The 275,257-nt window shown below is 40.6% G+C and overlaps 25 protein-coding genes and 4 long non-coding RNA genes across 60 annotated transcripts; 14 read left to right on the forward strand and 15 right to left on the reverse strand.

The window, feature by feature from the left end:
- The first annotated feature begins 1,101 nt into the window (after positions 1-1,101).
- Positions 1,102-3,401, forward strand: LOC103979677 (B2 protein). Its single transcript, XM_009395846.3, has 5 exons — positions 1,102-1,939; positions 2,040-2,140; positions 2,215-2,298; positions 2,876-2,986; positions 3,079-3,401. Exons 1-5 carry the CDS (start codon positions 1,252-1,254, stop codon positions 3,121-3,123), a joined length of 1,029 nt encoding a protein of 342 aa, XP_009394121.2. The 5' UTR covers positions 1,102-1,251; the 3' UTR covers positions 3,124-3,401.
- Positions 3,402-5,964: 2,563 nt separating this feature from the next.
- Positions 5,965-10,603, reverse strand: LOC135632897 (F-box protein SKIP8-like). 2 transcript variants are annotated; one of them, XM_065141751.1, is made up of 3 exons: positions 10,030-10,603; positions 7,185-7,381; positions 5,965-6,677 (listed from the first exon to the last, which is right to left on the reverse strand). In XM_065141751.1, exons 1-3 carry the CDS (start codon positions 10,441-10,443, stop codon positions 6,416-6,418), a joined length of 873 nt encoding a protein of 290 aa, XP_064997823.1. In that variant the 5' UTR covers positions 10,444-10,603; the 3' UTR covers positions 5,965-6,415. The 2 variants fall into 2 exon arrangements, with proteins under 2 accessions (XP_064997823.1, XP_064997824.1); XM_065141752.1 differs by having other exon boundaries at positions 5,965-6,653; positions 10,030-10,602.
- Positions 10,604-11,023: 420 nt separating this feature from the next.
- On the forward strand, positions 11,024-15,581 carry LOC108952306 (ubiquitin carboxyl-terminal hydrolase 7). 8 transcript variants are annotated; one of them, XR_010494887.1, is made up of 5 exons: positions 11,024-11,217; positions 11,503-11,638; positions 12,637-15,072; positions 15,134-15,262; positions 15,346-15,581. XR_010494887.1 is itself a non-coding variant. In XM_065142116.1 (4 exons), the coding sequence occupies exons 1-4, from the start codon at positions 11,208-11,210 to the stop codon at positions 15,199-15,201; spliced, it is 315 nt and encodes a 104-aa protein (XP_064998188.1). In that variant the 5' UTR covers positions 11,024-11,207; the 3' UTR covers positions 15,202-15,581. The 8 variants fall into 8 exon arrangements, 1 of the variants encoding a protein (XP_064998188.1); XR_010494886.1 differs by lacking the exon at positions 11,503-11,638 and having other exon boundaries at positions 12,637-12,782; positions 12,975-15,072; XR_010494888.1 differs by lacking the exon at positions 11,503-11,638 and having other exon boundaries at positions 12,637-12,782; positions 14,977-15,072.
- A 134-nt stretch (positions 15,582-15,715) lies between these two features.
- On the reverse strand, positions 15,716-25,617 carry LOC135634014 (ras-related protein RIC1-like). 4 transcript variants are annotated; one of them, XM_065144133.1, is made up of 7 exons: positions 25,462-25,617; positions 17,569-17,641; positions 17,091-17,138; positions 16,787-16,981; positions 16,548-16,703; positions 16,333-16,463; positions 15,716-16,179 (listed from the first exon to the last, which is right to left on the reverse strand). In XM_065144133.1, exons 1-7 carry the CDS (start codon positions 25,473-25,475, stop codon positions 16,086-16,088), a joined length of 711 nt encoding a protein of 236 aa, XP_065000205.1. In that variant the 5' UTR covers positions 25,476-25,617; the 3' UTR covers positions 15,716-16,085. The 4 variants fall into 4 exon arrangements, with proteins under 4 accessions (XP_065000205.1, XP_065000203.1, XP_065000207.1 ...); XM_065144131.1 differs by having other exon boundaries at positions 16,787-16,857; positions 16,934-17,138; XM_065144135.1 differs by having other exon boundaries at positions 16,333-16,436; positions 25,462-25,610.
- A 1,150-nt stretch (positions 25,618-26,767) lies between these two features.
- Positions 26,768-39,043, forward strand: LOC103979673 (RNA cytidine acetyltransferase 1). The gene is made up of 26 exons (XM_009395843.3): positions 26,768-26,979; positions 27,462-27,553; positions 27,707-27,878; positions 27,991-28,113; positions 28,741-28,914; positions 29,134-29,244; positions 29,335-29,468; positions 29,550-29,643; positions 30,383-30,481; positions 30,806-30,942; positions 31,064-31,161; positions 32,476-32,599; positions 32,678-32,765; positions 32,844-32,943; positions 33,053-33,105; positions 33,724-33,900; positions 33,985-34,022; positions 35,004-35,094; positions 35,512-35,691; positions 35,797-35,905; positions 35,987-36,056; positions 36,135-36,282; positions 36,971-37,099; positions 37,184-37,306; positions 38,390-38,455; positions 38,538-39,043. The coding sequence occupies exons 1-26, from the start codon at positions 26,875-26,877 to the stop codon at positions 38,793-38,795; spliced, it is 3,093 nt and encodes a 1,030-aa protein (XP_009394118.2). The 5' UTR covers positions 26,768-26,874; the 3' UTR covers positions 38,796-39,043.
- Positions 39,044-44,275: 5,232 nt separating this feature from the next.
- LOC135581482 (uncharacterized) lies at positions 44,276-51,614 on the reverse strand. 4 transcript variants are annotated; one of them, XM_065142868.1, is made up of 7 exons: positions 51,230-51,614; positions 51,006-51,148; positions 50,171-50,297; positions 49,521-49,810; positions 48,359-48,608; positions 44,762-44,839; positions 44,276-44,639 (listed from the first exon to the last, which is right to left on the reverse strand). In XM_065142868.1, the coding sequence occupies exons 4-7, from the start codon at positions 49,805-49,807 to the stop codon at positions 44,589-44,591; spliced, it is 666 nt and encodes a 221-aa protein (XP_064998940.1). In that variant the 5' UTR covers positions 49,808-49,810; positions 50,171-50,297; positions 51,006-51,148; positions 51,230-51,614; the 3' UTR covers positions 44,276-44,588. The 4 variants fall into 4 exon arrangements, with proteins under 4 accessions (XP_064998940.1, XP_064998937.1, XP_064998939.1 ...); XM_065142865.1 differs by having other exon boundaries at positions 50,656-51,148; XM_065142867.1 differs by lacking the exon at positions 50,171-50,297 and having other exon boundaries at positions 50,656-51,148.
- A 305-nt stretch (positions 51,615-51,919) lies between these two features.
- Positions 51,920-55,549, forward strand: LOC135634157 (uncharacterized). The gene is made up of 3 exons (XR_010495258.1): positions 51,920-51,997; positions 52,215-53,910; positions 54,765-55,549. It is a non-coding gene; the product is annotated as an uncharacterized LOC135634157 (long non-coding RNA).
- Positions 55,550-56,329: 780 nt separating this feature from the next.
- LOC103979670 (glycylpeptide N-tetradecanoyltransferase 1) lies at positions 56,330-58,015 on the forward strand. Its single transcript, XM_009395838.3, has one exon. It carries the CDS (start codon positions 56,502-56,504, stop codon positions 57,828-57,830), a length of 1,329 nt encoding a protein of 442 aa, XP_009394113.2. The 5' UTR covers positions 56,330-56,501; the 3' UTR covers positions 57,831-58,015.
- A 1,812-nt stretch (positions 58,016-59,827) lies between these two features.
- Positions 59,828-65,932, forward strand: LOC135581484 (casein kinase 1-like protein 1). Of its 4 annotated transcripts, XM_065140952.1 has the most exons (14): positions 59,828-60,240; positions 60,342-60,382; positions 61,076-61,145; positions 61,226-61,374; positions 61,675-61,770; positions 61,870-61,940; positions 62,629-62,690; positions 62,848-62,911; positions 63,013-63,097; positions 63,183-63,309; positions 63,443-63,525; positions 63,606-63,666; positions 63,980-64,125; positions 65,354-65,932. In XM_065140952.1, the coding sequence occupies exons 1-14, from the start codon at positions 60,165-60,167 to the stop codon at positions 65,642-65,644; spliced, it is 1,422 nt and encodes a 473-aa protein (XP_064997024.1). In that variant the 5' UTR covers positions 59,828-60,164; the 3' UTR covers positions 65,645-65,932. The 4 variants fall into 4 exon arrangements, with proteins under 4 accessions (XP_064997024.1, XP_064997025.1, XP_064997026.1 ...); XM_065140953.1 differs by lacking the exon at positions 63,980-64,125 and having other exon boundaries at positions 65,362-65,932; XM_065140954.1 differs by lacking the exon at positions 63,980-64,125 and having other exon boundaries at positions 65,354-65,566.
- A 4,685-nt stretch (positions 65,933-70,617) lies between these two features.
- On the reverse strand, positions 70,618-72,589 carry LOC135632600 (protein IQ-DOMAIN 6-like). The gene is made up of 5 exons (XM_065141213.1): positions 72,514-72,589; positions 72,188-72,414; positions 71,604-71,786; positions 71,322-71,435; positions 70,618-71,235 (listed from the first exon to the last, which is right to left on the reverse strand). The coding sequence occupies exons 1-5, from the start codon at positions 72,587-72,589 to the stop codon at positions 70,618-70,620; spliced, it is 1,218 nt and encodes a 405-aa protein (XP_064997285.1).
- Positions 72,590-75,616: 3,027 nt separating this feature from the next.
- Positions 75,617-79,401, reverse strand: LOC103980029 (IQ domain-containing protein IQM1). The gene is made up of 10 exons (XM_009396315.3): positions 79,262-79,401; positions 77,888-78,397; positions 77,693-77,807; positions 77,531-77,596; positions 77,312-77,400; positions 77,128-77,215; positions 76,904-77,041; positions 76,667-76,759; positions 76,421-76,522; positions 75,617-76,182 (listed from the first exon to the last, which is right to left on the reverse strand). Exons 2-10 carry the CDS (start codon positions 78,385-78,387, stop codon positions 75,727-75,729), a joined length of 1,647 nt encoding a protein of 548 aa, XP_009394590.3. The 5' UTR covers positions 78,388-78,397; positions 79,262-79,401; the 3' UTR covers positions 75,617-75,726.
- Positions 79,402-82,379: 2,978 nt separating this feature from the next.
- LOC103979668 (protein HOTHEAD-like) lies at positions 82,380-86,919 on the reverse strand. Of its 2 annotated transcripts, XM_018823148.2 has the most exons (7): positions 86,781-86,919; positions 86,464-86,619; positions 85,383-85,737; positions 83,944-84,254; positions 83,478-83,863; positions 82,812-83,380; positions 82,380-82,706 (listed from the first exon to the last, which is right to left on the reverse strand). In XM_018823148.2, the coding sequence occupies exons 2-7, from the start codon at positions 86,531-86,533 to the stop codon at positions 82,652-82,654; spliced, it is 1,746 nt and encodes a 581-aa protein (XP_018678693.2). In that variant the 5' UTR covers positions 86,534-86,619; positions 86,781-86,919; the 3' UTR covers positions 82,380-82,651. The 2 variants fall into 2 exon arrangements, with proteins under 2 accessions (XP_018678693.2, XP_064998218.1); XM_065142146.1 differs by lacking the exons at positions 86,464-86,619; positions 86,781-86,919 and adding an exon at positions 85,822-85,979.
- A 997-nt stretch (positions 86,920-87,916) lies between these two features.
- Positions 87,917-98,278, forward strand: LOC135632601 (uncharacterized). The gene is made up of 9 exons (XM_065141214.1): positions 87,917-88,428; positions 88,549-88,752; positions 89,134-89,197; positions 92,733-92,795; positions 93,425-93,499; positions 96,804-96,832; positions 97,082-97,131; positions 97,778-97,849; positions 97,935-98,278. The coding sequence occupies exons 1-9, from the start codon at positions 87,917-87,919 to the stop codon at positions 98,060-98,062; spliced, it is 1,197 nt and encodes a 398-aa protein (XP_064997286.1). The 3' UTR covers positions 98,063-98,278.
- A 5,668-nt stretch (positions 98,279-103,946) lies between these two features.
- On the forward strand, positions 103,947-109,601 carry LOC135634289 (uncharacterized). The gene is made up of 4 exons (XR_010495283.1): positions 103,947-104,048; positions 107,235-107,312; positions 107,759-108,157; positions 108,263-109,601. It is a non-coding gene; the product is annotated as an uncharacterized LOC135634289 (long non-coding RNA).
- A 2,838-nt stretch (positions 109,602-112,439) lies between these two features.
- LOC103979667 (polyamine oxidase 1-like) lies at positions 112,440-114,433 on the reverse strand. The gene has a single exon (XM_009395834.3). The coding sequence runs from the start codon at positions 114,325-114,327 to the stop codon at positions 112,675-112,677; it is 1,653 nt and encodes a 550-aa protein (XP_009394109.2). The 5' UTR covers positions 114,328-114,433; the 3' UTR covers positions 112,440-112,674.
- Positions 114,434-116,379: 1,946 nt separating this feature from the next.
- Positions 116,380-121,221, forward strand: LOC103980026 (GTP-binding protein BRASSINAZOLE INSENSITIVE PALE GREEN 2, chloroplastic-like). The gene is made up of 3 exons (XM_065144656.1): positions 116,380-117,719; positions 119,952-120,119; positions 120,219-121,221. Exons 1-3 carry the CDS (start codon positions 116,433-116,435, stop codon positions 120,540-120,542), a joined length of 1,779 nt encoding a protein of 592 aa, XP_065000728.1. The 5' UTR covers positions 116,380-116,432; the 3' UTR covers positions 120,543-121,221.
- Positions 121,222-135,890: 14,669 nt separating this feature from the next.
- Positions 135,891-136,761, reverse strand: LOC135632741 (uncharacterized). The gene is made up of 2 exons (XR_010494771.1): positions 136,562-136,761; positions 135,891-136,298 (listed from the first exon to the last, which is right to left on the reverse strand). It is a non-coding gene; the product is annotated as an uncharacterized LOC135632741 (long non-coding RNA).
- Positions 136,762-138,348: 1,587 nt separating this feature from the next.
- Positions 138,349-142,057, forward strand: LOC103979666 (calcineurin B-like protein 9). The gene is made up of 9 exons (XM_009395833.3): positions 138,349-138,506; positions 138,627-138,807; positions 138,944-139,026; positions 140,127-140,186; positions 140,486-140,594; positions 140,668-140,720; positions 141,126-141,206; positions 141,309-141,418; positions 141,726-142,057. Exons 1-9 carry the CDS (start codon positions 138,480-138,482, stop codon positions 141,778-141,780), a joined length of 759 nt encoding a protein of 252 aa, XP_009394108.2. The 5' UTR covers positions 138,349-138,479; the 3' UTR covers positions 141,781-142,057.
- A 2,845-nt stretch (positions 142,058-144,902) lies between these two features.
- Positions 144,903-146,185, reverse strand: LOC103979664 (cytidine deaminase 1-like). Its single transcript, XM_009395832.3, has one exon. The coding sequence runs from the start codon at positions 146,005-146,007 to the stop codon at positions 145,063-145,065; it is 945 nt and encodes a 314-aa protein (XP_009394107.2). The 5' UTR covers positions 146,008-146,185; the 3' UTR covers positions 144,903-145,062.
- A 9,321-nt stretch (positions 146,186-155,506) lies between these two features.
- LOC135632911 (GDSL esterase/lipase At5g03610-like) lies at positions 155,507-157,340 on the reverse strand. Of its 2 annotated transcripts, none has more exons than XM_065141775.1 (5): positions 157,151-157,340; positions 156,874-157,089; positions 156,499-156,773; positions 156,142-156,394; positions 155,507-156,069 (listed from the first exon to the last, which is right to left on the reverse strand). In XM_065141775.1, exons 1-5 carry the CDS (start codon positions 157,212-157,214, stop codon positions 155,870-155,872), a joined length of 1,008 nt encoding a protein of 335 aa, XP_064997847.1. In that variant the 5' UTR covers positions 157,215-157,340; the 3' UTR covers positions 155,507-155,869. The 2 variants fall into 2 exon arrangements, with proteins under 2 accessions (XP_064997847.1, XP_064997845.1); XM_065141773.1 differs by having other exon boundaries at positions 156,142-156,430; positions 157,151-157,338.
- A 1,907-nt stretch (positions 157,341-159,247) lies between these two features.
- On the reverse strand, positions 159,248-160,507 carry LOC135632973 (uncharacterized). Of its 2 annotated transcripts, none has more exons than XR_010494864.1 (2): positions 159,894-160,507; positions 159,248-159,661 (listed from the first exon to the last, which is right to left on the reverse strand). It is a non-coding gene; the product is annotated as an uncharacterized LOC135632973 (long non-coding RNA). The 2 variants fall into 2 exon arrangements; XR_010494865.1 differs by having other exon boundaries at positions 159,838-160,507.
- A 1,119-nt stretch (positions 160,508-161,626) lies between these two features.
- Positions 161,627-177,722, forward strand: LOC135632602 (hevamine-A-like). Its single transcript, XM_065141215.1, has 2 exons — positions 161,627-161,636; positions 176,730-177,722. Exons 1-2 carry the CDS (start codon positions 161,627-161,629, stop codon positions 177,677-177,679), a joined length of 960 nt encoding a protein of 319 aa, XP_064997287.1. The 3' UTR covers positions 177,680-177,722.
- Positions 177,723-180,024: 2,302 nt separating this feature from the next.
- Positions 180,025-182,824, forward strand: LOC135632603 (B3 domain-containing protein LFL1-like). The gene is made up of 6 exons (XM_065141216.1): positions 180,025-180,183; positions 181,527-181,613; positions 181,716-181,816; positions 182,292-182,338; positions 182,410-182,486; positions 182,550-182,824. The coding sequence occupies exons 1-6, from the start codon at positions 180,025-180,027 to the stop codon at positions 182,772-182,774; spliced, it is 696 nt and encodes a 231-aa protein (XP_064997288.1). The 3' UTR covers positions 182,775-182,824.
- Positions 182,825-183,552: 728 nt separating this feature from the next.
- LOC103979659 (conserved oligomeric Golgi complex subunit 8-like) lies at positions 183,553-191,289 on the forward strand. 4 transcript variants are annotated; one of them, XM_065141928.1, is made up of 12 exons: positions 183,553-183,880; positions 183,962-184,114; positions 185,431-185,579; positions 187,275-187,364; positions 187,442-187,581; positions 187,752-187,826; positions 188,502-188,798; positions 189,753-189,820; positions 189,912-189,966; positions 190,073-190,211; positions 190,440-190,624; positions 190,709-191,289. In XM_065141928.1, the coding sequence occupies exons 6-12, from the start codon at positions 187,782-187,784 to the stop codon at positions 190,994-190,996; spliced, it is 1,077 nt and encodes a 358-aa protein (XP_064998000.1). In that variant the 5' UTR covers positions 183,553-183,880; positions 183,962-184,114; positions 185,431-185,579; positions 187,275-187,364; positions 187,442-187,581; positions 187,752-187,781; the 3' UTR covers positions 190,997-191,289. The 4 variants fall into 4 exon arrangements, with proteins under 4 accessions (XP_064998000.1, XP_064997999.1, XP_064997997.1 ...); XM_065141927.1 differs by having other exon boundaries at positions 187,448-187,581; XM_065141925.1 differs by having other exon boundaries at positions 187,275-187,581.
- Positions 191,290-192,462: 1,173 nt separating this feature from the next.
- On the reverse strand, positions 192,463-194,741 carry LOC103979658 (protein ALP1-like). Its single transcript, XM_065143467.1, has one exon. The coding sequence runs from the start codon at positions 194,284-194,286 to the stop codon at positions 192,739-192,741; it is 1,548 nt and encodes a 515-aa protein (XP_064999539.1). The 5' UTR covers positions 194,287-194,741; the 3' UTR covers positions 192,463-192,738.
- An 878-nt stretch (positions 194,742-195,619) lies between these two features.
- Positions 195,620-216,085, reverse strand: LOC135633689 (polynucleotide 5'-hydroxyl-kinase NOL9-like). Of its 8 annotated transcripts, none has more exons than XR_010495092.1 (9): positions 215,669-216,083; positions 215,370-215,467; positions 215,236-215,269; positions 211,346-211,515; positions 211,010-211,190; positions 200,115-200,295; positions 198,471-198,582; positions 196,251-196,323; positions 195,620-196,124 (listed from the first exon to the last, which is right to left on the reverse strand). XR_010495092.1 is itself a non-coding variant. In XM_065143469.1 (9 exons), the coding sequence occupies exons 1-8, from the start codon at positions 215,857-215,859 to the stop codon at positions 196,261-196,263; spliced, it is 1,158 nt and encodes a 385-aa protein (XP_064999541.1). In that variant the 5' UTR covers positions 215,860-216,083; the 3' UTR covers positions 195,620-196,124; positions 196,251-196,260. The 8 variants fall into 8 exon arrangements, 7 of the variants coding, with proteins under 7 accessions (XP_064999541.1, XP_064999542.1, XP_064999543.1 ...); XM_065143469.1 differs by having other exon boundaries at positions 196,251-196,451; XM_065143470.1 differs by lacking the exon at positions 196,251-196,323 and adding an exon at positions 196,324-196,451 and having other exon boundaries at positions 215,669-216,082.
- A 5,073-nt stretch (positions 216,086-221,158) lies between these two features.
- LOC135633133 (AP2-like ethylene-responsive transcription factor At1g16060) lies at positions 221,159-223,814 on the forward strand. Its single transcript, XM_065142249.1, has 7 exons — positions 221,159-221,193; positions 221,286-221,368; positions 221,473-221,570; positions 222,178-222,251; positions 222,354-222,404; positions 222,508-222,584; positions 222,675-223,814. The coding sequence occupies exons 1-7, from the start codon at positions 221,159-221,161 to the stop codon at positions 223,340-223,342; spliced, it is 1,086 nt and encodes a 361-aa protein (XP_064998321.1). The 3' UTR covers positions 223,343-223,814.
- Positions 223,815-234,671: 10,857 nt separating this feature from the next.
- Positions 234,672-247,263, reverse strand: LOC135633867 (isochorismate synthase 2, chloroplastic-like). 2 transcript variants are annotated; one of them, XM_065143831.1, is made up of 16 exons: positions 246,919-247,263; positions 246,636-246,830; positions 246,197-246,462; positions 245,771-245,888; positions 245,509-245,625; positions 245,297-245,440; positions 244,936-245,010; positions 244,773-244,841; positions 241,126-241,244; positions 238,529-238,586; positions 238,284-238,394; positions 237,853-237,937; positions 237,188-237,285; positions 236,659-236,751; positions 236,464-236,544; positions 234,672-234,955 (listed from the first exon to the last, which is right to left on the reverse strand). In XM_065143831.1, the coding sequence occupies exons 1-15, from the start codon at positions 246,988-246,990 to the stop codon at positions 236,467-236,469; spliced, it is 1,698 nt and encodes a 565-aa protein (XP_064999903.1). In that variant the 5' UTR covers positions 246,991-247,263; the 3' UTR covers positions 234,672-234,955; positions 236,464-236,466. The 2 variants fall into 2 exon arrangements, with proteins under 2 accessions (XP_064999903.1, XP_064999904.1); XM_065143832.1 differs by lacking the exon at positions 246,919-247,263 and having other exon boundaries at positions 246,197-246,479; positions 246,636-246,827.
- Positions 247,264-251,541: 4,278 nt separating this feature from the next.
- Positions 251,542-272,841, reverse strand: LOC135581509 (uncharacterized). Its single transcript, XM_065140688.1, has 9 exons — positions 271,185-272,841; positions 262,153-263,634; positions 261,699-262,065; positions 258,305-258,389; positions 256,815-256,871; positions 254,883-254,942; positions 254,572-254,790; positions 252,913-254,484; positions 251,542-252,341 (listed from the first exon to the last, which is right to left on the reverse strand). Exons 2-9 carry the CDS (start codon positions 263,549-263,551, stop codon positions 251,961-251,963), a joined length of 4,140 nt encoding a protein of 1,379 aa, XP_064996760.1. The 5' UTR covers positions 263,552-263,634; positions 271,185-272,841; the 3' UTR covers positions 251,542-251,960.
- Between the last annotated feature and the right edge of the window lie 2,416 nt (positions 272,842-275,257).

Below are 275,257 nucleotides of genomic sequence, written 5' to 3' on the forward strand. Positions count from 1 at the left end.
TCTCTCGTCTTTCTTTTGCCAACTCCTCCAATACAATCAATCACGCGTTGTTTCCTTCATTGTTTTAACAACAACAACAACAACAATAACAACAAAAATAAATATTATGATAAGAATTGTTTTAACCACAGAGGAGTAATGTTTAGAGTTAAAACAAAAATAAATAAATAAATAAATAAATTCTATGCACATCTTGTCTTTTTGATGACGTTACAAGCTTCAAGTGGTTCTTCTCAATGTTGGAAGCACATACACGATTAGCAAAATACTTTTTTTTTTTTTTTAATTCTCAACATTGATTTGTTCCGAATTTTGGTTGCAAGCATTTATTATTATAAATGCCGGTGTGGTGTGTCGGATGCTATGAGGACTTATTAGTCATAGTTAGTTGGTTGTAGCCCTTTTTCTTCTATCGAGGAAAAGAAAGTAAAAACAGTATACAATTCAACCATAGACTTGTCTAGCAATAGGGAATGGTTGGGTTAGGTATAATGCATCACAATAAATCATACCTCAAATCTCTAGAACCTTCTACAAGTCCTGACGTTGCTTAACCTTAAGCCACACGCTACCCCCTTTCTTTTTTATTTATTTTTATTTTGGGCGGGGGTTAAAATAATTTAGAGTTTATTATTTTCAACTTTTATTTGGTCCTCTCACCAAATATATTGCTATTTTTCAAAATGTATTTTGCTGGCCACTTATAATTACCTATAATTATTTTTATGTACACGTTATTGGACTTTCTAAATAAATAAAAGTCGACAAGATCTTATGAAAATTAAATATATATATTTGATCTTCTTTATTCTATTTTTTAAATAAATAAATAAATAAATATATATATATATATATATATATATATAATATGTTTAAGGAATAGTGACTTCCCTTCTCAATATTTATGCATTTAAGGAATACATTTTCATCCTGAATTAATTAAAATACATTAAAATTCGTGAATAAATCGGAAAAAAGGAATGGGTGACTCTCTCTCCCTTCTCACCCAACATTTCCCTTTCAACTCGGTCGCTCATCCTCCACTTGGTCTTCCGTTCCAGAAAACGCCGACTCCTTTTGCTTCTCCTTTCACATCTTCACACGCTTTCCCTCTCCCCCACTTCCACGAAGCTTCCTCCGCTCCCTTCCCCTCCTCCTCCTCCTCTAACCTTTGTCTTCTCTCTCGCACGCCCATATTAATGCACCTCGCGCTCGTCTTCCCGACGACCGTCGCGTCCAACGCACAAACACATGGAGGGCCACGGCAGCAGCAGCAGCAGGGACAACACCTCGTTCTGGCAGTTCAGCGACCAGCTCCGGCTGCACACCTCCACCTTCTCCAACCTCTCACTCGGCGACAGCATATGGAGCGACTCCTTCGACGCCAGGCGCACCGACGAGCGCCGCAACCTCGACAGCTCAGCCCCCCTGTCGGCCGACTTCAACCCCAACCCCTGGAAGATGACATACACTAATCACAAGCTCGCCTTCGGTACCTACAACAACAACTACAACAGCCAACTCAACCGCTACAACGCCGTCGACGACAACGGCAAGCACACCAACGACGGCGTCGCCAAGAACGGGAATTACTTCACCGGCAACAACATCGATTACAAATACGGCGGCGGGGAGACCAAGAACTACTTCAACAAAGCTATCGGCAAGCCGGCCAATTTTGGCCCCGGCAGTAGCAAGAAGAGCAACATCAACGTTAGCAACGATGGCAACCTGGGGAAGAAGAAGAAGAACACCAACAACAGCAACAACAATCACAACAACAGCAACAACAACAACAACGACAGAGGTGGGGCCGTGGACAAGAGATTCAAGACGCTGCCGCCTGGGGAAGCGCTGCCGAGGAACGAGGCCATCGGAGGTTATATCTTCGTCTGCAACAACGAAACCATGCCGGAGAATCTCACCAGGCAGCTCTTTGGTATTCGCCTCACCGCTCTGCTTTCCTATGGAGAGCGTGTCGACGTTAAAAGATTAGTTTCCGACGACAACTTGTAATTCCGAGCGCTTGTGATTGTCAGGTCTGCCATCGAGATACAGGGATTCGGTCCGAGCAATCAAACCGGGGTTGCCGCTTTTCCTCTACAACTACTCAACCCATCAGCTCTACGGGATCTTTGAGGTGCCAAGTTTAGTATGATTTAAGTTTGCCTTAGATTCTTGAGAATGATACGTGGATACGTTTCGGTTGTGCAGGCGGCGAGTTTTGGAGGAACCAACATCGATCCCACAGCTTGGGAGGACAAGAAATGCCCCGGCGAGTCCCGTTTCCCAGCTCAGGTGTCCTCTTCTTCTCTTCATCTTCATCTTCTTCTTCTTCTTTTCATGCCATGGTTGCCTCTTTATTTAGGACGGAATAATCAATCCGGAAACTCCAAAGCTATTCTCGTTCCCAACACCATCTTTGGTTCGATTATCGCATCATCTATCTGTCTTCGAAATCTGCTGACCTCAACCATACTAATCACCTGAACAGTAGTATTCTTGTCCTTCAAACACCTCTCTACTTGGGGGTGGTGTCTCGGAGTTGCGTGACACCGAATCGAATGTTATAATACCAAGCATTTGCATTCATCGCCGAAAACTAAGAAAAATGAAGATGATTATTCTATGAATTTGGGAATCTGCAACCACCAGAAACAATTGCATCGACGATCGAGTCTGATGCCGACCGTGAGGCATGATCGGTTGGCTTTGCATTTAACATCACCCCCATCTCGGGGCCAAGACAGTGGGGCGGAGCAGCTGCTCTGTTCATCATCTTTGGACGCAGACGTGCAACCACCCAAAACTCTGCTTGGTTTAGAGTTAATAATAGCACGTCCTGTCACTTACGCTGCTGTTCTTCTTTGACTAGGTGAGAGTGGTGACGAGGAGGATCTATGACCCCCTGGAGGAGGATGCTTTCAGGCCCATACTCCACCACTACGATGGCCCCAAGTTCCGATTGGAATTGAACGTGGAGGAGGTACATGAATCGTCATCCCTGATCTCACGTTATGGTCGATGAGACATTTAAGTCTATGCTCACACAGCAATTTTTTTTTTTTCTCTCTTCAGGCACTGAAGCTCCTTGATATCTTTGCCGAGAACGACAACGCTTGAGGAAGGTGTGATGAGAAGACGACCGATATATGTCTTCCATTAGCAGTCCAAAATAAGGTGTCCGTCCGGGTGATGTTCTCGAGAGAATACCGTGTGTGTTACGATAATAAACTCGGGTTTTATACTTGTGTGCGGTGCTCCGGTATGTATAGCAGGAGGAGCCACCGATCCTTCTTTCAGACAGATGGATAGATAGATAGATAGACTGATAGTGCATGCAGATCATCACTCGTTAGATGTTGAGAATAATAAATTGCTTGTCACACTATGCTTTTACACGATTCGACGATTCGAGTATCTCTCATCTGCAACGCAGGATGGTGACTGACGACGTTCGAGAGAAATCAAAACTCAAAACAGAGAGATAAATTCATTCGGTTGAGGTTCACTATCTGATACCTACTCTTGTCTCCATCGGTGGGAGAGAGTAAATAAAGAAGCTGATCATCCATAATCTGATCTCTGAAGGTTGCTGTACCTAATCAGCAGATTGTTCTTTTCTGCACTATCTATCTATCACTTGCTTGGCATTATTTTTCTTTCTGTGCTTTGCTGAGCGAAGAAGGATCAATTTTTAATATGCCGGGGAGGATGATGGACACTGTCATGTCGTCCACTCGCTACGGAGTGAGAATAAACGAGTCGGGCCAATCCTCTTCCTGCAGCAACAAACCAAATCTTTAATCCACGCGAAAGCTTTCTTGTCGATCTCCACTTTAGTTTCTAAACGGAAGGAAGTCCTTTTCTACTTCCACTGGCAATTCAATTCGATTCAATCCTTTTTGTCTTTTCTAATCCCTCTCCATTATCCCGAGGGAATCGAACACATACTCAATCAAAAATTCACCATCTGTGCGAAGCATAAATACCAAATCATAAATAAACATCGGTGCATTGTCATCCAAAACCAAGGCGACGATTCATGGAAGCGTCGGTCGATGGTGTATCCGATTGCATCGTATGCTGTGGAAGTACGTAACTTGTGAATCAGCAACTCTTCTGATTTGATGAGCTCTGTGGTTATCGCCACTCTGACTTGTTCCTCGTTTGCCTTCTCCCAATCAATGATGCTGTGTGCGTGTGTGGACCAGAGAGTGCCTCACCCTCCGTTCATTTTAGCAGGCTGTTCCGATGTTGCGAAGACATCCATGGCGGACTGGCATTCCTGCGCACCACATGGTTACTCGTCCCACAAAACTTGTCATGTTGTTGGATTGCCCACCGAGGGAGGACACACACTTTTCAGTCCCTTGTACCCACAGATTTCACCCGTCACACACGACGCACGTCGACTCCGTGTTGCTTAAACCCTCTGTCAGGTCACAGCGTGCCCCGTAGGTTTGGAATTCAGGAAAAAGGTCATCGAGAATTATTTGCAGCGTTTTGTCTTCTTCTTCTTCTTCTTCTTCTTCCCGGAGGAATGCCAGCTCTGTGATCCCCCCGCTTAAATACCGGCGGACGCCATTGTTGGAGGAGACGAAGCGCTGATGGGGAACTGCACCGTGAGTTGCTCTGCGGTAGGAGCTGCTCGTGATGGATGCGCAAAAATTGGTGAAGCTCATGGTTGCGTCCGTGTAGACCCGGAAACCATCCAAGAAGTGAAGCCGGAGGCCCCCCGAAGAGTCGAGGACGTCATGGCTTCTGCGCCGCCCTCCGCCGCATGCAGACCCGGTGGGAGCGCAGGTGGACCGATGAGTTACGAGGGGGCAGCAGCTTTCAAGAACTTGGAGGTGTTGCGTTCGCCGGAAAAGGGTGTTTGGAGGGTGAGGGTGGCGATCAGCTCGGAGCAGCTGGCGGAGATATTGTCGGAGCAGGCCAACACGGAGGCCATGATCGAGAGGATGAGGGCATGTGCTGCGAGCACGGCGGGGGCGGCGACACAGAAGCATCCCAAGTGCAGGAGAGCAGCGGATCGGATGAGTCACTGTGAGGAAGTCTTCCCCTGTTAGCATGCATGCAGACGAGTGAGGAGAATCATTAGTTCCCACCGTCGTCAGATTAGCCTGTAATAGTTGTACCGTTCTATCCTTCTCGTCAAGCTCAACTAAACAAGTTGTGCTTTTTGCGCTCGTGTTCGAACTCCCTTGGCAATGTAGCGGCGTTTCCCTAGAAATCACAGGGTTACGTACGTAGAAGAAGGCGACGACAGCATTCTGATCCCAGACGGAGGAGCTTAGATCGGATTCCGTATATGTTAGCGTCGAGAAGGGGGACAGGATTTGAAGAACGTTAGACGTAAGAGGTCAGTAGTGCGTCGTGGAAGGCGACCTTCCGTCGATCGCACGGAAGCCGTTTCCTTCGTCGAAGAAGGATGGAGGAGGGCCCACACGGGGGGAAGCGCCGTCCACTTCACGGGCCCCACACGGCAGAAACCATATGGTTTCTTTGTCCGCGTGGGCCCACCTGATCCCACTGACACGGTCAAAACTCTGCCGCTCCATGCTGTTATCGACTCAAGATACGATTCAGCACGCGAAACGGGGAACGAGCTGCGTGCTACAAGACATAAGTTAATAATTTTTAAATTAATCGAGGCATCGATCAATGCTAGTATTTATTTATTTGTTTATTTTAATTACTCATTATTTTATATTCTTATTAATTTTCTCTAAATATAATATTTAATTTTTGGGTGGAAACCCGAATCACCATATCGGATCAGGATTTTTCAACCCTTATTGGGCCAACTTCGCATCACTCTTTTTGAAGGTAAACGTAATACCATCTGATCCAGACAACAAACAAGCTTATACCATCTTCTTGCATTGCCAGCATCAACGAATCAAATTCCAGATGGAAAACAACAGGTGCTTCCTACCGCAGCAACACTTGCAGGACTGACACACCACCAACATTACAACAACATATATATATAAAAAAGGAAAAACCATTTTCATCCATACAAGTCAATATAATTCGACCTCACATCTTCTCAGCTCTCTCAACTCTACCTATCCACACCAGAACTGATCAAATTAAGGAGTTATTTCTATTTCTAGTCATCAGCTTGATCTGTAAGTTTCTTGTGCAAGTTTCCATTTCCTATGCAAGTTGTAAAAGAAAAAAAGAAACTGAGGAGATGGTGAGCATGGTACCAAAGCCAGCTTCTGTGACTAAGTAGACACCAACAACACAGATGAATGTACCGTCCATCTTTTCCGGCATCTGTACTGAACTATCCACACCAGAACTGATCGATTCGGGAGTTCCTTTTTTTTTTTTTAATGTCTATTGTAAATGAAATGCATGCATAGAGAACATCATATCGACAATCACCCTTTTCTCGGCTTCTTCAACCTAGCATCATCGAGCTCTGGTGATGAACCATGTACCATCGCCCATCATGGAACTCATAGATATTCGTTACGTAATATGCCTCCAAGTCCACACCAATATACGTGGTCATGGTGACCCAAGCCATGCCGTTCAGAATACGAGCACGCACATCCCGTATCTGGAGATCAATCTCTTGACCACCGCCTTGGCCCCAGTTCAATGCCAATGCCCAGCTGTCAATTACCGCACCGTACCTGCCAAGAAAGAACCACCACCACCTGTATCACTAAACCACAAACTGTAAACAACATTAAGAAATGTGTAGGTTGAAAAAGGAGCACCTCAAACAAGCCAAACTCTTAGCTTTAAGTGGTATTTCTTGTAAAAGTCAATCTATTCTTTAATTAGATATAGAAAAAGATAACCCGATGGGCGAGACTCCCATCAACACAATGTCTCAGAAAACCATTGCATGCACTCTTACCCAAAGAGGTTATACCGTTGCCCAAAACCTGGTCATCCAGGTTGCAAGCAAGCAACTGGTTATTGTTTAGCAACAATTGAAATGAAAATTAAATTACATCAAAGAGATATGTATAGCATATTCATCGGGTAAGAGATTTGTACATAGGTTTTACAAAGACATCTCCAGAAGAAAATAAGACAGAAAACATTCTCTGAGGTAGAATAGAATTCAAGAATGCAAAACTGTGTTTATTCCGATTTCATCATGAGGTTTTTTTTCTAGCATAACGGATTCAACGAAATTAAGGTTTAGGCCATACCCTGTGAATAGCTCCCCGGATCCATGCATACATTTCACATAGTCAGCGTTAAGCCATAAACGACTCATTGCTGGAAGTGACCTCTCTCTGATTATATTATAGAATTCTGCATTAATATTGATAATGGCTTTTGTGGCTGCATAGTAAGCCTTCCATCCATTGCTTGGATTAACAGTGTCCTGTTCCACTGTGAAGTCCTACAAGGAAAAAACATTATTAACATATATAACAAATTGTCATTAGATGCCAGCAGCATCCAAATGCTAGACACAAAGCATAAGAAGTCTTTCATAGTTATGTGGTCCATCCAATTTAAACCAACACAAGTGACTGCTCAAATTTGCCATCAACTTAGTGAGGATATGTAAACCGTCTAACAGATGAGAATAGAGATGCACCGCAGTAAGGAAGAAACTAGAAATTTTATGGATATTAACATGAACATAGCACTACCCAGTACCCAGAACTGTTGGGATACAAAATGAGAAAAAAAAGAGAGCCATGTTTGTCATACATAATATCTATACAAAATAGGATGATATACACAAAGTTCTAAGACGAACAATCATGGAAGTGCATCAGATGCAAGTGAATTAAAAAGCATGTCTAAAACTATTCGTCGAGATATGCCTTACAAACACAAGATATGATGAGAAGCATCTGAACTTGTTAATTCATAAAATAACTACTTTAACAGTAACTATTCTTAGAGAGGACTCTTCGGTGAAGGCGAAAAGAAAAGCCAGAACGAGGAGAGATCATAATAAAAGTAAATTACTTACTAAGTCAACATTAATAATTTTGACCATGTCCTGTTATTTGGAAATTTGGAAACTTAGATCCCAGAAACTGATAAGAGGAGACCCATGCACATATTTCTTAGAACAGAGTATGGATATGCAACAAATATACATTACTATAACCACATCCTGCTCCAGTTAGATGATGAAAACAGATTAGAGGATAGCTCACTTTTAAACCTACATACAAGGACCAATATATGATGGTGAAAAGTGATTTGTGTAATCAGTTTGGGTGCAAGCTTTGGCATCGAGTTAACATGTAACATCCAACATCAAGCAAATAGGCACGAATGGTTATCTAAAGTACAACCTCCAATCTCATTAAACACCCTTGAAAACATTCCTCATAACCCATAATCCTAATTGTTTAAAATGTAGCCAATCATAGCATCCTTTGATGCAGTTATTCATGAAAATGAGAATCATCCAAGTATCATCTTGGTTTCAGCTGTCCATGTAGACCAACCACCTCTCCGAAAATAATATTGCAAAATTGAGGAAAAACAAAGTAATTCTGACACATCAACCCTTTAGCAAGGTATGAGTCTTTAGGTCAACGACACGAGAGTGTTTTAAGTGCTTTGAGTTTGGATTTTATAATTATATAGAAAAATAGTATTAAGGATGAAAGAGGAGGAAAGGATGAGAGAGGAGTAATAGTAGTACTAGTAGGAGGAGGAGGGGAAGTATTGGAGATGGTGAGGCTGCAGGTGGCTCGAGATAGTGGCCAGTGTCAGCAAGAGATACGAATCAGAAAAGATCAACGGAGAGAGAGAGCGGAGCAATATGTTTGACAAACGGATATTATCTTTCATGGTCCAGACTTGTCAACTTGGATTCAGATTCGGCGATAGGGGAATGATTAGACAGGGAGTAAGCATACAAACTGAATCATGTATAGTCAACTTGGACAAATCTAGGTTTTGTTTCAATACAATTCAGTTCTTTGCGCTTGCTAGAGTTGGTAAATCACCTTTCATTGTGCTTCAGAGTCTGTTATGTGCCAGAGTCGTGGGATTCAGTTATCAGGATTTATAGCAGTGATAGAAAAATTTCTTGATATCTGTGGCCCCCTTTAGAAATGCAACTGGGTCGCACAAAATGGATAGTTTGCTTTCTAAGAAAGAAATGAGTTCCAAATTCTTGGTTTATCATGTCAGATTTTTTTGTTCTTCTGACGAAGACAATCCAGCATCTGCATTAAATTGGGTGTAGATCAGGAGAACAATGTTAATCAAATAGGATCATCCATGCAACTGACCATGCTGAAAAGGCCACAGGCAATAACATTATGTTTACTTTTGAAAACCCTATATCATTTGCGCTAGAAATCTTGGTCCGGGTCACAAAGAAATCATCTCCTGTAAACCAGATTAAGCTCTATTGTAGATGAGAGCATCCCAAACATAAACAAAAACTTCTCCAGTCACAGACATCAAATTTGCACTAATTAGGTTCTCTGCAAAATTAGGGTCATCCAAAGATATTTGTCCCCATGATAATTACCGTGGAGAAACATCCCAAGTGTGTCCTGTCTGAAGAAAAAGTCATAACTTTTCCTATTTCAACTATCAAAATATAAGATGGCACTCCCAGATTCTCAACCAACTAGCAATCTCTGGCGTTTGAAAGTAAAATCTTTTGAGATGTAGGATTTTTCCCGGGCCGGTGTCTCGCTAACTATATCAATGATATGAGTCCTTCCTTGTTCAGCTATTATAAAAGAAAAAAAAAGGGTTTCTTTTCAGTAAGATTATCATTAGAAAAAGCCAATCATAGAGGAGCAAGGCCGTTCACGACAGTGAACTTTGAGATAGCACGACTATAACATTGGCAAACGACTCCTAACATCGAAGTGCCTCTTGCATGTAAAGTATGCCTTTCAACCAACGATAAAAAGTCAACGGCGTCAATCAAAGGAGTAACACCAATCAATCGATCAAGTTAAGGAGCCCATCAACAGATGGACCACAACGTATAAAACCGAGCAACTGTCCGTAACCAAAAAAAGGCAAAAAAGAAGAGGCAGGAGAAGCGGAAACCTTGTGGTAGAGGGCTTTCCAGGCGCCGTCGTCATTTGCAGCCCTCCTCATCGCAGAGTTGGTCATCGAAAGGCGGCAAAGACTGGTGTAATCGAGGTAGCTGAGAGCATGAGTGGTAATCTCCGGCACCAACTGCTCCATCATAGACCCCCCGGCCTGCCACTCCGCCACGGTAGCCTTCTTATCCCCCACCGCCGTGCCCCCGTCGCCGGCGAAGGAATCGCGATCCGCACCACCGCCAGTGCCGGCGCCGCCGCAGACGCAAGCGCAACTGCAACGCCTCTTCCTCCGGGGCCTCCGGAGGACCCCTCCGTCGGTCGATCGTCGGACCCAAAGGGCCCAGATGCAGCACAGGGCGGTGGCTCCGGCGGCGATCAGCAGGGAGCGGGGAGGGAAGGGGAAGGGCTCGTCCATCCAAAGCACATCAAGGGCGAGGGCGGCATCAAACCCTAGATGAAAAGCCGCATCACTAGGGAGACGAAGAAGGAGATGGATTCCGAGGAGAGGTGAGATGGGCGAGAGATTCTTAGCACCAATTTGCTGTGAGGCAACGTAATTCTCGAGCGAGCCTCCGGACTCGGTTATTAGTTTTGATCAACTACGATCGTCAAATAATAATCGAGCGGTGCTAAACGAAAGTATCTACAAAATTTAATTTTCATTAAAAATAATATATTTGTAATTTATTAAAAATATGTAAATATTTTTTATTTATGATCGTTTGCTGACTATTGTCATCCCACATATTCTATCACATAAACTAATCTAATCCTTTATAGAAAGCCATATATGCGACACGAATAATTGAATTCAAATTATATTATATGGTAGACACAAATGAGTTCAAATTATATTCGGATGAGCCACGGAGAGGCTAAAGCCCAGAACGTGAACTAACAATCACCGCACGATCCAAGTCAACGGTATAAATCAACGGTCCGAATAGATCGACCCGGATCCGAGCGGGATGACAAAAACCATAACCCGTCGCCGATCAGGTCGCCATATATATCGCTCTTTCTTGGGGAATCGCGGAATCTTTTCTTCTCTCCATCGCCCGCCGGTCGTTAAGGAAGGCCTCATTTCGCCGCCCAACGAAACCCTCTCCCTTTCTCTCTTCTCGCTTCGATTCCTCCGTCGCCGCGTTATCCGAGGATAGGAGCTGCGATTCATCGAACATGCCGACCGGTAAGAGTAACTGCCTCCTCGCTTATATTCACCATGATTGCCGAGGGATTTGATCTCCGGTAACAATTACAAGAATTTTCTTGTTTCACAAATGTGCCTCAATGGGTTTTCTTTCCTCCCCTCCCCCCCCCCCCCCCCCCCCCCCCAATTCGGTCGATTTAATCTGGGCCGAGAATAAGTGGGAATTAATCATTTGATCATTATATTTTTCTCCGAAGCCTGAATCGCGTCTATTCACCCGATGAAAAGTTGGTAACTCTGCGATCGTTCTTGATTATGGACCAGGGCGAACTATATCTTAATGTTCATCCCTTGTTGCATGCTTACGCACGTAATCTTAACGGAAATCATCTAATGTTGTTTGAGGAATTCTAATCCAACAAATCTTGCAAAGTCTGTTGCGAGCCCTACCGAGAATGCGGTACGCTTTGTTACATCATCATTTTTGTGCTCATAACGATGTACATGATAAAGAGGTTGAATGGCTTAAGGTTCTGAATGCCTGTTTTCCACGCCACATTGTATGATATGTCTCGATTGCCTAGTCAGGGCACGGGGACTTTTGTTTGTTTTTCATGTTGCACTTGCCATGCGTCTTGTACTCCATTGGAAATTCTCCATGTGTTGAAACTATGCTGCAATATCTCTCAGGTCCTTCATGCGTCCTTATTGTTTTGCCAACAGAAGCTTCTGCATTGTGCTACTAAAGCTTTAAGATAATCACAGCTATTCCAACAGCAAAATGCCCTGTACTATTTGCAACGTCCTAAAAAAACCTGTGCTATTTTGGATTCCTTAAAAATTCATTTACAGCACAGGGTTTTAGATAGTTTCGATTAAATTCTTTAGAGTGCCCTATTATCTTGATCAATTTGCATTTTTTTCTGAAAACTCCTTTGGCATTCTTTTCTTGTGTCAAAAGATTCTCAGCTCATGAATTTGAGAGTCTGTTACATGCTTAAGTTGTACTTAGATGCAGTCAATGCGTTTATCATCCATCAATATAATTATTATTATTGGGTTATTGGAAGAACTAGCTTACTTATTTTATCTTATTCGTACCTTGCTAAATAAGTAAAAGAAAAGCTAAGCAACATGATAGGCAGAAAACTGTGAGCACAATTTTCCTCTCTTGACCAATGCGTTCGATCTGTCATTTCTCCCAGGTAAAGAATTAAAGTGTTATACACTAGCCAGAAGCAATTCTTAGCTTCCTAAGCCCACTGGAGATTTCATTATACGAATAATTTTCTTTGGGTTATGTGAATAGTTATTTGGATTCTTTTTTCTTATGCTGCAAATCATGTCATTTCTAATTAAAGTGTTTCCTCGTTTTTCTTGGCAACTGATCATTATGTTTACTAATTTACAATTTGTGCTGGCATAATATGGAATAGCTATATGTTTATCGTTGTGCAGTTAGTGTCAAATGGAAAAAACAAATCTTTCCAGCCATGGAAATCGGCACTAGTCAACCTCCCTTTGAATTTAAAAGTCAGTTGTGTGCTTTAAGTGGTGTATCCCCTGAGAGGCAAAAAATTATGGTCCAGGGTGGTCTTCTGAAGGTATATGAACTTCCATGTTATATGGTTTTTTAATAAATTTGTTCTGAAGTTATAAGAAGCATTTTCCTTTCACGCGGGATGATGCAGATTGGACAACTTTATGTGTCAAAGGGGTGGTTTTCTTTTCTTGATTTTTGATGCTTTTTATATCTTATGAATACATAATATGAAGTTTTTTTAGATATTTGACAGGGTCAGAAGTTGATGATGATGGGCACTGCAGACGAGATAGTGCAGGCTCCATAGAGAGGTCCTGTATTTATGGAGGATTTCCCAGAAGAAGACCAAGTAGTAGCTTAAGTGAGTCTTAATCGTATCATCATCAATCTAAGAATCATCCAGTTGCTGTGATTCATCAGAATTCGTGTTGGACTTTTGAATTTCCAAAATTGACCATCAAATTGAATGATGCTAAAATATGCAAGATCAGGATCAGTTATGATTAGCAATAGGAGTCGAGATAGGAATGTCTGACCAAATGAGTTGATCCTTGCTATGCCAGCTGGGTTAGCTGAGCGATGAAAGGAATGTCAGCTTGAACAACCCTTGTTAAAGCTGGAGCTTGTTGGGTTAGGTTAATGAATGCTTCGATGAGAATTGTGATACTGGGTGGGAGTGGAGTAACTGATGGGTGGTTGATTGCCGCATTATGGAATAGTCGATGGAAGGTATAAATCGGGAAGGTGGGGTTTTCGATGGATCCTAAAGTAAGATTGGGGGGAGTTGGATCCTCCTTATTGCCCAAGAGGGACCTACATGATTTTCCTTGGACATATTGGGAGGGGCCCTCCTTTAAGCGCTAATATGTTAAAGCAGATTTTGGTTGTTCGATTGGAATGCTGATTTGGAACCAACCAAGCTCCTACCCTTTTCATCTTAGCGGAAGGTGGTATTAGGTTGAGAGGTTTCGTGCTTGTCTAATTTGGAGCTACGTTGAACCCTACGAAACTGTGTCGGGCATGCTCAACAAAGCTCCTGAAGCTCAAGTTAGCACTCGAATAAGTGGTTTTAGCTAGACATCGAGTTTGTAAAGGTTGAATATACTAAAAAGAGACCAGCTCGGAGAACATGCCTAAGGAGCCCTTCTATATTGAGGTTTAGGATAATTTCACTTGAGGCTGTGGTTTAAGTCGAAAACGGCTATGTGTCTTCTCTGGTGTTGGGTGTTATTGTTATACATCGAATCCAGAGAATATGATGCGATTGCGAGTGGGTCGTAACGTCTGGAGGGTGACATCATGTCAGCCACATGGTGGTGAGGTGTCAACCACGTGTTTGACGAGCTGTCGACCATGTGATGGAGTGTCAACCACACGGTGACGAGTCATCCACGATCATTATTTTGCAGTCATTATACCCATATCATCGTCCAACCGTAATTTGCAGTCACTAACCTCATGAGATCAACAAAGCCAGATCTGCACCTGAGTCGGACCTTACTTTAATGGATTTATTTGGACCATATAGAGGTCTAACTGCATTTCTAGTTTGGTATTTTAATCTTACCTTCTCATCAGTCAACATTATGGTGTCTGAATTTCACACCATTAAACTTCAAGGGTTATATGTCATGTATTACATCATATAACGTGTTATATGGGAATCATAATTCCATGTCGTTTGTCGGTTGTGTGACCTCATTGTTGATGCATGATTGAAAACTTTTCATGTACACTTTGAGTTGTCGTTTCATTGGCCATCTATTGTTGTTTAATAACTTGATTATTGACATTTTTATGAGGTAATGTTTCTGCATCCATATGCATGCATGCACGTGAACTACACTGACAGAGAGAGAAATAGAGCTAATTGTTTTCATCAATTGTACCATCTTTGCCACATTGCCAAACACAAATTCAGAACTTGTATAAAGGTTCCACTAAGGATCCTCTTCGCACTTGAAGAAGAGCAGGCCTGCTGTGTGTGGCTTCACATGGTACAGGCACCAGACCAGAGCACTGTTGATGTGCTGCTGCATGATTAATGCTTACGTAGATTCATAAAGCTCATCTGTAGTCATCAAACGACTCCTGAAAATGAAATTTGAAATGGCTTTCTTAAGTTCATTAAGCGTAGTATCCATAAAACATTGGGAAGTCCCTCTGTTATCATTCGACTTTCAAGTTTCATGAAGAGAGAGCTAATCGCTTGCCACAGAATTGCTTGATCATCTTTACTGTGTTGTGTTCTGAAGAAAAGGTGCAGTTAACTGGAATTTATGACTTGGTCGCTGTGTTGACACACAAGGGAAGGAGTGACGACTATGTCTTCTGGGTGAAACAAGAAAATGGTGCGTGCTTAATAAGCTCATAGGTTCTTTTATGCTTGCTCTTTTTATGTTCCTTGTGTAGCTCCTTTTGACCCAGGAAAATGGATTCAGTACGATGATCACAATCCAATCCAATCCAATCCCGCGTAGGGTAGAAAGGATATTACAAAGCTATCTGGCGGCAGTAAAGACTCTTCAAGAGAAATCACAAGTGATCGATCTACATTTTTTTGTTTTCTTTTCTCTTTTGAATAAGCTCTCACAAATGAACCATATAACATTTTTTTCTGGCAGGTGATTGGCACATGGCAGAAACATCTTCATGGATAAAGCCCAAGCTGGTTTGATACGATGGAACATTGAGGAAAAAAAAGAGAAGAAAATGCCTCTATATTGTTTGTAATATAACCTATTTTGTATTGATTATTGTTTGATATATGGTCCCCTCAAGTGTGCTACATCCTTTTTGTGTTTTTCTGTCCAAAGAAGTTGGGTGATCCAGAACGAAATTACAGGAACCGTTTGCTTTATATGCTCTCATTTTGGATATCCATATTATTCTTCTCAATAAATATTGCCTTTGTCTTCTTTTAGAAAGCACTTTTGAGGTCTGGCACTTAGGCCAAAAAACAAACAACTCAGACATAACAATTTACATCAAGGATAAACAATGAAAGTTATTTATTATCCAAACTTAGAAACGTACGTTACAGGAAATAATCCAACAACAGAGGTAGTGAACTCTCACAGCAAGCTAACGAAAACATGAAAGTATATAATAAGACAAGGCACCGCCAGTACCAGGACCAGGACCATGTTTGCGTCTATCTAACCCTTGTGCCATTAAACTCCAGTACTGAAAGGGCATCTGGGTGGGTGGAGTATAACAATCTTGTTCGATTAAGACACACCGATTTCTTTAAAATCCAACAACACAAAATCATGCCGGTCCGATCAACAGCCCCCAGCGTTCAACAGCATAACGGCATCTTTGTCACGAACAAAGGTGTAACACCTCATGTTCAATATATTATTCAGGAGCAGCAGCTACTCTTCTGGCCAACTGGTTGACCCCGCATGTGTACCGTTGTAGGTTTGCTGGCACTTCCAGCCGGCTGGCTTGCCATTCTGTCCAAGGAAAAAAAATATATATTGGATCGAACTGGCATAAGTATCATCTCCTAGTCCAGTGGTTAACAACAAACAATGAAACCTCATTGAAAAAAAAAAAAAGAGGCGCGAGAACTTTTCGATGCAGATGTTGACAAGTATTAAGCTCACCTGTCTTTTATATCAGCAGCCATGGTCATAAATGCTTTCTCTACATTGGTAGAATCCTTGGCACTTGTCTCCAGGAATGGTATGCCAATCTCATCAGCAAATGCCTTCAAGTAGCAAAGCCAAATACCACCCTAGTTCACTTCACTTCAATTGCAGTCTACTGAATACAATATATTCTACCTTAATCCTCGAAACTGACTAGCAGGAATAATTACCTTGCCAGTTTCATAAGATACCACTCTACCATCGGTCAGATCACATTTGTTTCCCACCAGAAGCTTGTTCACATTTTCGCTGGCATACCTGTCAATCTCATTGAGCCATTGCTTGACGTTGTTGAAACTTTCTTGGTCAGTCACATCATAAACTACCTGTCATGTGCCAGACTATCAACCAAAACAGCATACTCATCCATGGAATTTTAGGTCACAACAAGAATGATGAGGGATCTCACAATAATCCCATGTGCACCACGGTAGTAGCTACTCGTGATTGTCCTAAAGCGTTCCTGTCCAGCAGTGTCCACTACAATAGAAAGAAGAGGTAATGCCATGACTAAGTCCTTCAAACACTTCCAGACATCGACAAAGCTCCTACTTACAATTTGAAGTTTTATGGTCTTCCCATCCTGCTCCACTGTTCGAATTTTCTAATAAGATGGAACAAATTGTTAAATGGTATATAAGTAAGGTTTTGGTATGGGCGAGGATATAAATGGAGGAGAGAGGAAAAAGAGTGTATAGTATTAATGCACTCACAAAGTCAACACCAATTGTACTGATGTAACTTTCTATATAGGAATCATCCTGCAGCAAGAAAAGTAAAACATATAATAGATCTCAAAAAAATGAATAAAAAGTAGAAATAAATAGGCAGTAAAATCAGAAGTCAAAGTAGCACATTATACACCAAGAGCTAACATTCTTAAGAATCTATAAGAACCATGGTTACTTTACATCATGTATGATTGTCAATTGGCCATCAAATTGAAACTCAGCCAAAAGGTTTAAATACTCAATACTGCCAAGCACCGCATAGTCACAAAGTGATACTGTGAACACATTTTATCTTCATCCTAAGATTTTTGAGCCCATGCTCATAAGTGCCCCTATGGTAATAATGTTCCTAAGGTTCAAATGTAAAATTTAAAGCAATAACAGAGTATTATTATAAAACTATAGCAAGTGAGAAAGAACCGAGGGGCGGGAAAGACAGAGAGAGAGAGAGAGTCTTCACCGCAAATCTCAATAGAAGGCATGACTTCCCGACCCCTGAATCTCCAATAAGCAAAAGCTTGAAAAGATAGTCACTGCAAAATATACATTGGTCAAGGTTCCTCAAGTTCTAAGTTTCCATTTCTTAATACAAAAAAAACCAAATCAATCTCGTCTTTCTTGCATGATAGGCGTATGGGCAAAGGCGAATTTGCTATACTAATACTTCAAAAACTAAGCAATTATAAAGTTAAAATATTGGCAATTAACTAAAATGTGAGAGCTCAATAAGTGCACATGATGTTGATAAATACCTTCACCGATAGCTAAGAAAGCAAAGCAATGCCGACATATCATGTAATCAGCAAGTCTACGAGCAATAAATCATTCAAAAAATGTCTAACAAATAATGTTTGTTGCCTATTCTCATCTCCCGTTTCAAAGCATTGAATTACCATGTGCTGCCAGTTCTTGACTAGATGATAAATCTACCTCAGCAGCTTTGAGTCTTTTGGCTCTACTCATAAACAAGGTGCAAGAAAACAGCTAAATATATACCTAACTAGAGCGAATGTTTTGTTTAAAACGCCAAGTTTCTTTCTTCAATATCCTGTATTAGATGTCAGTGCTAATGTTTAGGAATGACATTCTTACAAATTTTTGTTTGTTAAATCACATCAGAAGTCCTTGTTTTTTCATTAAGAACATCTTCAGAAGGAAGACATCGAAGACACCACATACACACTATAGAGTGGTCCATCTGAGGGTACAACAAGATGCCATGTGACGGTAACTCATTTGGAAGGCTCACTCATAGAACACACATCATGGAATGTTTGACTAACAATCTCACTCCAGAAAGTTCTTGATTGCTAGGGTAAGGACTTCCGCAATAGTTTAACCCGTTTCCATTTTTTATTTTCCAACAAAAGCTATAATCAATTACATGAATTAAACTCTCAGGAATTGTATATGATGATAGCAATCACGCAGAATAGGAGGTAATAATCGGTACTAGATAGCTATAATGGACACAAACAAATATTTTAATCTATTTACTACCACAAAGATATGAAATGAATCATAAGAATCTCCCGTTCCATGTCGATAGTGGATCTACACATATCACAACATTCAGTCAGAGAAAGTAGTGCTATATTCACCCCACGCGCCCCCAATTAAAATTACCCAAAATCACAAAACCAACCGATTAACCCTAAACATTAGCAGTATCAAAAAATATTGGCCACCATCCTGTCACGAACGGTCGTCGCGCACCCGCAACAACTCCGTTCAACGAACCGTTCGTCGCTCACACCCGCATGTACAGCTGCTTGACAGCATGTTTTCTCATGGTTTTGGGTCATTTTGCTGTAAATATGTAAGTTCGAACCAGCTGCAGCGTTGCAAAAGCGATCGCTCACTGAACCGAGCAAAACAGCCCCAAAACAGCCCAAAACGGCTCCGTTTTCGCGTGCCGCGGGAGGTGAGCGGAGTGCTGCCTCCGCTCACCAAAATGTCAGCCATCTCAGCACCCAGGAACCCCCCGGGTGGCACATGGCTGGATGGGGCTTCGGTTATATACCGGGCGTTGAACACTCTTTCGCAAGTTCGCACGTGACCTTTACGGGAACTTGGTGTTGCGCCTGGGACCAGGTGAGCGGCTGTTTGTGGGCTTGCAGCTGTTCGTTCATCCTTGAAAGCCTTGTTTTCCTCCCTCTCCCTCTTTTCTCTTGTGCACACAAGGTGTTCGACGATTTGCTTGTAAAGCTTCCCTTTTCGCGAGACTTCGGGACTTGTCCGTTGCTCGTTCTTTCGATCTAACTTTCTTTCTCTTTTACAGGTCCTTCGGGACCTGCGAGAGGTTACAAAGTGGCTGATCCTTGCGGAGCAAGATCGCAAGGGCGAAGCGCGACTTAGGCAACACAAGCTAAGTTCGCGTCTTTGCCGCACGGGTGACCCGCGACTTTGGCAACGCACGCTAGCTTCGAGTCTTTGGCCGCAAGGGTGCCTCACGCCTTAGGCAATTCCAGCTAAGGTCGTGACATTGTGGTATCAGAGCGGGCAAGCTCTTCGATCGAACAGCGAACGAACTTCGCAACTTCGCCATGGCAAAGCATCGTGGCGAATCAAGCAAGACGGGGCAAGCCGGAACCTTGCCCCAAGCAGCCGCAGGTGGGCTGCATGTGCACACTCGCTCTCATGCTGTTGGAGCCGCTCACGAGGATCGCGGCAGCGAACAGGATGAGCGAGAAGTTGGCAACTCTCCGCGAGCGGAGGAAGCGCAATCTGGTGCGCTAACGGGGAAAAAGAGTCATAAGGAGAGACTCACGACGGCGGAAACCCGCCTGGATGTTCTGGAAGCGAGCATGGAGGAACTCTACCATGGCCAACAAAGGCTTGTTGGGGTAGAGAGCTCGCAAGAGGAAGCGGAGTCCAGGATCGACAAGGTCGAGGCCCTAGTCGACCGACTGTCTGATGACACCAAGGACTCTGTGCTACACTTACAGGATGTTGTGGCGGAACTCACGGCAAAGGTGGCTATGCTCACAAGAACGCTAAATGCGGGAGGAGGCAACACCCGCGTTGCACCGCCACAAAACTTGAGGGCACCTGAGCCCCATGGATACGGAGGGGCTAGAGATGCCAAAGAGCTCGAGAACTTTTTGTTCGACATGGAGCAATACTTCCGAGCTACGAGGCCCGATTCTGAAGATACCAAAGTTTCTATAGCAACAATGTATCTGAACGGAGATGCGAAACTTTGGTAGCGAACTCGTTGGGAGGAGATCCAACAAGGTCGGTGTCGAGTCGACACATGGGAAGACTTGAAGCGGGAGTTGAGAACTCAGTTCCTACCGGAGAACACAGAGTTCGTCGCAAGAAGGAAGTTGAGACAACTCCGCCAAAGTACCACCATCCGAGACTACGTGAAGCAATTTTCTGCACTAATGCTGGACATACAGGACATGTCCGAGAAGGACAAGTTGTTCAGCTTCCTTGATGGTTTGAAACCATGGGCCCAACAAGAGCTGAATCGAAGGAATGTTACCGATGTGGTCGGGGCAATTGCAGCTACAGAAAGGCTCACCGACTTTGTTTCCTCGGAAGACCCGGCGAGAAGGAAACAATCTTCAAGCAATCGCCCTCCAAAACATTCTCGAGGGAAGGAGCTCGGGGGCGAACAAAAGAAGAAGAGCTCACACAAAGGGCCAAACCCTAAAGGCAAGGCCTCAAAACCTGGAGGATGCTTCTTGTGCGGAGGACCGCACATGGTAAGGGAGTGCCCACAGAAACAGGCACTCAATGCTTTGACGGCTTCCATCCACCCTCCCCGATCGGACAAGGGCAAAGCTGTTGCTCTTAGCTCGAGCAGTTCAGAATCCAGCAGCGATGACGAAGAGTCGCAAGGACCCCGAATGGGAGCAATGCGTTTGTTGAACGCTATGCGGGGTCAAGTGGGGGAGAACAACAAGACAAAGCAACAGAAAGCAGGAAGTGGTGAGTTGATGTACGTAGACATCAAGCTGAATGGCCAAATGACCCGTGCAATGGTGGACACGGGCGCTACCCACAACTTCATAGCCGATCGTGAAGCACAACGACTTGGGTTGATCTTGGAGAAGAGCCCAAGCCGAATGAAAGCGGTGAACTCGGAGGCCAGGCGAATCTCCGGGTTGGCGAAGGGTGTTCCTATCAAAATCGGGAATTGGAGCGGAAACACCAACATGATGGCCGTGCCACTGGACGACTTCCAAGTGATTCTTGGAATGGAATTTATGCACGCGGCGAAGTTGGTGCCGATGCCGTTCTTGAACTCCTTATGTATGATGGGAGGCGATGACCCCTGCGTAGTTCCCGTCTCTCGGAGAGGAACCAAGGAGCCCCAACATATTTCGGCGTTACAATTGAAGAAAGGGGTGCGAAAGGGCGAACTGACATTCGTGGCTGCTATGAAGCTAGAGCCACTCAACGAAGAGGCCATTCAAGAACCTGCTGTGGTGGCGAACGTCCTGAAGGAGTTCAAAGACGTTATGCCACCCGAGTTGCCGAAGACTCTTCCACCACGCAGAGGCGTGGATCACAGTATCGAGCTGGAGCCAGGAGTGAAGCCTCCAGCGAGACCACCCTACCGCATGCCCCCGCCAGAGTTGGCAGAACTCAGAAAGCAGTTAGGTGAACTGCTAAGCGGTGGTCTCATCCGCAGCTCAAAAGCACCTTTCGGAGCTCCAGTTCTCTTCCAGAAGAAACAAGATGGGAGCCTCCGATTATGCGTCGACTACCGAGCCCTCAACAAAGTAACAGTGAAGAACAAGTATCCCATCCCGCTCATTGCGGACTTGTTCGATCAATTGGGCAAGGCGAAGTATTTCTCAAAACTCGACCTTCGGTCGGGATATTGGCAGGTGCGCATTGCTGAAGGCGACGAAGCAAAGACTACTTGTGTGACCAGATACGGAGCGTTTGAGTTCTTGGTGATGCCTTTTGGCTTAACCAACGCTCCGGCCACATTCTGTACTCTCATGAACCAGCTATTCAAGGAGTATTTGGATAAGTTCGTGGTCGTCTACTTGGACGATATCGTCGTCTACAGCCAAACGCTCGAGGAGCATGTCAAGCACCTTCGGACGATTTTCAAAGTTCTCAGGGAGAACACGTTCGTAAAAAGGGAGAAATGCTACTTTGCTCAAATTGAGATCCTATTCTTGGGGCATCGAATCGGTGATGGCTCCATTCGGATGGACAAGTCGAAGGTGCAAGCATTTGCGGAATGACGAACTCCAAAGAAGGTGCCAGAGTTGAGATCCTTCCTTGGTTTCGTCAACTACTATCGACGCTTCATTGCCGGGTATTCGAAGCGGGCAACCCCACTGACGGAGTTGCTGAAGAAGGAGCAGCCTTGGAAGTGGTCGGACAAATGTGAGATAGCATTCCAAGACCTGAAAGCTGCTGTCCTAGAAGAACCAGTGCTCAAATTGCCAAACTATGGAGAGCCCTTTGAAGTCCACACAGATGCTTCGGACTTCGCTATTGGAGGAGTACTCATGCAGGAAGGTCATCCGGTGGCCTACGAGAGCCGCAAACTCAACGAGACCGAGAGGCGGTATCCAGTGCATGAGAAGGAGATGACAGCAGTGATTCATTGTCTACGAGTTTGGCGACACTACCTTCTCGGGTCGCGATTTGTGCTAAGGACAGACAACATCGCCCTGAGTTATTTCCAAACTCAGAAGAAGCTCTCCCCAAAGCAAGCACGGTGGCAGGACTTCCTGGTTGAATTTGATATGGCAATGGAATACAAGCCCGGGAAGGCGAATGTCGTGGCCGATGCGCTGAGTCGGAAAGTGGAATGCGTGAATGCTGCACAACTGGAGGGCAGAGGCCAAGCAAGTCAGTTACACTCCAACTTCCTTTCCCGAATCAAAGATGGACTGTATAGTGATCCCCAGGCAGTTATCCTGATGCAGCTCATCAAAGAAGGCAAGGCACGACGATTTTGGGTCCAGGAAGGACTTGTTTACACAAAAGGGAATAGGGTTTATGTTCCCCGAGTGGACAATTTGAGGCGTGAACTCTTAAAAGAGTGTCACGATTCCCTTTGGGCTGGACACCCCGGCATTCACAGAACGTTGGCTCTCGTGGAGAGGGCTTTCTACTGGCCAAAGATGGGGATTGATGTGGAGGAGTATGTTCGAACATGCCTTACTTGCCAACAAGACAAGGCGGAGCAGCGGAAGCCGGTGGGACTTTTGGAGCCGTTGCCCGTACCAGAAAGGCCATGGGAGAGCATTTCCTTAGACTTCATATCAAGTTTGCCACCTGTAGGGGGACTTGGATCGATACTCGTGGTGGTCGATCGGTTTTCAAAGTATGCAACTTTCATTGCTGCCCCCCTACATTGTTCAGCTGAAGAGGCGGCTAGACTGATGATGAAGGGTGTAGTGAAGTATTGGGGAGTCCCACACAATATCATTAGTGATCGGGATGCTCGGTTCCTGGGACGATTCTGGACCGAGCTATTCAAATTGTTGGGGTCAAAGTTATACTTCTCTACAAGTCTCCACCCCCAAACGGATGGTCAGACTGAAAGAATAGATTCGCTCTTGGAGCAGTATCTCCGGCACTACGTGAGTGCCAATCAACGAGATTGGGTGAAGCTGTTGGACATCGCCCAATTCTCCTACAACTTGCAGCGGAGCTCTGCATCCAACAAGAGCCCCTTCGAAATTATCACAGGACAACAACCGTCGACTCCGCACACTATGGCAATTGGGTATACTGGGAGTAGTCCATCAGCCTATCATTTCGCAAAGGAGTGGCATCGAAATGCCGATATTGCGCGAGCTTACTTGGAGAAGGCGGCAAAACGGATGAAGAAGTGGGCAGACTTGGGAAGGCGACCACAAGAGTTCAAAGTTGGCGATTTGGTGTTGGTAAAGCTCCAACGAGCATCACTCCAATTCTTCAGGAACAGAGTTCACAAAGGATTGGTGCGTAAGTATGAAGGGCCCTTCCCAATTATCAGCAGAGTAGGCAATGTTTCTTACAAGTTGCAGCTGCCGGCGTGGTTCAAAATTCACAACGTTCTTCACGCCAGCAACCTGAAGGCCTACCATTCGGATCCGCAAGACGCTTCTCGAAGTGTTCCAACTCGGCTTCCTCCCATCACAGCCTCCTACGAGAAGCGAGTGGAAACCATTCTGGCGGATCGTAAGATAAAGCTACCCAGCGGAGCGGAACAGACAGAGTACTTGGTGAAGTGGCGAAAGCTTCCCGGAACTAAAGCCAGTTGGGAGCCTGAAGACGCCCTGCGACATGAAGAAGAAGTCATCAACAACTACCAACAAGCGTCGACGAGGGCGTCGACAGTTTAAGTGGGGGAGAATGTCACGAACGATCGCCGCGCACCCGCAACAACTCCGTTCAACGAACCGTTCGTCGCTCACACCCGCATGTACAGCTGCTTGACAGCATGTTTTCTCATGGTTTTGGGTCATTTTGCTGTAAATATGTAAGTTCGAACCAGCTGCAGCGTTGCAAAAGCGATCGCTCACCGAACCGAGCAAAACAGCCCCAAAACAGCCCAAAACGGCTCCGTTTTCGCGTGCCGCGGGAGGTGAGCGGAGTGCTGCCTCCGCTCACCAAAATGTCAGCCATCTCAGCACCCAGGAACCCCCCGGGTGGCACATGGCTGGATGGGGCTTCGGTTATATACCGGGCGTTGAACACTCTTTCGCAAGTTCGCACGTGACCTTTACGGGAACTTGGTGTTGCGCCTGGGACCAGGTGAGCGGCTGTTTGTGGGCTTGCAGCTGTTCGTTCATCCTTGAAAGCCTTGTTTTCCTCCCTCTCCCTCTTTTCTCTTGTGCACACAAGGTGTTCGACGATTTGCTTGTAAAGCTTCCCTTTTCGCGAGACTTCGGGACTTGTCCGTTGCTCGTTCTTTCGATCTAACTTTCTTTCTCTTTTACAGGTCCTTCGGGACCTGCGAGAGGTTACAAAGTGGCTGATCCTTGCGGAGCAAGATCGCAAGAGCGAAGCGCGACTTAGGCAACGCAAGCTAAGTTCGCGTCTTTGCCGCACGGGTGACCCGCGACTTTGGCAACGCACGCTAGCTTCGAGTCTTTGGCCGCAAGGGTGCCTCACGCCTTAGGCAATTCCAGCTAAGGTCGTGACAATCCGGTGCGGCATAGAAAAAAGAGGAGAGAACCTAACCACACAGGGATCCGGAACTCGCTCGCCCGTGAAGAGCGAAAAGTCGGCTATAACATATTATCATTTAGGATACCAACAAAATAAAGAAATGGGAGAAGAGACGATCCAGACCGAATCAAGAACAGCAAACCCTAGTTAATCGCGGGCAGGATGTCTTGGCAAAGGAAAAGAGGGGAAATCGAGCAGCGTAGGAGCTTACTATTCTGGAGTCATGGTGAACGAACACTTGGATCCCTAACACGAGGAGACTCCTGCAGGAGAAGGATGAAAATGCCGGAGAGGAGTCGTCGGAACGGATAAAGGTTAGGGAGGAAGGATCGACGAGTTCATTTATAGAGGAAGTAAGTTGGCAAGTCAACACCGTTCAACCACCGAATCCGACTGGACTCTCGAAGGTTCGCGCTAACGATCGGTTGGGCCGTCTTAACGTCTGCGGATGAGGCGCACGGCGCACGTGCCGACCGCGTCTGGGCCCCTTTTGGGGCAGCCCGTAATGCAGCCGCGCAAGGCAAGGTGAGGTGAGTGAGACTTTCCTTTGGACGGCAATGTGAAACGAATAATAATCCACCGGCCAACTTCACCCTTCGTCTTTACCCACCTTGCGTATAGCCAGCCGGTGGCAGTGTGTGACGTAATCTGTGAAAAACTTATCCAATGAGGGATTTGGTGAAAAACTTTTCCTCAAATAAAAGTGGCTCCCACCAAAACATGTGAAGAAGACCTTTGGGCCGAAGATACTTAGCCCATGGCTGATCCAGTCAGATGGTTGATCTATGGGCTTTCATCCGGGGAGCTGTGTGGACCGCATTAAACCAAAATAAAACAAATTAATTTGTCGACCCTAAAAGCTGTTATTTCATACATAAAATTGCTGATTTTTAATAAGTTGTCATCGGCGATTAAACCAGTATAATTTGTTAGTTGATGGAACCAAGAAACACTTGTGGCCTAATCTTGTATGACACAATAGTAATTAATCATGGCTTCCCCTTAAATTTCTCAGATTATGCATATGTACTCAGTCTATCGAGCGTTGTCACGTGTACTTCTGGATTCGTGCTGTAAAGATAGATATTTTTGTTCTTTTTTAAGTGCCAAGTGTTTCTTGTTTTACTTGTGTTTCCACGCAGACGAATTCCGAGCTATTTCTGAAAGAAAAATATTCATACCGTGGACAGGACACACACTTGTGCCACAGGAGAGTGCCACGTCGAACGCTAGAGCTGATGTCATGAGACCCCCGCTGTGCTCCGGGGCTCGGGGACTTGGTGACGTGTCGTCCACAGTCCGCGTGCATGTTGACGAAGGAAAAGTGTTCCGTGCCTTGACCGAGACAGCAGGTGACCTGACCTCTCTCTCTCTCGTTTAATTTATTCTCCAAGGGTTGGTTGCCTTGTCTCGCCTCGACCCAACCGGGCCGAACCGGGCTGCTTTGTCCGGAATAGTAGCTTAGAACTATTTATAGGGCCGTGGTCGGTTGGTTCAACCGGCTTTAGACCATCAAAAACCCTTTTAACGGCACGAGCGTTCCTAAAACCCTAAATCGCTCGCGTGCGGAGGAGGCGATTACGAACCCTCGAATCCCTGCTGGGTTTCTCCGCTTCGGTCGAGGATGAGGAAGAAGGTGGACGACCGCATCCGAACCCTCATCGAGAATGGTGTAAAGCTCAGACATCGTTCTATGTTCCTCATCGTCGGCGACAAATCCCGAGATCAGGTGACATCCCTCTTCCCCTCAACTGTGCACCTGGTGTTAGTTCTTTGATCATGAAATTTAACCCTCATCGATTACTCCGTTCGAACCGCCTTTTGTTTTTTGTTTTTCTTTTAAATAATGAAATTGATTATGGCTCTCAACTTTATACCTGGTTTTAGGCCCTTTATTCTGATTTCTTGACAGCCATTGGCAGTTTTAAACGGTTAAAAGCTTTTTGTATTTTGATACTTGGATTAAGTTTAAGTTGAGCCACTAAAATATGCCCTGAGATATCACGAATAATTGCCTAGAGTTTTCATTATTAGGTAAAGTGTTTTGAAGTGGGAAAGAAAGCGGCTGCAAGAAGTAGGAACAAGAACTCATAATTTTGTTGTTGTTGATCGTTAATTTTGGTTTCATTGTGCTTGTGGTGCATATTATCATGCAGAGCTTGCCTTTAAATTCTTGTCATCTGATAAAGGTAATACCATGATTGCATGCAGATTGTCAATCTCCATTACATGTTAACCAAGGCAGTCGTGAAGTCTCGCCCAACTGTGTTGTGGTGCTACAAAGATAAGCTTGAGCTTAGCAGGTGCTGCTTTTACTTGCGATTTTCTTTCTTAAGCCCTTGCATGTAATAGCTTTGTATTACTTGGTATCTAGATTCTTCTTGATGCTTCTTGTATCTAATTGCTATTTTTATCTGGTGTTTTCACCTGATCTGACTAATGAACTCTTATATTAGTCACAAGAAAAAACGTGCCAAGCAGATAAAGAAGTTGATGCAGAGAGGGTTGCTTGATCCTGAAAAAGTTGATCCTTTTTCACTTTTTGTTGAGAGCGGAAATATAACATATTGCTTATATAAAGATTCTGAAAGGATTCTTGGAAATACATTTGGAATGTGCATCTTACAGGTTTGTTGTTGCAAATTACTGGTAGATATTGCAATTAGCTTGCTCTTGTTTCTTACCTCTTAATATTTTTTTATTACTTTCTTTTGCTAATGGAGTTGGTACATTCTTGTAGGATTTTGAGGCATTGACACCTAACCTTCTTGCAAGAACTATCGAGACAGTGGAGGGTGGTGGGCTCATAATCTTGTTGCTCCGATCTCTTTCCTCTCTTACCAGTCTCTACACCATGGTCATGGTAATCTTCAGAGCGACCATAACTTGTAATTGAATGAATTCTCTTGTTCTTGTTTAATACTGATTAAGGATTTCTGAACTGAACATGTGATGGTCTATTCGGTACCATGTAGGTACATGACCTCTTGTTTCAGTACCTATATTTAGCCTGATTCATCATTTCCTGTGCAGCCAATCTAAAGGAGCCTTTATTTGTCACATTCTGTTATAAATATCACTTCCCAAGGGATTTTTTTTTTGTTGGCACTCTCTTTATTTAGTTTGCCGTGGATCTTTGCCCCTTTTTTTCTTTTTATATTTCTGATATTTTTGTTCTAATAAATTATTTTTTAAAATTTAGGTACCTTCTTAATTTATGATATGTTTTTTTCCCTAAGTTTTGTTATTCTCTTTAATGCATTTTGCATCTCCTAAGTTGTTTTCAGAGTTTATATTTGTGAAATTTAACAGGTATCTAACTTTCAGCTTTTAGAATGTCCTTGATGCATCATTTGCACTTAAGAAATAGTTTGAAATAGGATTTATGCACTTTATGCCTTTTTGGTGGACTTCTTATCTTTTTTGATCTTTTTGTCCCTTGGTTTCAGACGTTAGCTGTTTAACCTTTTTATTCATCTCTCGGTTTCAGGATGTACACGAGAGATTCCGAACCGAGTCTCATTCTCATGCAGCTGCACGGTTCAATGAAAGGTTCTTGCTGTCTATTGCCTTATGCAAGGCATGTGTTATAATGGATGATGAGCTTAACATTTTACCAATATCGTCTCATATAAGATCAATTCAGTCTGTATCAATCACGGAGGTATGATTGTCTCGAATATTTTTGAGCCATTTCTTGGAATTTGGATGTTGGTGCATCCTATTGGCATGTGCTCACATATAATATTTTGCATATTGCTGATTAAGTTCATCAACAACGGACACCATAATGCATGGATTGCAGTCTCTTGTTCATGTGGCTTCGTTTTGTTATTTGAGAATTCCATCAGTTCTTATTCTGTGGTTTTCCTAAATGCTGAAGGATCCTGAGGGCTTATCTGAAAGGGAGCGGGAATTAAAGAATCTCAAGGACCAATTTCATGACGATTTTCCTGTTGGTCCGCTGATTGGGAAGTGTTGTACGATGGACCAGGTAAAGACTGTGGATGCCCAGATAATTTTATCTATTACCTCGTTTCTAGTTTGTTTGATTTGAGTGATACATGAATCTGTAACCATACAGGGAAAAGCTGTTATTACTTTTCTTGATGCTATTCTTGACAAAACACTACGAAGTACTGTTGCTTTGATAGCTGCTCGAGGGCGTGGAAAATCTGCTGCTCTGGGCCTTGCAGTCGCTGGAGCTGTTGCTGCAGGGTTACATTTATAACCCATTTATACTTCATTATTCTTTTTTACTCAAACTTTTACCTGTTGCCTACTTGTCTTCTCATTTAGGTACTCCAATATATTTGTCACCGCACCCAGCCCAGAGAATCTCAAGACCTTGTTTGAGTTTGTTTGTAAGGGGATCAATGCATTGGAATACAAGGTTTGCAGATTTTTCATTTTAGATAGCAATTCTTTGCTGTGACATCATCAGACATCATAGGACGTTTGGAATACCCAGTCTTGCACACATTTGTCTTATTACTTTTCTCTATTCATTATCCCAAAGAACCACGCTGACATCATCTGACAGTTGATATTCAGATTTTGTGATTTTGGTATAAAAAATTGCAAGTGATGCAACAATTTTTATCTCATATTGTTATGCATTATAGATGAGTAAAATCTTTTGTTTTTTTATTATTCTAAGCATTTTAATCTTTTTTCCCTTTCAAATAGACCAAATTGGAATTGCCAAATCTTGATTTTAAATTGTTGAGAATTTTTATTCTTACATGTAAAATTGTCAAAGTAGCTGGCCAAAAATTTGGTGTATGCTTTGCCATACTTATGCCTTATCACATCATATGGAAATCAGGTATTGGTGTATGCTTCGTAGTTGGCATGTGAAGATATGGTTCTTGTCTGATGACAGTGTATAACATTTTAATGACTGATTAATCTTTATCTTGTCAGTATCGATTAAAATTTCCATTATGCCTACTTTTCAATTTCATGGTTTGCTTCGACAAACTTGATAACCTTTCCTTCTGCTCTGTGCATCTGATGTATATTTTGCTTTTCTTGTATCTGGTACTTTGTTCTGGTTTACATTCTAATTTAAACTTGATTGATCATTTTGTTTGTTACTTTTTTTTAATGTAACATTGGATTGCTTTTAGGAACATTTACACTATGACCTGGTGAAGAGTGCTGATCCTGAATTGAAGAAAGCAACAATTCAGATAAATATCTATAAGCAACATCGCCAGACGATTCAGGTGATATAATATTGCTCTGTTTTTTTGTTATTGTAATTAAATTTTATTCTGTTTTTACTGGGTTGTTTTGTTACTTCTAGAATATATTTTTTGAGGGGAAGTAGTCATGATGGGAGAAATTTCTTATATAGGCTTTTAGAACTAATTGTTCATATATTACATGTAGATGTTTTCTTAGTGAAGAAGTGCATTAAGTTTCAATGGCACTAAGTCTTTTCATGTTAAGGATATTTCTAAATGAGTTTTGCTATGTTTTTTTCTTCTAAATATGAACCTTACGAGCTAATGACTCCACCCATCTAAGCAAGATGTTCTTTTGGACAGTACTTGAGGCCACATGACCATGCAAAGCTCTCTCAAGTTGAGCTCCTAGTTGTTGATGAAGCTGCTGCTATTCCATTACCCATTGTAAAATCCTTGCTTGGACCTTATCTGGTCTTCCTCTCATCTACTGTCAATGGGTATGATATGCCATCTTAAGTTGTCATGTCCGTGCCATTGTTTACCATTGATTTATTATACATTTGGACAAATGTACAATAAGTTGATGTAATAACCGGTTATTGTATCTTTTTCATTAAGCTATGAAGGAACTGGTCGGTCTTTGTCACTAAAGCTTCTTCAGCAATTAGAATCACAAAGCCAAATGCCTAGTCAGGGTGCTGATGGCAATCATTCTGGTAAAGTTAATGATTTTCGATTATTTGTGATGTTTATTTGGAGCATTTCCTGCATATTTCAAGCTAGTTTAATAGGAACCAAAAAATAGTCGTGTTGTCTTTGTGAAGAACTCCGCTGTGATATATAAGGTTTGCTGAGACAAGCTTGGTTAGCTATCAAAGGGGGCTGGTCACATCAAATATGATATGGTTCTGTTGTTGTCAGCTTCATTATTGTCTAAATCTTCAATGCAAAAAAAGGTCTAAATCTTTCATAAGAATATTTATCATGATATTGAGTATATATTTTATGTTCGGTAATCTTCTGCAAAATAAGATCATTGCTATGCCTCTTTCATATCATTTCCTTGTATTTCTTCCAGTTGCTTCTTTCTTAGTGTAGATCTGACGAGTTCAAATATCGTGTAGTGAATAATTAGTAGACATGCTGTTGGATGACATAAGATAGGGATGACGATCAAAGAAAGTATTGGTGTAGAGGATATGTTGGCCCTTGGTCTTGAGGACCTGGTCCTTGGTAGCTAACAATGGTGCATGAAATACTTCTTGATGTGGCGACATAAAACTAGTTACTGTTACTGACATGGGCAAGGGGCTCATCTTGGCAAGGCATAAAAGAAGGCTCTGACTCAAGATTGGAGTTGGTGGTTACAGTTCATGTTATTTTTTGCAAGCTTTATGGAACACAAGTTATCTTCCTTTAACTTTATTGTTATGTGGTCGTCAATACATTTTGATTGTTAGCTTATCTTCTCATTCAATTCATTTGATGTTACAGGAAAAACAATTATACAGTAGTCCTAGAATTCCTTTTAGTTTTTACTTGGCAATGGCTGCACAAGTTGTCATGTCTCATGTTCTTCTCCATAGTTCATAACTTCATATATACAGTCCCTTTATGGTATAAACTTGATGCATTTACCCATTGTTTCATTTGTTAAGCATTTCATTTAGATGCTTAAGCCCAAACAGTTGGTATATGTGTAGTTCTTGAAGCAGCATATCTTGTACCATCTTCACTATTAAGTTTAATGACCTTGAAGTGGAAATGCTAATTGGTGCTTCTCTGCTTTGCCTACTTTATGTTGTCATTGTTTTGCACTATTGGCATGCAAGTAGAAAGCAACTTTCTTGAAAGTACATGTTCAAAAGGTAATCATCTGGAGTAGTTTTCGATATCAAATTGAAGTGTTTCTTTTAGGTTTTATTATGCAAGTTTAAATGTGTGTAGGGAATTATGGAATGAGCTTTAGAGCTTTACCTTTTCTTTTTGTTATTGCTCTTTGGTTTTGACCTTTACGTCTTTAATTTTAGGTAGGCTTTTCAAAAAGGTTGAATTGAATGAATCTATCAGATATGCCTCTGGGGATCCAATTGAGTCTTGGCTCAATGGTTTGCTTTGCTTGGATGTTGCAAGTTATATTCCAAATATTAGCAGGTCAGTGTCATGTTACTGAAAGCTAGACCATGTCATGTTGTTCTCATTTTTATCATTAACGTTTCTCTATCATTACAGACTACCACATCCAAGTGAGTGTGATCTTTATTATGTCAATCGAGACACACTTTTTTCATATCACAAAGAAAGTGAGATATTTTTACAGGTAGCCAATAAAGTTTATGCTTCAATTTCTTCCAATGCTTAGAGTTCAAACTAACATATGTATAATTTTATATTTCAGCGCATGATGGCCCTTTATGTTGCCTCCCACTATAAAAATTCACCTAATGACTTGCAACTGATGGCTGATGCTCCATCTCACCACTTGTTTGTGTTGCTTGGTATGGTTTGCTTGTTGTTGGTACCGATTACATTTAGCCAAAAAGGCGCGTAAGTGCTTGTCCTAATATTCGTTTGCTGACTGCACCTGTTTGCTGTATCTTTTTGCAGGTCCTGTTGATGAATCAAAAAATCATCTTCCAGATATTTTATGTGTTATTCAGGTTGATCTGTGCATTTTACCGATCATACCTGTGTGACATGTTTTAATGCTCTTTTAGTTCAAAGTAATAAAAAAATAAATTTTAGATTTTGATAGAAAAACTTGACTGATGTGACCTGAAGTATCATGTCACATTAATATCCATCAAACGTGGATTTTCTTTTTGCGTTGATTTTAAGTGTTCACATATTTTAAGGCCCTTGAAATCAGCTTGTCCCTAGGGCTTAAGTTCCTCTAATGTCCCAAGTGTCATGTTTTCTGGTGGAGTCACATAATTAATAGAAAAAGTGTCTGTTTTTCTAGTGGAGTTACAGAGCATAAGAATTTGTTTTGATAATTTTCATTTATGTTGATTTTAGGTCAAGTAGAATGGCACTTAAGTTGACTTAGTTATTACACAAGAAGTCAATGTTTTTGCAGAATCTTAGCTTTTATCAACTTGGAATAACTCACAAAAGTAAAGTCCTCTGCCAATTGATTTTTATGCTAAACATTGTACATTGAGATATTTCTTTCCGGTTTCAACCATACAGATCATGTTTCATGACTAGTCATAGGTTGGAAGGCAATTTTCTCTTGAATGAACATGCAAATTTACCTTATTTCATATAATTTTCAGGTTTGCCTTGAAGGACAAATATCACGTAAGTCTGCAATAAAAAGTTTAAGCGAGGGCCGCCAACCTTTTGGTGATCAGATACCTTGGAAGTTTTGCGAACAATTTCAAGATAATGTCTTCCCTACTCTCTCTGGAGCTCGAATAGTGCGCATCGCAGTACATCCAAGTGCCTTGAGGGTAATTTGCGTAGCTTTTTTTTTTGTTCCATGTTTATTACTTTCATACTCTGTTTATGAAACATTATCATGTTGATTGTTGCAGCTTGGATATGGCTCAACTGCCGTGGATCTACTAACAAGGTCTGATTTCCTGTTATTTCTATTTTCATTGTTCTTAATTCTTCAGTTTTCTTATTTGATGTTAGATGTGCATTATGAAACACCTTAATCATCTTCTTCCTTCCAAAATGTGGTGTTAGGCTGACTAATCTTAAAGCATGATTTCAGATACTGTTTGGATCATTGCATACTAACTGGTGTAGGAACATAAAGTTTGGTACTGCTTGGTATTCATTTGTTAAATATTTTCTGTAATACCTGGTGGTACATGTTGATTTATCACTTGGTTTACCAGTACCATACCAATCGGACTAATTATTGAAATCAGCATCTGAATGGGTATTAAAACCTTTCCTAAAAGGATTATCATTGGAAACCTTGCTGAAAATTGACAGACAAGTGCTTGCAACTCTCAAAGGTTGACTCAGTAGCCATAGGGCATCTCTTTGTTGTAGGAATTGATGAATGGGCCTATAAGTGGTATGTCAAGTAATGCATGGAAAGGCTTAGTATGTTCTACTAAGGTTTCATTTCATTGCCTAGCAGGCCACCAGCTTGAAATAGTTATCTTCTGTCCCTCCTAAGATTGATAATTGTGATGGTGCCACAATAGAGGTAAATTGTCAGATTTCATGGTGGATCTTGCATAAAATAGTCTACATATACTAAGAGTTAGTCTACGGGGGTTGAAAGTATGCAAGGCATATGTGTTGGTCTTGAGAACATATGGACAATAGTGATGTAAATTATCTGTGATAATCATATTCATTTCATCATGTGAGTGACATCATGAAGCAACATTTGGAATAACAAAAGACTTTTTTCTTGCTTATCTCATAAATTTTCCTTCCTTTCTCTTTGTATTGCCCCTTGTGGGTCTTTGTTTGTTTACAAGTTACTATATGTAAATGTTCGATCTTTTTGTTAAGTTGAACTGAATTATAGTGAAGCTTAAACCACAAGTCAGAGAAATTTGTGTTTATAAAATTGTTCTGTCATCAGATATTATGAAGGACAGCTTGCTCATTTTGCTGAGGAAGATGCTGAGCAAGTTGAGGAGCTTAAAGTCAGAGTGACTGAAGCTGCAGAGAAGGTTGAAATTTCAACTAAATTGGTTTCATCTAGTTCCCTACCACAGTCCATGCAAGCATTTGTAAAAAGAATCATCTGTTTTTTTCGGTGTTTCTGTCATCCATGATGAGTGACTCTGAGGAGGTCTGGGTATTCTATGGAAATCAGAAAATTAGATTTAGGCTTTTGTCTTGCAATCGACTTAAGGCTAGTTCTCTTTCGGAATTGAAGAAGCACCAGAATGCTTATTTTACATATTTAATATTCTTTTTTTTCTGTTGCACGATAAGTTCTGAATTTCCTTTTTGTGCTTCAAGTCAAGAAAATTTGCTCTTAAATCTGTTAGCTAGCTTTAATTTGTTTTCTTTCGTGCCAGGCAGTCATTTGTTTTCTGATGCACATTTGATGGTCTCTCTACTGAATTCTGCCGTATATGCAGGTTTCCTTATTAGAAGAAAACATAAAGCCCAGAGCAAATCTTCCACCTCTCCTCGTTCATCTTCATGAGAGACATCCAGAAAAGCTTCACTATATTGGTGTCTCTTTTGGACTTACTTTGGATCTTTTTCGCTTCTGGAGAAAGCATAAATTTTTTCCATTCTATGTTGGCCAGATTCCAGTTATGATTTGCTCACAAAATATTCTATTATCCTAGCACCATATGTTCTCTCATAATTTTGTTTGTGCATAATTTTACTCATTTATTTATTTTTATGTGTATCAGAGTGCTGTCACTGGTGAGCACACATGCATGCTCTTGAAACCACTGAACAATGATGACGTTGAAGTTGGTGAGTCTGGTGAACATGGTTTTCTTGAGCCTTTTTATCAAGGTGAGATACCAAAGAAGTGCACCTTATATTTTCCCTGTTTGATTTCATTATAAGTAAAATATGTTTATGATGTTACTCTAGACTTCAGGCGGCGATTTCTGCGTCTTTTGGGTACCACATGTCATAAATTTGATTATAAACTTGCAATGAGGTTAGTTCAGATATTCAGCTTTCTTCCAATGATATATTCTAGCCATATGCTTATACTATGATTGTCTATGTTGTCTAGTGTTTTGGCATCAAAGATAAATTTTGCAGAGCAGGAACATGAATTGACTGTCATGAATGGTGACTTGAAGCCCATGAATAACCTATTGTCCCCTCATGATATGAAGCGACTTGAAGCATATACAAATAATTGTGTTGACTATCACATGGTAAGAGTTTCGAGTACACTTTTTCTTTATATGTTATATCTAGTGGTCTATGTTGCATTTTTAACCACTTGTACCAACAGCCATCTGTCATACACTGTAAGTTCCAACTATTTGGTGTTGGGTAAATTGTACATAATAGTGATAGTGTGTTACCACCATTGAGTTGTTGACAAGAGCATTATCACTTGGTAAACTAAGAGCTGTCAAATTTTAAATGTCTTTGATAAAGTTTTACTTGGTATACCTCTTTGTCTTTGCACTACTAATCTGAAGGGTCTCGTGTGGCTTAAATAGTATATCTTTTTTGGGCATGTCTAAACTCAAATTGATTGCTCCCTGGTCAGATTGAATGTTTATTGATCCAACACATACTTGAATAGACTATCTTAATTGTTTGAGTGAAAATATTTCTATTTTTTAAAAAAAATGAAGTTAATGAACTAAGTGTCTAGCTTAACATCCTTATTGATGACACTAATCTTTTAGATTTTGTGTTGTTTCCAAATTATCCAACATTGACTTCTCTATTCTTTTGTCCACTTTTGGGTTGCAGGACATCAAACAAAGATATAAGTGAAGGGGTTTTGATGAATGATGTTTGTTTGATTTTTCTTTGAAATCTATGACAGTCATAAGAACCATACATCTAAACTTACATAATGAAAGTTGTCCATTTTGCATCATGTAGATTCTAGACCTAGTGCCTATCCTCGCACATCAGTATTTCCAAGGCAATATTCCGGTCACATTGTCTCCTGTGCAAGCCTCCGTGTTATTCTGCATAGGCTTGCAGAACAAGGATGTTGGAGACATCAAGGTCAGTTCACTGATAATTTAGGTTACAAATTTATTTGCATTTGAAACCTTGTGAACTTTGTTCTTTCTTTTTGTGGATCAACAGGAAGAAATGAAGCTAGAAAGAGAACAAATACTATCTTTGTTTATTAAAGTGATGAAGAAGTTATACAATCATCTTTACAATGTTGTAGCCAGGGAGATCGATGAAACATTACCCCGGCTTAAGGTAGTAAGTTGTTGTTATTATTAATTGTCGTTTATCATTCTGTAATTCTTGACAAGAGGTAATATCGACATTTGTCAAGTATGAACAACATGGTACAACATAGATGTCTTTGTATTAGCATTTCATCAAGGGATACCTAAGGAGTTTAAAGTGTTGCTCCAGCCAATCCTTTGTGGATAATTTCTAGAGGGCAGTGGCCCAAGGGTCAGAAACAATTGCAATAAAATAAGCTAACAGTTGGCCATAGCTGCACAGCTGATGTATAATTACATGTTCACCTCATCTTCATGGAGAAACTATAATTACATGTTCTCTAATCTTGAATGAGTTAGTGTATGTGAAAGGAAAAACATAACAGTAGCGGAATTATTATTATGTGAGGACATTAAAAAAAAATGAAAATTTTAGATTGTGATTAGTCTTTTGATATCAGATATGTGGAGGACTACAGATGAATCATGGCAAATTTGTAGGTGTATTTGATGAATGACTGATCTTCCATTAATGAATAAGATCTATGGTTTCTTGTTATGCTAATTGAAGATGACATCTATTTTATCTATGTAACGAGAAGGGGTTTTTCCGGAACACTTTACACTCTTTCTAGATCTGCAAGTTTCATGGAGTAGTGATAGTGTTGTCCACATCTATTAACAAATTTAACTCCATTCTAGATTCTTGTATTTGTTAATTTGCTAATGGAGATCATATCCTCATTAGAACTTTTCTTCGTCAAGTTTTCTACTTCGAGATAGTATCTCGCTTTCTTTTAAAAAGTGTCTTGTTCATAAGGAGCATATGATGCACTGTTTACTTGGATCATGAATGTTTGCTCTCTGGTTTAGAGGGATGATGACCTTATTAGAAACCTTTTTCTCCCTCAAGTTTTCTATTTCAAGATGATTGTTTTCCTCGAAAAAGCATTCTGTTTGTAAGGAGCATGTGATGCAATGACCACTTTGAATGTTAAAGTGAACAATTTTCAGTTGAATGTTGTGATGCAGTAATTGTGGTTAACCCACCAACTTTGCCACAATCTCTAACTCGGTGTCTTTGTGCTTCAACTTGTGATCCTTGCATTAGATTGAAATGGTTCCTCATAGCATATCCGTGGATGAAGAACTTGATCAAGCAGCACGAGAGGTTATGGTGAGCATGTTAGCTTTGCTTGGTGGTTCAATATTTGCTTTTTCTAAAACTTATCTGTTGAGCTTTTTGCATGTGCCTCCAGGAAAACATGAAAGCCGAGAATGATGATGGGATCTTGAACCCAGAATACTTGCAGCAATATGCTATTGTCAGCAAAGAAGGGGAGTTTGAGAAAGCTCTCCAAAATGGAGGGGTTAAAGTGTCCGCAAGTGGTATTGTCAGTGTAAAATCTAACAGGAAAAAGATGGGCAAGCTGGGAGCCAGCCAAGAAACAAATAAGAGCAAAAGGAAAGGAAAGGATGGCGAGAAACCAAAATCAAACAAAAAGAAGAGAACGTAAAACACCTGCCTGGCGAATTTCTGGTGAAACAGCAATATGGCTTATATGTCCATTTAGAAGATTTGAAAATTTTTGCTTCATTGTTTATTATTTTTCCCTGTAAGTCTCACTGTCTGATGCAAAGTTAAAACTGATGCAATTTGCATTCTGAGAGTGGTTTTTATCTAAGAGGAGGCAAAATGATTGCTGGATGTTTTAGGCCAAAGATTATACTGCTTTGGTGGGAATGAATCATTCTTTCAGCCCTACTCTTCGATTGGTTGAGATTAGCAGCATGTATATATTCCAAGTATCCAATTTGAGTCGTCCATGTCAAAAGAAGATGAGTCTGGATTTGTTGTGGTGCATGGATCTTCAGTGTTATATCGTTCCTAGGCTTTGATGATTATGTCAAGAAGGCGATTTGGAGCATCAGTCCGATATCGATTTTGAAAATTAATTTTGTCAGGTATGAAATTGGTTTATCAGGAATCACAACAATGAATGAAAAAACAGTAATGTTGATCAATATTGCTAAATGTTATGGATCTGTAACCATGTTTAGAGTAATCTCTCATACTTATTTGTTTGCTAACATTTTAGGGTGATTTTCTTGAATTTTCTTTTTTGAAAGGTTCCTGAAGTTCTTACTTATCTCATTTGGTGTCTTTTTTTTTTTTTTTTTTTTTCTATACTCATACTTCCTTTGCTTATCTCATTTGGTGTCTTTGTCCCATTGTCTTCTATCATGTCGATCATTAGGCCTTCCTCATGTATCATGATTGTTGATCTCGAAAAGGAAAAGACGTTGAGGCAAAGGAGGTGGCTATGAAAGGTCTTCCCTTCCTTTCTCCCCTACATGGCTCATCGCGCTAGACATCACCTACGCAAACCCACTTGTTGGTTTGCCCCTTTAGTTTCACCACCTACTTTGCCATGAAAGGCTTCTTCCGCGTGATCGTCACCAAGCACCTTCCCATGACGTTTGCTATAACCCTCATAACTGCCTCTTTCCTACTCGCCTCTTTCCTACCCGTCGATCTCATCAAGTCGTCCAACAACGAAGCATTGCACTCCAATCATCAAGGTGATGTGGAGGGTAGGCATATAACGAAGTCGAAGTCAAGGAGGCAGGGCCAACCCTTTATCGTCGTCTATGATGCCCATAGCTTCAATCCCGACTTTTCCCTTGCTTCTAACCCCCTTTAGAGGCCCTTGTCTCGTCTCCTGTAGTTTCATTAGCGACCACCCCATCCTTCTCCTTATCCTCTTCAATCTTCATGCTCCCTTCCTCATCCCTCACCTTGCCACTATCAGGCAATGGTGGGTCGAAGATAGACACTCAAAGGTGAGGGACATTATAGGGATTACAAGAAACAAGAGGCACCAAATTAAAAAAGTAAAAACTATGTGTACCTTTCAAGAAAATCATAGAAAGATAAGTAAAAATACTTTTGTCACCACTCGGTCAATACGTTAGGTGGGACTCAACATTACGAAGATAGCAATGTGGTGTTGACGAGGATGTCGACTTGCCTTATAAGATCAACCACATAATGTTAATGGGAAAGCTAACTCGATGGATCGATACTCCGTAGCCCTTAGATTTGACATATGATCAGACGATCGATGACTAAAGGATATTATTATATGTAATAGTTCTCGATATTCATCACCATCCCACTGAAATGCACCTTTGTTTTTACTCTAGCTAGCTCATGTAATATATATATCATTTACCTTGGGTGCTTAGACCCCCAATCCTCTAAAGCCTCATTAATTGAAGTATTAGAGGAGTGCTGTTGTCTCGATACCTTGATCCGAAACATATTTTAAAGTGAACATCACCTACATGTCAGACAATTAGAATATATATATGGGATAGCTTAAAGGTTTGATTTTCCTAAATAAATCTAACAAAGAATGAAAAAAATAAAAAAAGTTTTATGCTGGGAAGGGACCAAAATGACACACCAACTGCAGCTGTCACCAGCCCGCCCCATTTGGTTTTTAATTGTAAAGCAGAAGATGGCACTTTCTTTCATTCATTCATTCAGCATCTCATGCATGATAACAAATAATAGTAGTGGCCATTAGTAAGCCTTCAATTCTCCATGCCATTGCCAGTCTCATCTTCTGTTTATTTGAAGTAACAAAGGATTAGGTGAGTGTCCAATGGTTGGGTGGTTTGTGGTGGGCACTCAGTTTGACAGTCATTGTTGGTTGTCGATGAGGTGTTGAAAGAAAGAAAGAAAGAAAGAAAGAAAGAAAAAAAAGCCATGGGAAGAGTCCTTCTAATTGGATTGCAGACCAAACTAAAAGGTGGGTTGGTTGTACACCAGCCAGCAGAATCATTTTGGTGATCGAGATGGTTTTACTACTAATTTTACTTACAGGTTAGTCACTGTAATGATTGCTTCATTGTGTAGCAAATGTCCACACTTTCAGTACAATGAGAAGAGGGGAACACTGACTGCATCGTCATGCCCTCCGACATCCCACGCATCGGAAACTAGTACGGCACCGTCTTTATTACCGCGAAGATGCCTTTCTCCTCTGCCCCCCCTTTCCTTTCCTTTCCTTTCCTTTCCTTTCGGGCTGGCAGAGCAACAAAGATGGGATGCCATGGCATCGACCTCCTCCAATCTTCAAGCTCGAAATGCTGGAGGGCCTCCACCTCATCACCCTTTCGGCGATCAGGTCGGTCACCACCACATGCGGTGGTGCTGGTAAAGAGGCACCACCGATCGCCGTGTCCTGTCGCCAGCTTTTGTCCTCGGTCTCAGGCACAAGCGCGGCTTCTCATCGTAACTTTCAACCGAATGGTGCTGCCATCGGATGCAAATTTTACCATCTCATAGATCGGATCGGTCGGACGTGCTAATGTTTTGATGGTATAACAACATAGGGTTTTACATCTCATAACTTTTGTCCTCGGTCGGTCGTCGTTAAAGAGGAGAAAGTGAATCGACAAGTCTCTTCTCCTCTGTCGCACAACCATCCCGACCACGCCACCCATATCATTCATCAGCGATACAGCCAACTCACATTTCAAGAACAGAGACAAGGAGGACGCTTAGAATTTCCAGCCATCAAAACCAAATCAGAGACCAGCAATCCATCAAAAGCACAATAAAAAGCTCACCAACAAATCAAGAACATGAATGACAAACAAAAAAAGGAAAACAAGCAGAACAATCAATAATAATAATGCATCGATCACAGCAACCACCAAAGTGTCATCATATCTACAGGCTCACACCAGACTCCCATCATAATTTATATATCACCACCATCGCCATCAATATTACTGAAACAAAAACCCTAACGACGACCCGTGAACCGAGACCACGCAGCAGATCCCTCAATGGCGGAGGGACACCAGGAGGAGGGCGACGGAGGAAGCGAGTAGGGCGATGGCTAGCGGCGGGGAGAGGCCGCCGGCGGCGGAGGTGGGGCTCGGGGCCGGAGCATCGGCGGCGACGGCTCCTCCGGCCAGGAAGGCGGCGGCAACCACGGCAGCGAGGAAAACCGCGAGGGATTTGCCTTCTAAGCCCGCCATTGCCAGATGAAGCTCTATTTCTTGAGATAGGGTTTCGGGCGGGGCGGGGGGCGGGGGGCGGGAACCGAGAGAGAGGAGCGTAAGCGAGTCCGAGAAACAGGGTCGGCGTTGATCGGATGGGTTGGGGGGGGGTTGTGGGGGCGCTTATTTATAGCCAAGAGGAGTCAGGTAGCGGAGCGGGTGGCTGCCCGATCCGATCCGACAGCTGGAGACAGCTGTCCTTTATCGGTGGGTAATTTGGTTCAGTATTTAATTAATACCCAAACTGGTGCACATCAACATTATTTTCCGCATACTTGGAAGCCTATAATGCGACAGCGAGTATCGCATCGTGTGAACGAACAGCTGGGGGGTGGACGGACGGACGGACGGACGGACGGACGGCGGACGACAGGCAGAGGGAAGTCAGTGTGTTGTAAGATCATTCGTTTGTACGCGCTGAGAGATGATGTATTGGGTCGGTCATGCAGGAAAAAGGGTCGACTCGAACACAATTTGTCGAAGATGAATTGGGTGGAACGAGACGTGTATGTGATTTGTTTTGTGTGTGTAAATGGTTTTCATGCAAGGAAAAGGCGGCGGCTGCCATCTCCTGCAACGAGGACTGTTCCCCCCTGAATCATTCACGATGGATGGCCCAATAATTTCTTAGGGTAATGGGACACCTCCTCCTCCTCTCTTAGCAAAGTTGTGTTTGTGCATGTGAAACGACAACTGCGGCTTCTCTGTTCCTTCCTCCAGTGGGCATGCAGTGTTTGTTCATGGATGATCGATTCATGATTTTTTTTGTTTTGGTGGGCAAGGTTATGATTCCTGACATCCTCCCTCGTGTATGCAGGCATCAGAGGCAAGCAAGCTGACTTGGGCCTTAGTACGGAGCTTGGGGGTACACAAGAGGCCTAAACTTGATTAAGAAAACATATCGTTTTAAGATTTTTTTAATTATATAAGAAAATCTCTCTTCTGTTAAGAAAAATTTCTATTTTTTTTCTAAAAATTTACTACTTACACCGGGAAAGAAATAAAAATAAAAAAAAAATCATCATGATGGAGAATGCCTGCGATACATGTGTAAAGCACCGATCGGTCACCGTCATCGCACGATTCCTCCCTTTGCACCATGTGATGCAAGATTCCAGCCACGACAGCATCTATGATGCTCTTCGGGCTACAGAACACGAGAGGAGGTTCAAGTGTCATCGAGTAAAGTACGATGCGATGGTGGCTTTGGAAGAAGGCTGCTTTCTCTTTCCTGGACCCTCTGCTGATGGTCATCATGCGCTTGCTTGGCAACCACTGCGTGTTTTCCTCTGCACCGTCGACGATGGCCTGCCTCACTATGGGCTTCTGGCACATTGTTGTAGTCACTGTGCTTGTGTCCTTGTCCCAGCCGATGCTGACAGCAAGAGTCTGCACACATTGTTGTGGTATGCCTTGGGCCAAAGTCTTACGAGCTGATTGCTCCCGTGATCCACCAGCAAATCCTTGCCTAACGATCCCTACTCGAATCACTGAAATCAATAGTTCTTTTTTTCTTTTTTTGGCAATAAAAAGCTATTCAATTAATCAGCTGGGACAATAATTAGTCCCCAAAAATACATCGATCACCAAAAAAAACACTTGCCTGAATGGCATGAGAAAGGAAGGGCTACAAAATTGACTGACATCCACAGAATCAGCCAGCATTATTGATATGTCTTTACAGACATTGCGTAAATTACCAAGGAGGAGATGTTGTTCTATTACATACAAATCATCACGACTTCCAGGCAATCTGATTTGAAGCATATGTCACCTGCTCCTCAACCTCCTGCAGAGATAACACATTTGACAGAGGAAGACTAGTAGCCAAGCTGGGAATAAAAAAAGTAAACATGAGCCGTGCAGCTCAAGCTGGCCGACCACGACCTGACCATCCAGCAATCTAATTCAATACCCATAGCATCTCTTCAATCCGGATAGTTTCATTAACCAAAAAAAGAAATAACAAAGTCGAATAGAGAAAGAATTGCAGATCCTATATCTGCATTTTCTAGTGTTATAACACAAGACTGCTGTGAGCATGTTTCTCTTTGCACAAGGGTTAGAGCCATAAAAAATTTGCTCCTACTTTCTTTTTACTCTTCACCTCATCTTTTAACAGATGAAACATACGTACCCTAGACTTCGAACAACTCATGTGTATCACCACCTTCTTATATGACTTTGATCTCTTGGTTATTCTTTCGTTGTTCGCTCAGCCTCCTTATCTGCTATTCCGAGTCGCTTTCCATGTTTCCCATCGCCTTTAAACCCCGTGGCTTCTGTGAAACAAGAAAAGATAAGAACAGGTTTGAAGATGCTGCATTTATCTATTAAATCATTGCTCATTTATCAAACTCTAAATTCTCTATGTGCTAGCACTATGTTAAGAGAAATTACAAACCTTCTTTGAGATCTTCTTTTCTCGGACTTCATACCGGTCTAGGGTCAGATCACAAAGCCATGCCCCCGGGCTCACCAGCTTTTTCAGAAAATGTGCAAAAGAATTTAATGTCAAGAACTAAAAATATGAGAAAAGACAATCAAAGAACAAAATATGTAGCCTTCGAGTTATACTACCAAGGTGTTGAGACTATCAGTGTAATACCCACCACGTAGAATCTTAATCATAATAGTAAGAGGTGCTTCGACTGTCACTATGGTATTTTATATTGAGGAGTAATTGTTTGTGTTTCTAAGTTTATACAAATAAGCAAATCTGTGAAGATAAAGGAATGCATCATGGGCTCTACATGTTGCATCCAGAGGAAAAAGCTCAAGTACGACGGGATGATGCATCTGAACAACATCAATGCATACAAGTTGTTCATCCTTGCCTTTACCGATTTGGAACAGACATATACAGTACATAAAGAAAAAAAAAAGAAAAAAAAGAGAATGGATTTCATTTGGCGAAGGACTTGTGGCCTATATGATAGATCTGGAAAGAAGAGCTAAATTAATGGATCTCTAGCTAGTGGCAAAAGATTGTCAAGGGTTGCACTCGAGTGAGAGAATTGCTTTCAAGTATGGGCCATGGGTCATCAGAGCCTCCTACATTCGAACACAGCCTGGAAAACAGAACACATCTAAAAGACACTGAATTCAGTTGACTCAGAGACATCACACGAAAGACCGGTTACACCACAGGCCAGTTGTGCACCTGCTTGCCAAATGAATCGTACTTTCTTTTAACTAATTAAACGTGTTAAAATAATCATTATTAAACTGGAACAGACAAGCACATACTAACAATTACCAAAGGTACGCAGTTTTACGCAATGTCCCTTCATGGCAACATGGTATGCAACCTGTTAGAGCCACATTGCTGATGAGATACCAGAGGGTCACAAGAACTTATCCAAATCTGTCTGTCCAAAACTTCACCATTGTCCATTGTAATTCAAAAAAAGGAACCACCTTGCTACACTCTCATGAATTCTGATAATATGAAACTAAAATGAGAAAAATTCTCTGGCATATATGCACACTATCATAAAAAGAGAACAATGCTTCCCATTATCCATTTTTCCTCTGTACTCAGATTCCTTTCTGTTTCCAAGAGATTGAAGCAATTCTTGTCTGTAAATCAAATTATACAAAAGCGTGGCATATATTCAAAGCTTGTAACATGATTCTCAAACTTTTTATAGTTCCAACTTCCAACCTCAACCAATGCAAGCAATGGGAGGAATTGAAATTTCTCGTTTTTTAAATAAATAGAGCCTTTTAGGTTTGGATGAATCCAAAGATCTGCAGGAAAAAACCTTTAAAAGAAAAGACTGGCATTTACTGTTTCCAGCGAAGCTAATGGCCTTACAGCAGTAGGAAAGTGTCTTAAAATCTCATGCTGAATGCTCTAAAAGAAGCGTCCAATGTAGGTGACAAATTAAAGGCAAAAATAAGCTAAAAACTTATGAGTCCCCATGATAACATTTACATCTTCAATTTTTTATAATTATACATTCCCAGTATTCAATAAAGCCAAAGGAGAAATATTTTAGGAAAAGGAATCGAGACACAACTAAATGTGTATACTCTACAAGCACAGAATATGCACCACGAGATACCTGAGATAGAATGATAAATGAATGTTTAGGACCTTTAGGTATTCCTTTCTTGAAAGAGTGGAACTTTTTTATGGGCAACATAAAAAAGTTAATAAAGTTTTGTTTAGCTCCTAATCTGCATTGCAATACAAGACTACAACCAAAAGACAAAAAGGGATATGAGAAAAGAGTGAATTCCTAAATGTTGTTACACATTCTACAAGCATCGGCCAACTACTTGTATTATGTTATTTCAGTTAGCTCCTAATCTGCAATACCAGTCATTGCTTATCCTTGGATTTACCCATTTTGGGGACTGTGCACATATTGTATACAAAGACATCCAAGAAAAATGGAGAGAACTAACTTTACCTAGCTGAGGACTTTGTGAGACTATAATAAATCTAGATCAAAGAGCTAAGTTGATGGGCCTTCATTTCACCACAAAAAATTGGCAGTGATTTTAGCCAAATGAGAGAAGCTCATGCCTTTAGCATATGGACCATGGGTCACTAGAGCTTACAACATTCTAATATAGCCAAGGAAACAAAACACATCTATAATACACTTCATGTATTTGATTTAGATAAGCTGCAAGGAAGATTGGTGCCATCACGGACCAATCATGCACCAAAACTTGCCGATTAAATCATACTGTTCTTACCAATTAGATGTGCTAAACAAAAATGATTAAACTGTCATGGAGCACAGACTAGCAATTTTTAAACAAGGTACAGTTGAACCAACTTTTTTTTGTTCAAAAATTTGCCAATATTATTTGAAAACACAGACACACACCCTGCTACAGTTGCATGATTTCAAAATTTTTCCATTTCATTTTAAACTATGATGAGGAGAAGTAGCTTTTCTGCAAAGGCACACTATCATAAAAAGATAACAATGGTTCCTATTTTCTTCTTCCCCTTGTATTCTGATTCCTTTCTCTTGGAAAGAGAAAGGATCAATCCTCACCACTTTCATGCATAAAGTCATCTTGGCTTCACAGCCAATCCACATATATTCACCAGCTTCGAACAACATCCTCGCACTTTTAAAAGTTCCAACCCTTGAACAACGAAAGCAATGGGAGCGATTGAAGCACCTTTTTTTTTGTTATATAGTGATAGGGTAATATGGAGAAATCCACATCTCTTTGATAAAAGAAAACCTTAAAAAGAAAAGAATGGCATATGACAAAAGAGTGCATTTGAAAATGGATTTACATACTCTTCAAGCATTGGCCTAAATACCGTATTATATTATGCACTGTATTACTTGTTGGTATCTTTGTTTTCTATTTCAAATCCTTAATCACTTGCTCTGCTCATCCACTAAACTTTAAATTCTCCATGGAGAACAAGATTTCTCCCAATAATGCACATCAGCTATCATATAGATGTATAATAGTCCAGAAGCTCGCCCAGAAAGGCGATGAACGACTATGAACATCACTAGAAGCTCTCTCCCGTACTGTCAAAATGGGAAAAAAGAATCCCGGATAAATTAACAAGTCAATTTTCTAATGCTCTCGTCCCCACCCACTCTCACGGGCCTTTCGCGAAGTCAAAACCTTGGCACGTTTACCAAACCACCTAAATTTTCCGCCCAATGCTCACTGTTTAGTCTAAAGACAGATAACTACCGCTCCCATGTCATACCAATGATAACGAAAAATTCTTTTCTTGCGCTTGGCAGCACCAACTACCCGTGTGCGTACGAGACAAGAAGTGGGCTCCATGTCATACCACAAATGACATTGCAGGTACGAAAATGGGTAAGTCATAATCTTTCAGAAAAGCTGAAAAAGTTTCCAACTTTCCTTTCCCAACAGAATCCTCTTTATAAGAAAACTCTACGTATCGTATTACCCTATACGTATTATATAAGAGTAATTGATTTGCTCGACACCAAAAAGTTAGTAACGATGGGGAGAAGAAGAGTGGCGAGCTTACGTTGATGGTCCGCTGAAGGAGCTTGGCCCGCTTCTTGGGGCGCTGGGGAAGTTTGGAACCCTTGAAGACCAAAAAGTCCTCTTCCTTCTCCTTGTTCGTCAGCGACAGAGCCAGCTTAGGCCACGCTGCCGCCTTCTGAGCCCCATCCATCGACGCCGATCCCCCGGCTTCCACGCCCCTCTCCCTCTCCGGCGATGTCACTCCACGTTTGCCTCTGATAGCAGCTGCCTCTGTCGCCTCCAAATTATTCCTAATTAGAAAAAGGAGAGAACAGAAACATGTGTTAACGAAGCAATAAAGTGATCGACAAACCTGACGGACAGTTATTGCATACCAAAGCCTATTGTCCCTGCCTGACTGCTGTCGGCTTATTCTGGGAGAAGGTTGAGGAATTGCCGATGTGGGGGGAAATGCCGGTGGTCCCGTGAGAGAGAGAGAGAGAGACAGGGAGGAAGGAGTGTTTAAACGTGACCATTAAAGGATTGTAGGCTTGCCCTCCTGCATCCTTGACATGATCTCATGCAGGTGGAACGATGGTGCATGCACGTACAGCGTGAACCAATCAGACAGCACCGGCTGGCTCACTCACCCAGGCCCATCTGTGACAAGTGGCCGGGCAGGAGCTACTGCCAGTAGCGTGGCTTGCGTGGTTGTGCACGGCAGGGATTCTTGTGCCGACGCATGGAAATTAAATAAAAATATGATTGTCACTTGAGTTTTTTTGTTCTTTTTATATTTTAACATCGAAATTTTCTTAAATGTTTTTTTGTCTTTTATTACTTCCCGTTTCATATGAATCTACAAGGAAATTAGGATACTTTTAGATCTGATTGGGAAGCTTGGACCGGAAAGAACAGCAAAAGACCCGGTCGTCGCTGTCCCGTCCCGAGAAACAGATCTGGGACACCGAAGAAAAGTATGATTAGTCGTGGGTTCTCTCACGTGCCAGCGGCACGTGAGTCGCCTTCCGCACTCGCGGTTGGGTTGCAGCGAGCAATAGATGACGACGATAAGACAAGACGTGCCACCGAAGGGCACGGTAGTGTTTCCCATCCGAAACACAGCAGGGAATGAACCACCACGGAGATGGAGGCCACTATAATATCAAATAGATATCTCTGAAGATTTCAAATGCTAAAAGAGACGGGAGGGAGAAGGGTACCTGAGCGCCTGTTTGTAGGGGGCCGAGGTGGCTCTTCGAAGAGCACGGTCGGCGCGAGCGGCGGCTGCAGTGGTAGCGGCAGACTGGTTGCCGGTGGCGGCATCGTTGTCCTTGTGCTGGAACTTGATGCACCGTAGCCGCTTACGGCTCCCCCACTGCAACAGCAACTCCGGCGGCGTCGCTAGACTCTCGTTGTGGTTGCTGCTATTAGGTAATGCTTCAACTGCTCCTCCGCCTCTTCCCGTGCCTCGCACGCGGTGGTGATTCCCGGTTGGCTTGCTTTCCATCTCCTGCACGTGCCAACCATGTACCCATGAGCATCATTCTCCCGTTTCCTTCTCTCGTTTAGATGATTAACATGTAGAAATAAAGAATGAAGTCAATGAACGATTGCAAAGGGAGGAGGAGAAGAAAGATGAGATACGAGGAAAATCCAATAAAAAACATGACCTTTAAGTACATTCTTACACGTCCTCTTATTCAATCGAGTAATACATCCGAACATTCATGTTTGATCCTTCCCCATCAATATTAGAAACGTGATTAATTGAACCTATGCCGTCTATTCCACACGATCAATGTTATGAATAATGACAGCGAACACAGAGAGAGAGAGAGAGAGAGAGAGAGAGAGAGAGAGGAAACACGACCTGTAATAACAGAGTACATCAAATGAACTAATTCGAAGAAAAAGAATTGCCAATGAACTGGGATGCATAATAATAGTCAAGGATCACTGCCACCATTGACATTTCTTGATCTTCTTCTGTTTCGATTCTACAGTAAAAAACTGACTTAGAAAACAGAGGAGAAAATTAGAGAAATGATACAAAAGAAACAAATAAGATATCTTAGTGGGTTCAGCAGCAAGAGAAGAAGTTTAGACACTTCGGCAGCAAATTGGTCCGAATTGTTTTACCATAATCAGTTAACAATGAGAGAACAAAGGATAGCTTTCGTTCAAGGAATAGAGACGGAAGATGAAGAGAAACCGCTTCCTCTTTTGTCCCAAAATAATCACAGAAATGAAAGAACAACCAAAATTTGTTGAAAAGGACATGACTACATGTCAAAAGACAGATTTCAATCGTCTATATGTATTCAGGTTTGTGCACGGAAAATAAAAAGATCATACCTTTGATTCAAGCTGATGAACATTGATCCACTCTGATCCAATTGTACTTAAGACTCCAAACAGGTCTAAAGGAAAATCAGTTCGAAAAGGGAAATAGGAAGGAGATCACAGCATTAATGATCTTGAAAGGGTCGTCCCTTGAATCCTACTTGCAAGAAAACCCGAAGAACATGTCGAGTTTCAGAATCCAATCCTCTGAATAAAGATCAGATTTCGCCGGTTCACAATGGGATTTCACTAAATTTGATTGAATAAGACGACAGATCGTTGGGAGCATACGATTGAACAAAGGAATGCCGACTGAGGTTTGGAGAACACGCATCTGTTTAAGTTATGGAAAGATCGCATACTTTGCTGGTTGATAACAGAACGGCGTAGTAGTACTCAGAGAGCCTTGAATCAAAACGGAGGACTCGCCTTCATCAGAACATCAGCATCGTACGACCCTCAAGATCAAGTCCTGCAATCTCCTCCTCAGTTGGTCCCGGGAACTCTGGAAATCAAGAACAGATTAGGAATCAGGAGAACTCATCCAGCAATTTCTAATAAAACCAAGCAGTGACGAAATGCATACCTTCAAAGGCTACAAATATTTTCAAATCCGTCGATCAATCCTAATCCCAATGGAATTTAACAGCAGAAATTTACTCCAAACAATCGAAGAAGGAAAATCGGAGGAAGAACCGCAGTATCCAGAATTCTTTTCCTCTGGAATCGTCTTCTTTTACTCTTCAAGAAGAACAAGAGGGAGAAGTGAGCGATCGAAACTGCGAGCTTTGATCGACGAAATGCTGCCTCTCTCTTTCTCCCTCTCTCTCTCTCTCTCTCTCCCCTGATCAGGCGTCTTATACGCCCGCTTGTGCTTTGTGGCTTCTCCCGTTCAATAAAACGGGATCACCGGGTTCGGCTTCGAGTCTCTCTCTCTCTCTTCCTTTGATCCTGCGATGAACGATCAGCGAAGCTCTTCTGGTTATGTGATGATTCCCGTTACGCTGCTCCGTTTTGTTCTTCCCCATGCCGTGCGAGCAGTGTTAATGCGGTCTAAGTTGACGGCGTGATGTTAACATCCTGCTACTTATTTTCCCGTCTGGGTAATGAGTAGGGCCCCACCGTCAGATGCTTCGTTCTCTACCCTTTGTTCGCTATTGGACGGATCGGATTGGCACACAGGAAACAGCCCTGGATTTTGTTCGGTGGGACCCTTGCATTCTGGAAACTTCAACGTCCTCTTTCCTTCCCATACCAATAAAAAGAATTAATAAATCGTCGCCATTGTCTATTCGTTCCGTTCACCGCTCGCTCTCAGCTCCATTTGGTTTGCTACCTTTTCTGCGGTGAAATCGTAAGAAACGATTCTTAATTTTGGAACCAAGGATTGCTTTTTTTTTTTTGGTTACGCTTATCATTGATCTCATTTTCCTTGATATTTTTGTCCACGCGTTTGTTCCATTCCTAAATGGCTTGCGATCGGTCGATCTAAGATTAGGGTTTCACTTCCCGTTCTTCATTTTGTATCTTGCTAAAATCTACCTCGTTTTTGTGAATTCTTGTCTGTGCAGATTTAACGAGGGCACTGCCCCGAGAATCTTTTGTACGATCTACCATTATTTTTTTATTTATTTTAATACAAGTTGTAGATTTAAAAGATAATTGACCTCCAAAGTCACCTTCTAAGTTTAGGGTTTTGGAATGAGAAATGGATTTGCTGTAATTTGTGGACTCAACTTCTACGCTGGACTTAATTAGATCAATAAATTAGTCCTTATTTTGGCAACCGAACCCTGCTTCGAGTGGAAATGTGAATGAAAGAATTAGGAAAGAACAAGTAATATCAACAATGGGCGAAGTAGTTCAAAAGTTACGAGCGCCACTACTGGGAGATCTCGGCATCTCTGTCGCGCGAGTGTACATCGACTGCTTCTCTGTGTGGAGGTAAGATGCAGTGGCATGCCTTGTAATTGAGATTTATTCTTATGGTAATCTATTTATTTGTGTGCTCTACAGAGCAGAAGAAGTAGAAAGTTTGTGAGATTAAAGTTTAAACCTGGACTCGATGATGCAGAACTTTTCGTAATATTTGGACCTGGCCCTTTTTCTGGGTTCCTCAGTCGGAGATTACCGGTGGTCTTACTTGATATTATCATGATTAGGAGCTAGGCTGTTGCCCCCTCTCATAATTTGCATATGCTTTGGATAAACTTGATCATAAATTGGTTGTTGGGTGGTTGGTGCTACTTTACAAAATTGGCATTGGATAGCTTGTCACTCTGTATCTCCAACATTATATGCCTGAAAACTTGTGGAGTGCGACGATAAGTTTGATCTCCATATCTGTTCCTATATCCATCTTACCTTTGTTTTTCAAAGATCATATATTGTTTAGACATTGTTTCTGTTTTTTACTTCAGTCGGTCCTTAGGATCCCTGGTGTGTTTCCGTGGTTGATCAGTTTCCAGGATATTTGAATAAGAGTATATATTTTTTGATTGCTAACAGACTTTCAGTGAAAAAGAAACTCACCTTGTTTACGGTGCATGAATCTTATTACTATCTACAGGAAGGCAAGTGTTTTTGCTATTTATCTTTTCACCATGTGAATCAGGATGACAATTTTAATTTCTTGTACTTAAGTCCCTGGAATACAATTCTTCTTTCTTGTACTGGATGGATCTAAAATTATAACACAAAGTGGAACTGAAATATGAAGCAATACAGGAAGGGGAATCATGGAAAATTCTTTAGGAGGTCCTAAAATGGTAGATGAGAACCACTATCATAAAATGGATTGTTGAATGTAACTAGTGACTTGAACTGAGAATATCTAAGAAAGCTTCTGATGCAGAAGTAAAATGTTCCACAAAAAGTAAAACCCAAGACAGGAACTCACAACAGTATCATGCCTTAGGAAATCAAGTCATAATTTGTTTGAATAAAACATCAGCAATATGGATGTTCAAAATTTTGAGTGTTTTTGTTGTTGCTTATGAGATATTTAAGGTAGTTATTTATTCATTGATTTTTCAGTAACTAGTGCTTTTTAATATAGTATGTGTGTTTCATTGGATTATGCCATGTCATAGATCTCTGCTGATCAAAGATGAAAGCTGCTGATGTCAACAGAGAGATTAAACCAATCTACTAAAAGTAGATTGGTTAAAGGAGAGCAGAACAATATTGGGTGCAGAAACACTTGGTGTCTCAACTCGGCAAGACTTGCACCAACAGCATCAATCTCTCTTGCATGCTTATAATGCAGTATGTTCTCGTGCCAACCATCTTATATTTTCTGTATAATGTTTCATTTGTACTCACAGCACTTGATCTCTCATCTTTTATCACTCATTTTCTTAGTAGTCCTATCTTATGGATGTTAACCTTTGGGATCATGCCAATTGTGCCATCTAATAGAGGAAATATGTAATAAGGTAAGAGATTTTGACTCTGTTTTATTTCCTTACGGACTCATAAAGTTATGAGTTCCACACTCGCTTTGCCAATAATCAATTAGTTAACAAAAAGTTAGGTAGCAATGTCATGATCTTTTGGCAAGAGTTTAATAGGATAGTGTTGGAAAGGCAATCTAACCACATCAAATGGGTTGATTGGCCTTGGGAAGAGCATTTGACGAAATCAAAGGAGCTGTGTCTGAACGAGTGTTTGAAACTGTGTCTATAAATTATCCTTTAAAGTTACAAATGGGTGCAAGAGTTGTAGTATTATGAATAGGCTGAAGCTTTGTTTGCCAGATTTCAAGTAAAAAAATTATTGGTTTCAAGCAATTCTCTTATATCCTCTTGCAAATATTTTGTAGAGATTGTTTAAAAAATGTTAGTGATCTATTGAAGACATCTGTATGGGAACCAACGACAACATAGCAACAGCTGATATCTGGGGGCACATACTGGAACTTCTGTTACATACAAACAACTTCAATACTTATATTAGAGAATAATCACATAATTTGCAATTAGTTAATCACTCTGGTCCAGATTAGTAAAATTGTAAGTTTCATCAACTCCTCTTCCACCTCACTTTGGTTATCTGGGATCTTCTCCCTCGGGAATACTATTTTTTTGTGGCTGTATGTTATAATCACAATTTTAGTTTAGGCTACCTTCTGGATGGTGATCCCAAGAAGCAAAATTCGGTACACAGAGGAAGTTTTGACTCGATCAAGCGGGGATCATGTTATCTTTATGGTCCAGATGAAGTAAGAGGGGGATTGGACTGACGCAATCAGCTTAGAGTTCGCAGAACTGCTATTGGCAGACTTGATCGAGAGTGATGTTGTTCACTTGGGTAATCAAAGAGTACATGTCGCTGTGGAAGCGATGAAAGCTTTTCTTACCAACTGTTTGGCACAATATGGAATTGGTTTGTCCATCCTACTTTCTCAACGGTGAAGTTCTCTTTCAGATAAGCCAAAGATCTTATGGCTCACATTGTTTATGACCACAATTGATTTTTCTTACCTTCTTTACTAATACGTTTAACCAGAGTACTTTTTCATAACTCGTCAACAAACTAGATTCCTGCACCAAACACAAAAAGTAAAAAAGAAAAATAGGAAACATTTCAAGGGATTGTTTCATCTGCTGAATTCACATATGTTTGGTTTGATTGATTGTATCTATTGAAACTGAATACAAGATGCATCTCAGATATGATATAATTTTTCTATTAAGATTACTGCTTTTTGTATGCATTCCATCAAATGTAGCCTGATGCTGCATGATTGCAGCACTATCTTAGGCAGTAGGTTAAAGACAGAATCTGCAAAGTGTTTGCTCTAGCCACAAGAAAAGTGGTGGCTTTCACGTTTTGATTTCATTTCTGCTCGTCTGTTTTTCCCCTAAATGGAGTATTGAACTGATATGTTTTAGCTTGATTTGAATTGCAGCTACATGGAGTGGATGATAACATTGGTAAGAGTAGGAAATTCCCCACGGGCATGTCGAAAAGAATGGATAGGAGCAAGTGGGCAATCGATAGCATCGACATTGTGCTGGTTTTGGACAATTCTGTTGATCCTGTAGGTTGAGCTCACCCATTAAGAATTACTGCAAATTTTGTTAATTTAGTCTTCCAATTCATTACATACTCGAGTGCTCTATGAGGATGATGGTTATCAACTTTTTCATGGAAAACGCTGCTTCGGTTTTTGAGTGTAGATATACAAAGTGTATATAGTGGTATTCTTAAACTTTGCACACAAACATAATAAACCCTTTCAATGATTAATTGAATCCAGGATAAGAATTATTAGTATGCCAAAAATGTCTATGTTGGCCCCCCTCCAAGTATGGTTATGCTGCTCCTTGTGGGCCAGACGAAAGAGGGGAGGATCACCCTTCTGGGATTCTTTCGATATATATGACCTGTTTATGAGGTCTTTGTCATCCAACTTCGCGTGTCAATGGAAGAAGTAAAAAGGGGCCACATATTGCACAGAAGTCATTTTCTGTGGCATCGAGGTAAGAAAGCTTCTAAAGAGCCGTCAGCATCCAACGCTTATAACTAAAGGTGTCAGACTGTGAGTCTGTATTATTATTATTATTATTATTATTATTGTTATTTACAAAAGATAAATAGCGAAGATGAAATTTAAATTCAATATCGTAAAATTAATGGCTCATCTTTGACCTCCCCACGCCTATAAATCGATTTCTTACCTTCCATTCGTAAACCCTAATTCCAGGAATTCCTGGAATCCCACCTGCGCCACCTCGTAACCCTCGAAGAAGCCCAGACCCGTTCCGTGTCGTCGAGATCTAAATCTTGATCCTTGATCATCCCCTCGATCCCGTCCAGTCTCCGTTTCAATCGAACTCCGCTAAGGTTTCGCCATGGTGCTTGGCGACGACTCCTCATCCGCGCCGCCCGGCGACGCCCAGACCCCTTCACCAGACTCAAAGCTCCCCTCGGACTCCAACCCGGCTGCGGGGAACGGCGACAGCGAAGTAGAGACGCTAGCTCGCCAGGTCCAGGAAAGCCTCGCACTTGGCACGCACCACCGTTTCTGGGAGACCCAGCCAGTCGGTCAATTCAATGATCTCGGCGACACCAGCCTTCCCGAGGGCCCGATCGAGCCACCATCCCCCCTGTCGGACGTCAAGTCGGAGCCTTACAACCTCCCCGCCCCTTACGAGTGGACCACCTGCGACATGGACGACGAGCATACCTGCACCGAGGTCTACAATCTCCTCTCCCTCAACTACGTCGAAGACGACGAGAATCTATTCCGCTTCAACTACTCCAAGGAGTTCCTCCGGTGGGCCCTCCACCCGCCGGGCTACTTCAAGGCCTGGCATATAGGGGTGCGGGTGAAGGCGACCAAAAAGCTCGTAGCTTTCATCACCGGGGTGCCCGCCAGGATCAGAGTCCGCGAGGATGTGGTTCGCATGGCAGAGGTGAACTTCTTGTGCGTCCACAAGAAGCTGAGATCGAAGCGACTCGCGCCGGTGATGATAAAGGAGGTCACGAGGAGGGTCCATCTGGAAAACATCTGGCAGGCGGTGTACACAGCCGGAGTTGTCCTCCCGACTCCTATCACAACCTGCCGTTACTGGCACAGGTCTCTGAATCCGAAGAAGCTCATAGATGTCGGGTTCTCACGGCTTGGAGCTCGGATGACTGTGAGCCGGACGATTAGGCTATACAAGCTGCCAGAATCGACGGTGACCCCGGGTTTCAGGAAGATGGAACTTCGTGATGTTCCCGCTGTAACCAGGCTTCTAAGGCAGTTCTTGAGTCAGTTTGTGGTAGCACCGGACTTTGATGAGAATGATGTGGAGCATTGGCTACTTCCATTGGAGAACGTGGTGGATAGTTACTTGATTGTGAGCCCTGAGACTCAGGAAGTCACAGACTTTTGCAGCTTCTATACTCTTCCAGCTTCTATTCTCAACAACCCGAATTACTCGGTCTTAAAGGCTGCATACTCTTTCTACAATGTGTCAACAAAAACTCCTTTGCTCCAGCTGATGAATGATGCTCTAATTGTGGCAAAACAGCAGGACTATGATGTCTTCAATGCTCTTGATGTCATGCACAACGAAGCCGGCCTTAAGGAACTGAAATTTGGACCTGGCGACGGTCATCTCCACTGCTATCTGTACAACTACCGGATCAGAAATGGTCTGAGACCATCGGAATTAGGCCTTGTTCTTCTATAGGTTGCTCTTATGATCTCAGTTCTCTATTTGGTTGTCTATTGCCTGTGCTTTTTCTGTTTTCTATTGATAACAATGTGTTTTTTTTTTTCCTCATAGTAATCTTGGATCTCATTTATCTTGCATTGAGACCATTGAGGAATTCAATGTTAGGTTTCTTGAGGAAATTATTATTATTATTATTATTATTGTTGTTGTTGGCTCGATTTCCATATCTGATAAGAAGTTACAAATAGGTGTTTAAGAATGAATTACAAATAGATGTTTTATGCGAAGGGGGATGCATTGCTAATTGGTGTGAGTTTTATTTTCCTTGTTGTGTTTGTTTTTTTTGTTGCCATAACAGACTTCGCTATTGTGATAATCCCCGATCAAGCTCTTAGGTACTTTATTCAAGCTTAGATAGGAAATTCAGGTGCATGTAAGCTTGGTGCAATCAATAAATAGAATTGGTGGATGTTAAGGATTACTTAAGCGTGGATAATTGTGGAGTATTGAGAAAATTGTTAATTTATGAATCATCAGCAATGGTACGTACCTGTGCTGTTAGGTATAATTCAACTAATCACAATTCCTTCTCAGTTTTGACTCTTTGGCATATATCTGTTACCTTTTAGTGTGATGGTTTTGGTATCAAATCTGTGGCAACAAAATGTTGCCATCTGCTTTGACATCTTGCAGATTCATAGGTGTACAAGTGATCTCAGATGTGCTAAAAGATTCTTATCGTGTTAGTTCAACCTCATGAGCTGCATCTCCTAGTCCCTTTTACTTGTCACATAAATTTGGCATCTGGTGCTTTGATCATCGCATAGGTTTGGCATGTGTTGCTTTATTCTGCTAATAGATCTTTCCAAAAGTTTTGTTCCATTTCATCGCGTTCAGTGCAATTTTAATGTGGTGATTTTGGTACTTGTAGTATTTTCTCCAGTCCTGCATCTGAAACTCCCTCGGAGCCATGTTGGTTGGCACTCTTTTTTCATGGCTTTGGTTCTTATCAGTTTGTTTTCTCGGTTTTACTTTTTTATTTTCGCTCGGAGACTTGTTGATCATTTCTCTCCATGTCCTTTAAATATCATCTCTGTTATGAAGAAATTTAAAATGTCGGTTTTGGCTCATCATATCTTGGATTTGACAAGCAATCGGTTTATTTGTGGTTATGAGCTTTCATCTGGTCACCATCCTTTGCTGCAAGTTAAGTTTTTGTATGCAACTTGATGTCAAGTTTAGTCTTGCTTTTCGTATCATGTACGTCAGACGTGCATGTTCAATTATTTTTGTAGCTTGGTTTGCCAATGTATTCGTCATTCCATTTGCTTAAGTAATCAATATATTTTTGTGATTTGAGAATCAATTGTGGTTTAGTGATGTTGAAATCTGACATGTTCAGCCGCCACAGACGTGTAGTCTCTGAAGATTCAGAGCTTTTACTGTATGTAGATGCGCTTCTAAGATCAGAAACTGGGTTGGAGGATTGAGGCGTCTCTACGCGGATTTGAGAATGGCAGCCAAAATATGAGAACTGGCTGACTGGAGTTGGGTTTTCTCGAGTCACGTATTTAAAGAGTAATTATTATCCTTTGAGTAAACATTTATTAAGAGGATCGATCGATAAATAAGCGTTTTTATAATATTGAGCCCTTCTAGTATCAAATATATCGAGGAAAAAAGTCATTGACGTCTTCGTAAATTTGATATGATTCGAATCCGTACGTATAAAATTATCGAAATATTAAACTTTCGAGATGTCATTTATATGAATATCAAGATCGAAAGAGATTTTTTGACCTGATTTATTTGGAAGCGAAGATTAAATTTAATTTCGATTTACGTTTCCCGCATGCTTAAAAGAAGTGGGATCGATACGAGCTTTGCCATGCGGACTCCACTTCCATCGCCAGCTCTGAACGTAACAATCTTATGCATGTATGTATGTATGTATGTACGTATGTCTATCCGTACAGAGCTCCTTTTAAGCGAGAGAGGGACGACTCGTGTACTGCGTTGTCCGCTATCGCAACCGCTCTGTTAATTAGGTCAAACCGTGCACCATTATGGACGTCGTGGGACTACGATCCCTTCTCCTCCTTTCTCTCGAACGCTAATTTATCGTTCCTTCGATTTGGAGGTGACCCTCAGGCTCCAGTCTCCCATCGATAGGCTCCGGGCGCGTCTCCAGCCCCTGCCCGCGTCGTGCATTTGTTTCGATTTCTTCGCTTCGAAAGGTGCCGGCGGAGGGGAGTTTTTGTTGCTTCGTTCTTCTCGATAATTTTTGTTGCTTGGGTCAGGTCACAGTTTGATTTGGGCGGGTCTCCATCTTGTGACCGCAGTGGTCGGATGGAGCCCCGCGTTGGGAACAAATTCCGCCTCGGTCGCAAGATCGGCAGCGGGTCCTTTGGGGAGATCTATTTAGGTTGGTGGCTGCTACATAATCTCCCGATCGCTTCGGTTCGGAGCCTGTTCTCTGTGGTTTTCCTGTTTCAGAATCTCTAAATTTTGCTTCCTTGGTTGCAGGTACAAATATCCAAACGAACGAGGAGGTCGCAATTAAGCTGGTAAATATAGCCTGTCTGTGTGCTACACATTTTCAGCTATTAAGGTGTTCGATTAGATCGACATGCTAAATTGGAAAAAATGCAGATGATTTAGGATCAGATTTTCTTTGTATTTGCGATGGTTTAATAGTTTATTCTTACGCTAAATTGCTTCTTTTTTTTTCCCTGAACATTCCTCGAGTGTTTATGGAAGTTCTTTAGCTGTAGCTAGTTTTACAAGTTAATAGTGTCCCTCAGGGTGCAGATGTGCTTTCAGAAAATGACTTCTTAAATTGCAACATAGGTTAGAGTTGGGATCCTGTTTAAAGTTGGTAAATATTTGCATAGCAAACTTCAGTTTCCAGTAAGGACATTCCTTCTTAGACCGGGGACAAGATGAAGTCCAATCTGGCAGTGCTGCTCATGTCACTTCCAGTTACTTTTTCTTCTCCTTCATTGCTTCTTTCTACAATTTTAGTTTACTCTTCTGCATTTCACCTGTATAAAGAATATCATTTTCTGTTGTTGATTTTCATTGTCCATTGACCCCACCAGTCCCGCACTGGTGGAGCCTCATGTACTTGACCACCCTTGTATACAAGCTAAAACTTATGTGGTTTTGGTAGCTTTTAAAAATTTATCCTCTGGTCAAGTTGAATGCTTGCAATGGCCTTGATAATTTTTCTCATGTTTATGCATTTTCCTGCCTATTAGGAAAACGTCAAGACAAAGCATCCACGATTGCTATATGAATCAAAGCTATACAGGATCCTGCAAGGAGGAAGTAATGAAATTTTTGTAGCCTTTTGCTGTCTTCGTTACTCTTTCTTTCCTTTTTCTTATTTTCTGTTGTCTTGGCGGCAGCTGGAATTCCAAATGTTAAACGGTTCGGTGTTGAGGGTGATCATAATGTGCTCGTGATGGATTTATTAGGACCCAGTCTGGAAGATTTATTTAACTTCTGCAGCAGAAAACTTTCTTTAAAGACTGTTTTGATGCTTGCAGATCAGACGGTAGGTTGATATTTTAGTGCACCTGTCTGAATTGACATGATACTTCACTTTCAACATTGGGAACATGATTATGTATCCTTAGCCAGAATATGCTTTAATGGCAGCTGCTGTTACAATCTCTTTCTAGCATTCTTGATGCTTCCACTTAAAATTTTGATCTTGCATTTACTTTTCATTTCATGTCTTCATGATACTATTTTCCATAATTCATATCCATAAGAACCCAACATTGATGAATAATGCTTTTCTGATTGCCTCAAACGTCGGGCTTATATTATGTATTAAGATTATTTACTTCAGATTAATCGAGTGGAGTTTGTGCATTCTAAGTCCTTTCTGCACCGAGACATCAAGCCAGATAATTTTCTAATGGGCCTTGGTAGACGAGCTAACCAGGCATGCCTCTAAATTTTTTATAGTTTTATCATTTAAATTTATAAATTGATGATATTGTTCATCATATGCTTTACTGAGTTGCCTATGCATTTCCTTCAGGTGTATATTATTGATTTTGGCCTTGCCAAGAAGTATAGGGTTACTTCAACTCATCAGCATATTCCATATAGGTAACATACAATTATCTAAACCATGTGCCTGAGTTTTCTGTTCCAGCTTTTGCATTAATGTTTGAAACTGGCAGGTTAATCATATTTAGTTCCTCAGAGTTTTGTCCTGTAGTCTCTCTCATATAATTTTCTATATGCGTCTTGGTTGGTGGATGCCTATAGACAGGATAAGGCATATTCTTTGTCGCTTTTAAATAAATTTGAGAACATAACTTATGTTGCTAAGAGCTTCAATTATTCATCTTTTTATGAACTAAGAAAATGGATCTTTCATAAATGTTTTTGGCCTAGCAATGTTTAAATTTTTATATAAATAAGTTAAACATTTTCTAAACAAGCTGTGTGGGCTTGTCGATGTTGATATTTCATTTGAATTTTTTTTGGAATATTTTGATGGAAAGTATTAAGGACCAGCTACTATATATCTGACCAGATTGATGTTTCCTCTAATTAGCTTCATTTTTAGTTGGCATGGATCGACAATTCTGTTGTAGTATGACTTCCTCACTATTGAGGTTACACTCCTTTGTTGGGTGTCTTCTTTTCTACTACATTCTTTAATCACACTTTCACGTTTAGGCACTTGTGATCTGATTTTATAGTTTAATGATTGGAGTTTGCATCACATTGGTTCTAGATTAGTCAGAAGTTACCTTCTTTTTCATTTTAGTGTTGTAATCCTTTGCAGAGAGAACAAGAACTTGACTGGGACAGCAAGATATGCAAGTGTGAATACACATCTTGGCATAGGTATGATAATAACTTCCCATATATTAACTTTTTTTTATATTCTGTTAAGTTCCATTAGTTGACTGTTCTACTTGTATGTTCTGTAATTTTTTGTATAATTATTTGTTTGTTGCATTTTATTCATCTCGATTCTGACTGTTGTTTTTATTCTGCCAAGAACAAAGCAGGAGGGATGACTTGGAATCTATTGGATATGTTCTTATGTACTTCTTAAGAGGAAGGTTTGTTAATCTGGTAGAACGTCTTCATCCACATCTATCTCAAATTCCTAATGCATTTAACAATTGGTTCTCTCTTTTTTTTTTCTTTTTTTTTTTTTCAGCCTTCCATGGCAGGGTCTGAAAGCAGGAACCAAGAAACAGAAGTATGAAAAAATTAGTGAAAAGAAAGTTGCCACATCAATTGAGGTGAGCTCTTATCTACATCACAACTTTGGGATTTTATGCTATTTTCCCATGGTTCTGATAATTAAAAAGTCTCTTGTACCCTTAGGCTTTATGTAGGGGATATCCTTCAGAGTTTGCATCATACTTCCATTATTGCCGTTCACTACGATTTGAGGATGAACCTGATTATGCATATCTTAAGAGATTGTTCTGTGACCTTTTCATCCATGAAGGTTGGTTTTCCTTCTCATGTATGTTAAATTACAAGAATTTATGTTAATTAAGGATATAATCACATGACTGATTAAGGTGCAGCTTCTGCAGAATTTTCATATTGATGTACAATCATTTTTGTGTCCTCTGCAGGTTACCAGTTTGATTATGTATTTGACTGGACCATTTTAAAGTATCAGCAGTCAATGATAGCTGGTGCTCCTCCACGTGCTATTGTTAGTCAATTGCTGATATTGTCTATGAGTCTAATTTTTTGCACTTCATGAGATATGGATAATCTTTTCTACTTGTTTAGGGTCCAAGTGCAGGACCTAGCTCTGGTTTGGTTCCTGCTGATGCTAATAACAGGCAATCAGGTGATCTGTTCGCCTTCCTTATTGCACTATCTTATAAACTGTTGTTTTTATTCCTGAATTGAGTCTGTTTCTTCATCTGAAAAGCTATCCTTAGTTTATTTAATTTTCTTTTTCACACTTGGCTGCTTCATTGGCTTGTGCTGATTGATCGATCAAATCTTAGGGTCCAAATTGGTTGTGGTTTTCATCTTCATATTTTCGGAACTTAGAAAGTATATTAGTTTCTAATCTACTAATCACACTGCATATTTTAAAGAATTTACTTGTTCCATTTTTATAATTTGGAGGATAAACTTTTTAAGATTGTGTTTAGGTGGTGAGGAAGGAAGGACAAGTGGTTGGTTGGCAACGGACCCTTCATGTCGTGGACGTATTACCCCTCCAGCTGTAACCGTAGGTAGCTTATCAAAGCAGAAGGCCCATGTGCGGAATGATCTGTCTGTCAGTAAAGATTCTATTGTGAGTTTATTACTCTAATATTCCCCTCAAACGAAACATTTAAGGACAACATTAATAAAAAAACTACAACTATTATTTAACTAGACAGATTTGATCAAATTCTAGTTGTCTTATGATCCTTTATATTCTGCTTTCTCACCTATCTAGCAAATGACCTGTAAATGTATGCCTGCAAAGTGCAAACCCAATAAAATGGGTGAATTGAGGCTTGGGGTTGGGCCGGTACCCTTGACTATTGGATTCTTTTACCATTTCTCATTTTTTGTGGATCATTTGGTTAATGTAATTATCTCACTGAAAAAACTGTAAATGATTTGAATAATGTTTGGAGCTAAGCCTATGAGAACTTTTATCAAGAGTGTGGTAGAAATCTCAGGATATCTAGATCTCTAAAAAGAATGCTTCTGTGCTCTGCTAAGTCTGTTAAGAGTTTGACTTCCGCATTGGTCCTTAAACTGTAGATGTGGTCACCCTATAATTTGGTTTATAAGGATCAGAAGGAATTGTAGGGATGTAATTACAATTATCATTTGTTCAAAGAGTTCAATTATTGATATAAATTATTCAATTAAACCTATAATTAAGTTTGTTACGAGAAGTGACAACTAACTGGCTTATATTAAGCATTTATCTACATAGCACATGGCATTTATACTCTTTTAGGAGCCTATTTAACTTAGAAGAAGTAGTACATATTGAATAATGTCTGGTATCCTAAAGAAATTTGTCATGGATCAGTTATCAAGACACAATAGCAAGTATTGCAATAATAAAAAAAGGAACAAAGAAAACATGCATGAAAGATACATATGACTGCTTGGTCTGCTTTTGGTCCGCCTGAGTGACGGGTCCTGTTGGCCCTAAGGTGGTGATGTGGGGTTTTTTTGTGTGCTACAATGGCCCTCTCTACCTCCGAGTCCGTGAGGGTACACCAATATCAAGCTGATTTTTTTTCTTTTTCTTTTTTTCTGCTTCATAAAGGGAGGTACAAGTGTATAATTTGTGTGTAGCTTCATTGATTATTTACAATTTTGTTTTACATCTTCAGTCAATGACTTAGTTTATATTTTGGGATATAAAGTGATTTGTGTTTGTGTGTAGCTTATCATTGAGATTCCAAATTTTAGTTCTTAGTCAGATGCATGAAACTCCAGGATCATGATGTCTATAATATATGTATAGGGTTATGTTTTGTGTAAATACTGACTCGAATATATGAACATATTAGTTTTCCAGGTCAGCTTATTTGGAACGGTCAAGTGGATCCTCGAGGCGAGCTACTGTTTCCAGTAGCAGAGACATGGTGGGGACTGAAGCAGATCAAACTTGCACTCGTACTGCAGGGGGCAACCCAGGGACTTTCTGCAGGGTTTCTAGTGCCCAGAGAAGATTCCCAATTAGTTCTGCCGAGCACAAGCATACTTCTGGAAGGAATCCATCTATGCTCAGGAATAATGAGTACGCGCTCAAGGGAATCGAGGCCCTTCGTTTTGACGGTGGGGAGAGGAAGCAGCTGTAGTAGATCGCAAGACCTGCTGCCCGTTCTTTTGTATTACTCCATGGAAATCCATAAACCGAAGGCATGTTTTTATCCCTCGACTCATGAATGAGGTGGTAGTCCGAGTGACTACCTCAAGTGCCCCCGGTGAGGAAAAACAATAACAAGGTTGGTCGAACCATTGTAAGCGCTGTTTGTACATTTGTCCGGGATTATATGCCCTTGTTATTTCATTATAATTCCTGGTATTTATTATGTTTCAAAATATCTTATTGCTGACTTTCCTGCATGGAAACCTTGTCTTTGAAATTATGTTTCAGTTTGCACTGCTGATGTTTATTTAATCTTAGGTGGCCTATTGCCGCTGCAGACGTGTAAAAAATACTGGACTGTGGATTGGTATTCCATTTAAATAATTTATTATTTATTAGATAAAATTATCGTTGACGTCTGAGTCCATATGCTGTTGTCCAAACCCGAAAAGACTCTAAGTGTCCTAAGTGCCTCCGAAGTAGTTATGGAGTGGCTTTGAGGTGGGGGGCCGAGGTGAGCTTTTGAGGCATTACCTACATTAAGATATCGATGTAAGGAGAAGTTTTTTGATCCGGTCTCATTGACATTCAAGTAAGTTCGAGACCCTTTTTAGAGTAAGGGTTTTTCTAAAAAAGAGAGTCTCGACATAGCGTCGGAGGTTAGCTTTTATACCTCGTCTACGGAGAGGATAGTTTGCAACTGCCTCAATGTTCCCCTTTGCCGTTTTATATCTAGCCTTAGGCACATTTCGTCAAAGCGGATTTATCTTGGTGTAAGTTGGGTTTTCTGACTCGGACGTCTCAGGCACATTCGGTCCTACGCCTTCGCCATAGCGAGTTTATCTTGGTGTAGGTCGGGTTTCCCGACTCATATATCTCGGGCACATTCGGCTTTGCTTTATTATAATAGATTTATCTTGGTGCGGGTCAGGTTTCCCAACTCACACACCTCGAGAACATTCGATCCTACTCCGTCCCCATAGCAGATCTATCTTGGCTCGGGTTGGGTTTCCTAACTCACACGCTTTGGATACATTCGGTCCTGCTCTACCACCGTAGTAGACTTCTCTTGGCTTAGTTAGGTTTCCTAACTCGTATGCCTCAGGCACATTTGGCCCTGCTTTATCGTAGCGGATTTATTTTGATATGGATCGAGTTTCCTAATTGACACACCTTAAGTACATTTGACCCTATTCCACCATAATAGATTTAACTTGGTGTGGGTCGGGTTTCTTGACTCACATGCCTCGAGCACATTTAGTTGTACTCCATCATAGCAAATTTATCTTGGCACTAGTTGGGTTTCTCAACTCACACACCTTGGACATATTTAGCTTATGCCTCCACCATAGCTAGTTATCCTAACATGGGTTGAGTTTCCCGATTCGCATGCCTCGAGCATATTTGACATTGTGCCTCTATCGTAGCGAGTTTATCCTGACGCAGTTTGGGTTTCCCAACTCACATACCTCATGCATATTTGGTCATATACCTTTGTCATGGCGATCTTTAAGACCTCCCTTTACCATGTTAGATTTCCAAATCCTTCCTCCATTATAATGAATTTTGATACCTCTTTTTGTCGTGACAGATTTCATATTCTTCATCGTAGTGGATTTTTAAGTTCTTCCTCTAGTGTGACAGATTTTGAAATACTTTCTCCATTGTAGTGGATTTCAAAGTTCTTTATCCATCGTGGTAAATTTTGGATCCTCTTTCCATCTTGATGGATTTCAAAGTCCTTCCTTCGTTGTGGCGGATTTTGAAGTTCTTCTTCCGCCATGCTAATTTTGTAGGAAAATATATTGGTGATATATGGAAGAACATAAAATAAAATTCCTAAATTTTTCAAAATATGTTCTCGTTGTGCGAAGATTGATGTGCAAAAACTCGCAAAACTGAAAACCACGTGTATGATAGTTATGTTACCTAGGAAGATCATATATCCTTGAATTTTTATAGATCTATGGGAGGTGATGAAGGAGATCACGCGTCCTCCTCTCTAGCGGTGATCCACATAGTAGAGGCTATGAAGAATCTCCTCGAATCGCTATTCAAATCTCTACACCTGCTATCCGAGGAGAAGAAGGGGAGAGGAGAATAGGATGTGGCAACCAAGAAGCCTAGCATATAGTCTCTCTTTGGTTCTCTCCTATTTATAGAGGCCCATATTAACTTAACTCTAATAGATCTTGTTTTATTATGTATTGGATCTCCATCCAATTACCTAAGCCTCTTAGATTAGTAGATCTCTATCCAATAATCTCTCATTGGCTCTTATTGGATCTCATTCATATGATCAAATAATTCACGAGTTTATTGGATATCCAATAAGATAAGAGTTTCGACGGATATCTCATATTCGAACCTCTACTCATCGCAATACCTACCATATGTGTATGACCCTTTAGGCCTAATATCGAGCTGGTCGTGAGTCATACATATCAGAACTCCTTCCAGCTCAATAAATTATTATCTCCATAATAATTCACTCGACTCATCGACTACGAACGTACTAAGTCACTACGCTGCAATTATCAAACGATATAGGAGAATTCAATCCTTTAGACCTATCTATCCTCAATTATCATATACTTATAGTCCCTCACTCAACTAATATCTTAGAGACTGTACACGAGGCATGGTGTTATCAGGCACATATAGTTTCTCCTCGAGTCTCACTCTAATGGGATTCTCCCGAAGAACTCTTTCTCTCTTAATCCGAATGACCTTGGTCAAGGATTTGTTTGAGTAATAACCAATTAGATATTTCTCTTACGATATTGAGAGTGGATGATCCTTTATCAAAACTTAATAGCCTTCGTAAGATTGGCTACTGCTCCCGATGATTGACTGTACTAGATCTAGAACTTTCAAACCTATAAATCTGGTATCAAAGAGTAGAGTACTGATATATGACATCCTTGGTGTCTCAAATCTAAGGACCAGGTACATCACTAGGATAACGAAATTATTGTCTAACAATGAGGTATCATCAACCATCCAACATTTAATGAGTGGCTCAATCAGTGAACTCATTCTCCAATGAGCACCTGCATTGTAGCCATAGTATCCCCACACAAGTAGCTATGAGACCAGCCGCCTCCATCATATTAATGAGTATACAATATACTAGTTTATCTTGTTATCTCGATGTCCCTCTCGAGTAACCTATGATCATGATTATTTAAGGTATATGTTTAAAGATGAATCGATCTCATTATCGTGATCTCATCACGATCCTATTCTCGTTGCATAGATCAATGAACATCACAATATATTTATACAATAAGTAATATAAAATGAAAAAATATCATAATAATAATAAGCAAAAATAGTGCTTGTCATATCACACGTGTCATCACTCATGTGATTGGCTTGTATGACACATATGACTAGCACTACTCTCACACCGAGCCTCTCAACATTGTCGGAAACATGTGACATATTAAAGGGTTCAAGGTGCTATAGAGAGACATCTGGGCATAGAAGGTAATAATGTGTTCAACTAAGTTGGTATTGTCATCAAAGACTTATAGTGATAGGAGGCAAAATTTGGTCAAGATTGGTTCCTCTTGGATGTTCTAGGTAAATGGGTATTGCCCCGAGGAAGGATCGATCAGATTCTCCTCCTAAGATTATTGGAACTCCTATTGCATCTCGTCTAAGTGTTGGCTCATTTGCTGCAATTAGGCCCTCAGGGAGTCATCCATTAAATCTACCAATTGGGTTTCAAATTCAGGAAGAGTAGAGCGATAGTGTGGTGGTGCATTGAACTCCACGGTTGGGGAGTGGGGTGCTCCTTCGGCTGGCAGTTCTATGAACCTTGGGTGATTCTGAGATGTTGGCATCACATCAGTCGGAGAGATTCCAAAATGTGCCGATGCTAGTGGTGGTTGAGGTATTGATCGTGGTTGAGATAGTGGCATCACTTATTGGGCTAGCTATGGTAAGAGCAAGGTAATAGCCTACATCATGCTCGTGAGCATCTGTACTTGATAAGTGAGATTCAAAAACACATCGATGAGGATGATCAAGTGGTTTGAATTCATCTTCAGGGGTGTGAGGCCTAGGACATTAAACGATCGCTAGTATCTCATTAGCGTTTGTGCTGAAATGGATGCATCCACATGTGAGGAGGGCAATTGTCCCCCCTAAATAAAAGTGTTATGGGTTAGAGGTAGAGCCTCCTCATTGGAGCGTTCCTTAAGAGGATTGATAGATAGATGTCCCTATAACATTAAGCCCTCATTCTAGCACTAAAATATTTAGGAAAATCATATTCGACATCTAAGTCAACTCAACATTGTTCATACCCGAAAGCTCAGGAGTATTATAAGTGGCTCCGATGTGGTGCTAAGGTGGTTTTGAGGTGGGGGGTCAAGCCTTCGAGACGTCGCCTACATTAACTCCAATGTCGAGAGAAGTTTCTTGATCTGATCCTTTCGACGTTAATCGACGTTAAAGTTAGTTCAAGGTCTTTTTTAGGTTATGAGCTTTTCTTGAAAAGAGAGTCTCTCGACACAACATCGAAAGTTAGTTTTTATACATGGTCTATAGAGATGATATCCACATAGATGACATGGGAGAGATAGGCCTGAACCGTCGCCCTTAAGGGCGTAGAGAGTGACTGTGACCTTTACTTTCCATACCAACCTCCTTGTGACGATTGATGTCGGATGATAGATTGATCGTGTTTTTTATTATCATTTAAAAGCTTGAGAGGGCAAAAGGATATATTCATTTATAATTTCAAATATACGTCTATTACCAATAAATACTACATTAATCGAGTGAACATTTTTAGAATGATATATATATATATAGTGTAACAGTAGATAATGAAAAATTACTCACACATTATATAACAAATGACAAGAAGATGTTTGGTTCTGAAAACTCGGAGACTTGCTACAATTCTTGGATTAACGAACGATTCACGGGAGCAGAGTGAGTCCAAGGTTATTTCTCATTGCTATAGTAGTTCTCCTCGTCTATGCTTCTCTTCCAGCTCTTACTCCTCCATGACGTCGAAATTGAAGAATCTGTGGCAGCATTTTTGTTGGAGTCGCTGCTACCAAAATACTGAACGTGGCCCGATGATATCCGCCTCTCAATTGTTGTTCTTCCGTTATTGCAGGCTTTCTGCTTGGCCTTAATATTGCTCTGCTCAGTTCTCTGTGGCGTTAATAGCAGAAAAGTAGATGCTGGAGTCGGCGTACAAACCGAAGAAGAAGAGGACGAAGAGCTCTCATCGCATTGGAATTCCAAGGAGTACTCAATCTGAACTCTGCGGCCTTTCTCCCTGAGCACAGACGCATGGTTTGCAGATGGTCTTGTGGCAACGTTGTTGCTTTTAGCTTTTACTACGCGTGGATTCACATGGTTTGTACAATCAGATCCCCCATAATTCTCAATCTCAAATGGTTCGATCTGAATCTGTTCCATAAACCTGTTTTCCCAAGGTTTCGCTGCTGTTGCCATCCAATGCCGTGACCTCCTCCAATGAAAAGTTTCGTGATCATCGAAGCGAAGCACAGGTGGTTTAGAACACTTGTTCAGATCATTTGGCCTCCACTGCTGAATGGAGGTGTCCGAAGATTCAATTAGAGGGTTAACAAGGAATATGGATAACAGAGAAGGCGTGCGTTGTGGACTTGTTGTACCTTTTTGCACAGTGAGTAAGCGATGGCCCGCTCTCTCTTCATGGCTCCATCTCTCCGCATCTGTAGTTTCGCTTTGATCTCTTCCAGTGTTCCCGGACTGTCACACCAACCATCCTGCCAGCCCAAAAACGAAAGAGGAATTGAGAAGCAATGCTGATGGAGTTGGCCCTAATTAGTATATACATACTAAGACAGCACACCGCGCTCGTAGGGGAACGACGGCGATATGACTTGGAAGAGTGGTGGTGAAGCAACATGAGAGGTTAGCTTATACGTACGTACCTCCGCCTCCTTTAAGACATCCACTTTGCTCCGGCAATTGTCGATCCTACGCTGCGCAGCCTGGGCCCGTGCCTGCATGCACTCTAGCGTCGCCGCCGCTGCTGCCTGCTTCCTCACCCGCCGGCCTCGCACCAGAGCTTGAAGCCTTACGATCCCTTTCAAAGCGCTCAAGGCTCTTCTGGCCTACCAATATCCAACATCTCATATTGGAAATCCAGAGTCGCGTATTCACACAAACACACCAAAGGCTCCACGCAGAGATGACAAAAATCTCGACACGAAGCCGTTCAACATCACAGAGAGAGAGAGAGAGAGAGAGAGAGAGAGAGGAGAAGAAGAAGAAGTATGCAAAAGGGAAGAAGCAAATTAATTAGTCAAGATAAGGAAGATTTTGGCTTATACAAAAGGGAAGTAGATTGGCCGTAGAAAGACACCAAAGACGAATCTCCATCAATAAACTGTATTCCATGAGGGACTAGTAGACTGCCCGTAACAAAATTGAAATCATCGTTAGTGTCTGTACGTAAGGCAGCATAAAGATAGAGAAATAGAAGAGTAACGAGAGAGAGAGAGAGATCAAATACCAAGCATCCGCGGAAAGCTGCCTGTATTCTAATAGCCGCAAACGCCTGCCTCACGACCTTGAAATCATTATGCGGAGAGCAAACGCTCGTAGAAGCATATAGAGCCGCCACCTCCTCCTCCTCCTCCACCACCACCTCCGAAGCCGACCGGTGACTCTCGCTGGCTCCCGGCCGGGAGGACTTCTTCCAGAACTTCCACCTCCGGCTTCCGCTCTCACTGCAGCCTTCTTCCGCCTTCTCCTCGGAGGACCCCAACAGCAGAGTCACAACAACTCACTGACAACAAATCAAGATCGGTTCTTTGAGAAAGGAACGGGCGGGATCGCTTACCTGGTCCAACTTGTCCTGCTTTCCGAGGCCAATGAGGGAGTTTATCCTCCACTTCCCGGAACCACCACCCATCGATCGAATTGCAGGTGCGAACAGAGGAAAGCCTCTGTTTCTAGTACCGACCGCAACTATGGGGACGGGAAGGAGCAGTTTCGGAGGGACAGACGGTAGTGTCGAGCGACGTGTTTGCAGCGGTTGGAAGAGTTGGCGCAATTCGAAAGACACTGTTGCGAGCGGAGGAGCGGAGGGAGTTCACTCGGTTTGGTTTATCGTCGTTAAGTCTAAGTCCGGGTCGAACGACTTAATCGGCTGACCGTTAACACCTGTATTGACTACGTATTGGATGATTGGACGCAACCATACGGTCCCACATGGGCACCGTAAGCGTAATTTATGACTTATGTGGACATATGAATACAAAATCATTTGGTGAAAGTCAATATTTTTTATTATTTACTAATGATTATAGTCGCATGAGTTGGATATATTTTCTGAAACTGAAATCTAAAACATTTGATAATTTTTAAAAATTTAAAATACTTGTAGAAAGACAAAGTGGTTGACACATAAAGACAACAAATAGAAGAGGTAAATTTTTATCTAATGAGTTTAGTTCGTTTTTGAAAAAAATAGTATTCGTAGAGAATTGACAGCACCATACACACCGAAGCAAAATTGAATAGCTGAACGGAAGAATCGAACTTATTGAAATGACAAAAAGTTTGCTTAAAGGAAAACAAATTCCAAATCAGTTTTGGACAGAAGCGATTGCAACAGTAGTTTATTTATTGAATACTTCACTAACAAAGACTGTTATGAATCAAACTCCTTTTGAGGCTTGGTATGGTATAAAACTAAGTATAAGTCATTTAAGAAATTTTGACTGTATTGCTTATGCTTTGGTGAATTCACAAAATCATCACCGATGAAAAATCTGAAAAATGCATCTTAATTGGTTATTTCTTACGATCAAAAGCATATCGATTATATAATCATGTCAGTGGCAAAGTTATTATTAACAGAAATGTTGTGTTTGATGAAAGAGCAAGTTGGAATTGGGAGACCAATAAAGATGGAACACAAATTCAGATTCCAGCAAAACTAGACACTCTGCAGAATCAAATGATAGATCCTTCTCCAACAAGTTCATCGTCAACCTCGCCTAATAGCAGTTCAAATTCTAATTCCTCAGATGAAACCCCTCTAAGAAATTTCAAATCACTAACATAAATTTATGACTCAACATTTGCATTTTTTATTTCAGATTCAATAATTTTTTATAAAACAGTTGAAAAAGAGGAATGAAGAAAAGCAATGAAGGAGGAAATTAAGTCAATTGAGAAGAATGAAACTTGGGAACTAATAGATCTACCGAAAGAAAAGAAAGCTATTGATTTAAAATGAGTGTTCAAAATAAAATTTAATACAGATGAAAGTATCCAAAAGCATGAGACTCGGCTTGTAGCATAAGGATATTCATAACAACAAGGTATTGATTTTAATGATACTTTTTCTTGAGTTGCTAGATTAAAAATTGTGAGAATTTTTTTGGCTTTAGCTGCTCACTTAGAGTTAGCATGTTTATTAGTTTGATGTGAAATCTACGTTTTTAAATGGAGATTTACACGAAGAAGTTTTTGTTACTCAACCTGAAGATTTTTTGGTTAAAGGATATGAAGAAAATATGTATAAGCTAAGAAAAGCTCTTTATGGGCTTAAATAAGCTCCAAGAGCATGATATAGTAAAATTAATTATTTTTTTCATCAAAATGGATTTAAGAGAAGCAATAATGAAACTACTCTATATCTAAAGAAGGAATGTGAACATAATATTCTAATGGTTTACCTCTATGTTGATGATATTATATATATGGGTTAATCTAATTCTTTTGTGACAACAAAATCACAATTGCAATGACGAAGAATTCAACATTTCATGGAAGAACGAAATGTTATAGGATAGTTTCAATAACTACCACAATCATGGGTGAAATTATGATACACTTAAAATATCTTGTAAGTGTACTATGTCAATCCTCTTGTTTTAAATACTACATTAGTTTTCTTGAATCGAAAAGATTTTTTTTTATTCATATCGTAGTATTCTGTTTTTTCCTTCCTCCTCCATCCCCAACAGCAAAGGCCTAATCGACGATGACGGGGTATATGGATGTCAACGATTGTTACGGGTGCACCGAATGATGACCGACGAGAAGGTGGTCGTCGTGGACGTGCTCCCTGCTGCTGCTGTTGAGGCCACTGCCGACGAGAAGGCGTCCGCCGTGGACGTGGATCCTGCTATCAAGGTCACCATCATGGAGACCGAGTACTACTCCGAGGAGGACACTGGTCTCTGGCAGCACTTCTTCGACCTCTACTTGGATAATATTCCGGTCACGCTGAACCTTGCGGCCTTCGGGAGGCAAATCAAGGAGATCGTTCAGTTCAGCTGAAGCTTCCCGAGTCGATCTCGTGCGACAATCAATCGTCTTGGGTAGGGATCGGTCGATTTCTAGCTGCAATATGTAAATCTGATATGCCGGCAGCTTGCATCCGGCAATCATTGCTTTAGTATATCCCTCCTTCTTCCTCGTCCATGTATGTTGGAAGCAAGGTCAGATTCCGGCTGCAACATGCATGCACGTCGACCTACTTCTCTTTCAATATGAACCTTAATCCTTAGTCCTATAAGAATAATGATATGCGGTTTTCGTATTATTCTTTTTGTGATACAAAATATTAATTTCATGTTAAGTTATGAGATGTTATTATCAATTTGCAGGCCACATAAATCGATTCATTCAGTTAACTCTAAAAATAAAAAAAAGGAGTCCCCCATCGTTCAATAAAATAAAATTGTGTAAATTACATTCCTTTTGGGAAAAAAATAATAATAATCCGACTGACTACGCACAGTATCCCAATCGAAGAAAAAGAAGTAAATGTTGTGCACAATCGAACATATCTCCAACGAATAAATTGAAAAAAAAAAAAAAAAAAAAACGAAATCACCGCGAAAAGTTGGTTCGTCGATCGATCAAATCCTTAGCCAAAGTCAAAAGACAAAATCTAGGGGAAAAGAAAAAAAGAATTGTGTCTGGCTTCTGTAAAACTTCTAGAGCTCAGCGGAGCTTCGTGTGCCACAAGTCAGTTTCGGCCGGGAGATCACGGCCGGTTTGTATTTCGTGGTTGGTGGAGCCGTCATCACATCATCTCCTGACGTGCTTAGGTAGTGTGAGGGCGACGGTGGGGGTCGGAATGCCCATGTACTGAAGCCTAGGGGACAGCCTGACCCTGGGGCTTGGTCGCGGAGACGGGATAGGGACTCTGCTTCCGCTGGGTGACGGAGTAACTCTCGGTGAGAGGTTCGCTTGCTCGAGGGCCTTGGATCGGAGATCAGGTGGGTAATCCCGAACGCACCCGATGCGAGCCCCGGCAGCTGTAGTCCATCTACATGATATGCGTTTGTCAAACTCCGACGCCACCACCTCGTCCACTCTGTTTTGCATGGTTTCGTCTGGCCTGGGGTCCTCCGAAGGTTCCGTAGCTTCCGTGACCTCGACTGTAGTGGAAACTGCTAATGCATCAGCCTTGTTAGCGTCAGCTTCTATCTCATCGTTACGTTTCTCCAAGGAGGGGTAGTCATCATCGTCGACGGAACACCTCTGCGATCGAAGAGTCATATTTGTCCCGTTAGCAAGATTTTACCTAGTCAAGAACTGCCAAAATGTCGATCGATCTCAACAGGAACCAAATTCATCTTGCAAGTGCAGTTGATATTTCTCTTTACCACTCGTATAACAGCTACTGCTTATAAAATTCAGGTTTCCGGTGGCTAAAATCGAACGGACGTGATGAAATATTGTAATATCTGCTAGGAGTGTTTGCAAGATTAATATTTACCTTGACATTGCTGAGGTCTACATCGTTGTTCTCAAGGAAGGTGATAAATTCCTTGAAATTATCCTCGGTCGGGAGGTAATGACCGCTGTATGGCCATATCGCCTGAAGAATAGCAGCAAAGGGAAAACAAAAAACAAGGTTTCATCAGAATGCCTAATAACTCCATCAACTAAACATACAGATTCTTGTGATCGTTGCAACTTCGTTTTCCAGGAATTCGCATCCGGTTAGGTGTCAAATAAGTACCTGGAGTACCCCTTGCGTAGCAACCAATCTTCCGGCAGCTGTTGTCGCTCCCCCAGCTAGAAAACTCGAATGCTGGAACGCGCCTTTCTTTTTCTGCTCATGGAAGAACATACATTTGTTGGTATCAGACAAGTCGAATCCTCAAATAGACTAGCCTAGTTGAACACCAAAACTTGGGGCGAAGCAGATATGTTTTCTTTGCTTGAGTTCTGATATAAGATGGATGTTCACCGTTACCTGTCCCACGTACAATACTCTTGATGTGCTGAGGACAAATATCCACTTGGAACCTTCCGTTGTACTAACAGGCATACCGCTCACTTTGTAGACAAGCTTTCCATCCTTGACCATGACTTCATATGCTTCCCTCTCTTTCTGCACACGAGAAAGACTTGGTTTCTGATTGGTGATATATTTAGCTCATATCATCAGAGGTGGTGAAGTGATAAACTCATTCATACCGGTCCAAGATATTGGATGCGCTGGTTCTGAAGATGGCTTCTTGGGTACTTCTCGAGATTTATTTCCCGTCCATCGCCGACATCCAACCTTCATGAGTGCCAAAAACAATGAGAGAGAGAGGTCAGCACCGAGAGTTGCATCTGCTTCCGCACGAGAAGCCATGTATGCTAGGCATATATGTACCAGTAAAAGAATGGTTGGGTGCTCTCGCTCTCGAACCACACATCATAATAGCAATGCAAATTGTGGCCGTACCGATGACGGGGGTCGATCTGCACGGTCGATATGTTTAGTGTTCGAAAGATTCACAGCGCAAGACAAATTACTTGATTTCCTCCTATCCTCTCTACTCCGGGCTGCGCAAACCCCTTCCTAAACAATGATACGGAGAAGGAATCTTACCGCTTCCAGCCAGTGTTGTAGTGCTAGCTTCTGGGCCTTTTCGTCTTTGGACAAACCCTTGCCAACCTGAGAATGACGAACGCCTAGATCAGATTGGTGGAACAAAAACGAGGCAGACTGCAGAGCCCAAAACAGATGCGCAAGATAAATGGCATTCATTACCTTGGCTGCTCTGGTGCGAGCCCTTGCCCATCTCGAAACCGCCGTCTCTGGTTTTTCAACTTTGAAGAATGACATAGAGCTATGCTCCAGAGAAGCAAAATCTAATGCCTTCCACCTAAATCAAAGGACGGATATCAGAATATGATCGTCGTTACATAGATTTAAGTTTGTGCAGCAGAGTCGGAGACGACGAACCAGAGCTCCTCGACCACGACGGCGCAGTCTGCTAGATTTCTTCTGGTTCGGTAACTCTTGTAGACGTTCTGCAGCTTGGTGGCTGCCGCATCAAGTTCGTTCGAAGGTCTAGGTGAAGAAAACTGGGGAAGGCGGTGTGGGAGCTCCGGATCAGGGAGCGCGAGTTTCATCGAGCTCTTACAACGGAAAGCTAGTTCCACTTTCGTCTCATCTGTGACTCCATTCTCGAATGCAAATTTGGATTCCAGCTCGGTCACTTCCGGCTCCCGGCTTTCGAAGCTTAAAGGCTCGTCCGTGACGGTGCTATCGGATACACTAGAAACCGCCTCGTTGGATGCATCACTTGGTTTGAAACTGAGTGACCTCAAGGCCATCTTGATGTCTTTTGCACCGAAGCTGATGGATCTTGCTAGAACATCTTTTGTTTCCGTGGAACCAAGTGTTCTTGTCCACAGGCATCGGATCCAAGCCCACGAGAGCAAGGAGAGGGATAAACCCATGGAATCTCGACTGTCAAAACATACACCACAAATCACAACTATGAGTTGCAGAACATAGTAATTCCACGTAAATATATAATAATATTGCTCTTATCAGACGATAAAAGGATCTTCTGCCAAAGGAGAACGTAAATGCGGGGCTACTTTTCAGCTCTATATGCCACGATGATCGAACATGAAAGACCTCGTGGAAGTAAGCCACCGTGCGTGGGCCAAGTCGCCTCCTGCGAACTTGAGTACATCCCTGAGAAGGAAGAGTAGGAACTATCTGGGAGCAGATTGGTCAGTCGGACGTGAGATCAGTCTCCTACAGCTACCGAAACTCCGACCAAGGCAGCTGATATGTACGCTGATAAGCGATTTGGTGATGGAGTGTCGCAACTCTATTGGTTGATTAACCCGAATACATATAGTTGAACCAGAGATAATTCAACATAACCTTAACTGGGTAGAAGAAACATTAAAGGGTTTTGCTAAACATTGGAAATATTGCCCATCTGACAAGATTCAAACCTAGACGGGTATGAGAATTAATTTGAGAGGTAAAAAGTCTCGGTCGCGAGATTTCATGTGAAGAGTGATCCCCGGGCCGGAACTCTTTCGAGTTGCATGTTGCTTCAGGAATCACTCTCTATCCATGCTAGCTAAATCGAAAGGGTTATAAAAAGTGTTCTTAGGTTCGTTTGTGGCTTACAGAAATCATTTCCAGACTTTTGAAACGGCAACCATACGGGGCTCTCATTGATTGTACAACTGATGGAGCATGTGAAAGTGTAAACCCACAATCCCCACCCAGAAACAGAAAACAGACAAGTAAAGAAACGGAACATAAAAGCATAACTAGCAAGAGATGCAAAACAGGCAGAAGAACGACCTCAGGTCGCTGTAAGCGGGAGATCAGAAGATGAAGAAGAGAGAGGAGCAGCTGATCGTCGAGGAGACAAGAGCGAGAGAAGGGTGCTGCACGATCTCTGATCTCTTCCTCCTCTGAATTTATAAAGGCACACGATCCAACCAAACTAAGATGGTGGAGCTGCAATTGCGGTAGCAGTCTTTTGTAGCCGTCAAACATCCTGGCCACGGTGTCGTGGAAGTCAAAACGGGTGGGGACTCAACTTTGAGAACGAAGGAAAAAGACGGCTGACAAGCGTGGATTTGTTTCGTGGAACAGAGACACTTGAGAAATGTTCAAACGTTTGCCTCCGCCATGGACTCCAGAGGAAGGATGTTGACAAGTCAAGGGGCAGCGAAAATATTGTAGACCCGAGCCACATCACCGTGCCCAGTGGCATGTAACTCTACAGCATCACATAGGCCATGGCCTCCAGCATTAATGGCTCCTCTGATTCAGTACTACTACTCGTATATCATCAACTAAATTAAAATTATGGTATAAGAATCGAGGAAGAATATATAATGTGTACACTCGATGACTTGGTATCGAGGCATTGCTGACATGGCGTAAGAATACTCTCACTTTTGGGAAGAAAAAGGAAACAAAAGTGAGATCAAACTAAGACACGAATCGGGCTCGAGGTAGTATGGATCCATCAAATAAAGTTGTTCAAATGAAAACAGCTGCCACGCGGCTGGCAAAATTGTTGCTCAATCGATTGATATGGTCTCATGTTCAGACCAAGTCAAAGGTCAAACACGTTTCAATCATGACTTCTCATGATATAATACGTATTCTGATAACTCTTGGACATGGACGATCCTAGGAAGAGCATATATCGTGAACATCCCTTTATAGTTAGTGATCCACTTCATTCGAGTCTTTCTTTCTTTTCACCCGTTTGCATAAACGAACCAAATCAATGTTGTTTACATCCATTCCTTACTCGACTCGGATGAATGTAATAAAGTTGATATGGACCAAATCAGAGTGACGATTGAGAAGACGGAAGGGAGCAGGTGGGAGACACGGTCAAATTTCTCATTTCCAATCCTCCTAATAAGGTCGTCCGCTGAACACGCAAATCTGTATGCACGAAAAGCAGAGCTCGTGCAAGCATGTAATGACTACGACTGTCGTCCCTTTGGAATTTGTCGACGGATCCGCACCGAGAACAAGTCCATCACGTACTTATTTGGAGAACATATCCTGCATGGGAAACGAATAAAAACCCAACCAGCCGCAGATCAACATTCTGCGGTGAGAGGAAGCTCCACCGCTGCTTCGTCCGTGAGACAGCAGAGGAAGATGGATAAAGAAGCAGCAGCAGCAGCAGACAAGGAACAAGGACCAAATCTCTTCGTTCAAATACGAAGAAGAATGCAGCGCCGCTGACAAACGAAATCATTTAGTCGAGACCTAAAATCAAGTTTGGACCAATCACTGTCGCCAGCATTCAACGCTCACTGCAAACAGACGGTCAACCCCCAATGACTTCATTGGTTCTACCGCTGCATCGTTTGTTTCGCGGGAAAGGCGTACGTACGTTACCTGAAAGTATTTCCGGTGCGTGTCGCTTGTGAAAGAAAGGGCACACACTATATTAATTTAGGGAGCTGGACGATCGGCAGCAGCGAACAAAAACCTTTTCGAAGGTGAGTACTATTGACGCTTGCTTCCAACGACGAAAAGATGGACCTTTTTGGATGAGAGATATTTGTCTTAAAGAAAGGGGAGATAGAAAAAAGCTCAGGGTGGAATCTTGAAGATCTCATTGGTCATTAAATGGTTAATCTACATCGTTGTGTTTGTTGTGCTTTTGGACCTTTTTTTTTTGCCCCCTCCTCTGGGCTGCATGCACATGCATGCACACCGGTCCATTCCTAGCCTGTTCTGGACTCCTGCGCGACCGTAGCAGCACAATGAATAAGAAGCAAGTTCTTGAGCTCGTGCTTGTAACGACGGCGATCGAGTAGATCACTAATTCGGTCCAGCTTAATGGAAATTAAGTAGTCAACTAACTAACAATACGTGCCAAATTGAACTAAGCCTGGGTGTTGACCTGTCACCCCCTCAGTTCCAAACACAGAGAAATATCAGAGACATAGCAGGAGGAGCGGAGGGATGCAAGTTGAAACCACTACGTAAATGGGGTTGTAGTTCGGGTGAAGGGTTAACCCAATTAGAAATCCTCGGAGCACAGTTTTGTTGCGTATATGTGCAATCGTTGTTGGGCCTCCACCTACGCTTCGCTATCTTTTTAAGGATTGCTGCTCTTCCTTATGACTTTAATCATAAAAAAATTCGTGAAATTTTGAATTCAGAAACCGACGAGGAAGAGAGAAGCGATGAGAAGTCGATCATGTTGTGGACCTCAAATAGTTGGGACGTCACATTTATTGTTGCAATCTTCTTCCGGCCCTGCCACTGCGACTGGCGGGACAGCTCTGCCTCTCTATTATGGCAAAACACATGTTGCTATTTCGACCAGCTTCGCTCCTCCGTGGGTGGTGTGCTTAGGCTTACCACCCCGGAGAAAAAGAAGAGAAGAACGGACCGTCAGAAGGTGACTGTGACGGTCTTCCTGTCCACATTACTGTTTCTGTCGTTTGTGGAGGGGTGCGAGGCTGGCCAGTACTGCTTCTGCGAGTGCATGAAGAAACGCATTCCTCAGGAGATCGTAAGCGTACGCATGTACTCTGAGGAATGCGGCGAGGCATGTGAGAAGATGGGGTTCGAAGGTGAACCGGAAGGAGCGATGGAGTTGGTGTGAGAAGCTGGAACATTAGGAATGTCACCATCGTTTCAGCCAGCTTCGGATCGCCTCCAAGTATATATTTGTCTCTCTGATGATCTCCGAGTCTCTGCTTGGATGGTTTTGATCATCTGAATGAGTTGGATCCAGTTACTACTACTGTATGCACACATGCATGGTTATCAACAGTATCTATCCATCTATCTATATACGCCCGGACTCATAAATACCAAAAGACAGCCGAGAGCAGCCTTTTCATCCGGGCTCGACCCATCTCTGACAAAGCCTCAAGAATTGAATCGTGTAATCACTTACTATTACTGCGCTGGTATCTATCATCAATAACGAACAAAAAGGAATCATCCTTGTCAATCAGCAAATCATGACATAAATCCACAGAAAAAGTGGATTACTTCAAAGAGTACGATGTAACCAACAACGCTTGCGATTTGCAGACGCAGAGAAACATGTGAATACCACCAACATATTCCATATCTTTCTGATTCTTTCTTTCCTCTTTCAAAACTTCCGGGCGAATCCCGGCGTTAATGAATTAGACTTTGTTCTTTCGTAACGAACTGCTACATGGACGTTCATCCGTGACACGCCGACAGCTACGCTCCTGCTGCTCTTCCCAGTCTCTTCCTCAGTATCTTCGCTCCCATGTATCTGCAGATTTAGAATGACACAACAGTTTCACAAGATGGGAAATCTATAAACGGTCCATCTGGATTCTCTAACATCTACCAGAAATTCCGGTACGATAAACCTTACCTTCCCATCATCATTACGGTTGCCTGAGGATTGGTTCCGGGGGATCGGTCAAAAGTGGAACCATCGACCACTCTGAGCCTGGACACACCGAGAACTCGGTACTCGCCGTCCACCACCTTCCCGACATGGCAACCCCCGTGGTAGTGCCATATGGTGGTCACGCTGTCCCTGCAGAACTGCTCCACGGATGCAGTGTCGTTGGTGTGCTTGGGTATCAAGTTCACGTTCGCCTGCACGCTCATGTTCAGCAGCATTCGCATCGTGTAGGCGTCGTCGACGGTGAGGCGGGCGAAGCGCTTGGTGCGCACGATTTCCTCGATGCTTCTGATCCCGTACACGCATCGCTTGAGGTCGTATGGGTGGCTGAAATAGTTGAAAGTGACGGAGGGGTTGTTGTCGACGTCGGTGTCGTTGAGGCTGAGACGACCTCTGGAGAGCGGCCCGTCGATCTTTTCTAGGATGAAGCCCCCCTGGAATGCCTCCCGTGGCAGCTTCTGCTTGTCTCTGGCGTACCTCTTGGCGGCTTCAAGGCTACGCTGCTTGGGGGGTATGGTGGACAGTTGCCCGATCTGCACGAGTCCGCACAAAGTCGATGACTAACTCAATTTGGGAGACAAATCATCGAAAGCAAGAGGTGGTCGAAGCCAGCAACGGGCAGTGCTGCACCTCGGCTGACATTATGCCGTGGTGGCATCGGATGCTGTCGGATGACTGGCCGAAGCCGCTGCTGGCCTCGATGAACACGCCTTTCTTGGTGATCCCAACGGTCTGGATGAGGGACTGCCGCACGGGCTTCTTGGTGGGCATGAATATGGAGTTCAAGGGGTTGTCCGACATGCCCTTTCCGACGTGTGGGTTATGCAGGACGAGCCGAACGTCCAGCTTCTTGAGGTGTTTCTTGTGCCCGATCCCGCTCAGAAGCAGCAGCTGAGGACTGCCAATGGCACCCGATGACAAGATCACTTCGCTGTGCCTCGCATTCTTGAGAAGCGCCCGGTGTTGCTTGCCGTTCTCATCCTTAAATCGGACGCCCGCTGCCTTGGGCCGCCGCCCTGTTTTGGTCGATTACTATCATAGCAAGGCTGTAGTGGTTTTGACTGAAACATCATCTTCCGGTGTTTGGAACCTTTACCTTTGGTGTCGAAGACGATCTTCTGCACAGTAGCATGAAGCAGCACCCTGAGGTTCTCTGGGTTTCCAGCGGCGAGAAGATCTGCGGCGGTGTGGCGGAAGCCATCCTTGTCGAAGATGGTGCCGCCGATCTTGGTGCCGTAGATGTGGTCGTAGGTGTATCCATTGAACGGCGAGAAGCCGGCCTCGACCAGTCCATCCCGCAGTGCAGCCTGCCAAGGCGCGACGTCCGGCCAGTAAACGATCCTTCGTTCTACCCAACGGTACGATTCGTTCACCAGCTCCTCGTCCCAGCCAGCCGCCTTCACGAAGCTGGAGAACAGGTAGCAGCAAGCGATTAGGAAGACGATCGCACACTCGACGCCCGGCCTCGGTCTGGGATCGACACGCAGTGCTTACGATAAGGTTTAGTCCGACAGTTTCACTCTGTCCGATAGGTGTTCTGGGAATCGAGGGGACCAAGCTCCGAGGTTTGGGATGGCGATAAGAGACGATATTTAATAGGACTGATTGCGGTCATCCAACATTGCAGCAAATTAAAGCAGGAAGCCGATCGAGAGGACAAAGTTTTACTCCTAAGAGAACCAACCTCCACCAACTCCACTAAATCGTGCATTGGTCTCACCAAATTCACGTTGCTTGGTGTTGCTAAATGGAGATCCCGAAACCGAAAGATAATGCAAAAAAGCAAAGAGAAAAGAGAAGGAGGAGGGCAATTTGCTTTAGGAGAAAAGCACAGGGAATTAGAAGAACGAAGTAGAGGCAGGTCATGTTGGGAGGAATTATGGAACTTGCGGCGGGACAAAAGACTATCTAGTATTATACGAGGAATGATGGATGCTCTGATCTCTTCAATTTGCAGCGAACACCAACGGTTCAGAGAGGGGAAAACATGGTAGGAGTCAACATGAGTATATTTATTCCCTCTATGGTGGTGGTGGAGGATCTAACCTCTTTTAATGTGTTGTGAGGCATCCTGTTCTTGACTTGATAGATATTCCCACCAAAATAAAAATGGATTTCTACTTGATATCAAATGAGCAAGAAACATTTTATCTCATCTAGTTGGCTGTTGGTATTGTCAGCGTCACTCTTATTGAATGCACTATCGCTGGGCTTCTCCTTGACAACGCATCTGACACACTATACGAACGCGATTACGTGATGCACAGTGTTACCTTCAGTTATAAGGACATGCACCAAACGGCAACATGGAATAGGGTGTTGGAGACGTTGTTCCATTTAACCGCCGAGACGAATGCTACCAAGTATAACACATGATATATATATATATATATATATATATATATATATATATATATAGAGAGAGAGAGAGAGAGAGAGAGATGGGCTAAAGGGATCACCGCTGAGCAATGTCGATAAAAAAAAGCAGCAACGGCAGATAGAAACTAGGATGAAATTATTGACTGAAACATGTACCTTGGGCTGGCCCTGCTGTAGAAGCCAGCGTTAATGCAAGTGCCACCACCCAGGACTCTGGCTCGCGTGTTGATCACCCCGTCGGTGGAAATGAATGACTGCGACGGAGAGCTGGGGGAGGTGTCGGCCAGGCCGATGTGGAAGTTTTGCATGCGGGTTATGTTACCATTGCCGTAGGGAGAGCCACCCCTCTCCAGCAGCAGAACACTGTAGTTTTGGGAGAGGGTGGCAGCCAAGGGGCATCCCGCCGTGCCTCCCCCCACGATGATGTAATCGTATTCCGCTGCTGGTGTCGAGGAGAAGCTGCTGGCTTCCCTGAGACGACGGTGCCTCACCTCGACGGCATCCCTTCTTCCTGCAGCTCCATCAAACAAGAGATCAGCACTGGCGAATTTTGGCTGCCTCCTTCCACAAAAGACATCTCTGCAGCCGTACTCACACAAATGTTACAGGTACTCGACGGAAATCGCAAGAGTGCGTTGCTCGTCTCTATACGGAGCCACACTCATAGCTCCCATTCGAGAACGATTTAGAACTTAGCCATGGTAAACACAAGTGACCTTGCTACAACTGATTGCTTCGAAAAGGCGAAAATGAATTTGAAGAAACAAAGAAAACCACCAGTGGGTTTTGCCATTATAGTAATGGTTTGATTCTTTTGCAAAGTTCACAGCCACCTCATAACTACTTTCGATCGAGAGAGAGAAAGCTACGATTTGTGAAGGACAGAAAAAAAAAAAGAAAAAAAAAACTCCGGATTTTATCAGAAGACAGAGAGACACGAAGGAAAGGAAAGCAACGAGGAAAAAGAAAGCACAGCATGATAGGATACGAAACGGCAACAGAAAATAAAGCATCTCAACATCAAAATCAATCTTCTTTCTCTGTGCCCGAGTGTTACCTGAACAGGATTTTACAACTCCAGGCAATTACGAATACAGTGTCTAGCAAGCAAACAATTCCGGCCACCCTATACATTGGAAATCCAGCAAAGACTCCCCATCGAAGAACCACCTAATCCTCCCTAAATGGGGGAAAACGAAGAAAAAAGTACAGTCAACAGAGGGAAAAGATATCTGACCTTGGGTTGATCCAAGGATGCTGAGAAACATCAAGATCTTAACGAGAAGTTCTCCCTCCTTCGATACCATGATTACAAAACTAAGCACCGCCTCTAAATTCCTTGCCAGTGTCAACTCTCTTCCCCTCGGAGTAGACGCAACCTCCGTTGATAAAGCTTCAAAGCATTTAAGAGCGACAACAGACTTCAGAGAAGGCATTTAATAAAACATGAATGCTGGGCAGAGTTAGCACTGTTCACAACCAACTCAGAAAATTCAAGCTGCATTACTAAAGAGAGAGAGAGAGAGAGAGAGAGAGAGATCTGGGCAGAGTTACCACTGTTCACAACAGACTTCACTGATTTCCCATGTTAATTGCCGCTGAATTTGCTTGCTTAAAAGCATCCTACAAGATCTGAGGAAGATGTTCGTGATAATCTCCCTCGTCCTTATACAAAAAGGAAATGAAGATGCTTGACATCCCTTCTACGAGCTTTCCAGTGACGACAGCCACTTGGAGGTTCCAAATTTTAGAGCACTAGTTCACATCACATCCATTGGCTTCTCTCTAGTTTGTCATTTGACGAGACTTCACTCGGTCACTTCCTCTGCTCGGATGGCTGGCTCTTCAAAATGGTCACTTATATCGGTCTCCTCACTCAAAAATAGCTATCTGTTCCATAACAAGCAATTTCTTCCCATGGGATGGATACAAGGAGAGACCGTGTGAGATCTAGCGTTTGGAAAACCGTAGCTATCTCCGATTCAATTAAGACAGTGATGTATACCAAATGCAGTTTATGCTCAGCCGAAGTCACCAAATATAACAATTTCAGAATGCGCCAAGTGCTCCTTTTTCTCTGGGTTGTTGCTCCATGGGACCAGGTTTGGAAGTTTAAGGTTGTGTATGTGTTTTTGGGCCTTCCTTCTGCTGCTTGCTTCTCTCTCTCTCTCTCTCTCTCTCTCTCTCGGGAAACTCGTCTCTTGATGGAGATGAAAAAGGTGACTCTGCTCTCTCGCCACTCGCTTTGCTGGCAGCACAATTCTCCCATCGCTGCTACTGCGAGGGAACTGCAGTAACATTTCGATGACGTGACACCATAACTGACTGCTTGAACGGAACACTCGCTCGATCTCTTTTAAGAAGCTTAAATGTAGTCCCGGCCGGCCTATTCACTGACTTGCTTTCTACCATACGTCACAAAGGGGTAACACGGTTGCAAATGCTGCATATTACTCGTTCCAGTCACAGCTAGCTACCCAAGGAAGCTCTTATTTCCGACGAGTCGCAGTAAATCGAATAGTTATACGAGTCATCTCGAAAAAGATGGCATCAACTTTGTTTCGGGGTTCGGTGAAGGGATTAGTACGTGCGGACTGCACCGATAGTTTCAACAGCAGACTGCAAACCTTTGTTATTATGCATGCGCTTAAGGTGGGTGGTGGGACGAGCTCCATATAAAGGCTACATGCATGGCTGGGAGCACAAAAGGCTTTTTGCACACCGAAGGCCAGACTGCGATCGAAGGTGGGAATGGGAATTCGCTGCCATCTTTGGGAAGCAAGTCGTTGGATGGGTGTGCGGGCCAATCAATGTCTTCTCTACTAGTGGACCATGGACTATGCAATGGGCATGGGCAAGCAAACAAGTGTGATGAACAATGCATACTCGAGTGTACAGATACATTTTTGGAACCGAGGGATGGCTTAAATCAAATATGGACGGGAATGGTTTCTTCTTCATCAGGGTCCCGTGATGATGACTCTCGTTTGTGTGCACCAGGCAAATTCATCCACGATGATGGATGGATGGATGGATGGATGGATGGAGGGAGGGAGGGAGATATTCCAATAGCAGCCACCAAACCTATAATCGAACCACGCATGCATACGCTTGGGAAGAGAGATGTTCCCCCATTGGATTGGAAACTCCTTAATGTCACTAGACATAACACGAGGAAGGAAGATAATAGATGTGTCAATCGGTAGTAGCATGCACATACATGCATTTACGTACTAGTTAAATTCGATTGCGGTTCACATAGCATGTATGACTCCATGCATGTCCGTACCCACATTATGTACTAGGACTGCGGATGTAGCAGGCCAGACCTCGGAAGATACAAGTCCGGCCCATTACCAGCCCTCAAAATTCAGACTCCTATTTCAACTGGGGCGCCATGCCATGGCTTCCCCAGGAAGGGGCCGGATAGGTCGGAGAGCCCAAAGCGGACCTGCGAAACGGGCGTGAGGGGAAGCGAAGCGCGACAAGGAGATGAGCGAGAGAGAGGAGGGAAGGTGACGTTGAGGTGAGGTACGCGCAGTGGAAGTCCGTCGTCCCCCTTCTCTACGACTGGCTTGCCAACCACAACCTCGTCTGGCCCTCTCTCTCCTGATGGGACTTCTCCCTCTTCTCCTTTCTTCTCCTCCTCTTCCTCCTCTTCCTATTTTCCTCATTCCTTCTTTGGTTTGCGGATCATGACTAGGGTTTTCCCGAAAGGAACTTGTTCGACGGTTTTGCATCTTTCGTCTTAGGGTTTCCACTTCTTTGAATAAAATGGGATAATCCAGGAATAGTAAGGGATTCTTTCTGGTGCTTAAATTGGTTTGGTGAACCGGGTAACTAATCTCTTTTTTGCCTCATGCACCTCATTGTAGCTTTAGTCTTCATTTCTTCCTCATCTATGTAGGTGGGGGCCTCAGCTTGATCAAGCAACATACAAGAATCGCCAGCGTCTGTACCTCTCTGAGCAGGCAAGTGAACCTATATTTTTTAGTTTCAACCATTATCCTGCCCTGCATTGCAATGCATCCTTTCTCTGTTGCATAAATGAATTCTGCTTATGGCCACTAAGCCTATGCTTGATCCATCTACCTGCATAATTACAAATATTTGCCCATTATGTGATTGAGAACTCTGTTGACTCTTGTTCGAGCAGGCTTGCTTGACTGTATTATTTCCCTTCATAATCTCATTGATATTCATTTTATGTGCCTTGTGCTAGGTCTAATAATTATTTCATTTTGAATATTTAAAACTTCTTATTCACTAGTTATTGACAGTTCAAAAATTTTGCAACTAAGTCCTCTATAATGTGGTTTTGGCAATATCAAATATGTTGATGTCTCTTTTGCATGACCTGTGTTGCATGCGATATCAGACCTAAATTCTCCTGTTTATATGTAAAGGTCTATATATTGTTGGATACCACCATTGACTTCTTAATTCTCTTCTGCGTTTCATGTCAAAATAATTATGATACCAAGAGATTGCACAGCATGAATAAGTGCTTTAACCATAGAGCACACGTGAAGTGGGTTTATTTTCTCTAAACTCTTGCTATTTTCTTTAAGGTGGATTACAAACAATCCGACGGACTAATGAAGTCAAACTGCAATGCAAATTATCTTTTGGAGAATTGGTTCTATACATCATATTGTCATGATTGAAAATATTAAAATCTAAAAGTCGAATTTCTAAAATCCCAATGGGATAAAAACCTATTGTAAAATCTTATCGACTGTATACAAAAATATATTTTTTAAAAATGGTTTATTTCTTTACATTGCCTAACTCTGGTTGAACTTAGGTACTGTAGATGCTAATTGTGGGTTTAAGAATGCAATTTATGGACCTATGAAAGCTGTTATTTTCTTCACTTCACTTGATTTTGATTAAACTGAAACTATATAGATTTTGTATTCAATTTGATGTTTCTATGTATGAGTGCCACTCTAGGTGTTGTTACACTGTAACTTTCAATACTATCTCCCTCCCTCAGATTAAATTGTAAGCCATGCCAATCAATATGTACAATAGGAGTGGACAATCCATATGAAGCGGATGATAAGGTTAACCAGCCAAATTATTTAACCTGTCGGCTAGTTCTTTAATAGCCACAATGAGGTTAAAAATTGTTGCTATCATGCAACTAATATTTTACTTTCTTGTTTATAATTGGCTGAAGTGTTGAAGTAATTACCAAAGCACAAAAAACTCTATATATACTTATGAAATGGGCTTGGCAAACAGGAAGGGTCAAGATTCTCATATGCAGCATTTCTATTGAAGTTTGACATGTGAATGAGCTATTATGAATGTTGTTGTAATGTGTATTTATTTGAAACAAAGCAAAAATAGTTTCATCACTTGAAGGGAAAAAAAAACACCTTTAGTTCGCGATGAGAGGTGTGTAACGTGGCAAAGTGTGCTTTGCTTTCTCAATATTTAAGTGCATAATATATATGCTAGTTTGAATATATTTTTAAAATATATTTGGTGTGTTGAATTGCTCTCTAACTGTCTCTATAAGCAAGATAGTTGTTTTTATGTTCAGTTGGCGTTTGAATTTTACTTATGTGCAAACAACTTATTTTTTTCCGTCAAGGTTTTGTATCATATTTATCTATCACTTTCATTTATTCTTTTTCTTACATTTTTCAACGGTACTAGAGGACATTGCTGATACATATCTTCTGCTGCTGTGGAACAGAGAAGGATTTTCTTTGAGTCATATGTTTGCTGATGTAGACTTTGTCAAAAGTGTGTATCTAATCAGTTGTAACTATCGAATTTCGGATTTTGATGATGAAATCAATTGATGTGTTATGATCTAATCTGCGTTTGAGTGACGAAGGACTAACTTTGATTAAGGAAAGACAATTCGATTAAAGCAGGAAGAATCAGATGTTAAGCCGGAGTGGAACATGTCAGAAGATTGGACGTCGGGCTGGAGGAATAGTCGATGTGTCGGAAGGACTTCGTGCTATGAGTTTGAGCATCGGACCGAAGGATCGGACATTGCGCAAAGGAGATCGGAAGTTGCGGGAATCAACGTGCCGATTGGGCAATACGCCAAAGGAGAGGACGAAGCGTCGAAGGATCAAATGAAGCGCCGTATGAACCAATGACATGTCGAACAACATAGGATTCATGCTTGTAATCGTGTGTCTAGATCGAGTTAGTTTAGGACTATTTGAGTCGATTTTGGGCTGAAACAATGTCAACTCAATTAGGGGCCAATTGGGCCTGAATCAGGGCTGAATTGGGCTTATTGTTTGGCCCATTCAATGACCTATAGTAGGGTCTGTCGATAGTACTGCCACAGTCTCCCAGACTATGTCAGGCGGTAGTACCGCCCAGACACAGTCTTCCAGACTATGTCAGGCGGTAGTACCGCCCAGACACAGTCTTCCAGACTATGTTAGATGGTGGTACCGCCAGATTGGGCGATGGTACCATCTAGTGTCAGTGTCAGACTGACAGGCGGTGGTATCGTCCAGTGTCAGACTGACAGGCGGTGGTACCGTCAGTTATCAGTCTGTCAAGCGGTGGTACCACCAGTATCCCGAAAACTTGGGATGAGACCGTTTTGGCTCCAAATTTGAATCCATTTAGGGTCTATAAATACCTCCATCATCCCTGCTCGGTAAACATAAGATCTAAGAACAAAAAAGAACGAAAACGCTGTTGTAATATTGTGAGAATTCCTCTCAAGCTCTAAGTGTTGGGTTAAGTTTAAGAGAGGGGTGAGTGGTTATAAAAGTTATCTCCTAAACTTGTGAAAAGGAGAAAAGGGTGTAAAAGGGTAGTTCATTTTCGCCTATTGAAAGAAGATCGGTTAGTGGAAGCCGGTGGCCTCAATGACGGAGGAATCGAGAGTGGATGTAGGTCACGACGACCGAACCACTATAAAATTGGTGTGCCTCCCTTTCTCTGCTTGTTTACTTATTTTGCAACTGCTTTACCTGCTCATTACTACTCTTGCAAATGTTTTAAGTTTAAACATCTTTTCGATATGGTTTTATCGTATGATATTTTTGGATCGACGTCGTTTTCCTAGAAGCACTAATTCACCCCTCCTTTTAGTTTCGATTTTGATCCTAACAGTAACGTTGCAGACTGATAGTTCTGTACCAATAGTTGTGAGATTGTCAAACCAAGAGTTGCCGCCACAGAGCATATATCTCATGTTACTTGGTTACATAGACTATATTGGCGACATAAACATCTACCATTTTGCATGGCTGCTGTAGAATTTTTATTTATGTTAGAACTTGGGACTAATTCTTCTAGATTACATTTTGAAATGAAATGCAACATTCCATTTTAACTACCCAGATTCATTCAATAAAGCTGACAAATAAACAATAGAAATTGTGATGTTGCTTACTCTAGTCACTTGCACGGATCTTCCTGGTGAAATATGCTTGCATGCCTTGCAAGTTAAATAATGTCTTTTTTTTTTCTTTTGTGGTGCTAAAATGTTAACTGATATGATGCTTGCAGTTCAATGAAGAAGCTCATTCTCCATTTGTTAAGGAGTACAAAACAATTATACATCCAGGGGAGGTACGAAATAATCAGTGTCTTTCACATATATGTCCCTCTCTTCCTCACTGAATCACTGTACATCTAGAATTGGTGTTTACCAGAGTCAATCTGAAGATTTCAGATATGACTCTTATCATGATAATCTTGTGAAAATGAATCTTGAATGTGATTGCCAAATTTAGTATTTCAGTATTACTTTTCAAAAATAGCAGGTTGCCATGTGTAATAAAGCAGTTATGCCTCAAATAGTGTATGTAGCTTGCTTAAAGAAATAGTTTCAGCAACATAGGTTTTGCTACTATGCTTTTCAGACATTAAATTATGTTAGGTTATTCTGTTGAATATGAATGGAGCAGTTGGATTCAACATTTTCCCACTTGCTTTGGTGATTTTTTGATGAGCTTTTGTATTTAGGAACAATGATTTGTGTTCTAGGTGGCTAGATCTATATGGAATTGGAAAATCAGGTCCTCACTTATGTCCGGCTACATGCAGGTCAATAGAATTAGGGACCTTCCTCAGTACAGCAAAATAGTTGCAACACATACCAACAGTCCTGATGTAGTGAAAATATATTGTTGCGGTACCATTTTGAGTTTAGTTCACTTTCATTGGGCTTTCTCTTATTTCTCAAAATTCTTTTGAAGGTTCTTATCTGGGATGTTGAGCTGCAACCTAATCGTCATCCTATGTTAGGAGCTACTGAATCTCGTCCAGATTTGGTTAGTCAATAGTCTAAATGCTTTTGTGTTTCAGTAATGCTAACATTTATACATCCTTCTGTTTGGTTATGTAGTGGAAATCTTGTTCTTTTACCAAAGACTATTAAAAATGATGTTAATATTTTAGATTAAGAAATATTGTGGGTTAACCAATGAGCATTTGTTAAGAAGACAAAATGTTTTGCAACTTAGATGTTGTGGGTAGTATTCAACTTACCATAAAGTTCACATTTTACAGATATTGATAAGTCATCAACAAAATGTAAAATTTGCACTGGTTATGTGTCCTACTGAACCTTTTGTGCTTTCTGGAGGTCTTAGCTCATTTTTCTTAGTACTATTTTAAATTGGGTTAAGGTTCATTTTAGCTCTTGTGGTTTTGGTCATGTATCACTTAAGCCCTTGTGGTTTATTCATATCTAAAATAACTCTTACATTTTTAAAAACATAGTATATAAGTCTCTTCCGTCATATCTGAGTTAATAGACGTTAGAGTCTGCTTATGTGGCATGCTGACTTATAATAAACTATTAATATAATAACACATGTAATTTAAGTTTAAAAAATGTCTATTCTAGCTTTGTTTTGGTTATAGACCACTTAAACCCTTATGATTTTGCTCATGTATAAAATAATGTATATATTTTCAAAAACATAGCATATAAGTCATTCTTATCAAATCTGAGTTAACAGACGTTAGAGTTTGCTTACATGGCATGCTGATTCACAATTAAAAAAATTGAGACTCTTATTAATGATGGGAGGAGGCATTATCGTGAAAGCGATCACCAGCAGCAGCATTCAACCGCTACTGCTTAGCAGGGCGTTGTATGCACGCAGCCTCTCTTGCGTTGACGACAAGCTCAAGAGCTTCCGATCCTGCCTTAGGTGGATGTGCATCAACCAATCCGACGCTAGGCATGCAATGGTCTCTTGATCCCTCTTCCTCCTCCTGGGTATCTTCGTCCCACTGCCTCCCACTTCGTCCTCTCCTGCGCCTCTACCGGTCGCGCCTACGACGTGGTAGTCTAGCTCTCCCTTACCTTCGCCTCCGATCTCTCCTACCTCTACCTCTCCGCCTTCGTCCGTTGTTACAGCCTTTGCGACATCCTCTTCCTCGACAAGATAGACCTTTTTTTAAAACTTAAATTACACGTCATTATATTAATGGTTTATTGTGAGTCACCATGCCATGTAAGTAGATTGTAACGTTTGTCAACTCAGACTTGATGGGAGGGGACTTATATGCTACGTTTTTAAAAATGTAGAGGTTATTTTAGACATAAACAAAACAATAAGGGTTTAAGTGCTCCATTACTAAAATCGCAGAGGTTAAAATGGATCATTTTTTTTAAAACTTAAATTACATGTGTCATTATATTAATAGTTTATTATTAGTCGACATGCCACATAAGCAGATTCTAATGTCTGTTAACTTAAACTTGACGGGAGGGGGCTTATATGCTACGTTTTTAAAAATATAAGGGTTATTTTAGAAACGAGTAAACCATAAGGACTTAAGTTGTCCATGGCCAAAACCACAGGGACTAAAATGAACCTTAACCCTTTTAAATTCTATAATCTTTTCTCTTATTAAGTATAGGCCTTCCTGCATTTGTTTGTTTTAGTAGTCATGCCACTTATTTGGAATGAGTTTTATCATACAAGGTTGCTAAGTCCACATATTGAAAAATGCATTTTGTTATTTTTTCAATCCAAGGGTCTTTATATAATCTCTCCCACTTTAACCTTTGGTGTCCTTGGAAGGGGTTTGCTTTTATAGTTTGGAATTGTTTTCTTTTTGTTATTTTGTGGGACTAAGGAAATTCTTTTCTTGTTTTACTCGAAGCAACAGTTATTTTAGATTATTTTAGTGTTTATGGAGGTATCTGCAAAGATGGTTCAATAACTTGTATGGAATGCATGACTTAGTGATTTAAAAAGCGATAGGTGCCAAGGTCCTAAAATGCCCGCAATGCTAGGCGCTCGGTCAAGCAAAGCGAGGTGCTCTAAAATCCTAAAATATAAAAAATATATAATATAATTAAAAATATACTTATTTAAATAAAAAATATAATATTAAATTAAAAATATACTGTTAACAATATATTACTTAAGTTAGAAGAGGAGAAAAAGATATTATCTAAAATATTAAAATATAACAAATAAATAATATAATTAAATATATAATTATTTAAATTAAAATATAATATTAAATTAAAAATGTACTATTAGCCATATATTACTTAAAGTTAGAGGGGGGAGAAAAAAATTGTTAATAGTAATAGAGGGAGATAACAACAGCGTTGCGAACAATAGCAGCAACAGCGGTTTAGTATACTGTTAACAGTATATGACTTAAAGTTAGAGGGGGAAAAAAAATGTTAACAGTAACAGAGATAGCAGTAGCGATAGCGAAAGCTGCGGATAGCGACAGCGACGGGAGCTCCAGAGGGCGTCCGTTGGTGGCGGAGGAACTTGCGGTCCTCTCCCTCGACAGTGGAAGGATGCGATAGCAGAAGGAAGCTATGGGGGCTGTCAGACTCGTTCGTTGACAATAGAGGAAGGCTCGGTCCGCTGCGTCTGCAGCGAAGGCAACGACAGAAAGCGTCGGTGGCGGAGACAGGAGTGCTAGGGTTCCTTGGGGTCGCGTAGGCGTGAAGTGTGGTTTTGAGGTAAGAAACTATGAACCAAACCAACCTTAAACCTGTTCGATTCGCCTAATAGAGTTAGGCGCTTGCCCGAAGTGCCCAGTGCTTGCGTTCGGGCGGGCGCTCAAGCGGTGCCTTATTGAAGCACGCCGCCTAGTGCACACACAATGCGCTCGGGCCTTGCCCCTCGCCTCACTTGAGCGCTTAGGCGAGCACTCGAGCGCATATTTATATCACTGGCGTGGCTTATAGTAATTATATTCTACTAATCACTGAATCCATATAAAGAAGACCACAATATTATTTCTCAATCGTCAAGGACTATTGGGTATCACTATTCTGTCATGGGAAATTTAAGATTGGTTCAGTTAAAATTGCCCACCCATAATCATGCAACAGTGTCTTTTAATGCATATGGTTCATCGACATTAACGTTCCATAACAAACTGCTACTTTAGCTTGCTAATGTCCACAATTTACATGAGTAAGGTTCTTTATGAAGTTGTTTGTTGCATCAAATCCATGGTTATAATTCTTTCTCATTTGCTTATGATTTTTCCCCCTTTAGAAACATTGTCCTTCGTATTCACGTAACCTTGAAGCTTTCCTTCTCTCCTCTTGTAGACATTTTACCATAGTTTTGCATACTATAGGGAAGGACAATGTTGCAGATGCGCAGAAGGTACTCCTGTGTGATTTTTTTCATATGACTTCATACTGTATGATTCTTGAACATTATTCACCTTATTTGTCCAAATTTGAGGTTTCTAAATATTTGTTTCACTTTTCTGGGTTATGTTGCTTTTTCTTCCTCCTATGTTTGCCATGCTTGATTAGACATTTTTCTGTTTTATGACGAACTTAGAAGTTGTTTGTCTGTCTCAATATTATTTTGTTTTTATACTGACAACACCTTTTAACTACATTGAAGTGAACAGGAACTTTGTAGTGTAGGCGGTTGGCAGCAGTCCAGTTGTCAAGGTAGTGATGTAGTTGTCTTTCTTGATTAGACCTGTTGATGTGCTTATCATAAGCATGTTTTGTCAGAATTTAATTCTACTATGGTTTTACCTGTTAAGTATTATTTAGTAGAGCCTTGTTCACCACTGGGTAAGTCCAGTGATGATTTTACCTGCGGTACAGTTCATATCGGATCGAGCTAAACTTGTTTTGCCAGAATGCAATTCTAGGATGGTTTTACCTGTTAAGTATCATTTAGTAGAGCCTTGTTCACTGCCAGGTAAGTTTCATTATGATGATTTTCCCTATGGTACAGTTCATATCGGATCGAACTGGATGAAATCACATGGTCAACATGTCGATGATTGTCGGAATGGTATACACTGGCCTGCACCGATCTGTATGGGCAATGTTTAAAACCTTGCAGCATTCCAAATGCATGGGCCTTAAATGTTCCACTGGTGCTGATTGAACATTTTAGTTTTCTAAGGGTAATAAACAATTATACTTCATTTGTCCTAAAGGTTGGTATCATTTGATTGTGGCAATGCATTGCCCCTTTAGTGATGCACACAAGCATGCGATGATGGTAAGCACTCGAAGCCTTCTTCACTTGTTTACACGCTGCTTTTATCCCTATTATAACTTTTGTGGTTGTTCATTGTAGGGTCATCACCTCATGACCCCGACCCTAGACCGTGCTTGGGACACTTCAATCGTAATGTTGGCTCTCCCAAAGGTGCGCAATGACTTGCAAAATAAAACAGTCGTAATTTGGTATCATGAGTAGGCTGCTTGACTCCAGATTTAATTGGATGAGTTAGGGCAAGCCAATGCCTCCATGGCGACGAGGCTCTCAAAGCTACAACAGCAATTGGAGGTAGAGAAACATGCGACATATGATGCTCAGGCCGATCAATGTTGTTACCATGACATGGCATTGAAGTCCTAGTTTGAAGTCGATGATCTCCACCATGTGGTGAAGGACCACTGTGGACAACTTGAAGATGAAGAGGCTCATCGTCTCGACTACAAGACCCAAGGGGGCATATTTCGAAGGACACATGAAATATTAGTAATGTCTTGGAGTATTGAAATGTATTAGCTGAAACATGGAGCCCATTAAAAATTATCCATTTAATAAAAATATAAAATCTAAATTGCAACAGCTTGTTGAATGATATGTTTGGGCATGTGATAGCAAGATAATTGTGACTTTTGATAAGTTATCGATGAAAAGTTCAATCTGGTATAATATAACATTTCGTTCAATAGGTATATTTATTTTCGATGATATTGGCTTGAATAAGAAGATCAAAATTGTATTTTGTTTGACTTAAATAGTAATCTCTTTAGAAGAAGAGATTTCTATCCCAAAATGTAGCTAAGAGAGCAAAGATATATGAAATTAAATCATTCATGTTCAAAAGTTTTAAGATCTTGTATTTTAATGTCATCATCATTAATAATTATATTATATATATAGATAGAGCAAAGGATAGAGGTATCTCGATCCATCTTTCAACTTTGGAACGAATAGAGCATTATCATAAGCACTTGATCGAAATGCTAACATCATACAAGTAAATTCGACAAACTAAGCTTTTTGAAGTCCATATAATACCTTACATAATTGATAAACTTTTCTCAAATGGATAATCATAACTAAGAAAAGATTACATAATATACTTCTTGAACGAGTCTTTATCAAGGAAAGCTTTTGTTTTTGTTTTACATTTATTTAGTAAAGCATCCAGGGATGTGTAGCTAAAAGAGAAATAAATGTTCCAACTATAATTAATATGGCACCTGAAACAAAATTTTCCCTCATAGTTAAGTATCATGTTCTTTAGCAAACGGAGCTTTGTATCACTCAATAGCTCCATTAGATCAAGTCTTGATCTTATAAAATCATTTACATTTTTGATATGACATAGTATGGTATTGTCAAAGGTTGATGCGATACAATGCGTCAGTATGATATCTAAAACTTGGATAGGACGATCGCTTGCTCCCGCATTGTCCGGTGTCGTATGAGATGGTACAACATAACATCGAGCTGCTCCAAAAAGCTTAGAATGGCGTCGCACAGTGCGGATCCGTGCATGTCAATTAGCGCTCGCTCAAGAGATACAAGCCAACTGTCCGAGAAGTCGACCACCATTAATAGATCACATATGATATGATCGACCCTTGTTTGCATGTATAAAAGTCGACCCTCGATCGGCATTAGGGGGATGGCTCGGACACTTCAACTCCACTAAACCTCATCCAACACTGACTTTGACCTTCTGAAGTGCCTAAGTCGGAAAACCCCTCTCCCGGCTTTAGCCTTTGTGCAGGAACGTGGTAGAGAAGCAATAGCCTGCTAAGGAAAAGACCACACTCGGGTGATGAAGCTTTGACCCGACCTAACATCGAACTATTCAGCTCAAGCCTCCATGTGGGTGACCATGCGCACTAAGGATCGGACCAAGTCGTGCTGACATCTCGGCCATGGCATAATTTTTTTTTAATATTTTTGGAGTTAGAAGAAGGGTCGATATTGTAAGAGTGCTCATAGCCAAGCAACCCGGGCAAACGTCCCGGAAAGGAGCCATCCATTGCTCACTCGACCTTCGGGTTTAGAGGACAACTCCCCCTTCACACCGAGAAGGGAATGCTCATACCTTCACCCCAAATCGCTATTGGTGGCTATTCAATGACCCCGGGCTCTCACCTCTCGGGACCACCACTAGACAACCTATTATCTTAGTCAAGGCGTTAATTAGCCTTACCCAGCAAGTCCAAGCACTGGCAGGAATAATATAGACTATCATCCCTCTCATTCCCCAGTTCGCCCAGCAGGTAATGTTGCCCCAACGACTGCCACCACGGGACTACCCGACCCTCATTACTATGCCTTAAGAACCTTCTCCGGTTAGCCAACAACCCTGAGCAGCAGGTGCTAACCCGTTGACCGAGGGGCACTCGAAGGACTCGAGGTCGATGCTAGAGCACAATGCTCCTGGTCCCCGATGCGCCATCCCGAGTTGCCTTGAGCCTGCTACCTTGTCATCCAACTCAGTTGACTCTCTTCTGGCTAAGTTATACTCAATTAATCGACACCTTGATGAGGTCCAAAGAGAATTCTATAAATTAGATGAGCTCGGAGAGACCCCCTTGGCAAGGTCTCCTTTTGTACAGGAGATCCAAGACAAATCAATACCACTCAACTTCTACCTCCCCATGCTCGAGGCTTACAATGACGGGAATCCTGGGCTTTAGCGGGAACTTCGGTGTTGGCGGGAGCTTGGGTCTTGGCGGGAACTTCAGTGCTAGCAGGAGCTTGGGTCTTCATGGGATTTCATTGTTTTTGATGAGGGTAATAATGGCGACATGACGCGCCACGACATCAGCCACGCCTGGACGACACTCTGCCTAAAGATGATAATAATGCCGACGCGATGTGCGCTGACGTCACCCGCTCTCAGACAACGACTTCATCGTTGTCTGACCCAACACGCTCGACCGAGGCCGAGGAGAACGACCACCGAGGAACGCCCATACCCTGCGGCAGTTCGGTTCTCCATGCAACATTAATGGTGATGTCAGACGCCATCAGAGGTACGATCCTGCTCCCGCGGGCAAACACATCAGGTAACACTAAACTGCCCTATAAATACCCTCGAGTTCTAAACGAGAGGGAGAGAGCACTTCTTAATACAAAAATCCCCCCCGCATCCACTAACTTGATCGTCGGAGGGGTTTGGCAGAGCTTCCGGCCCGACCTGTGTGCATGTGCGAGAACGGGGTCGCCTCCTCCCGGTGCTGCGGTAAAAGCTTTCCTCCCGACGCGACATCCCGACCGGACCGCCGTAATCAGCCACTGAGAAATCTCGAGGGACGCTGCGCGAGATCCCCGTCATTCGGACTCCCAACCCAACCGCGTCGGCCCCGAGGCCACGACATAAAGTTGTTTACACTAACAATTTTGATGAGTTATGATGGCGTGTTGAGCTGTCCCCTTTCTTGGGAAGCAAAGGGTCGCAGTGGGTGGCTGGTTTTTATTTATAAACCCCATGCTGGCTTTTCCTACTCATTTGCTCTGTGCTTTCCTCCTTCTTGGCTCTTCCTCCCTCGGTTGTCTAGCAGTCCAGGTTGGTCAGGATGTCTTCTTCTTCTTCTTCTTCGTCTGATCGATCAGCGCCTAAGGCAGTTGCATCGACCTCGGGTGGCCCTGGTGTAGGTAGTTCGTCATTGGGTGGGGCGTCCTTAGTAAATAAGAATGCCGCTTAGGCCCTTCAAGTTTTGAAGCCTTTGCATGATTTTGAATTGATCATGACCGAGCAATTGCTCGGTCGTGTTCTAGAGCGTTACAATATCTCGGTCGACTACGAGCTGCATGCTCCTTGGCCTAGGCAACGTGCTTATGACCCATTGGTGTGCTCGAGGCGGGACTCCGGTTCCCTTTGCACCCGGTGATCGAGGCTTACCTCTCATGGTGGCGAATCTTGTCATCATAGATGGCACCTAATTCATGGTGGTATCCGATGGCTTTCCTAGGGGACTACCAAGGTGCGGGTATAATCCCGACCCGTTCCCTTTTCTCTTCGTGTTTTCATCTCTCCAAGGAGGTAGGCAATTTCTACTTGTCGTCTCAGGATGGTTTTAAAGTGAGGCGGGCACCATCTAATAAAAAGGGTGGAAGGGCCGTTATTTCTTCATTAGCTGGGATCGAGGATGGGGGTTCGGTCTAGAGTGGTCATCTCGGTCCATTAACAATACCCTCTCGAGTTTGTCTAATGAAGAGTTTGAGTAGCTCGGGCGCTTGAAGGAGATCCTTTCTTCTTCTTGGGCGATTAGGAACATGACCGAGGAGTGGTTGGTCGAGGCGGGTCTCAATTCGGCTCCTTGAGGTATGGCCTGAATCACATCGCTTAGCCAATCATGTCCCTGAGTAACTTTGCTCGGCCAAACCAGCACCCAAGTTACGTCGCTCGGCCAATCCGGAGCTCGATGCCCGAGTAGTAAAGCTCGGCCAGTTGTGTGCCCGAGTAGTATTGCTCGGCCAAATCAATGCCCGAGTAGTGAAACTTAGCCAGTCATATGCAAGTAGTGTTACTCGGCTAGTACAACTCCCGAGTAAGAAGCCCCTAGACAACCAGTGACCAAGCCATCAAATCCCAACACTACGGCCAACACAATCGGTATAAGGTAGCAAGCCATGCCCCAGCCCCTCTACGAGGAACATGAGGCATGCCTCTTGGGAGAGAGAGGAGAGAGAGAGAGAATGATATTGTATATTTTGGGTACCACCCATGTGGCAACAATCGGCAACCGCCAACGAGGACAACCGCCAACGAGGAAGGTCAAGGTTGATACGGTACGCTGCATCACCATGATATTCGTACTTGGACAGGACTACCACTTGCTCTATGCTATCTAACGCCGTATGAGACGCCACCGCATAGCACAAAGCCACTCCGAAAAGCTCAGAATGATATCGAGCGATACGGATCCGTGAGGTCGATTAGCACTCTCACAGGAAGTACAAGTCGACTGCCGAAGGAGTTGATCTCCATTAACAGATCAATACGATCGACTCTCATTTGCAGGTATAAAAGTTGACCCCTTGATTGACACCAGGGGGATAATTCGAACACTTCAACTCCACTTAACCTCACATAATACTGACTTGATATTTTGAGAGACCGAGTCAAAAACCTCCCTCGAGGCTCTAGCCTTTGTGTAAGAACGTAGTGGAGAAGCAACAACCCACAAGGAAAATACCACACTCGGGCGATGGAGCTTTGACCTAACACAACTCGATGTTGACCTATTCGGCTCAAGCCTCTATGTGGGTGACTATGCCTCAATGTTGACACTTCCACTGAGTAAAGTTGCTCAACACATCCCAATACAAGGTGAATCAACTCTCTCTCTAAGTATAAGTTGTGACAAGCGCATCAAGGTTTTAATTTTTATATGACAACAAGGGTTAATCAACGTTCATATAGTGTATGATGATAATAATAATAAAAATAATACTAATAATAATAATAATAATAATATTATTATTATTATTATTAATGGATGATTTAAACGTTTACACTGCACCCGAGAAGTTTGTTTCGTTTTGCATAATGACGATTATTGCATCCAAATTCGTCTCCAGCCGATCGGCTTATGCTGCGACGGGATTGGACGAAAGTAGCTGAACTTAATTAATGGAGGACTCGCTTCGGCATTAAGCGCTGTTAATAAAAGCAAGCTGCCGTCGCCCGTCATGGAAGAAGAAGGGATCCGCTAATGTTTCTTGGAACTTCTTTTATTTTTTTATTTTTCAAAAAAAAGAAAAAGAAAAGGGGCTGCCGTTTATGCCCGAACAGCAGTCGGTGAGGTAAACCAACCCCCATCCTCCAAATCGCTTGCTTCCTGTTAGACAGACACCACATGAACATTTTTACTAGTATTAATCTTAACGATGCTATTCGATTTTACTAAATATTGATCAAAATAAAACTCCAACTCGATTTACATCACATGTGGCTGCTGCCCATTATTATAATTGCACAGATGTAGTCATGTTTTTTTTCTTCATTTATTCAAATAAATGAAATGGCCTCGCCGCCCTGCGTATCAACATTAACACGTACCCCGTCCCGTCGCATGTATATGCTCTCGACGTAATCCCACTCCAATTAATTACTATACATATTATTATTATTATTTAACGAAAGATAAATGATCAGCCTTATGACTGCAATTTGATCGCGTTAATTGGGTTTTGTGTTGGTTTGCGTGGACCCCAAGCAACCACCGGCCTTTATAAAGCGGCCGAACCTCCTTTTCGTCGCCATTGGATCGGCGACGGGAAACCCGCCCTCGCTAGCACCCAGGAGCCGGAAAATGCTGACGATTAGATCCCTTCCCACGGGAGCCGCTGGAGAAGAAAGGTACCAGTAGCCGTATAAATTTCTTTTTTGCTTCATTTGCCGATCGATACGCCTCTACTGGATCCGATCCAAAATCTTGATATATCAAGATCTTGCATATTCTTTTCTCTTATTCTTTCTCTGATTCTGTTGATCCTGCTATTTGTGGGTGACGTCTCGTGAATTCTATGTAAGGTTGAGCCATCCCCCCCCCTCCTCTAGAAGCAATAGATCGATCGACGTTTTAAATGATTCATTCGATTCCATGGAATTTCTTTTATCGATCATGGGTTTCTCTCTGGATCTACAAAAATGCATTTGTTCTGTCTCCGATGAATCAAGGTATTCGACTATGTCCTATCGGATGTGTCTGGGTGATGATGATGCGCTACTTAACGAAGGTGTGGAAACGCCTTATGGTTCGACCCGAAGTATGAGTTACATATCTTGACTAACAATAGCTTCCTGTTCTTGTCTTATCTGTGTTAAGGTCGGAGAAGCTGAATTCTCCGTGGGTTCTCGTTTGTTGCCATGTCTGCCCCTCGGAAAATCCTGATATTCTTCGATTCAGTTGGGAAACCTGTTTTATGCATCTTCTTATTTCTTTCTCTCTCTGCTCGTGCTCATGCTTTGCAACATTTCATCTACGTGAGTTCATCTGCAAATGCATTGTTCCTTACTCTGATCTGATCTTAGCTATATTTATATTTATCTGTTATGTTGTAATGTTTTTCAAACACAAAGAAGTTCGTCACTGAGATTAGGATTGACCGAGTGAAGGAAGGCATCACTTATCTAACGTCTTGACCAACAATGAGTGTGATGTCTTTGTATTTTGCCCTTTGCTAGTAGATTTCACTATTCCAGTACTTACATCTAATAAATCCCCACAACTTCGAGATACCTTGATGTGTATAACCACCATGGGGATAACTAGTTTTGGTGGGAAAATCTAGAGAATAACCTAGACATTATCGTAAATTTTTCTTATATTACCTGGGATGTTCTTTTTTATCTTTTTAACTCATGGCATACTGTAATTGGTTTCAGAACCCCGAGAGAGGAATGGGATTGGTTAGATGTTATCAAGTCTATGAAATTTGCGGAAGTCAGAGACGATCTAAATCATTGCATTGCTTGATATGCTGGAAATTATTTGCAACCAACCATAAAGTTTCTTGATAAGAGATCATTAGTTCATCTTTATCAAATTGTGAGACCTTTTTCTTTTTGTTGTTAGAGGTATTTCACTTGTAAAATAATTCTATGGATCAGCACTACAAAGTTAAATAAAATGTTCTTATTCTTGTTTGAAGCTACCATAGCTTCCCATATATTAATGCAAAATCAGCATTTATATAGCTTCTAAACGATGAAAAAATTTTGGTTCTACTGTATCCAAAGTGTGAATATATGATTTGGTGCATTCAGATTTCTGTCATATTCAGCAGTATTGCTCATCTGTTTTGTATGTCAGGTTCGTGTGCATATGAAATTTTTTAGGATTTTATTTGGTGTCCTCTAACCACAAATAGAACTATAGTTTTAGAAAGTAACTTCGAGTTGGGGAAAACCCAAATAGAACTATATTTGGATGGATGACTTCTTAGACTATTTTAATGTTTAAGTTCAACTTATTTTGACATAATAAAATAGGAAAATTCTGTTCTGAGTTTGTATGTCTCAGTGTACATGTTTATTTTCCCCACTGCTGCCACAAATGACATCAGAATTTCATATCTGGCACTGATTTAGTCCTTTCTAATGCTTTTTATTCTTTCTCCTTCACTTGAACTTAATCTCTTACATTTCAAGACCAGTTATCCTGACCTTGAAGATGTAGCTGAATATAAAAAAGCTACATGTTTTAGAGACATTTTTTGTTTGGCTATGTGAGTTCAAGAATACAATTGGTGGAAACATTGCTACCATTCATGAGTAACAACATCATACCACAATTTATCCATAACAATTCTATATATTTCTTATCTTAGTTCACTTGCATGTGTTGTTTAAATTTTTATTTGTTGCACCATTACCTACCTTTGTTAGATACTTCTCTAGGAGAACCTGGAGCATGAAATGGTGCATTTATAGGATGTAAATGATTGACAACATAGGTAACTAGATCAGAACTGGAATCAGACTGTCCGGCTAGTGGTATGATTTAGATCGATTGAACAGTCTGATTGGGTTGGTCATATGGGAACCAATACATAAAATAAATCTAAATTCAAAACTAGAATTTTAATCAGGCCAGTAAATATAATAATATAGTTGCAGTAAATTATAATGTGCTTAATCTGAAAATATACATTTAGTTTGTTTATTTAAGTCTGACCTAGAATACTATGTGATCGAACAGCTTAAAAGCTTCACTTCCAATCATGTCTTAGTTCTTCCAATCCACTCCGATTACACAAGTCGGCTCATACTAAGATATTTAATTTATATGATTCGATTTATTAATTCTGACTAGGTTAGCGTTAGTTGACCACTTAGTATTCCATCATATTGATTAGATATAGAGGGCAAGGAGGAGAGGACGAGAAGAGGATCGAAGGAGGTGGTGGCAGCAACGGAGGAGTACCGATTTTTAACACGGGATCTAAATTGCATGGGATCTTAACAACAATATGATATTTTTAGATAATAAGATCCAACTAAATTGTTATATATACAATACAAATCCTGTTGGTTCTTATGGGTTTTTCATTATTTTGTCACCTTTTAGGATAAGATATTAATCGTACTAGACCTATGCGTCGGAACTTCTATCTTTAAAATAATGCTCTAAATTTTGACAAAGGTGGATGTCATGTTTGTAATCTTAAAAAAAGTTGGATATTATGTGGATAGAGTATGACATCTGTTGTGTTGAGCCTTCGACTGGAATGATGTTTTTTTTTGTCTCCCAGATGTAGTAATCGATCGCTATCTGTTCAATTGGCAAAAAGTGTCATTATAATTGTTCTCGTAATCAAAGATTCATTGCACTTTGTATTTACCAAACAGCTGCTTAAATATTTAAATTGTGTCCTACGAAGCTCGATATAACGAGCTGCAGTAGGCACCATGTTTACAAGGGAGACGGAAGAAGCAGTTGTCACTTCTCTTTCTAAGATTAGATCGCTAAAACTGCAACAGCAAGCCACTTATTTGTTTTTGTACGGGTTGAATTGTTTATCAAAATTGTACTTTCTTCAGGTTGAATCAGACCTCTTCGCGAACGAATAATTGCAAAGGAGGGCTGGCTTCATTAGGGTAAATAACTGCCAATAATAGGTTCGGCTCGTAATTCCTCTTATTTATTTGGATGCATTATTCAGTATATCATTTTTTTTTTTTTTACGGTTCTGCTTGCTTGAGGGCTATCACACCTTAAAAAAAAAAAAAAAAAAAAAACAACGCTTAACTCATGGGGCACTCGAAAACTTATTTTATATTCGTTTGTTTGGTTTTTTCCGGCGATTCATCTTCTTATTCTTCTGTTTTTTTTTTTTTTTTTTGATCGCCCCGAAAAAACAAATGATCCATCTTGGAACTGCTTCGCGAAATGAAAATGATATTTTACGTGCACTGGATCACCTCGGTTAACATTTTGGTGTGGTGCGTACCTGGCATCCACGAGTCGGTGTGGGAGGCGACATCGCACTCCGCTACATCACCTGACGCCTGAGGTGTCATTTTGTCCACTAATTAGCAGTAATCATCGCCCTGAAAATTTACAGGGGTGATTCGGTACACCTGTAGCGGAACTTTTGTAGATATCAAAGAGCCTCGTTAGTTCTACTGTCAAATTTCCATGTCATCCATGTGTCCCTCGATTGAGTGCTGAAGCAGTCGTATGGACCAACGCTGAATGGAGCCGGTGGACAACGTCTTATCCGTTTCTTTTAAGAACTACCCACGTGAGATGTAATTTAGACAAGGAAACCTGACCACTTGGGTTATTTTTCTAGTGTTCTATTTGTTAACCATCTTAGAAAATTTTGCTTGGCTGCGCATTCCAAGATCCGATCAAATGGCTGTCAATGGCGGGACCCATCCGTCCGACAATATGATGCATGTTATGGACCTGGGCGACCTAAAGCCACTCCGACGTGCTTTGATTCGGCTCGAAGTTCCCGGTACGTGCTTCGAGCTACTCAAAATCTTCCGGCTCACCCATTATGGTGGGTGGCAAACGCAACGCTTAAAAAGTATAATTCTGAGGATATTATACTTTTAAACAGACAATGTTGGTTCTCACGTCGGTTCCAAATTAAAGCTCTGCTGTGACGTCAGTAGCCTCGTGTCAGTGGTCCTGCTGCCAAGGCTTAGGTTCCGTGGGGTCGACAGATCCTTGTTTTTGTTCGAGCTGATGTGACTGCATGGGGATGAGCCCATGAGAGGGGACCACGCTCTGTTGATTGCATGCAATGCTACAACAAGTTTAAATCACTGCTCAAGGGATCATGTAGGCGTGATAGCCTCTTCTCGGTTGTACGTGTAGCTGGAACTAGCCGTATGTACGATCGCCTCATCACCGGTGGGTCAATCCGCGTTTGATTGTGTGGTGAACGAAGCCAACAGGACAGACTGATGCAGGATTCAATATCGGTATCGCGGCGATGGGGTGTTGGAGGATGGTACAAATCTGTTAGGCCCTGGAGCAAAGTTTCCGTCTAGAATATTATTATGCGTGGGTATATTAGCTTAGGTTACGTAAATAGACAATTTTTAATTTTTCTCGTCTCCCACTTTCTTTCTTTTCCAAGTTGCTATTAGATATTTCTTGCTTTTGATCAGGGGTTACTCGGTGGTGTCTAGGTTAATAGCAGTATTATTTAGTGCCACGCCAAAAGAAAGAAGCGTTATCAAATGATAGCAACATTCTTGGGGAGGGTCTCGAGCATAGTTATATAGATTGGATCGTATCACATGATGAGATATGAGAAATTGAGAATTGGATCATTCATAAATGTAGCTCATTTATGATATTCGTCTCCTTAGATCGAATGATCCGATCGATTTTTGGATAGCTAGTTTGAACCAAGTTCCTCTGGATTTGTAATATATTTAAAATTAATTAACTATCCTTCAATTAAAATTTAGACTATTTAATTTTAGGGGCATTACAATAAATTTAAAATTAGGATTAAGGGTTAAGAAATTATTCGGTCTGTTTTGACCACTCTTCTTTCCCTATCTTCGTTTAGTGTTCTTTTTCAAATCGTCCAACTCTCTCTATCTTTTTCTTTCACATATTTCTCACTATTTCCTCTCGCTTATCTTTCTTATTTCACATATTTCTCACTATTTCCTCTCGCTTATCTTTCTTATGTAATCACTTCCATTGGTCCCCGTTTTCATTATTATTCCTCCTTGTTATATTTGGTTACAATGCATGATGCATGTCATGATCCGATCTGATAGGATAACAAACATGTTAACTTCATTAAATTTGAATCATTGGCTTAAAATGCTTAATCTCAAGTTAACTTTTGATGTAGGATTAAATTAAGATATCATAATTTTCCTAATTTAAGGGTTTGACATTCTCATCAAAGCCCAATATAACCCATAATCATATCTTAGCTTTGTGCTTGCGATACCTAGCCTAGTTTTATTCCGTAAAGTATGCTCTCATATCATTCATGGATAATTTTTTCCTACTCGAGTCTCTTGTTATTCTCCAGTACAAGGTCGACTCTAATTTTGTTAGGTTTAAATCATTGACTTTAAATACTTAAGTTTAAATTAATATTAGTATATCTACTAGATCCTTATTTTTGTCTTCTATAGGACTAAACCCGATGTTATAGAATGATAGATGAAGTATTTCTTTTGTGTTATTTGAGTTGCTTTGTATATTTTAAAAATAATTTTAAATAAATATATGGTCTAACCAGTGACTCAAGGCTCGACCAAGTTGTTTTCCAATTTGGTTTTGATAAATATGATTTTAAGAAGTAAATGATAGTCTTATAAAGCAGTGCTAATAAAATCATTAAAACACTACGTGACACTAATTTATGCAATGTCTCTTATTTATCATCGACGTTGATGTCATCATGGCTAATCTTTCTCATTCAACTGTTACTTCATTTTTGGTTGATACTTTAAATAATATTAATACTTCAAAATTTTATTAAAATTATAAGAACTTGGCATATAGTTAATCATGGTTAAATGGATATTAACGGGAGACTTATAGTATAGGATCTCAATATTTGAAGATATATATCTATTTATCTATCTATCTATCTATCGTATATCAATTTTTTTTAAGGAGAATATGATATTTTCCTACTTTGAAAGAATAAATACGTAAAAGCCCAAAAAAGATTGAGGCGTGTTACTCAAATGAAAATAGGTTGCATTGGATAAGTATTAACGTTGTATCAAATCTAGATGGCTTAAAGAAATTATGATATGTGATTTAAATTGGATAAGCCAAGGAGGTCATGATATCCAATAAATTTTATTCATAATTTGAATAAATATGAAGAGAAAACTAATATTCACAAACATGTAGTTAAGTGTCGTGTGTCTCGACATGTGGCATCATGATTGGTCAGTATGAACATTCATGTCAGACGCCACCATAATATTTTAATCTCCAGACATGAGATGGATATTAAACCATTATGACAGAACTAATCGGTAAGAATGACTTGGCAAATGAGTAAGTGTCATGTGTCTCGACACGTGGCTTAATGACCAGTCAGCATGAACATTCATGTTAGACGCCACCATACCACCAAGAAGGTTTGACCTCGCGATCAAGTGGTGGTTGATCCGAGTGTCACCTAAGCGGTTGAAGCCATAGTGGTGTGGGAGATGGATTGGTTGTCACATGTTTGATTAACCAAAGATCAAAGCCATCCAATCAACATGTTCAGACAATATGGGTGTCAAACGCACCGGATTCGGATCGATTGTCACATATTCAAATATGAACAACTTCGTTGGTCGACACATGACAAAATGACATTGGTTAAGACCAGGCTCCACAATCATTGTAATCTTTTAAATCCTTAAGTAATGTGCAAGACTCGTGTGTGTGTTAGATCGCATGACATGTGACATCTCTATTAATTGAATCGAGAAAATTATGATTTAGCTAAATTCAACGAATGCCCAAAATGATGCACCCGTTGGTGATCAAGGCATGGATGGCGCAGGTAGGCTATCACATCATAGCATCCCATCAAACGAAGTGGACGAACATCGTAGCCCCCATTCGAACTATCGAACAGTCGATGTGTCGAGCATGCTGAACATAGTGAACGATAACACATGTCAATCATGACCAAATGGTAAAATGAGTTGATCCAGGTCGAATAGCCAAATGATAGAATTGACATAATGCAACATTACATGGCTCATGGTCCAAACATGCATTTTGATGCACAACCCATCGGTCGAATGTGTATTTCAATGGTGCATAACCCATAAATTGATTGTGTATTTCAATGGCATGTGGCCCACGAACTATGTTTCAACAGTATAATATCTGTGGGTCGAGAAAGTCTTTCGACAGCATCCTTCCTACTAGATCGAAGATACGTTACATGCACCATCGAGTGCGCTTTTGACTCAATAGATTTATGAAGGCTAATGATAGATAAGAATGATGCGACAAGTAAATGTTACGTATCGATACGTGACATCATGATTAGCCAACACGAACATCCATATCACATGTCACCATACCACCACAAAGGTTTGGGCCCGCAATCAGGTGGCAGTTGATCCGAGCGCCACTTGAGCGATTGATCCCATAGGGGCGCGAGCGATGGATCGGTTGCCACATGTTCGATCAAACCAAAGATCCGATCCAACCAATCAAAACATTTAGATGATATAGGCGTCGATGTGTCGAACAAGGTGTCACTCCATCGATTAGGTTACTAGTTGTTCCCCATCTTTGGTCGATGGGCTAGGGAATAATTGTCATAGAGTTTTGTCTATAAAAAATGATCGTTAGGTGCATTCCCAAAGTGTTGTGTGTAGTCTGACTAATCTGATCACTTCAAATTTAAAAAGTACTGACTTGACTTAATTATCAGAGAGATCGTGATTGGGATCACTCATCGTTGACTTAAAATGGAAGATCATCTGAGAAGAGACATTTATTGTTGGTTCTGAATGTTTATTCCAAACAATAAAAAATCTGACTTATCAGGAATTAAAATTTAGGTAAAAAACACAAGTTTCAAGTGTTGTGGCATGTTAGGGGACAGTAGCTTTTGGGGCCCTGTTCATCTAAAAGAGCTGAAGGATGCACTCTGAGCGTCGGAGACAGCTTGGTTGTGGTTCCGGCTAAGATGAGGGCCATGCAGAATCCCCCACCTCACGTGGTGGCACTGGCAACCTCGAGTAATGGAGACGAGTCATTTCTTGCAGAAGCAAATTTACAAGTGCTGACACCGAAGCTTTGAAGTACTAAATATAATTCAGCCAGGAGATGATGCAGAACTCTCTCCAGTAGCGGAACAGATTCATAAGGTCAAGACACTTTTGGATGCCTTCGTTCCAAGAGAAAGAACGACCGATACTAGTGTAGAGATGCAAAGAAAGATGGCTCGTTATGGTACGTGTACAAGTACGCGTTCCCCTCCTCGCCTCCGTCGCACAAGCCGCCTTGGAACGATGATGGTCACAAAGCAGCCGACGTGTAGCGATAGTGTTGGAGCAGGCGGTTGGCCTCCCTGATCCCACTTAGATACGCTCCATGCGTGGTAGAGTAGTGCGTCCTATGCGTCGCCTCCCCAGCGAACAGTATCTGCAGCGCGGGAGGGGGAGAAACCACGTCCCTGTCATCCGGCTCCCCGCCCCGACCACGACGGGGCAGCGGCTCCGCCATCAGATCCAGATCGTCCCCGCTCGATCCGACAGCCACGTAGCTGTAGGAGCCCAAGAACAGCGGGTCCTTTCCCCACCCGCTCCGCTTCACCCTCGAGATCCTCCCCGGGTAAGTCGGCGCCGCTCCTACGCCGTTGCATCGTCGGTCCACCGAGCCGGCGGCCCTCGTGGCCACCCCCGGCAGAAAGGCGTGGAGAGTGAGGTGGATACTACGGATGACCTCCTCGTCGGGGAGCGCCTCCAGCTCCAGCGCCTCCTTCCCGGCGAACCACGCCTGCAGCACGCGCGAGCTGTCGTAGATGGGGCAGATGGATGCCGTCTTTCTTATCCATCGCGGAATCTCGGCCACGCGCCTCCTCCTGTCCTCCTCCTCCTCCTGGGCGAACGCCATCTGCAGGAATGGGAACGGCCCCCCACCTTCGGCGGCGTCCATCTCCATGAACAGCTTGTTCACCACTCCGAACCCCAGCCGTTCGATGGCTTCCCGCTTAAACACGGGCAGGGCCGGCGAGAACGCTACCCCGCTGCCTTCTTCTCCTCGTTTTCCCAGCCCAGCCTTGAGCACCCCCAGCGACACCGTAACGATCACGTGGTCTGCCACCATCGCCAAGTGCTCTCCCTCGAAGTATAGCCTTACCGGGCCGCCGTCCCTGCATCCGTCGTCGCCGCCGTCGTCGTCGCTGCCCGAGCGCCACTCGATGCGCTGAAGGAGTCGACCGAAGCGGATCATGCCCCGGGGGAGGGCCGAGGCCAGGTACTGAACGATCCGCGAGTAGCCTTGAGCGATGGTGATATGGTCCCCGGGGTAGTCCAGGTACTCCCCCTCTGCGGCGAGGTTAAGCTCCTCGAGGTCGTCCGCGGAGGTACAGGTCCGCTCCGTGAACTCGTGCATCGTGAACACGGCCTCCTCCAGTTCCTCAAGATTCCAGTCGGTGCTGCGACTGCCGCCATCACCGCTGCCGCCAGTGCGCGAGGCGCGATACTCTTGGAGACCGTGGCGGAGGAACTGGCCGACGCCGGGGCGCTTTGGATCCACGGGAGCGTCGCCAGCCCGGGCCGAGTTCATGAGTCGGCGGTAGAGGGAGGTAATGGGGGCGACGACGAGGGAGGGGTCAATGAGGGTGCCGCCCTCGGCGACGGTGATGGGATCCGAGGGAAAGCCGTCCATCCGCTCCCAGGGGCATGAGTCATGGGCGAGGGCGCCGATGTCGCTGGCGAGGGCGTGGATGGGGCTACCTCGGATGCCGTGGATCCAGGTGGCGCCCATTTCGATGCGGTCTCCGGCGAAGTCGGATGTGAGGATGCGGCCGCCGGTTCGGTGGCTTGCCTCCACGATGCAGAGGTCGAAGTGGTCACCGGAGGAGGCGGTGTGGAGTCGGTGGGCAGCGGTGATCCCCGCCATGCCCGCCCCAACGATCACGACGCGAGGCTTCTTCGCTACCATCATCTAGTGCTACCCTCTTCCTTCGTGCGGGGGGCAGAAGCAGGGGAGTGGTTTTCTATTTATGTTTATATATATTTTTATCTCTACTGTCTTATTTTCGTTTCGGTTTCTTTGGGGGGAGGATTGATAGAGGGGCGAAAGAGGGCGGAGTCGTCAGCGTAGTGTATTATTAGGGGGACGGAGGAAACACGACAAGATAGATAGAACCTAAAGGGCCTGGAGAGAGAAGGAAAAAGAAAAAGGTGAGGGAGAGAGAGAAGAAAAGGAAGGGTCAAGTAATTTTTGATGAATCAATCGAGTGAGGACGAGCCCTTCCTTTTCCATGGTGACGTTTTACTGTAGAATTTAACTGCTAAATCTTTTATGGTCTTCTGCCAAATAAAACATAGTAGGAGCTTAAGTAAGAGAGTCGGCAATTCCGTGAGAGGGCAGTTATTGTGCTTGGTAGGCATCATATGGGATGCAGTTTCGCCTAAAAAACACCAAGACTTTTTTCTGCTTTCGGAACCCATTGGTCGCATGTACCAGCCGACGAGACAAGGGGGGCAATTACGGCGAATTACCTTTGTAGCTTCCTAGCATTCGCCTTTGACTTGCCACCCTGTCTATACGTGGAATGACCCGGGAGACTAGGCCTTCTCGAGCCACTCAACTCCAACACAAGCATCCGATTCCCTTTTGTTTTTGGGGGCAGATCAAGTCCCGAGAGATTGCACCACCCCACCCTTGTGTTGCTCACTTTATTCTATTCCGAGCTCACTCTCGAATGTTTCGAAGGGGTGGGTGGGTGGGCGGGCGGTGATGAAGAACCCATGAACGAACGTACTTGTCGATTAACGAAAAAGATCTGGTAGATTTAAGTGCAACAACCTACCAACAATCTTTGGATTATTTCCTTAAAAAGTTTATTATCAATCTTACTTCCAGCGTGGCAGATCAACTTACTTTACTAGGGGCACCTGACGTCATATTCCATCGTCAATTGCTCATTACTATGTATCAGTCTCCTTCGCTGCTGCAGAACCGATGAGCATGAATCCGGGATCTGCCTCTCTAACCTCTGTGGATGCCATTATCTGACATCAGAGTTGATAACTAATAGTGAAGCGACAGCAGACGAAGCCGTACTACTCAAAGATGACAAGTGCGGGCCATGCCTGAATCCAATCGATCGATGGCCCTAAACCCCAAGTATCGTCGTCACGGGCAGCTGTCTACTAGCCAAGGGAGATGAGATGATGGTCGGTCCGGTCCAAAGGCCTGCTTCGTCCTTGTGCCTGCCTGCTGCGGGCTTGGCAATGCCGAAGGAGGCCATATATATCTCTCTCACAGCTGCAACCAAGCCATTCTGGCACTGGAGCTGTGCGTGGGTGGGTATGTGTAACATGAACCAACCCGATCGGCCGGCCGGCCGGCTTTGAGCTGACGAGCCGCGGATCTGTGTGTACCGCATACCATTTCTTTCGGAAGCAAATGATTCGGTCAGGACTCAGGGATTGCACATTGGGATAGGACGAACCCTTGGTTTGGTGTTGCCTAAATAAAGTCTAACCCAGCCTGACATACTTACTATTGGGCTCAGGTTTCGGGCCTACAATTGCAACCTTTGATGGCCCACTCGGTGATTGGGTTCAGGTTGAGCGACTTGTCGTCTACACTTTCTGGATTTTACCAGTTCCTACAGCATCAACATTTGCTTGTTTAGTGTTGTGGAAGTAGCACAAAGGTGGTGGAACAAAAGAACGTTTTGCGGAATCACAGGCTTATCCTGGATTCTATAGATCGTAGCAATCTGGAGTGAATATTCTTTCTCTGATAGTAGATTCCACTGCAGATGTTGTGGGATTAAGAAAGACTGGAAGAGAAACTTTGAAACCCCAACCCCCACCTCAGGCGATGCAGTTCAGAGAGCCGCTGCCGCTTGACTTGGCACTTTTAACCGTGTGGCCCATCCTCCGGATCCTAATAATATGAGTCGGGCCTCGCCTGCTTTTAGCCTTTTGGGCTACCGCTGGGCCGCACACCGACCCTTACACGTTCTCTTTTGCTGGCTTCCTCGTCCGAGCCACGTATCCGTCACCTTTCTAGGGCAGAATCAATCCGTTGCCATGCTCTCCCTCGCTCGGAAGCTCTCCCCACAGCCAAGGAGGTTATCTTCATCGTCGTCATCATCAACGCTTTCCTTCCTCTACCTGTCTACTTCTCCAACCTCCTCCGATTCGATCCCTCCGCCGCTGCTTTCGGCTTCCTCCCCGTTCCACCGACGAAACCCTCCTCTGCCCCTTCATCCTCTCTTCTCCCCCTTCCTCCGCCCCTTCTCCTCCTCCCATGCCCCATTCCCGCCTTCGCTTCCTCCCCTTTCCGCTCTCCGAGGCGGATGCTACGGCGAAGGCGACGTCGATGTCGACTGCCCCCCTCCTCACCTCCTCCCGCTTTGCCACGGCTGTGGCGTCCACATGCAGTCCTCCGACCAAACCCTCCCCGGCTTCTTTTCCCTCCCCTCACCCAAGTCGCCCGACTATCGCTCCCCCATAGATCGCTCCCGCCCCCTCGCCGCCGACGACACCTGCCTCTCGCTCTTCCTCAAATCGGGTCACCTCCTTCCGGCGGAGGATCCCGAGCCCACTGTCCCTTCTGAGCGGTCTGGCAGGCCTCTTGTCTGCGCCCGATGCCACTCCCTCCGCCACTACGGCCGCGTCAAGAACCCCTCCGCTGAGAACCTCCTCCCGGACTTCGACTTCGACCGCATGGTCGGACCCAAGATGGTCTCTCCGTCCGGCCCCCGCACCGTCGTCCTCATGGTCGTCGATGCCGCCGATTTCGACGGCTCCCTCCCCCGCAAGGTCGCTCGGCTGGTCTCCTCCTCAATTGACAAGTTCTCCAGGGCCTGGAAGGAGGGGAAGCCCGGGAACGTGCCACGGGTAGTACTTGTAGTCACCAAGATCGACCTTCTCCCTTCCTCGATATCACCCGACGCGTTCGAGGACTGGGTCCGGAAGAGGGCCAGCGTGTGGGGAGTCAACAAGTTGACGGGGGTGCACCTGGTGAGCGCTGTGAGGAATTGGAGGGTGCGCGATATCGTTGACCATGTGAGGGAGCTCGCAGGAGTGCGGGGCAATGTGTGGGCAGTGGGGGCACAAAATGCCGGTAAGTCTACATTGATCAACGCCATGGGGAGATGCGTCGGGGACAAGGTGAGCCACTTGACAGAGGCTCCAGTGCCTGGTACTACTTTGGGGATTGTTAGAGTGGAGGGAGTTCTCGGTGGACAGGCTAAACTGTTCGACACGCCAGGTATCCTGCATCCTTACCAGATCACAATGAGGTTGACGAGGGAAGAACAGAAGCTGGTCCATATTAGCAAAGAGTTGCGTCCTAGGACTTACAGAATCCAGGTTTGTCTTATTTGTTAGATTCATTGTGCTTTTATTTGATAGATACAAGGAGATAAGAACTCTCTTCAATGCTTATAACTTCTGGTTGTGATCATGCTGTGAGTTGCTGCCTTCATAGTATAGTAAGCAATAACTCTAACTAGTTCTGCAGTCAAATGAATATGAAATTTAAGATTCACTAGAGTTCTGGATATCTCTTTGCTCATGGATTTTCATCATTTCAGTTAGAAACATGATCTGTACTGTGTTTTAGAAAGATACAGCCTGCTGGTTGTTTCTCTTTGGTACCAAAGTTTTCTGCACTGTTTCATGGTTCTTTGATTCTGAGGCTTAAATAGTGGGTATGCTTTCTCAAGCTAAATGTTAGATTTAAGATTCACTAGAGTTCTGGATATCTCTTTGCTTACGGATTTTCATCATTTCAGTTAGAAATATTATCTGTACTGTGTTTTAGAAAGATACAGCCTGCTGGTTGTTTCTCTTTGGTGCCAAAGTTTTCTGCACTGTTTCATGGTTCTTTGATTCTAAGGCTTAAATAGTTGGCTATGCTTTCTCAAGCTAAATGTTGATTGCTGGGTGGGAAACGTTGAGAATTCACATTCTTAGTCATCATAGCAAGGGTGCATAAGACTAATAAATAAAACACTCTCATCTAATTAAAGAAAGGGAAGTTCATACTCAAGGAGGAAAAAATGTGTGAATTTAGGGCTGCAGCCTGGTAGCGATCTTATTGTTGAAAACAGAAAATTGGAGATGCAATAACGTAGTTGATTTATGTAATTTTGGATGAAATCTAAATAAGTGGTTGAAAGTTTTTGAGTTGATCTAATTCTGGGGTATGTACACCACAGCAATTTGATGAATTAACAATTTAATGATCCATGGCTGTGTGGGTCTGTTTTCCTTGGTTATCTATGACATCTAGAAATGCCTGGCGTAAAAGGAATTAATATGAGGTTGTTTCCAAGAATATGGTCATAGCTAATAAATGTTATCATTATAGTTTAGGAGCATAATTGGATAATCTGAATGATGGAAACACAGGTTATGAGCTATTTTTCCAAATTACATTTTAAGCTCTTAGGGAGTAGAGAGGATCATAGATGGTTTCACACTTTCAATACTCTGGATGATTTTTTTTTATAGTTATTTCCAATAAGTTTGTACTAAAAAAAGTCAAGTGGTAAAATGTCAATTGATAATTTTTCAGTCAGACACTTGTGGTGGATATATATCTGAAGAATTAATCTAGATAGATATCAGAATTGATGTGGCACATATTGTGCAGGAAATGGCTATTAGGTGCTTGGAACTTACTTTCCTGATGTCAATGAAATGTTCCCCAACTTTGTATTATATTGTTCCTGAAGTTTGCATATTCTTTGTTAAAAGAAGACAAAATTGGCACATGATAGTGAACTTAATAACAATGATATTTTTGAAAATGGCAGTATTAGAACAGGCTTTGTTAAGACAGCACTAGGTAGCAAGTGGCAGCATTAATAGGCTTATGAGGGAAGACAGTTGATAGTTCAATTAAATGATGTTATTCTATACATCCTGAAAGTGGATGGTATTTCTACAATGAAATAAGACCGTCTTAGTGTCTTTCACCAGTAAATCGAAACTGTGTTCAAGGGTTTATGGGAATGTTATTTAAATTGGACTTGGCTAATGATATGGTGCCTCTATATTGAGGTTGTCTTACTGGTATAATGATGAAGCAATTGTTTACTGGTTAAATAGTTGGTGCAGTGGAGATCCCTTGCTGAATTCATGGTGGTTAAATAGTTCAAGATGATTCTAATTTTGTTTTACAATGGATAAGGATGGAAAAGTTGGATGAAGACCTAGGTAGGTTATTTGTTGGTTCACAGATATAGTTGTTTGATATGGTTGACTTATTTGTTTTCTTGTGAAAGTAGAGCTAAATCTAAATGAAAGCTAACTGATTCTTGATTACTTCTGCACTTTGTCCTAACAGTAAAATTCATACTTCTCAATTCCAGCCCTCCCAATTTTTGAGAAAAGGGAGACTCTTGTATTTTTTTGCATTTTCTTGGCACTAGATGTTTTTTCTTTCTCCAGCTGCATTTTAAAAAAAGCCTGTATACTGGACATGCATGGATGTCGGATAAGTGATTCTTTGCTTTTGTATCCTTCTGGCTTCTAAAATGCTAGTTTCTTTGACAATTAATTCTGTTCATCTTATTCTTTCACTCTTGTCAACAGGCACGACATTCTGTTCATATTGGTGGACTCTTCAGGGTAGATGTTGAGGAATTATCTGTAGACTCGATCTATCTTACCGTATGGGCGTCACCACTTATTCCACTGCATATGGGCAAAACAGAGAAGGCATCCATGATGATAGAACATCATTTTGGTCGACAACTACAGGTATGTGTGTTTCTTACCCAAATTAAGTAATACGTCTTCCTAGTTGATGTTCAGTAGGTTATTTGGAGCGCCTAGCGATCTCATATATCACAACTGCAGCCTCCTATCGGTGAGGAGCGCATCAATGAGCTTGGCAAATGGGTGAGGAAGGAAATTAATGTTAGCGGGAACAGTTGGGATGCAAGCTCTGTTGATATAGCAGTTGCTGGTCTTGGTTGGTGTGCTATTGGACTGAAAGGAGAGGCAGTTTTGGGTGTTTGGACATATGATGGGATTGATGTTGTACAGCGCAACTCCTTGATTTCTAGAAGAGCAGCAATCTTTGAAGAAGCAGGATTTACAGATTCGAAGATCGTTTCTCAGGCTGATAGTGCGGTGAGCAAGCTGAACCGAAACACCTGCTGCACCTTCGGAAACATTTGATGCAGCCGTGGGTGCTTGATTGTTGTTTGGTAGATGACTCAAAATGGTATCACCGTCTTCTGCCATTGTAGTCTTTTGGAGGAAGCCACGAGTTACTAATTAAGAGGTTTGAGCATAAGGGAGCTACAGGTGATGGTGGGCATGACACTCAAATTACTTACACATGGGCATAGAATTCATTCTTGTAACTTATTAGCAGGTATTATCTTCACTAGTATATCTTGATCGTTAATATATCTGTCGGAGGTAGGTGTTGAAATCAGTTTCTGCAAGTGGATGGCGTGTGGTGAGTGGACTGATGGTTGATGGTCATGCCTGTGCCAAGAATCATCAAATGCCAGCATGATTTTGCCAAGATTCGAGGTGGTCCAATATCTGCTGTTGATAAGATAGTTTCTGGGAGGTCGCTTCCTGTGTTTTTTAATCACCTGGAAGATGACATATGACGTTCTCAGAGTGTGACCGTGGATCATAGCAATGGGTTTCAATTAAATTTATCTAGATATTTAAATCTGACACAGGTATCTACTTTACTATTGGAACTTTGCTGAAGGAAATTTTGATCTATTTACATCTATGCTTTAGGACGTGTGGATATTTGAATGTTATGCCATTATTACTGGAGCTTTGGTTGTAATCTTAAAAGTACCAACAGGAGGGGAGAGAATGATTCTTCGTATGTTGGTTTTATGTGTATGTTTAGAAGCTATGTTTGCAATCTTAGAAGCAAGAAAAATTAAGAGGATGTCTACTCATAAGCTCATATTATATTTAGATATGCTCAAGAGAGTCCTGATATTGAAATCGAATGCAAAAAAAATTGTTTGAATGGTTTTTGATAAATCGATTTTTGTGTGTATATATATACAAGGGAGCCCTGATTATAGTCTCGGAAGTAAAAAAACTATAAGGATAATGATTTCTCATATGTTCTTAAGCATATTTAAACTAACAGAAGTCTTGATCTTAAAAAGTAAGAAAGATGGTTAGCAAGATCTCTCCGTAATTGGTCTAAAAAGCAAAATAGGGAGAATGATTCCAATTTTGTCTCTGTATATATTTAGGGAAGAAGAGTATGACTTTTCATGATATCACAAGCAAGAAGAGTGACAAGAACTGATTTCACATATTTCACATATACTCGTAGGAGGCCTGATTGTGAAGCAAAAGAGATAGGCATAATGGTTTTTCAAATGTCGGCTTTGTGTTTATATACTCACGGTGATTTGTTAGAAGTTGACAATTCGTGTGTATATATATATACTGTCCAAAGGGTTTCTTAGAAGTTGACATTTCGTATATATATATTCGTGGGATCTGGGATCTCTAATGATAATCTCGTAAGCAAGAAATATAGGGAGAATGACTCTTCTCAAGTTCATTTTGTGTGTATATATACTCAATGATTCTTATTTATAAGTCAACTTTGTGTGCATATATATATATATATATATATATATATATACTCATGGGTGCTTTGATTGCGATTTCAAAAATAAATGGATACTCGTAGAATGGTTTCTCATAAATTAATTTTATGTGTAGATATACTCACGAGAACTTTGTTTGCAATATTATAAGTGAAAATTTTGGAGAGAATGATTTCTCCTAAGTCGATTTTGTTTGTGTAACTCATGGGTTTTAATCACGATTAAAAAAAAAAGGTGGAGAGAATGATTTCTCATAGGTCCACATGGCATGTATATATACTCATGGGAGCTCTGATCTCAAAACAAGAAACGTATAGATAAGAGATTCTCATAAAACTTTATACCCATAGTAGATTTGATTGCTTGGAAATAATTAACATGAGAAGGGTTTCTCATAATTGCAATCATGAAAGCAAGAAAGATGGAAAGAATGGTTACTTATAATTTGATTTTATATATATATATATATATATATATATATATGAGACATAATTATGATCACAAAAGCAAGAAAGTTTAAGAGAATAAATCGATGTTGTCAACTTAATCATAATGGATCTTGTCCTATTGTGCATTCGATCTTCATCTAACTACCCAAGCCTCTTAGATTAGTGGATATTTATCCATTAATCTTTCATTAACTTTTATTGGATCTCATTCATATGATCTAATAATTCAAGGACTTATTGGATATTCAATAAGATAAGGGATCCGACGGATATCTCATATACATTCAAAGGTTTTTTAAATGTCGACTTTGTGTATATATACTCACTGGAATCCTAATTACAATCTTGGAAGCGAGAAAGGTTTGGAGAAAGATTTCTTTGAAGCTGACTTTTCATATATATATACTGGTGGGATCTATAATGACAATCTTGTAAGCAAGAAATATAGGGAGAATGACTCTTCTCAAGCCCATTTTGTGTGTATATATACTTATAAATAGTCTTAATTATGATCTTCGAAACAAAAGTGATAGAGAGAATGATTCATATTTATAAGTCAACTTTGTGTGCATATATATACTCATGGTTACTTTGATTATGATTTCAAAAATAAATGGATGTCGGTAGAATAGTTTCTCATAAATTAATTTTGTGTGTAGATATTCTCACAGGAACTTTGTATGTGATATTATAAGTGAAAATTTTAGAAAGAATGATTTCTCATAAGTCGATTTTGTTTGTGTAACTCATGGGTGCTTTAATCATGATCTAAAGAAAGAAAGATGGGGAGAATGATTTCTCACAGGTCGACATGGCATGTATATATATACTCACGGGAGCTCTAGTTGTAATCTCGAAACAAGAAAGGTATAAAAGAGTTTCTCATAAAACTTTATACCCATAGTAGAATTGATTGCACTCTTGGAAATAAGAAACATGAGAAGAAGGGTTTCTCACAATTGCAATCTTGAAAGCAAGAAAGGAGAGAATGGTTACTTATAATATGATTATATATATATATATATATATATATATATATATATATATATATATATATATATATATATATATATATATATAAGAGACATAATTATGATCACAAAAGCAAGAAAGTTTAAAAGAATAATTTCTCATATGTTAGTGTTGTCAACTTAACCCTAATGGATCTTGTCCTATTAGGTATTGGATCTTCATCCAACTACTCAAGCCTCTAGATTAATGGATCTCTATCTAATAATTTCTCATTAGCTTTTATTGGATCTCATCCATAAGATCCAATAATTCAAGGGCTTATTTGATATCCAATAAGATAAGGATACGATGTATCTCATATTCATTCAAGAGTTTTTAAATATCGACTTTGTGTATATATACTCATTGGAATCCTAATTAAAATATGGAAGCGAGACAAGTTTGGAGAAAGATTTGTTAGAAGCCGACTTTTCGTATATATATACTCGTGGTATCTCTAATGGCAATCTCGTAACCAAAAAATATAGGGAGAATGACTCTTCTCCGGCCCATTTTATGTGCATATATACTCATAAATAGTCTTGATTATGATCTTTGAAGCAAAAGTGATGAAGAGAATGATTCTTATTTATAAGTCAATTTTGTGTACATATATATACTCATGGGTGCCTTGATTACGATTTCAAAAATAAATGGATGTCGGTAGAATGGTTTCTCATAAATTAATTTTGTGTGTAGATATTCTCATAGGAACTTTGTTTGTGATATTATAAGTGAAAATTTTGGAGAGAATGATTTCTAATAAGTAGATTTTATTTGTGTAACTCATAGGTGCTTTAATCACGATCTAAAGAAAGAAATATGGGGAGAATGATTATGTATATATATACTCATGGGAGCTCTAGTTGTGATTTCGAAACAAGAAAGGTATAAAAAAGAGTTTCTCATAAAACTTTATACACATAGTAGATTTGATTGCACTCTTGGAAATAAGAATTATATATATATATATATATATATATATATATATATATATATATATATATATATATATATAAAAGACATAATTCAAGGGCTTATTTGATATCCAATAAGATATGGATACGATGGATCTCATATTTATTCAAGAGTTTTTTAAATATCGACTTTGTGTATACATGCTCGTTGAAATCCTAATTACAAACTTGGAAGGGAGAGAAAGATTTGTTAGAAGCGACTTTTCGTATATATATACTCGTGGTATCTCTAACGACAATCTCGTAAGCAAAAAATATAGGGAGAATGACTCTTCTCAAGCTAATTTTATGTGTATATATACTCATAAATTGTCTTGATTATGATCTTCGAAGCGAAAGTGATGGAGAGAATGATTCTTATTTATATGTCAACTTTGTGTGCATATATATAATCATGGGTGCTTTGATTACGATTTCAAAAATAAATGGATGTCGGTAGAATGGTTTCTCATAAATTAATTTTGTGTGTAAATATTGTCACAGAAACTTTGTTTGCGATATTATAAGTGAAAATTTTGGAGAGAATGATTTCTCATAAGTCGATTTTATTTGTGTAACTCATAGGTGCTTTAATCACGATCTAAAGAAGAAATGTGGGGAGAATGATTTCTCATAGGTCGACATGGCATGTATATATACTCATGGGAGCTCTAGTTGTGATCTCGAAGCAAGAAAGGTATAGAGAAGAGTTTCTTATAAAACTTTATACCCATGGTAGATTTGATTGCACTCTTGGAAATAAGAAACATGAGTAGAAGGGTTTCTCATAATTGAAATCTTGAAAGCAAGATAGATGGAGAGAATAGTTTTATTATTATTATTATTATTATTATTATTATTATTATTATTATTATTATTATTATTATTATTATTATTATTATTCTTATTATTATTATTATTATTATTATTATTATATATATATATATATATATATATATATATATATATATATATCTTCAATTTTTGGAAACAGTCAGTCAAAATGATTAATTTGACTGAAACTTGATTTATTAGTTCTTATCAATGATTGAATAAATGAAAGAAACGAATTCAAACTCCAAGTCTTAAATGAAATGATCTGTCTGGAATCATAAGTATCTGAGATAGTAGTATCTGAGCCGAGATAGTATGGTATAGTATTTATTATCCTATTAATGATTTTCATAGAAAGTTGTACTGTATACAGATATAGGCTTTATATAGAGAAAGCCTATATCTAGTTCAATATACAATATGTATGTACATAGATTAGATGTATATCTAAATAGTACATCAAAATAACAGTCCAATTCTATTATTTTTTTGGCTACATTTACTTGTGTGGATTTCGATCAATTCAAAATAATTGAAGACCAACTCTTCTAATTCCTGGTTTTCTTAGAATTTATATATATATAGGTATAGGTCCCGAGATCTATCAAAGGAATCAATGGAGCAAGACAAAAAGAGTATGGGCATATTCTACTATAAATTAAATAAAAAAAAAGATAAAAGAAAACGAAACCAAAGAAAAGAATCTTTTTCTTTTTTTAGATTTCCCATCTCAAGAAGTCATTGCTTGATCTATTAACAGATGATCTGCGGAGTTCTATTCCATGATAACTTCTTCAGATTTGAAAAAGAAGTAGATTAATAGAGTAGACCTTCCCAATTTTTTATGCCTAAACATGACATGAGATGAGTCAAAAAAAGCATAAAAAAATCTCTAGGAGTCTAAAAAAAAGGTGAAATGCGCGATATGTGGATCGCTCAACGGAAGAAAGATCTAATCTTATTATGTGTAGAACCTCTTTGGACAACAACTAGTCATTTCCAATAGAAAGTATGTATTGTCGTAATCTAATATAATTAGAATAGCGGAACGGTTTTCTCTTCTCTTAGAACAGTAAAAGTAAAGAAAGAGGGAAACAAATAAAGAAAAAAAGAAAAAACCAATTTCAGATTTTTTCTTTTTGTAATATCCATAATTCTGGTAAGAGCTGGTTTATCAAAATAGAATATTTAGGAAGAATTCGGTTGGAAAAAATTTCCTATCATGCGTAGATTTAGGTTTCGAAATACAACTATAGTAATCATTCATTCTTTGATCGAATGGTTATTATTCATTATTGTATTTTCTTATTCATTACTGTATTTCAGTATAATTTTGAAACAGAGACATTCTTTTTTTAAAGCTTTGCAAAACGATCAATTAAACAATTGATAGAATTCAATTACTCAATCGATTACTCGATTAGTAGTACCCCTAGAGTCCACTCCTTCCCCATACTACGAGTGAGAGGGAAAATGTAAAGACTACCATTAAAGCAGCCCAAGCGAGACTTACTATATCCATATAAATTATGTCTCCTATCTCTATGAAGGAATTATTCCATTATTGATCAATAATCATAGTGGAATCAATGGCGCAGAGTCAAAATGGAATTCTGACTTAACTTAAGGCTATTGATGAACCAATCCAATGAATCTACTCGTATCAAGATTATAAGATTTCTGATAGAATCGGGAAGCATTAAGCATAAATACAATACACACACCTTTTCTCGGAAAATGAAATAACAAAGGAATACTCCTATCCCAATGGAACATGTAGGAGTACTAAGACCTATTGTTTGTTACCCTTTTTCATAAGCAAAAGACATCAAAATATACCATCAAGATAGATAACTATCTATCAGATACCTCTATTTCCTATTTGATCTAAGCCTTACTGTTTTTTTTGTGAAAGAATGGGGAGACACCATCACCAGTATTACATACATTCTTTCTTTTTTTCGTAATCCCCCTATCTTACACGGGCAAAGAAATTCCTACACGGGCAAAGAAATTTTTTTGTTTCTTCAACTTTTACTTTTACTCTTTACTCAATAAAAGCCGACCAACTATCCTGATTGAATGTTTGAGTACTCAGAGACTCTCGTGAGTCTGGATACAAAGTATCTTCAGTCCTTTCCACAACTTCTAAATTGATTTCCCATCGGCCTATCCAATCGACACAACGGTGGTAGTGTAAAATAATTAGGAATTCTTGATAGTCTTTCGTACAATCTCTTCTTCAATCCTAGTAGCAAAAATGGAGTGTCCTTTAGGAACCTTTGGATACCAAGATTTCCAACCTCTTACTTTCGTAGTTTTGAATCCCAGAATTTACTTTCACTATTTATTTATTCTACTTATAAAATAAATGTCCGAACCAATCATAATCATATTAAAATCATAATCATATTAATAAGTAAGGCTTACTTCATCCCTATTTGTACCGGTTTGGGCCACACCCAAAGCCCGGATTTTTAGAAAAAAATTGACTTCCTTTAAAGAACTACAGTTTCTAAAAATAAAGTATCGATAGGCTTATCCTTTTGCCTCTCCTTCTCCGGGGACAGAATTCGTCGAGTTAAATCAGCAGAATAAGAAATCCCAAGTTTTTTGTTGATCAGGCGACACCCATATTTGAACTGGGGATAAAGGATTTGCAGTCCCCACCTTACCACTTGGCCATGTCGCCAAACCAAATTTGATCCAAATAAGATAAAAAATAGATTTCTGGTCAAAGACTGAAAAATTCAGGGCAAATTGGAACCATTAACTATTTGTTTTGTTGTTTTGAATTAGCGAAAGGTTCTTCAATTTGTATCTCAAATTGTTGCGTTTCCTTAATGGCATAACAAAATCAAATTGATTTATGACTAATTCAGTATCAATTATTTTCAATAATCAATCTTTTTCAATTTCAATTATAACAATATAAATTATAACAATATATATGTGTATATGTAAACCTCAAAACAGAAATTGTTACACAGATACCGCTCTTTTGTACATATCACATATCCCTATAGAGAATCGTCGTGCCTTCTTTTTTCATTTTCTATATGCAATAGAAAAAATAGGAATTATGATATAGTACGACCTGACTTCTGTTGCCACAAGTGAAATTACGATAAAAGATGTGATATGCGGACAGGTAGATAGCTATATTGGCATGCACTTAATAAATATTACTCCTATTACGCAATTCAATCATATTCTATATATTCTACTAGCAAAAAAATAATTCGAAATTTCTTTTGAACATGAAATGAAACTCAAATAAAATTAAGTATGCTAAAAAGGGAAACTCTATATTGTTCCTGTTGTACTTGTCGCAAATTCGAACTTGCGTCGAAAATGCTCTTCATTCCTCTATCTCATTTCCGTTCATACGTATGAAAAACATATATGATATATGGAGTTGGCTAAAATTTCATGTCATTCAGTAAACAGAATATACATTCCATCATTGCTAGATCGATCCGTATGGTTCGATAAATAGTGAGCTAATAATGGGATTTTTTAATAAACAGGAAAATTAAGATTAAGATGCTCCGGAATGATGGAAATGAGGGTGAATGTCCACAATACCTAGACTTAGTCAGATCCAATTTGAGGGATTTTGTAGGTTCATTAATGAGGGCTTGACGGAAGAATTTCATAAGTTTCCAAAAATTGAAGATATATATATATATATATATATATATATATATATAGTGTTGTCAACTTAACCCTAATGGATCTTATCCTTTTGGGTATTGGATTTACATCCAACTACCTAAGCCTCTTATATTAGTATATCTCTATCCAATCTCTTATCGACTCTTATTGGATCTCATCCATGTGATCCAATAATTCAAAAGCTTATTTGATATCCAATAAAATAAGGGATCCGACGAATATCTCATATTCATTTAAGAATTTTTTAAATATCAATTTTGTGTATATATACTCATTGAAATCCTAATTAAAATATTGGAAGCGAGAAAGGTTTAGAGAATGATATCTTAGAAGCTAACTTTTCGTATATATATATATACTAGTGGGATACAATCTTGTAAGCAAGAAATATAAAGAGAATGACTCTTCTCAAACCCATTTTGTGTGAATATATGCTTATAAATAATCTTGATTATGATCATCGAAGCAAAAGAGACGGAGAGAATGATTCTTATTTATAAGTCAACATTGTGTGCATATATATACTCATGGGTGCTTTGATTACGATTTCAAAAATAATAAATGAATGTCGGTAGAATGGTTTCTCATAAATTAATTTTGTGTAGATATTCTTACGGTAACTTTGTTTGTGATATTATAAGTGAAAATTTTGAAGAAAATGATTTCTCATAACTCGATTTTGTTTTTGTAACAAATGGGTGCTTTAATCATGATCTAAAGAAAGAAAGGTGGGAAGAATAATTTCTCATAGGTTGACATGGCATGTATATATACTCATGGGAGTTTTAGTTGTGATCTCCAAGCAAGAAAGGTGTAAAGAAGAGTTTCTCATAAAATTTTATACCCATAGTAGATTTGATTGCACTCTTCGAAATAAGAAACATGAGGAGAAAGGTTTCTCACAATTGTAATCTTGAAAGCAAGAAAGATGAAGAGAATGGTTTCTTATAATTTGACTATATATATATATATATATATATATATATATATGAATATATGTACATATGAATATATGTACATATGAATATATGTACATATATATATATATATATATATATATATATATATATATATATATATATATATATACATATGAATATATGTACATATATACACATATATATATATATACATATGAATATATGTACATATATACACATACATACATATATATATATATACATATACATGTATATATATATATGTATATATATACATATATATATATATATACATATATATATATACATATACATATATATATATATACATATACATATATATATATACATATACATATATATATATACATATACATATATATATATACATATACATATATATATATACATATACATATATATATATACATATACATATATATATATACATATACATATATATATATACATATACATATATATATATATATATATATATATATATATATATATATATTCTCTCCAAAAGAGATGGAGAGTGTGATTCTTATTTATAAGTCAACTTTGTGTGCATAAATATACTCATGGGTGCGGTTTGATTGTGATTTCAAAAATAAATGGATGTCGTAGAATGATTTCTCATAAATTAATTTTGTGTATTGATATTCTCACAAGAACTTTGTTTGTGATATTATAAGTGAATTTTGGAGAGAATGATTTCTCATAAGTCGAATTTGTTTTTGTAACAAATGTGTGCTTTAATCACGATCTAAAGAAAGAAAGGTGGAAAGAATAATTTCTCATAGGCCGACATGGCATGTATATATACTCATGGGAGCTCTAGTTGTTATCTTGAAGCAAGAAAGGTATAGAGAAGAATTTCTCATAAAACTTTATACCCATAGTAGATTTGATTGCACTCTTTGAAATAAGAAACATTAGTATATATATTGGGTATTGGCTATTGGATCTCCATCCAACTATCCAAGCCTCTTAAATTAGTAGATCTCTATCCAATAATCTCTCATTGACTCTCATTGGATCTCATTTATAGGATCCAATAATTCACGGGCTTATTGAATATCTAATAAGATATGGGATCAAGAGGATATTTCATATCCGAACATTTACTCGTCGTAATACCTACCATCGACTGTAGACGTACTAGATCACTATGCCGTAGTCCCTAGACGGTACATAGCTTTTGGACCTATCTGTTCTCAGTTACCGTGTATCTATAGCTCTTCATATATCTAATACCCTAAAGACCGTATACCGAATATTATACTGTCATACTCATATAGTTTCTACTCGAGTCTCGCTCTAATCGGATTCTCCTGGAGAACTTTTCTCTCTCAATCCGAATGACCATGGCTAGAGATTTGTCGGAGCAAGAACACCTGAGATATTTCTCTCATGACACCAAGAAATGATGATCCTCTATCGATACTCAATAGCCATCGTAAGGTTGGCTACCACTCTCGATGATCGGCTATGCTAGATCTGAAACTTCTAGACCTCTAAGTCTGATATCAAAGAGTGGAGTACTCATACAAGACATCCTTGGTGTCTCAAGTCTAACGACCATATACACCACTAGGACGACGGAATTACTGTCTGATAATAAAACATCATCAACAATCTAGCATTCTGTAAGCGGATCAATCAATAAATTCATTCTCTAATGAGCACTTGCAATGTATCTCTAGTGTCCCCACATGAGCAGTTATGAGACCAACTGCATCTATCATATGGATTGGTATACAATACACTAATCTGTCCGGTTATCTCGATGTCCCTCCCGAGTAATCTATAACCGAGATTATTTAGGAATTTGTGTTTAAAGGCGAATCGGTCTCATTATCATGATCTCATCACGATTCGATTCTCATTGCACAGATCCATGGACATCATAATATATTAATGCAACAAATAATATAAAGTGATAAAACACTCATCCAACTAGATATTGGATCCTGCTCTATTAGTATCGGATCTTCATCCAACTACCCAAACCTCTTAGATTAGTGGATTTCTATCCAATAATCTCTCATTGGCTCTTATTGGATTTCATCCATAGGATCCAATAATTCAAGAGTATATTGGATATCCAATAAGATATGGGGTCCGATGGATATCTCATATCTGAACCTCTACTTGTCGTAATGCCTACCATATGTGTGTGACCCTCTAGGCCCAATACTGAGTTGACCGTGAGTCATACCTGTTAGAACTCCTTCTAGCTCAGTGAATTATCATCTTTATAATAATTCACTCGACTCATCGAATGCGAACATACTAGGCCACTACGTCGCATTAAGATCTCATCGACCGAGATTATTTAAGGACAATGTTTAAGGATGAATCGATCTCATTATCACGATCTAATTATGATCTGATTCTCATTACACAGATCCATTGAAATCACAATATATACAATATAAAGTAAAAAATTATCAATAATAATAATAAGTAAAAATATTGCGTAGCGTGTCACACGTGTCATCACTTACGTGATCGACTTGCAACACACATATGACTAGTAATGAGAACATACACAACCTTCAACTTAGGGTTTATCTAACTTGTCTGACTACCTTACTAACTCAAACATCATAGAAGCATTATTGGGAGTGCCCCGATGTAATTTTGTAGGGTTCGAATCGAATTAGTAAAGCTTGACTTAAGGTCCGCTTGAGGAAAAGATCAGGTTAGAATTCAATCAGCTTCTATCTTGGACGATCAAAATTTGACTAAATAGTTTAGCACTAAGAGGCCGACCATGATGTCTCGTAAAAACTCGATTGAACAATCTCAACTGAACCCTAAGGACCCAGGTCCGAATAAGCCAAGTCCGATAGTGCCAAACACCCCTACTCTGAATCATCCAATCTCGATACTTTCAAGTTTTAGATAGTCGATGTCAACAATCGAACCAGTTCCTCCCACTTTTCAGATTATAGATCCTCTACTCTATCACCAATAATTCCAAGACTCAACTACTAACCAACCACTTCCTCCTCACTAACCTGCATCATCCGCACCTACTTGCCCAACAAGTACAAGCCCTGACTAGGATAGTTCATACCATAGTCCCTTACCCCATTTACTCCATTCTTAGCTCTAGCTCCATCACATATCCTAGTTCCCAGACTTGCGGCTGAGTCTTAACCCCTTCGGAGAGATGCACCCCAGAGGCACACTCCCCTCAACTTGCCCAAATTATCAACTCCCACTAGAGCCAGAGACTCAAAATGAGTTAGTCGCCCAGTTGACCAAACTCCCGTTGGGTGTCTAGGTCTAACTCAACAAAATGGATTAAAGGTTGGAAGACATCCACAAGGAAACAAGACAGGGAAAGGGAAAGCAGCCAAAAGTTGGAACTATACTTGCAATCTCCCTTCATAAAGGATACAAATGAGGAGCTTATTCCCCAGTGATTCTAGTTATCGGCCCTAGACTTATATGACAGGAAGTCAAACCTATCAAAGCATATATCAGCTTTCACCTCATAGATAACGCTTTATGAAACCACGGAATCCTTTATGTGTCAAACTTTCCTATGACTCTAAGAGGCATGACACAGGAGTGACTTGCCAAGCTCCCACTTTAGTCCATCTCCTCATTCGACGAAGGAATTTAAACTCAATTACATGCTCCCCAAAAACCTCAGAACTTCTCTCCCGGCCATATCTCAAGAAGAGAGAATTGTTGGAGAGCTACATGAGAAAGTTAAATGAGGAGGTCAGGATGGTTGCTGACCCAACACCATCCGTTGTCATTAATGGCTATCTTAACGGTCTTCAACCACCCAGGTTCTTCTACAAAGTTATCACCCAAACGTCAGCAACCTTCCTAAAGCCACTATAAGAAGCAAATCACCACATCATGCCAGAATTTGTAATTGTCAGGAAGAGAAAGACCAAACCAAAGTAGCTAGTAAAAGAAGAGAGGTTTCAGCAACAAGAGAGGAAGAGACCAAAATTGATACTGATCTGCAATATGCTAAGAGCACTCGGGTGATGTCCAAAGACAACCAGTGCCCTATATGCCTATTAGTCTTTTTACACACTTTTAATTCCGTTGCTTTCGTCTTGTAGTTAGCACTTTAGCTTTATAAGCAATAGATGTTGTTTTCTCTTTAGTTTCATACTTGTTTCCTAGAGGGAATTCTCTTTTCCGTCAAAACTTCCATTTGAAAGGTTGTATCGAGTCGATGGATCGTCAAACCCAAACCCTATACATATCATCGCCTATAACTATGTTAGCCTCCCAAGCACCATCGTGCTCGACCATGTCAATCCACTAAGCACCATTACACACAATTATGTCGGCCCTCGAATACCATGGTATACGGCCTTGTCGGCCCACCAAGCACCACTGTACATGACCATATCGGCACATCGAGTGTCACCACATGAGATCGTGTTAGGCCCACCGAGTGCCACCACATACAATCATGCCAGCTCATCAAGCACCACCACGCGCAACCATATCAACCCACCGAGCGCCACCGCACACAACCATGTCGATCCACCAAGCGAGACCTTGTCAGCCTATAGAGCACTGTGCATAATCATGTCGACCCACGAGGCACTACTGCTCGAGAGACTCGACCATCGAACATTAATGGGCTAGATCATGGCAACCAAATGGCACCCCCCGACCCAACACCACTTTACGACATAGCTCAAGCAGTATGGGGGGGGGGGGGCAAGTGATAAGTGTGATATGAGTTGGTCGACACCTTAGCGTCACGTGACCAACACCTCGACGCCATACAACTGACTCCTCAACACCACATGGCTAACTCCTCAGCACCACACGACCGACTCCTCGACGCCACATGACCGACACCTCCATGTCACACGATCAACTCCTCAACGTCACGTGGCCCACTCTTTGATACCACGTGGTTGACACCTTGGTATTGCATGATTGACACAATAAAACTTGGCGAATCCATTATATCCTGCCAACCAATCACTCCCCGTCGACTAATCCTTGCCACGTGTCAAAGCATCACATCATCTTGGACTTGGCATGAGTCGACGACATTTACATTAGAGACCACGAACAAATGAAGGTAAAAACGACCCTCGAAGTATGTCCCAACATACATAACCTTGAACTCAGAGTCTGTACGATATGTTCGATCAACTTATTGACTCAAGCATCGGGAAAAACAATCTCGAGAGTACCTTGACACAATTTTATAGAGTTGGATTGGATTGGTGAAATTTGATTTGAGGTCAACTCGAAAAAAAAGATAAGATTGGATCCATATCGACTTCCACCTCGAACAACCAAGATTTGACTTAACTGAAAACCAAACCAGCACATAGTCTCTCAAGTTCAAGGAAGCATGATATCTTTGCCTCTTCAATTGAGAAATATATCAAACGACAACATATACTCAGAAGTCCAAATTGACCTTCCTTAGGTTGACTATTTTTATGATAGTTGAAAAAACTTGCGTGCAAACAAATGAAATGTGGATCAATAATCTATGGTTCTCTGCCTCAACAAATTCAGTCTTGTACCAAGAAAAAGCTGTAGATTCACATTGAATCATGTAGATAAAATTTATCAGAATGAAATACTAAGTAAATAAAAATTATGTTAGTGTTTTTCTGTTTCTGTGCAAAATGGCTGTGCCAAAGGAAACTCCATATATCAAAGTTCAAAACTGTTACTAACTTGTCGGAATACAAGTTGTCAAGCTTTTGTGTTAAACAAATGCGGGAAAGAGTTGGATAATTACCACTACTGACTTGCCTAAACATGTGTCTTCCTCCTAACTGGGGAAACAGAGATTGGGATTTATACGTCATTGAAGAACGACGGAAGGGCTAGCGAACGATGAGAATTAGCAACAAATCAGATTAAGAAACATAGTGATGATAATGATTTAACCGTTTCAAATCAATGATCAGCAGGACCTGTCAGTTTATAATGCTCTTTCTTTTTTCACTTTCGCATTCGCAAAGGTGGTACCATACAAAACAATCTAAATTGGAAATTTTTTACTTGAGAATATTGTGAATAATTTGTGCAAAAAATGTGACAGTCAGGAAATTATTAGGTAGTTTCGATTGGTTCTATCATACAATTATTGGCAAATTAAGAAACATAGTGATGATAATGATTTAACCGTCTCAAATCAATGATCATCACAAGGATGAAAAATCGAAACTTCATATGAAGGACAAGGCCGACAAAAGAAGGAAGGAAAAAGAAAAGGGCTTCATTACAAAAGTAATAATCAGATGTCGTGGATTCTTCAAGAAAGAAAGACCAACCTTACAAAGCTGCTCGGTTATGGCGGATGCGATGACCCCTGTGCACAAGGCAGCAACGTAGATCGAGATAAGCGGGGCGAAAGATTTCGGATCGTTCGTATCCCATTTGCAGAATTGCCGGTCTGCGAACATCCTCCACAGTCGATTCGCCGTATCTGACAAGACACAACAAAGGAAACGAGACGGGCAAGATCACATACAAGAAATCTAAGGCCATCTCGTCGTCCTCAGAAACCTAATTGTATCAAACCCTAGGAACAAGCCCTACAACGAATCGGCACCAGACGCTAAAGAAACTAAATACCTGAGGAAAGATACTCAAGAAAAGGAAAGGAAGCGAGTGGTTTCGATGGACCTCGAAGTCCAGCGTCGACAGGAGGAAAAGGAGATTGCGGAGAGATATAGTATGATTCCTTACCATTTTGGAATAAAATGGCGAGAGCGTTTGCCGGGAAGCATTACGGGAGGAACGAGTAGACTCGGTGGGCGAAGCGAACTGGGTGGAGATGGGAGCAGCCTGCGCGGACTTGGACCTTTGTATACGACTGGATCGTCCTGATCAGAACTCGGTACAGGAAGGGCTGAGCCTTCCTGCCCACCCGCGGGGGGTTGGGGGGAGTAAAGTCCATTCAAATTGGGGGATTGGATTGGGATTGTTTCAGGGTTTTTTTTGTTATTTTTGGGCAATCCTCGACTCAAGCCCATTCAAATTGGTGGATTGGACTCAAGCCCAATTCAAAAATCTCTTAATACCATCGCCCTGGCGATACTCAACAGACCGACAAAAACAAAAAAGCAAACCGTACCCCCACATGACCGCCACTCTGGTTGACGTCTTGCATAACACACACTAGGATGATTCATCATTTTGTAGTTTGTGTTGACTGAATATGATGCGGGTTTTCTCTTGTGGGGCGCCTACAGAAGAACTCAATTTTTATTTATGTATGAAAAACACAAAAAGTATATTCCTTCGTGATCTCTGGAGGTAATAAAATGTTTTTATTTCTTAGAAGACTATGGGATTCTCTTCTCTCGTTTAAACGGGCGACGTGTGATCCATACGACGATACACAAGTTTATCGAGAGATAATAATAATTTTAAATTAGATGATGGGCATTCATTTATCGAGAGATATTCTCTTCGGTATAATCCATTAGGGCTAAATTATGAGGTTGGTTTATACATCTATTTTTTAAATTTTAAAAATAATTTTTTTAATTTTTTTTTAAATCATAAAAAAAGAATTAACTGTTCGAATGAAACCGAAATCGAAATCGAAATCGAAATGGGGGGTTCTGGTTCTAGAACCTAAATCTAGAGTATACAACTTTTTTTATTATTCAAAAATTAACTATCATACCATAAGTTTTATACGTAAATTTTTATTTATTTAATCGATTTGAAATCGGAATCGTCGATTTAGACTTTTCAAACTTAAGAATCGCCCCTGACCAATTTGCGGGTTTATTTGATTTCGATTTTAATTCGATTTAATTCTAGTATAATTTTGATTTAAATCGTGGTCATACTCACGGGAGGAATTACTGGAGCGACAAATCACTATAGCGGTGACACGACAGCAGTCGTTTGGGACAGATGTTCCGATTAGAGAACAAAGTCAGATGGGTAGCGTCCAAAGTTGCTGTTGTCTCTTCTCCGGGCCAACCCCTTGTCCCATCCTCGGCGACGGACCCCTGTGATTATTCATGATGCGGAAGCCGATCACTACAACCATCCGCGGAAATCAATTCACGTCCCATGTGTCGGATGGATTGTCGTGAATTAATGCACCCGTATTAATTAATTTTAGAGGATAATTTGATGGCGCCCATCACCTGATTCCGTCACCCACGGACGTGAGCAACCGTGATGGCCTTCTCGGCCTATCCCCACCCAAGTAAGGTCGTTTGTATGAAGTTTGATGGGGATATAAACAAGAATAATTTTTGTACAGAAACAAATACTAGATGATTGAGAACAGTCTCTTTGCGTTGTTATTGTCTTCTTCCCTTTCTCTTTCTTTTCTGTCTTGTTCTCCTTCTTCTCTTTAGAATCTCGTGGCTACAAAAATCTGACTCGTTGTTGTTTTTTTATAACTTTAATCTACCTTTAAAACGTAGTCATCATATCCTTAATTTTAATTAGGGTTAGATTAAGAAGGAGTGTGGGTTGACAAAATTGACGTTAGTTGAATATGGGACATCAACGCAACAAAACTGACTTGTAAATTATATAATTGTTGTATACACCTAGGAACCTCTCGTGTTGACTTGGAGAAGGAACATTGAGATGAGATGAAGCAGGAGCAATCCAGCGCTTTTTGGGGACTCCAATGGATCATCTCACTACCGATTCCCTTGTATAATAATTCTTCTCCTCTTCTTTGTCCCCCTTTTTTTTTTTAATGTCGAGCTTGTATTGTTCTTTGGTATCTCCCTAATGAATTCCGGCGCGGCCCGGATTCGGTTCCTTGGGGCAGCGATCGAGCTCTATGACGGTGGGAGAGAGGTTGTGTGCTGTGTTCATACCGATTATTGCCATCGTGGAGGCTCTCATCTGCGTCGTCGCCGATTGCTTCGACCACCGTTCGTTTCTCGTCCGCCGCGCCCCCCCGCCGAAGACCTTCGACTTCGCGAGGCTGGCACATGACTCACGCTGCTGTATCGACTATGATCTTTTTCGCTACCGTTTTGTTTGCCTGCAGTACTCGTCTTCTTTTTATTTATATATATGTACATATATTTTATTGTCCCTGAAATCATTTCTTACGAAAAAGATTGGTCTTTGTGGTTGAAGTTACGGTGAACGAGGTGGAAGCGCTGTACGAGCTCTATAAGAAGTTGGGCAACTCCATAACCACCGACGGTCTCATCCACAAGGTAAATTAAATGATGCGCCTCGCTGATTCCTCGGTTTGCAATTGCTGCTATTTAGTGATTTGTCTCGATGGTTCCATCGATTATGGATGTTGAGGCAGCAACTCTCGCATGCCCTGCAACTTCATTTCGAAAACACCATTTTGAGCTTGCCAAGCGTTTATTTTTTTTTTCTTTGGGATATCCGATTTCGACTTGTTGTTGTCGGTGGTCTATAAGCTTGCTTTTAGGATTTTATTTGTCATTTCAAATTCAGTCTGGCTTTATTTATTTTTTGGGAGGTGAAAGATGTTTGGGGAGTCGCATCTAAGATTTTCTTTAACCTTATATGACCGGACCGGCATAATATTGGGACGGTGGATCGTATTCCGTGTAGCTGCTATCATGTTGTCTTATGTATCAAGCAAGCAAGCTATATGCGCTTTATGACACTGGTACTTGGTTCGATCCAACTAGTATTGTATTTAAAACCTTGCTCGAAATGAAACTTCATGGTATCAGCAGATGGCTTCCTTCACATCCAGGTGCCATACTTCCTTGCATAACGCATCATATAGTAAGTACTAGTTCGTTCACAGAAGAACGACACTGTTTCCCCTGATATATGATGGTTCCCGAGTGTGTTTGATTGTCAGACTATATGATTGATTATTCAGACGAAATATTAAGTTTTTCATTTTTTTTTTTTTTTGTCTTGTGCATTTTTGTTCCAAGTGCCATTGTAGAATAATATCATTGGGAAAGTCCCTTCAAATTGGCCGACCAGAAATAAATTGTTCCACGTGACTGACTATATTCAGGAGGAGCGTTTTGACTATCAAATTGTTCGATGTGGACTATAGTTATCAGTATGGCATCTGAATGGTAGGTAATATAAATATAGTACAATGAAATGTTGCATCAAATATGGATTAACTTGGTACAAGTCTTAAAATGCATACAAATTTGGGCTTCTTGGTATAACTAAGGTTTAAAACCTACCTGATCGCATGGCCAAATCCGGAGACGAACATGTTATTCCTTTTTGTACAAGTTTTCAGGATACGCGCTGCCACATCCCTTTCTAACGACTCTCTTACGGTCATCTATCAATTGTCTTGCAGGAAGAACTTCAACTGGCATTGCTCAACACTCTAACTGGCGACAACCTTTTTCTCGATAGGGTAAGTGCTAAATTATTACCATTTTTTATTTATTTTCAGTTTGACAAAAAATTATTTAAAAAAAATTATTTTAAGCCGATGCTGTGAGTGCAGCAATGTCTTTTTATTTTTAATCTTTCTGAGATTCCTATGGTGCAAAGATCTGTGTGTCAACAAAAGCCACTCTGATTTAGCTGCATAACTACTACTACTACTACAACCGAAAAATTCAGTTTCCTGTTTTGTTTCTTTCTTCTATGTAATCGTGACGGATGAATGATAATTTTTCTTCTTCTTCTTCTTCTTCTTGCTTTTCTTAGGTTTTTGACCTCTTCGATGAAAAGAAAAATGGTGTCATTGATTTTGAAGAATTTATCCATGTCCTCTGTGTCTTCCATCCATGTGCTCCCCTCGATGACAAAATCGAATGTAAGTGCTCAGGAGGTTACTTTTGATTAGTATGCCATGACAAGTGATTCTCTGCCTCGTGCATTTTCTGCAGTTGCATTCAGATTGCATGATCTTAGACGAACTGGGTCTATCGAGCGAAAAGAAGTGAGTTGTTGCTATCTCCTAAAATTTAGACCCCTATTCTTGCTAAGAACAACAAGGAGGACTTGTTGTTGAAGGTGGCTTTGCAGAATTTGCATTTATGGTCCATTAATTATATTGGAAGTTACTGTGTGTTTACATTTAATAATATTAGTGGTGTTATTCTCCAAATCTTGCTTCCAAGCTATCGCACGACTCCAACATTTTGAAACTTTCTTTTGCTATTTAGTGGAACATATTTTTCTTTTTTCTAGATGTTGTTGATCCGCCCTCGTATTCATATATCGATGAACATAAAGAAACAATTGTGGAAAAACCTGAAACTAATATTCTTATAGATTTCTTATTATATTCCTTGTGTTTCCATGGTTTTCTTTCTCCTACTTACCGAAACCTGGAATTTCTCAGGTAAAACAGATGGTGATCGCTATTTTAAGGGAGTCAGACATAATGCTTTCGGATGATCTTCTCGAGGCCATACTGGATGTGGCATGTCATCTGAGGAGACTTACTTACCCTTGTTTTGTTTGTTTGTTTGTTTCTCCCTTCTTCCTTTGAATTCTCACCCATTTTCCCTCGATTCTCATGCAGACATTTGCAGAAGCTGTCAATGGGGATGACAAAATTAACAGGGAAGAATGGAAGGACTTCGTCATGCAACACCCTAATCTTTTGAAGAACATGACTCTTCCTTATCTCAAGTACGACGACCTTTACCTTCTGTCTGCTCTGCGTTAATAATAATAATATTATTATTCATTGCACCAAGACCAAAACCAAAACCCTTTGGACTTTTATGGCAACTGAAATCATATTTTCATTGAATAAACACACACCTCTTTGCTCATTGATAAATGACTCGTTGGCATCCCATTTCGTTCCATCTTTCCTTGTTAACCCAATGAGATGTATGTACTATTTGTTTGATTACTGTGCTATTTGCTTGGGCAATTCCATGTCCAAAATCTTGTAGGAATGATGTCATGGTTTGGCTGGCATTTCTTTCAGGGACATCACCACAGCATTCCCTAGTTTCGTCTTCAATACTGAGGTTGAAGAGTAAGCGAAAGCATGTTCGCAAATGGAAATGGAACGCGATTCATCCTCAATACCTACCTTGTAACTCGGGTTCTCACATCGTTTGCTCTTTCAGCAGCTGCAACTTGGATGGACCACACGACTTGGTGTTATCTGTGCCCGTCATGTTATGTCGGACAAAGCATTCACAATTGTTCAGATCCTTTAGAATTTGTATGGAATAATAGATTGAGATGATGCTTTGCGACTTTGTAACATAACTCATACTCGATGTAGCTTTCGAATGATGTGTTGTTTGGGCCTGTGTTGCCTACTCTACGCGTGAGATGGTGACAACCATCGAAGCCAGTGTGAAATAGAAAGATACATCAGTACCTTAAGCCAAAAAAAAAAATTATTTATTTATATAATTAATGTTAGATATCTTTTGATACCAAATATGTGTTTCTAAATCATTATAATAGAAACACAATAAAACTAATGTGGAACCGAAATAATGTACCTCCAATCATTATTGTCAAGAATTTTAACAATAATTTCTTTTTGAACTTTGACATTTCTCGGCTCATAACTCTCGAGATATAGAGCCTAGGGACCAAAATCCTCATTTATATATATGTTCTCCCATCAAGAACATTTATTTTCATCAACTTATAACGTTTAAGAATTAATTCAAATTTGTAATATTTGGATCATAACGAAGAATTTTAATGATATTAAACATTTAATAATAATAATTCATTTAGAATGAAGAATCGAAATATTTAAACCACAATGATGAAATTGATTACGATGAACGATGAACTTAATGAGAACGGTTACATTATTATTAAATAAAATATTTAATAATAACAGTTACAATTGATTCTTCAATTCATCCACGGACGAAAAAAGCATAATATATTTTGTGTGTTTTTTTTGGGAGGGCTTAAAAACTGCTTTCTTCTATTATGCTACTATTTTGGTTTTCTAGTTTGATTGTATTATGCTGTTTATCTATCTTTAGTGAATTTGTTGATGCTGTTTTTGAAACATTATGGGCAACAAAAATTTCTTGCATCGGCTGATTGGCCAAATCTCTCTCTCTCTCTCTCTCTCTCTCTCTCTCTCTTAGAATGGAAGAAATCAGGAATCGCCACCACCATCTTCATGGAATTAAAATGGAAACCTCATCAAGAGATCTCACACACTTTGGAGGTTCTTCACATTGATTAGTAAATGACATACAAAATCTTAAACGGTTAGTAAATGACCTAATATATTTATTATTTTTAATATAAAAAATATAAGCTCATATAAATCCTTTTTTTTTTTTCATTATATATGTTTATGCCCAAATTGGTAGTAAATGACATACCAGAACTCCCCGGAATTGGTGAGTTCTGGTTCCAATTTGAATATAAGTCCATCTTATATACATAAATTCAAAATATGATAAGCATGTCTAACATTAAAAAAAAAAAAACCCATCAAAAGCAAGTTGATAAACTGCTTAGAAGTGGGTACTTATCGATGCATTATCAAAAATTAATTAAAATTTTTAAGAAATCAAATTATATTTCTCTAATGTTTTTATCATTATATATATATATTATCAACTGTATGTCATTCATCGAAAACTTTAATAACAATAATGCATTTGTTGTATGCTCTTTCATTATCTATTCAATGATAAGTGACTCTTATATAGAAGTGTATTTACCAATTATCACTCCAAATATTAGAATAAATGGAAATATTATCATCCAAAGCTCAGAAAATTTTTTTTTAATCTATTTTTTATAAACATGATGTAAAGTATGAGTATGAGTGATGTGAAGAACTCGTTATGTGATCAGATTTAAAGCCTCTTGACAATAATCAATAAATTTAACTTTTTTGCTAAAACTAAAAGATAAATATTTAATTGTGACTAATCTGGCTAATACTTTACAAATTTTTTTCAACAGAGAAAAAGAAAGTGGGAGAAGTAGGGTGCCCAAAAATTTATATTTGATTTCTCTCTATACCGACATTAATTGGATGGTTCTTCTCAGTTTGCTATTGGAATGCTTCATATCCTCTTCATTATTTGAACTTAAAAGCTTAGGTATAGTAGTTACATGTGACATGGAAAGAGTTATCGGGCTTTCGGATCTTGTTGAAGTGCATCTTGAATATGTCCGATTTAATTTTGGTTATCATATTAGCCATGTTCAGCTCGACATCTTCGTTGATACATTGGCTTTCTTGAGTTATCATGATTGAATTTTCAAAAGACTCCTCATCGGTGAATTGGTGGCTTCGAAGCAAGAAAATAACAAAAACAACTTAAAAGAGAATTGAGAGGGAGCTGAAGAGCATTCAAATGAACGCTTAATCAAATGTGTGAAAAATAACAAAGGATTTAAGAGGTTTTTATAATATTTTTGAATATTTTTTTTAAAAATACCTTTGTGAACTAGCTAGCTATTATGTGACTACCGCAAGAAGGGTAAACCTATCTCTCTCTTCTTTTTTATTATTATTATTATTATTATTATATAAAATAATCAAAATATCTTTGAATATAATCGTTTATATGTAACTTGATCATTTGTGTCAAGCGTGGATCATGCGACTAAAAGCACGAACCGAATGGGAGGGAGAAAAAAATAAAATAAAATAAAATCTTTGGGTCAAGAATGAAATTCAATAAACATATATATAGTAATGGAGAAGTCTGGATTATAATGCTCTTTATACGTGTCATTTTTTTTATGGAACTTGCAACACATCACCAACAGAGAGAGAACAGACTTAGCTGTACCAAATGATTCGGTTGATAATGAGAATGCACTTCACTTGGACGTGCAGGCGGAGTTGGTGATTCGTGCCCGTCAATCGTTTGACAGTGTCAAATCACATCCTACATCCTAAAACCTAATCTCATATAGTCATCCGGAAGCATGTGTTCATGATCGAGTGATGCTCACGCCGTCGACTTGATGGGGTGATCGAGGACGACGAACAGCATCATCTCACTGACTTCGTAATCGATGCGGTCGGAAGCCTACCAGCCTAGTTTAGCTTTAAGATGCTCTCTTCGACCAAACCAAACCCATTAATTAGATGGTAAGGTTTCTTTCTACTATGGTTTTTTAAGGATAGTAAAATAAAAATAAAACGTACGAAGCTGAAAACGAATTCCGTTACCATAGAGAACAAATAATGGAAAAGTTATATTTCACTATGTTGGTTGATGATCTCGACGCACCAATCTTGAACCGTTCGTTTCCTCCTGTGGAGATCATCAACCGACCGTCTTCTTCAGAGCACAGCACCGGATCTAATCTGCTTTGGAAGAGCGCAAGCGGTACGCTTCAAGATGGGCGCCCGGCGCCATTGCCTCCAGGAAGATCCTCGCCGTCCCCACGTGCGAAACCACCGCGGCCTCCTCCTCCACCAATGTCGCAGCGACGATCCCCCACCCACCGTCCTCGCCCCCGCCTCCGCCGCCCGCCGCCACCCACGCAACCATCGCCGCCTGCATCGGCCCAAGGCTCGGGTTGTACGCCGCCGACTCCAAGTACGACCCAGCGTATACCCTCTCGTCGACGTCCGCCACTGCGAAGCCCGCCGCGCATCCGCTGTAGGGCGCGTGCGACGCCCTCGCAGCCGCCTCCGCTGCCGCCCTCAGCCGCTGTTCCATCCGTCCTTCCCCGATCGCATCGAACAAACCCCGGCCCCCGCCGCCGCCGGGGACGACCGTCGCCCCGAGGGCGTTGTCGTGCGGCTCGAGGAGGAGGGGCACGCCCTTGTGAAGGAGGTCAGGGGGGCCGAAAGGGAGGGGAAGGAGGGAGGCGAGGGGGCGGAAGGCGGGTTCCTCGTCGGAGGTGACGAGGATCTGGATCTCAGCCGAGCCGCGGATCTCCTGGAGGAACTGCCGGCAATGGCCGCAGGGGACGGTGGAGACGGCGAAGCAGCGGATGCCGGTTTCGCCGTGGGCGGCGGCGTTGGCCACTAGGAACTGCTCCGCGTGGACGGAGTGGTTGAGCGGCAGGCCGGGGAACTCCAGGTTCGCCCCGAGGAAGATCCTGCCGCTCGTCCCTAGTCCGACGGCTCCGACGCGGTAGTTGGAGATGGGCGGCCGCGCCAACCGCTGGGCGGCGGGGACCAGGAGCGGGAGGAGCTCGGTGACGGCGGCGACGCCCGCCTCCTTGGCCATCGCCTCTGCCTCCTCCGCCTGGATCAAGAACCTCGCGCCCGTCAATCTCGCGGGCTTCTCTTCCATCTTCTCTTTCGATAGTCAAGAATCGGATCAAAGAGTACACGAAACAAAAAAGATTACAACAAAGGAGAGGATGGGGGTTATCCTCAACGCATGGAGATAAAGAGGAGGGAGATGGTGTTCTATTCGGAGGGCAACATATGCTATTTAAATGATTCGAAGAGTACATGGCCTAAAAAGAAAAGAAAAGTCACCAAGAAATGCTATGCTAAGCTAAGCTCGCTTTTCTTGGGCCAATCGGTGCTCACCCTCCTCACTAAAAATTAATAATAATAATAAATAAATAAATCCGTGCTCACCCCTCCACCTCAACTTACCTACCTGGTCTCCGGCGAGGCACCAATCAGGGAAACAGCACCTACCATTGGTGGGAAGCCCGCCGCTGGGGCGGCCGCGGGGAGGAGAAAGGTCAATTTAAGTGGGGCCCACTTCCCTGGTGGCTGGCTTCTCTGAGACACAAAAGCCGCAGGGCGGGGTGGCTGGTTGGTAGAGCGTGCAAATAATTCTTGCCTTCTGTCGACATCGGTGTTAATAATTGAAACTTGCTTATTGTTATCTTAACGCTTATTCAATTGGATGTTTAGTAGGAGTTGATAATGTCCTTTGTCTGCTGATTAATTTGTCCATATTCTTCTCCAAACTCTCGTATCGAGGGTATTCCCGAAAAGACTCGTTGGAAAGTCTTAAAAGATTGGAAGGATTTTATTTGATATTTTAGTAGAAAAAGATCGGTCTTAGAACGTACTTAATAGTCATTTTATAATGATGCTCGAGTATTATTGAATCCATAATAGACATAATTACAAAGGAGACAGTGTGTTTCTTCCATATATAACTATAGTTGCGATATGCTAAACTTGAGATGTTGTAATGTTTGACCCACTCGGTTATGTGTTTAGGTGCTAGCAATATGATACTGAGGTGTTAATCATGTGGTGTCGAGGTATTGATCTGATCATATTATATTGAGGTGTCTGCTACATGACATCGAGGTGTTTAATAGGGCATATTATAGTTCCATCCTCGTGACAATAGTAAACAACCACGTCAGCGCCAACACGGAGCCTCAGGGGTGATATGGTGCACTATGTTGATGCGACACCTTGGACTCGGACAGGGCAATCGCTTGCTCTCGTGTCATCCGAGGCTGAGGCCGTACAAGACGGTGTCGCATAGTATAGAGTCATTCCAGAAAACTCAGAACGACATCGCTCGGCACACGTCTATGCAGGTCGATCGGCATCTGCACGAAAGGTATGAGCCGACCGCTCGAGGAGCCGACGACCATTAATAGACGATATACGACTGGCATTCGTTCATAGGTATAAAAGCTAACCTCCTGTCCAACATTAAAGGTAGAACTTCGAACACTCAAACTCCCCCTAACACCACCAAACACTGACTTAAGCTTCGGAGGGGTCGAGTTTGGAAATCCCCCTCCGGACTTCGACCTGTGTGTAGGAAATTGACGAGGAAGGAACTGCAACTTGGCGAGTTAGCAAGAACAATTCCTTGCTCTACCTCGGATCAATTTTGGAGGTGAAGCTTGGCCCTGACCTGATGTCGACCACCCCCGGTCGAGCAACCATGTGGATGACTCTACGCACTCGGAATCGAACCAAGCTATCTCAACCCATCGACAATGGCATAAAGTTGCTTAATATTTTTGGCGCTAAAAAGAAAGCTTGAACCTTCGACCTTATGGTTAACAGCCACATGCGCTAGAAGGAGGTGAAGCCTGGACCCGACTTGACATCGATCACCCTTGATCGAGTAGCCATGTGGGCGGCTCTTCGCACCCATAATTAGACCAAGCCGTGCTGACCCATCGGCTACAATATAAAATTGCTTAACATTTTTGACGCTAGAAGGAGGACTCGATGTCCCAAGAATGCCCACAACCGAGTATCCCAGGCAAGTATCCTAGAGAAGAGTTGCCCACTGCTCACCCGACCTTAGGGTTCGAAGGGCAGCTCCCCCTTCCTTTGAACCTAGGCAAGAACACCTCAGCCCAACCCCAAACTGTTACTAGCGATTATTCAATTACCTCGACTTCTTACCTCTTGGGACCAGCACGGGATAGCCTTCTATCTCACCTGAGGCATTCCTCAGCTTTGCCCACTAAGTCTAAGCGCTAGCGGGGATGAAGCAGACTATCATCCCCCTCGTTCCCTAGCTTGCTCAGTAAGTGACATTGCCCCAACCACCACCGCTAGGGGACCAGTCGATCCTATCACCGCACCATAGGAGCCTTCTCCGATTGGCCAGCAACCTAGAGTTATGGATGTTAATCCGTCGATCAAGGAGCAATAAGGAGGCTTGAGGCCGACACTAGACCATAGCGCTCCTAGCCCCCGACACACCACCCTGAGCTGCCTTGAGCTTGGTTCCTTATCATCTGACTCGACGAACTCTCTTCGAGCTTAGTTATGTTGGGTCAACCAACACTTGGACAAGGTCCAAAGAGAGTTCCACAAATTAAAGGAGGAAATCTGGGAGGCCTCCTCAATAAGGTCTCCCTTTGTCTACGAGATCTAAGACAAACTGATACCTCTCAACTTTTGCCTCCCAACATTGGAGGCCTACGACGGTGGCTTCGACCCGACAGAGCATGTCATTGTGTTATGGGCTTAGATGGCCCTATCTGGAACCTCTGATGTCTTAATGCGTTAGGCATTCCCCACTACTCTTTAAGGCCCAGCTTGGATGTGGTACAACCAACTTAGGCTAACCTTAGTTTCATCTTTTGACCAGCTTATAAGAGAGTTCGAGCTTAATTTCCTAGCTAATGCATGATCTAAACCATCTACGGCCATGCTCCTTGATCTAAGCCAGAAGGACGATGAACCCCTCTCTCACTTCGTTGCTCACTTCACTACCGAGATCCGAGGAGTCCCTGATGCCCACCCTTCGCTAATCATGCAAGCATTCCTGATGAGCTTGTGACCGTATAGGTTCTTCTGATCACTAGTCAAAAGACCAACGACAACCATTCCGGAGATGCTCTAGCGTATAAATCAATGTATTTCTCTCAAGGCACTAGTAGTGGGAAAGCGTGAAGACCACAAAAGGCCTCACGTAGAGTAGTCTCAAGGGTAGCCCTCGGGCCTACCAAGAAGGAAGCTCAACTGACTCAAGTCATCGCTCTTGAGGCCTCCTCTACCACCCTTAAATTCATCCAGAATAAAGATCTTCCTCTAAATCAAAGAGAAGGGGCTTCTAAGGGCGCCCAACCTGAAGAAGACCTCACACTAACTCAGGGATCGGTCTAAAGTATTATCGGTTCCACCATGACTAGTTATGACATTGAGAAGTGCCATGACCTAAGGAACTAGATTGAGGAGCTCATCTATAGGGGACATCTCGAGTGCTACATTAAGAAGCCGTTGGAATCCTCCCCGTGCCCCCATGGCCCACTAGAAAAATAGATTGATGTCATCGTCAACAGTCCGACTTCCGGAGGAGATAGCATGTCGGGGCATAAGGCCTACTCCCGAGCCACCATGGAGAAGTGTCCTAGATAAAGGGATGAGCCTGAAATCACCTTTCGAGCGAGGGAAGCCAAGTACCCCGACCATGATGATGCCTTAGTGATCTCAATCAGGATTGCCAACACCCAAGTTAAAAGGATAATGGTGGATATCGGGAGCTTGGTCGACGTCCTATATCTCGACGCCTTCCAGAAACTTGGCATGATCGAGAAGGACCTCACTCCCATGGCCTCAACCCTCATTGGGTTCACGAGGGACTCCATCTCTCCCCTTGGCACTACCACCTTATCGATTACCATTGCAGAAGAGCCAAGGTCCAAGATCGTCATTGTTACCTTCATGGTGGTTAGACCCCCTTCGGCATATAATGTCATCCTCAGCTGCCTCACCCTTAATAAGTTAAGAGTTGTCATCTCCACCTACCACAGGACAATGGAGTTTCTGACCCAAGCCAGGACTAGGGAAGTAAGGAGTGATCCTCGGGAATCAAGATAGTGCTACCTGACGGTTATCATGCTCCCCAAAAAGCCAATTCCTGAACCACCCATGGTCGACCCCCAAGACATGGCCAAAGTGCCACCTTGTCTCGAGGCTACCAAGCAAATACTAGAGGTCTCCGTTGATAAAAGCCAACGAAATAAGGTCGTGAAGATTGGGGTCTGCGCTCTCGGAAAAGGAATAAGTCCAACTCATCAGCTTCATGACGCACAATGCCGACATCTTCGCCTGGTTGCCAAGAGACATGCCGGAGATTGAACCTATGGTCACACAGCATCGCCTGAACGTCTTTCTCGAGGCACGACCAGTGAAGTAGAGTCCTCATAAGTTTTCTCTCGATCGGCAGAAGGTGGTTAGTGACGAGGTGGATCATATAATGGAGGCAGGATTCATAGCCGAGGTGAACCATTACATAGATCAATCTTTGAGAATATCTAGGAGCCTTGTAGTTGATCCAACATATATTTTAGTTGTGGTATGAGAAAGCAATACCTGATTGTGATTTTGTTGATAGCTTTGCTATCCATGCACATCTTCTAACTTTTATCTTTCTTGGGTGTTAACAAAGTTGAGACAACACATAGACTCATATTTTCTCGAATATATCTCTTTCGTATCAACTCTTCTACTTTCTTGCTCAGCATCTTATTCTTTTATGGGTTCATTTGGTAGTGAGGTATATTTGGTAGACTTGCTCTTGGAGCCAAATCAATTTAGTGTTAAATATCTCTCATTGGTGAAAGTTCATCTAATAATTCTTCAAAGGTGATCCTTTTGAATTCTTTCATAGTCTATTTGAAATCTTTGCTTAAGGTGACTTTTATCCCTTCATAACAAAGGCATAACATACTTTTATTTCTTTAGAATTGACAATGAATTCGTTTATAGAGTTAAAATTGGATAAGAAATACTTCCACTCTACTTTAGAAATATTGGATTCTTCTCCCTTTTGTTAGTCGGTAGAATGATAATCTTTTTCCCATTCCACCAGAATATATACACATTTTTTGTTCTAATGTGAGTTGTATTCACATCATACTGTCATGGTCTTCTAAGTAGCACATAGCACACATCCATGTTAACTATCTCACATATAACGTACTTTTTATACCATTTTTCTATTAAGAAAATAACTCTACATATCTTAATTATAGTGATAGTTAGGCCTTTCATTATCTATGATTAATGTGTGGACCTTGATATCAATACTGCATCAAGAATGAAAGATGTTTTTATACTGATATGGGTCTTATTGCCTTGAAGTTAGTAATAATCTTTTTATAATACATGTAATATATTTCCCTTCTTCCTCTGCTATTTTAGTATTATCAATATCATCAATCACATCATCTTGGGTATCTCCTTCATCTTTAAAGTTATCTTTATGATTTGCAAGGTTAATAGTTTTACCGACACGACACTCATTGGAACGATGATAGACTCCTCAAATTTGAAACACTTTCTAATCAAGGGTTGAGCATATGGATTGTCTGTAATATTTAGGATATGCTTAGCTTGCCTTGTTACTCTTTCAGTATTTGTGCCTTAATTTATAGGTTGTATTGACTCAATCATAACTTGCTTCTCTTTGTTAAGAGCAGATCGTGTTGTCGGAATAGAGAATTATCGAGCAGCAATTATAGGTCGAGTTAATAATATTTCAACCTTTAATACCATATTGTGAGCTTCATCTACTATTCATATCGGAGTTAAAGACATTCTATCTTTAATTGTAAATTTGAGTCTATTGACGTACCTTGTTGTTTGTTGATCTTTTGACTCTAATAAGTTATATATGGCTGAAAGGAATAAGAACTCATTGATATACTCAATCGAGTGCCTTATATGTAGTTTTAGTATTATTGAAATAATAGTTGTTTATAGTCTAGGGGTAGGAATCTTTCCTTAAGAAGTTACTCCATCTTTTGTTGTACGGGTGTCTTAATTTATCTTCTTTTGTTATTATGTAGTGTATTCCACTAAGCTATTGCACCTCCATTTAATTTATATGCAACAAGCTTGACTTATTTGTGATTAGGAACATCCATCACCTCAAAGAAGCTCTCTACTTCATAACTCTAGTAAAAAAAGCTTCAACACTGCAGTAGCTATTAAAACTGGGGAGGTCTACTTTGAGGTGGTAATAATCAAATAACATATTTCATATCGGTGGTGCTTGATGTATTTTGTATCTTTCACTATCATCTTTTGAGTCATCATAAACTATTGGTTGTTGTGGGCGGATGGTACCATGTCGGTTGAAGTATCGAGGTTAAGCTACACCTGCACCTCTTCTTTGGTTAGTTCTATGATAGTTCATAATTTCTTCTTTGTCTGACTCATCTTCATAGCTGATTGCGTATGTTGGATTGCAGGCTTGTGTTGATGATTAGGCTGACCATAACCATCATCTTTAGCATGATTGATCCTATCATCGTCATGAACTTTGTTGGCGCTTAAACCAATATTAGTGAGCATATCCTGAATCTCTCAGAGTTCTCGAGTTATCCTTTTTTTTTTGTGCTTGTAATGCCGCCCATAGGGCAGGCACTACATGATTATTATTCTTGGTGTTATTATCATTGCCTTCATCACGAATGTTATCACCCTCGAAATTGTCATTGCCATTATCGATAACATCATCGTCTTTACCGCCATTATTACCACTAGATCTCATGTCAATGAGCTATAGGGTTATGCTTAGTATAAGATCCACTATAAGTAACGAGTGTAGAGCATACTTTTAAATTTTCTAACCAGAAACATATTATGCTAATACCAAGAGGAAAGGTATGATACTAACTGATGTAGAATGAAAATATTTTTTTTTTTAAAATACTAATATAAATGATTTTAGCAACTGACCCTATAAAAGAGGATGAGAGAAATCAACCCATTGTAGAGAAGAAGAAAAAATAATTTACAGAAAGATTTTTTTTTTTTTTTGATTTTATAGGCTTAGAAGATGTTTTTATTTATACTCATTTTAGACCTTAAAAGTTAACTAACTAATAATATGAGATAATTAAAAAAAATATAACAATGTGAAATAAATAAAAATAATAAATAGATAATTTTAGGCTTCTTTGAGAATAATCTTCATTTACTTGGTTTTTTACCGTATTCAGTTGAGAGCTCAAGGAAAAGCGAGAAGGAAAAATTGCAATAGATGGGCTTCAGAGCAGCAACAGAGGGGGTTGCAGAGTCTTCAAGCAAATGAGAGTCCATGAAATTATCTGTTGTCTGTATGCACCATACACTTCTCGCAGTCTTTGAACGATCGTGCTTTCTTTCTTACTCCGACCCTTTTCTGTGTTTTTTTGGGGTTTGTATGGCTTAATTGTCCTGGTAAAGAAGAAGAGGTACATCTCAATATCTAATGCGACAGCAGTCCACATCTCACCTTCCAATCAGATGATCAGCACGGTCTGGATTGTGGATCTGTACACCATAACTTGGATAAATCTGATCAATATTTATAGGCACGATTATTGGATTTGGATTAATAATGGATCCTTGGGGGAATCGACCCGATGACTCCACTATGTCAACCGTCTACTGCTGGGTTCGGCCCGGGCCTGCGCGTGGCCCAAACCTGACCTTCGGACTCTTATGCGATGCCCATTGTGGGGGAGGCCCATCAGGGAGAAACTGTCGCTCCGAAGATCGTTGTACCTTTCTCATCGTCGGTGCAACTGTTCAAACATTTAGGTTCGTGGTTAAAAATGGAACTTGGATTGGCCGGCCGAAAGTAGGACACCTTATTGATCAATATACATATGACTGTTCTAATCTTGAGTAAGCATAACCTTTGATGGACGAGCATTAGACTGCACTCACTCTATTCAGTGCTGGAATCAAACTCAACATGAACGACACTCGTTGAACCATACATTGATAGATATGGTGGGAGAGACGGCGATGCGGATAATTATTATTGTCGTTACGATATTTTTCTGTTGGCACCACCGCACGCCGGGACGGGACAGACTCTGGGAATACAGGAGGGTGAGGGTGTCGTGTGTTTTGAGGTTTGCTGCTGCTTTGTTTTGTCGCACAGTGGTTTGCTTGTATTGGCGCAGCGCGATGGCTAACGAGCGACGCTTCTTTGAAAAGGGCACAGTCGATTGGACGGCCGGGAGGTAACAGAAAACTGACTATTCTCTTGAAATTTATAAGTTATGATTTTACTTGTGCTGATTACCCGAATGCGCAGTAGATAAAACTCTTCATTTCTTCTCTAAAAATTAATTAGTGTGGAATTCATCATAGTAATACTCGTATGCAAAGCACACCCCTGCAGTATGTATTATGCATGGTAATCAGTTTCCTAACTAATCATTTTGGTGAACTTTGTTTTTTGCTTAATTGTGTTTATCTTGTGTTTATCTTGTGTCTACCGATATTCATATTTCATTTGGTGTGCTTGATGCTTCCAGAGAAAATGTCTTCATTCAAGTGTAGCATTTTTAGAAACTTATAGGCACAGCTTACAGGATGAGGACTGAGATAACCATGGTCTTATTTTACAGAGAAGCTGATGAGTCCCGATTGCGTGAAGTTTGTGAGAGTTTGTGAGAGTTTTCTTAGCATTTTTAGAAACTTATAGGCACAGCTTATTTTACAGGAATGGCTGACACCACACTTGTGGACTCAAAGAAACCAGCATGGGACCCCTATGTGCTTGTGAGATTCTCTTTATCCTCAGTCATCTTCTTTCATGTGTGGTTGTAGCATTTGTATTTTTTCAAATATATATTCGGAGCATTTGTTGTTTGAAATCTTTTCGTTTGTTCATCTAGTTAGCCCTCGGTTTGGATTCAGCCAAAACGAACCTTGTTTTGATCTCTTTCAGGGGTTGTCTCAAGCCTAAGTTCTTTTACTTTTATTCTTTTTTCAGCCTCAAATACGTCAGTAGTTTTTCAAATGCATTTCTTATACATGTCGACATAAGCAGTGTTATGCTGTGCTCATCATTTGAAACTAAAATCAGATATCCAAGGAAGGAGCACGAGATGGGGAATTCTTATGTCTCATAGGGGTCTTGAGAGATCCTCCTTCAACTTCTTGTTACTTTTACCTTGCCGTCTTATAATTACTGAAACTTTTGGCCAATTTATGGTATCGCAGGGAATGAAAAAGCAGAAACTCCTCAGGGAAGATATTCTTCCAGCCATGGCATCGAACAGGAAGGTCCAACGGCTGCTAAATGAATTCATGGACCTTCTTTCCGAATACGAAACCAATGGCACTAATGCCGATCATATGGATGTTGACGGGCAAACAAATGATGGCAACATATAAAGTTTGGTACTTATCCTATTTTATTTTCAACTTTGTTCAAAATATAGTCGGTCCGATTCATGTGACAGAATGTAATAGAATTAATGTGCTATATATAAAAGCCAAAATGATTCATCTGTATCTTTCTCATCTGATTCTGATATTGTAGTTTGTGCCTTTTGCCAATCGACTTAGTTGTCAGGGTTTCATTATGTAAAAAAAAAAGAAGCTAAAAGCCTGAAAGAACTCTTGTATTCCCCTTTTTGCTAATTGATTCAGGAATCATTGACAGTTTCGATAGAGAGTGAAAACATTTACATTTTGTGACTAACAATTAACAAATGTATGATGAGTTGGATTTATGGTGCTGTAAAAGCCTTTCACTATGTGTTTAAAGTTACAGGAATACATGCCTTTTTTATTCCCTGAAGAGTGTTTATCAGTCTTATTATATATGCCAAATACTCTTTTGACTTTTGTCTTCGTTGAGAAAAAACTGGCCGCCATGATCGAGCTGAATCACCCCGATAAGAGGAGAGAAATGGAAGACGAGGGATCTGATGATATCTGTAACTCGAGATATCTCAAGCCGGTCAGAGTCGGAGGAACTCGAAGGCAGCAGCCCACCCGGCCTGAGTCGGGTGCACCGAGTCCCAGTAGAAGTGTTCCTCCGGGCGGCGACACACCCTGTACAACCTGTTCCCCTCGGCGTCGATCTCTCCACACTCCGTCGTGTTGGATCTACTCTCACAACATGGCACCAACGGGTGCTTGATCTCCTTTGCTCCCTTCGCTGCAACGTGGAAGAAGAATAGATCAGAAGAAGAAAGCCACTGAATTCGTGCGAGATTGCGGAGCTGCAGACCTCGATGGAGCACGTTCAAGAAGGCTGTGTTGACGTCGAGAGAGAGGAAGGTGGTGTCACTGCCTCCACCCAACTCCTGCATCAGCTCGTCGACCCTGCGGTTGTGCTCTGCGACCGCGGATGACACGTTCGAGTAGCAGGCCGTGTACTTGGTCGGCCTGGTGTAGTACGGAACGCATCCGATCGGGTGCAGGTTGGTGACGATGACCTTCGGCACCCCGATGTGACTGAGGCGTTTCAGATCTACCTTGAGCTGCGCGAACAAACGGTGCATGAATCCATGGAGGTGCTGCAAGCAGAGGGAAGAACTCCATCAGCCCGCGAACTGCGGCTTCGTTCATGTTAATCGACACTCACGTGCAAGTAGTCCGGATCGAGCTCGGAAAGGAATTGGTAATCGTTCCCGGAGACAGCAATCAGCGCAGCGGAAGACTTGAGGTCGTGTCTTGAGAAGACGCCATCGTCGATCTGAGCCTGGAACTTGTCTATCTGAGCTGTTAGGTTGCTCTGGAAGTTGCCGGTGTCGAAGATCCCGGAACCGGCGACGGCGAAGTTCATGCCGTATGGCAGCAGCTTCTGGCCGAACTTTCTGATCCTGTAAGGAATGGGAGATCTGATCCGCAAAAACGAGGCTGCCACACCATGTAGACACAGCTTTTACTGCAGTTCTTAGATATGCTTGCGGTCTAACCGAGTCAAGGAATCATGTCATAAAGCGAGAGAGAGACAGACCAACGTAGTCGGTGAGGACTCTGCCATCGGAGAAGCGGCCAGTGGGCTTCCTAGGGAAGGTCATGCCGTAAGGATCGAACCATGAACGCGCGAGCCTCCCCAGCAACCTCCCCAGGTTGCCGGTGTCGACGTAGGAGTCGCCGAAGACGAACAGCTTATTGACATAGTGATGCTCTGGTCTCTGCTTGCCGTGAGCAGAACCAGCAATCCGAGTCCCTGAAACATGAATCAGTCAAGACATGGAAAAAGGGCTCGGTGAAGGAGATGACGGTCTTACCCATCACGAGGAACACTAAAGAGAAGGCATAGAGAAGGGCAAGGAATCGGTTGGCCTTCGCCATGGTAGAAGACACAGAGACACAGAGACAGAGAAATGGAGCTGCTGAGATTCATGTATCGAGACCGTCGAGGAGAATTTATAGGGATACGACTGGATTTGGAATCTTGTTTGCTTCCAAGGAAATAAAGATCGAAGACATGAGAGTTAATATTATTATATCGGCGTAGTATATATCGATCGACAATGGAATGTTGATTGGGGGCATCAGTAAATTAATGGTATCTCGGTATTAACTGAGTTCATATTGTCATCGTCATACAAAGCAGTTGATATGCTTTCCTTCGGCCTCAGAGTTCGTTGTCGAGCCCGTCCATGTCGACTTCCCGGAACACGGCAAGCTGAGGGAGACCTCCTTGCCGAGGGAGACCTCCTTGCTGAGTTCGTCCATGTCGACTTCCGGGGACACGTCAGCTGTGGGCGACGAAGCCTAACTCTATCATTAAGTTTATTCTAAAGTAGATTCTGATTGTTCGAGGTGGAATTGACTAAATGTATATATATATATATATATATATATATATATTTTTATTACTTATCAAGTAGTTTGATCTTGCAATAATATGACATCAAAAAAAAAAAAATATATATATATATATACATTTAGTCAAATATTTGTATTATTTTCAATAATATTAGTAACAATGATTGAAACTTAGGGCATGCATGCATGCATATGATGACATGACAAACAAGCAGTGAAGTGATTCCACTCGAAGAACGCTCCACAAAGGAAACCCTCGAATCGATTGTAACCGTGAAAACAACCACCAACCTACCAAATGTGCCCTACATGGAGTGGTGTCCGTCATTGAGTGATCGATCACACGCCGATCAAACCGGTGGACCGATTAATTGAACTTTGGTTGTCAGTAGCGATCACAAAGCATGCTTTGATGGCCTCACTCAACCAATCACTTAATGTTGACTTGATTTGGACGTACAACCTTTTTTTTCTTTTCTATATTTTATTTTCAAAAAGATTTTGTATAAAATGATGATGATTTCTATCGAAAAGTTTATCTTTTTTTATTTTTTAAAAAATATTACTTCTTATTTCTATATATATTTTGTTTTTTTGTTTTTGTCAATAAAATCGACGACGATGTTAACGTAAATAAACTTAAATGTTTCACTTTCATTATCATGGATAATATATAATTAATCCTAAACTTTATCTAAAGACTCACATGAAAATAATATTTTATTTTACTTTTTAATCTTTAAATTTTTATAAAATAAAAATATTATTATATATATACAACAAAATCCGAAAAATACTTATTAACTCAATATTATTTATTATCTATAAAACGGAACAAAATTGTGCAACTTCTTTATCAGCCGACTCCGATGGGAATACGTCGCATTTCCCTCGACCATCGGCAACCGTGAGTGAGGTGGTATTTTGGGATCTCTCTCTCTTCTCCATGGTTATTGCGTTGCATCGTCACCGAGGGAGGGATCTCCCCCTTCCGTCGTAATAATGCCAAGTCGGAAGATGCGGCAAAGATGTCGGAATCGAGAGGACAAGTGAGAGAGATGACATTAAGGCTTTCCGGTATGCTTCATCACCAACGCACCCATCCGTGGAAACAGATGCACTTACTTGCTTGTTAGAGACATTGGCTGTGATTTTGAAGTACATCAGATGCCGCTGCCGCATTCAATCAAAAGTGGCATCATCGAGATCTGTGGAGGTGCCATTAGATTGCAGGTTTGCGTCTTCAAAGAAGGTTCTGTAACTTTACACCGACTCCTCCCATGGTTGATGCCATCGGAAGCACACGTTGAGTGGGCTGCGCACCTCATCCCCATTACTTTGGGACATACGCAGAATATGCAATCAGAATATGAAGGTATAAGAATCTCCGAGAGTTTGGTGATGATGTATGCATACGTTTCTTTCATATGGAGCTTCTTAGACATCTCGTGAAGAAGAAGAATTAAAATGGTGCTGATGACATGCATCTTATTTGACCTTTTCAGATCGTAGGCTGCTGCTGGCTCACTATTTTGCATACAACTGCATCATCCTTTGGGAGTTCCAATGAGCTGCTACAGAAAAATATGCATTTACCAATAGCATCTTATCCATGATCTTGGAAGAGCCAAGTATTGAAATAAAAAGACAACATTTATGTGGAAATGTGCCCATGGATAAAAAAGAAGAAAAAAAATCTCATTTCGATAGTTACATGCTTCGCTATCGAACATTACGGTTGGTTATCTTTTTCCCCTGTTATGAAACATATATACAGAGGTTAAATGGTCTTCGACTATAACTCCAGATTTCTCCGCTGATGGTGCTGCGAGTTGAGAAATCACAGCAGGCACTAATTCTCTACGGGGGAGGTTCGATGATTAGGCTTCTTCAGTAACATTTTATTCCGTTTGATCGCTTGACGAAGCACCCTCATCCGTATCTAGCTCCTGGTCAACCCCTTTGACCTATCGATCAAAAGAGAACAAAAATAAACCAGACAAACTTTTTATATATAAGAAATTATTAATAATACAAAGTGATGTGTCACTGTTATTTGGGAACGTCTGTCTCCGTCAAGATTCTTAACTGCCTCGTCCTATGAGATGGAAAGTTGTAGAAGAGCTAAAACATTTTAGCATACTTGAATTCTGAAGGACATGCGGTGGCACTCGAAGCAAATGGATGTCATGATATTACCTCCGGCACATAATGCATAAGCATATTCTCGATGCCAGACTTCAATGTCACAGATGAACTTGGGCAGCCGCTACAGGCACCTTGCATTCTTAGCGTGACTATCCCAGAATCCCTGAAGAAGAGCAAACATTAAGTAAAATCAAGCTACCGCTGAATCGACATGGGAGTATAGCTTATTTTTTGGTCTGATGAGAGCAAAGAAGAGAAATACGGATCAAATCCATGATACTCGATATCCCCACCATCGTCCTGCACTGCAGGTCGAATTCGTGTTTCTAGTAATTCTTTGATCATTGCAACAATTTCTGAATCATCCTACAAAAGTAATGCTTGGCCTCAGAATAGCACAAAATTCAGCATGCCGATAGTATATTAGGTCCTAAATGTAAAAAAAACAAGTTATACCAACAATATAAAAGTACAGTAAAAAGTCAATATTAAACTGTAATTCCAGGCAACACATCTAGTTTGCACTGAGCTGAATAATTTTTCTCCTCATGGAGAAAACTACCATGCTAGAAGAGAGCCGACCATTAAACATCCTGCACCTACAAACTTTTAGTTATGTTACACCATTCAATTCGTTTACTTGTTCAAGATCTTTGTTTTCCAATTACAACTGATCCAATGCAAACTAGAATAGTTTTCAGAATATTGGTTTTCTTATTATTTTTATTAAGATATTTTAATGAGTATCGTATTATTGTATAATTGAAAAGTCTTATATTTTTAAGTATATACGAGAATTGTATTGATCATTACTTAACTAAGAAAATTCTATTGGAATACTATGCCTAGGAGACGTTTATATGGTATTTATTGCATGATAAAATAATTTTATAATTCTAGTACTTCAAACTAGCCAATAAATCTTGGCAATAATTGATAGGCTTGGATGAGAAAGAAAGCTAACATGGTAATCTTATCAATCACATAATTTATATACCTAATTATATATTAAGATTTTAGAAACTTAATTAGATTTTAGAAACTTAATCCTGACTTAATTATATTCCACAAGATAATTTAAGTTATCATCCATTATTACAGAGAGAGGTTTGGAATCGAATAGAGATGTTATGTTAGCAGAGATGGAGGAAAATGACAACAATGACAAGAAGATAACACCAAACACAAACACCTGAAAATTAAGAGAAACACCATTGTTGAGCAATAATTTAGAGTCCTATGTTTATTTTTCGCAACGTCCAAAATCCCCCAAGAAGAAGACGAGGACAAGAAAGCCCACCCCATTAGTTTGCGGTGGGCATTACGTCGAAGACGATGGCAAGGAAAAAGAACCCACACATCTCATGCATGTTATAATCAGTGGTGGCAACTCCCAATTAATCCTCTCATAATATTCCAAAGAAAAGAAAAAAGGAACTCATCTAATCCTCGACGATGCAAGAGCAATTTAATTTTTTTATTAAATAAATTTGATTAATTTAAGATATTTGTATCATGTAATAAATTATCAATAATATTTATTCAGCGATGAGAAAATAAAAGTAAACGGCAAAAATGGAAAAAAAAATCAAATCAAGAATATTGTGATTATATATTCGATTCAATGTTATTATATTTTTTATTTTTAAAATTGTCCTTTTGGTTTTTACACTTAGACCAAAATATCGTGATTAAAATTAATAAAAAAATGAATCAATTTAAAATTGAGTTATTTCGTGTGACTCATTTTTTATGGTATGATTCCATCGTCCACGTGAGAAATAATGAGCGAAGGTGAGAAACCTTTACCATAGGAGTATTTTTCATGAGTCATGAAGCTGAAAGGTTTTCATCTTGGAAGTATTCATCTTGAGCACCTATTAATTATTTTTTATTTTATATTATTAGTGTCTTTCTATTCATCTATTTTTGTTCCATTATTATTGAGAAAAAAAATATATTAAAGAAAAAAAAGGCTCTTGGACGCCATTAAGTAAATAGTGTATGAGTTTGAGGTAACATGATAACACTTGTGGTGCATGCATGGGATATCATTTGTGGTGCATGCATGGGATATCGAGAAGTAGAAGAAGGACATTTGTAGTGCATGCATGGGATATCAACTGGTGTCCTTACAATAACTGAGAGACAGGCAACAATAATTGAGAGGCACCCGACACCAACTTCTTTTATCTCTTACCTTCGAAAGTGTTCAATACTGATATCGTGTGTTGACATCCACCCTTCGCAAGATCCAAAATCCAAAAGAAAGAGAAATGACTGTTCGACGTTGATATTGGAATCATATGACGAGAAATTTAGACAGTGAATGACAAATGACAAAAGAAGGACAAGTCTCCTCTTAACCACTTCTCCTGTATAAGAGAGTAGTATGCCATGGATTAGTTATGTGAAGGAAGGAAGGAAGAGAGCAGCATCCTCGTGGTTCAATATGGCGAGCTTACTGATGGGGATAAAAAAGAGGAATAACCTTTGTATAGGAACAAATACTAGAAGACCAAAATACGCAGCGGAATAAAATGGAAACACAATCAAACAGAACACCAAGATATACGTGGAAAACCCCTTCAATGTGAAGGGTAAAAATCACGGGACAAACTAGAGATAATCCACTATGAGAATAATGAATATACAAATCTCAATCTCTTGCCCAAAACCCTAGCAACAACCACAAGAGAATAACTGGGATACAAGGATCACGTCACTGCCCACAATATCTAAAACCTCCCCAAGTAATCACAGTAAGTGTCTACTGTAGATTTGATCTAACCTGAGATGAGAACACTGCTAGATGATTGTGAACAGTCTCTCTGCGTTGTCCTTGTCTTCTTCCCTTTCTTTCTCTTCCTTTTCTGCCTTGATCTCCTTCTTCTCTTTTGAATCCCGTGGCCTCAAAGATCTGCCTCGTTGCTGCCTTTTTATAGCTTTAATCTGCCTCTAAAACGCAGCCACCACACCCCCCTAATCTTAATTAGGGTTAGGTTAAGAGAGGGTGTGGGCTGTGGGCTGATAAAGCCCACATGGGCTGAATATGGGCCATCAGCCCAACAACCTCTCCCTTCAGCCCATAAGGGAGACTGTCCCATGACTCCTCAATGTGAAGCCATGCCGACCAACTGTCGGCATATCTCCTGTCTTTCTTTTGGTAAGGTCTTCGTTAACATGTCTGCTCCGTTGTCATCTGTATGAATTTTCTGAAGTTGCAACTGCTTCTCTTCAAATACATTTCGAATCCAGTGGTATCTGACATCTATATGCTTTGACTTGGAATGAAACATTGGGTTCTTACACAAATGGATTGCACTCTGGCTGTCACAATGCACCACATAATTTTTCTGTTTCAGCCCCAATTCTTGTAAGAATTCTTTCATCCATAACATTTCTTTGCATACCTCTGTAGCAGCAATATATTCTGCTTCTGTGGTGGAGAGAGCAATACACCTTTGTAACCTGGATTGCCATGACACAGCTCCCCCTGCAAAAGTAAGTACATAACCTGAAGTAGACTTCCTCGTATCTATATCTCTGGCCATATCTGCATCTGTGTAACCTGTCAACACAGGTGGTCCACCTCCAAAGCTTAAACAAACCTTAGAGCTCCCTCTGAGATATCTAAAAATCCACTTCACCGCTGCCCAGTGCTCTTTGCCTGGATTTGCAAGAAATCTGCTAGTAACACCCACTGCATATGCGATGTCTGGCCTCGTACATACCATTGCATACATTAAACTTCCAACTGCTGAAGCATAAGGAACCTTTTGCATTTTCTCCTTCTCCTCATCGCTTGACGGACTCTGTTCTGAGCACAACTTGAAGTGACCTGCAAGAGGAGAACCAACTGGCTTAGCATTGCTCATACTGAATCTTTCCAATACCTTCTCTATGTATTTCTCCTGTGACAACCAAATCTTCTTGTTTTTCCTGTCACGAGAAATCTGCATGCCTAGTATTTGCTTTGCTGGCCCCATGTCCTTCATTGCAAAAGACTCACTCATTTCCTTCTTCAACCTGTCAATTTTAGACATATCTTTCCCAAGAATAAGCATGTCATCAACATAAAGTAAGAGAATAATAAAATCCTCACCAAACCATTTGATGTACACACAATGATCTGAAGCCGTTCTTTTGTATCCATTTTCTGTCATAAATGAATCAAACTTTCTGTACCACTGTCTTGGAGCTTGCTTTAGCCCATACAAGCTCTTCTTCAACTTGCAGACAAAATTATCTTTACCTTTGACTTTGAAGCCTTCTGGTTGCTCCATATAAATTTCCTCCTCCAAATCACCATGAAGGAAAGCTGTCTTCACTTCTAACTGCTCAACCTCCAAGTCCTGGCTAGCAGCAATACCAAGAGCAACACGAATAGAAGACATTTTAACAACAGGAGAAAATATCTCTTCAAAGTCAATACCTTTCTTTTGACCAAAGCCTTTCACAACCAATCTAGCTTTGTACTTTGGTTGAGAACAATATTCTTGAGTCTTCAACCTAAAAACCCACTTGTTCTTCAAGGCCTTTATTCCATTTGGTAGCAGCACCAAATCATAAGTGTGGTTCTTCTGAAGAGCATCCATCTCTTCCTGCATAGCAGCTAACCACTTCTCTTTCTGCTCACTCTCAACTGCTTCCTGGTAACTCTCTGGTTCACCTGCATCAGTAAGCATCACATACTCATCTGTAGAGTATCTTCTGGAAGGTTGACGTTGTCTAGAAAATCTTCTCAACTGAGGTTCTGCAGGAACTTGCTCTCCTACTTCTTCTTGCTCAACATGTCCTACAGGTAGATCAATATCAGGTTCTACACCATCTTCCTGCATATCTCCCCCATCACCCTGATATACTGGAGGAGTAACTGGGTCACAATATGCTAATCCTTCTGCAGAAGTCTTGGCTGGTGCCTTCTTCTTCAAATCCTCAAAGGTTTGATCCTCAAAGAAGATCACATCTCTGCTCCTGAACACCTTCTGCTTTTCTGAATCCCAAAGCCTGTAACCAAACTGATCATGTGAGTAACCAAGAAAAATACATTCTTTAGACTTACCATCCAGCTTGGACCTCTCATTATCTGGAACATGTGCAAATGCACGACAACCAAACACTTTCAAATGCATGTAGGAAACATCTTTCCCTGACCATACATGCTCTGCAACATCACCATCTAGGGCTGTACATGGTGATAAGTTGATCACATCAACTGCAGTCCTCAAAGCCTCATCCCAAAACCTTTTGGGTAGCTTGGCCTGTGAAAGCATACATCTGATCTTTTCCATGATGGTGCGGTTCATCCTCTCTGCAATTGCATTATGCTGAGGTGTACCAGGAACTGTCATCTCATGTTGGATTCCATGTGACCTGCAATAGCCATTAAACAATCCTGTATACTCACCACCATTATATGATCTTATGCATTTCAATTTCCTTTATGTCTCCCTTTCAACCCTGGCATGAAACTCTTTAAAAACATTAATAACCTGATCTTTGGTCTTCAAAGCATAGGCCCAAACTTTCCTAGAAAAATCATCTATAAAAGTGACAAAATAAAGTGCACCACTTATACCAAGAACATCAACAGATCCACCAGGAGTTTTTGTCCTCAAAGGACCACATACATCTGTATAAACACGGTCTAAGACATGCATTTTTCTAGACAAAGCAGCACTAGCAAATGAAACTCTATGTTGTTTACCAGCTAAACAATCAATACAAGGGTTCAGATGTATACCTCTGAGATCTGGTAATACCTCTCTCTTGGAAAGAGTTTGCAGCCCCTTCTCGCTCATGTGTCCCAATCGCCTATGCCACAACTCCATACTGAAGTCTTTCTCTGTAGCATTTAACTGCTCACCATAAGCTTTAGCCTGCAACCTGTACAAAGTATGACGTATCGGAGCAAAGCTGCAGAAATTGTCTTAGAGTTAATCGTAGTTAGCATGATGATTAAGCATGAAAATGGGAGGTGATCCCATTAGCTTAATCTTGGGGCAATTGGGCCCCTGAAAAGATTCAAATTGGGCCGAATGGAGTGAACCATTCGGACCCTGATTGCACCAGGAGGTGCAACCGCCCCAGCCAGGAGGTGCAACCGCCTGGGCTGTGAGGTTGGGAGGTGCTACCGCCCCAGCCAAGAGGTGCAACTGCCAGGGCTGCGAGGCTGGGAGGTGCAACCGCCCCAGCCAAGAGGTGCAACCGCCCAGAGCTCAGTCTTCGAGCTAGACTGGGCGGTGCAACCTCCTCTGCCAAGAGGTAGCACCGCCAGAGCTCAAGTTTCGAGCTCTGCCAGGCGATGCAACCACCGAGCTTAGTCTTTGAGCTCTGGCAGAGAGGTGCATCAGCCTGAGCTCAGTCTCGAGCTCTGCCAGGTGATGCAATCACCAAGCTCAGTCTTCGAGCTCTGGCAAAGAGGTGCATCAGCCAGAGCTCAGTTTCGAGCTCTGCCAGGTGATGCAACCACCGAGCTCAGTTTCGAGCTCTGCCAGGTGATGCAACCACCAAGCTCAGTCTTCGAGCTCTGCCAGGTGATGCAACCATCGAGCTCAGTCTTCGAGCTCTGGCAGAGAGAAGCAATCGCCTGAGCTCAGTCTTCGAGCTCTGCCAGGCGGTGCCACCTCTCCAGTCAAGAGGTGCAACCGCCTGATCCCAGAATTCTGGGATTTGATCGATTTGATCGTTTTAAGCTCGAATTTTGAATTGGGTTGGGGCCTATAAATACCCCACCCATTCAGCACTGAAAAGAGACAGACCTACACCGAAATCTTGATCTTTTTTGTGATTCTAAGAGCTCAAAAGTGTTGTAAAGCCTTCAAGTCTCCTCCTTCTGTTCTTCAAGTTTTCAGTTGTAAAGTGAGGAGAGAAAGGTCTGTAAAGGTTGTCTCCTGAGCCTGTCAAAAGGAGAGAAATTGTAAAAGGGCAGTTTAGCCTTCGCCCATTGAAGGAAGGCACCTAGTTGACGTCGGCAACCTCATCGGTGGAGGAAGCCAAAAGTGGAGTAGGTCAAGGCTGACCGAACCACTCTAAATCTCTGGTTTGCGTTTATTTTCGAGCACTTTATCATTACTGCAAACCTCCCTCATTACTACTGCTCTCTGCGCTTTCACGAACAAGTTCTAAGTGCTGTTCTTCCGAATCTGCATTCAGACGTAAATTCGTATTTTCATACATTACAGTTTACGTTTACGTTTGATTCTGCAGAACTGTTTTCCGTGCTTTTACGAACGAGCTTCTTTGCAGTTTACACTTACATTTTAATCCTATTGATAACTGCAATCTGTCCTCTACGATTTTACGAACGAGTTTCAACATTTAGACGTAAAACTGCATTCAGACGTAAATCGGCTTTCCTCGCTCAATCATCAGATCTCAGTTCACGTTTACGTCTTGATTTCAACTGCATACTGCCTTCTGCGAGTATACAAACAAGTTTCAAAGTTTAGACGTAAATCTGCGTCTAGACGTAAAACTGCGTTTAGACGTAAATCTGCGTTTAGACGTAAATCTGAGTTTAAGACGTAAATCTGAGTTTAGACGTAAATCTGCGTTTAGACGTAAAACTGCGTTTAGACGTAAATCTGCGTTTAGACGTAAATCTGCGTTTAGACGTAAAACTGTGTTTAGACGTAAATCTGAGTTTAGACGTAAACTGCGCTTAGACGCAAAACTGCGCTTAGACACAATCTGCGCTTAGACGCAAACTGCACTTAGATACAAACTGAGAATTTGCTTTTGCATCTTAATAGTTTTTGAACGAACGCAGCTTTTGGTTTTTAATCGCTGTAAGATTTCCGCTGCACTAATTCACCCCCCCCCCCCTCTTAGTGCTCTCGATCCTAACAATTGGTATCAGAGCAAGGTTAACTCTCTAAAGGATTAAAACCCAAGAGAGATGGCATACGCCGGAAACCAAGAGGGGCATTCGATTACACGTCCACCCATGTTCAGTGGAACGGACTACACTTACTGGAAGACCCGAATGAGGATCTTTCTTATTTCTATGGATTTTGAACTGTGGAACCTTGTTGAAAATGGATTTTCAAAATCTTCTCTTCCAATGATCGATTGGAACGATTTGGAGAAGAAGGCTTTCGCTCTTAATGCAAAGGCTATGAATGCCTTATTTTGCGCACTTGATAAAAACGAGTTTAATCGTGTTTCAACTTGCGAAACTGCTTTTGATATTTGGCACACACTTGAAGTGACCCACGAGGGCACAAGTAGAGTGAAAGAGTCAAAAATCAATCTGTTGCTGCATTCTTTTGAACTTTTCCGAATGAAACCGAGTGAAACCATTGGCGACATGTTTACCCGTTTCACGGATGTCGTCAACGGTCTAAAAGGACTCGGAAAAAGTTTTTCGGATTTTGAACTCGTAAATAAAATACTAAGATCCCTTCCTAAAAGTTGGGATCCTAAAGTCACTGCCATTCAAGAGGCAAAGGATCTGCGCAACTTCCCTCTTGAAGAACTAATCGGGTCATTAATGACCTACGAAATGACTTGCAAAGCTCATGAAGAGCAAGAAGACATCCTTCCAAAGAACAGGAAGGATATGGCACTTAAAACTTCTGAATGCCACTTGAGAGAAAACTCAAGTGATGAGGACTGTGATGATGACTTGGCACTTTTGACAAGAAAGTTTAAGAAATTCTTCAAAAGAAACAAGTTTAAAAACGATGTGAAAAATAAACTTGAACCCAAGAAGGACCAAGTGATCTGCTACGAATGTAAAAAGCCGGGACACTACAAAAGTGATTGTCCCCAAGTCAAGAAAATAACAACAAAGAAGAAGGCGCTCCAAGCAACATGGGATGATTCGAGCGCATCTGAGGAAGAGGAGTCCAACACCGAGCAAGTTGCTCATTACGCCTTTATGGCCATCGAAGAGGAGGTAACGGATTTATTAGATGCTGATTTATCTTTCGATGAATTATTAAATGCCTTCCATGATTTATTTGATGAATGCAAAGTTATAAATAGAAAATACAAGTTGCTAAAAAAGGTACATGATAATCTTACTTGTGAGTTTGATAAGTTAAAAGTCGAACATCATGATAGTTTAAATTCATGTATCAAATGTCATGATTTAGAAACTATACAAAAAGAAAACTTGCTACTTAAGGACACCTTGAAGAAATTCGAGGTTGGTAGCAAGTCATTAAACATGATCCTTACAAACAAGGGTCATGCTCCCAAAAGAAGTGGGATTGGATTTGTGAGGAGTCCTCACCGAAATCCAACTACCTTTGTAAAAGGCCCCATCTTACATGTTCAACACCAAACCAAGTGAAACTTTTGTTGCAAATCTGGACACAAGACACATTGTTGTCCATTCAAGAAAATAAGTCCAAACAAATTAATTTGGGTTCCTAAAGGAACCATGATAAACTCTATGCAACATGATAGAAAATGTAGATCTATTTATGAGGCACCCAAAAGCAAATGGGTACCTAAACATCATCCTTTCTTGTAGAAAACTAAACAATCGCAAGCTAGGAGCAAGAAATGGTACCTTGATAGTGGATGCTCAAGGCATATGACCGGAGATCCATCTCAATTCTCTAAGCTCACTAGCATAGACGAAGGATATGTCACCTTCGGAGACAACAACAAGGGTAAAATCATTGGCAAAGGAACCATAGGTAACAAATCCAATCTCTCTATTGAAGATGTTTTACTAGTTAATGGTTTAAAACATAACCTCTTGAGCATTAGTCAATTATGTGATAAAGGATATATTATAAGATTTGAATCTAATGCCTGCATCATTGAAAAACCACACAAAAATATATCTATGATTGCATTAAAACAAAACAACGTATACACTATTGACATCAATGACTTATGTGATGAAATGTGCTTTGCCGTTATGAATGAGGATGATTGGCTATGGCATAGAAGATTAGGTCATGCTAGCATGAAACTAATCACTCAAGTATCATCTAGAGAACTTGTAAGAGGAATTCCTCATATCAAGTTCATCAAAGATAATGTATGTGATGCTTGCCAATTAGGTAAGCAAATTAGGGGTAGCTTCAAAGCTAAGAATCAAATAAGCACCTCTAGGCCCTTACAATTGATCCATATGGACTTGTTCGGACCAATCTCTACATCAAGTCTAGGAGGTAGCAAATACGCCTTTGTCATTATTGATGACTACAGCAGATATACATGGACCTACTTCTTAAAACAAAAAAATGAATGCTTTAGATATTTTACCAAGTTTTGTAAACTTGTTCAAAATGAGAAGGAATCTATGATTTCGTCAATTAGAAGTGATCATGGTGGAGAATTTCAAAACCATGACTTCCAAGAATTCTGTGAACTCAACGGATACAACCATAACTTCTCTACTCCAAGAAATCCTCAACAAAATGGGGTAGTAGAAAGAAAAAATCGAAATTTACAAGAAATGGCAAGAACCATGTTGAATGAACATAGCCTACCCAAATATTTTTGGGCCGAAGCTGTAAACACTGCATGCTATATTTTAAATAGAGTCCTAGTAAGACCCTTACTCACCAAAACTCCTTATGAGTTATGGAATAACAAAAAACCCAATGTCTCATATTTTAAAGTCTTTGGGTGTAAGTGTTTTATCTTGAATGAAAAGGATAACTTAGGAAAATTCGATGCTAAATCTGATGAAGGAATCTTTCTTGGTTATTCTTCGGTTTCTAAAGCTTTTCTCATCTTCAATAAAAGAACCTTAATTATTGAAGAATCCATCCATGTTGTTTTCAATGAGATTTCAGAAATTAAGAAAAATGATCTTGATGATGATGTTAATTTTGATTCCTTGAATTTAAACGAAACCCCGTCTCCAACTAGCAACTTGGATGCATCCACTTCCAAAACATCCTTACCCAAGGATTGGAAGTATATAGATGCTCATCCTAAGGAGCTAATCCTAGGAGACACATCAAAGGGGGTTCAAACACGATCTTCTTTTAAAAACTTTTGTGCCAACGCCGCTTTTCTCTCCCAAATTGAACCCAAATGTGTTGATGAAGCCATGAAAGATAATTCATGGATTATCGCAATGCAAGATGAATTAAATCAATTTGAGAGAAATGAGGTGTGGACGCTTGTTCCTAGGCCAAATGACCATTTAGTAATTGATACTAAATGGGTCTTTAGAAACAAGCAAGATGAAAATGGTATCGTGGTTAGAAACAAGGCTAGATTAGTGGCCAAAGGTTTCAACCAAGAAGAAGGTATCGATTACGAAGAAACCTTCGCACCTGTGGCTCGATTGGAAGCCATAAGGATGCTCCTTGCCTACGCTAGTTGCAATAATTTTAAGTTATTTCAAATGGATGTTAAAAGCGCTTTTCTAAATGGTTTCATTTCCGAAGAAGTTTATGTTGAACAACCTCCTGGATTTGAAAATAATGGCTACCCTAATCATGTGTTTAGATTAACTAAAGCTCTCTATGGTTTAAAACAAGCCCCAAGGGCTTGGTATGAGAGACTTAGCTCTTTTCTCATTGAAAATAATTTCATAAAAGGCAAGGTTGATACTACATTGTTTATCAAGAATTTTGAAAATAATTTTCTCATTGTTCAGATTTATGTTGATGATATTATCTTTGGTTCTACAAATGAATCTCTTTGTGAATCCTTTGCGAAAACTATGAGTCATGAATTCGAAATGAGTCTAATGGGAGAGTTAACATTCTTCTTAGGCCTACAAATCAAACAACTAAGCAATGGCATCTTTATTAGTCAAACCAAATATGCTGTGAGTTTGCTAAAGAAGTTCAAAATGAATAATTCAAAAGCCATTGACACTCCTATGAGCACCTCCACTAAGTTAGAAATTGATGAGAATGGAGAAAGCTTCGATCAAAAAACCTATAGGGGTATGATAGGAAGTTTACTTTACCTCACTGCCACCAGACCAGACATCATGTTCAGTGTAGGACTTTGTGCTAGATTTCAATCAGACCCTAAGATATCTCATCTCAAAGCAGTCAAAAGAATACTCAGATATCTTAATGGAACTACCAATCTAGGATTATGGTACCCAAAATCAGAAAATTTTGAATTAACAGCTTATGCTGATGCGGACTTCGCTGGCTGTAAACTAGACAGAAAAAGCACATCAGGATCATGTCAATTTTTAGGACATGCCCTTGTATCCTGGTCATCTAAGAAACAAAACTCGGTTGCCCTATCAACAACCGAAGCTGAATACATTGCAGCAAGTGCATGCTGTGCACAAGTTGTATGGATGAAAAACACTTTAGAAGATTACAAAGTGAATCTTAAAGATATTCCCATTAAATGTGATAACACGAGTGCAATATGCTTAACTAAAAATCCTATACAACACTCAAGAACAAAACACATTGATATTAGACATCACTTTATACGAGATCATGTCACTAATCATGATGTAACCATAGAGTTTATTGATACCAAACATCAACTGGCTGATATCTTCACAAAACCCCTATGTGAAGAACAATTTGATTACATAAGAAGAGAATTAGGAATGTTGATGTGTCCGAATACTTAAACTAGTTAAAATTATCTTTCGGATGTTATTACTATTACATGCCTTGACAACGCTTGATCAAATAACATGTTGCAAATTATGTGACAAATATTTTTAACCAAATGCATGTAAGAAGTTCATTTTTCGATGGGATGTTCCTGTACACTCTTATGAAAACTCTTTGAAAAATGACTTTCCTCCGTCAAGCAACAAACAATAAAGAGTTATATGTGTCATGACTTCCTTTATATGCTTAATAATGCTATCATGCTTTTTGTTGATGACAAAGGGGGAGAAATATATGAATTGATAAACACTATGTCATAGCTGAACTGCCATAATCATGTCTATGTCATAGTTGCAAATACTTGAGTGATGCTATAAACAATGTTATGCCATCCTTGCATCACCAAGAGATATGTGAACATGTGCTATAGTTTGCATCATATCTTGATTTGATATTCTATAGAAAATGCAAACTTGCTAGAAAATCTCAAATGTGTGCATCATGTAAAAAGTCCTTCGTAGCTTTATATTATTACATGATGAATAGTTACAAACACTATCATACAAACTTGATGATGTATGTCATGCCTTGACATCATTCTTGAAGAGATACATCATGATGGGCATCATGATGGGAGCATTGATAAGTTTAACTGATCTAACTTATCAATACGTCACTTGAATTCTTAGGTCTTGAATTCAAGGTTGACTTATCTCAACTATGGCATATAGATAGGGGGAGTTAAGGACAACTCCTTTATCAATTGATTGTCATCATCAAAAAGGGGGAGATTGTTGAATCTCGGATTTTGATGATGAAGTCAATTGTCATTTGTTATCTAATCTATGTGTTGAGATAAGTGTGCAGGATTAACTACGATGAGAGTAAGACAAGCAGCAGGTGTTGCGCCGGAGTCAAGATCATGATCACGTTGGGAGTTCGAGAGTTCGACGGAAGTTCGGACGGTCGTCGGAGGTTCAGCGAGAACAGATCCGAGAAGTCCAGAAGCTTGCCAAGCGAAGCTCGTCGGAACTCGCCAAGTGGATTGTCGCAAAGTCCAGGAGTATGCCGGATGTCCGCAGAAGGATCACCGAGGGTTTATCGGATGATCGACGGAAGTTGGCCGGAAACTCGCCGGAAGAAGCGATTGACGTATCGGAGCAAAGCTGCAGAAATTGTCTTAGAGTTAATCGTAGTTAGCATGATGATTAAGCATGAAAATGGGAGGTGATCCCATTAGCTTAATCTTGGGGCAATTGGGCCCCTGAAAAGATTCAAATTGGGCCGAATGGAGTGAACCATTCGGACCCTGATTGCACCAGGAGGTGCAACCGCCCCAGCCAGGAGGTGCAACCGCCTGGGCTGTGAGGTTGGGAGGTGCTACTGCCCCAGCCAGGAGGTGCAACCGCCAGGGCTGCGAGGCTGGGAGGTGCAACCGCCCCAGCCAAGAGGTGCAACCGCCCAGAGCTCAGTCTTCGAGCTAGACTGGGCGGTGCAACCTCCTCTGCCAAGAGGTAGCACCGCCAGAGCTCAAGTTTCGAGCTCTGCCAGGCGATGCAACCACCGAACTCAATCTTCGAGCTCTGGCAGAGAGGTGCATCAGCCTGAGCTCAGTCTCGAGCTCTGCCAGGTGATGCAATCACCGAGCTCAGTCTTCGAGCTCTAGCAGAGAGGTGCATCAGCCTGAGCTCAGTTTCGAGCTCTGCCAGGTGATGCAACCACCGAGCTCAGTTTCGAGCTCTGCCAGGTGATGCAACCACCAAGCTCAGTCTTCGAGCTCTGCCAGGTGATGCAACCATCGAGCTCAGTCTTCGAGCTCTGGCAGAGAGAAGCAATCGCCTGAGCTCAGTCTTCGAGCTCTGCCAGGCGGTGCCACCTCTCCAGTCAAGAGGTGCAACCGCCTGATCCCAGAATTCTGGGATTTGATCGATTTGATCGTTTTGAGCTCGAATTTTGAATTGGGTTGGGGCCTATAAATACCCCACCCATTCAGCACTGAAAAGAGACAGACCTACACCGAAATCTTGATCTTTTCTGTGATTCTAAGAGCTCAAAAGTGTTGTAAAGCCTTCAAGTCTCCTCCTTCTGTTCTTCAAGTTTTCAGTTGTAAAGTGAGGAGAGAAAGGTCTGTAAAGGTTGTCTCCTGAGCCTGTCAAAAGGAGAGAAATTGTAAAAGGGCAGTTTGGCCTTCGCCCATTGAAGGAAGGCACATAGTTGACGTCGGCAACCTCATCGGTGGAGGAAGCCAAAAGTGGAGTAGGTCAAGGCTGACCGAACCACTCTAAATCTCTGGTTTGCGTTTATTTTCGAGCACTTTATCATTACTGCAAACCTCCCTCATTACTACTGCTCTCTGCGCTTTCACGAACAAGTTCTAAGTGCTGTTCTTCCGAATCTGCATTCAGACGTAAATTCGTATTTTCATACATTACAGTTTACGTTTACGTTTGATTCTGCAGAACTATTTTCCGTGCTTTTACGAATGAGCTTCTTTGCAGTTTACACTTACATTTTAATCCTATTGATAACTGCAATCTGTCCTCTACGATTTTACGAACGAGTTTCAACATTTAGACGTAAAACTGCATTCAGACGTAAATCGGCTTTCCTCGCTCAATCATCAGATCTCAGTTCACGTTTACGTCTTGATTTCAACTGCATACTGCCTTCTGCGAGTATACAAACAAGTTTCAAAGTTTAGACGTAAATCTGCGTCTAGACGTAAAACTGCGTTTAGACGTAAATCTGCGTTTAGACGTAAATCTGAGTTTAAGACGTAAATCTGAGTTTAGACGTAAATCTGCGTTTAGACGTAAAACTGCGTTTAGACGTAAATCTGCGTTTAGACGTAAATCTGCGTTTAGACGTAAAACTGTGTTTAGACGTAAATCTGAGTTTAGACGTAAACTGCGCTTAGACGCAAAACTGCGCTTAGACGCAAACTGCACTTAGATACAAACTGAGAATTTGCTTTTGCATCTTAATAGTTTTTGAACGAACGCAGCTTTTGGTTTTTAATCGCTGTAAGATTTCCGCTGCACTAATTCACCCCCCCCCCCCCCCCCCCCTCTTAGTGCTCTCGATCCTAACATGACCTTCCTCTGTTCTCTGAGATAAGTGACTGTGAATCATTCTGAGATGTTGCTGAACTCTTTCTTCTCAACTCCTCATTCAACAAACTGCTTGTTACTTGACTCATAGTGACAATACCATCTGGCGCAGAATTACTAAGGGAAACCACCGGTGTCTCCCAACTTTCTGGTAATGAACTGAGAAGTAACAATGCCTGCAACTCATCATCAAGAGACATTTTCATAGAGGATAACTGGTTAATAATACTCTGCATTTCATTCAAATGCTCAGCAATAGAAGCACCCTCTCTGTATTTTAGGTTCACAAGTTTTCTGATCAAAAAAGCTTTGTTGCCAGCTGTTTTTCTCTCATAGAGACTTTCCAATTTTTTCCAAAGAGAACATGCAGAAATTTCAGTAGAAACATGGTGAAAGACACTATCATCAAGCCACTGTCTAATAAACCCAATTGTTTTTCGATCTAACCTCTTCCACTCATCATCTGTCATAGTTGTAGGTTTTGCACTATCCCCCTGCAAAGATCCATACAAATCTTTGCAATACAAGAGATCTTCCATTCTTGGTTTCCATATCATCCAATTATTTCCATTTAAACTAATCATGCGAGAAATATTACTGGCCTCCATGTTCAAATACAAAAATTAAATCACCAAAACCCCGCTCTGATACCAGTTGATGGGGATAAAAAAGAGGAATAACCTTTGTATAGGAACAAATACTAGAAGACCAAAATACGCAGCGGAATAAAATGGAAACACAATCAAACAGAACACCAAGATATACGTGGAAAACCCCTTCAATGTGAAGGGTAAAAACCACGGGGCAAACTAGAGATAATCCACTATGAGAATAATGAATATACAAATCTCAATCTCTTGCCCAAAACCCTAGCAACAACCACAAGAGAATAACTGGGATACAAGGATCACGTCACTGCCCACAATATCTAAAACCTCCCCAAGTAATCACAGCAAGTGTCTACTGTAGATTTGATCTAACCTGAGATGAGAACACTGCTAGATGATTGTGAACAGTCTCTCTGCGTTGTCCTTGTCTTCTTCCCTTTCTTTCTCTTCCTTTTCTGCCTTGATCTCCTTCTTCTCTTTTGAATCCCGTGGCCTCAAAGATCTGCCTCGTTGCTGCCTTTTTATAGCTTTAATCTACCTCTAAAACGCAATCACCACACCCCCTAATCTTAATTAGGGTTAGGTTAAGAGAGGTTGTGGGCTGTGGGCTGATAAAGCCCACATGGGCTGAATATCGGCCATCAGCCCAACACTTACCACCACTGCAACTAGCAGTCCTGTGCCTGTTGCTTGCACTCACCGGAAGACTGCGTGCCGAACCATCATGCATCGCAGTCTACTGGGGCCAAAACGGCTACGAGAGAGGCTTACGAGAAGCCTGTGCCACCGGCTACTACAAGTACGTCCTCATAGCCTTCCTCAACCAGTTCGGAAACAGCCGGATTCCACAGATGAACCTCGCCGGCCACTGTGACCCCAACAGCGGCGGCTGCACTTTCCTGAGCAGCGACATCATCTCATGCCAGCAGGACCACAACGTCACGGTGATGCTCTCCCTGGGCGGTGCCATCGGCAACTACAACCTGGTGTCCGAGGAGGATGCCAGGGAGGTCGCCACCTACATCTGGAACAATTTCTTGGGCGGTTCTTCCGCCAATCGACCCCTCGGGAACGCCGTCTTGGACGGAGTAGACTTGGACATCGAAATAGGGGGTGCCGCTTATTACGACGATCTTGTTCGCTACTTGAAGGCCTACAGCACGCCGGAGCAGAAAGTTTACCTGAGCGCGGTGCCACAGTGCCCCTTCCCAGACGCACACCTTCAACCTGCGATCGACACCGGTCTCTTGGACTACCTGTTTGTGCAGTTCTACAACAACTACTGTCAGTACTCCCCCAGCAACGTTGACACCTTTGTTCAGGTATGGAACCAGTGGGTTTCCGTAAACGTAAGCAAGGTGTTCCTCGGACTCCTTGCTTCTCCTGAGGCTGGAAGTGGCTACGTCTCACCTGATGACCTCATAAATAAAGTTCTTCCCCTCGTCAAGCCCTCAGAGAAGTACGGAGGAATTATGCTATGGAACAGATACTTTGACCTGACCAATAACTATAGGGCTCGGGTGAAGGACTACGTGTGCCCTCATCGTCGTCTGTACTCCATCTCGTCTACTTTGGTGGCGTCGTCTTCCGTGTGAACTGGAACTGTGTGAGCGTCCAGTTATGATGGATGCTGCGCCTGTGGTGTCATCTAATAATACAATAAACACCTGCTGTGATTGCGCAAAGATATGTCCCCATCTTATTATTTTCTCAAAAAAAAAAAAATAATAATAATAATAATAATAAGAACAACAACCACGCATGATTATAATAAGAATGATTTATACGTTCATTTGGACAATGAGTATAGATTTTCTACCTATACCGACACGAGAGGATTAGAATTCACATTAAGACAATGATTTATACGTTCCGATTTCTTTTCATCTTTTTTTAATCATTCATTCAATATTTAATTAGATGTTTTGCTCGTTTTTTAGTATTATTTCTTTACCATTGCTCTAATAGTTTAACCACACTTGTCCTTGTTACATACATGGGCTTCATTCTTATACTTCAGATCCAATATATGTCTTTTCTTTATGTTGCTTAACTTTAGCAGATCCAATAAGGGTTAGAAAGGATATTGATCTCAACACAGTGACAATTGTTTATGCATGCATTAGTCCCTCCTTCTGTTGCACAGGTACAAAGTAAACATAAGAACGACGTTGAAATATATTATGCATATGTGAATGAATTATCACGCAGGAGAACACATCCAACATAGACCTGTGAATGATGTAACTTATTGTAACATCTTAATTTTTGAGTCAGATCAGAGTGTGACACTTAATTCCAATGCAATCGTAGAATAGTTCTCAGAATATTGGATTTTCTTATTATCTTTGTTATATAGCAGGCCTCAAATCTATAATGGTTTCACGAAGTCCAAGGCATGTAATTCAATAATAATATATGAGTGCAGATGATATTATTCTCAAGCAATGATATTTTTGAATTTAATCCTGAGTTAATTGAATTAATTTTACTAATCTAACAATATATATAACTAAATTTGAATAATATAAGCTATCATCTATTTCAGAGAGCAGTTTCAGAATCGAATGGCGATGTTATGTTTGTTAGCAGAGATGGAGAAAAATGACACAATGACAAGAAGATAACATCACAAAACGAACACATGAAAATTAAGAGAAGCATCTTTGTTCAGCAATAATTTAGAGTCCTATTTCTCAAGGTTCGTAATACTGTACGTGTTTCGACCTATGCTTGGTACTAGTACAGTACGGTATACCGCTCAGTACACCTGGGTGTACCGAGTGGTATACTCAGACGTGCCGAGTACTATAGTACTGTAGCAATGCTAGAGTACTATAGTACTGTAGCAATGCTACAGTACTCGGCATGGTAATCGGTGGTCCGCGTACCAACAACCTATCATATCGGTACATACCGCTCGTACTGGGCGGTACGGGTCGGTACTATAGACCTTGCTATTTCTATTATTCGCAATGTTCAAAATCCCAAGTAGAAGACACGAGAAAGCCCGCCCATTTCTTTCATGCTAAGTTGCATTGCGTTGAAGATGATGGCAATAACAAAGAACCGGTGCATCTCAAGTTTTAATTAGTGGTGGCAACTCCCGATCCCTCCCCCCATATGAAGTTATCTTTTAGGTTTACGGGGGGAGCGATTTCGATCTGCCTGTAATCTAAGCGCTCAAAACCGTAATCGGTCGGTCGGTCGGTATGTTTTGAGGCATTCTCATGAGGTCCAAAAGTAATATATACATGTATACATTAGAAATAAGTTCGACGGGATATGAGTTCCACTCCCCCCCCCCCCCCCCCCCCCCCCCCCCACTCATCGATTGAAGCCCATAGAATCGTCTCCTCGTAGTTATATATGCTTATTCCCGCTGATGGTTGGCTCCGAGGTGTGTATACTGTGGATGTGTTAAAAAGGGTCGAATCCGTCATATCACGGGTGAGAGATGTTGAGCTTCGACTCATAGCCGAGCCGCAGGGAGAGGGGAGGCGCGGCGGGGAAGGCAGTAAGTGGAGTTTTTACCTTTGGCCTCTTCTCTCTCCTTCGGCCATTGATCGTAGCTGGCTGGAGAAGGGGAGACGAACGACGAGTGTAAGCAGTGGAAGAGAGAGAGCGAGAAAAGAAAGAGACCATTGATTGATTCCCGGTGCAGCCAAGTCAGAGCCCTTCCAACACTTGGCCGTCCCTCCTCAGAAACATCCACCACTCACGAACCTGTTCCCCAACCCCTTTTTCCCATCTCCCCTGCCCTCTTCTCCGAACCTCCCACCCTCCTCTTCCTCCTCCTATCCTCATTGCATTTATTTCCCCACCCCCCGCCCTCCTCTTTCCTCTCGCTCTATCTATACTTCTCGTATTCACCACCACCATCATCATCTCGACCTTTCCCATTCCCACCACTAGCTAAGCGACAGTCGTTGCCGCTGCCATGGCCGGGACGAGCAAGCTGGAGGCGCCCGTCGCCTCCTCCCGCAGCAGCCCCCTCGACGCGGCGGAGCACCGAGCCACCCGACGGAGGAAGATGGTCGCCAAGCAGCGCGGCCGAAGGACCCGCCGTCGCCCTGCGTCCGACGCCGACGCGGCCTCTGTAAGCCCCCTTCCTCGTGCCGCCCTCGTCTCCTTTCCGTCTCACGTCGAAGTCGTTATAGATTACTGTATCGCCTGTCACGTCGAGAATTAATGGGCTTGATAGAGACGGGCCTTTTGATCTGGTCGGCCTTTGTCATGATCGATCCGGGCCGTGCAGTGCGTCCGAAGCCCCGACTCTTGCCGTCGACCATCTTCATCACAAGATTATGTGCATGGTTGTATGATGATGGGCTCTGGGCTGCATCTCTCGGGGTGGATGCAACCCTTCCAGCGTATCGAGAGCGCGCAGTCACTCCGATAGTGCTTAGAAAACTGAGGACGAGGTCAAATCAGGCGGATTGCTTGGAGATTATGTGATGCCGTCCTCCCTCGTCGGATGATCAAACTGTTCATCGGGCGTCCAACACTCCAAACAATTTTTTTACATGTATACATACACATAGCAAGTTTTCCTCAGACGAGCTTCTAATGGCAAAGACAAAAAAGTAGCATTCTTCATCCATCAGGGGGAACAAAGACGAAACAATCCGTGGAAACATGTGCAGAACGATGAATGGATCGTGTTTTAGTTAATCCATAAATCAAGAATCATACCACAGGTGTTCCTAACAAGCTAAAAACACACAACATTTTCAAGAGAAAATTTGATGTTATCTCGATCTCAATCAATCGCTCTTCTTTTAGCCTGATTATGTTATGCAATGTAATACCTATAAGAAAACTTAATGGCCCCATTCTTTCTCTTTACGTATACAACAGCTTCAGGAAAACTGTGTCATGAGAAGTTCTCTCCCAAAACACCTTTCGTATCGATATCAGCAGCCAAATTTGTTGCTCATTCAAGAAGGAAGAATATCCCAGGAACATGTTGGCTTCAAATCGAAAATCACATAGGGTTTAAGCCTTTCGTTTATGCTGATTCTGCCAGTTGACATTAAGATGTGCCTTGGAAACTGCTGATGAATTTAACCTTTGTGGTTTATTCTAGTTTAGTGCATTAAGAGTCTGATTATACATAGACCTATTGTTCTTTGTGTTACCATTTCAGCTTTCAAAATTTGCCACTTAATTCTATTACAGTGCTTGGTGGGTGCGTAAGGGTTTGGGGTTTGTAGCTTTTCAGCAATCGCCTACTCTTTCTTAAGATTGCTGATGAATCTTGTAAAGCAACATAGGAAGCGGCTAATGGAATTATGCATCTCCTCATGACAGGGATCCGTGCTGGATTTGAATGTGCCAGCCCTTGATCCTGATGTAAGGTTTAGGTGATGTATATGTGTATCTTTGTTATACATCGAATGCAAACTTTTTCTTGAGAAATATGCTCATCTTACTTTTTAGCAAGCCGTGGATGGTTTGAGATTTCTGCTGCAAAAGGAGCTCAGGAACAGTGATGTTAGCCAACTCGGAAGAATCGTTCTCCCAAAGGTGTTGCAACAACACTCGGAATATTTCCTGCGTTTCAATTTTCTCTAAGAATCATGCATCATCTATGTCTTTGTTTCTGCTCTTCCATACAACAATTTTCAGAAAGAAGCAGAGGTCCACCTTCCTAATCTGACCTCCAGGGACGGCATCGCCATAAACATGGACGATTTGGAGAACCTTCAAGTCTGGACCTTCAAGTACAGGTTTCATGCAGCTAATTATTTTTATTTTTTCTTTACGATATCTTGCTTCATACGATTATCAAGTATATGAATGTTTTTCACATACATTTTGGATAAACGTGAAGGTGTCAACTAACCTAACCAAAGCATTAGAAAGTTTGGCCGTGTGTGTGCTTTGTCTTTTTAACCATCCTATTTGTGCGTTGGGAGATAAATCTATGAACACTCACTCGTAATCGGGAGAGGTTTCCTCGGAAGGAAGTAACACACGCTGTCTACTAGCTTTTGGTCAACTTGTGTTTCTCGAGAAGAGAAATATATATTTTTTGTTGTTGTTCTTGTTCTGATGGCTAACAAGCAATTAAATTTAGAGATCCATGCTCTCACGCCTTTTACCAAGTACAAGTCGTCTATCAGGGAATTTCCCCTGCAATGTTTTTCTATCATCATTCTCATTCTGTTTTTGACATCTCACAATTTCTCACGTCTTGGGCAGATTTTGGCCCAATAATAGGAGCAGGATGTACATACTGGAGAACACGGGTGAGCTCCCCTCCTTAAATCTCAGATACATACATGGTGTGCTGATCTGACCTGCCCTGATATCATTCAAGGCGACTACGTCAAGGAGCATCACCTCGAGCTTGGGGATTTTATCATGATATACAAGGATGACAGCAAAGACCGATATGTATACTTCTTCTTCTTCTTCTTCTTCTTCTTCTTCTTCATATGACTAATTGTTTTTTTACAGGTAATTCGAGCCAAGAAGGCCGGAAGCTCAGAGCCTTCGGTTGCACCTGCAGATGACGGGATCTTCGACTCCATCTTGCCGGACATTGTGGTCGGCAGCGTGAGATACTCGGACCTCTTTTTGCCACTGGCGGAAGGCATGAACGTTGCATATGGCTACGGACTAAGCTACGCGTTCGAGGAAGATTTCCCCATGACATTCCCTGATGGAAGCACCGGGAGCTAACCAGTCGGTGCCCGTGTTCGGATGGGAGCCCGTCATTTAACTATGTTTGTGATTCTCATGACTTCAAACATTACACTACACCTTAAAATAAGCAGCAACCAAAAAACTCTCCACTCTCGGCTGTTGCTGTTGGCTTTGCTTAGGGACCATTTTGTGATAATAAATGCAGAATTGGTCAAAGCATGCATATATGCCGCCGCGGACAGAGAGAGAGAAAGAGAGAGAGAGAGAGAGAAAGAGGTACCCTGAACCCACCCTCTAATTCTATTTCACTACCCTATAATCGTTAGGCATATATTTTGCTAATTAATTATCATAGTTGCAATACAGCTTATAGATGATTAGTTAGATGTTATCTGATGATGAGTATGATGGCTGAAAAAAAGGTTCTGATTTTTATTTTTAGCATCATTAATCACTTGCTCTTTCCCTAGAACAATTGGTCAATTATAGAGTAACCACCAGAAAGAAAGAAAAGCAATATTAGATATCCACCAGAAAGAAAAAGACAAGAAAAACAATATTACAAAGAAGAGAAGGCTGCACGTCGCACACATTGCCACGTCAGCAGCCGTGCTTGGAGCGCTAATTGAATTGGGCGATGGCCCACAAAGTTATCGGATTGTGGGTATTCAGATCGCGGGCTCTTCTTGTGCTTTATTGAGCTCCATTAGCAGCCTCGATCTCCTCCGTGGAGGGCGCGCTCTTTCCATTATCGAAGACAAACGCAGAGGCGGGGTTAGGCCCATCTACGTATGAATTGTGGTTTAGATATCGGATTTGGGCCTCAACTCACTCTGCCTTTCGTTTCCCACCACCTGCGATTTTTGGCAGCAAACGGTGGCGCCATGCTCCCCTCCCCTGTCCTGGGAAATGGTAGATCTGGACACCGAGATCGTTTCCTTTGACGACCGCCGCTCTCTCTCTCTCTATCCACAGCCGTGGAAGCCGAGATTAGTTACGCGAGCGTCGGCGGCGGTGGAAGAGGTGATGGACGAGAGGAGGCGACGACAGCGTCGGCTCTTCACCTTCTCCCCTTCACCGGGGCCGCGCAGCAGCATTACGTCTCCCAACTCCTTTCTTTCACTCTCGATCGCCTTCACAAGGTAACCCCTCTTCCGTCTTCCGGTTCCCTCTCCTTCTTTCAATTCTTGCGGCCGATCTGCTGAGGAGGCGTGATCGCGCAGGAGCCGGAACTTTTGCGCGTCGATGCGGAGCGCATCCGGAGGCAGATGCAAGAGGTGGCAGTCGGGAATTACCGTGCCTTCATCGCTGCGGTGGATACTGTTTCCTTCATCAAGGAGCAACTCTCCGGCTTCGACAAGCACCTTGATTCCTTGGTACTCCTTACCCATCCCCTTGTCAACCCTCCTTATATCCTGATGCGTTTTATGAATCTTAGTTAACTGTAATCCTGTTGATCCAATGGCTGGTTGATTTGGGTTCCGATTGATCGGTTCCTTCGAGAGTTATCTTCAAAAAGGGCTTTAAAAAGTTTGCTAAATTTGGATGCCATGGAGTTGGAGCTTGTTGGCTGATTTGACAAGAAGAGTTTTTCGGGTTTCTCATTGGGTCCGATCATTGGTATTCCAAGTCTCCCGGTGTTGCCTCGTGGACGAGCAATGTGCGGTTGTGGTAAACCGGGTAGAAAAATTATGAATTGATCTCAGCATCAAGCTACCAAACAAAGAATTCATAAAAGAAATCACTCGATGATTCAAAACTGCTGTAAATGGTTTCATAACAATCAACAGCTGGACCAAGTGTACTGAATGAAAATATATGACCAACTCATTTGTGGTTTATATGACTGCAAAGCTTTTGGAGGAGTATGGTCGAAGGTTAAGAGTTGGCAACCGAGTTTATTGCCAAGTCTCTCTCTCTCTCTCTCTCTCACACACACACACACACACACACACATCCCCACACGCACACACACATTCTGAAGCTTGCCAATTAACCTGCCAGATCATTTCAGATTATGAAATATCTGTTTTAGCATATTCATATCTCCCTTGATTTAGATACAAAATCATATTTAGGTGGTTAATACCTAACCTACTTTCGGTCAATTAGCCAAATGGAGGCATAACTGTTTTGGGTATGGCTCTTAACTTTGCTTAACAAAAGGGGAAAAAAAATCTTTGACTCGTGAGCTTTCTCCTGCATCTTTCATTTGTTATCATTCTAATTGAGTTTGTTTTTTTCCTTTGCTTTCTCACCATGTCTTTTAGGCTTAATTAGTCATATTAGCTCTTACTTTCTGTTATTTCCATTTGTTCGTTCTACTTTTGTTTTTAGTTTATGCTTTTTTCTTCTTCCATATTATATTTTACATTCTGGTGCATATGCTTACAATTCGGATACTGAGAAACAACCTAGGATTCCTTTTCTTTTCTCAGATGACTATTTGACTTTCTTGATTGATTGTTGTTTTCTATGATGAGTTAAGTAGAGTTAAAGTGTGCTTGTCTTTTATATGTCAGTTACAAATTGCCTTAAGAAGATAATTGTCTAAATTAAAATATATATCATTATAAATAGCATTTATTGTGATGAATAAATGGGTTTAAGTCGGGATGCTTCTACATTTATAGGATCTTTAAGGTGATGAAAGATCTGTTACACTGATTCTCTTGCTGCATGTTTATTGCAGATAACAGGGATCCCTAATCTTACAGCTGGTTGTACTGAGTTTATTGAATCTGCTCAGAAAATTTTGGAGGAAAGGAAGCTCAATCAGATATTACTGGACAATCACAGTACTCTGCTTGATTTGCTTGAAATTCCTCAGCTAATGGATACGTATGTAATACATTCTTTAAATTAATTCATATCCGTCAAAATTTACTTTAATGTCCTGGTTCCATTTTATTATACTCAGTGGATATTGATCTTTTTAAACAATGTTAAATGCATCTTGAGATGATGCATTTCTACCAATTTTAGATGTGTTCTCATTAATTGTTGAAGACGTTCCATTTAACATATGGAATATGGTTATTCTTGATTGTGCTTATTTTTCCATCTGGGACTTTTTTTTTCTCAGCCAGCATGTCTTACATAGTTACTTCTTCTTTAGGATCTTTTTAGCTATATTTCAATTTCCTTTTCAACATTAGACATTGTTAGTTTTTAATCCCTTGTCATCTTGTACAAAAGCACAAAGAGCTTAATGCAAGAAGCAAACTGCAAATAACTGCTTTAAGGTTCAATTTTTATACATTCTCTAAATCACCATAAGTTGGATCTTTCACATGCAATTTTCAGTGAAATTTTCATATGTTTTTGTCTCAGATAAAAATAGTGTATTTCAGTTATGCTTTCACAATTTCAAGAAGCAATTCTTTCATTCTTTGTAGTCTACGCTCCAGGGGTGGTCTAGCCACAATGGCCATGAAAAATCTTCAGGATGAATTTGTATATATTCTTTTCTCTCATGCATGTTGATCTTTAGTTCCAACATATACAAAACTAGATGGGTTTATGTTGTCATTTTGTTAAGATTGTAAGTAACTTGGTGGTTATAATTTTAAAGGTCTAATGGAAATGGGTGAATATTGGTGTAGTTTGTATTTTTGTTCTTTATGCAAAAGAATTCATATAATTTTAAAGGTCCAATGGAAATGGGTGTGTATTGGTGTAGTTTGTACTTTTGTTCTTTATGCCAAAGAATTATGATACCAACTGGTCCAACCGAGAACTTGACTGAACCAGTGAATCTGGTTAAGTTTGGTTTGCATATATAATATGTGCAGACAACTGCAAAGATACCATATCTGAATTTTACAAAATTTTCTATATTATTTAATGATAGATAATATATACAAATAACATATTTATCACAAGTTCTATCTTATGGATAGACATGTTTTATGTAAACTGTAATAACATTTACCATAATATCCAAAGAATATAATCCTATTCGAAAATGAATAAGGAGTACAATTTAAATTATATACTATGGTTCAGTTTAGGTTTTCTTACGGATTCTGCAAACTGAACATGTCCAGTGAAAGTTGAAAATTTCTTTAAAGCTGAACTAGATTGTGCGCCCCCTACCAATTGCATGCAGGGCTAATTCTGGTCGTGGGGCATTCTAGTACACATGTCATGCACGTACGAGGTAAATACATCTGTCTGATGCCCCATCTAGTGGTCAATGTTGGACATCATGTTGGACCATATACATTTTAAGTCTTTGTTTACTATGTTTGTTTTTTAAGTTGATGAGACAATATATCACCATTATGTCTTCATTCCTCTTCTGATGTAACTTGAGATAGCATAATATTCATACTGATATACTTTCCTTTGTCTTTTTGGTTATTTTCAAGTTGTTTCAGACTAGTATGCTGAAAGTTCAGTCATGTTGTGTGTTATGATCACAATTCAATCTCTTTCTATTAGATTTCTAAGTATCCTCTGATTTATCCTTTCATCATCAAATGGATCCATATCGATAATAGTAACTAGTAATCATGTGCTCTTGCTTTCCAGATGTATAAGCAGATGTATAAGGAATGGTAATTATGATGAGGCACTTGACCTAGAAGCTTTTGTCAACAAGTTATCAAAAATGCATACTGAGTAAGTCTTTTCTGATGATTAAGGAACAGGTCCTTCTATTATTTGATTTGGGAATAGTCCAACCAATATTCTTTTAGCTATAGATTCCATGATGATAGCTAGCATTTGATATTTGGAATCGAGGTTGCCTATCATTCAGGCATTGGCATCAGAAGTCAGGAAGACAACACAATCTCTGCTATCTCAGCTTCTCCAGAAACTTCGATCAAATATTCAGGTAGTTGCCTAAGTCCGTTAAAAGCTCTCTGTTTGTGTTTGTAGATGTCAATATATTAGTGATTCTGTTTTGGACGCTTGAAGATTATTTTTCACATCAATATTATGTTTGATTCCATATGATGTAAAGTTGATATTTTTATCACTGACCTTCAATGTGATGTTATGCAGTTGCCTGAATGCCTTCGCATTGTTGCTCACATGCGACGAATAGGAGTATTTTCTGAATTTGAGTTGCGTTTACAGGTGTAGTCAATGTTGAAATCATTTCTAATTGTTTTTCTTTTAGTTTATATAGGATATGTAGACCTGGAATAAACAATGTTATTTGAGCTAAGAAATCTTGAACCTCTTAAGTATATATACAATACAACAATATATAATTATGTGCATTGCTGTAAAGAAATATCTCATTCATTTGGCAGCAATTCTATTATCACGTCTTCTTGGCTGTGACAGAATACATAATATATTGAAGTGTTTGGTGCCTTAGGAATAAAAAAAAATGAAACTATTATCTGTGCACGAATGTGGTCCTTACAGTAAATTTATATATAAAAAAACAGAAGAACATGAAATGTATGTTCTTCAAGCAAATTTAAACAAGCTACTGCCTGTATGGTTACGGAAGTTTTTCTCTGATTTTTGAAAAACATGTGCAAGTCTGAATTTGGACATTTTAGAGGTTCTGTTGTATTTTTTAATGCAGATGCAACTGAATCTTTCTTTGACCAATTGTTCTAGTTAATCTTTCATATTGTGTCTTCATCCATCAATGAAAATAAACACGTAGAATAAATGTTGTTTAGGTGCTTTTTAGTTAAACATCATAAATTTCTGATAAGTACAGGTTGTGCAGATCATAGACTTTCTTCTGGTTTCGACTAAATATATTTCCTATTGCATCTGTTTTATGAACAGTTTTTGAGGTGCCGAGAGACATGGCTTTCAGGCATTCTTGATGACTTAGACCAGAGAAATGCCTATGAGTATTTGAAAGGAATGGTTAATTGCCACAGGATGCATCTATTTGATGTTGTTAACCAATACCGAGCTATATTTAACAATGATAAATCTGGGAGTGAGGAAAACTATGATGGTAGGCTTCTATTTAGCTGGGCTATGCATCAAATGAAGAGTCACCTAAGTGCTCTTGAAGCCATGCTTCCCAAAATTACTGAAAGCGGATCACTGTCAAATATCCTTGATCAATGCATGGTGAGAGTTTGTTTCAACACTTTGCAGTTTTTTTTGGGTAAACTTATGTCACTCAGGACACTTTGTGGGCACAAATGTTTTGTCTTACAACTCATATTTCATCATGCTTTATCAAAATATGATCTCTTCTCTGTTGCTTATCGTGTAGGACTTCTGAGTTCTGACTACTTTTTTACGTGCTCTTCTCTGTTGCAATGTACTTAAGAAACATTGCATCTCCAATTTTAATATTCTATTTTTGAGATCTTTTAGAGATTCATATTGTTTTAGTGCTTCGGTACTTGATTTTCTATGATGTATAACTTTTAAGTCCATTGATCTTTTAGTTTGTTGTTATTGTCAAGGATTGTAATTTCGACCCGTATTGGTATACCGAGCCCTGCTTGGTACGGTACGTACCGAGGCGTACTGAGTGGTACGCATCGACATAGCAAACCATGGTTTATGCTTCTTCACTCCAATTTGTATATTTTACTTTTGGGATTTTTGTGCTTGATGCTATATGACGTATTTCTTTTTCATGTGCTCTATAACTTTTCTGTTGAGTTACTCTTTCAATCGTCTCTAACATTGTTACTGTATAATGCATAACTGGGGTGTTGAATGTTCTGCAAAGTGGTATATATCAAATGACACCCTCTTATTTATTGAATGTGCTTATTATCTTCTTAGGTTTGGAATAGCTGAATCATTGTAAACTACCATTGATAAACATGTTAGAGTTGAACTCCTTAGTTCCCTAAGTTACCCGACTCTTCTATTTCTTGTACATACAGAAATTTAATCTCCAATTCTCCATATTACAGTCGTCTATCCGATATCTGCTATCACCATGTCGTATAATATGCTTTTCAGTCATTCACTATTCCACTTGTACACTTCCTCTGAATAGGCATTCTCTCCAAGTAGCTTTGCTTTGGGTTCAATTTTATGCTAGTCTTTTGTTGCCTTCAGTATTGTGCAATGGGTCTTGGCTTGGTTGGGCTTGATTTCAGAGGCTTACTTCCTTCACTTTTCGAAAGGTTAATGGGCATCTTTATTTTTATTCATTTATACTGAATAATGTTTCCTTGTACTGTCACCTTATAGCTAACAATCTATCATCAATCACAGTGCAGTTATAAACTTATTCTCAAAGAATATGAGTATCGCAGTTGAGAATTTTCAGGTAACCTGCAACTATTTCTTGTCCCCTTCATGTTAGGAATACATATTAGAAACACTGTTAGTAAAATGGTGATATTTTAAAATGATTCTGTACTTTATTTGGTTAGATTGTCTTAGATTTGCACCGTTGGGTTCCTTTGCCGTCTGTTGGCTTTGTAACTAATGGAACAACGGAAGAAAGCAAGGATGATGTAGCGCCGCCATCTGTCCTGATGGAGCATCCACCTATTGCTGTGTTTGTTAATGGTAAGTACAAATACTTGTTAACCACGAGTCATGTTTTGCAGATACTGGTGAGTATGAATGAGGTCACCGTACAACATGCATGAGTTTGAGTTGGCACTGTAAAACTGGGCCTTGTAGATGTAGATCAGTGGTGGATATGTCAGTGACCAGACGAAGTTGCAACTTAGCACTTGGCTTTTGCTGTTGTAGTCTTGTAGCTGATATGTGATATCATGTCCTAATATGTAGGTGTTTCTGCTGCTATGAATGAATTACGACCATGTGCTCCTGTGAGCTTGAAGAACATTCTGGCTCAAGAGGTTGTGAAGGGTCTACAGGTAGTTTCCGACTCCCTCGTGAGATACAATGCCCTGCGAGTGCTCCGAGGAAACGAGTCTACCCTCTTCCTGTCACTGTGTCGAGCTTTCATTGAGGTCAGATGAGGTTTGAATTGATTCTTCTTCGTCCTATTTTCATAATTGTTATAATGTAGTATGACTAGCCTGTGGGGTTTATAGGTAGCTCACCCGTTTTGTGCCACTTGCTTCGGTCGCTGCTACCCAAATGGAGCAAATCTGATCAGGGAACAAAGAAACTTGTTCGATGGTGTCTGCCAGCTGTTCGCGATCCCACCTTCGAAGGGGCTAAAAGATTCTTTGGAGAGTCAAGAAGAGAAGCATCAAGCGGATGCCAGTGGTGCTCAGAATGGGGCTCCATCCAATAGTGATGAAGAACCGGGGATTTATGGTCGTACTGACCCAAGCGGCAGTGTAGTAGTGCCAACAAATGCAGCAAGTGGAAATTAAGTCAATAACTGATGTGTTTATTAGCACATGGATTAATGTAGGTCATGTGATTAAATGAGGGTGCCATAACCCTCGTCATCCTTCCTGTTTCGGTACAAGATTATCTACATCTGACGGTTGACGACAACAACTTTTAGCGCGTCTACTGAAGGCTTCAGATGGCATACACCAGCAAATTCTCATGCATTTTTCCCTTTTGACCACATGTATTCATAGTATTGTTCCCTTCTCCCTTCTCGTGTGTATTCAGGCATTCTTCAGTGGAGATTAAATATCATATCCCAGTTTGCTTCTGTTGTTGATTTATATGTTCGTTTTTACGAATCAAGATAGAGTGACTTTTTAAACACAATTATCGATCTTAAACCCATATGGATCCTCAAATCCAAGCAGTGTAATTGAAGTGCATCTCAAGAGACGTTGATCGAGTCTGCTATGATGTTATGCTTAGTGTAGCATCATTTTCACAGTTCAGCCAAAGCTATCGGGGTGTTGGTCGCCATTCTGTCAATAGTTCTTCATTTGGGTAAAGTATGGGTTGAACTCCAATTCTTGTAACTTTTCTTCATAGGCTTTATATCCTTTAATGGTAATTATCCACATGAGGGTTCGTTGCTCTAATACCACTTAATTCGTAGGTCAGGAAGCCTGATACCCCCTTCTCCTTTGCTAAAGACAAGGAGGTCGAGAAGCTCGACCCCCGCCTTCGTTGAGGCGTGGAGGTCGGGAAACCTGACTCCTGTCGAGGCATGAAGGTCAAGAAGCTTGACCCCCGCCTTCACCAAAGATAGGGAGGTTGGGTTTCTATCTGACCAAGGTGCGTCCCTCGACGATACGAGGAATAAGTTGGCTATGGATCACCACCAGCAGTGCTCGAGCATGATAAATTAGGCGTGTCAAACGAACTAGACATGACACAAGGTCCACAACGGATTAAATAAGTATAAGTTTGAACCAAATGCCATACTTCGAACCCCTCTCATGAGAGTCCCAAAACACGCATTGGGGGGTATAAATGTAGGAAATACATCATTAGTTAATCTTCATCTAACACGTGACCATCACATGGTGTTCGGGGTGGAAGGAGATGATAGAGGCCATCCTCCACTCGTCAGGGAGACTGTTGGAGGTGATTAGAGATTATCTCATATTTACAATTAGGTATAAAGATCCTATGTTGAGAGAGGTTTATCTTTTTTGACGACTCATCCACACTCATATATCTCAAGTTACTAATTTGAGCGTCGAAGAAATCGAGTCAGAAAACTTCACTTGGCCTCGATCTTCGTATAGGTGACACCCCGAGAGTTTTACGTTTTCACCTTAGAAGTACCTCGAACAACCCTATACATACAGGTCTGGACCATATCGGATTGACCAGGACATCCAAAATTTCTTTCCTCAACAATTTTGATACGGAAGCTAAATCGAATAAGTCACCAAAACTGAAGTTGAACATAAACAAGTTAATGAAGAACTTGTTAAGCATTGATGCGTAATAACAAAGTATATTTATCAGCTTGAACGTAAATGACCGAAAAGACAATAAAAACCCAAAAACAGGTCACTTTTTGCTACCTCTCCAAACAGACTGTTCAAACCTAATCAAGTAGCTAAAGCTTACAGCCACTGAGGACAACCAACTTTGCCTTACAGTCCTACCAGCGAGCAGACCCAATCAATTTATTCTGCATTGTTCGACAAATGATGACAAACAAAAGAAATTTAATTCTGTAAGGAGATTAAAAGAAAGCCGTGCCGGCAAGGCCATGGTGTAACAAGTTATGGGCAATGTTGTCCCTGGATTGCGACGCACTCACCGACCGTATGCTGTTCTCGGGCACCATTTCATCGTCCACCAGTTCGTACTCGAGACCCGACTCCATCTCCTCCTTCCGTCGCTCACAGATGTTGTGCAGCACGCAGCAAGCACCAATAACCACGGGCAAATCCAGTAGTTTCACTTCTGTTCGTTTCTGTAAACAAGTCCACCGCCCCTTCAACCTCGTGAATGCCTCTCGGGCAATACGCTGCACCTCCCCGATCTTCTCGTTGAAGGCATGCTGAGTCCAAGTCAAATTTTGGTGGGTGTACGGCACCAGCATCCAGTCCATCAGAGGATAACCCGAGCTCCCGACAATCCAAGTGTTCTTGAGTATCCCGGTAGCTGCCCTCCTGTAAAGAGCCGATTCCTCAAGCACCTGGTCGTCATGCATCGAACCGGGCCACCCAATGCAAACGTCCGTGAACACCCCGTCAGGGTCGACCACCCCCTGGACGGTGATGGAATAAGAAGTTTTCTGATTGCGCTCCGTGTGCCGGCGGTTGAAGTAGGAGGCGACACTGACCTTGGGCGCGATGATGGGGATATGAGTGGTGTACATGGATCCGATGACATTGGGGATCCCGGATGGTGCCTCGAAGCGGGATTTTGCTTGGGTAGCGTCGTCGTCGTCGGGCCACTGGAGGAACCTTGGCATGAGTAAAGTCTTGATCGCGTTGCAGACCTCGAGGACAAGCTTGTGGCAGGTGGAAATGCCGAGCCCGAACCGTTTCGAGACGAGGCGGAGAGGTTCGCCGGTGGCCAACCGCCAGATGCACACAGCCACCCGCTGCCGGACGGGGATAGCGGCGCGGAGCGTCGTGTCCTCCTTCGCCACTGCCGACCCGAGCTTTTCGCAGATCATGTCAAACGTGGCACGGCCCATCCGGAACGCCAGCCGGAACTCGGCCTCGGGGAAGTCGGGATGGTTGCATCGGTCCCACCACGCTTGCGACCGATCCTTCACCCAGAGTCTCCGTTGCTGGTGGCCGCCTATGCCTCTGGCGGCGTCGGCCTCGCCCTCGCCCTCGGCTGAAGCGGAGGCCGCCGAAGCAGAGGCGGTGAGGCGGATGCGTTTGGAGCGAAGGGTGCCAGCGTCGTTTTCGAGGGCGGAGAGGCTTTCCTCGAGGCGGCAGTAATGATCGAGTACAGCCTCGGCCTTTTGGTGGTGGTTCTCCTCGAGTGAGAGCTCCCAGTCGTCGTCAGACTCGCGCCGCTGGGACTCATGCTGCACGTCGATCGACGCAATGGAGGTCAGCAGATTGGCGATCTTCCTCCGTTTCCTCCTCCTCTCGTTTCCAGCGGTGGCTGCGCCGGTATCGCGTCTCCGGCGGCCCTTGGGCATGTCGGAGGACGACGGGGGGGGCGAAGGGGATGCGGTGGCGGAAGAGTCCTGGAAGAAGGAGACGTAGAACGACAAGTCGTCGAGGACGGGCTGGATGGTGTCGGCGGCCGGGCAACTGTTCATATACGGAAAGTAGTTGTATCGGTCAATCGATAGATGACCGGGGCCGGTAGAAGAAAGGAGACAATGGGAGGTCCCGATGGGAAAAGAGGAAGCAATGGAGGCCGGAGGCGAAGACCGAGGATGAACGGTGGGTAGGAACAAGAACCGTGGGATTTATATGTGAGGGAGGGAGTTGCGGCGTGTGAACGCAGTATGGGGATTGGGGGCAGCTTTCCAAGGAAGACAGACCATGGAGGATCCCTGTGGAACGTGGTTCACGCGCTGGGAGAGCGGAGAAGGATAAGGTTGGCCGAGGTGGTTAGGTGGGTGGAAGTGTCTCTTGTGCGCGGGTACGATGCATTCGCGGGTGGAGAGGGTTAACGGCATGGAGCGCGCCGGCGCGTGTGACTTGGATTTGGGAGTGTTCCGGATCGGCGTTGATTGGTGGATCGAACAGAGGATGTCACACGGAAGGTGGTCGTCTCTTGTTGGGGGCAAAAGGGCAAAAAAGGTGGCTTTATTTGAAGGTAGAAACTTGACCTAAGTGATCCTGAAAGTTTGTGAATTTAATTTATAGGAGGAGGAGACGTCAACAGTGGTGGCAATCACCGTTGACCTACTTTTTTTAGTGTTTATTATTTTTTTGGGGGCGAGGGGGAGTTGTTTAATGGATGATGACGGTGAGAGTTAGTTTTCGGATTGGGTGAATTTTATACAATTAATTCCAATTAGCTTTTCAGGAAAGCTTTTCGATGCTGCTGCTGTATTCTGCTGTTCCACATATCAAAAAATGCTGTATGTGAAAGAAAGTCCGTCCTTCCCTCCTTCGCTTACGGCCGGACACATCAGATCTCTCTCTAAACTTTTCCCTGATATCTCATTCTACACGATGATCGTCTCGCTACCTCCCAGTCCCTGATCAAGTCCAGAGGCGGGATCCGATGGATAGAAAGGTGAGTTCCGTGGACTTCACATTTAATGGATGTTGTTTTTTTTTTTTTTTTGGGCTTACAGGGGCTGTACTCTATATTACACAACGATATCTTTCTAGGGCTCTCTAGAATCTTGTAATTTTATTTTTCTTGAGCTACGCCATGTGTTGGCATTGTAACTGAGCTAATGTAGTTCTTAAAATGACTGGTCCATACTGTAATCGGAGGAACGCATTTATCCGCTAGATCACTTTTGATTGTGCCTGCATGTTTTAGAGGACAAGCGATGCCCTCTCTTGATCTTCAAGTGAGCTATTTTATGTTTGATTTCCAGGAATGTGTTTGATCCACCTGATCAGTTTGTTTCTTTCAGACTACATCTAGAGAGATTTCTTTGCAAGGTTTGTTTGTTCACATTCAGATGAGATCAGAAATTTACGTTCCATAAATTCTGACATGAATTTACGATTGCAGATTCAACAAAAAATGCTTATACAATCATCCTAAAAAAGTAAAAACACTGGGAAGGGTACTTGTATCATACTCGGCACTTACGGTGACAGGTTTACAAGGTTTGAAAAAGCTCCATCTCGTTATATCAGCCACAATACAGACATAGCAGAGGGTCAAATTATCGCACGTTCATTCACGTTCACGCATCTGAGTTGAGCGGTACCCACTTTGCATAAAAAATAAGTTGGAAGAGTTTCTTTGATAAAGAGCATAAGACTTTTTCTCTTCCTTTTTGGCAATAAGCTTTAATAAACCAATATTCTTCTTCAGCAGTCATATATGGAGTGCAGATTTCTATTCCAAGGCATGGGGTGATGCTTGCGCAGCTGCTGGGACAACTGATCAGAAGAGATTATCCATTGGATGTACTGATCACCAGCCGCTCAACTTTTTGCTGGACGTCCATTGGATGTACTGACCACATACAAGATAAATGCCAGGCAAAAGAAAAAACAGAGGCCATTTTCAGGTACTGAGCACATATACTTCATCTGTCAACACAAGGTCGACACAATTTCCAACTACTAAATGATAATGCACCTTTCAAGCACTACGACAGTCTCTTTGAGAACATGTTCAGGTATAATAAAAAGTCATCACCAATGGTACTCACCTGCAAAAGACAAGCAGGAGTTTCAAGGCAGCCTCGTAAAAGGATATCAACATTCTCCAGCTCGCAGGGAGAGACAGGTGTAATCACATATAATCGATCTTTTGAAATATCTATTGCTCTTATTATCCCTGAAAGGTGTAATAACTCTTGAATTCAACTTAAAGAAAGTATAATTTAAACAGAAATTGCAGAATTCACATTTCAAAACCAATAAAAACTAACAATAGTAAGAAATAGTTAGAATGTAGAATTACTTACAAAAACGTTTTCTGTGCATATGAATACCATAGATTTCAATGAGATAAACCTAGTCTTTGCCCATTTTCCCCTTTTTTTTTCCCTTTAGTCAAGCATATCATCTTGTTAAAATGGAAAGATTCTAGAGTTCTAAACTAATGAGATATCTATTATTTCATCCAAAACATTATGCCCAAATCATGGAAGTCAAAATTCCATTAATAGTTCTAATTCTAAGGGTGTGTTTAGAAACACATCTAAAATGTGTATTGACTCGATATATATTTTAAATATGAACCGATGTTTGATAATTTTTTTCAAATTCCATATGGTTAGAATGCTACTATGTCTTTTGTAAGTTGAAATTTTATTTATTTATTTTCAAAAATTATTTTACATTCATTTATATGATTATATTTATTTATTTATTATATATCTAAGCCATACGATTTTTTTAAAGATTACATACATACATTCATTTATTTACTTGAATGGTAAATTTATTACATAATATTTAATAAACTTTTGAAATATAATTTTATAAAAAAATACTTACGTCAGTGCAAATTTGAAATGCAGTCTTCATCTATTGCTTATCAAATATTTAAAGGATTACACAGTTAATGGGCAGCTAGGCATAATCAAGAATAATGCTACCTTAAGAATAGTTAGAAGATTGTAGTGAATTAATAATAATTACATTCTATACAGACATGCTCATAGGTCAGTCATGCAATTACAAAATTAGTGGATTCACAAAGTTTCAATTAATAACTAGAGATTATATTCCGAGAACTAAAATAAACCCAGCCTTCTATAAGGTCAAGTATAAACATGATATGCATGCCATTCAGTCTTAAATGACTACAAATTAGGTGATTATAAATTTTCAAACCTTCAACTAAATGTTAGATAGGTAAATAGTTAGATAAATAGAAAATACATTTTTTGAACGTTATTGCTACCTAAAAATTTGAAATAAAAGTAGCGACAAACTTTAGCCAATTTAGGAGTTTTTATATGGATAATATACTTATAGTGAGATAATCACAAGTACTTGGCAATGGGCATACCACATAGCAATTAACAAATATAAACTATCCATAAAATAGAGATGCATAACATTACATACATATACAATGCTCCTGCATATCTGCATAGCAATCAGTAAATATATATTAAATGAATACAAATAACGAGATTATACACATACACATGTACTGCAAGCAAAAATCTCAAATGCATACATTTGCTTAAATGCATATATAATTTCAGTATTTTGATAGATCTAGGAGCCATATGCAGGTAAAACCAAGTAAGACACCTGACCTACATGAGACATTTTTCTGCATTGAGCACCCAAATTCAGTAAATTTAATGCAGGGGCCATTCTTCCTACCCGGATGAGCAATTTTACTCATATATGAAAGAACCAATATATGACTAAATAAAGAAAAAGAAGCATAGACATCAGCATCATCTTTCTATGACTACAAGTGCCTTTTGATAGTTGTGATGCTAAGCGTGATAAGACTTCCATATTGAATTTAGCATTCTGCCTATAGATACACAGTCGTTCAAGTTTCCTCCAGCTGACATTATATAAGAAAAAAGTCATCACTGAAACACAAGTTATACAAGTCAACAGATCTTCATAGTAAACTAGCAAGAATCTATTTTTCACTTTTAAAGGTTCTAAAGTTCCCATACTTCAAAGTAGACTATAAAACAGTTACAAATCGGTGTTGAAGTTGTATTTGGTTCATGAATAGATAATTTCTTAAAAGGCCAACCCAGTTATTGGTCATATCAATGCATATAATGTTCACTCATCTTCTGAGACAACTGTAGAAACAAACATATTACTTAGGTGTGAAATGGTCATAAGTAGAAAAAATAAGTGAACTTACCAAGTCCAACACACCAAGGTGTGCAATGCTCAGATGAGGGAGGCACACATGAACGAACTGCCAGACCAACAATGGTAGCATTCAAGCTGTGGTTCACTTCACTACTTGGAACCTAACATATAAACACTAAAGAGAATAAGGATAAATGAAGTGCTAAAAACAAAAGAAATGCATTTGTGTGGAGCTAAATATCAAAGTTTTAAACTCTTAGCAATGTTTTCAAATTCGTATCATACCACCCGCTACCAAGCAGTATCCCGATAAGGGGCTGTACCGAGTGGTAATGGTTGAAATTTTGACGGTTACAAGCTGTAATAGTGCTTCAATGGTCAATTTGACCGTTGGAGCCTTCTCTCAAGGGTTTTTAAACTCTTTCCTCACCCCTATTTCATTCCATTTCATTCTCTTACTCTTTTGAACTCTCTCAAACTCATTTTTTTTTTCACATTCTCTTTCTTATTCTCACATTTTCACTCTTCTAAACTCAACAAAGCAACGATTTGCTAAAACTATATCAAATGTATATTTATTTCTAACTTAAAAACTCTATCCTAACTTTTTTTTTCTATTTTTCAGATATTTTCAGAAGAATCGAAGGATTTAACATGTATCTTAGGCATACCGCTCAGTACACCAGTACGATACAATTTTAAAAACCTTGACTCTTAGTATGATATAAGATGTTGAGCATTTCTCAAGATATCAAGGATTGGTAGAAGTACCTATATATCCTCCATATCACCTAGTTAACACTTGACAATGCATGTCCAGCATGAGCAACAACAAAGGTCTCCACAAAATAGTGAGACAGGAATGCCTTAAAGATTAAATTGCCTGAGTGAAGAATGTTGATAGTTAGTCGATTTACTGAAATCTAATTTAGGTTTCCTGTTTCTTGAGGAACCTTTTGTATTTAACTTTATAACCTAATCTATGTTTCCCATCACAAACTTTCCTTTTGCCTGGATGTAACTCTTTCATGGCTTTGAGCAGTAACATAGTTCAAATGGCAAACTCAGATGGTGCCAACTCTTTAAGGTAATTCATTTATTTTTACAGGACATCCTGGACTTGCCTGTAGTATGCAGGCAAATTGCTGGCCATAAGTTTACAGAAACTGACATATTTATTAAAACAAACTGTCCACTAAGCCAAAAACAGCTAGAATGCCCAATGCAAAAGACTAAGCAACATGGAAGTTTGGAAAATTAATGTACACAATCATACCTATGAAAGCAGGGAGCCTATATCCATGACGTGAATCCTGATAACCTAACGCACAAAGAAGCAACCTTACTATGACAACAAGGATCACCCTCTTACTAAATGAAACACAGATACATAGAGTATTTGTATGGGCTTCAAATTAACTTACTTTGCCAAACTGATGAGGGAGTAACAAAACATCAACTGGGATATAAATTGTCAAGATTTGAACAACGAGAATAATCACTGACTCAAAGTGAAGAAGCTTCTATTACTCATTGTAGAATCATGATAAGTTAATTATAAAACACCATTAGGTTTCATGTTGTATGTGGGCCAAGCTTAACCAAGACTTCAAGAAATTTAAGCAACTCCAAGAATAAAAACCATATTTGCAATATGATCATTGAGATTATTGAACACTTAGTCATTCCTAACCTGCTGGTGGAGATGCTTCACTTTTATTCTTGAGAGAGGGACTTCATAAGGAGTAATAGAAGCCAAACAATCAGCAAGCTCCTTGTAAGTTGAGATGTCCAACTCTCTTGGCAGGCATTGTCTAAAATAAGCAACCAGTCGAAGATCTCGGATAATACAAGCATCGTTTTTTATTAGCACCCTGAAAATAAAAATCCAGGAGAACATGAAAGACAGTGGAGTGAAAATATTAGGTGAGATAAAGCATCCTACCAAGATATAAAAGAAATACAGATGAGTTTTATACTTCTACAAATATTGTAAATCAGAGGCGAGAAAGTGCATAAAAGGCTATCAAAGACAAAAAATGTGAATGCACTGCCATGTCTGAAATTGCACCCAATAAGATAAGAGAAATTAAATAAGAATAACACATTGAGTTGAGTGTCATACAAGTGATGAGCTTACCACCTGACACAAAGTATATTATATATTGCCCGAGTGAAGAATGGTGATAGTCAGTGGACCCACTATATAATAATCAAAAACATTAAATTATTACAATGCCCTCATACACATTGTCCATGACAGTAACTTGAAAGTTGCAACTAAGATATGGATAACTCCATTTATAATCTTTTGGGGACGAATCTTGACACAAAGATAGGGTTCACTTTTTTGACTAAGGTTTAAGTCATAGGAATAATTTCTCTTTTTGACTGCATTTATTAGTTCATGCCGGGACTGCATTGGCTGGGCCTTGCACATTGATTCGCTCCTTTTATTTTCATCTAAATTATCTCTATTATCTATGAATATTTATGCAACAATTCTCTAGCAATAAAAATAAGGGGTCATTGTGTTAAGATATTTCCTATTATCTAGTCAATGTCCAGAATACTCTTCTACACTAATATGTTTCACCAACCACAACGAAGCATCAATAAATGGTGGACATGCCCAAATCTCTTAGGGCATACTTTATGCTTAATGATGTATTAATATGGTATTAACAGAAACACAAATTTTCAGAAGGGTACGACTGTAAACATTTAAGGACTGGATTATAATTTTTTAACCTACGTCTTGTCACAAACGGACGTCGCGCACCCGCAACAACTTCATTCAACGAACCGTTCTATCACGAACTTAGCTAGAATTGCCTAAATCGTGAGGCACCCTTGCGACAAAGTCACAGACTTAGCTGAAGTTGCCTAAGTCGTGAAGCACCATTGCGTCAACTTCTCGGACCTAGCTAGGATTAACTAAGTCATGAGGCGTCCATGCGACATATGCGTCCGCAAAGGGTCAACCTAATTACAACCTCGTATAAGTCTCAAAGGACCTGTAAAACAAAAAATTGATTAGATTGAAAACGAGCGACGAACAAGTCCCGACGTCTCACGAAGAAGGAAGCTTTACAAGCAATTCAACGAGCACCTTGAGTGCAAGAGAGAAAAAAGAGGAAGGAGAAAACAAAGACTTTAGAAGGTAGAACGAACAGTTACAAGTCCACAAACAACTGCTCACCGGGTGTCGAGCATAAAGACAAGTTCCTGTCAAGTTAACATGCGAACTTATGAAGATTGTTCAACGCCCGACAATATATCGAAGCCCCAGCCAGCCCTGTGCCACCCGGGGGGTTCCAGGGTGTTGAGATGGCTGACATTACGTGTGCAACTGTGGTGTGCAAAAAACAAGCCGTGACACGAAAACAGAGCCATTCTAGGGCAATTCATCTTAGAGCGGTGAGCAGTCGCACTGCAACACTGTGAACTATCGTTGCTTACATTTTCCAAGCAAAAACACAAAATCAAGGCAAAACATGCTGCCATGTCTCTGTATAAGCATGCGAAAGCGACGAACAGTTCGTTGAACGAAGTTGTTGTTGGTGCACAACAACTGTTTGTGACATTCTCCTCCACTTAAACTGTCGACACCCATGTTGACGCTTGTTAGTAATTGTTGACGACAACTTCTTCACGTCATAAGGCATCTTTGGGCTCCTAACTAACTTCGGTTCGGGAAAGCTTTCGCCACTTCACTAGGTACTCAGTTTGCTCAGCTCCATTGGGTAGCTTTATCTTGTGCTCCACTAAAATTGTTTCAACTCGCTTCTCGTAGAAAGCTTTGGTGGGGGGTAATCGAGTTAGAACACTTCGGGAAGCATCTTGCGGATCAAAATGATAAGTTTTCAAGTTGCTAGCATGAAAAACATTATGAATTTTAAGCCATGCCAATAGCTATAACTTATAAGAGACGTTGCCTACCCTACTGATAATTGGGAAGGGCCCTTCAAACTTGCGCACCAATCCTTTATGTATTTTGTGCCTAAAGAATTGAAATGATGTTGGTTGGAGTTTCACCAACACCAAATCGCCGACTTTGAACTCTTGTGGTCGCCTTCCAAAGTCTACCCACTTATTCATCTTTTTGGCCGTCTTCTACCAAGTAAGCCCGCGTAATATCTGCATTTCGATACCATTCTTTTGCAAAGTAATATATTGACGGACTACTCCCAATATACCCGATAGCGAAGGTGTGAGGAGTCGATGGTTGTTGTCTTGTAATGATCTCGAACGAGCTTTTGTTGAACGCAGAGCTCTGCTGTAAGTTATAGGAGAATTGAGCTATGTCTAACTACTTCACCTAATCAAGTTGGTTGGCACTCACGTAATGTCAAAGATATTTGCTCAAGGAGCGAGTTTATCATTTCAGTTTGGCCATCTGTCTGAAAATGGAGGCTTGTGGAGAAGTATAACTTAGAACCCAACAATTTCGGTCCAAAATTATCCCAGGAACCAAGTGTCTCAATCACTGATGATATTGTACGGGACTCCCTAATACTTCACCACATTCTTCATCATCAGCTTAGCCACCTCCTCTGCTGAACAGTGTAGAGGTGCAGCAATGAAAGTTACATACTTTGAAAATCGATCGACCACCACAAGTATCAATCCGAGTCCCCCTATTGATGACAAGCTTGATATGAAGTCTAAGGAAATGCTCTCCCACAACCTTTCTAGTACGAGCAATGACTCCAAAAGTCTCACTGGCTTCCGCTGCTCCACCTTATCTTGTTGGCAAGTAAGGCACATTCGAACATATTCCTCCATATTAGTCCCCATCTTTGATCAGTAGAAGACCCTCTCCACGAGAGCCAATGTTCGAAGAATGCCCGGATGTCCTGCCCAAAGGGAATCGTGACACACTCAAAAGTTCGCGCCTCAAATTATCCACTCGAGGAACATAAACCCTATTTCTTTTGGTGTAGACAAGTCCCTCCTGGATCCAAAATCATCGTGTCTTGCCTTCTTTGATTAGTTACATCAGGGTTACTACTTGGGGATCACTGTATAGTGCATCCCTGATTTTGAAAGAAAGTTGAAGTATAGCTAACTTGTTTGGCCTCCGCCTTCCAACTACATGGCATTCACCTGCTCCACTTTCCGGCTCAACGCATCGACCACGACATTTGCTCGTCCGGGCTTGTACTTCATTGTTATATCAAATTCGACCAGAAAGTCTTGCCATCGTGCTTGCTTCGGGGAGAGTTTCTTTTGAGTTTGGAAGTAAAAGCGAAGCACAAATCGTAATCTAAGAAGGTAGTGCTGCCAAACTCGTAGATAATGGACCACTGTTGTCATCTCCTTCTTGTGCATTGGATACCGCCGCTCAGTCTTATTGAGCTTGCAGCTCTCGTAGGCCACCGGGTGACCCTTTTGCATGAGTATTCCCTCAATAGTGAAATCCGAAGCATCTGTATGAACTTTGAAGAGCTCCCCATAGTTCGAAAATTTGAGCATCGATTCTTCCAACACAACAACCTTTAGATCTTGGAATGCAACTTCACATTTATCAAACCATCTCCAAGGCTACTCCTTCATCAGCAACTCCATCAAAGGAGTTACACACTTCGAATACCCAACTATAAAGCGTCGATAGTAGTTGACAAAACCAAAGAAGGATCTCAGCTCTAGCACCTTTTTTGGAGTTCACCATTCCGCAACAGCTTGCACCTTTAATATGTCCATTCGATTGGAACCGTCACCAATTCGATGCCCCAAGAATAAGATCTTCGTTTAAGCAAAGTTGCACTTCTCCCTTTTCACGAACAAAATGTTCTCCTTGAGAACCTTGAAAATTATCCGAAGGTGCTCGACATGCTCGTCGAGCGTTTGGCTATAGACGACGATATCATCCAAGTAGACGACCACAAACTTATCCAGATACTCCTTCAATAGTTGGTTCATAAGAGTGCAAAACGTGACCGAAGCATTGGTTAAGCCGGAAGGCATCACCAAGAACTCAAATACTTCGTACCTAGTTACGCAAGTAGTCTTCGCTTCGTCACCTTCAACAATGTGCATCTGCCAGTACCCCAACTAAAGATCGAGTTTGGAGAAGTACTTTGCTTTGCCCAGTTGGTCGAACAAGTCCGCAATGAGCGAGATGAGATACTTATTCTTCACCGTCACCTTGTTGAGGGCTCGATAGTCAACGCATAGTCGAAAGCTTTCATCTTGTTTCTTTTGAAAGAGAACTGAAGCTCCGAATAGTGCTTTAAAACTGCGAATGAGACCACCACTTAGTTGTTCATCTAATTGCTTTCTGAGCTCTGCCAACTTTGGGAGGGACAAACGGTAGGATGGTCTCGTTGGAGGCTTCACTCCCGGCTTTAACTCGATATGATGATCCTGTTAGGACTCTAGCTAGGAGAGTCCTAATTGAGAGGGACATTCATGTAAAACCTACCTAAGCCGACCCCTATTAAAGAGGTGAAGAGACCGGCTAGGGTTAGGAGGTTGTTTCTTAGAGAAGAATTAGGAGTTATAAAGGAATAGGAGTCTTGAGTAGGAGTCCTATTAGGAGTTGGTTAGAAGTAGGAGTCATATTAGGAGTTAGGGTTTAGAAGCCCTATAAATAGCCATGTATTTCCCCTCTTTTGATAAACAATAGATGAATCTTTTCTGCAGCCTTTGAGCAGCAACTTGGAGGGAGGAACCCTTATAGAGTTCCAAGGAGGCCGATCCCCTAAAGAGATCAACCCCAAGTTTAGAATCTGCAAGGGTTCTAACAGATCCACCCCTCTACATGGTGGCAAAGTTTTTGGCAACACGAGTGGCATAACATCTGTGAACTCCTTCAGAACGTTCGCCACCACAGCAGGTTCATGAATGGCCTTCCTGTCGAGGAGCTCTAGCTTCACAGCAGCCACGAATGTTAATTCGCCTATTCGTACCCCTTTCTTCAATTGTAATGTCGATATTTGTTGGGGGTCCTTAGTTCCACTCCGAGAGACGAGAACCACACAGGGGTCATCGCCTCTGTTGGCCTCAACCTTATCAATATCATCCGTCAATCGATCGATTATGGCCTCCACCTTGTTGATTCGGGATTTAGCTTCTTGCGAGCTCTCTACCCCAAGAAACCTTCGTTGGCCTTGGTAAAGTTCCTCCAAGCTCGCTTCAAGAACATCTAGATGAGTTTCCACCGTTGTGAGTCTCTCCTTATGGCTCTTTTTCCCGGTTGGCACTCCAGATTGCGCCTCCTCCGCTCGTGGAGAGTAGCCAATTTCTCGCTCATCAAGTTCCATACCACGATCCTCCAAAGTAGCTCCAACAACATGAGAGCGAGTTTGCACTTGTAGCTCACCTGCGACTGCTTGGGGCAATGTTCCGGCTTGCCCCGTCTTGCTCGATTCACCACAATGCTTTGCCATGGCGAGATTGCGAAGTTTCTTTGTTGCTTGCTTGAATTGCTTACCTGCTCTGATACCACAATATCATGGACCTAGCTGGAATTGCCTAAGTCGTAAGACACCCTTGCGACAAATCACAAACTTAGCTGAAGTTGCCTAAGTCGTGAAGTGTCATTGCACCAACTCCTCGGACTTAGCTAGGATTACCTAAGTCATGAGACGCCCTTGCGACATATGCGTCCACAAAAAGTCAACCTAGTTGCAACTTCGTACAGGTCCCAAAGGACCTGTAAAACAAAAAATTGATTAGATTGAAAACAAGCGATGAACAAGCCCCGACATCTCGCGAAAAGGGAAGCTTTACAAGCAATTCAACGAATACCTTGAGTGCAAGAGAAAAAGAAGAAAACAATGACTTTAGAAGGTAGAACAAACAGTTACAAGTCCACAAACAATTGCTCGCCAGGTGTCGAGCGCGAAGGCAAGTTCCCGTCAAGTTAACGGGCGAACTTGTGAAGATTATTCAACGTCTGACAATATACCAAAGCCCCATCCAGCCCTATGCCACCCGGGGGGTTCCAGGGTGCTGAGTTGGCTGACGTTTCGCATGCAGTCATTGAACGAAGCTGTTGCGGGTGCGCGATAACTATTCATGATAGTTCGTCATGTTTGCATGGTTGTACAGAGACATAAAAGTATGTTTTGCCTTGGTATTATGTATTTTTGCTTGAAAAATATAAGCATTGACAGTTCGCAACGCTACAGTATTGTAATCAAATCAAATATTTAAGTTAGGAATTGATTTTCTTTCCTTACTTGTTATTATAATTTAAGGAAATCTTAATTTACTTCCTTGTTTGTTGATATGAATTAAGGAAATAACTAGTAAGTATTCCAAATATGATGATATCATATTTGTTAGTATATTAAATGGAAATAATTTATATTAAATAAATACGAAAATTAAAATTTATTTCCCTTAATAGAGGCTCACCTCCTCCTATTTAAAGGGGAGGGATCTCTCTCCTTCGTTCCTCACCTAGTCGAGCCTGGCAGCGGGGGGAACGAGGAGTTACACCCTATTGACAAGAGAACGAGGAGTTACACCCTGTTGACAAGAGGTAGGTTTCCCTACATTTCTTAAATTTAAAAGTTTTAGCTTTTATTTTGATTCTTTAAATGTTGAAAGTTTTATACTTTGAAAAATATGTATCAATTCTTTAAATGTCAAATTTTTTGTATTAAAGTAATCAGTTAAAGTTTTCATAATATTCTTTGACCCATGATTAAGGTTTTTATTGTAGAATTAAATATGTTAAAAAGGTATATGTTTTATATGATATATTTTATGTATTATAGTTTATCTTTAATCTTATCTGGATTAAAATCTTGTTAGACTAAAATATGTTATCTAAAATCCTTTTTTTGATATCCTTTGATCTGAAATTTAAAATATATTATTTTGAATGATTTAAAATATGACTAGAATATGTTGAAATTTTATGTGTTGAAAACATGATTTTTTATTTGAATTTAGAAAGCTATTTCCTTGTGTTAAAACTTATCTCCTAGTCCCTCTTTTAATGTCTTATGATTTCTAGTCAAATTTAGAATGTTATTTCTTTGTATTAAAGCTTTTCTTCTCGTCTATCTTTTAATGCATTATTATGTTTTCATTTATGTTGTTAATGGGTATATGTTATGACTAGTCCATGGGCCAGGGCTGGGTCAGTTTTATGTAATGCATGCTCAATCATTTATAATGCACATGACCAGTAGATGGACTGGCTCAATCTAGCCCAATATTATTGTTGAACTTGAGCCCAAATATTGATTGAATTAAACTAGACTTGATTAGTCTAGATCAATTCAGGGTGATTCCGAATTGATTGACTTATTCAAGTTAGTTTAACCTAAATTGAACTTAATCTAGTCTAAATTATACTAGTCTAGGGTGGTTCCAGACCAGTTAAATAAGGATTAGAGATCAGTTCAGTTAGGCTCTAGTAAATCGAGTTCAATTGAATCGATTAAACTAGAGTTCAAGTCAATTAAGGGTTAATTTATATTGATGATTTTTGAAAGAGATGTTTTAAATATGTTATTTCATCCCGAAATGGATATGACCAGTGTGAGATTATATTCCTGCCAAGAGCAGGTAGGGCGATTCCCTTCGGGGATTAGCGGGCCGTCAGACGTGGCGGCTGGACGGTTCCTCCATCCGTTGTTGGGAGGAACGTGTCCCCACTTTGGCGGGTGTGGGACACCACTCCATCCGCTGTTGGGAGTGTGATATGAGTTTGCCTCCATCCGCTGTTGGGAGAACACAAACTCATCCCGTAGGATAAAGCCTCTCCATCCGCTGTTGGGGGAGTGCTCCTTCGGGTACTTGATATACGCCAATGGGATGATTGATTGAATTTCGATCATGTATTTATTTTGATTTGACTTTTGGGGTTCCTACTCAGCATTGCTGAATTTTCTTTGTTTTTGATTTTCAGAGCAGCCTCCCTCTAGTACTAAATCGGATTCTAGTGGAGAGCGAACCTTCCTCTACCGCTAGGTAGAGCCACTTGGATGACTCTTGAAGTTAACATCACTATATTTACTTTTCTATTTGTAATTTGATGAATAAATGAATTGTGATAAATTGTTATAGATGATGAATAAAGTGATGTTTATTTATTTGGCCTGTGTGAAAATATATATAAAAAAAAAAATCCAGGATGTGACAAGTATGTTGTTGCGGGAGTGTGATCGCTCGCCGCGCCAGGCCAAACTGCCCTAAAATAACTCTGTTTTCATATGCCATGACCTGTTTTCTGTAGACCGTAGCCTCACGTGAAACGTCAACCATCTCAACACCCTGGAACCCCCCGGGTGGCACCAGGGAGGATGGGGCTTCGAGATAATGTCGAGCGTTGAACAATCTTCATAAGTTCGCACGTTAACTTGACAAGAACTGCCTTCGCGCCTGACACCCTGTGAGCAGTTGTTTGTGGACTTGCAACTGTTCGTTCTACCTTTTAAATTCCTTGTTTTCTCCTTCCTCTCTTGCACTCAAGATGCTCGCTAAATTACTTGTAAAACTTCCCTCTTCACGAGACGTCGAGACTTATCCGTCGCTCATTTTCAATCTAATCAACTTTTTGTTTCACAGATCCTTCGGGACCTATACAAGGTTACAACTAGGCTGACCCTTTGCGGACACATATGTCACGAGGGCACCTCATGATTTCGACAATCCCAGTTAAGTCCGATGAGTTGGCGTATAGGTGCTTCACGACTTAGGCAACTCCAGCTAAGTATGTGACTTTGCCGCAATGGTACCTCACGACTTAAGCAATTCTAACTAAGTCCATGACAGTTTGGTAAGAAAAAGATATCAATGTAATTTGTCATGTCAGTTTAGTATTTATCACAATTAAACCTAGGTTAAATTACCAGCAATGATACTTTACAATTGGGGTTTTCTGAAGAATCTGAACATAATCTAAATTTAGGAGGATATCATAATAATTTTATGTTTTCAACCTAGAGGCATCACTCACAATTTGGCAATCTCACTAGTGTTTATAAACAAAACTGTCAATCAACTAAATGCCAAAAGAACAAGCAAAAATTCACACGAAGGACTGTAAAACCAAATATATTCATCAACTTAAAATGAACAGAGAATGTCATTAAATGCTGTTCATTTTAGTTTCGTTGTAATTCTTAACACATTTCATTACATGCATTGAGCATTCGTTGTAATTCTATCATATTTTGTCCTTTTTCTTTAATTCTTTTTAAAAAAGCAGAGTTACCCCATTATGTGCTGTCTCCCGAACCTTCTTACGCTGTTCATTGACTATTGCTATAAAATACATGATTATCAAACTTGTAAATAAATAGGGGGATAACTCATGACTTGGTTTTGATTGAAGAAACCAATTAATAAGTTTTTCAATGTAAGCCACAGGAGTGTGGGGTATACTTGACTCCCATATCTTACTTTAGTTTATGTTTTGCACCTCACAGAATATATCCAGTTACTCCTTTCTCCTACAGATTTTAAATTCAAACATGTAAAACAAAAATACCATAATTTACCAAAGATGCACCCTTAATTCTCTTGTAAACATATATACCATTATGATCTACACAATCAGCAAGGGATGAAGGATTTGCTCCTAATAATGAGGCACGAAAGAAACGTGGCTCTAAATAGTGGAAAACACATTTTTCGATAGCAGAGGCCTTTCAGAGTAGCTACCAATTGCTTATAGCACAAATAACAGACAAAGATCCACCACAAAACTATGGTTTAAAAAGAAATTGAAGATAGATGATCAAGAATTCAGTAAAGATATTAGATTTAAAATACAGAATTGAAAAAGAGGAAGCAGTGAAAGATGGCACCGGAGGCAAAGAAGAAGACCATTGGGCTGTAGCACTTCACTATTTCTTTTAAAACCTTGCACTTTATTAGTTTATTATTTCTTTTAGAACCTCACAGAGAAATAATTCAGTGACCCATTATTTCAACAAAGACCCCTTATGCACCAGCACCAATCACCAAATTGACCTCTCTTGTTACAAAATTTACATAAAACTTTACCGTCTTAAAAAAAGGAAACCATCTACCTAATCAAACAATTAAAGATCTAGTATCAAAACTATTCAGTTTCTGCTCCAATTTTTTGATGCTGTGAGAGTACAGCATGTGTGTAGAGAAGCTAACTTGGCTGCCAACTGGATAGACAACCACACCAGAACCTCTCAATCCACTTGTATGTGGAATTTCGATTTTCCTTTCAATCTCTGTAATTTAATCAGCTCTGATGCTACAGGGGAACCTTGTACTCATTTTGTTCGTCCTTAATTAGGTCTGTTTTTTTGGAGAAAAAAAAAACCACAGAATGTATCAGCAAGAAACATATGCAAAACTCAAAATGACCCAAATTCAAACTAGATTCAATAATATCTCAACACAGTGCATTTGTTTGTAGCAATAGTTCATTGTATAAAGACAAAAAATGTTTAAGAAGCCTATGAAATGAAAATATAACTGGCAGAGGATGCTGTTCTATTGTTAACAGCTATATGCTCATATTGCAAAATTCTTTTACTTTAAAAGTCACCGTGAAACATAGTCTCCCTATTCAGATCTTACAAAACAAAAGTGACCAAGATGTCAATTTATGTGACAGACAAGTAACAATTAACATACAATCGAGTAGAGGGTTCATATACTGTAGGAATTTCAATCAGATTAACTGAAGTCTTCTCATTTTCTTCTAGCCAGAAAAACCCAGTTGGAAGATTCTTACTCTCAACGGAGACACGCATCTGAACAACATGAGTTGGAGACATATACCGCAGCATGTCCACCAACAAATCATATCCAATACCTGGGACAGAGAAATGAAATTCAACATAAATTCCATATTTTCCAAATTCAAAAAGATGAACTGATTAACCAACAAGATCCCACAAAACTTCTTTCCAAGTTAGTGTTAGGCAAGATGGAAACAAGAAATATGTAGTGGACAGTATGAAAACACACCTTTAACCCATCCTGAAGTATTAATAACTAGAGGCAAGATTAAGTTCCCAGGTTCATCAAGCTCACCAGATTTATAGTGTTGGTTGTGAAAGTAATCATAGAGGTTGAGGATAAAATTCAAATAAACCTTTGGATCTCTCTGTGCAGTAACATGACCAAAAAAGAAGAACCTGAAAGCGACGAATACTTTAATGAGGTTCTCTAAATAAACCAAGACAATATCAGATGTTCTAGTAAGTGCACCACAATAACTACAGGATTGCACCAGAGCCATTTTATACATAAGATAAGCTAAAGATTGCTTCCACAACAACAACACATTCACCTTCGATGAATATGTACTTGATTACAACAACAACAACAAAGCCATAAGTCTCAATTATTTAGGATCGGCTACATGCATCTTTTGCTACTATTGAGATATATAAAAAATCATATGTTTAGTTAAGTTCAAATACATATTTATAATTTCTATTAAAGTCCTTTTAGGTCTTCCTCTACCTCTTCTCGTACTATTAATTAATTATTTAATCTCTTTTGACTATCGCATCTGGATGTCTCCTCAACATATACCTATATCATCTTAATTGATTTTCTCTTATCTTATCCTCTATCAAAGCGATATTTAGTTATTCATGAATAAAAATATTTTTTTTCCTATCTTTCCTGGTAACTCCATACATCAATTTCAACATTCTCATCTCGACAATACAATTTTTTTTTTTCTTAATTGCCCAACACTCAGATTCATAAAGTATTGTTAGTCTCACAACTGTTTTATAAATTGTTTTTTTAATATTAAAGGTATCTGATGACCACAGAAGACTCCTGACACCTCTTGCTATTTTAATCATCCCGTTTTTACTCTATTAATAATATCTTCACCAATCTCTTCATGTTGTTCAATAATTGATCTAAGATACCCAATGTTTTTCCTTAAAGGGACTTCTTATCCATCTAGTTTAACTATATTCTTTTGTATATTTCTAGAATCAGTAAAATTATATTTTATATATTCAATTTTAGTTCTACTTAATCTAAAACCTTTAGTTTCTAAGATTTACCTTCATAGCTCAAGTTTATAATTAATTTCACTTAAGCTCTCGTCAATTAAAATAATATTATCAGCAAATAAAATACATCAGGGAGGTCTATTATGTAAGTAACTAGTAAGTTCATTCATTATCAGTGTAAAAAGATGGAGAGTTAATACGAATCCTTGATGTAATCCTATACTAATAGGAAACTCACTAAATATACTCTTTATAGTTTTAACACTAATAAATACATTATCATATATATCTTAAGCATATGATAATGTACCAAAGCTACTTTATGTTTATCATAACGAGGAAAGATATGCATACCAAATGTTCAGCATCCATAATTCGCAAAATAAAAAAAGCATATATAATTATCATAATAAAAACTTGAACTAATTCCTTTTCATTAATTCTAAAGGTGAAAAGTGAGATGTGAAAATAAAAAAAATAAAAAAAATGAACACAAAGTATTAAAGGGATAAACCTTGACCATGCTAATAGTGTTACCTAGATCAAGAAAAAAATAAAGCAAGATAAATACAATAAATAATGATCCAATGTCATGTTTAAACTCCTAACAAATATCCTTTTATCACTTGAAGCTATGTGACGATTTCATTTGATGCGTTGTAGCTGATAAAGGGAAGAATGTTCTACTATTTCCTACTAGCACATATTCATTGACTTTATTGAATTTAAGAGAGTAAAAATATGAGAATAAGAGAGAGATGTGAGTGAGAATGAATTTTAGAGAGCTAAAGAGTTTGAGAAAGTGAAAGAAGTTCAAAAAGGAGGGAGGAAAGGAATTTAAAACACTTTGAATTAGTTCAAATGGTCAATTAGAGTTTAGGAGAGTTAAGAGTTTGAGAGAGTGAAAGGGGTTAAAAGAGAATGGAGGAAAGGGTTTAGAAACCCTTTGAATTGGTCCAAATAGTCGATTTGACTGTTTGAACCATCGATCAAAATTCAACTATTACCGATCAATACAAGTCGATAACGGTTGGATTTCAACTATTTCGCCTGGTACATACCCCATATCGAGCAATATAGGGTCTCCAATATATAATCGCTTAGTATAGAGCAGTACATGTCACAGTCACTTGTTGGGCCAATATGTACCACCCGCACCGTACCATTTCGAGTGGTACGATGAACCCTACTTGAAATAAAGATGTTGAGCTCCCATTCTATAAAAGAACTTAGTATTCATAACAAGAAGTTAAAACAAATTAAAGTGATTAAATATATAAATATGTGTTGACTTGAACTTGTTAAACCAAATAAAGTCCAATTTGGAGTTTTTTTTTTTTAATCAGAATCAGTTTGCTTTTAAACAAGATTGTTTCCTGTTTTGGTCGACATCAGTTGATGAATTCTGGTATAAACGTAAACAAACAATTAAATGAGAAAAACTAATTGTGGAATTTTTTTTCCAAAACATGAAAATAGTTAAAAACAAACAGTAGTGAGATGGCTAACCAAATATTAATTCTTCAACAATCTTCCTACTTATATTATAAGTCAAAATCATATAAAATATTCCCATTGACTTGAACTTGTTGAAGATGACCATACAAATTAACTATGATTGCCGTTTTGGGTACCGGACCCATTTCGATGATCTAGTCGAACCAATATGTACCGATATATTGTGTGATAATACACTGGTATGCATCGTTCTTTTGGGAAGGAAGAAAAAGAGGGAGAAGACAAAGGGGTAGAGGAAGAACAAGAGGAGGAAGGAAGAAGAAGAGGTAGCAAAGGAAGAGGAGGAAGAAGGAAGAAGGGGAAGCGGTGGAATAGGAGGAAGAAGGAAGAAGATGGAGCGATGGAGGAGAAGGAAGAAGGGGAAGTAGTGGAGGAAGAAGGAAGAAGATAAATCGGTGGAGGTGAAGGAGGAAGAAGGAAGAAGATAGTGTGATCGAGGAGGACAAGGAAGAAGAGGAGAAAACGAAGGTGTGTATCAGAGACATAAATGGCGGCAAACAGGCGAACAACATCCAACAGCAATGGCAGTAGCGGCATCATGGGAAATGGGGGAAACAGGTTGCAAGCCCTAATCGAGGGCAATGGCGCATGTTGTTATAACTATTGTAAGGTTTATTTTTTATATATATGATTTGAACTGGACCGCCTTGTACCGGTCCATGTACCCACCCGTTTCATACCATTTTGGGCGATAAGGCAATCCTTGATAATTATTCTATTATGAACATTATTTCATAGTTTTTCCATGCTTATTATAGTTCTGTTATTGGTGCAAAAGTAGCACGGATGCAATTTTGTTCAACACAGCATCAATGATTAGATATTAGGAACATAGATATGAAATGTTACTATACAAAAGGGAAAAAAAATCAACTACTTGAGTTATATATCAGAAAGATCTGAAGGGACAAAGAAGTGAAGGTTCAGAAGATCATAGGAAACAAATCCAATCAAGTCACATGAACTGCAAAAAAAAAGTCACATGAACTGAGAAAATATAGGATCACTCCATACCTAGAAACTCAAATGCATCAGTGAAAGTAACAGCAAGGCATGTTGATGTAATTAACATGACTTAGATGGCACATATATTAAAACACCATGGATAAGCATAAAAAATCACACATCATTGAGATAATCTCTATTCTTCAAAACACTTATTATGCAACACAACAAAACATAATATGTCAATTATTTAGGGACAACAACATTTATCTTTTCCTTCAATTGAGATATGTATATGGAAAGAAGCATTTAACTAAATAAATTAACATAAAAAATTACTACGGATTTTCAAATATTTAGCCAGACATAAAAGGACTGCTATGAAATGACACAGATTTCACATCAGTTGGATACCTCTCAGGTCTCTTTAGGCTCAGAATGGTCAAATCTGTAAAGGGATTACAACAGCAACAATCTATTAATGCACTACCGACTTAGCCTGTCTACACCAACGAAATCAATTGATCAATGTATAGAAAGGAACATGCCTGGGGGTTGTTTATCAATGACATGCAAGGAGAGACAACCAGGAGGCGTAAACTCTGGCTGCCCGACATCCGTATCCAAATAACCCACTCTCTTATACCTGCCAACCAAGGGATTCACTTCCAACACTGGAACGTTTTAGCTACCACATCACACTCCTTATCAATCAAAAAGTGATTGCAGAACAAGGACCAGAAAAACACAAGTAAAATTAACCGTCGCATCTCGTTCTTGAGATATAATACATGACGATAAAAGGAATGGAGGAGAGATTATAAAGCAGCAAGAGGGGAGAGAGGACCTATGCAACAGGGTGTTGAGGAGAAGACGGGAGAAGGTGGATTTGCCACTGTTCCCGGGCCCGCACACTAAGGTGATCGGCGGGAGACACGAGGAGTCGTTGGTGATGGAATCGGCCGCCTCCTCCCAAATCTCCGGTATGGTCCATCCCGTGTAAGATGACGATGACCGCTTTGCCGAGCTCCCGTCCATCTCTTTCTCGACAACTACTTAGCTTTCGGAGAGGAGAGTCGGAAGAGGAGGAGCGGGTTCTTTCTTGTGAGTGTGGATCACGTCTTTTAGGTGTTCGAATATATGACGCAGTGGAAAAAAGAGGAGGGAATATATGACGCAGTGGAAAAAAAAAGAAGAGGGAATATAAGACGACGGTTCGCATGAGAGGCGATGGAGATGTACGAAATAGGAGAAGGAGCGAGAAGAAAGAGGCGATGCAGCGCTATAGTGCCGCCAAGTGGTGGGGGACACAAGTGAAGTATCCAGAAAGATCGAGTGTATGTACGGATCTGGTGGCCCATGTAACTTATAACTACTCACTATTGTGTGTATCGGTCATGATGCTACTATGATCACATCAGCATTTAGGACAGTACATCTCAGTCAACACAAATCCCACAAAAGTCGGATAGCACTGACCAAGCGTAGCGAAGAGATCGGGACGATACCGAGCGAGTACTGCATCGACCCGCAAAGGTCGGGTCAGCACAGCGCTGTCCCGACCTTGATACCGAGCGAGTACCGCATCGACCCACAAAGGTCGGGTCGGCATAGTGCCGTCCCGCAAAGGTCGGGACAACGCCAACCCAGCACAACACCCACCAAGTACAACGTTGTCCTGCAAAAGCTAGGGCGACACCAGTCGTGCACAGCGTTGTCCCACAAAAGTCAGGACAGCACTGACCGAGTATAGCTCCACGCAACAAAAGGTCGGGATGGCACCGGTCGTGCATAGTGCCATCCCGCAAAAGCCGGGATGGCGCCTATCGAGTACAGCACCGCCCAACAAAAGGTAAAGACGATGCCTACCAAATACCACGCTGTCTCGCAAAGGTCGGGACAGCGCTGATCGCGCTTAGCGTCGTTCCGAAATGCCAGGATGGCACCCACAGGGTGCCCGCCGACCCGCAAAGACCAAGATGACGCTAAACCGAGTACAGCGCCGACGGTAATAAATAGCCCACGGGTCAGATAGCAGGGGTTCCTCTTTGGCAACTCAATACTAACAAGATCTTCGAAGGGGTCGAAGTCGGGAGCCCCTTCCCGACCCCGACCTGTGTGCAGGGACCAGAGCCCGAGGAGCAGATGGTCAGCTCCCAGGCATCCCCAGGTCAGTGAAGTCGAAGCTCAAACCCAACCCGCCATAGGTGGACGATCTTGCGCACCCGGGACCGAACCAAATCGTACGAGCTCACTCCTGCCACAGTGTAAAGGATCACTATCATTTTGGTGCTAGAAGGAGGGCCCAAGGCCTGCATCTCGATTGAGCAAACTCGTTCCCGAGCCGTGCACCTTGGTTATGAGCCCTTAGCTCCCCTACGAGTGGGAGAACTGATAAGGTCATTTAGTCCCACATTGGTTGAGGAGTATAGGAACCAAGGGCTCATAAGTCCGTCAGGTCTCCCTTACCCTCAAAGGTGCTTTTTGGAGCTCATATGCTCCGAAAAGGATAAAATCGTGCGAGTACGTCTTTCGCCTAAAGTGAACAATTTCTTGCAAGCCTACGGGTCGCACCAATGGCCGACCGACCAAATGATCCCTTATCATTATCATAAAAGAGGGCACCTAGGGCAATTGCAAAAATGCGAGTTCACGTAGCAATCATTTAATTTTATTTTAAAACTTTTAATATTTTAAAAATATCCATCGAATGTGAATATATATTTTCTTTTCTTTTCTTCTCTTCTCCTCGCTGAGCAACAATGAGTGACATCAAATGATGGGTGGCAACAAACGATAGCATGACATTGTTCGCTTGACGAAGTGAGTTTTTGTTTCCTAGATAGCCTAGCATGAGGGGACTCCGTGATAAGTTTTGTACAAATCATATTATTGGATTGCATCTCATCTAGTTAGATTGTGGTAATTTCTACCTTGGATTTTTTTGGAGTTATGTGAAAATGAAAAATAAAATTCTATCTTAGAGATCCAATTGGTCGGATCCCCATCTTCCCACCTTGGAAATTCTACCTTAACACGTAGATAACTTGTGTCATATTCTTGGGGGCCATTTTCCTATATCTTCATATATGTTTAATGTAGAACTTGAACTTCCATCTTGTTGAAAGTTACTCAAGTTCTCAAATAAGCTATTTTTGAAATCGTTAAAGGTTTCTTGTAATCGGTTCTCAATTTTGGCTTACAATGCTTCAATTTGGGCTTTCATTGAGTTATCGATAGCCATTATGTAAGACTATAAATATGTAATCCTCAATTCTTAATTATGATGTTTGGTCATGGGTATCAATACTATCCTATTTAGTGTAACTTTCAATGATGTCAGCTCGAGGAAACATTGGGGAATGTAGCTGGGATGCGAAGTTGCTGTCATGGCTAGGAAGCTGGCATCGATCAAAGCAGTGTTGAGAGTGTGGCTAGGAGGTAATATTGACAAGGGTCGAGAGTTCCACCTAGAGTCCATTAAGACTTGGACTCTTAATAAATAAATAAATATCAAATGAACTCCTATCTGACTCTTACTAAACTAGATAAACCCAATAAAATATTATTCAAAGCTAAAAAAATAAAAGGATCATAATAGCTATCCCCACTAGAGCCTCATATGAAAAGTGAGTTAAAGTTATTTTAGAATATCATAAGACGAAGCTACCTAACGGAGTGGTACAGATTGAGTACTTGGTGAAGTGGTAAAAACTTTCTTGGATAGAAGTAAGTTGAGAGCCTAAAGACACTATGCAACATAAATAAGTAGCATCAAAACATACCAGCAAGCATTAGCAATTTAAATGGGGGAGAATGTCATGCACGATTGCCGCTCACTTGTAACACATTCGTCGATGGATCATACATATGTTTGACAACATGTTTTACCTTATTTTTATATGTTTTGTTTGAAATCTATAAGCAAAAATAATTTGTAGAGTGATCATATATCATAATGGGCAAAACAATCTCAGAATGACCTAGTTTTAATATGTTATGACTTATTTTCGGTAGATAGTAGTGGCGTGCGAAATATTAGTCATCTTACTATTCTAGAGCCATCTAGGTGGCATAGGACTCGTTGGGGGTTTGGAGTAATGTTAGGTGTTGATTGAATTCATAAGTTCGATGTAAACCCTACAAAAACTTGTTAACGTGTTCCACACCCGGTGAGCAGTCGCTTGTGGACTTATGACTGTTCATTTGGCTTCTAAAGTTTTTATTTTCTATTTTAACTTTTTTTCTCTCTTGAACACCATGTATTTGTTGAATTACTTAAAAAGTTACCCTCTTTACGAGGCATCAAGATTTGTTTATTGCTCGTTTTTCTAGCCGATCAATTTGCTCTTTTACTTGTCCTTTGAGACTTAAAGTGAGATTACAACTAAGTTGATCCTTTGTCAATAGATAACGTAAATGTGCCTAATGACTTGGACAATTCCAACTAAATCTATGACAATACAGGAATTTATCCAAGATCGAGATTTTTTTTGAGAATTCACCCTTATTATTTTTAAGGGATTATCAATAGCAATGAGTTGTTAATAGTGAAAAAGGCTATGGATAATAGACTTCTTTATTGTGTTGATGCTATTTTTAATAAATCCTAATTTTACCCTTATAAAATTTTTAAATCAATTTGAATTATTGAACATATCAAATCCTTAAGCCCTCCTCTCTGTCTTTTTCTCCTCCCCTTGTCTCCTCCTCTGATTTCTCCTCCTACTCTACCTCCCTCTCCATTTCCCACTCTTTTAATAGTTAAGAGTGAGGAGACAAAGGTGGGGGTAGATAAGGAGGGGGAGGGAGAGGTGGAAGAGAAAGAGAGGAGAATAGAGAGAAGGTAATGGAGGAAGAGGAGGAGGAGAAAGAAGGGTAGGAAAATGAGGAGGAGAAGGTGGAGGAGGCGATAGGTGTAGAGGAGAAAGGGGAGATGGCGGATGTGGAAGGGGCGGAGGATCCAAATTAGTTCCCCGATCCAAAATGACTCAAAACATTCTGAGAGTGATCTTTATGAAAAAAAATATAGCTCAAGATAAAAATGATTATGAGGGTGGTCATTTAGTAAAATACAATTATGAGGGGATTCTATTTGATAAATTATCCCAAAAAAAAGGATTGAGATAAATTTTAAATGGAGGGTTGTAAAAAAGAGATGCTTGAGATAAAGACGAAATTTCATGGAGTATTTATAGGTACATGTACATGATTTGAATCAATCTAAATAATATATTTCTTGATTTTATAAGAGATATTTCTATTATATCAATATTTTTTTTACACCTTAAAAGGTATATTTACATCATATCATACAAAATCTCAATTATATAATCATTCATTCAATTTGTACAAATATATTATCATTTTCAATAGGATCTTGAGATGATCTATTAAAAATTTTATTAGCTAAATTTACTGACACCTTAATCACGAGAAGTATGAATTGGATGAGGTATCTGGGTAAACGGAGCATGTGGCACTAAACGGAGCCACCTAGTCCCATTGGGAACAACGTTATATATACGCATATATATATAAATAAAAGTCCGGCGAGGAGAGATGCGACATGGTGATGTAGCCTAGGAAACATTTTCATCACTACTTGCGTTTCGTCTGTTCTGATCCCCCTCCACTACAAACAAGCTAAAGTCCTTCACCCCAAATCAAACAAACCAACCCCACTGCAAGTTCGGGCCTTCCAGCTCGTCTCCTAGTGAGATATGTAATGGATCATCCATGCATGGCCTGTTATATTTGGCAACACTCACCCTGTCCGTGTCATTGCTTTGGCAAAATTCTATGGCGTGCTATGGAAGTTTTGGGTCAAAGACAGTAGATAGCTATTTCATCTGCTGTTTGCTTATATAGTACGTCCAAATCAGCGTATAACCTGCGCAGCCGCGCTGGCTTGGAGATGGACATTTAAAATTACGACAAATGGGCTTTGTCTGAAATGGTCCTGAAATCACCGTCTTGCCTTGTCCTCCATTGCTCCATAAAGACAAAAAGAGGAACCAGCACATATAAACACACCACCTTCAGGAATTCTGTGTGTTCCTGTAAGGGCTCCTTTGTGCAAGGTGTCACGCCGGGTTCTCTCTCATTCTCCTTGCCCCATCACCTTTGCGAGGAAGGTGGAAGCATGGATGTGATACCAGTGAAGAGTGAGACTAATGGCACTGGAAGGCGATTGCATGGTGCTGCAGTACTGGTTCCATCCAATGGGAATCAAGTGGTAAAGGTCATAAAGAGGAGAAAAAGGGAGCCTACGTTACCACAGATCGGAAGTGATGCCAACAGGGAGATGATCGATCAATCTTCTACTTGCAGCACGATGAAAAGAAGTTCAAGGTTTCGAGGTGTTAGCAGGTACACGGATATTGTGGGAACATCTAGCGACTACTCTTTCAAGTAGCACCACCTGATGATCAGATGTAATAAATAATATGACAACTTTGCAGGCATCGATGGACGGGTCGTTTCGAGGCCCACCTTTGGGATAAAGGGTCTTGGAATGCAACACAGAGGAAGAAGGGGAAACAAGGCACGTTGTTTCAGATTCTACTTACCATTTCCTTCTGCCTTTTCTTTAATTTTATTTTTGTTGTTGCTAACGATTTGTCTGAATTGTTGCTCGATTTGGGACAGTTTACCTTGGAGCCTACGATGAGGAAGAAGCAGCAGCAAGAGCTTATGATCTTGCAGCGCTCAAGTACTGGGGACCTTCAACCTACACGAACTTTCAGGTATGCCCTTTCCGAGGTGTTGATTTTTCTGAGAGCATGTTATGAACCGTAATACTGGATAACAGTTAACGATGGCAGCACAGTCAACCGAATGTTTTGCAATCTCCTAACCGATCTTTCGTCTATGATTATCAAAACATGTGAAACACACACACACGCACACACACACACACACACACACTCTCTCTCTCTCTCTCTTTCTAATTCATAAAATAGGAAGGAGCATGTCTCGTTACCATCTCCTGACAGCTGAAACGATATCACGTCTAAAACTCACTTGATGTCCAACCAACCATTCTCCCGTTCTGGGCATGAGATTTTTCGCTAAATGATGGGATTTTCCCTGCGTTCCAGCACTCCTAGTACCTCCTCCATCTGATAATACGTGCTAATTTTACAGTAAAGTCTCTTAAGAAAGCACGTACATAAAGTAAAAAAGAAAAACAAGAAAATGCACATTCAAATATGACAAATTATAATCAAATAGTATTTCATGGATATGATCAACGAATTTCAGATGTTTCCACATCTCAGTGTGAAGAACATGTTGACCAGTGTGGCAATATGGTGTATCCAAATTGACTAACAATCCACCCAAACTTGTCAGGTATCTGACTATGAAAAAGAGATACAAGTAATGCAAAGCGTCACAAAAGAAGAGTACCTAGCATCAATAAGGAGGTTTGCACTTTCATTTTTTAGCCATGGAATTCCAGCTCCTATCATCAATATGAATGCCTGCCTCGCTCCTTAACCTACTGCACTTGGATTTAATTATGGCAGGAAGAGCAGTGGTTTCTCAAGAGGTGTATCCAAGTACCGGGGAGTTGCTAGGTATAATTAATTAAATACTTGGAGGCTGCAGAACAATTTCTTCTCTTCAGTAGCCTATCAACATGCATGTACTGAAATCAAGGAGCTGGATATATATATGCAGGCATCACCACAATGGAAGATGGGAAGCAAGGATTGGCAGGGTCTTCGGGAACAAATATCTCTATCTCGGCACTTATAGTAAGTACTAGACCATATCTTTTGATTACTCCCATAATTGCTACCAACTAGACGGAAGGGAACACATGAGCAAATTATCATGGATTACAGGCACTCAGGAAGAAGCTGCCCGTGCTTATGACATCGCCGCAATCGAGTACAGAGGAATAAATGCTGTGACCAATTTCGATTTGAGCACATACATCAGATGGCTAAAGCCAGGTGCCTCCTCCAATGTGCGCAATACTACCGGAGAGCAACATGCAAATATTGATGAATTTTGTGCACTGCAAATCCCAAACAACCACTTCTCAACAGGTCAAGCAGAAGAACACCTGAACTTCAACCCCTTTATTACTGAATACATGAACTTACAGTATAAGCAGGAATACACGGCCGATCAATTCCCTGGTGGTGGTGGTGGTGCTGCTGCTGTTACTGGTTGCACTGGTGCAAGCAGCAAGTCCTCTCCGACCGCTCTTAGTCTCTTGTTAAAATCCTCAATATTCAGGCAACTCGTAGATAACTTCAGTGCGGTCAATGAAGAGTTTGAAGGAGATGGCACCAAGGAAAGGAAACGACTGCAGGGAGAACATGATCAGAGCAATGGTATCTTTTATGAAGAAATGGCAGGTGCACCGTATGTTCGTGATCCGAACGATGAGCATGGTCAAAGAATTGAGCTGCTTCGGGAGACGGTTTGTTGTTATGAGCACAGTGAGCAGCAGACACACTGGAACGGTATTATGAGCATATCGTCGATGCAGCAGCTCAAGTAAGGAAGTCCTCGAGGGAGTGCCGGAGTCAGTTGAAAATCTAGACGGCAGTGTCATTCTAGCTGGTCTTGTCGTGTATATCGCCCTCACATCTCCTCCGACTTGTAGTAACCTTAAAAAGCGACGAATAAAGTGCACCATCTCTTGAGAATTCTATCTAGCCTCCTAAAGGCTTGGTCGATTGATTGGAAGAATTGATGTCGTAGGAAGATAATTCGTTTGAAAGGCAGGAATGACCGTTCGGGATGCCAATTGGTCGATGATTGGAGGAGGAGCAGCAACCCCGACCAAAACAAGGGAGAAAAGAACAGTGCTGGCTTTAGGAACGAAGAGGAGCTACTATGTTCCGAGGGCTCCATCCATTAACCAATGATTACAGTTTCCTGCATTTATAGCTGTTGGAGAGTTTATAGGTTGGACTGGAAATGGAAGAAAAATCAGGTAATGTCATGATAGACGAGCTTCCTCAGTCTGATCTCTTTCCGGATGTTTTGGCTGCAAGCGTCGACCAAGACGAATCCAGGTGTTGGTGACGGTTGTCTTCACTTACACGGTTGATGAGTCCAAAAATTAACTGGATTCAATTTTTTTATATCATCCGATCTGTTCTTACACCTACTAATTTTTTTTTTTTGTCCAAAAGACATCCAACAATGTACCGATAGGTGCACTAGTTGGGAGGGGTAGTTGGGAGGGGGAGGTCTTTTTGATAAACAGAAAAGATTTCGCCAAAGCAGTTGAAGAAATCTCTAAGCAATTGACGAAATCTCTGAGCAGTTGAGGAAAATCCTCCTCGATGCCGACGCTGCTTACCTTGTTTTGCAGTGTTCTCCTACCTGAGTTGGCAGCCGCCTGTCATTTACTCTTCATCAACGCACCTCGGCAACATTAATCCAAAGCAACAAAGCAGTCACATCCTGCCATAGCCCCGCTACCACTTCCCGACCAGAGTCCACCGCCTCCCCTTGGGTCACAGCAGCAACCGCTCGACCATCCCTCTCGCGGCGATGTCTCCGCCCCTCAACTGCAGCCATTCATTGCAGCCTACTGCAGCACTTGCGGCTGCTAGTATCAGATCACACTCGCCGCAGCAGCAGCGATTGAGATAATGGTGGTGCCGCCGCTGTTGCAGTCGTTGTCGCTACGCCCACTGCATCGACACTTCTTCCGTGGGCAACGCTCCTTAAGGAAGCACAGTCGCAGCCTTTGTTTCTACCGCCGGTTGCCAACCGAAGTCTTCCACTGAAAACTCTGTCGCTCTTCCGGCCACTAAACTCCAACACTGCATTACTGCAACTATCTCCAACCTTATAGATTTCTCTAGCTTCGCTGCAGAAATCTCTCCTGCACCGCTGCAAGCTGCAGAGATTTCTCCCGCCTTGCTGCAACAATCTCTCCTGCATCGCTGCGAAATCTCTCCTGCATTCTGCATCGATGGAGAAATTGGTGCAGCCTTCTCCAGCATCGGTGCAGCCTTCTCTGCTAACACTGCTACAACCGCACCTCAACCCTTAGAAGAGGGAACACCTTAAAGCCCTCAAATCCCAACCACCAAGCTCTACCAGTACCTTTGGAAGAAGCAGCAGCTCTCTTCGACATTGCATACAACGACCCTTCTATAGCACTTCTACCGTTCAAAATGTCTTCGTACCTCTGCCATTCCATATTTTATCCCGGTAGCACTTCTCAAAGTCTTATCACCGACACTCATTCCCTTCAAATTATCTAAAGGTGACAATTACGCATCTTGACAGGCATAACTTTCTAATCTTCTATTTAGCTATGATCTTCTAGGTTACGTTGCTGGCTCTCTCCAGTGTCCACCTGAAATGGTCAACATCCCAGGCGAACCCAGTCTAGTGCCAAATCTAGCCAACAAATTATGGTTACGTCAAGATCGCCTCATCCTCCAAGCTATTTAAGCCTTAGTTGCTAGATCCGTTGCCCCGCTGATATCCTCATTTACGACTGCTGTAGAAGCATGATACAAGAAGCATGGTGCAAGTTACAAACAACTTTGGTAAATCTCTCGCGTACTCGCATGCTTGGACTTCTCTCCAATCTGATGAAAACGAAACAAGAGGGAAGTACTATTGTTGATTATCTACAAACTATCAAAGTTATCATCGATGACTTGACTTTGATAGGTTGTTCTCTCAGTAATGAAGAAGTCCTAATCCATACCCTCAATGACTTAAGAAGCAAGTACAAAGAACTGACAGCAGCACTTCGGGCATGCGACTCGTCAATATCATTCGAAGAACTCTATGATAAGTTGATCGACTATGAGACGTACTTGAAGCATAATGATAGGTTGCTTAGACCACCTATTACAGTTCAGGTCAATCAAAAATCCAAGAGGAAGAGCAACCAGTACAATAAGCACGTCAACAACGGTCTAGCTAAGTTGCCTCCTAGCCCTACGGGGCCTAGACTAAACCACCCTTATCTCTATCAAGGTGGTAACTTTCATAGTCCTCAATCGTCGTATCCTGACTTCCCAAGCCACCAACGAGTTGTTTGCCAACTATATGGTAAAATCGGACACTCTGTGAAAGTCTGTCGGTCTAGCCCCAGACTCCCTGCTCCATCATAGTGGCCTCAGGCGAATTTCATGGCTACTTTAACTCCTACCCAACCTAATTGGATTGTGGACTCAGCGCCTCTCATCACATCACATCTGATCTTTAAAACTTAACCATCCACAACAATTATGATGGAAATGAAGATATCATCATTGGTAAAGGAATTCCTATTACTCATTCTGGTTCCTCAACGCTTAGTTCACTTACCACAAATTTTACACTCGATGATGTTCTGTGTGCACCTAACATTAAAAGAAACCTCATTTCCATTTCTCAATTCTGTAAACAGAATAATACCTCCATTAAATTCTTTTCAAACTTTTTTCTTGTCAAGGATTTGAGCATGGGGGCATCTTTAGTCCAGGGCCAAAACAAAGACAATATTTATGAGTGGCCATCTGCTTCGCAAATTACCCTTCCTACTACTCACTCTTCAGTCGCAGCTCCGGTTGATGAATGACATCGTCGTCTTGGTCATCCCTCCCCTTTTATCCAGCAAAAATTACTTTCTCGTTATTCTCTTCCTACCTTGAAAATCAATAGCACTGTCACTCATTGTGTTACCTGTCTTTGCAATAAAAGTTATAAACTGTCTTTTGGGACAACCTTCATTTCTTGCTCTAAACCATTTGAAATCATTTATACCGATGTATGAGGCCTTACCCCAATTCCTTATTTTGATAAGTTTTGCTTTTATGTCATTTTTGTAGACTATTTTACTAAGTACACATGGTTATATCCTCTCCACCATAAGTCTGATGTTTTTACAGTATTTACCAACTTTCGAAAGTTGGTCGAGAATTTTTTTCAATCTTCCATTAGAATAGTTTACTCTGATGGCGGAGGCGAATATCAAGCCCTCACATCTTGTCTCTCCGCTTGTGGTATACAACACTTCAAGTCACCCCCACATACTCTCCAATTGGTTGGCTCTACCGAACGAAAACATCGGCATATCGTTGAGACTGGTCTCTTCCTTCTACATCAAGCATCCATGCCACCACCTTTTTGGTAAGTAGCTTTTCAAACTGTAGTTTATCTCATTAATCGTATACTTACTCCAGTCTTATAATACCAGTCACCATTTGAAAAATTATTCCACAAGCTTCTAAATCTTCATAAACTCAAAGTTTTTAGCTGTTTATGTTATCCATGGCTCCATCCCTATGCCTCACATAAGCTAACACCATGATTTAAACTTATAGGCTACTCTCTTGAACATTATGCTTTTCGATACTATGAACACTAAACTAAAAAAGTCTTTATATCACGTCATGTTATTTTTGAGGAGTTTGTCTTTCCTTTTCAAAACAATCCTACTATGCAGGCTACTCCGATAAACATACATCACTAGAATTTACCTCTGATCTCATCACACGAACCTCCCACGACACTGTCCAGTCCTTACCCTCAAGATCCGCATACTACTATTACTCCAATTCAACAGCTTCTCACTCTCTCTATTTCTCCACTCCATTCCTCACAAGTTTCCCTTATTAATGAAGTAATACCATCAGCAACATTACCACTAGCTTTACCTTCTCCTAGACCTAGTGACATTGATGTGCCGACGGCTGGCCCGGTCCATGATAGTGACTCGCCCTCGACTATGCCACAAATACAATCTACCACTTTCGTCGCCCCGAGACATCCAATGATAACACGCTCCAAAAGTGATATTTTCAAAGCACGTTGAGTCCTTGACTTACATGCTATAACAAATTCCTCCACTGAGGCTAGTGAACCCACTACAATCACTTAAGCTCAAAAACTTCTCACTGGCGTAAAGCCATGTGTGACGAATATGATGCTCTCATTCATAACTCTACATGGACCTTAGTACCCTTTCATCACACATAAAATATCATCAGGTGTAAATGGGTCTTTCGAATTAAGCTGAATCCACACGGATCCATTGTCAGATATAAAGCACGTCTAGTCGCCAAAGGGTTTCATTAATGACATGGTGTCGACTTCACAGAGACATTTAGTCCCGTTGTTAAACCCATAACAATCCGTCTTATCCTGAATTTGGCCATCTCAAAGGGCTGGCACATACGATAATTGGATGTTAACAATACCTTTTTACAGGGGTCGCTTACTGAAGACGTCTATATGTAGCAACCACCTGGTTTCGTTCATCCTCAGTATCTGAGGCATGTCTACAAACCTTAAAAAGCTATTTATGGTCTTCGTTAAGCTCTAAGGGCTTGGTATACCGAGCTTGGCTCGTTTTTTACCTCAATTGGCTTCATCAATTCCAAGTCTGATACCTCGTTATTCATTTGCCAACATAATATATCTTTTAGTGTATATGGATAATATTATTGTCATAGGCAATGATCCTTTGAAGACTCAGGCATTTCTAAAGCACTTGGCCGATCGATTCTCCCTCAAAGATCTAGGAACTTTAAGCTACTTTTTGGGAGTGGAAACAACATTTACATCTTCAGGTCTCTTCCTATCACAAAGAAAGTATATTCAAGATTTATTATCAAAGACAAATATGCAGGATACGAAAGAGATTACAACTCCTCTCTCTACTAGTGAATCACTTAAATTATGTGATGAAAGCTCTGCTATAGATTTGACTCAATATCGACAAGTCCTTGGCTCTTTACAATACTTGGTTCTCACCCGTCCAGATATCTCATAAGCCGTCAATAAATTATCGCAATTCATGCATCAACCATCTACTACGCATTGGTCTGCGGTCAAACGAATTTTACGGTATCTTAAAGGGACTTTTAATCATGATATTTTTCTTTGCAAAAATGCTTCACTCCATCTCCATGCCTTTGCTGATGCTAATTGGGCAGGAAACTTTGATGATAGAATATTCACATCGAGGTACATTATCTTCCTTGGAGCTACTCTAATCAGTTGGAGTTCTAAAAAACAAAAGACGGTTACACGATCTACAACTGAAGCTGAATACCATGTCATCGCCACCGCCGATGCTGAACTCAATTGGGTCACAAATCTACTCAAGGAACTCAACATCAACTCTACAGTTACTCCTACAATATATTATGATAATATTGGAGCTACCTACTTATGTGTCATATGGCTGATCAACTAGCAGACTCACTCACAAAGCCTCTCGCTCGTAAATTATTTTCATCTCATCAGTCCAAGATCGACATCTTTGTTGGGAAAAAACCTATTAAAGCGGAATATTCTTTTCTCTCTTTGTGTATCAAAATGAGTTCCTTATCAAAATACCAACTTGATATCCAAATGTAAATATCAACCAGCACAGCATAAACAATAGAGAAAATAATCAATCATACAATGAGACCAAATCTTTTAACGTGGAAAACCCAATATGGGAAAAACCACGGGACCATAGTCCACCTCAAACTTCCACTATCAATAGTAATGATAACAGGTTTACAATATATCTTCTCTAAAATAATCAGAGGATCACAATAACATCAAGATCATAGATCTTGGCTCAAAAATAGCATATCTTTATCACATAGGGTGTATCTCCTCATAAGAGAATTCCAAGTCTCACAAAGTGGATATAGCAGGAAAGTACCTCAGAGAGGGTAAATTATAGATCAACATCGTTAGGATTGTAGAGTTTGCTGCAAAGATTCTCCACATAAAATTTGGGTAAACTGACGACGTTTGACTACCGATCGTCAAGCAGAAAACTCAGAAACCTTACTTTCTCTCTCCTTCTCTCTCTTCTTTTCTCTTTGTGCACCGCCGCTCACCGCACGCTCATTGTGCCCGCACGCGCTCAGCACATAACCATATTCTCTCTCTTTTTAATTTCTACATTCAATTAGTGATTTGGGCTCAATAGGCCCAATTGTCTAAGCCCACATATGGGTTGAACCAATAATTTTTCCCCTAACTCATATGGTGGGCTGTATTAAGCCCGCTCTTCGCCTACATGCTTCAAGCTTCTTCTTAGGCAAAGACTTTATCAACATATCTGATCCATTCTCATAGTATGCACTTTTTCCAACTGTAATTCTTTCATCTCAAGCACATCACAAATTTAGTGATATCTCACATCAATATACTTAGATCTAGAATGGTATATTGAATTCTTAGAGAGATGAATGACACTCTGACTGTCACAATAAATAATATATCCTTCATGTTTCAAGTCCAATTTCTGTAGAAACTTTTTCATTCATAAAGCTTCCTTGCATGCTTCAGTAATTGCTATATATTCTGCTTCTGTAGTTGATAGAGCAACACACTTATGTAACTTAGACTGCCAAGAGACTGCTCCTCCTGCAAATGTCATCAAGAATCCCGAAGTGGACTTCCTGGAATTAGTGTCACCTGCCATGTCTGCATATGTGTAACCTTCTAACACAGGTTCATCACTGCCAAAACATAAACATAACCTGAAAGTACCTCTTAGATATCTTAATATCAATTTCACTACTGCCCAATGTTCCTTTCCAAGATTAGAGAGAAATTGGCTAACAACTCCAACTGCATGAGCTATATCTGGCCTAGTACAAACTATAGCATACATCAAATTGCCTACTGCAGATGAGTAAGGCACTCTAGACATTTCTTCTTTTTCTTTCTCACTTGTAGGACATTATTTCGAACTAAGCTTGAAATGACTTGCAAGTGGAGAATAAACTGCTTTGGCTTTACTCATGTTGAATCTTTCAAGAACCTTTTCAATGTAAGTCTTCTGAGATAGCCAAATCTTCATTTTCTTCCTATCACGAAGAATCTTCATGCCAAGTATTTGTTTCACCGATCCCAAGTCTTTCATGGTAAAAGATAGACTTAGCTCTCTTTTAAGCTTTCCAATTTTTCCAACTTCATGGCCAACAATCATAATATCATCAACATATAGCAGTAAAATAATAAAATCATCATCTGAAAATTTCTCCATAAACACACAATGATCATATGTGGTTCTATCATACCCTTGGCTCATCATAAAGGAATCAAACTTCTTGTACCACTGTCTATGTGCCTGTTTGAGTCCATATAAGCTTTTCCTAAGCTTACACACTAGATTTTCTTTTCCCTTGACTTTAAAACCTTCTGGTTGCTCTATGTAAATTTTTTCTTCTAAATCACCATGAAGAAATGCTATTTTTACATCAAGTTGCTCAACTTCTAAATTCAAGCGGGCAACCAAACCAAGAACAACTCGGATGGAGGACATTTTCACAACCAGAGAAAATATTTCTTCAAAGTCAATACCTTTCTTTTGACTAAATCCTTTCACAACTAGTCGTGCCTTGTATCTTTGTTGTGAGCTATTGTTTTCGGTCTTCAATTTATAAATCCACTTATTCTTGAGAGCTTTCTTCTCTTTAGGCAATTTTATCGAGTCATAGGTGTGGTTCTCAAGTAAGGATCTCATCTCTTCTTGCATGGCTTTAACCCACTCATTCTTATTCTCATATAGAATAGCTTCTTGGTATGTTTCTGGCTTTCCCCCGTCAGTAAGCATAACATACTCATGTGGAGGATATCTGGTAGATGGTTGTCGCTCTCTAGTGGATCTTCTCAATGGAATCTCAACTGATGGTGGATGTGCTTGTTCAGTTGGTTCAGCATCATCAACTATAGGTGTATTATCATTGGTATTCTCACAACAATCTTCTTGTTCATCTCCCCCATGATCATCATGAACTACAGGTGAATGAATTGGACCCAAATTCCAAGGAATATAAACAAAGATTTCTGGCTTCTCAATATTATCACCACCATCAAACAATTGGTCTTCAAGAAACACAACATCTCTACTTCTAATAATCTTCTTGTTCACTGGATCCCATAATCTGTACCCAAACTCTTCATGATCATATCCCAAGAAGATACATGCTTTTGCTTTACTATCAAGCTTGGACCTCTCATCTTTGGGAATATGAACAAATGCTTTATACCCAAAGACTCTTAAGTGATTATAAGATATATCTTTTCCTCTCCATACTCTCTTTGGAACATCACCTTTCAGAAGAACTAATGGAGAAAGATTTATCATATCAACTGTAGTTCTCATAGCCTCCCCCAAAAATGACTTTAGTAACTTGGCATGGGAAAGCATACACCTAATCCTTTCTTCAATGGTTCTGTTCATCCTTTCTACCACATCGTTCTGTTGAGGAGTTTTAGAAATTATTTTCTCAAGCCTGATACCATGGAATCTACAATAATTCTCAAAAGGACCCTTGTACTCACCACCATTATCTGATCGAATACACTTTAGTTTTCTACCAGTTTCTATTTCAACACTAACATGAAACTCCTTGAAAACATCAAGTACCTAGTCTTTAGATTTCAAAGCAAAAGCCCACACTTTTCTAGAATGGTCATCAATAAAAGTAACAAAATAAAGAGCACCTCTAAGAGTTCTAGTTTGCATAGTACAGACATCAGTATGAACTAAATCAATAACATCTGATCTTCTAGATGATGGATATGTCTGAAATGCAACTCTATGTGTTTTTCCAACTAAGCAATGTTCACAAGATTTAAGAGATGTACCTTGCAACTCTGGTAAGAACTGCTTTCTAGCAAGAGTTTGAAGTATATTCTCGCTGATATGTCCAAGCCTCTTATGCCAAAGATCTATACTTTCACCTTTTCGAATTGCATTAATCTCTCCGTTGTGTAGCTTAGCTTCCATGACATAAAAAGAGTTAAGTTTATTTCCTTATGCCACAATTAAAGAACCTTTAGTGAGTTTTCATTTGCTTTCACCAAAATAGTGTGCAAAGCCCTCATCATCAAGTCTACTTGTAGATATCAAGTTAAGACGAATATCTGGAACATGCCTTACATCTTTGAGTATTAATTGACTCCCAATACTGGTCTCCAAGCAAATATCTCCAATACCCACAATCTTATATGTACCACTGTTTCCCATTCTGATATTATCAAAATCACTAGTAGTGTAAGATCTAAGAAATCACCATGAGAAGTAACATGAAATGAAGTACCAGAGTCAATTACCTAATTACTGTCCTGAGCTACAAGACTAACACAACCTTCATCACAGACAATAGTGATATTACCTTCAGCAGCAACTATATTGGCCTCTTTCTCATTTTACTTTATTTCATTCTCTTCTCGCTTCTAGAACCTACACTCTTTCTTCATGTGATCTAGCTTGTTATAGCGAAAACATTTGATATCTTTTCTAGACTTAGATCTTCCTCTATAATCATGTGGATTTCTGCTAATGACTTCTTCCACGTCTTTCTTGTTTTTCAGTAACAAATGCCCCAGAAGAAAATTCACCCTATTCTTTCCTTCTGGCATCTTCATTTAGGAAACTGTCTTTAATCATATCTAAAGTTAGAGTCCCTTCTAGTGTGGAGTTACAAATTGTCACCACATACGTTTCCCAACTTTCTGGTAAAGAGCTGAGAAGTAATAATCATTGCATCTCATTATCTATATTCATTTTCATAGCAACCAACTTGTTTGCAAGACTCTGAAATAGGCTTATATGCTCAACAATGTTACTGCCATCTTTATACTTCAAATTTACAAGCCTTCTGAGGAGAGAAATTCTATTTCCCACTGTCTTTTTCGCATAGAGGTTTTTTAACCTTTGCCAAACAACATCAGCTCTAGTTTAATCTGAAATATCCTCATGCAAGTTTATATCTATCCATCTTCTAATATAGGCAATGACTTTTCTATGTTGAACTTCACATTCTTCATCGTCTATAGTAGAAAGTTTATCTTTAACCTTGATGGGCTTATACAAATCTTTGCAATAAAGCAAATCTTCCATCATACGCCTCCGAGTAGAATAATTTGATGAGTTCAATTTAATCATACATCTGACTGCTCCATTTCAATCATACAAGAAAATACTAGCACCAAACAACCTGTTGCTCTGATACCACCTGTTGGGAAAAAACCTATTAAAGCGGAATATTCTTTTCTCTTTTTATGTATCAAAATGGGTTCCTCATCAAAATACCAACTTGATATCCAAATGTAAATATCAACCAGCACAGCATAAACAATAGAGAAAATAATCAATCACACAGTGAGATCAAATCTTTTAACGTGGAAAACCCAATATGGGAAAAACCACGGGACCATAGTCCACCTCAAACTTTCACTATCAATAGTAATGATAATAGGTTTACAATATATCTTCTCTAGAATAATCAGAGATTCACAATAACATCAAGATCATAGATCTTGGCTCAAGAATAGCATATCTTCATCACATAGGATGGATCTCCACATAAGAGAATTCCAAATCTCACAAAATGGATATAGCAGAAAAATACATCAGAGAGGGTAAACTATAGATCAACACCGTTAGGATTGTAGAGTGTACTGTAAGGATTCTTCACATAAAATTTGAGTCAAAATTGACAACGTTTGACTATCGATTATCAAGCAGAAAACTCAAAAATATTACTTTCTCTCTCCTTCTCTCTTGTGTACGTCACGTTGCTAATTCATACATTTCATAGTTATAAATAGCTATCAAGAGTTTACTATCTAAATGAACTATACAATTATACATACATTTCATAGTTATAAATAGGAGCTTTCAACTATAATTTCTATCTTTCTATCCACTTCGTTTAATTCTTTACACTTTTGGATAACCTATAGGGAAAGCCATACTAGTTAGCAACAGCTAGCTTTACCTCATGGTATCTAAATCGAGCAAATGCAGGTAAACCAAGTTTTTAAGTGATTATCCACCAATACATGCATTGTTGTAGACAAGTGACGTTCTTTCAACTAAGAATCCCATAACAAAAAAATGAAGCATAATATGCACACTCGCATCATTTATGGCAATTTAATTACAAGTACCTAGTATAGTATAATACACTTGCAATGGATTATGAATTCTCGTGTTCCTACAAACATTAGAATCATTAATCCCAACAAAGCTTCTCGTCTCTCTGCTTGAGTTTCGTGGGACAATCATTTTTCAAGCTTGTTTATTGTAGATGGAAAGAATATTTACACAGCCATTCTATGTGATCACTCAACGGTGGCCATCAAAAGAGCCTGCTTGAGGCCCTGGATGTATCTAGAAACACTGCAAATGAGAGGATCAAAGTCATATGATGTCGATAGTGGTATGTAGTACAAGATCAACCACTTTTAAATACTTCCAGCAAGCAAGGATGCAATATATGTACAGCAAGTCATTCCACATACAGAAAAAGGAAAAACCCAATACCAAAAATGTGCAACGTGGTCAGAAAGATAATAACGTATTCATACAGCAGAATTCATTTCAATAATGCAAGGAGTCCTTAAAGCAGAAGAAGATACAAAAAGAAAGGCAGCCTCACAAATTACACATCAAATATGCGCATGTTTATTTTTAACACACACACAAGCAGCAAGATCGCACTAGACAACCAGCTATAAAGCAACACATTCTACGAGCACAAAACAAAAACAAATCAGACGTGTGAATACAAAATTCTCTACTTTTGTGGTCTTCTAGTGTCCCTGAAGGTCGTCATTTTCCTTTAGAAAAAAAACACAAAGCATATACACACAACACATCCACGAGCATGTGTGCACATACAAAAGGGCTGAATTTGCCCATTCGAATATTTATTCAAGGATCCCAATAAAGAAAGAGATGCATATATTCATATGTACAAATACATATCTTTTTGAACAAGTCATGCAAACATCCCAAGCACAGGCACACAATAGTTGATGAGTGATGTATGCAAATGGTGTACCATTTATATAGTGAAGGTACACATACATAAATGCCAGTAGCCTCTAGACTCTTGCATCCACCCTTGCCGATTGCGTACACAGGATTATACCAGGTGTTTTAGTTAACATTTTTTTATGTATCAACTAATCTAATAACATTATCTCCTTAAACAAAAAAATAAATATGATATGATGATGACATAAGACTAGAACATTTTTGGTTCTATTACTTGTAAACTTATCATCCACTGCTTCACATTTCTCTCTTTAAACAAAATATAAAAATGATTTGATGACAGTAAAGTAGAATATTATCTTGTTCTGCATTTTTTTTTTTTGTAAAGGATAAGTGACAGAGGTGGGATTCGAGCTCAAGACCTTGTAATAATCTGTCAAAAGTCTTTACTAGGGTATCTTCATATTTTAACAACATTATGATTTAACTGTCGGAGAACTCCTGCTTGTAGCTGTAACACCTTTTTTTTGTCTACTAGTGAATCATGCAAATGTGATTCATGTATCCATATATGTCTAACACTGATAGAAACAGAGATAATACTTTGGGTACCATCTATCATTTCACAGGAACAATGCATGATTTCTGATTATAAATTCAAAGATATGTTCTGTTATCAAAAGAGCAGCAAAACTCTTGCTTTGTAATAGTTTTGCATGACATGATTTATTTAAATATCTAAATCTTGTGTCATTAGCCCCTATTTTCTTCTACTGGAGAGTTACATTACCAAAGTCACCAGAAAAATAGAGAATATGGACCAATGGACCAACAAGAAAAAAAATCACAGATTTGGATATTTCTTCACTAGTTATGTGCTTGAGAGAGATCAAGATTTTATTACATACTTTTTAGTTGGCAGTGCTCGTCGTACTCTTTGCTTTTTGATGGCAAACCATGGGGTTTTGGTACTGGAACAACTTTGTGAACTGTAATGTTTATAGAAAATGTATAAAATGGAGCAACTATACAAGAATGAAAACAATGACAGGGAAAAAAAGTGAAACACGAGGGATTGTGAGAAGGAAGAGAGGAATGGAAACCTGGGATTCTTTCAACTCCAGCTCTTCCCACTCCAAAGAAGGAATAGTTCCCTCAACAATTCCAGCACCAGCAAAAACTAATATACTAACACCCTGAAATTGAAGCAAGTGAACAAATACTTAGATGAAAAGTTCTACCATTCCATAGTTGAAAGGAAAAAGAATACCCAAACAAACAAGAGAATATACACGGTTTACTAAAACAGTTATGAATTAACAGTCCTCAGAGTCATGTGATACAATAATAAGATTAGAGTAGAAAGTGCTTGCAGTTTGAAAATTCGTGTCCATAACTAGATAGAAAATAAAACCCTGCAGTAGTCAATTATGTCAGCAGTGAATTCCTACACAATTCCTGCTTCGATCTATTACATTCACCAGAAAACTCAGGATGCCCCGTGCAGCAAATCAGAACTATTTTGAGAATCAAATATAACAAGAAAAAGAAAACATTGCAAGATATTCTTTAGATGTTGTCAATGGTCAGAAAATCAAGCATTGATTGTTGAAAATAGAAAAGCTAGCTTACATTTTTCACCAAAGCTGATCTGATCCCAACGGCAAATTCACTTTCTCGACCTCCAAACCAACCAACAGGGCCAGCATACATTCCTCGATCAAACATTTCTAGCAAAGTCAAACAAATTCTCATGATATAATAAAAAGATTCACTCTTAAGTTCCAAGAGATTAGTTAAATCATATAACATCTTCAAATACCTCTTCATCTGACTCACACTTACAATTTTCTCCATTTATGTATCATAAATTGATATTTATTTTGTCTATGTACATCTGTTGGTAGCATGAATAAATAGCTATGTAATATAATGATCAACTTTTGCTATAATTTGTGTAGTTTTGTTACCTCCAGCTTATTGATAGCATAAAAAATTCTAAAAAAGGTTAAGTATCTTGTGTAGTTTTTCATTTATATTGAGATTGTAGGAGGTAAAGGTTATCAAAGATATAAATGTGATTGTGATATGTATAAACTCCAAATATTCATCCAGAGAATTGCAACAATATAGGACAGCCAGAAATTTGTTCATAACTTACAAGATTGATTGTCCAAGAGAACAAGCTTCTGAAACCTCAACTTAACTATATAAAATAGTACCTTACTATATATGATATAACTAAAACATTTCCAAAGGCATAGCTATAGAAACAAAACTAAAGGTGAGATACATGCCATTTTCTTTTATAAATCGACGAGCCTCCTCTGTAGGCAATCCACAAACAGCTGGACTTGGGTGGAGGGATGTCAGAATGTCGAACTGCAGAGAATTACAAAGATCAGCATTCAACAAGCTAGAGAGAATCTGGTTATACCACATACTCCATATGCAACAGAGTCACAATATCATCTAGGAGTCCTCAACAAGTGTGGCACATAATTGGGAAGGGAGGTATAAGGACTCGAGAAAACATATAATTTGTGTGAAGGATTCACCCAAGGTGCTTCCATCATAAAGTTAATGAATGAAAATCCATACCCATAAATAACAACCTAGAATGCCTAAAATATGAAACAAGGGATGTATAAGTAGCTGTGCATATCTTTAGATGTGCAAACACTCGTACAACAGGAATAACAGACCAATTAAAAATTTTGAGATCTACCTCACTGTCTTCATCTCTCAATCTGCCTGATAATTGGGCTGATAAATGCTGGATTCTAGGAAGTTTTCGAAGTGCTTTACTGGGCTCAATGTGAACCTCATCACAAATGATCTAATAGGAAAAGTACAAGAAACAGAAAAGACACAAGGAACATCAACCAGCAAGTTGTAAGAGATGTAAGAGGACTAACCAAAGGTGAAACTAGAAAGCCAAGATGCTAGCAGAAACTATTGAACTCAACTTGCCTGTAGTTTTCTTCTAATGCTCTCCCGTACTATAACAAACTCAATATTATCTTTAGGGCTGCAAGTTAACAAAAGATCACTGTCTTATCTGCCGGTATTTAATTTTCTTGTACAGAAGAAACAACTCAAACCAGAAATTGGCAAGTTAAAGTGCATAGATTATGTAAATCATTAACAGGTTAACTTAGCATCAAAATGTAGGAAAAATGGTACTCCTTTCTGTAAAAAAGTACTCATAGAAGTTAAAGAACTATATTTGCATTGGTACACCACAAAATAGTTGGTATATCATTGACCCTAGCTAACAGCTGGATATGATCACATCTCACATATATATTATTTGACACAATCAATTCTTTAAGAATATTTAAGACAGAGATATAATGTGGGGAAATTAGAAGCAAAAATCAACCAAAAAAGATTGCAAAAATACCATGTTTAGACCCTAGAGAAAGGAAAGAAACAAACATCAGATTACTATTTGAAGTATATTCTCCATTAAAGGAAAATCTCTACTAGGATTACCTTTAACCAAACTTCAAAATTATTATTTCTCCCCCAAAATATGCTCCACAAAATAGATATGGTTTAAAAAAGATTTTAATGCCAATAAATAATTCTAAGAGGTGGTGTGAAACTGGACCAAAAAACAGATCCAGTTAATTAATATATACATATAATCAAGTTGGATATTGTTGTCTGTCATTGTACCATCCACATCCATATCCACAATGTAATATGGTCAAAACTTGATCGTCACTTCGACTTACCGAAATCGACCCGGCCTATCATGTTTTTTGAGTCCTATAATGTTCAGATGAGGAAAGGTTATTAAGGATTCAGAACTTGAAACAATAATTTATATTTTTTTATTTTCACACAAAATATTAAATTAAATCAGTCAATTTTATTTAATTGGGCAAGCTCAGAATTGAGCTAAACATCAGCCCAATTAATCAAATAAAAAATAAAATTGATCAAAGTCAAAATTGATCAAAAATTTAATTTTTCTCAAATTTGATCAAAACTAAATCCAATCAATAGTAAAAAATATAGTCATGATCAAATTCAATTAAAATAAATCATATTGATCAATTTTATAATTATGGATATAAATCAGAAATTCTCAATTTCATAAGGACAAAAATATAATTTTGCCAAAAGGATATGAGATGGAATTATGACATTTATGAAGGGCAGAACTGTCAAAATACTAAAAGATAGTAATAAAATACATAAGGGCAAAACTGTAATTTGACTTAAAGCCATAATCTCGAAAGGAGGGAAAAATTATAATTTGATAAAAATCCTAATCCTCCGTCGAGGCAACGACTGTCGCTTGAGCAGATAGACACTTCATGCTTTTGTATCCTTTGCATCCTGAATGGATACATCACATACAAAGGAGGTGCTTTGGGATGCATCGAGTGCATAAGATATTTTGGATGTCTTTATGTCTTGGGCAAATACATCATGCACTTGGGATACATTTGGCACTTCGAGTGCTTTTTTTGTCCCGGGCAAATGCATTGCCCGAAAAAGAGACACTTTAGGCTAGATGATCATGTCATGTTCTTTGGATTCCATTTTATCTTAGGCAAATGCATCGTGCACAAACAAAGCACCCTTATATCATATCAGGTGCTCATGGATATCGAAGAACATCATAATAAGTCATGATAACCGTATGCTTTAGATGAAAGCATGGATCGTCATGGACGAGTGTGAACTGTACTTGCCAAGTCTTGTTGAACCTCATGATATAGTCGGCTAGAGATTCATTCTCGCCTTATCGATCAAGGTGGGACTTATGTCACTAGTGGGTTACACCTCAGATTTAGGTAGTGGAGGTTGAAGTTGATTTGGGTCAATCTCTTGAGGAAGCAATGCTACATTGGTGGTATGGTGGGACAAGGAGATACTGTAGGAAGAGGGGAAGGAGAGGAGAATAGGGGAGGAGAGAAGAGATGGGAGAAGATGGAAGGAGAAGAAAGGCAAGGAGATGAGAAGAGAGGGTAGGAGAGGTGAGGAGAGTCTACCTTTGGGCTGCGAGTAGGAAGTGACAACTTATATGGTCCGTAGATCATGATATAGTTGCTTAATGTCTAATCTCAGGTGATGGTTCAATCATTATGATAAGCCTCTACAATTATAAATTGGAAACAAATCCTAAGCTAAAAGTTTAGTCTCTTACCAAACTCCTATTACGCATGTAAACAATATAAGAGCTTGTCTTTGGCATATATATAACTTCATAGAAAATTGGTTATTTTGAATGGCCATGATGAATTCCCATGATTAAAACTGAATGGTTGTTGTTTACTCATATTGATTACATAAATTTTCATGCATTTCCAAACATGAAAAAAAAAGAAGAAGTAAATGGTGATACAGAAAGACATTAGAAATGCTAATTGTGAAGCAACAAAGAGGTGAGGTGAACTACATGATTACAATTAAGAGGTTATAAAATGGTTTTGCAGGAAGAAAAATGGAATTGCAGCCTTCCTTATACACGTAAACATGAAAATGTAAATCTTAATTTAATGGAAGAAGACATTTTTTTGATAGAAGAAATAGAAACAGAAAATAGCAACCTGAATAGTAGATCTTGACCAATCTGCAGATCTTCAGCCTTAGTTACACCCCTAGCACGTGTTCCAGCTAAAGCCTCGCTTGTAACATGGAAGCATTTCCGATGAAATAACTGCTCTGGCTATTCAGAATGGTTCATGTGGAATATCTTTAGTATCACAACATTCTTCTTAGTATACCAAGAAATTTCATTAACAGCAGGGATGAAATTAAGAACCTAAAAACTGAAGTACAAAATAATTGGGATGACAAGAATGACAGACTGCCAACAAGATATCAATAAATTATATTCAGATTTGAGATTGAAGTGATCTTATCCCTTTTTTCCTCTTCTCCTTCTATGATAAAACCTTAGGGGTCTTATCATCTGGTATCAGAGCAGCGATCCTTGGCATTCCCGTTGAACTCCCCATATCCCATCGTCCATCGCCATCTCTCTCCTCAGCTGCGCCCCCTTGGAGACGGCACTGCCAGCGTCTTCTTCCAGCCGCACGCCTCCAGCCTGCTGATCGGCAGTTCCCACACCAATCGCTCAGCGTCCCGTTGCTAACCAGCCACAGCGTTCTCGCTGCAACTTCCCACATCCCATCATCCGTCGCCATATCTCTCCTCAGCCATGCCCCAACCGGAGATGGCACTCCTAGCGTCTCCTTCCAGTCGCATGCCTTCCAGCCTGCTGATTGGCAGTTCCCACACCGATCGCTCAGCGCCCCGCTGCTAACCAGCCACGCAATCGCCGCGCTTCCCAATCGAGCCCTTCTTCTTCCCTCCCTTCGTCACTGCCGCTGCGTTTTCCCCACGACTCATCGCGGTCTCCTCTGCTCACGCTGCCTCCCAGCCTTGAACAGCAGCGATCCCTCCACCCAGCGACCGCAGCGAGCTTCGCTGCCTCCCAGCCCTCGGCAGCAGCGACCCTCCAAGCAACGACCACGGTGAGCCCTCGGCGACGCTGCCTCCCAGCCCTCAGTAGCAGCAACCCTCCACGCAGCGACCGTGGCGAGCCCCCAGTGACGCTGTTCCTAGCCGTGCCACCATCACCGCCTCCTAGCCTCTTGGTGTCCAAGGCTTCATCGGCATCCTCCTAGCCGTGCCACCATCACGCCCACAGCGCTACCACCGACCAACGTCACAACAACTACATTGAATAGGACAATGCTGATGCCCTTAACCCGACACCAGAAGCAAAGCAGGAGTTGGGAATTCCAGATCTACAGTCCTTTGCAATGACTATTGATAATTCAATGAAAGTTCAACTGAAGCTTTGGAAGTCAGAATTGAGAATCACAGGCAGAAAACCCTTAATGATTTCAAAAGGAACATATCGGAGAACTTCATCAAGTTTCAACAAGATGAAAGCTCAAGTCCGGCATTGAACCAATCTGGAGACACAGGAAAAAGGCACCGAGAACATGATATAAGCTACCCACGCATGAAGGTGGAAGTTCCAATATGGGAAGATGGTGATCCGACCAATTGGATCTTAGGGTAGAAATTTTTTTTCGTTTTCATAGAACTCCAGAAGAATCTGAGGTGGAAATAGCTTCAATCCAACTAGATGGAGATGCAATCTAATGGTATGATTGGTACGAAACCTATCACGGGGTCTCCTCGTGGGAGCAATTCAAGAGAGGACTTCTTGTTCGCTTTGGATCATCTGAGTACGAGAATGTTGATGGGCAACTAGCCAAAATTCGTCAGAGTCCTATAGTGCTAGAATATCAGAGTGGATTTGAACGATTGTCAAATCAAGCTAGAGACTAGTCCGAACAGCTGCGATCTCATTTGCACATTTGCATGAGGAAAAAATTAACATAGAGAATCGCCGTAAAAGAAATGACAACAAACAGATGATCAGCAAGTCACCCACCCCATCTATTCTTAGCCGAAACCCTAACATCCGAAGACTAACCCGAGAAAAACTCAAGGAAAGAACAGCGAAAGGTTTGCGATGGCATTGTGATGAAAAGTAAAGTAAGGAGTACCAATGCAAACAAGGGAAGCTTCTGATGATTGAACCGATCGAGGAGGAACCGGAAGCTGACATTGTGGACTTCGATCATGAAGGTATGGATACTGATAATGATGTTATACCTATCACACATACAGTGCATGCATTGGCCGACTACTCTAACCCGCAAATTATGAAAGTTGGAGGAACTTCGAAACATCAGCCTGTTACTATTTCGATTGATACTGGTAGAACTAACAATTTTATGGATAGTAAGGTTGTTGCACGATTGACCTACCACATTGAAGACTGTGACAAATTTGAAGTAAAGGTCATTGATGGACGGATTCTAACTTGTGATAGCAAGTGTTCAAAGATAAAATTGATTATGCAGGGCCAAGAATTGCTTGTGGATTTCTTTTTGCTACCCTTGGAAGATTTCAAAGTGGTGCTTAGAATTGAATAACTATCAACCTTAGGTGATGTTTTCTGGAATTTTTCTAAACTAATCATGAAGTTTTTTATTAACGGAAAGTAGGTGATCCTAAAGGGAAGACATGGAAGTAAGGTCACAACCATCACTAGCCATCGAATGGAGAGGGTTCTTCGGAAGACTGCAATGACTACTACGTCGGAAGGTCGGCCCATTGCTTATACTATCATGAAGTGTAGACCCTACTTAATTGATCAACGGGTTGTGATGCATCACAAATATCCTGTGACTGAAGTATTAGTGCAATGAGCCAACTTACTAATTGAAGATGCCACTTGTTAGTCCTACAAGATGCTAAATGAGAAGTTCCCACTACTCGATGCTGCTCAACCTTGAGGACAAGGCTGATTTGAAGGGGTGAGGAATGTTAAGAACTCTTAAATTTCTGAGTTTTTGAGTCCTAAACTGATGTAATGTTCTCTTGAGTTTTCTAGTTCCAGTAGAAGTCAGCTAGACCTTCTAGTCGGTTAGGGTTCTTATTTGAGATTTATTATTTTGATTAGGAGTCCAAGTTTCAATGGATTCGGGAGTAGAACTCTATAAATATGGATGTATCTACTTCTTTTCTTCATCAAGAAAATAACATTTCAACTTTTGTCAAACCCTAAGAGGCCGATCCCCTCAAAGTGATAAAGGAGGTCAATCCCCTCGAAGTGATCTTATCCCTTTCTTCCTCTTCTCCTTTTATGACAAAACCATAAAGACCTTATCATATTCACAATAAGCACTATGCAATTATACATTCGGACAGCAAGCATTTTTTTTATCTCATTTACCTAGCTTTCTTTAAACATTTTCTTATGCTTCTTCCAACAACTTTATAGGTTTTGAAAAAAAAAATTAGAAGTATATGATGATCAGATGATGTATTGTAGAAAACAATTTGCGGCTAACAAAATTATGCAGAAAGAAATTTGGACAGTCTGTCAGAATTTCTTAATGTAAAATTGATTATTTGAATATCCTGACAGAGCTTATAGGCTAAAATTCTGAAGGAGGACTAAGGAATATGATTATAAAAGCCACTAATCTTTGGCATCAATAAAGAGCCCATATATAAAGTCAGATGTTCCAAACAGTTCTTCAAACTTGAGTACATTGAGAATGTCTTCAGTGACTAAGATGCAATGCAATAACCTCAAATTGTACAAGTATTGTTGTGAGTTAAGCAATAAAAGGATAAATAGAAGTCGGTCTACTTAACATACTGTATTTCCAATAAATGCTGGTGCACCAGGTGGCTGTATATAGAATTGGTATGCGTTTTGGCTTTCAGCCTGTCAAGGACAAAAGTGGAAGCAGTTGAATTTAGCCAGTAACCAATTAGTATATAATTAAGATGTAAGAGTTTGAGCAACAGCAAGAACATACCTTTAAACTAGCTAATAATACTAAAGGATCCATCGTAGTATCGATAATATATTTACTACACCGTGCAAGTACGACCTAAGAAAATTCAAATATGTCACTGAAGGAAATACAAACATATTGCCAGAACAGGATTAAAGGCTTGGATAAACAAGTAGTGCAGCTAGGGAAAATATGAATTTGACCTGGCAGTAAAGAAACACATGATATGAGTCCAAGAAACTACTACTGAAGTGAATGTGCTGGTTAAATTTGAGGACAGATTGTATGATCAACATTAAAGAGTAACATCTTGTAAAAATTATTAATAATGAGTAAATAATAACTAGTCAAGATGTTATTTTCACAAATAAACTAGTTGTACCTTCACCAACTCCGATTCTCTTCCATTTATTATCTCTAGAGCTCTTTTAACAGATATATCCCAAGACCCTTTGGATGGAAAATGCTGAAAACTGATGGCTGTTTTTGGATCTAACTTCCTCAATCTACCAAAGCAAGAGGAGATCTGCATAACTACCAGTACGTTAACATTTTGGCTAGGTTATTTATCACTATTCATGCTGCATTACAGACCTGTTGCAGTGTAGCTTTAAGCTCATCCATTGCTTTTTGCCACGTCCAGAGAAGATTGTTATCCCATGCGATAGTCAAAGCGAGCATTGAACTTTCTTGAAGCTGATCAAACTCAACCTGTCATTGAAATACTTCAGTGGCATCCGGTTAAGAACCGAAAACTAGTTGTTGCATTCAAAATTCTAAATACAGTACATAGAGACAAAGAACATTAGTCAATTGCAAGTAAACAAGTGCAGGGTAACGAGAGGAACTTTTGTACCTGTGGAACAATGAAGTAAAAAGAACCAAAATCCTCCCATTCGGGGGCAACAACAGTCCTTGCATCAAAACGCATGGCACCATACGCACGAATAAGATGGCAGTCCTTGCATAGAAATCTTGATAGGACAAGACAAGGGATAGATTGGTTAACTATTGGCAATCGAGGCAGTGAGGGTAATTCTAATAGAAGAAACAAAAAGAAAACGTAGCAGGCCAGGGCACCAGTCGCTAATATTTATTCCTTCAAAGTTGTTTGGCTTAATTAGGTAGGATTAGTTTATCAAGTAAAAACAAAGAGAAGTGCCCGGTGATGAAGAAAGAAGAAGGTTGAATTTGACAGATGGCGGACAACGAAGGATCAAACCCTCGGAACAGTGGATCAAGAAGGGGATGAGCCAAGAATGAATTAGTGAATCAAATGTACCTTTTAATGGATTGCCAGTCTTGCAAGGCAAAAGGACAGGACCCTTGGAAGAAGACTGCGGACCCGACGCCGGCAACGCTGACCAATTCCTGCTCATCACCATCAGCCTTGGCGGTACTCGCAAGCCCTCCTCCGTTGCCGACTAACGAGAGGCTTGTCAAATCTAGACTCTGCCCTCTAGTGGAGAAGAAACAGCGAGGCAGGACCTGATGTTGCGATTGCGCCTGCAGCCACTCCAGCGCGTCCGCCCGCTGCCGTATCGGCACCTGCGCGGTGTGGGATTCTGTTTAAAAGACATATATCATATATTCGCGTACATATTTATCTATTCGCAGTCGCTACCAGTTTTTTTCTTGGTCAAAGAATGGACGGCTGTTATAGAGCAAATCTACCAGCCAATCAGAATCGTCTAAAGCTGATAAGGCGGCGGATTGATTACCTGGAGACGGATGATGCCGGAGTCGGACTGCGGCGGGTTGGCCTCCAACACCGAGACTGCCAGCTTTAGCTGCGGCACCGCCAGCTCCGGGGCCGACACTGAGGCCAGTGTCCTTGTCTCGCAGATGCCCACCGCCTTGTCGGAGCCGCCAGCCCCACCACACCCGTTCATGGACAGCCAACAACTCCGATACCTCTGTCAAGCAGGACCTCTAACATTACTTGTGCACTCCTAAAGTAGAGGGATAAGGGCAGAAAAGAAAAAAAAAAGAGGAGAAACTCACATGCTGTGCGGAGGAAGAGGTGGCGTTTGGAATCATTAGACGACCAGAGGAGCGAGCCAGCGCTGCGGCCATGGTAGAGAAAGAGTAGTAAAGAACAGGAGTTGAAAGAGAAGGATGGAGAAGGCAGCGGCAGGGGTGCGCTCAGATCAATCTGTCACTGGACAATTAGTACGAGTTCACCAGGGAAGGGATAGGACATGGAGATAAGGAACCGATAGTCGTTGGATGCTATGACCCGTAACGGCAAAGCGACGACCCCTTCAGTTGATTCCCTCGTTGTATGGATGTGGCGATGAGGATCCCCTCCATCTCAAGTGGCTCCAGTGTGTGGCTTTATTCATTTCCACTGGCTTTATTCACACGTACCTGTCTCTCTCACGAGAGATCATTTTATACATTTTGACCCGAGAGAGCGAAAGAGAGAGAGAGAGAGAGAGAGAGAGAGAGAGAGATCATTTTTATGCAATTGAGCCCATTAAAAGAAAATATTTTCTTCGTTTCTCATACAAATTATTTGGTTGTGCTCAGATTTCCTAGTAATCAAGAGAAGTAGACGCTATTTTATGACCCAATGCATGGAAATTCGAGGAAGCTACACTTTCCCAAAAGGACAGTGATGGGACTCTGCTCACAACCCGTTTATACATCTAGGAAGAAAATGGTAATATGCAGGGCAATATCTGGTTTCAATCGCTGGATAAGAATTATTCTCACAGACCTAGTATCAAAACAAGCAGGGAGCCAAAAACCCCATGCCAAACGTTAAACAACTATAAGCGTGAAAAAAACTAAAAATGATGCTGCCACCAATCGGGCCATAGTTCCTTTCTCAGCTTATTCCATTCCATTCAATTTTGAAACGGGAGTACACTGCAAACAATACCCATGAACTTTTCACCGTGGCTTAAGCACCAAGAACAAGCCTATTTTTGACCTCTTCTCAATGGCCCTGGTGTCAACCTCTGCTGAGATGGTGAAAAATGATTTTGACTTCCACTCTTGCTGGACGAGTGCACTAGCCTTGCCATGATTGTTAAAGCGTGCCTTTATTGTTGTGTTGAGGGTCGAGTGTATGCTGAGTTCCAAAGTCGAGTGTGTTCTCGTTGCTAGAGCCGCTATGGGTCAGCTCTGCACCAACTGCTGTGCTTGACAAAGAACATAATGGTGATTGAAAATAACTTATATCCAGCAATACACAAGGATTTAATGGTGGTTGTTACTCTTATGTGCTCCAGACAATCACATCCTTTAAAAACAGGAGCAGCTGGATGAGTGTCAAATGCCATGAAAACACGAACAAACAAAAAAATTAGTGAAGCTGACATGAAACCCACAAAACTAGACTGTTCTATATTAGCAGACAATATATCGAATGGGGAAAGAATATTACTACTGGAAGGCCTGACCTCTGCAAAACAAAAAAGGAAGGAGATACTATGTCCTGTCACCACTAAATGAAAGGCATGCTAACTTCACCACATGCCAAAAAATCTGTTCCATGACTGCTAGAGTTACATTGTATAGTAAAATACTATAGCGAACTCCTTAAGAGACTATGACTATAAAGTGTGCGACATAAGACCAGTTCATGACAAGCAAATATATTCTTTTATTTAAGAATAGAGTAAGCAAAAGAGAGAATAGAAATAGATAATATAACAAAGAATAACTGTTAGACTCAGCTAATTGTGCAACTGCCAAGGATGAAAATCTCACCTTCTCACATATTATATATATGACTGATGGAGATTCACCATTGGAATGTCCTCTTACAACTCACACGTTGTCAACTCACGCTTTGTGGGAAAAAAAAAATCTTTCATTCATTAATTCTCTAATTTTCAATTACGATTCAAATTTTCCTTTTTATAGACCACAATAATAATATTCCAAAAAAGATATGTTTTCAAAAATGAAGAAGAATACAATAATATCCCAAAAATCAAGTCATATCAATAATCAAACATTTGCATCCTTTAAAAAGGTATGTTTTCATATTTTGACAAATAATATTCCTTGATAAAATATTTGATTTATGAACATATTCTTTTTTGTAGAGGCTTCAAGTTATCTTTCCATTGCTAACTGTACTCTCACATGTCGGACTATTATTTGGGAAGAATATTTTCCCTATCACATGTTATTGTAAACGTGAAATTTATTAGTGTTGAATATTTTTTTAAGAAAATATTTTTAATATGCTATCATGGTTTAAATGAGATATATATGAGAAGTAATTAGGGTGAATCAGATTAAAAAAAATCAGATTACATATATTAGAATTATCTAAATTTTTAATTATAAAATTTTATAGATTATTTATAATATTATTAACAACAATAACAATAACAATAATACTTATCACATAGAGTTGGGATTCTCCCAAATCAAGACTATGTATATGCCATGCCCATTGAGATCACATACAAATCGCCATAACACCCGTGCCTTACTTCGGGACACAAAAGGTTAAATCAGGCCTCAAGTCGTGTAAGAAATTCCTATTTATTAAATATTTAAGGGAAAAAAAAGACAGAAAACCTTTGATGGAGATCGGAATCATTTGGGTCTATCCACACGTGGATTCTTTTGTCTTCACCGAGCCGAGTCATGTTACTGGGTCCACGATGGTAGTCACCTATGAGTCATCTTCCCCTTCACACCCGTGCAAGAGAAAACACGGCCATTGCCACGGCTTGCTGAGTTGTTCCGACCCAAATTATGGGCCTTTAGAGAGAGAGAGAGAGAGAGAGAGTCTCAATTAAATCTAATGATCTCCTAACGAGAGAGACATGACAAGTGTTCTCCTCAATCCTCGACTCTCAAGTCATAATTTGGTTATTGCAATTCTCCTTCCGCTGCACACCACCCTCTCTCATCACAGTATAAAGCCACCCCCCACAGGCCTTCCCGAAATCCTCCCACCTCTCTCCATGGCCTCGTTCTGCAAGCCAATCACACTTGCGCTCGTCCTCTCTCTCGTCCTCACACCCCCTCTACACGCCAGGAAGCTGCTCTGCTTGGGGAAGAACGACAAGGTTGGACCCCTGGAAGCTGATGATGATTCACTGCAAAGTACTGTTTCCCCAAAGAGATGCCCGCCGCCGTCTTCTCCGAGCAACGGTGATCACGGCACAAGCGAGAACAATGTCGAGAGGATTTTGGGATCCGTCCCTAGCCCTGGCATCGGCCATTAGCTTCGTTGATCTCCTCCTATCTTTCTTTCGTCTCACTCGGACTGAGTTCTACTATACCTCATTCCAAAATTTTGTAGGGTAGCCTCACACGTACCGTACTACGTTGTTGTGATTCCAATTTGGTTACTACGTTGCTGTGATTCCAATTTAGTTATTCATTGGTGTGGCCTGATTGAATGATGCAAGCATGCTTAGAGATGCGATGAGATGCAGTGTCTAGATCAGCAATCAACTTCTTGTGTTTTCTCTTGGCTCCCTCACATACATATAATATATGACTTGGAGATCACAGTTGTGACTATAACACCTCGATTATTTTCTGTATGCATGACATTAGAGTTGGTGACTGTCAGCTTCCTTCTCAAAAGATCTGAGAGTTGCACAAAACTATTGGACAATGAAGAATTTGCAGCTTAGTTCCCACCTTCTGTTTCTTCGAGTTGAGTTTCCAACGTGTGGTTTGGTAATAAGCAGATATGGATGAAGACTGTCCCAAATGATTGGATAGAAGTGGGTTAGATTAATGAATGATCACAGATGCTAAGATTTTGCCAAGTCCAAACAGATGATGCCAATTAACCTGAGCTTTCGTGTGAAGCTTGATGTGAGCTATATGCTAGAATCCAATTTAGAGACTATGGTTGCTGTCTAGAGCCCAATCCTATGACTTGTGGAGGATTAAGAGAATGCACTGAAATTTTATTTTGGTAGATAACATTTACGTGAAAACATAACGAGGAAAAGTAATAACTTCACTCTAAAAGCACTTTGCTGACCTCGGAATAGAGAATGCTCCATCGGGAAGAACACTAGAAACACGTACGCGAACACACGACACACCAAAACTGCGATCTAATGCACCGACGAGAACGCTTCTGAAAGCCATGTCGGCTGGGAATTCCATGGAGAATGCTATGCAACGCAGCGATGGGGATGCCTGAGGACAAGGCCATGTGGTGCAGGAACTCCATGACAACACTGTCGCAGAGCTGACCCCCACGAACGACTTTTTGGATTCCGCACGGCAGCAGGGCGAAGCGAGGACCAACTTCGGCGGCATTGTTGTCGGAGAATGGATGGACAACAGTTAACTCGGGTGGAGGACAAGGATTCGTCTCGTGGCCGTGGAAGTCCCAAGAGATGCCGAAAGTTTGTGGTGAAGCTGATGCTTCTTCTACATCCTGCGTCAGCCGGCACGATTAGATGGGTATGATGCTTCCTAGGATCAGGGAAACTGCAGAAAGTGATGGAGATGAGACTATGTTCGCAAAGAACTATCTTTTAAGAGCAAGAAAGTCAAACGCTTAGACTCTGCAGTTCAGCATTCCGCGCGCATAAAATTGGTGAATGATACAGTCCATGCAAGTCTAACTGAGACTCCAAAAATCCATGCATCAAATCACCACAATAATCCAATACATAACAGTGAAAGAAAAATCTTCAGATTTGTTGAAATAGAATAATCATAATTTTTTTTTCCTTCGTCATACTTACAGAGAAAGTGAGTTCCACAACATTCTGGCAGGTAAGGCCAGCAGATGTCAACCTACCGATGATCATAGAACATCGACAAGAAAAAAATGCCAGCCTTGACATATATGATCTATTACAGCAAGGATATTACTTATCAGGTGAAGATGCCGAGTCAACCAACTATTCGATTCTGGTTAATGCTAACCCAGCAATCCTACTTCGGTCTCATTCAGAGTGGAAGCTTCCGACTAGGCAAACAGAGACAGAACCATCACATGATTACCATGTCACGGAGTGTCTGAGCAGCAAGGAAAATGACAAGTAATACACAGAGAACTGTTGTGGTGTGAGGAAAATGACACATAATGGGGATCACAGAGAACTATTTACACAACGCTTTCTAGGTTTTCTTGGAGCAACAATCTTGCTGCATTCATTATCAGGACTAATGGCATGTGGTGTTGCTCCCAGTGGCTGCACTTTCAAACTCCTTGGATTTCTAGCTTTGCCAAATTGTCCAGGAAGAGAGTGAACTACCTCTTGAGAACTTTTAGAAGAGATGTCCCTTTTTGCATCTTCATGTTTGGGTTTTAGCCGCAAAGTATGGCACGGATTTTGGCATGACTGCCCTAGGCTAGATTGGTTTATCTCCTCCTCAACTGACCCTTGTCTGATTGGCGTTGATCGACGTGAATGATTGAAGTTGCAACTATCTTGATTACTTTTCCTCACTATGGCAGCAGTGGGAACCTCCTATCCCAAAAAAAAAAAAACAATTCTCAGTGTGTTAGACATCCGGAACCAGTCAGCTGAACAACAATACTATCACAAGTAGACTTATCATAATGCTAATAAGATCAAGAATATCTTTCTAAGACCAAAATGGATTAAGCACTTTCGGCCATATTAGGCTTCAGAGAATAAGACTGAGATTAATCACATATATTGAAAGCAAGTGCTATCTGAATAATTTTCAGTTGAAAACTCTGCTTCTCCAGTTCCTAATACAGCAACACTCTGCACTGGATCCTTTTCAACCATTGAGATCTTTTTGATAAAATGTCACTGTTCAACTAAATATTATCTAATATTTCTTCAATTTTTTAAATAGAGATTCTTAGGTCCTCTTCCTCTCCTTGCAACATAATCTTATTGACTCAACTCATTTAGTCAGAGTATTTGTAGGTTTCCTTTAAACGTATTGATATCATCTTATCAATATCATCAACAAGCAAAATGCACTAAGTCCATCTTTTGTGACAACGATATGTTTCACATCAGAAATCTGATACTGAAATTCTCAGGCATACACAGGAAATGTTACCTTAATTAGAGCTTCTGTTGATTGTCCATATTCTGATTCATCATCTTCCGAGTCATCAATCTCCTCACATTCAAACTCCACATTTGCACTTTCGTCATCAGAGTCACTCAATTCTTCTTGTTCCATTATGATATCTAGATCAGATTCATCATAATCTTTTGTGCACTGGCTTAGACAATCATTGGGCATCTGCACAACTTGCAAGGAATTGACATCCTTTTCACAGCATCCTCTTGTACGTGAAGCTGCAGATTCAGAACAATTTGCATTATGTTGAAATGACATATCAGCATCTATGCCTTTATCCATGGTTGGCTGAAACCTTGGACTGCCCGACTTGTTGAACTGATGCATACTTGAATCTCCAGCTTGTCTTGTCTTTTCATTTTCTTTCACCGAATACAAGTGTATGTCCAAATCAAGTTCATTTTCCTTCTCATGATGGCAAAGGGGTGCTCCACCAGCTGGAATTTGGCTATTACCAACCAGATTTTCTCTTGAGACTGGATTAGAATCACAGGACAACTTATTATGATGACTTGATGCTGCAAAAACACCAGGATCAACTGAAGACACCATACAAAGATCAGCAGTTGCATTGTTGGTTCTTCGCAGAAGTGGATGGAAGTCAACTGAAAACAAATCTAATGGTGCATCTATTGAATTTCGACTTCCACTGATCCTGTCTTTCATAGTAAAACAATGTTGAGATTTGGAAAAAATGGAATCTTTTTGAAGTTGAGCCCCCAGGTGACAAGTACCAGAAGCAGCAGGATGTGTGTTCATAGAATAATATGATGAAAGTTGATCTTCAGAGGCATGGAACAGCAATGGGTGCATCTGGAGATCTGATTGTGAAGCATTTTCTTCTGCCACATGCTGATCTGAAGTAGCTCCACCAACTTGCCGGTGACTAGCTTCTGGACCATTATCTGATGGCATGATTAAATTTTCGCCAGGATTTGTTACAGTACTTTCTCCCTTTGCTACTCCAGAAGACTTGGATGGATTTCTAACTCCATTCTTACTTGTGTAAGCATGTGCTGATCCACTGGGATGATTTTGGAGAGCTGACTGAGATATGACACGAACAGAAGGGGGAAGGTTTATAGGAGGCAAGCCAGGTGCCAACTTGACCACTCGTGCACCTTTACATTTACGTGTTGGGCAGGGTAATGACCCTAAATGACTTCCAGGTCTCCCGAAATTGGAAATGGAAGAAAGATGATTCAACTGTGAAGTGTAAGATGAAGTATATCTGGGGTCAGAACAGTGAGATAAAGGATGCATACTTTTCATGGGCTTTAAGGAATTGTTAATTTCATGCACTGCTCTGTCCTTCTGCACTTGAAAGCATTCTGAGCTGGAAGCAAACTTTTCAGTAGTGTTGGTACCATGATAGATAATCATGTTGGTAAACTGTACATTGCTCCTACCAATGCCTGAAAGAGAAATCTCATAGGATAAGTTATTGGAGCTCCCTGTTTCAGTGTCTGCAAGGAATGCTTCATGAACATAAGCTTCATTTTCATTGTCCATGTCCTCTCCACTATTATCCTCTTCATTATCAACCTGGAAAATCATGCAGCCAATGAATACAATGAAACAATACTCCAACAATTCAAAATTTCTTAATCTTATAAAGTAAGCTAAATTGACCTCCTTCTCAGATAATGGGTGCCCATCAACCATTGAAGCCTTCAGTCTTCTTCGTTTTGCTTCATATAATCTCCTCTTCTCCTTTATGGCTTCACTCTTTCTGTAAGATTTCTGTGTTCCAGTAGCAATTCGCCACTGCCGTGGTAGCAAGGAGGGATCTCTGTGTCGAACAAAATACTTCCAAACTGATAACCAGTCCTGTTTAAAAAGCTTGAGGCCCTGGTTTGACCAAGCAATTACAGTATCACAATACAGCATAATTGTGTCCTACTAATCATAATCAAACGGCTAGTATCGTCCAATGGTGTCACCTCATAGATCCGTGCCTTCTCATCTGCTGTCAATGGAGAAGTTTTCATCCGTCGCACAGCCTAGATAAAGTTGGCAAATGAAGCAGACTATAGAATTCCAATAACAACTATTTAACTGATACCTTCAATTTTATATTGCAGAAATATTTGATGACAATATTGTAAAAGATTAGATAACTCAAGATTCGAAAATAAATTTATACACTACTGACTGATATGAATCATTAGACTTCAGCAATGAAACTAAAGGTTTAACTTATGGTTTTGATATTAAAAAAAAGTAATGAATTATTTTTTGGCTCATAATTCATGGAAATTCAAGCAAAAGATTGAATACCAAGTCAGCCATTAGTTATGGCTATTATTGCTACCTTTCTATTTGACTCTATTCATTTCTGGGAAGTCATTTGAATCCATGTCTTCAAAGTTCTGCCATTTTTTCCAGGGTTCCTACTGTAACTAAATCTTCTTTTGCAAATTAGGTATTGAGGAATACCTAAAGTTTCTTCTTTTGCAACTTTTCAGTTTGTTTTCCAGGTGTTGTATAATTTTCTAACACTGCACAGTTTTTAGCTAGTTGTTATTAAGGCTTGGTGATATGATAACAAGAACAACATGAACATGCAATAGCTTTATAAATCCTATCGACAAACTAATGCAGCCTGTTCTCCCATAGTTTTTTATTTCATCGTAATCTGGCATATCCTATAGTGTTTTCTGTATTTAATTTTTCCTCTTTCATATTATTCCCTTTTTCTTTACTTTGATCAGTCCAAAAATCTTTCCTAGTCATTGTTATGTTCACTTAATGGAATTAAGCCATCTTGCTTCCACAAGTAAAAGAAAGAAATGAAAAGTAGAGAATGATTAACAACAAAACTCATCCAAGATGATAGGAAGCATGTAATGACTGATGCCTTCAAAACTGAATTCAACACAAAGTTCTTGTAGAACTTGTAAACAGTTGGTGACAAAACTCATTCAAGGCTCCAACATACAAAAGGAAGCAACAGTAAAAAATCCACCAAATGTTGGAAAAGCTTTGACAACAAAAGACAAAGCCAACATTTTTAGCAATTTAACCAATCAACACAAGAGTCTGGATGCCAATTTGTATAATTTTGTATACTGATATATAAAAAATTTCAAGTATTACATAGCAATTGAATAGCTTCCAGTAAAACATAGGTCTAGAGATTAAATAAATCAGGTAAGCTGGCTTAGGACAGATTGCCCTCCATTCCCAGGTCACTGGTAAAGTAAGAATCCAATACCAGCAACTCATGCTTAGCCTATCTGAACCATGTTAATATATCTACAACAGCACCAACTTGGTCTACAACAAGGAGATGAAACAATAGGATGAAGAGAAGGAAGAAGTAAAGGTGGTGAAAAAGCAAACTATGATTTTTAGGACCAATTTTAAAAAATGATGCTTTTTCAACTATGTAGTTTCCTGACCACCCGACATGTTAATCAGCATAATATTACTAGCCCTATGATTTACTTGGTTTTATTTTTAATCCAAAGGGCATAACATACAGTATTTCCAAAAATTCCTCTCTACCCAGACTACTTTTTATAGGGAGGGGCCTACAGTTTTAAGACAGAACAATATTTTGGTCCTCCATATTTTACTCAATCTTTTAGTTTAATTGATTAAATTTTATGTTATTTCCAATCCTACCATCAATATGTAAACTCAAGTTAAAATCTTTAAACACATTATATTAGCTTGTCTTCCAACAAGTCAGTTGCACCAATTCAGATGACTATATCAGTTTTTGACCCAGCTATTACTTATTGATATTAGTGGAAGTAGCCATCATATAAACTAACATTAGGGAAGAAATAAAATCAAAAGTAAGAAAAGCACATAAAATAGATAGCTTTGTGTTACATGTGCTTACTGAAAGCTTTATAAAAGCATACCTTTATTGGATTTGCAGGTGCCTTGGAAGAGCTACGATTCTTTTGCCTAACAAATATCTACACCAACAACATACATAATATAATTTAGTGAACAATGTTTTGATGAGAAGGTCAAGGAAAATGTTATATTGGAATATCAAGATAGCCATTATGAATATTTTTTAAAGATATATGCAGGCACTAAAGCCACTGTCCAGTTTCAAAGGAAGGCCTGAAAACAATGTAAATCAGATATGCGACTTTGACCCTAGAACAAGGTGCAAAATAATAAATAAAACTGGATAAAAAACATTTGTCAAGAAAGTTCACAGCCAACAAACATGCACACTGGTGAGGCAGCATAATTTATAACCTGTTAAAAATAGCATCCTAAAATTGATAAGAGGTATTTGCTTGTGATTGCCAAGGAAGAACAACTTACATCTACAACCATCTTAAAACTTATTTTCACAAATAAGAAAAAGTTAAAATAAATGACCAAGATAATCCATAATTTTAAACATTGTTCTCTTTCGTATGTCCAAGTATGTCTCTACCCCCATGCTATTGGAAAATCCATTGCAAAACACTGGAGACAGGATATTGAGGATAGACGAGGATAGATGCAAATGTTAAATCAGAGGAATGCGAAAGGTTTAATTGCTTACTTCAGTCGTTAAGTTGAAAATTTTATTTTCAGCAGAACAGGAAGAAAAAGAAAAACAATACTTACAACATACTAACCTCAAAGTGAGAATTACGTCATGTTCAAAAGCAAAGACAGGAAGTCAATTAACAAATTCGAAATTTGGAACTTCATATTAGAATTTCTGACATTAAAAAAGCATCCTCATTTCACTCATATGATGGCTTGACTAAAGTTGTACATTTTCATATCAGATATAGAGCAGCAGTTATTTCCTGCAGAGATAGTAATATGAGAATTTCATAGATATATTTTATTTGCAAAAGATGTATATTAATTTATGGCATGATGTCAGGACTTCAAAGTAAATGAACTAGATGATTGGACAAAAATGTAGACTGATAGTTCACTTACTAAAATGCCAGTCTTGCATATTGTTTCACCATCCTTTTAAATAGGAATTATCTCGACGTTTGGATTGTATAAACTAAACAAACGAACAAGAATAATAGAAGTACCAGTTCTCCTAATCAAGCATAATAGCAGTACCAGTTAACCATTCATATTAAGAGCACTCGTCATACTCCTTATCAGTTGTCAAAACATCATATTTCTTTCCAATCAATTGGCATGTTACTTTCTTCGAAAAATAACCTCCCTATGAGCGTTGATTATTTTTCTTGTCCTATAAATTAAGTGGACAAGAAAGATATACGGAGGATTACAAAGCAACCTAACGGAGTTTGAGTAGTACAAAAGATTTTTGTTAGAAAAGCATCTCCATTAAAAAACTGAAAGTAGAATATAAGTAACTGTGTGAATACCTATGTTCTATTATCATTGCAATACAAGGAATAGGAACAACCTGATGCTTCGTTTTACAAGGAAGAAAGTGCTTTTGTATGGCTCCCCAGTCATTGTTGTATTTCATCAGTCCCATTGCTAATAATCTGTATGAGATCTTAAAATTAGAACATGAATTACTAAAACCATATCGATTAAATGGAAGTGCTATTGTCAATATTATGCAGAAGTATACAACTAAAATCCTAGTGCCATTTCCTATATGCCTAATCTTATTGTTTTGAAATAATACAGCAATGGTTCCCATTTTGATATCTTAACCCTAAATCCTAGCCATAAAGGTTGAATACATGCCAAAGAACATATACCTGACACTCTGGAAGGAATGAACCTCATTAAAAGCATTAAGTGGTATAAAGATATATATGCCTTAATGGTCCTCTTACAAATTCACATTGCAATGCGCTCTTCCTTTTCCATGAATTGTCATGCAGCATGTCACTCAATTGTCAAGTTAGCATTCAAGAAAACAAATAACATCAAATGATATATTCATATGTTCTCCTATTTTAAAATTTTAAAATAAAATATTCAATTAGCACAAACTTTATATATGTTCTCCAGAAAATATTTTTGTCTGATAATTGATTATATAAGGGTTGTCACAAATTCAATCCCAAGTGTATGTACATATCTCTAAACAGCCCTCATTTTCATAAATTAAGGACTCAAATAGAGTACAAACATGACTAGGTTCTTAAGAGATTTTCATAAGAAATATTACTCAAATTCCTCTCAGTATGCTACTTGCTCTTGCATGCAACCTCTCTGCCTTGGTAAGAATAATGAAAGTAAAAGGGTTTAGAATATACAATTTTATGAAGTGAAATAATGTTACAATGCAGAACAACAATAAGGTCTCAAAGACATCAAATTCATTGATCGAACAAAATGTTAAAAAAATGCACCATTTTCAAAATTTTGTCAAAAGACATACAACGACATAGTTTAACAGACACCAAAATCTTGTTATTAATAAATATTAAGATGTAATAGCAAATCATAGTATACAACTCACTGAATCTTACACATTCAAATAACAATCAAATAGTTAGAGCAAGCAAGTAACCACATAATGGTCAAGCCATTTACATGGCATTTAAATATATAAAAACTTAGCATATTATTAAACTAAATGGATATCACAGAACTAGTAGATTTAAAAATATTTAAAACTTTAGCCAAACTTGAAAAAAGAACCTACACAGGTCATTATTGGTGTCTGTGCTGCTTAGTCCTTCTGTACATCAAAATAGGATTCACAATTTGTTTTATAAGTAAATAAAGGTACAAAATTATAAATCAACTGAAACATGGACTTGCTGCATTTTGTCTCGCTTAAAATTGATTGTATAGACCAAGGTTCACAATTTCGTACCATACCAGAGTAACGAGCTGTGCTCAATACGGTACTGTATTAGTATACCAAGCGATATGCTCTGGAGTACCGCTCGTGTATATATATATATATATATATATATAAGGAAAAAATTGAGAAAAAAAAAGAGCGACGTTGTCAAGGTGACGTCACCTCGTTTCTTCTCCCCGTGTGGGGAGAAGAAATCTCATTTTCTTCTCCTCGCGAATCCTCGACAATGTTGCCGAGGCTTCTTCTTCCTGCGCGGATGAGGAGAAGTCGCCGACGACGCCGAGGCCTCGTTGCCTTAGACGAGGAGGAGGTGACATTTCATCGGTGGCGTCCGACGAGGGAGGGCGGTGGCGGATCGAGATCGTCGAGGGAGAGCGACGTTAGATCTCCAAGTTCTTCCTTTTCTTCTCCCTCTTCTTCCTTCTCCCTCGGCTAATATCACCCCGTAGCGGGCAACGACGGTTGAAATCGACCATCACCGACCGATTTTGCATGATAATGGGGCGGAAACAACCCCAATCGACGATACCGCCCGATAGCGGGTGATCTGCGTACCGATCTGCTGGCGGACCGGGTGATATCATTCGAAATTAAAAACGTAGGTATAGACTATTCACCACATATGCTAAATGGGATCATTCTGAATAAGGATCTTTAAAAAATGGTTACACCAGATACCAAATTGTTAAAAATGTCTAATATTAGTTAGTTCTTTTAAATGAAAGAGTTGGAAAACTTAAACTATCTCCTCAAACTATTAACAAAAGAACAATTCCCAAAAAAGTATGATGTAAATGGCAAATAAACTAGAATAGGTAAGATGTTATCACTTATATAACACCTCGATTAGTTCTACGTCGGAAGTTGGCTAAGACTGACTTATAAGGATCTGATCGGTATACTACCATTAACCTTCGCTTAAGCATTTTGAGCCAATGGTTTATGCTCAATGAAGTTAACATATCAGTTATCCCATTATACTGGTCATGACAATTGATATCAAAGCCGACCTACTACTGGGGCATGGTGTGGGGCTTGAGTAGTAAGCATCTACCTATAGATGGGATCAGAGAATACGTCATGGCATGGATCCACCACTATGCTATACCTCACATGCACTGTGTTAGAATTTGATCTGAGATATGCTGGGCCATGATGAGGATGTAAGAGATTGCAATCTGAAGTGGTCTAAGACTAAAATTGATTTATAAGAGCTTGACAAGTGTACTAATATTAACTTCGACTAACATTTTAAGCCAATGGTTTGGGCTCAACAAAGTTAACATGCCAATTATCCCATCAGACTGGATCATGACAATGGCCCTCTGTCTTCCGACGAAACCCCCAAACTCCTTGATCTCCCCTCCACCATCAACAAAGAAAAGAAGAGTGATGAATCCTGAACAAGTAATGACACCATGTACGTGGTGTCAGTTCCACCTGATTCTCATGTAATCATCCTCACCCCTAATAACTTATCACAAATATTATAATTTTATCCACCAGCCTAAAAGGCCATCAACACATAATTTTATCCTACTGAACACAGAAACTGGTTACAGATTTATAATTTTCTGCAGAATCACTTTCTTTAAACTGTGATCAATCCATTAACATGAACCAGTCAATATTGCATGGACTAGCACATATAATATGAAGACATGCACCACCATACCCGGTCCCCCTCAAATGGCACAGTTTGTACCATGTGTAACAAAAAAATTTGTCATAATACAGATAATAATTAAAATCAACAATCTGAACATGGATAAGCAACAAATTTCAACACAGTGCTATCAGATAATAAGTTCATAAAGTGCAGGTAAAAGGGTTACACCGCTTGTTATAAATAAGAATAGCACCTTATAAAGTTGCTTGTAAATAGTTGATAATTTTTCAAGAACCAATGAAAAGATGTTGTATCATTAATGAATGTCATCAACAGAGAGAGAGACTGACAGATAGACAGAGAGAGAGAGAGAGAGAGAGAGAGAGAGAGAGATGGGGGAGGAGGGAGGCAACTCACTCATCTTCTGCATCAGTGAAGAGCACACGATTAGCAACAGCCGGTACCGGAGGTTTGTGAGGGAATAATGCTAAATTAAATAGAGGATAAAACCTCTTTGCTAGCTTGGCAATTTCCATTGGCACAAGAGCAACAGTTTGCTTCTTGGTATTTTCCACTAGAGTAGCAGCCAGTGACTTTTTGGGTGGTAATTGACCAGGCGGAGGTGGCAATGCTGTTTTTGAGGGAATGCCATTCGGCTCACCATACAAAATTTGATCTGTTCCCATCTGAGATGTGAGCATAGGAAACGGAAAAAGAGGTTCCCTTTTCAAGTGACTCTTGTCAACTGGATCATCCAAGTGACTTTGTCTATACCTTAAAACAGCTGCAGTGAGCAAGGTACCAAGTTAAAGCATCAAAAGAAACAAAAAGATGAAACCAAGACATGATTGGGAGTATTTCAGTCACGTACTAGCCGAAACATCTGCCATATAACTCTTAGCCAACTGAAGTGGCACAACATCAAGGATGGAAAATATGGGGCCATCTATTGAAGGTGTCCAATGAGAAAATTCAGAACTCTCACTAGAATCAATCTGCAATGATGCATGGATATTTGGAGCCGGAAAACAGGACATGTCATAAGGAGCTTTTCTCCTGGCCAACCCTTCTTCATGTCTAGCAACCATCTCCATGATCAACTCTTGAACTTCCATAGCAACTTGCTGTCGGGATGAATCAAGAACACTAACAGAAAAGACCTGTATAAGGAGTTGAACATGTTCATGTATCAGACAGTACAGCTGGCCTAACTGCTGATACGTAAAACCATGGGTTAAATCAGCCCCAGAGAAAGCAAATGGGCAATGAGAAAAGCTTTCAGGAGAATGAAATCGCAATCCAAGAGCAGGAACAGGAGCTATTTGAGCATTTGAGACATAAGGCAGTATAGGACGCAGTGGCATCTTGTCAAGCCCCAAAAAACATTTCTTCTTTTCAGCAGACTCCCTTAGGCGTTTCTTTTGTCTAGTTTCTGGTCTATGAACATCTTCCTCATTTTTATCACTTCGCCTCTTGTCATCATCAAAACTTTCATCAATGTCACTTTCTAATGCTTCCTCAATTTCAATTGCAAAGTCAGCATCATTTTCCTCATCTTCATCCAAAATTTCGTCATCTTGTCCTGCCTGTCCATTACCATCTCCTCCCAGCAACACAGCAGCAAGAAACTTGCGATACTCTTCTTCATCATCAACATTTTGCAAGTCATCATCATCATCAGATTCCTGAAGAAAAGCTTCCAACTCTTCGAGGGTATAATTTGCAAGAGAATGGCGAGCTCTGGTCCGCTTGCAGATTGCATCCTCATCATCTATCTCGACAGCTTGCTCCCTTAAACATATTGAGTATGAAGAGCTTGTAGCCTGGCCAGGCAACTCTTCTTTGGTAAGCTCTTCAGCAGCTTCGCTTTCATCCCCAGATGCAGCTTTTTTATAGCTTCCTTCAGGATGAGCTGATTCCTCTTCCTGCCAATTGAACCTATTTAGTTCTTCCACCTCAGGCTTTTCTAGAACAACATCCTTTCCAGTAACATCTTCAGCTGTCAGTCTATTTTGCATAACAATCTCCTCGTCTTCAGTTCCTGAATCTAGATTGCGGCAAGTAATCACAGATTTTCTTGGTGACACACCATCACCTTGGTGCTTTAATGAGCTCGAAAAAACTTCACCAATATCATCGCCAGTAGCTTCATTGTCCGAACTCAAGCCAGATGAGGCTTCTGACAGGGATTCCCCTCTCCAGGTGGGATTGAAGTCCACATCATCATCATCCTCATCATCTTCAACTTCCATATTCACTTTGTTGGTCATGGACAAGATGTCAAGGGAAATGGGAATATTTCAATGCTTCCAATGCTTAAGTTTCACATGCTGGGTAGCAATGGACATGACATCTGGAAAAAAGAGAAGATTTTAGCCAAAGAAGTTAAAGAAATAAAGCAGTGGGTGGAGGATGATGCTGAAACCCTAAAATTTTTGAGCTTGCAGGAGAATATCATTGTCTTCGAAATCCGCTAGGTCCAACACAGAAACCACAGTTTCTAGGGATTGACTGATCACATAAGAGAAATACGAAGAAAAAGGATTTATAAAAACAAAGGGAGAAGCTGAAAAACAACAAGAGGAGGGTAAGAGGATGAGGAAACAAAATCGCATTGAAGGACCACAGCGTCTATACCAAATGCCTCCGACAATCTCTTCTAAGTTCTTCCGCCGACTCAATTATCTCGTCGCTCGTGTAGGAAGCGTGAAAGAGTGGAAACGAAGCAAAAGAGCAAACATGTACATAGAAAGTGGTTTCTCAAGCGAAAGAAAAGAGGAAAAGGAATGTTGACCAAGAATGGGGGCCAAAAATCGAAGATTGAATTTGATCACCTATAGTTCGGAATAGAGGCAAAAGCAAGTTAATCGCTTGACAAGTTTCGCATGTTTTATCTCTAAAGGAGAGATCCAAAACCAAAGGAAGAATTCAAAGAAAAATATTAAAGAAAGATTTCTATACTACCACGGACAAAATTGTAAATAAGGTGTTTGATGTAATGCTCATGTATGTTCGTGTCTTTCAATTTTGTTCAAGTTTTGCATAGCATGTAAGGGGCTGACAGTAGGCTTAACAGCCTCATTTTGGTTGGCTTTGGTGGCCGCTTAAGGCCTACACATGAAGGTTGTGTCATAAGGACACTTGTGGGCATTTCAATCTATAGTGGATCATTTTGGACCTTTTGTTACGCGACCGTTCAGAACTTGTTAAATTTATGTTTATAATTTGCATTGGATATGAAGTATTTGTTGAAATGGTTGCTTGTGGATCCCGAGTGAAACGCTTTCTATAACCCGTTTTCTCTTTTATAGGTCCTAAGGGACCATAGGAGGTTTCGAGGAGGCTGATATTTGCGGGCAAACACGCAAGGGTGCTGCATGACTTAGGCAAAACCAGCTAAGTTCGTGACATATGGTATCTGAGCAGGACAAGCAGACATACAAACACTTGACATACAAACGTGGGGGACATAGTAGAGCTACGTTGAGGGCAACTAGCACACATGACCATTTGGGGGAAACGAGCATGGAGATGTGGGAAAATGAGTCACTCAGAAGAGCGAGCGTTTGAGATTGACTTTAAAAGGAATGACTAACCCTTCGTGCGAGAGGCACCACGAGGACAAGCAAGTTGGGAAGAATGTGCAGTGCACACAGGTTGGGATGTCTGAGTTCGAGCTACGATTCGATGTTGGCAACCATAATTGACGATGCTCAAAGCAAGTGGGGGACTTGGTAAAAGATGAGACCGTACAAAGTGGGATAGGTTGCTTAGTGGTTGAAAAAATTGTGTAAAACTCACAAAGGTGAGGGGAATTGCTAACTCGAAGAATTCAGTACTCATGTAAGAGCTTGTATGTGGACGATAGAATGTTTGTGGCCATCCCAAAGCGACCGAAACTCGATGTCATGGAGCATTAAAGCTTTCTCTTCGGCATGGGAAGGACACGTCTGTAGAACGTTAAAGTGTGTAGTGAGTTCAGCATGCTGCTAAGCCTTAGGGGGTGCAGTGGGGGCTATATTGGTGAGGAGTCATAATCTAGCAAGTGCGTTTGCGGGGGCAAAACAATGCACAGTTTGTTTAGCAAGGCGGAGTAGTCCAAGGGAATGGTGGTCTTCGAAACTTTCATAAGGAAGGATGCGAAGAGAGAAGCTCCAACGGGACATATATCTATGAGGGATAAGTCTCGATTCTCCAAAGGGAGAATCGTGTGCAACAAACCGCACATGTTGAGAAGGAGTATATCAAGATAACAACTCCACAAAACTCAACGGACCGAGCGAGCGACGAGGAGTCATCACATGATCCCGCATGAGGTAATGCATTGGTGGATGTATTGTGAGATTAAGTGGGGGAGTGACCCAAGGCAACACTAAATGAAGACACACTTAGAGCCGATATGAAGAGCAGACTTAACGAAGGGTTGACCCGTGGAATGGTGCGTGCGAGGACCACCATCAACTCAATGCAAACCAAGGAGCAGAGCAACTTGGATGCAACTTGGTGAAGTACGTAAACCGGCATGAAGGGAGTCAGCATAGAAGATAGAACATGGAACGAAGGCACGAAACTTTCTTTTGACAGAGGTCAAGGATATGAACTCTTGTAGAAGCAAGAGCGGGATTATGTTATTCCATACGTCCCTCATGCTGATGGAGCAGACTCATCTTGCATGATGCCAAAGACGAAGGGAGCTTCGACATGCACCTTATCTCGGAGAAGCATTTGACGGAGGAACCAAGGCGACTCAACTTACGAAGGCGAAGTTGGATTCGGAAGGCCTTGGCACGAGGCAAGAGGACGCGGAGGCGAGTACTCTTGAAAAAGATGCCATAGTGCTGCCATTCGTGTTGCCATGAAGGAATCGGTACGCAGCAGAGATTGTGCTGATAGAGACGAAGATCGATTGCTAAAGGAGCGAATACAATTGAGGGTGGAAAAGACCCTGCGGTGTGTTGGCAGAGGCCACACATGAAGGGATGACAATCTGAGTTTATCCCACAATGATCAGAATGCAATGAAGATATCACTAGGAGGCGACATAGTGCAACAGATCGTGGTGAAACAGTTCGTGGTAATGCGATACACACAAATCTTGTCCCGCGAGGGACTAGATCATACGAAGGTATGATCGGGAGTTACTAGGAGCTCTACTTCGATGAATAACATGAAAACAAAAAGGGCTATAGTGATATCTTCCATGCGTACACCATGAATAACATGAAAACAAAAGGAGCTCTACCATGGCATTCGAGGAGTGAATGCTATGGTACCATAGAGGTGGGTCTTCCATACGTACACCGAATTTTACATCGGATGAAAGCCTTGATTATCAACATATGGGGGCTGTGTACTAACGAGGGAGAATTTCGAATGCATGTAGCAGAGAGTCCCACGAGGGTATTGATTATATGGAAGTATGATTGAAATAGTTAGAGAGTTGGAGTACTCTAGAGCTCGTATTCGTTTAAGGGAGTTCGACAAATCAGAGGACAAGGCCAAGTAAGTGAACGATGTTACCAAGGAAGCTAATGAGAACAAAATCGATGCGAGCCCTGCAACATAATGACGGAGGTCATGCATGAAAGTTGCAGTCTGTCTTTCCATCGACCAAAGGAAACTGCTCGGAGAACACAGAGGTATTAAAGCAGGTGGTCGAAAGGGGTGAGGAAGGGACGACGAGTCCAGAGGGACTTAGCTACCCAAAACTAAGTATCGGTTATAACGGAGGTAGACTCAAAGGAGTGCTATAGGGCCGCATAGGTGGATCTACCGATTGTGAAGAAAGAGACATAGATACGAGGTGATGGATAGTAGGGCATGAGAATGGCAGCACCATGATACCACAGAGGCAAGACTTCCGTGGAGTCGTCGATCCCTTGATCTCATGGAGGGAGAGCGCTTGATAATGAAAGAAGTTGAGGAGGTGGAGAATGCAGAGGTAAACTCCAAGTACTGAGACAAGGCTAAAGGGCGAAGGCCAGAAAACTTTGTAAGACCGATGTTAACGAGCTTCTCATTAAGATAGCCGAAAACTTCGGGTCGTTGCAAGAGTGCTCAACCAAGGAATAAAATAAGGAGTACGTGGTGTTGTAGCTTTGCTATTTAGAGGAGTAGACAACATAGATGATAGAGAAGACGATGCAATCCCAAAGGCGACTAAAACTATTAGAGATTTGCTCCAAGTTTATGTGAAAACTTTTTGCATTCCAGAAGTTCGATAACATTGAGAAGGTAAATCACAGTAGCTAACTCAATGCAAGGAATGCAAACACTTCATGTGCTTCAGAAGTGTGAGCAAAGAGCGGGAGAAAGTAATAACCAGCTCGATGTATAAAGTACAACCCTCGTGAAGGTGAGCGAACTTAAGGAACCTTTGCTTTCTCAACTCTTAAGAGAATGGATAAAACCGAGTACCCAAATTCTCTTCTCTGTCTAGCAGAGGAGCTTTGTACAGATTCAAAGATCCTTTGAAGAAACATAATGGAAGACAATAGTTGTCAAATCCTCACCAATGATGATCAGTGCTACTAAGAGTAGATTGTTTGCTTCATTTCCTAACAAAATGCCAATTAAAAGTGGAAGTGATGCGAACTTCGAAGTCTATGAGACGATTCTCGTTAAAGCTCCAACAAACATCCACCCAGTTCAAGCGACATGAGGTATTTGAGAGATTAAGCATACTAAGGATAGTCTTTTCCTTTATCTGAAGGATCCGCAAGGACCAACAGGGATCAACACAACTTAGCCGACCTCACACCAGAGTCAGTAATTGGCGAGTTGATGCAGAATGGCGGATCAAAGTTTGATTACTCAATAACAGTGGCGGAGTATAGCTGGGAGCCAAGAGATGCATTGCAGCTAGAGCAGAAGATTTAAGACTCCGTAAAGGCAAATGCAACTTCTACAAAGGCTTCGACGAAGACGTCAAAGAAATAAATGGGGGAGAATGTCACGGACAAAATTATAAATAGGGTGTTTGATATAATGCTCATGTATGTCCGTGTCTTTCAGTTTTGTTCACGTTTTGCACAGTATGTAGGGGGCTAACAGTAAGCTTAGCAGCCCATTTTGGTTGGTTTTGGTGGCCGTTTTAGGCTTGTATATGTAGGTTGTGTCATAAAGACACTTGTGAGCATTTCGAGGACCATTTTGAACCTTTGTTGTGCGACCATTCAAAGCTTGTTAAGTCTATGTTTGTAATTTATATTGGATATAAAGTGTTTGCTGAAATAGTAGCTTGTGGATCCCAAGTAAAACGCTTTCTCTAACCCGTTTTCTCTTATGTAGGTCCTAATGGACAATAATAAGTTTAGGGGAGGCTGACGTTTGTAGACGGACACGCAAGGGTGCCACACGACTTAGGCAAAACAAACTATGTTCTTGACAATATGTACATTAAGATGGAATAATAACAACAACAATAGAATGATGGGCAAAAGACTCACCGAGAGAGACAACAAGCCAAGACCACCAAGGCTTCGACTAAGACGACCAAAATTAGGGTTTCGAAATAATAATATATCCTTTCTCTGCTCGTGAATAGAAGAGAAGGAGGCGAGGGAATCAACCGGAGGAAAAGGATCAAGTTCTTGAATTTTTCGCCTCCGAGGTAGAAGAGAGGAGAGAAGTGGTGATGAGGGTAGGAGGCAGATGGGTTACCTTCTTTCTAATCGATAGCCATCATTTTACTCGTGCTAATTGGCACATGAGTGGCACACCGATGAGTCCGACCATGGAGTAACTCGTGAATGGATCGGATCCAACCCGATCTGGTCCAATATCAGCTAGATACAGGTTAAGTATGGTGTACTAATCGGAATAAGAATCGATCCTATTAGAACGATCTAAATCGGATCGAGATCGGTCAAATTTGTTACGATCCAACTACGACGTGAACCGACACCTAATAAATAAATTACCACAGGGTTTTAAAATAAAAGAACAGTATTTTCGTAGTTTATAAATATATAATGTATTCATTATATATAATGATTGATTGACATGTCAGTGTGAGATATAATGTAGAACTTCCAGTTTAGCAGAGAAGAAGTTCCATTCTCTCACATTGACATGCTTACAATTACGATTGACTTAATCCTGTGCTAATTTTTTACATCCTCGTCTTGCCAACCTTCCCATGTTGGCATATAAATATCACCACACACACGAGCTCTCACAGCTGCACTACTCTCTCATGCACCAATAATTAACATCTAATCCTTTTTCTTGGTTTCTTAGACAACAATAATTAACATATTAGTGTTAATTATTGGTGCAAGAGAAAGAAATAAAGCATTAGGCGGAGGATGATACTGAAACCCTAAAATTTTCGAGCTTGTAGGAAAATATCGTTGTCGTCCCGGAGGGGAAGGGCAGGGGGGAGGACGGTGTCGGCGAAGGGGAGGAACTGCGACGAAGGGGGAAGGAGGAGTGAGGAGAAGGGAAGGGGAGGATGGTGTCGGGGAAGGGAAGGAGCTACGACAAAGGGGGGAAGCGGGAAGAGGGAGAAGGGAGGGGGAGGATGGGGTCGGGGAAGGAGGGGAGCAACGATGGTGGACGAGGGAGAGGGAGGGAGGAGGGAACGGGGAAGGGGGGCGGCCACTGCGAAAGAGGATGATGAGGAGAAAGAGAGAGATATCGGGGGGGGGGCAGAGACGCCGTTTCGCCGATAGATAGGAAGAAGCAGCAGCCGCCGTTCACCGAGGAAAACGCCGCATCGACAAGAACTCCCCGGAGGACGACACCGCAGTTGCTGTTCGCCGATAGAGGAAGACAGCCGCTTGCCGAGGAAATGCCGCAGTCGCCGCAAGGAGGGAAAGAGAGTCGCCGATGGGGAGATAGTCGTTGTGTCTAGAGCACGCGTGCGCTAGGGGTCACTATTCTCATTTGGTTCAGGTTCCAAACTAGCTCGACTCAGGCTTAACCCAGTTATAACTGGATCAGGAAGACGCGTGAGCCGAACTGGCCAAAACGAGCCCATGGGCCAGGAGACGCTCCTGGCCGTGACATTATATTTCTAATGAAAAATAAATAATATAAATATATAAAAAAATTTGAGATTTATAATAATTGAAGCAACACACGTTGGAAACAATAAATGATCAACTAATTACTGTATGGAGGCGGCAAATAAGTGCTTAAAACTGATCAGTTATAAAATATTAATGGGAAAAAAGAAAAATAAATCAAAACTTGTTTAGGGTTTAGGGTTTAGGGACGGTCGATCGTTGCCGCCCGCTACAGGACGGTATTAGCCGAGGGAGAAGGAAGAAGAGAGAGAAGAAAAAGGAGAACTTGGAGATCTGTGCCACTCTCCATCGACGATCCCAATTCGTCGTCGCCCTCCCTCACCAGGCGTCGCAGATGCGATGTCGCCTCCTAGTTTAAGGCTCGTGTGTGTGGTGATATTTATATACCAACATGGGGAGGTTGGCAAGACGAGGATGTAAAAAATTAGCACAGAATTAAGTCAGTCGTAATTGTAAGCATGTCAGTGTGAGAGAATGAAACTTCTTCTCTGCTAAACTGGAAGTTCTACATTATATCTCACACTGACATGTCAATCAATCATTATATATAATGAATACATTATATATTTATAAACTACGAAAATACTGTTCTTTTATTTTAAAATCAGTATTTTGATCTAAACCCTAAACCCTAAACCCTAGCCTCTACCAAGAATTTAAGCTCATGATGGTGTCTACGGCTAGGTTTCCACCATCGTCGAGGAAGGGGCGGTCATGAAATAGACCAAAAGAATCTTTCCCAAAGAATCCCTTTACCGAACCATCTTTGGACCAAGGATCAAGAACTTATGACGGAACGATGACAATAGGATGGAAGCAAGCAAAAGGATGCCATCGTCATAGAAGACCATTGCAACGAGAGAAAACCCACCTCCACCTCGTCCATGAAAAGTAGCCTGTCGCCACCATCGTGTAAGTGGTTGGGCAGCCACGAAAATTGACCAAAAGAATCTTTCCTAATGAATCCTCGTATTGACCCTTAATGCTTGGTCGTGGTTCATATAGAGAAGAATATCCCTTGCCATCAACCACATTAAAATATGTTATCTCTAGACAACAAGAGAAGGGAACAGTAGCTTTCAAGAGATTCCTTGCTGCAATATATAATCTGAAGAATGAAAGATGAGCAGTGTTCAAGCATGGAAAGTAGATTCTGCAAAATAGGTACCACAGCTAATTCCTCAGCTGTCACTGTCACTGTCTCCAAGTTCTAATTTTCTGAAACTTACTAAGAGACCCTGAGCTTTTTGAACAAATTCAGAGATATCAATGTGGTCAAAGTCTTCAATACCAGGTACTACATATGTGACTTGTTGGAGCTTTATTAAGCAAATCACTCTATTCTTCTTTAAAAATTAAATAATAAACTAAATTTGATACCTCAGAATCAGTAATATCAAATATAACATAGAGTAGTCAGAGGAGATATAAAAGATAAAAAAGACCTAGAGATCTATTTAGCAGCAGAAATTGTTCATAGGAATCTGATCACAAACCATCAAATTTTTCTTCCCATCAGGCTTTTGGACAACTGGTAGCAATGTTTTTTGGGAATCATTCATAAACTCGAGTAATAATCCTGTAAGTTTTCTTCTCCAATTTAGCATCAAATAACTCCCTACTGCTTGGTAATCCCACTTTGGAAAGATAACAAACATAAAAAATACCAAATATTTAAGCTAATGAACAAATAAAGAAATGCCAACTTCAACAAAAGTAAAAGAATGTCCTACTGGTTTCATAAAACAAATTAACCTTTGAGAAAAATTCAATGATCCTCGCCTTATATCTGGGATGTACAAGTCATTGAAGGTCCACTTGTGCATCCTAACCAATCAGTCTACATTGCACAAGGCAACATGCAGCTCATGCCATTACATGCAACTAGAATGTACTAACGTAACCAAGGACTTGTATGGTAAAAAACTCATAAATGGGGGCAATCCCTTAATACAAATGACTTTAAAATTGAGATTAATCTTAATACAAGGTGAAGATTGCCCTTAATACAAGGGCAATCTTCACATGCCTTTAGCATTCACAGATCAGAGTCAATGGCTTTAAAATTGAGATCATCATCCGTACCTTTTCTAGAGGAGTGAATGATACAATGACATTTTAATGTTTGAGATATACCCTACTATTGAACATAAAGATGCTTGATAGCCTCTATTTCGGTGCAAGCAGTCACTTCATCAATGTTATGACAAGAGATGCATGTACACACTGTACGTTCTCATTTGAACTGAAAGCTAGGTGATAAACAGTATGACCTTTCTATGTTGCACCACCAATATCTCAAATAAAACATGGGTCAAAGATGTCAGATGCACCAATGAGTAAAAGACGGGCAATTTAAGGATTCAGAAAAAGAAACATATATCTCAGTTAAAATAAGATAATTCCTTTAATATACAAACTTCCTATGGTTTTAGTTCTGTTAAAAAGAACTATGACCTACCACAGGGACTTCCAACTTATTATTTATTGACCAAATTATCAATAAGCAATACTACACTAAATTATTTATTCACCAAACGAGAAGATTATCCAATAGCCCTACTACACTATATAACTTTCCTTTCCTCCAGAAAACACAAGCAATAAAAAGAAGAAATCAGACATATTTTATAAAAAAATACAAACATGTGAGAAGTTAAAATTGATGGTGTCAAAAAGATGATCAGCAAACCCATTAACTAACATTCCACCTAGAATCAGGGAATATAAAAAATAACCTACTCTCAAGATTAAAAACACCAATTGCCAAGATCGCATAAAATAACCTACAATATCGAGATTCTCCACATCAGTAACCTACTCTATCGGGGATGGGGGGAGGAAGGGGACGAACCCCGTGGCGGGTGGTGTGGGGGGGGGGGGGGGAGGCGGGGCGCGTGGTGGGCGAGGGATGGGGGTGGCGGTTGCGGGGTGTGTTGGGTTTGGGGGGGCGCTTCCAGGAAGGGATGGAAGAGGGAGGAAGAGCTGTGGTCCCGGAGGGGAAGAGGAGGGGAGGATGGTGTCGGAGAAGGGGGAGGAAACGTGACGAAGGGGGAAGAAGGAGGGAAGGGGAGGATGGTGTCGGGGAAGGGAGGAGCAGCGAGAGAGGGGTAAAGGGTAAAGAGGGAGGAGAAGGGAGGGGGAGGAAGGTGTCGGCGGAAGGAGCGGAGCTGCGACAGTGGAAGAGGGAGGGGGAGAGAGGAGGGATCGGGGAAGGGGGGGCTGCAACGGCGAAGGAGGAAGAGGAAAAGAAAGAGAGAGATACCGGGGGGGGGGGGGGGGGGGGCGGAGACGCTGTTTCGCCGATGGAGAGGAAAACGCCGCAGCGACAGGAACTCAGCGGAGGAAGACACCGCCGTTGCGTCCGCTGTTCGCCGATGGGGAGGAAGACAGCCGATCGCCGAGGAAACGCCGCAGTCGTCGCACGGGAGAAAGAGTCGCTGGGTTTAGGGCACGGGTGACCCGGTAAGGGGAGGGATTTTATACAGACCATATTCAAATTTGGTTCAATCAGAAGTAGGATATAAATGTCGCCCGATAAAGTTTTAACCTGTAACGAATGAATCAGGTCGGTGCCTGAGCCGAGCCCTGCTTGGGCTCAAAAGGGCGCAAGGGCCCCGCCCCAGCCCAGTGGAGGCCCTCCTCGCCATAACATCATATTTCCAATAGAAAAATAGATATTACTAAATATTAGAAAAAATAAAGATTTAAAATAATTGATGCAGGACACATTGGCAATAAAAAAATAATTAAGATTTAACTAATTGAGATTTAAAATAATATAGGATTTAGGGTTTAGGGTTTAGGGTTTTAGGGTTTTAGGGTTTTAGGGTTTTAGGGTTTAGGGTTTTTTAGGGTTTAGGGTTTCGGGTTTAGGGTTTCGGGTTTAGGGTTTAGGGTTTAGGGTTAGGGTTTAGGGTTTAGGGTTTAGGGTTTAGGGTTTAGGGTTTAGGGTTTAGGGTTTAGGGTTTTAGGGTTTAGGGTTTAGGGTTTAGGGTTTAGGGTTTAGGGTTTAGGGTTTAGGGTTTAGGGTTTAGGGTTTAGGGTTTAGGGTTTAGGGTTTAGGGTTTAGGGTTTAGGGTTTTAGGGTTTAGGGTTTAGGGTTTAGGGTTTAGGGTTTAGGGTTTAGGGTTTAGGGTTTAGGGTTTAGGGTTTAGGGTTTAGGGTTTAGGGTTTAGGGTTTAGGGTTTAGGGTTTAGGGTTTAGGGTTTAGGGTTTAGGGTTTAGGGTTTAGGGTTTAGGGTTTAGGGTTTTAGGGTTTAGGGTTTAGGGTTTAGGGTTTAGGGTTTAGGGTTTAGGGTTTAGGGTTTAGGGTTTAGGGTTTACGGTTTAGGGTTTAGGGTTTAGGGTTTAGGGTTTAGGGTTTAGGGTTTAGGGTTTAGGGTTTAGGGTTTAGGGTTTAGGGTTTAGGGTTTAGGGTTTAGGGTTTAGGGTTTAGGGTTTAGGGTTTAGGGTTTAGGGTTTAGGGTTTAGGGTTTAGGGTTTAGGGTTTAGGGTTTAGGGTTTAGGGTTTAGGGTTTAGGGTTTAGGGTTTAGGGTTTAGGGTTTAGGGTTTAGGGTTTAGGGTTTAGGGTTTAGGGTTTAGGGTTTAGGGTTTAGGGTTTAGGGTTTAGGGTTTAGGGTTTAGGGTTTAGGGTTTAGGGTTTAGGGTTTAGGGTTTAGGGTTTAGGGTTTAGGGTTTAGGGTTTAGGGTTTAGGGTTTAGGGTTTAGGGTTTAGGGTTTAGGGTTTAGGGTTTAGGGTTTAGGGTTTAGGGTTTAGGGTTTAGGGTTTAGGGTTTAGGGTTTAGGGTTTAGGGTTTAGGGTTTAGGGTTTAGGGTTTAGGGTTTAGGGTTTAGGGTTTAGGGTTTAGGGTTTAGGGTTTAGGGTTTAGGGTTTAGGGTTTAGGGTTTAGGGTTTAGGGTTTAGGGTTTAGGGTTTAGGGTTTAGGGTTTAGGGTTTAGGG

This window comes from Musa acuminata, chromosome BXJ3-3 (genome assembly GCF_036884655.1).
Source record: "Musa acuminata AAA Group cultivar baxijiao chromosome BXJ3-3, Cavendish_Baxijiao_AAA, whole genome shotgun sequence".
In the NCBI taxonomy this organism is placed as follows: Eukaryota; Viridiplantae; Streptophyta; class Magnoliopsida; order Zingiberales; family Musaceae; genus Musa; species Musa acuminata.

Excerpts from the sequence above, each read along its gene's own strand:
- LOC135632601 (XM_065141214.1), top strand. The coding sequence starts at position 87,917 with ATGGCTGGGAGCACAAAAGGCTTTTTGCACACCGAAGGCCAGACTGCG. Across the intron at positions 88,753-89,133 it reads GGAGGGAAGGTGACGTTGAG|GTGGGGGCCTCAGCTTGATC; the intron begins GTGAGGTACGCG and ends TCATCTATGTAG. Across the intron at positions 89,198-92,732 it reads GTCTGTACCTCTCTGAGCAG|TTCAATGAAGAAGCTCATTC; the intron begins GCAAGTGAACCT and ends TGATGCTTGCAG.
- LOC135632603 (XM_065141216.1), top strand. The coding sequence starts at position 180,025 with ATGGCCGGGACGAGCAAGCTGGAGGCGCCCGTCGCCTCCTCCCGCAGC. Across the intron at positions 181,614-181,715 it reads GAAGAATCGTTCTCCCAAAG|AAAGAAGCAGAGGTCCACCT; the intron begins GTGTTGCAACAA and ends AACAATTTTCAG. Across the intron at positions 182,339-182,409 it reads GTACATACTGGAGAACACGG|GCGACTACGTCAAGGAGCAT; the intron begins GTGAGCTCCCCT and ends ATATCATTCAAG.
- LOC103979659 (XM_065141925.1), top strand. The coding sequence starts at position 187,782 with ATGCGACGAATAGGAGTATTTTCTGAATTTGAGTTGCGTTTACAG. Across the intron at positions 189,821-189,911 it reads CTTCCTTCACTTTTCGAAAG|TGCAGTTATAAACTTATTCT; the intron begins GTTAATGGGCAT and ends CATCAATCACAG. Across the intron at positions 189,967-190,072 it reads TCGCAGTTGAGAATTTTCAG|ATTGTCTTAGATTTGCACCG; the intron begins GTAACCTGCAAC and ends TTATTTGGTTAG.
- LOC108952306 (XM_065142116.1), top strand. Across the intron at positions 12,783-14,981 it reads TCCAGGGTGGTCTTCTGAAG|GTGCAGTTAACTGGAATTTA; the intron begins GTATATGAACTT and ends TCTGAAGAAAAG. Across the intron at positions 15,073-15,133 it reads CTGGGTGAAACAAGAAAATG|CTCCTTTTGACCCAGGAAAA; the intron begins GTGCGTGCTTAA and ends TTCCTTGTGTAG.
- LOC103980029 (XM_009396315.3), bottom strand. The coding sequence starts at position 78,387 with ATGGGTTTATCCCTCTCCTTGCTCTCGTGGGCTTGGATCCGATGCCTG. Across the intron at positions 77,597-77,692 it reads CTCGCACCAGAGCAGCCAAG|GTTGGCAAGGGTTTGTCCAA; the intron begins GTAATGAATGCC and ends CGTCATTCTCAG. Across the intron at positions 76,523-76,666 it reads CTACGCAAGGGGTACTCCAG|GCGATATGGCCATACAGCGG; the intron begins GTACTTATTTGA and ends GCTATTCTTCAG.
- LOC103979670 (XM_009395838.3), top strand. The coding sequence starts at position 56,502 with ATGGTGCTTGGCGACGACTCCTCATCCGCGCCGCCCGGCGACGCCCAG.
- LOC103979673 (XM_009395843.3), top strand. The coding sequence starts at position 26,875 with ATGAGGAAGAAGGTGGACGACCGCATCCGAACCCTCATCGAGAATGGT. Across the intron at positions 31,162-32,475 it reads TGCTGATGGCAATCATTCTG|GTAGGCTTTTCAAAAAGGTT; the intron begins GTAAAGTTAATG and ends CTTTAATTTTAG. Across the intron at positions 33,901-33,984 it reads TACATCCAAGTGCCTTGAGG|CTTGGATATGGCTCAACTGC; the intron begins GTAATTTGCGTA and ends TGATTGTTGCAG.
- LOC103979666 (XM_009395833.3), top strand. The coding sequence starts at position 138,480 with ATGGATCATCTCACTACCGATTCCCTT. Across the intron at positions 138,808-138,943 it reads GGCACATGACTCACGCTGCT|TTACGGTGAACGAGGTGGAA; the intron begins GTATCGACTATG and ends TTGTGGTTGAAG. Across the intron at positions 140,187-140,485 it reads ACAACCTTTTTCTCGATAGG|GTTTTTGACCTCTTCGATGA; the intron begins GTAAGTGCTAAA and ends TGCTTTTCTTAG.
- LOC135634014 (XM_065144131.1), bottom strand. Across the intron at positions 16,464-16,547 it reads TATCTTATGAAACTGGCAAG|GGTGGTATTTGGCTTTGCTA; the intron begins GTAATTATTCCT and ends GAAGTGAACTAG. Across the intron at positions 16,180-16,332 it reads GCTGCTGATATAAAAGACAG|AATGGCAAGCCAGCCGGCTG; the intron begins GTGAGCTTAATA and ends TTCCTTGGACAG.
- LOC135633867 (XM_065143831.1), bottom strand. The coding sequence starts at position 246,990 with ATGGCCGCAGCGCTGGCTCGCTCCTCTGGTCGTCTAATGATTCCAAAC. Across the intron at positions 238,587-241,125 it reads GGTCAAGATCTACTATTCAG|CCCTAAAGATAATATTGAGT; the intron begins GTTGCTATTTTC and ends GTTAACTTGCAG. Across the intron at positions 237,938-238,283 it reads TGAGAGATGAAGACAGTGAG|TTCGACATTCTGACATCCCT; the intron begins GTAGATCTCAAA and ends AATTCTCTGCAG.
- LOC135633689 (XM_065143469.1), bottom strand. The coding sequence starts at position 215,859 with ATGGACGGGAGCTCGGCAAAGCGGTCATCGTCATCTTACACGGGATGG. Across the intron at positions 211,191-211,345 it reads TACTTCAGGATGGGTTAAAG|GTATTGGATATGATTTGTTG; the intron begins GTGTGTTTTCAT and ends TCTCTGTCCCAG. Across the intron at positions 198,583-200,114 it reads TGAAGCATCTCCACCAGCAG|GTTCCAAGTAGTGAAGTGAA; the intron begins GTTAGGAATGAC and ends TTTATATGTTAG.
- LOC103979658 (XM_065143467.1), bottom strand. The coding sequence starts at position 194,286 with ATGAACAGTTGCCCGGCCGCCGACACCATCCAGCCCGTCCTCGACGAC.
- LOC135632600 (XM_065141213.1), bottom strand. The coding sequence starts at position 72,589 with ATGGGTGGTGGTTCCGGGAAGTGGAGGATAAACTCCCTCATTGGCCTC. Across the intron at positions 72,415-72,513 it reads GGACAAGTTGGACCAGGTAA|AAGGCTGCAGTGAGAGCGGA; the intron begins GCGATCCCGCCC and ends AGAAGGCGGAAG. Across the intron at positions 71,787-72,187 it reads CAGCTTTCCGCGGATGCTTG|GCCAGAAGAGCCTTGAGCGC; the intron begins GTATTTGATCTC and ends GGATATTGGTAG.
- LOC103980026 (XM_065144656.1), top strand. The coding sequence starts at position 116,433 with ATGCTCTCCCTCGCTCGGAAGCTCTCCCCACAGCCAAGGAGGTTATCT. Across the intron at positions 117,720-119,951 it reads CTAGGACTTACAGAATCCAG|GCACGACATTCTGTTCATAT; the intron begins GTTTGTCTTATT and ends TCTTGTCAACAG. Across the intron at positions 120,120-120,218 it reads ATTTTGGTCGACAACTACAG|CCTCCTATCGGTGAGGAGCG; the intron begins GTATGTGTGTTT and ends TCACAACTGCAG.
- LOC135581484 (XM_065140952.1), top strand. The coding sequence starts at position 60,165 with ATGGAGCCCCGCGTTGGGAACAAATTCCGCCTCGGTCGCAAGATCGGC. Across the intron at positions 60,383-61,075 it reads AGGAGGTCGCAATTAAGCTG|GAAAACGTCAAGACAAAGCA; the intron begins GTAAATATAGCC and ends CCTGCCTATTAG. Across the intron at positions 63,526-63,605 it reads GTGCTCCTCCACGTGCTATT|GGTCCAAGTGCAGGACCTAG; the intron begins GTTAGTCAATTG and ends CTACTTGTTTAG.
- LOC103979668 (XM_018823148.2), bottom strand. The coding sequence starts at position 86,533 with ATGGTATCGAAGGAGGGAGAACTTCTCGTTAAGATCTTGATGTTTCTC. Across the intron at positions 84,255-85,382 it reads TACAGCAGGGCCAGCCCAAG|CTTCGTGAAGGCGGCTGGCT; the intron begins GTACATGTTTCA and ends CCTGTTCTCCAG. Across the intron at positions 82,707-82,811 it reads ACCGTAATGATGATGGGAAG|ATACATGGGAGCGAAGATAC; the intron begins GTAAGGTTTATC and ends CTAAATCTGCAG.
- LOC135581509 (XM_065140688.1), bottom strand. The coding sequence starts at position 263,551 with ATGACCAACAAAGTGAATATGGAAGTTGAAGATGATGAGGATGATGAT. Across the intron at positions 254,943-256,814 it reads CACCTGCAAATCCAATAAAG|GCTGTGCGACGGATGAAAAC; the intron begins GTATGCTTTTAT and ends AACTTTATCTAG. Across the intron at positions 254,791-254,882 it reads AGAAGGCACGGATCTATGAG|GGCCTCAAGCTTTTTAAACA; the intron begins GTGACACCATTG and ends TGGTCAAACCAG.
- LOC135581482 (XM_065142868.1), bottom strand. The coding sequence starts at position 49,807 with ATGGAAAGCAAGCCAACCGGGAATCACCACCGCGTGCGAGGCACGGGA. Across the intron at positions 44,840-48,358 it reads TCCTTCAGCGGACCATCAAC|CTGGTGAGCCCGGGGGCATG; the intron begins GTAAGCTCGCCA and ends TTTCTGAAAAAG. Across the intron at positions 44,640-44,761 it reads AAAAGAAGATCTCAAAGAAG|AAGCCACGGGGTTTAAAGGC; the intron begins GTTTGTAATTTC and ends CTTGTTTCACAG.
- LOC103979667 (XM_009395834.3), bottom strand. The coding sequence starts at position 114,327 with ATGATGGTAGCGAAGAAGCCTCGCGTCGTGATCGTTGGGGCGGGCATG.
- LOC103979664 (XM_009395832.3), bottom strand. The coding sequence starts at position 146,007 with ATGGAAGAGAAGCCCGCGAGATTGACGGGCGCGAGGTTCTTGATCCAG.
- LOC103979677 (XM_009395846.3), top strand. The coding sequence starts at position 1,252 with ATGGAGGGCCACGGCAGCAGCAGCAGCAGGGACAACACCTCGTTCTGG. Across the intron at positions 1,940-2,039 it reads TCTCACCAGGCAGCTCTTTG|GTCTGCCATCGAGATACAGG; the intron begins GTATTCGCCTCA and ends TGTGATTGTCAG. Across the intron at positions 2,299-2,875 it reads AGTCCCGTTTCCCAGCTCAG|GTGAGAGTGGTGACGAGGAG; the intron begins GTGTCCTCTTCT and ends TTCTTTGACTAG.
- LOC135632897 (XM_065141751.1), bottom strand. The coding sequence starts at position 10,443 with ATGGACGAGCCCTTCCCCTTCCCTCCCCGCTCCCTGCTGATCGCCGCC. Across the intron at positions 7,382-10,029 it reads GGAAAGCCCTCTACCACAAG|GACTTCACAGTGGAACAGGA; the intron begins GTTTCCGCTTCT and ends TTTTCCTTGTAG. Across the intron at positions 6,678-7,184 it reads TCCGGGGAGCTATTCACAGG|GTGGTGGTGGTTCTTTCTTG; the intron begins GTATGGCCTAAA and ends TTAGTGATACAG.
- LOC135632911 (XM_065141773.1), bottom strand. The coding sequence starts at position 157,214 with ATGGCGAAGGCCAACCGATTCCTTGCCCTTCTCTATGCCTTCTCTTTA. Across the intron at positions 156,774-156,873 it reads AGTCCTCACCGACTACGTTG|CCTCGTTTTTGCGGATCAGA; the intron begins GTCTGTCTCTCT and ends ATGGTGTGGCAG. Across the intron at positions 156,431-156,498 it reads TCGATCCGGACTACTTGCAC|CACCTCCATGGATTCATGCA; the intron begins GTGAGTGTCGAT and ends CTCTGCTTGCAG.
- LOC135633133 (XM_065142249.1), top strand. The coding sequence starts at position 221,159 with ATGAAAAGAAGTTCAAGGTTTCGAGGTGTTAGCAG. Across the intron at positions 221,194-221,285 it reads AGGTTTCGAGGTGTTAGCAG|GCATCGATGGACGGGTCGTT; the intron begins GTACACGGATAT and ends ACAACTTTGCAG. Across the intron at positions 222,252-222,353 it reads TACCTAGCATCAATAAGGAG|GAAGAGCAGTGGTTTCTCAA; the intron begins GTTTGCACTTTC and ends TAATTATGGCAG.